This window comes from Cyclospora cayetanensis, unplaced genomic scaffold (assembly GCF_002999335.1).
Source record: "Cyclospora cayetanensis isolate NF1_C8 unplaced genomic scaffold, CcayRef3 CcayRef3_contig_13, whole genome shotgun sequence".
In the NCBI taxonomy this organism is placed as follows: domain Eukaryota; phylum Apicomplexa; class Conoidasida; order Eucoccidiorida; family Eimeriidae; genus Cyclospora; species Cyclospora cayetanensis.
In genome coordinates this window covers 1-224,371 of record NW_020312070.1, presented here as the reverse complement: position 1 = coordinate 224,371, position 224,371 = coordinate 1, and the positions used below count along the sequence as shown (strand labels likewise).

At 52.9% G+C, this 224,371-nt stretch overlaps 33 protein-coding genes, 3 non-coding genes and 1 pseudogene across 36 annotated transcripts; 18 read left to right on the top strand and 19 right to left on the bottom strand.

Annotated features, from left to right (window-relative positions):
- Nucleotides 1–1,659: 1,659 nt before the first annotated feature.
- On the bottom strand, nt 1,660–5,214 carry LOC34617936. The gene is made up of 3 exons (XM_026336488.1): nt 3,237–5,214; nt 3,170–3,189; nt 1,660–3,123 (listed from the first exon to the last, which is right to left on the bottom strand). The coding sequence occupies exons 1-3, from the start codon at nt 5,212–5,214 to the stop codon at nt 1,660–1,662; spliced, it is 3,462 nt and encodes a 1,153-aa protein (XP_026192273.1).
- An 8,766-nt stretch (nt 5,215–13,980) lies between these two features.
- On the top strand, nt 13,981–17,105 carry LOC34617935. Its single transcript, XM_026336487.1, has 5 exons — nt 13,981–14,073; nt 14,130–14,954; nt 15,240–15,566; nt 15,824–16,883; nt 16,987–17,105. Exons 1-5 carry the CDS (start codon nt 13,981–13,983, stop codon nt 17,103–17,105), a joined length of 2,424 nt encoding a protein of 807 aa, XP_026192272.1.
- Nucleotides 17,106–17,693: 588 nt separating this feature from the next.
- On the bottom strand, nt 17,694–20,802 carry LOC34617934. The gene is made up of 6 exons (XM_026336486.1): nt 20,673–20,802; nt 19,956–20,490; nt 19,525–19,772; nt 19,042–19,291; nt 18,173–18,453; nt 17,694–17,806 (listed from the first exon to the last, which is right to left on the bottom strand). The coding sequence occupies exons 1-6, from the start codon at nt 20,800–20,802 to the stop codon at nt 17,694–17,696; spliced, it is 1,557 nt and encodes a 518-aa protein (XP_026192271.1).
- A 4,317-nt stretch (nt 20,803–25,119) lies between these two features.
- Nucleotides 25,120–27,271, bottom strand: LOC34617933 (asparagine--tRNA ligase). Its single transcript, XM_026336485.1, has 3 exons — nt 26,875–27,271; nt 25,856–26,434; nt 25,120–25,676 (listed from the first exon to the last, which is right to left on the bottom strand). Exons 1-3 carry the CDS (start codon nt 27,269–27,271, stop codon nt 25,120–25,122), a joined length of 1,533 nt encoding a protein of 510 aa, XP_026192270.1.
- Nucleotides 27,272–27,770: 499 nt separating this feature from the next.
- LOC113147111 lies at nt 27,771–28,764 on the top strand. Its single transcript, XM_026336484.1, has 3 exons — nt 27,771–27,802; nt 28,250–28,348; nt 28,557–28,764. Exons 1-3 carry the CDS (start codon nt 27,771–27,773, stop codon nt 28,762–28,764), a joined length of 339 nt encoding a protein of 112 aa, XP_026192269.1.
- A 2,950-nt stretch (nt 28,765–31,714) lies between these two features.
- On the bottom strand, nt 31,715–34,600 carry LOC34617932. Its single transcript, XM_026336483.1, has 4 exons — nt 34,298–34,600; nt 33,603–34,243; nt 32,892–33,211; nt 31,715–31,875 (listed from the first exon to the last, which is right to left on the bottom strand). The coding sequence occupies exons 1-4, from the start codon at nt 34,598–34,600 to the stop codon at nt 31,715–31,717; spliced, it is 1,425 nt and encodes a 474-aa protein (XP_026192268.1).
- A 4,394-nt stretch (nt 34,601–38,994) lies between these two features.
- Nucleotides 38,995–44,524, bottom strand: LOC34617929 (annotated as a pseudogene).
- A 1,832-nt stretch (nt 44,525–46,356) lies between these two features.
- Nucleotides 46,357–50,990, top strand: LOC34624272 (the record flags this gene model as incomplete). Its single annotated transcript, XM_026336481.1, has 7 exons — nt 46,357–46,484; nt 46,671–46,766; nt 47,404–47,849; nt 47,993–48,295; nt 48,828–49,345; nt 49,944–50,053; nt 50,708–50,990. Coding segments are annotated over 7 exons (1,884 nt in total), but the record flags the coding sequence as incomplete, so codon positions are not given.
- Nucleotides 50,991–52,901: 1,911 nt separating this feature from the next.
- LOC34624274 (maf-like protein CHY_0340) lies at nt 52,902–54,506 on the top strand. The gene is made up of 4 exons (XM_026336480.1): nt 52,902–53,134; nt 53,378–53,546; nt 53,604–53,724; nt 54,373–54,506. Exons 1-4 carry the CDS (start codon nt 52,902–52,904, stop codon nt 54,504–54,506), a joined length of 657 nt encoding a protein of 218 aa, XP_026192265.1.
- A 1,752-nt stretch (nt 54,507–56,258) lies between these two features.
- Nucleotides 56,259–60,541, bottom strand: LOC34622716. The gene is made up of 4 exons (XM_026336479.1): nt 60,188–60,541; nt 59,237–59,393; nt 58,362–58,457; nt 56,259–56,320 (listed from the first exon to the last, which is right to left on the bottom strand). The coding sequence occupies exons 1-4, from the start codon at nt 60,539–60,541 to the stop codon at nt 56,259–56,261; spliced, it is 669 nt and encodes a 222-aa protein (XP_026192264.1).
- Nucleotides 60,542–63,205: 2,664 nt separating this feature from the next.
- LOC34622717 (soluble inorganic pyrophosphatase 6, chloroplastic) lies at nt 63,206–65,310 on the bottom strand. Its single transcript, XM_026336478.1, has 2 exons — nt 64,771–65,310; nt 63,206–63,562 (listed from the first exon to the last, which is right to left on the bottom strand). The coding sequence occupies exons 1-2, from the start codon at nt 65,308–65,310 to the stop codon at nt 63,206–63,208; spliced, it is 897 nt and encodes a 298-aa protein (XP_026192263.1).
- Nucleotides 65,311–66,776: 1,466 nt separating this feature from the next.
- On the top strand, nt 66,777–73,720 carry LOC34622718 (the record flags this gene model as incomplete). The annotated part of the gene is made up of 7 exons (XM_026336477.1): nt 66,777–67,833; nt 67,939–68,411; nt 68,599–69,145; nt 69,734–69,852; nt 69,931–70,182; nt 70,236–70,304; nt 73,697–73,720. Coding segments are annotated over 7 exons (2,541 nt in total), but the record flags the coding sequence as incomplete, so codon positions are not given.
- A 4,554-nt stretch (nt 73,721–78,274) lies between these two features.
- On the top strand, nt 78,275–86,484 carry LOC113147110 (AMP deaminase 2-like). The gene is made up of 13 exons (XM_026336476.1): nt 78,275–78,451; nt 79,287–79,371; nt 80,573–80,768; nt 81,800–82,044; nt 82,394–82,577; nt 82,808–82,940; nt 83,873–84,069; nt 84,481–84,659; nt 84,869–84,987; nt 85,156–85,217; nt 85,445–85,558; nt 85,878–86,009; nt 86,178–86,484. Exons 1-13 carry the CDS (start codon nt 78,275–78,277, stop codon nt 86,482–86,484), a joined length of 2,130 nt encoding a protein of 709 aa, XP_026192261.1.
- A 364-nt stretch (nt 86,485–86,848) lies between these two features.
- Nucleotides 86,849–89,657, bottom strand: LOC34619181 (39S ribosomal protein L24, mitochondrial). Its single transcript, XM_026336475.1, has 6 exons — nt 89,424–89,657; nt 88,849–88,944; nt 88,224–88,312; nt 87,832–87,878; nt 87,004–87,224; nt 86,849–86,911 (listed from the first exon to the last, which is right to left on the bottom strand). The coding sequence occupies exons 1-6, from the start codon at nt 89,655–89,657 to the stop codon at nt 86,849–86,851; spliced, it is 750 nt and encodes a 249-aa protein (XP_026192260.1).
- A 778-nt stretch (nt 89,658–90,435) lies between these two features.
- On the top strand, nt 90,436–93,183 carry LOC34619180 (inositol monophosphatase 2). Its single transcript, XM_026336474.1, has 10 exons — nt 90,436–90,661; nt 90,840–90,949; nt 91,069–91,114; nt 91,410–91,471; nt 91,680–91,808; nt 91,966–92,017; nt 92,232–92,321; nt 92,541–92,587; nt 92,841–93,023; nt 93,097–93,183. Exons 1-10 carry the CDS (start codon nt 90,436–90,438, stop codon nt 93,181–93,183), a joined length of 1,032 nt encoding a protein of 343 aa, XP_026192259.1.
- A 2,525-nt stretch (nt 93,184–95,708) lies between these two features.
- Nucleotides 95,709–97,307, top strand: LOC34619179 (titin). Its single transcript, XM_026336505.1, has one exon. The coding sequence runs from the start codon at nt 95,709–95,711 to the stop codon at nt 97,305–97,307; it is 1,599 nt and encodes a 532-aa protein (XP_026192290.1).
- Nucleotides 97,308–106,625: 9,318 nt separating this feature from the next.
- Nucleotides 106,626–109,216, top strand: LOC113147105 (cAMP-dependent protein kinase catalytic subunit alpha-like). The gene is made up of 7 exons (XM_026336456.1): nt 106,626–106,755; nt 107,079–107,239; nt 107,573–107,757; nt 108,129–108,274; nt 108,451–108,598; nt 108,787–108,955; nt 109,121–109,216. The coding sequence occupies exons 1-7, from the start codon at nt 106,626–106,628 to the stop codon at nt 109,214–109,216; spliced, it is 1,035 nt and encodes a 344-aa protein (XP_026192241.1).
- Nucleotides 109,217–118,329: 9,113 nt separating this feature from the next.
- On the bottom strand, nt 118,330–119,419 carry LOC113147109. The gene is made up of 2 exons (XM_026336473.1): nt 118,552–119,419; nt 118,330–118,424 (listed from the first exon to the last, which is right to left on the bottom strand). Exons 1-2 carry the CDS (start codon nt 119,417–119,419, stop codon nt 118,330–118,332), a joined length of 963 nt encoding a protein of 320 aa, XP_026192258.1.
- Nucleotides 119,420–122,126: 2,707 nt separating this feature from the next.
- On the bottom strand, nt 122,127–128,906 carry LOC34619174. The gene is made up of 10 exons (XM_026336472.1): nt 128,639–128,906; nt 128,068–128,266; nt 127,472–127,672; nt 126,756–127,192; nt 124,947–126,464; nt 124,265–124,835; nt 123,576–123,624; nt 123,351–123,512; nt 122,671–123,018; nt 122,127–122,321 (listed from the first exon to the last, which is right to left on the bottom strand). Exons 1-10 carry the CDS (start codon nt 128,904–128,906, stop codon nt 122,127–122,129), a joined length of 3,948 nt encoding a protein of 1,315 aa, XP_026192257.1.
- A 3,103-nt stretch (nt 128,907–132,009) lies between these two features.
- On the bottom strand, nt 132,010–132,081 carry Trnap-cgg. Its single transcript has one exon. It is a non-coding gene; the product is annotated as a tRNA-Pro (tRNA).
- Nucleotides 132,082–133,086: 1,005 nt separating this feature from the next.
- On the top strand, nt 133,087–137,517 carry LOC34619172. Its single transcript, XM_026336470.1, has 3 exons — nt 133,087–135,579; nt 136,097–137,101; nt 137,323–137,517. The coding sequence occupies exons 1-3, from the start codon at nt 133,087–133,089 to the stop codon at nt 137,515–137,517; spliced, it is 3,693 nt and encodes a 1,230-aa protein (XP_026192255.1).
- A 1,904-nt stretch (nt 137,518–139,421) lies between these two features.
- On the bottom strand, nt 139,422–155,412 carry LOC34619171 (multidrug resistance-associated protein 5; the record flags this gene model as incomplete). The annotated part of the gene is made up of 14 exons (XM_026336469.1): nt 139,422–140,066; nt 140,458–140,639; nt 140,861–141,335; nt 141,555–141,813; nt 142,585–142,592; nt 142,681–142,930; nt 143,093–143,317; nt 143,514–144,899; nt 145,039–145,385; nt 145,510–145,655; nt 146,355–146,460; nt 146,704–147,116; nt 147,438–147,786; nt 155,380–155,412. Coding segments are annotated over 14 exons (4,824 nt in total), but the record flags the coding sequence as incomplete, so codon positions are not given.
- A 20-nt stretch (nt 155,413–155,432) lies between these two features.
- LOC34619169 (aminopeptidase N) lies at nt 155,433–162,199 on the top strand. Its single transcript, XM_026336468.1, has 13 exons — nt 155,433–155,449; nt 155,500–155,671; nt 155,792–156,184; nt 156,632–156,823; nt 157,071–157,311; nt 157,580–157,658; nt 157,820–158,056; nt 158,499–158,655; nt 159,072–159,257; nt 159,803–160,132; nt 160,741–161,131; nt 161,363–161,583; nt 161,795–162,199. Exons 1-13 carry the CDS (start codon nt 155,433–155,435, stop codon nt 162,197–162,199), a joined length of 3,021 nt encoding a protein of 1,006 aa, XP_026192253.1.
- Nucleotides 162,200–163,740: 1,541 nt separating this feature from the next.
- Nucleotides 163,741–163,853, top strand: LOC113147115. The gene has a single exon (XR_003297370.1). It is a non-coding gene; the product is annotated as a U5 spliceosomal RNA (small nuclear RNA).
- A 567-nt stretch (nt 163,854–164,420) lies between these two features.
- Nucleotides 164,421–168,709, bottom strand: LOC34619168. Its single transcript, XM_026336467.1, has 7 exons — nt 168,407–168,709; nt 167,944–168,280; nt 167,500–167,762; nt 166,742–166,998; nt 166,322–166,441; nt 164,887–165,895; nt 164,421–164,729 (listed from the first exon to the last, which is right to left on the bottom strand). The coding sequence occupies exons 1-7, from the start codon at nt 168,707–168,709 to the stop codon at nt 164,421–164,423; spliced, it is 2,598 nt and encodes an 865-aa protein (XP_026192252.1).
- A 3,156-nt stretch (nt 168,710–171,865) lies between these two features.
- LOC34619167 lies at nt 171,866–179,673 on the top strand. The gene is made up of 9 exons (XM_026336466.1): nt 171,866–172,346; nt 172,836–172,921; nt 173,073–173,627; nt 174,013–174,099; nt 174,371–178,130; nt 178,843–178,911; nt 179,120–179,267; nt 179,440–179,494; nt 179,626–179,673. The coding sequence occupies exons 1-9, from the start codon at nt 171,866–171,868 to the stop codon at nt 179,671–179,673; spliced, it is 5,289 nt and encodes a 1,762-aa protein (XP_026192251.1).
- A 507-nt stretch (nt 179,674–180,180) lies between these two features.
- Nucleotides 180,181–181,642, bottom strand: LOC113147107. The gene is made up of 4 exons (XM_026336465.1): nt 181,425–181,642; nt 181,034–181,171; nt 180,655–180,800; nt 180,181–180,245 (listed from the first exon to the last, which is right to left on the bottom strand). Exons 1-4 carry the CDS (start codon nt 181,640–181,642, stop codon nt 180,181–180,183), a joined length of 567 nt encoding a protein of 188 aa, XP_026192250.1.
- Nucleotides 181,643–182,547: 905 nt separating this feature from the next.
- Nucleotides 182,548–185,678, bottom strand: LOC34619166 (folic acid synthesis protein fol1). Its single transcript, XM_026336464.1, has 7 exons — nt 184,407–185,678; nt 184,153–184,269; nt 183,936–184,018; nt 183,679–183,816; nt 183,361–183,535; nt 183,067–183,172; nt 182,548–182,735 (listed from the first exon to the last, which is right to left on the bottom strand). Exons 1-7 carry the CDS (start codon nt 185,676–185,678, stop codon nt 182,548–182,550), a joined length of 2,079 nt encoding a protein of 692 aa, XP_026192249.1.
- Nucleotides 182,621–182,781, top strand: LOC113147114. Its single transcript, XR_003297369.1, has one exon. It is a non-coding gene; the product is annotated as a U1 spliceosomal RNA (small nuclear RNA).
- A 1,110-nt stretch (nt 185,679–186,788) lies between the features above and the next one.
- Nucleotides 186,789–188,306, bottom strand: LOC34619165. The gene is made up of 4 exons (XM_022732473.2): nt 188,114–188,306; nt 187,647–187,756; nt 187,451–187,548; nt 186,789–187,314 (listed from the first exon to the last, which is right to left on the bottom strand). Exons 1-4 carry the CDS (start codon nt 188,304–188,306, stop codon nt 186,789–186,791), a joined length of 927 nt encoding a protein of 308 aa, XP_022591469.2.
- A 573-nt stretch (nt 188,307–188,879) lies between these two features.
- Nucleotides 188,880–191,279, bottom strand: LOC34619164. Its single transcript, XM_026336463.1, is given in 6 exon segments — nt 188,880–189,101; nt 189,204–189,276; nt 189,419–189,619; nt 189,713–189,810; nt 189,907–190,076; nt 190,937–191,279. Coding segments are annotated over 6 exon segments (1,107 nt in total).
- A 2,274-nt stretch (nt 191,280–193,553) lies between these two features.
- LOC34619163 (leucine--tRNA ligase, cytoplasmic) lies at nt 193,554–201,476 on the top strand. Its single transcript, XM_026336462.1, has 19 exons — nt 193,554–194,021; nt 194,186–194,260; nt 194,424–194,521; nt 194,688–194,805; nt 195,177–195,484; nt 195,675–195,900; nt 196,062–196,227; nt 196,536–196,692; nt 197,291–197,816; nt 197,926–198,063; nt 198,385–198,521; nt 198,829–198,962; nt 199,203–199,322; nt 199,582–199,779; nt 199,941–200,073; nt 200,227–200,385; nt 200,621–200,807; nt 200,985–201,096; nt 201,373–201,476. The coding sequence occupies exons 1-19, from the start codon at nt 193,554–193,556 to the stop codon at nt 201,474–201,476; spliced, it is 3,564 nt and encodes a 1,187-aa protein (XP_026192247.1).
- A 556-nt stretch (nt 201,477–202,032) lies between these two features.
- LOC34619162 lies at nt 202,033–206,259 on the bottom strand. Its single transcript, XM_026336460.1, has 6 exons — nt 206,247–206,259; nt 205,812–206,071; nt 204,592–205,334; nt 204,217–204,334; nt 203,236–203,473; nt 202,033–203,027 (listed from the first exon to the last, which is right to left on the bottom strand). The coding sequence occupies exons 1-6, from the start codon at nt 206,257–206,259 to the stop codon at nt 202,033–202,035; spliced, it is 2,367 nt and encodes a 788-aa protein (XP_026192245.1).
- A 690-nt stretch (nt 206,260–206,949) lies between these two features.
- Nucleotides 206,950–209,350, top strand: LOC113147106 (putative mediator of RNA polymerase II transcription subunit 26). The gene is made up of 8 exons (XM_026336459.1): nt 206,950–207,000; nt 207,208–207,595; nt 207,721–207,877; nt 208,078–208,180; nt 208,330–208,368; nt 208,537–208,875; nt 208,971–209,122; nt 209,257–209,350. The coding sequence occupies exons 1-8, from the start codon at nt 206,950–206,952 to the stop codon at nt 209,348–209,350; spliced, it is 1,323 nt and encodes a 440-aa protein (XP_026192244.1).
- Nucleotides 209,351–210,761: 1,411 nt separating this feature from the next.
- LOC34619160 (arginine--tRNA ligase) lies at nt 210,762–215,541 on the top strand. The gene is made up of 10 exons (XM_026336458.1): nt 210,762–210,784; nt 211,200–211,547; nt 211,678–211,765; nt 212,007–212,119; nt 212,314–212,806; nt 213,424–213,746; nt 213,921–214,279; nt 214,383–214,474; nt 214,632–214,920; nt 215,099–215,541. The coding sequence occupies exons 1-10, from the start codon at nt 210,762–210,764 to the stop codon at nt 215,539–215,541; spliced, it is 2,571 nt and encodes an 856-aa protein (XP_026192243.1).
- A 115-nt stretch (nt 215,542–215,656) lies between these two features.
- On the bottom strand, nt 215,657–220,852 carry LOC34619159 (mediator of RNA polymerase II transcription subunit 15). The gene is made up of 7 exons (XM_026336457.1): nt 220,697–220,852; nt 220,476–220,621; nt 218,589–219,492; nt 217,071–217,895; nt 216,427–216,763; nt 216,115–216,182; nt 215,657–215,800 (listed from the first exon to the last, which is right to left on the bottom strand). The coding sequence occupies exons 1-7, from the start codon at nt 220,850–220,852 to the stop codon at nt 215,657–215,659; spliced, it is 2,580 nt and encodes an 859-aa protein (XP_026192242.1).
- A 383-nt stretch (nt 220,853–221,235) lies between these two features.
- LOC113147104 (patatin-like phospholipase domain-containing protein CNBE2340) lies at nt 221,236–223,986 on the top strand (the record flags this gene model as incomplete). The annotated part of the gene is made up of 5 exons (XM_026336454.1): nt 221,236–221,983; nt 222,707–222,905; nt 223,257–223,429; nt 223,550–223,635; nt 223,847–223,986. Coding segments are annotated over exons 1-5 (1,346 nt in total), but the record flags the coding sequence as incomplete, so codon positions are not given.
- Between the last annotated feature and the right edge of the window lie 385 nt (nt 223,987–224,371).

The following is a 224,371-nucleotide window of genomic DNA, read 5'->3' as shown; positions in this document are numbered from 1 at the left end:
CTTCAGCAATCTTAGATAAGCCGTTAGACCGATCGAGTGCTGCTGAACTTTTCAGACTACTCAAATCATACAAAGGAAATGGTATGGTAATACTTCGTCTTTCAAGTGTCAATGCACGTTTGGTACTCATGAGTTCACTGATACCGCGCTGCCTGAAGCTTACCAACGAGGGCTGTCAAGTGACTAGCGTGCCTACAGCGATTAGGGAAAAGGCCCAGCGGCGGCTGGACTGGCAATAGATGTCTTCGCTGAGGTTCCAGCTAATCTAGTTGCAACTAAGGTAAATCGTAGGTGCCCCGGCGGATTGTAGGACATGTCTGGCAATACATCAACAAAAAGGGAAGTCCGATGGAAAAGCAGGAGCGAAATTGGTAAGAAATAGCACTTGGAATTCAGTTGCTGGCAAAAGGCGCAGCCTCTACCATCTTGGTTAATCGCTTCTCGATTTGTGGAAACATCCCCTATCGTGGGGTGAATACCTTCCTTTTATACTTGGATTTTAGCTTTTTCTGGTTGACTTTAAACTTGAGCGAAAGCCTTTATGCTTTTCTCTTTTCATTCGAACTCTAGCTGTAGCGTGTTGCCATCTGCTGGAAGCGTAAGGTCATTCAACTGTTATGCACTAGATCACAAAACCCACTAGTTATTCCCCCGAGAGGTGCCATTATGCTTCACTATCAGACTTAGATGCCTTAAAAGTACCGAAGCCTTGAAAGAGTGTACATCACGTAGATGGAATTGAAAAGTCCTGGAAAGAGTGCACACCCTACTTTGTTTCACTGTTTTCCCTGCAGGCCAAGGCACAGAATTCATTGCTATGTTTTCCTTAGTTTGCATCCGCAGATCCCCATGATTTCGGTTGCCCTGTTTATAGAGTGTATACTAAATTAGAACACCAGTGAATATCGGTGGGTCGCTTCTTCTCATACAAAGGAACATTTTGTGTGGTGGCCGGACAAAAATTGGTAGAGCGTATGTAGTCCGCATTTAAGTCGCGTCACTCTAGATTCAATCATCCCTTACTTTTTCGGCAAAGCCTAATGGAGCAAAGTCGAAGGGAAATGTCCGTGACATGCTGTTCTAAAACCTGCTTGCAGTTCACTGAAAAAGCGGGCAGTGGTGGTTCCAGAAATATGCCCGAAAGTACCATCGCGTTTTATCAATTAGTCTCGCAAGCATATATGGGGTAGTGTCTTCACTGTAACTAAGCTTCGGTATTACTACCTGATCGCCACCTGATCCTGCAACACAGCCCTTCTCAAGTAAGATGGTCAACTAGTAAAGTGTGCACAACACTCCTGTCACGTTCTCGAAACGTCTGGGAACAGAAAGGCAGTCAAAATGAGTCTGGCAACATGAAAAAAGCAGTACAGGATTGCCGGCAGAAAGCTGTGTTTGGCAATCACCTTCCTGTCAGTACTTTCCTCCTGAAAACTTGCAACTTTAAAGCATTGGTAGACAGTGGTCACCCGGAGATTTTTTAGCTACGTTGGATACAGTATGCCTTGCTTTTGCACGGCTAGTTCATTGGGCCGGCCTAGCTTGTTCATACACCTTAAAATCTGCTTCGTGAAAAAGTGTACTTGAAGATAAGAGAGGAGTGTCTATTCTCGGATTTCCAAGCCTTAATTAGCGCACGAAGCGAACTATCATGGGACCTTAGCAGCAGCAAGCTGAGTTTCGTAAGAAGTTCACTGCAGCCTGGACCAACAGGTCCATCTGGACGGTTCCTTCTTGCTGCTGCTGGTGCGGCTGTATGGGTGGCAGAAGCAGCACAAGGTGTTTCAAACGATTGGCTGTAGCTTCAGAGGAGCAGCAGCTGCTGCTTCCGGGGGATAGCGCAACGGCCTTCAGCTCTGTGAGAAGGCACCGCAGCACTGCGAGCATCCTCCGCTGCAGTAAAGCAAATGGAAGGCAGCTGGCGAGGCCTTCTGTCTCCAGCAGCAGTAAAGGCACCAGCACTGCCCCAACCGCATGCTGCTCGCATAGCCACAGGACTTGCCGAAGCCCCTCGCATACAGGCGCACTGAGACACTCCAGTTCAGCCCCTTTGCCGCGATTGTTGCTGCCACTGTGTGTGCCGAGCACTGTTGTGTTCGCATCGCCTGCAGCTGTATCCGCGTTACAAGGTTGAGAACCGTCGTGTCTCTGCCCCGGGAAGGCAACTGCCAAGTGAAAGCAAACCTGTGGACGGGAGCCCGCAGAGTGGCGCGAAACAAATACCTCTCCAGGCTTCAGCACGACCCGCTGGTTGTTGCTTAGGCTACTTGTGGCGGTGTCGGTGTTCTGGTGTCTCACTGAGTGTACAGCCACTTGCAACAATCGCCTCTGCTCCTCCAAGGAAGGCAGCAGCAGGTCAGGGGCCTCGTTCCCCGACCGAATGCATGCGCAGCTCTCTTGAAGATACACTCCAGTAGGCAGGACGGCGCCGGAAAGAGTGCTCTGTGAGCCGCTCTGCAAGGCAGCGAACAGATCGTCGCAGGGAACGTCGACCCCTCGTCCTTTCCCCTGCACCGGCTCGCTCCGGCCAAGGCATCCACATCCACCAAAAGAGAAAGGATTGGAGCTTCCCCGCATGCTGCGCACGTCTACATAACAGTAGGAAGAGGAACCCCCAGGCCAGTCCTCAGAGGGCCCCTCACAGCAGCCGCCACTTTCCCCTCGGCCTGTGAGAGAAAGCCATTCGCCTGCTGACAAAACACCCCTTCCCTCTTCCACCTGCAGATGCTCTGAACCACTAGCCGTAGGAGGGAAGAAGTCGGCAACGAGGCCTGTGCAGATGTGCAGCCACACGGCCCGTCTCTGCTGTGCCCCGAAGATGAGCCTCACCTGTGCGTGTTCCTTCACCGCACCAAACTGCTGGAGCTGCTGCTGCTTCTGTGCAAAGGCTGCATGCTGGTGCGACAAGCCTGGAGCAGACATGCCTTGAAGCAGACGGGGCATGTCGAAGGGAGGGCCTTGTCGCGCTGCTGCTTGCGTAGAACCCACTTGCCTTGGGTGGTGTCTTAGTTGCTGCTGCTGCCCTGCATTCTGAGTGAGTTCAGGAGTTCCCGCAAGCTCCCCTATCTGCTGCCGTTGTTGCTGCTGCTGCTGACTTGTTGGCTGGAGCTTGTTTGAGCCACTCTGCCCGGAGGGATGCGCCTTCCGATTCTGTAGGCCATGCTGCTGCTGCGGCTGCTGCTGCTGGTGCTCAAGGTGATCCTGACCGTTCTGCTCGGCTGAATTTGACACCCCACGGAGGGGGTCGACAAGTTCGACGGCTTGCGTTCTCGCGGCAGCCGCTGGTGGTCGTGGTGAGGCAGTTTCACCTTCGGCAGCAACTGCATCAGGAGCGTAAGCGGCGAAGACAGTCCCCTTTACCCGAGGGCTGTCTCTGCCGTCTCTGGGAAAATGCTGCGCAGGATCTCCCGTCGGCTCCGAGCTGCTAAGCACAGGCATCTTGTTGTCTTGCTCCTCCTCCCGTTCCTGCTGCTGCTGCGACCAGCTGAAAGCCCACTTATCAGTCTCACCAGCCGAAGGCAGTGGTGGCAACACCAGCTTCTGGCAAGCAGCCCCTGAAGCAGCCGCGTCAGCGCCATGCTGCAGTAAATACAGGTCTGTCGCCACATCCTTGAACATCCGCAACTGCTGCTGCACTAGCTGCTTCTGCTCGTGTTTCCAGTGCTTCTCCAGCAGATCGCATTCGCTCACATGCTGCAAAACGAGAGCTTCGAGATCCTTCTCGCACGCCTCAAGCGCAACAGTGGCAGCAGCAGTTGCTGTCGTTGCAGCAGTTGTCGCCGTGCCTCTTGAGAGCTCTGTTGCTTGAAAGGACATGCCACGGTCGAAGCTGCAGCTTACAGCGGCCGCTGCATGCAAAAGCTGTTCTTGCTTCTCCTTTAAGGCGCATGCCGACTCCATTTCAATGCCCTGCCGCTCTGCAAGCTGCTTCTGTGCCTCTTGCTGCTGCTGCAGGAGCTGTGCAAAAGAATCCCTGCACTCCTGCTGCAGCTGCCGCAGAAGGGCTGTGCTGCTGCTGCTGCTGGCTCCCAGAAACACCGTGCCTGCCCCGCTTGCTCCCGCATGGACGGGCTGAAACAAGGACTGCTGCCGCTGCCGCCTGCGCTGTAGCTCGTTTGTAGCCTTCTGCTGTGCGAGAGTGCAGCAGCAGCACCAGTAAGCGAGAGCTCTGAGAGCAGCTAAGCGGGGGCACACGCCTCGTGGCAGACACGCGGTAGCAGTAGCAGGTGCAGCAAGACTTGCTGAGCTTTCTGCCGGGTGTACATTGTGCTGCACAGCAGAGGGGGTCCTTGAGGCAGATGCCGCTGGTGACGCGCAGAGGCCTTCAGCTGCAGCTAAAGCCGCGGCTCGTGAGCCTGTGGTGCAGTCAAGCCCTAACGCAGCAGCAGCAGCAGCAGCGGTGGCTGGCAATGGGTCGGCAAGCCAGGAATGCCACGAAGCGACAGCCCATAGCAAGGGCAAGACAAAGCAAAGGCTACTGTTAGACGCATCTTCCGCCTGTCTCAACGCTGCAGCTATGTGTGCTGTGTCTGTGGCTGCGGTGCTTGCTGGGCATGTACTGGGATTGGGTATTGCACCGGAAGGAGAGACGATTGAAACATGGCCCTGCTGCTGCTGGTGCTTCTGCCAACTTGTATTGAGTGGCATGGCACTGCGAGACAGACGTTGCAGCACAAGAGGCAGTCGCCGGGGGCAGAAGAAAGCAGTTCTTTCCTCCTCCGCCAAGAGCAGCTGCCTCATTGATGCCCCGTCACTTACAAGCCCGTGCCGATAAGGCAGCCTCAGTGCATTGGAGCAACAGTCCAGTGCGGTGCCGCCTCGAATCCGGAGGAGGCAATAAGAAGCTCCTCCGATGTTTCTAAAAGCTTCTTCCTCATGGGCAATCTCCTGCTCTGAGAGTTCGTCTGGTGGCTTACTGAGATCCTTGCGCCGCTGGACTGCAGCTGCCGTCGCTTGTGATCGTATTCGAGGGGCTGCAGTCCACACTAGTAAAGTCTCGGGGGGAAGGCTAGAGACAGCAAGCTTCCATGTGTCAGACTTTGAAGCAGGTGTATCTGCAGAGTGAGACTGCACTACAGGAATAATGCCACTCGTCTCAATCCGCTTCTCCAGGTTCTGCTGGTGCCCCTGTTCCTGTCGCTGTTGATGTTTACACTGAGTTTCCTGCCCTCTTTCATTCTCTTGTGAGGGAGGATCCTCATGACGATGCTTCATTGATAGTGAAGCTTCCGTGGAGCAGAGTCATGTGTCTACCTTCTGGTTCCTTGCCGCCCTCTCTCTCCAAAGTTCTTATTCACCACTAGCGGTTGTTTATACTTTCAAAGAGTCGAATCACGTAGTTGTACAGTATTTAAGGAAAAAATACGCGCAAACCAATTCCCTCAGCGGTTGCTCCTACTGGTTGTTGGGTGTGGCTGGGGTGTCGGCTGCGGGTATGGCCCCCCCTGAAAGCATGCAGGGCCCGCAAATGCTCCTTTTCTGCATCCTGCGTGGAATACATTGAATTATCCAATCACTTGCTAAGATTCACACACCATTTACATGTGACTTTTATATGTGTGAGTAGCAGACCGGCTTCCCGAGCACTGTTACTTCTGGAAAGGAGTCTGTATGAGCGTGCACACACAAACTAAACTTTCACCTCTTGCTGTTTTCAAATAAGATCGGCATGCCGTGTCTGTTGCAGGGGACACACATCTGTAGTGATATATTGGGTAATTTGGATGGTCGAAGGCAAAAATATCCCAGCTGTCGTGATTTCGTTGAAGTTGAACATGACGCTCATGGGGGCGACATTTTGCTCAGAGCTGAATACAAGCCTTAGTATAGAGCTGCTGGATGCCATTCATAGCTATTCTTCCCACCTACTGGCATCTCTCGGGGCTCTCGCATCAGGGGAGGGCGGCAGCTAGGGTGGGCTGCACCCTGCAACTGCAGCGGGAAAATTACACTTCTATCTATGTTTTCGAGTACGCTAGTTATCTTTGGTTAAGAATTAATTAAGACTAAAGTTATTGGTTTGCCTGTTCGTGTATCTTATTTACTGCACAGTACTTCTACATTCATAGAATGTGGTGCAGCTTTGTGTGCAGGTGCTGTAGATGCTATGTGCAACTAGCTGGGAGTACTCGGAGTGCTTAAAGGGTGCAGCGAAGCGCACCCTAGCTGTTCTTCTCCTCTCATGTCGAACAACATGATGGGCCCAGGCAGCGTAAATGGAGAGTTCCTTTGGAGAACACTCAGTATGTTCTACTGAGCTGTTCTCAAAGCTACCGACAAGTGTCTCCTGAGTCAGACCTTAGATGAAGCGTTGCAGCCGGTAGCATTGCATAGCTCGATGCAGCTGTTATATGCTCGTCCACTGCCTTTAGCTGCAAGAGTATGCCAGGAATCCTTGAACAATTGTCTGATCTAAATAAAGTTATTTGGAAATTCAACAAACCGATATTCTTCGAATTGCAATCTGGGGAAAAGCGCTCCGAAGATGGAATGCCGTGGTGGCACACCGCGTGCTGGGGCGGCAGCGCTCGATGTGCAAGTGGACAAGAATGCAGTAGCCTCACAGCTAGTGTAAAGGCGTTCTTGTCAGCCCATAATGGTGTGCAGACCAAATATGTTTGGGGGTGTTAAGATGCGTAAGTATGGAGATTCCATGTGTGGGTTAAAGGTGTACCTCGCTTTGAAGCCTCCATATAACGATAAATGAGTGCCTACATCGAGGACGATGCGCTTTAGCTGTGACTGTATTCATGCAGAGGAAGTCATGTACCTGCATAGATTACTATACTTCAGATCTGACTGCAAGCCATGGCCCATCGGTGTTTGCCGGGCTCAGCTCAACAAGCTTTGAGATTACTAACAGAGCTTGAGAGAAGAACCTATATAGAGCTCGATGTATCGAAAAATATACTACTTTGCTCCGCGGAAAGCACAGCATAGACGAAGGAAAGCTTCATCAATGCTTTGTCCGGATCTACCCCAAGTGTCACGACAAGGGATCGCAAGGCGGGGTGCAACTCAGCGTCTAAACAACTGACTCGTGTGGCCTCCACATAGGAGCTACTAGATGTTTAAGGAGGGAGTGAGCTCAGCACCTGCGTCTTTGGTTGAAAGGGGAAATCCGGTCTGAGTATGGAATCAGTGGACTTTGGCTTTGACAACCGGCCCCAGTCCACATTCCAAGTTGAAACAGGAAAACCAGAGGTCGTAAGAACCCGCAGACAGCCCCCTAACAATGCATCCGCCTCTTTCGAGGAAAAGGAAGTCACATAATCCAGAATTGTAAGCACGTGCTAAGAGCCAAAGAATTGAACAATGTCACAGGACCCAGCGGAAGCAGGCTGCTTGGCGAGCAAACAAGGCGCAACAAAAAATGTCCTCCCACAGTATGCCGTGCAGTGAAAAGGGCGACAGTGGATAACGTCGTAGATGGGGAATTTTCCATGGGGCAGCCATGTGTTGAGAGTATTTCACCTTAATGGTCAAGAGTTGCTAGCGCTACATTACAGTAGATGTTTAGTGGACCTGTTATCGAAGAAGGCGGAGCAGAAGTTCAATCTGCTTCTTCATCACTAACGCAGTCCCTAGAGCTCAGGTTCTCAGGCGGCAGCATGCAGTGATTGGCAAGAATAAGTCATTAGAATGCCACTTCAAATCGGAATGGGTTTTGGTCAGCATGGTTCGTGACTGATCTGGTGGGCCCCTGCTCCTTTATGTGGCCCACCTTATGGAAAGCTTGCATCCGGTCACACATGTGCCTTGCAAGGGTTAGTGGTGTGCGACGTACACGGAAGAAACATTTATACTTCATTTATGCCGAACCAGGTAGAGTTAGTACCTCAACAAGGTCAGGGACAATTTTCATGCGGGCCACTCAGCATCGAAGTACGAGGAGACGGTTTTGAGCACGGATTTCATATTACTGGCTTTTGATGTGACCTTTTACTAGTAAGTCTGCTTTACCGTTTTGTGACATACACAAGCTACGGGCAAGTAGCAAGGGAGGAATTCGCAGATGTGCTAACTACTGACCAGCTGCCAGCAGGCTGGCCACTTGCTGATTCTCCAGGGCACCGTATTGAGCTAATGGCTGATTTGGCCACAAGCTAGGGCTTGCGGTATGAAAGCCCCCACAGCCTGAAGGGAAGCGTAAGTGGCAGATGAAAGATTTGTTGAGGAAGCCGAAGTGCAGAAAATGAAAAGCGCGTGTGGCTGCCACTGGGTGTTGATGCAGAAGGGAAACGTCTCCCGTGTGTGCTAGCTTTGAGCTCCTAAACAAAACTGCTGCGAATCAGAAGTTTAAGCTTCTTTATTATGGTATCGCCTTTGACAAACTTCACGGACTAGCAGATCGCTCGCCATTTGACTTCACAGAAGCCTTCCTGCAACCCCCACCCAATTTACCCTCAAGACAGAAAAAAATGGCATTCCACACTAGCACTGACGAACTCATGTACATCTGTATGCATTTCCACTTTGCAATGTCTCAGCTTTACTGGAAAGTCAAATAAATTGAGATGATAGGAGCCTGTCAAGGAGGGGTGGATAGTGGCCTACATGGATGACGACTTAGTTTTCAACCAAAAGCGTTCAAGAGCTTCCACAACACTAACGACGTTAGAGCTGGGACAATCAGTTGGATACAAATCCACGCAAGTGTTTGCTGTTGTGAGAACCGATGTGCCTGCGGAATTCCATGTTTGGCTGCAAGAACGGAGCCAACTTCCGCGAAAGCTGAAGCAATCAAAGCGTGGCCTCTACCTTCCTGCAGCCCTCGGGTGGCTGAGAAATTCGGTGCGTATGCATTTCAATACCGTGAACTAGTCTGGGTTTTCTGTTATATCTGCCTTTTTGACTGCGTTACTTAAGAAAACACATCGCACGTCCTGGAGAGAGGAGCCTGGTGCAGCAGCAAGGAGGCGTAGTGGCTACCCTACAACTCCTCCGGTACTTGCGTTGCCCGACAATGAGCGTCATTTCTTTCGCATAACAAGTCCTAGTGGTTAAGCGGTGAATGGTATTTTCGTTAAACTAAATACAGGTTTTCCAAAATACCAAATTATGCTTGGCACTCTTATTCATGAATCAAGACCGAGCAGCGGTACCAGCGATAAAAAGAGGATCTCAATGCGGTGTGGTGGAATATGAAAAAGTGCCCACACCAATTATCTGGGCGTCATTTTACTGTCCATACCGGCATAAACGCTTCATGTACCTTACAAAGATTCTTCAAGACTTTAATAACCATAGAGCTGTTCGTTGCCTACGGCGCCTCCTGCAGCACAAATATACAGTCAAGTATATAAAGAGTGTAACGTGGTCACCAGTTCACTCTCGTGGGTCCCCAACCGGTCACTCCTGTAAATGAATGATTCACTTTCTTTTTCGAAATTGCGTGAGTCTAATGATATTGAGACCATGTTTCGGATACCGTTGCCAAAGTCTAGAATCACCGGATTGCGACGTTGAGGATGGCCTGCTGATGTTCAAATCAAAGTGGAACTCCCGTCGCTTGTATACTCGAGTCTAATCCCTTGCTCAAAGCGCACAATCGTGTTCTTTCGAGTCATGATGGGCTCTACACTACACTAAAAGGCTTTCTATCCTTTTCTGGTGGTCTGGTAGGCTCCTCGCAGCAGATGTGTATGCACTGTCACGCCCAAACCTGCAGAAGCTGCAGCTGCGGAGGTATCCTAAAGCAAATCAGTTGCAGAGCCTACGGGCCTCCGGAAGGATTTGGACCGCTCTGACCATGGACTACATTGTTCTACTGACGGAGGTAAAGGGTTAGGAGAGCGTCCCTGTCGTTACCTAAAGTTCCTATATACCGAGTGCACCAGCGCTGTCACGACTCTGTAAGTCCTTCACCATTCGAAGCTCATTTTAAAACGCGTTACGAATTCAACAGAAGTGTCATTTTAGATGGGGATACGAAGTTCGTTAGTGTGTTCTTGCGTGTCCTAGGACGCGCCAGAACACTGACCATAAAATGACCACTGCGCACTACCCTCAGGCAGATGGGGAGAGAGAGGGTATCAACCGCATTTCTATGCAATGCTTGTGACTCTATCCTCACAATAAATCCAGCTGCTTAGCTTGAATTTCTTCTTGTGTTGAATGGCTGCATAATATACCAAGGCACTCGTCTTCTCGTTACTCTCCCCGGGTCCCTGGCTTCCATCGAGGATGCCCTCTCCGAGGCAGCTTGACTTGTAGTCTGGTGCCAGGAGCAACTTTTAGCGGTGGAGGAGGAGGAATCCAGAGAACCGCTGACTAGGGCACGTGAATGTATGCGCAAGTCTGAAGACAGCAAAGCGCGAAATAATGATACGCGGTGGTTGGCTGTGCTTCTGGACTGCGATTTGGTCCTCGTGGGATAGCAGGTGCTGAGGAGTGCACTGGGAAGCGGAAACCTTTTGCGGCCTCGTGGCTAGGACCATTTACTGTCTGCTCACGAATCAGTGTTCTTTCCAAGAGTGCCGCTTTTCCTCGAGCTGGAGGTGCCACAAATCTTGCAGTATTGTTTTTCAGAGGGAGTTTGGAATCTGGAGGCGGAAGATTCGCAAGGAGCCGTCAAAGTGCTGGATTCTAGGACTTCAGATCGCCCGAGGTTACACTATAAGGAAGTCCCTAAAAAATGTGTTGCAGACCGCCAATCTCATTGGTTGACGGAGGTGCAGTTAGGGACCTTATTCTCCTCGGGAAAACTTGCAGCTTTGTTTGGTTAACAATGCTGGTTACCATATTCGCATCCCTTGGCAACTGCCTGGCCCAGCGCATGCTCTGCCTGCAATAGCTACCTTCAAAAGAGGTACTACATAAAAGGTTGCTGCTTATTACTGCTAAGGCATTTCGTACCCTTAGATTTCTGCGCAGGCACTCTCACGTATGTATACCAAACATTCTTCCTTGTGCCTCTTTTGGACTAAGAATTCGAGAACGCCGCATTTACTGGCTGTGTCGGAATACGCATATCCACCTATGAGCCTACAAAGGCGTGCTGAGGGGTTAGATATTTTTGAGTCTCTTCCCAACATTTAATCTGTCATATCTTTCCCCTTGGGAGCGTCATATCTTTTAGCGCGTTGGCATCAAAGAGCCATCGACAGCCCGGCCCCTGTTCGCTTGGTTCCTCGTTCATTCCTTCCTAGGGTGTGTGTGTTTCCCTCTCCCTAGCCGCTTCACCTTAGCTTCTGTCGCTGCCCATCATGTGGCCACTTGACGTGCCCATGCTTGTAAGCTGAAATGCACCACTGATAAAGCAGCTGCTCGTCTATAGTGTGACTTGCGCGGAACAATTCCTTCTGACGGTGTAAAGACCTAAACATAGGCTCTTTTGCGTTTGCCCTGCCAATTCTCAAAAAATTGGGTGTCGAGCATATCTCTGCAGGAACCCACAGGTCAGGCACCAAGGCTTGAACTGTACTAATCCCTGCAGGCGGATGGCTTGTGCATAATTGCAGCCACCATTTGCTTGCTTCTTCTTCAATAGCCACGCAGCGAAAAACACTCTTTTCTCTTCACATTAGGGGGGATAAAGCAAGGAATATCTTCGACAGGCAAATAGAATCCTCGAATACTTGCCCCTTCTGATCAGCTTCGCAGCATTGACGCATCCATACACAATTTTATTGAATGAAAGATCCCACCAGTCGACCTCCATTAGACCAAATAGATTTATTAGCCTGCAGGCAACCTACGTAGCCCCTACAAGCATTGCGCCACCGTCGACTTCCATCGCCTGAGGGTCTTCTCCCTCAGACTGCTCCCAAGAAATTAAATAGTTGAATTAACAAAGGACTTGTTCGAAGCAAGGCAGCCGTTGTAGAAAAACTGAGGATCTCACTGCACTTACAACCAGTGAATAATCGAAAAGAGTTGCATAGAAACATATACCAACTGTGATGCGCAAGCTAAGCGATCCAGAGGTAGACACTGCCCTCTAGACTCAATGAAAAGCTATGCAGTGTTTTACTGAGACCTCCCCCCTTTCCAGCGCGCGCTCCTCAGAGTTCCGGACATAAGGGGACAGGGGCAGCTAGGGTGAGCGTAGCTTTACCCTTTGAACATTTTCAGCTAGGTGCATATGGCACCTAGCGCACACCTGCAGAACGTTGGGTCCTTTGTACTGAGCTAACGCTGCACCGCAATATATAATACGTACAGAAAGCCAACAAAGCTTTTCTTTACTCATTCGTAGTTACCTGTAACGTGTAGTAGAGTGTGCTCATGTGTTCCGTAGCCCGGAACGATTTATACATTGAGCCCTACAGTATGCCAAGAACGCTACCTGGTGTATACCTAAGGGGCATAGTTGGGGATTCTAGCCTAATAGGCTCCTTGCTTGATGTGTAACGCCAACAACACCACCTTTTGGTAGGTGTCCGAATAGGTTCTCACACTTCCGCCCTTTGTGTTCCTCGCCAATAGGCCCGCGTTTTCCTTCCACCATCAGTCATCCCCTTCACTCAGCACAGTCTAATGTTTACTACTTATGTGCCGCTTCAGTGGAGAAGCGTTATGGGGCTGAGGCGCCTCACAAGTTGAGGCTGTGAGGCATCAGTGCGCACAAACAGCAACTCGCAGCAGGCGCTACCTCCCAGGTGCTGCTGTGCTTTAACGCCAAGTCCCCCCCTACTTTTGGCTGTTATATTGACTTTAAGATCATATAAACAGGAAAGAAGCGGCAAGGGGAGGTCAGGCCTGCAGGAAACACTGTAGGCTCTGAGCGTCTGTCTACAAAAGTGGAAGCAAACGACCAGCGATGGATGATGTTGTAGGGCTCTTTCTATGAGCATAAAATACGCTAAACTTAAAGAAAAAGAGGTGCTAAAAGGAACATTGAGGGGAAGAAGAAGCACTTCTCGCCGCCCCTCCCCACGCAGTCTCCGGGAGTATGCATACCTCTGCGCACTGCGACCCAGTGCTGCGGCAGCCATTGAAAAGCTGCTTTCCTCTAGAGGGGTTAAAGGGCTGTAGCGGTCGCAAACTGTCTCTTTTTTCATTAAATAGGCATCGGGTTAGGGTTTATAATACAGGGTTTGGGATATTTAGAGCTACATGGGCGACGTTTCGAGCAAGAGAAACGCGGAAGTGAACGCCAGAGGAGAACGGCGGCCCCGCCGTCTCCTGTCTTCTGTCTGATTCGCTTCTCTTTGCTGAGGTTTATGTTTTGCGGTGTAGGGTGTTGGTCTCAGACCGACCTTGCTACTTTCTCCACGGAGAAGGTCTCCCTTCCTAAGCAGAAGCAGGGTGTAGGGTTCGGAGTTACGGGTTTAGGGCTAGCCCACCCTCCTAGGCTTCGCAGACGCTGCATTGCATCAAACTCTCCCCTTTCCCCTTAGCAACCTGTGGCTTTTAGAGCAGTGCTCTCTCTTTTTAATCTGTTCTGAGGCTCCAGGACACTCGAATTAGAGCCCGTTTCCCATCCCCACTCCTTCGTTGTATCGACAGGTATGCGGGGGCTGCGCAGTTCCCCCCCTCGATCCCAAATGCGCCTTTGCTTCATTCCTCTCACGTTCTCATCCTTCTCTATCGTATATTTGCTGTACTCCTTTTCGAATGTGCCTCACCTCACGTCGTAGCTTCGTGCAACTCTATGGTTACCCTGCCCTGCTAGAAGCCAGAGACGGATACGTGACGGTGCACCGCCAAGTGCTGCTCATGATGATGGTCTGTTCAAGATCGCTTGATGCTCCTGTGGCTTTCTGCGAGCTTACGTGCAGCAGCTTTCCGCAAGGCAGTGTTTCACCGACCCAGGAGCGTAGGAAAGCGTCAATATATCCGGTGCCCTTGTGGAGGATGCGTGCTTGCGTTCTTTCTGCAGTCTCTCTCCCCACATCTGCGCCTAACCACTGGCCTCATCTTCACCGCCTGGATCCACAGCGAACAATCCACGTGTTTTAATCTTTCGCGCTTTGGGGCCCGCACAATTTCTGTCCCGCGAGGGCTCCCCTGCTGCTACCTGCCGGCAATCAAGATATGAGTTACGGTGCAACAGCAGCATCAAATATGGTACGTTCGAGCAACCTTTTTACAAGCTTCAACGATCCAATCGCAGCGGCACTCACTAAAGTAAGATCACCTTGAATTTGCAAGGAGCTGTGCGTGCTGGCTTCTTTTCCCCGCAGGACGTACAGAAAGAGCAGCAGCTCTTGCTACTGGCAGAGGTAGCCTCTGCCCTGCCTGATGCTCGCCGTTATGCTCTGGTACAACAGCATCAGCAGCAGCAGCCGTCACAAGTGCAGCAACAGCAGCACCGGCAACCTTCGAACAAATTCGGCCTGCTGATTGAAGCGGTGCTTGCTGCTGCGCACTCCCCGCAAAGTAGCAGCAATACCCAGTTGCTGCTGCAGCTTATTGATCTGCTTTCAACTGCTGTTGCTTTGCAGCAGCAACAGCAGCAAGCTTCCGGCAAGGCCTTATCACCGGAAGACTTGGATCTTGTGTATTCTGCTGTCGAAGCCGTGGCAAAGCAACAGCTGCTGAAGCAGCAGGAGCACCAGCAGCAGCACATCCTGCAGCAGCAGATACAGCAGCTCCAGCAGCAGCAGCTGAAGGCCAGTACTAAGCTTACGGCGGCGCGCGAGACGTTTCAGCAAACGAGTCAGCAACAGCACCTGCTGCTGTCAAAGCCAAAGCCGCAGCAGAAGCTGCAGTCCGTAGAGTCTCACCCTTCTGGCAATGCGGGTGCAGCAGCCTTCTCGGCGGCGCTAGCAGCTGCAGGAAGCTCACAGCAGCAGCAGCAGTACAAGCACTTGCCCATTCGGAATTTCTTAGACGAGGTTTACAAGGGTCCTGCACTGCCAAAGCACTCGTCTACCGCCCTCGCATTCGGCAGCAGCAGCGAAAGCGACAGCGAGGAGAGGAGGCAAAAGAGAAGGAAGAAAGAGCGGAGGGTCAATGCACAGGCAACCGATGCGCTTTGGCACCCACATTTCCATCCTCACAATCAGGTCCGGTGCTTGTCGTTGTGCTACAGACGGTTTGAGATTGTTCTCTGCAGTTAAGGAGTTAAGTGATTAGGTGCTCCCGTGTATGTCCATGTATATATATATGTTTATATATGTCCATGTATATGTATATGTGCGTATGTATGTCCATGTATATATGTGTATGTATGTGTATGGCCATGTATATATGTGTTTGTATGTACGTCCGTGTATATATGTGTATGCATGTTCATCCATGTATATGTATATGTATGTCCATGTATATGTGTGTGTGGTTTATGCCAACAGGAGTTTCGCGTACGTTATCGGTACAAGGGTTCAATGCGCCTGAAGACGCTCTCATGCTCTTGCTTTGGGAGGGATGGGGCGAAGTTGCTGACGGGGGCTTTCGTTGCTCGTTGGGAAGCCACTGGACGTCGCGTGGCAGATCGGACGATGAGGAGCAGGCTGGCTTTGATGGACCTTCCTGAGGATACCGAGCAGCTTCCCTCGTATGGACGCAAACGGACAGATGGTCAGCAGAGGGAAGGGCTTGTTAGAATGTGTGGGGAGGGAGTGTGGAGGCTGGATGGAAGGGCAGACATGCATGCCTGCGCTTGTAGCTGGATAGAGAGAGTTGGATAATAACTTTGCGGTGCTTTTCTGTATTTGAGCGGATGGGACGCATGCTCGGCGAGGGGCAGAGCAATCAAGAATTGCGGCATTCTTTTCTTCGGGCAAAGCCCTTAGCTTGACCTCTATGTAGTGCGTGGATCTGTGTTTGTGTTTCAGCTAGCCGTCTTCAGCAGGCAGCTCATCGCGCGCAGCAGCAGCAGCAGCAGCTGTTGCTGCCTCGTCACCAGTTGTTGCAACAAACAGCAACGGGCGATCAGCTGAGGGCCGGAGCAGACGCAAGAGGGGGAACTTTGTCCCCTGGAGGGGCTTTGGAAAGCGGCAATGCGGAGGATGGCGTGTCGTACATGCAGGAGTGTGGGGGCTTCGCGCGCCTGAGAGCCTTGTTGAATATGAAAGAGACTTCTACCCGGGGAGGAAGTCTTGCCGAGTTGCGAAGCGCGTCTAGCTGTGGCACGGAGGATCTGTCGGGGCCTTCCCCCACGTGCACATTGACTTCTTCTTGCTCTTCTGTGAGTGCCAGAAGCCCAGCCAGTCCGGAGCAGTGCTCCCGTGAGGGCATCGAGGCGCTGTGGGGAGCAGGCAGCTTGGGAGGCGTTCACGGAGGATCTTCTCCTGGCGCGACACGGGAAGAAGGCACGCGAAAGCCGCCCGCCACTCTCAAGCAACCAAGGCCTTTAACGGCGCTGTCCAGAGAACTTTTAGGTTCCCCTTCTGCTGCTGGAAGCACCAAACAAGGCTCGCCAGCGGCAGCAGCAGCGAACGACTCGAAGGCGAGCAATGGAGGGCTTCTGGAGCTTAGCCTCAACGCGGAGATTCTTCAGTCTCTGCTAGGCATGGGAGGGTCACCTGGAGCTCCCCCGCGAGACAGCCATCCTGCAGGATCCGATGCGGCCGGTAAGGGGACTGCTAGGGCAGGCGCTCCGTGGGGGCTGTTGGCACCTGCTACCCCAGTGACACCCACCACCAGTACAGCAAGACTGGGAAGCCTTCAAGGAGGAGTTGAAGGAGACTTGTTGCAGCAAAAGCAAAAGAAGCTGCAGCACACTACCACGCTGCCTCTGGACCTGCTTCAGCAGCTTGGTCAAGGGCTTCCTTTGTTCGAGGAAGAGCAGCAGCAGGACCAGCCGAAAGCGAGCGCCCAGAAAAAACTGGTGACCGCTGCGCAAGTGGTCAAGCTGCAGCATGAATGTAGCACTGAGGAGCTGACCAAGCTGTTTGAGGAGGATCCCTGCAAGCAAGAAGCGGAAGCTTCTAGAAAGGTGGAGGGTTCCTCGTCTTTATTAGAGGAATCCGCGCATTGCGTTGACACAGAAGAGGGTACGTTTATTATGCCTTGCGCTTGGCTGCTCCTGCTCCTGTTGCAGCTGTTGTTGCTGGTATAAATGTTGGTTGTCAGAGTGGCGGCGTGGTGTGTTCTTAGGTACCGGGGCCGCTGCGGATTTACTGGGCGAGTTTCTTTTCAAGGCGTCCAGAGGCTCGGAGACAGGAGACCTCAATCGTGGAAATGCAGAGGAATTCTTGCGGTTTGGCCGCCTCTGACTGAACTCTGAGATTTGTACAGAGGGCCTCGAATCGGCATTCCGTTGGGGAGGCCCTCATCGAAGTAATTGAGCGGATTTGCTCCTTGGCAGGATCCCACCCGAGGTTCAAAAAAGGGCTCTTTTTGTCTTGGGTGCCATATGGAGTGTATCAAATGTCGCAGCCATCCCGTGCTGCACCTCGCGAACTGCGAGCCAATGCAGGATTTCAGTGGCCCGCGGGGTAATGCAACGGGAGGCGCCTGGCCAGGCGCAGCTAGCTACAATTAGCTGGAGCTGGGTATGACCATCAGCAGCTGGCTGCAACTAGTTAGGTCTGGCTACGTGTGACTATCGCTAGTTACAACGCATCATGTAGCCAAGTACTCACCTCTCTGAGCAGCTGGCTGGATAGGCTTTACAAGCGTCAAATCTCAGCCGAGCGGCCAGCTGCCCCCCGCCGGGAAAGGTCCCAAGCTAACCGTGAAATTTTGACTCGTTACGGGAGCTAGCTAGCTACGGGTGTCCGGTAAGGTGGGGGATAATGTTTGACGAAGAACGGGGGGCACCTCGCAGCTCAACGGAAACAGTAGGCTCGAGTTGCTCAGCCTCATGCTCCCGGCTGTTCGCTACAGCTAGCGAGGCCGCTAGGGAGACCGTGGCCTTGCCTTAGGGCGAGTGGCATCTGAGGTCCCTTGGGGTATGGATATGTTTTGGGGGGCTCTCTTTCGTATGGTGGGCTCTTTTAATGGCGAGATCCGTTGATTTTGTCGGATCTTTCTAAGGGGGCTGGGCCGTACAAGAGAAAGCCCTACCTCCCTGTTGGCCATTTATCGGTGCTGTGGGTCTCTCTGGCTACCCCGGCTGTGACGATTGCGAACTCACATATAGAAAGTTGAGTTGCTGTAGAAGTGAAAAGCGATTCTATCCGCGTGGAAACGGTTAGTAATACGGCACACTGAGAGATAGCGGCAGTTCGCTGCCTCCCCACCAGCTTCATTGCAGCAATGTAGGTTCAGAGTCATGCACCGAAACTGACTGTGTCTTTCTTGCAGATAGTTGCACTCGAGTAACCACTGGAGAGCTAGCTCGAGGGCTTCGCACATGAGCAGACGGAAACAGTAACTCCTACGAAGAGCCCTATAAGGAGGAGGCTGGCCAGTACGTACTTGAAGATGGTGGAGGCTTCCACTCTGCCTCCAGCCCCTGGTGATTGGCCACCATGCTCAGGAGTGGTAAGGCCGTCGATCTCCTGATTTTCCTCCTTACTGAGACGCAGAGCTTCCGCCTTCTGAGCCTCGGTAGCATTTGGTGGCAACACAACCAGCGGAGCGTCAACTATCGGAAGGCCTTCTTCGCCAGCCACTTGGCTCACGAGCTGCAAAGACAACCCGACGAAACACTGCCAGGTTCCTTCTTGTTCGTATTACCTACCTCGTGCTGTGGCACCCTGATGCAGCGCAGCCAAGCTGCCATAAACAGTACATTCAGGGTTCCCAACACAAGAATTACAAAGGCAGGGAAGAGAGGATCTGAAAGTCGCCACAAGAACGAGTGAGAGAAAACTCGATCTCTACTCTATTGTTCGAGACCCTCAAGCTTCATGTTGCACGCATTGGATCCCAGGTATCCGATGCTTGTAGCCTGCATGCGCTCGGTAGAGTGCTGATGATTGGAAGAACAGTAGGCGCATCCTAGGGCTGCTGCGCGCAGTGGAGTGCATAGCCACAAAAAGCGCTCACCGCAAAACCGTGCCACGAAGGAGTAGCCGAGAATTTGCCATTTCCGTCCTCGAAGAACTTGGCGTGATCCGAGAAGAACAGCGCCAAAGAGATCCCTGAAGCCCATCACACACGTAGGCGGGGCACCACCGACGACAAGCATTTAGACTCCTCCCCATCAGCAAGGGCTTTCAGCAAAGGATGTTGACTGGCGCCTATCCCTTCTAAAAGCCTCACTCTGTTTCGGCACCTGCCGATACAGCCCCTTCCTGGCCCAAACTCTGCCCGCCCCTCAGCTTGTCCCTTCCTCTCTGCGTCTGTGGCTCTAAGGTCGTGCCCCTCTGCGCCTTTGCCGAAAATGCTGGCTCACTCCTGAGATCGAGGTCCATGGGCTTGTGTTGGATTTGCTTCAAAACGTCGTCGAATTCAAATTTGCTGCCCGTTGGCGAAGAGAACCCCAGCAACAGAATTCTATGTGGCGGAGAAGCTACACATAAGCAGGAAGCGAAAGCATGAGGTACACTCAGCAGCCACAAAAGGATTCCCCACTGTAATGCCGGCTTAATATGAACGCATCATGTACATCATAGCGCCAATAGCGCCGATTACCCCCGGATTTCTCAGGGGTATTCCACCCGAAGCCGTCTTGCCTGTGGCCGGCTATAGCTCTCTCGCAGAAGTTCAGAGCCCTCAAAAAATGAGGCCTGCAAATTTCCTTACCAGGAGTGGGCTCTCTAAGAAGCCATTCCGTCTTGCAGGCACCCTCTGCCTGCACGCTGCAGGCCTCGGGTATGACGGTGAGCTGCACAAGACGTACGTCTGTCCCTAGAAACTGGTCGTCGATATCAATTGCAAGAAAGAGGGACTTTTCGCTCTTTATGAGAGGCTCAGTAGAAACAGCGCGGTGCATTACACCCGCACTCTCTGCAGCCGAAGCATCGAAGGCAGACGCGTCCAAAGAAAAGCCACTGCGAAACAAGCGTACGCGCAAAGAGAATCACAAGTAACACAGGGTCGCCGGGGGCCCGGCTGCTGCGGTGTTTTACACGTGGAGGATCTGTGTAACCTCGTAGTCTATCTCCCATAGCTTTTTGCTGGCCCGTGCTAGCGTTTCACAGACGGTTTCTACCGCCCCTCCCCTCATGTCTTACTGCTGGAAATCCACTGTAAAATGCTCCTTTCCCAAGACGAATGGGAAGCCTAGAGCCTTGAGCCTCTCGTTGAGGACCTCGCGGGCAAGGCTTCTATTGGGGCCCTTGGGCTCCTCGTGTTCTCTTATGACCGTCTTTGTTTCCTTGTCGCTAGCCTCTTCCTCAAGATCAGGCAACTCCTGCTTTCCAGAGGCGCCAGCAGTCACAGGAGGAAGCTCTGCGTTGCGATCCTTCTTCTGGAGGGCCTCAGTTGCTGAAGGGACAGCTGCAGCAGGGCGTGCGGCTTCTTCTTCAGCGGTTTGTTCATCAGATGCAGCTTCTTCTGCAGCGGTTTGTTCATCAGACGCAGCTTCTTTTGCAGCCGTCTGCTGCGCACGAAGGGATGGCCGTGGAGGCTTTTGCTTCCCGCTTTCCTTCAAATCCGTGTCTTCACCTTCTGATCGTCCTTCGGGTGCTTCATCCTCGCCCTCCCCCGCCGACTCTTTCGACGGTGTCTCCTCGGCGTCGTCTGCCTCTGAGCCTCCAGCTTCGCTCTCTTAAAATAAAGCAGGCAGTCACATCTCTCACAGGGAAGTAACGCGCTGAATGCCGTAGGAAGGGGCTTAGGCTGGCCACGGTCTGCCAAAGTGCGCCGAGCAACAGCGACCAGTGATGGACGTCAAACGTACAGCCTTCGTGGCTGGAGGCAAGGATAGCATCAAGAGACCAGTAGCTCACCTGTTGCACTATCAGCTCCCGCTTGGAACGCGTGAGGCTTTATAGGGACATCTTCAGTGTTCGTTCCTTCGTTCTGCTTGTCGGTGAAGACCACTGAATCCTCATCTGAGCCACCAAACAGGAACCCCATGTCGTCACCGCTAAGCACTCACCTCCACATTCCTTTTCTAAGGCACTTGATGGGGTGCTCACACTAACCGAGAGTCCGTTATCTGCCACCCTTCTGTCCCTGCTCGGCGGGCCCCTAGTGCAGCGGCAGAGTGTCCCCTTTGCGAAAGCAGTAATGAGAACAACAAGCCCTAGTGCGCACCAGTTGACTCAGAAGGCTTGACACGAATCCTTAAGGAAGAGGTGGACGAGGGCTGAAGAGAGAGAAAAAGGCAAATAAAGACACCAGCCAGCACCAGGCGAGGCCCTCTGAGAAGGGAGAGAGCTTGTATCACCATTTTTGCGCATCTAACGCATTGAAATTCCTTTTATCTGACAACATAAAAAAACAAATAAAGAGACAAACCAGCGATGAATCAAGCAACTCAAGGAGTATCAAACAGTCAACATCAACAAACTCTATGCCTCGTAGACAAACCATCGGCAGCGCCGGTCGCCCAAGCGTGCCACGCATAGCACCGGCCCTATTACCCCTTCAAACCGTATTCTCTTTGACTTATTCCGCACAGTTCTTCATTTGATTAGACGCGCCACCAATAATGCCATAGTACCGCGGTGTGGAAGGTTTGCCTACTTCACGCCAACTTCCGCTCTCTCCATCTGTTCAGTCCGTCTGCTCTATCGCACACTGAATGATCTGCCGTTTACCATATGTCCCCATTGAATCCTACCCAGAACTCAGGTAGCTTCATAGTGTCGGGGGGTGCAAACTTTAGCAGAAGCCTTTACATGCGTGATTTCAATAGAGCAAAGGCCATACTTACGGCCGTAGTCCGTTGACCCCCCCCCGAATCCCCCAATTGGCGAACCGTATTAGAGTAAAGGCCCATATTCTTCTTCGCCTTATAATGTGTCTGTAGGGGACAATCTGCGAGGAGAGTGGCTGGCATTTGTCATGACTGCTCGAGAAGCCCCGGTCCCCTATGGAGATGAAGTCCGTGTTTAGTACGCGTACAAGTAACATCCGCGCCCTTACTATTAGCGGGGAAAACCACGCCTAAAGCCTAGCACTACAGCCTTTATGCTCTATTTAGATGTACTTCATTACTGGATGCATGGCTTGGCTACTGTTTCACTGCACTTCCTCCGTACCAGTGTACTGCTACACAACAGCAATGTACGAAGCGTGCATGCATGCTAGATGAGTGTGTCCGACTTTACGTCAATGCATGGACTGCCCCAAAGTGTGGAGTTTTTTTTGGACGCCTTGTGTCACTTTCCCCCTTCGAGACCGGGAGTATATGGTTTATGGGCAAAGAGGGACGGCAGCTCCCATGATGGCGGATATTTAACTTTCCCTTTAGTGGTACCTGTCTCTTCAGCCACTTATTTTCTTGTATAGCTCAAGCTGGCCTCCCCTAAGGATACAACTAGAGCACGAGCCTTCAAAAGTTAAGCTAAAGACCGACAGTGGCTTCCAAAAAAGTGCCCCTTTCCCCTTGCTCTCGCGTAAGATTCTGGCCTGAGGCAGGAAGAAGAGCCGAAATACATACCCCTGCATTCTCGAAGAGGTCGAGAGAAAAAAAATAAGCAGTGGTACAGCAACAGGCTAAGCAATCTTGTGCTGATCTACAAATGTCTGCTCACGTGTTGCTGTGTCCGCTACATCCATGGCTTGCAGTAGTGGGAGCACCCTTTCCTAGGCCCTATGACCCAACCCGATTCAAATGAAATTACAGGCAAACACCCCATTTACAGTAGAAAATTTGCAAGCGCTAGCATGTGCATCCGAGACTCCTGATAATCTCTAAGTAGGATAGTGTGACTTTAAAAGCCACACCTAGTTTAAAATGGGCCATGCTTACATATACTAACCAGCAGACAGCAAGTTCGACATGAAAGAAGATTGCAAGTCCGGTGGGTAGCAGCGGTCAAGCGCATCAAGGAGCTCTCATCTCTCTCCTCATCTGTGTACTCCAGGACTCTGCCAAAAAAACTGCTATGAAGATGAAGGAGTAAGGGAATCGAAGGACCAAACTGGAGAACCTTCCTACATGGGGCTGCTTGATGGACACAGACAGTACTGTTTTCACTCGTCAGTGTCCAAGATTTTGTGGTAAGATGTCCCTTCAAGACATGTAGATCATACATCTGGAGAATTTAGTAACCTCGGGGCAACCAAGTTTACAGAGTATAAGGGCGTCTCTGACAGCTCCTTTAAAGATGTCCGCTCTCTGCATGGCAGGCTCCATAAAGCACGCGGGAGAGTGAAAACTCGAAGAGACTAGGAGCCCGACGCCACATGTAGGGGTAAGAGAGGCAAAAAGACCAAAGGAACTTCTAGTAGAAACTTTTGCAGGATCGCTGAAGAGGCCTCCCGAAGGGCTCGCAAGAGCCATGGTGGCTGACCGTAAAGTGCGGTTCTTTGCCTAAGAGCGCTTTTGGCAGGAGTGACCGCATCAGAAGCGCTCCCAAGGGGCACAGTACACCGAGGACTGCATTTGAAGATAAGGATTATCCACACAGTCGCCATCTCGAAAGAGCCAAAAGGTTCGTTTTTGTGGAGGAGTAGCCTTTTGGAAGATTTCTTTCTACTTGCATTAAAAAAGACGAGTTAGATAGTGGGAGAGTGGCATCCGCCTGAGCTACAGAAATGAAGTGTAGTAGAAGTAGCGTTCTCCCCCCAACTTCTCCTCTCTGCCCCCCAAAACCCCAAACCGAGCCTTAATCTTCTGTTCCTATGTGCCTCCCCTAAAGACCTTCCTCTCCCTATACTCGCTTCTAAGCGTGCACGCACATGTGCGCACTCTGCGTCATTTTGATACAGTACAGTGTATCAATGCGCGGGTTAAGCTGGTGTCGCGCAAATAGCTCACTTTCCTAGCCCTTGGGACTGTCTGCGTCCATCCTTTCAGACGACAGGGACATGAGAGGTGTGAGCCCCACAACAGGAGGACATTCGACCGAATACGGTTTCCAAGTAGTAACCCCTGGCATACGCCATAGGATTTAAGACTCCGTGCTTCAGCACACGTAGGGCCGATTTTGGGCACCACGTATGTATAAGTGCCACTGCATTCCTTGCAGAGGCCCCGACTGGATATTGGGGGTCGCTCGCTTAAAGAACACAGGGTGATTCTAATCGACCAGCAACGTGGGGCAACGGTCAATTGTGCTTTTCTCTGCTCTACCTACAAGCTGGCTGCGAGCAGTAATGGGTAAATTCTCTTGTACCTGCAAGCTGTGGAACGAGTACGAACGAAGTGGTTCAAAGAGGCTTGATGGTCGATGCAGAGTTATTACAATAACTTCTTCCCTGCTCGAATGGGGACTGACCCGCAGGCCTGGACAGTTACAGTGGGCTACAATATTACTTTCTTCGGCAAGGAGCCGTCTCCCTTCTCCATGCAAGCTGGTATATGAAGTCGAATCGGATACTAGAACAGAAGAAAGCCACTTTTATCCGTGCAGCTAGGGGTATTTCGTGTCTGGCCGTCGTCTCCGAGTACACTCGAGTCTCCGAAATTCCCTCCTCCTGAGGCGCCGGAGGGACCTGCACTACACCTTCCTATGAAATCCCAGCAATGAGGGTCCACTGTTTGTACACTAATAGTGGTGTGAGCATGGAGGTAGCGACCACAATTTTCCGCCGCGATGTCCCAAGCGAAGGGGCTGCTGCGAAAGCGGAGTTCGATACGTCGAGGGGTCCATGCAGCCCTCCAAACGGGGTGCAGGGGCAAGTGACAGCCGTTTGGCCGCTGCACTGCCATGTGCCCCTTTGATACAAATGAAAAAGGAGTCAAGCACCTAGGGGGGGGGGGCGGGGAGGGGCGGAAGTTGCTGGAGGAGCAGAGAAGACAGGCTATGAGTGAGGAACAATACGCAAGAAATTAGCGGGTGGTTGCGAAGATGGACTACCAATCCAATTGACAAACGGTGGCAAGAGGGCCCCCGTTCTGGAAGGCTGTTCGTCGACACAAGCTAGCACCGACAGCAGCAAAGATCCGAATACAGAGAGCAAAATATTGGAATATATCCCTTAAAAAGGAGGCAACTAGGGGGTATTTTTCTAGGCAAGCATCACTCATACCCCTTGGGTGCATGCATGAGGAACCCATGCACAATTACTCGCATGTACCTATATGTATCTACATCCTCACACATGCACTCGTGCATGTGTTAACACAAACTGACGCCCAAACACGGAAGCACGCACGCACGCAGAGTACGCCCCACGCATGCATACTGGTGTTCTCCATCAGCATGGCTACAAGGCTGTATATAAAAAGTCGTGACGAGTGTGCTATTTGCAGCATTGCTCTGCAGCAAAGTACGCCCCTTAAAATTCGGCGTGTCCAGGATATCTGGGGTAAGGAATCGTATCTCTGATGTTTTCGATGCCAGTGACGAGCATGATGAGCCTCTCGAATCCCAGGCCAAAGCCAGCGTGGGGGACGGTGCCGTATTCTCTGAGTTCTCGATACCACCAGTAGGGAGCAATATCCAACCCCTTTTCTTTGATCATGGCGTCTAGTTTCTCGAGGTTGTCTTCCCTCTGGCTGCCTCCAATAAGCTCTCCGATCTTGGGAACCAAAACGTCCATCGCGCGGACTGTCTTTCCGTCTTCGTTCAGTTTCATGTAAAAGGCTTTGATGTCCTTGGGGTAGTTGTAGACAATAACGGGTTTCTTCATTATTTGCTCGGTCAGATAGCGCTCGTGCTCGCTCGCCAAATCCATTCCCCACTCCACTTTCTCGTGGAAGTTGGCTTTGCTTGCCTCCTTCTGCAGCATCACGATGGCATCCGTGTAAGTCACCCTCTCGAAGGGGGCCGCAAGGATGTTCTCAAGCCGCGCCTTGAGACCCCCTTCTTGGTTCTTTTCGAACCAGTCGATATCTGCACCACGCAACACAAGGGAAACGTGCAGGCGCCGCATTTATTACGAAGCTGCTTCTCGCATGCTGCGTGAAGAGGATCCTCGTGCTGCGGGCAGAGGAGTCCTAGCCATGCACGCGGCAAGCAAGGCGCCAAAATGCAGACCCCAAAAGTCAAGCTGCATGAACAACCGGGCGCACCTGCACTGCAGTTGTCCAGACAGCTGCGGACGCAGAATTTTACGTAAGCTTCGGCAACGTTCATGTCGTCTTCCAAAGTAGCAAAGGCGATTTCAGGTTCAACCATCCAGAATTCGGCCAAATGCCTGCTCGTGTGGCTGTTTTCAGCTCTGAATGTTGGTCCAAAGGTGTACACGTCGGAGAGTGCGCAGCAATATGGCTCAACAGCCAGCTGTCCAGACACCGTAAGGTAAGCGTGGCGCGAGAAGAAGTCTTTCGCATAGTCCACGCCCCCCTCCTTCGTCAAGGGGACCCCCCGAGTCTTCTCCTCGGGCAGCAGAGTTGACACCGAAAACATCTCCCCTGCTCCTTCGCAGTCCGAGGCAGTAATAATCGGCGTATGCACGTGGAGGAAACCTCTCTCCTGGAAAAACCTGTGCGTTGCCATCGCCAGCTGAGAACGAACGCGAGTAACGGCACCCATCAGTTGAGAACGTGGCCGCAGATGTGCAATCTCCCGCAAATACTCTCGCGTATGCTCTTTCTTTGCGAGGGGGTATCTGGATGCGTCTGTCATCCCGAGGATTTCGATCTTATCACCTATGGAGCATCTCGGCAAAGACACCAGGAAGTCTGCGACTTTCAGAGTGAAGAGAGGCAGGGCGCATGCAGGCAGAGGAATTTACCCGTAACACCCGCTACATCCATTCAACTTGTGCGTAAGCGTCACATTGAGGTCTGGTAAGACACAGATGGGTTCGTTCTGAGGGCCTACTCCCTCGGCTACGTTGATGCAGCCTTAGTGCGCATTACTAGCTGCTATCCTTGTGTCCTTTCATGGAAAATGCGTCCGCTAAAGAGGTATATACCTCGCCTCGTACTGTCTCGGCAACTATGTAACAACGTGGCAATCTTCTCATGGGCCTAACCCTCTACGTTTGCACGCAGTAGCGTCCACCCTCTGCCTGAGCCTCTCTGCGTATCTTGCCATATGTTTGTGTGCATGTGTGTGCATGTGTGTGTGTGTGTCGTTGCAGTACCTCTTTCAGGGTTCTTTACTTGGAGTTCTAGCTTCTGTCCCTTGGCTGGAGATTCCACGACAAGCCCTGTGAATCTGAAAGAGCATCCAGTGCCGCTTTTCAAGAGCACTTCGAAGTTGGGCACTGTGCGTTCAGCGACGACTTGCAAGTTGACAGAGGTGCTGCCATCGGAGAGCACCACGAAGCAAAGGTCGCCCCCCCCCTGCTTTCTGACGCTGCGACTCCAGCCGCACACAGTGACTTGCTTTCCTATAAAGGAGTCCGACGCCGATGAAGTGAGCATCGCTGCTAGACGGATTCGGCTGCCCGCGCCTTTCAGCGCAATCGGCTGCACGTAAGACACTGCCGGAGATTCTGCCAGGGGAGGCAGCGAGCATCCGTTGGTTTGAGAGGCCATTTTCAACGACGAAAAGCAACGCTGACGAAAACTTTGCAAGGGACCTGGCAGGGACGTAGCGAGTTGCTGCTCGGAGATGAGCAGGTGAGGACTGTACAGCAGCGAAGGGTGGCTCAGAGACGACGGCAATATCGAGGCAATACAACGCGTGTAAAAAGACATTGGAGTGATTGTTTTTAAGTGTGTGTACGCCGCAAGCTCCTGTATGCTTGGGGGCCTGCAGGGCCAGTAGCAGAAGCTCCTCTCCCACCTCCCTCCCCCGCGCACGCTCACCCTCCCCACAGCCCTTAACGATGGTAGCTCTATGGGAGCAGCTGCAGTAAGGGATCTTGCTGCTCGTCACCGCACAGCAGCGAAAAAGGTGCTCTGGTTTCATCTCTTATTTTATTGGTTCCAGCCGGAAACAAGAGTGTCCTAAACCCCTGCGCACGAGAAGCCTCTCCTTGCGCTTGGACGGGAGGCAGAAGACGACTGGGATCTTCAGACTTTGCTTAGCGCGATGAGGTTCGGAACATACAGGGCGACTTATCGGTATGTCTCGCGTTCTTAGTTTTTAGGTGTCGGGTTGGCCGTTTGAAGGCCCCGCTAGCTTCAAGGCGCCTCTCGAAGGCAACCTACAAACCTGTCGAGATTGCCAGATCCAGAGGGCATGAGGCATTTGAGGGGAATTTTTTCGGCTTTTGGACTTTTTCCCTGCTTCTTATTCTCTGGTTCCCTCGTGTGTCTGAAGGGAGAGCCAGATATCTTGAGAGGGATGGGGAGAGGGGGGGCGGACCTGGCCGGAGGATTGGCTGATGCCTCGCTACTGGCAGAATGGAGTGTATGCGTCATTTTGCAAAAGTCTCGGTGCACACAGAACGCAACATGCACCTGCCCTGCGCCCATACATGCATGCATCTCGATACATTGTCATGCTTCAAGAACGAACTGCATGTCGCTCGACACGCCTGGCTTTTGTGTGTGCGCCTCTTGCCTCAGAGTTGCCACGCAGCACTTCGGTGCTACGGCTGCGTATCGCCGTCTATATCACACGCCTGTCCAGCTGGCTGCTGTGCTGCCATTCGCCCTTACTAAGACGTCCGTCGACGTACCGCTGCTGCCGCTAAACAGACTTGCTGCCCCATTCCCGCCGTTTGCACCTGCTGTCGCCTCAGAGCGCCTCGTTAGCCTAATGCTTCGCGTTTTTTGTCGCTTCGTTTCTTTCTACTCTTCTATTTATCGTGGGTAGGAGCCTAGCAGCAGTGTTCACCTGGGTGTCGGTTTGTTGTCTGTCTTGCGCCAACAGAAATCCTGTCACGATGCGGACGGAGGCGTCGGGGGCTGTAGGAACTTCTCTGGTGTCAAGCCTTTTCTCTACCTCCTTGAATAACTCGTCTGTAATTTCTCCAGCTGGGGATTTGTCCTCTCTTGGTAAGTCAGCACAAGCGGCCTGCAGCGAAGGTGTGACGTCTAGAGTAAGGGGAGCTCGCTTGAGTGCGTGCAGTTGCTTGTAGTATCCACATGTTAGCGTGGTACACTCGTGTTTGGTTTGGATTGTGCTGTCTTGAGCCGGTTCTTCGTGCGGATGCCATTTAAAGGGTGTGTACAGCGTAGCGCATTTATTACTGGATACAATTCACCCCGAGGGTGCATCGGCAGTCTTTAAAATTCTTCTTGATGAGACGGCAGTGCCTCCATTTGCAGTCTGTGTCGTGCTGTCCTCCTGGTGTATGCGCGATTTCATGTGTCCTCTGAGGTGCTTGTTCGAAAGGCGGGAATCGCGGCTCTTTCGTTGTCTATATCTCGGTGCAGCTATCTTATTGTGCACGGTATTTCGATTTCTCCAGCCCTTGTCTGTCTTGTGTCCTCTCTCTCTGTGCAGATAAGAGTGATATTGCCAGCTGGTTGCTCACCTGCATAGACGAATACAGATGCATGATGAAATTATTGCGTCAGTACGTTCTTATTCTTAATATCTTCTTCTGTGCATTCGTTTCTGTCTTTGCCGTGCCTGCCTGCTGGAGTTTCTGCTTCGCTTTCCTATTTAAACTTTCAGGTATATTTTCGTCTACGCGATTTGCCATCGGGGGGGTCGCTAAAACCTGGTAGTGCCCCCGTGTGTGCTCGTATTACTTGCAGCTGTGCGTGTGCGTGTGTATGTATTCTTTTTCTATTTGCTAAGCGAGGAACGGGCGCGCGTCTATGCATGTTTGATGCGATGAGCCTATCTATGTTTTCGCCTATATAAGAATATTCCCCATCGGTGTTTGTGCGGCTGTGGCTTGGGAGAATGTGATTATACGGGGTATTCTATTGTGCAATAAGAATATATATATTCACATTGAGACACACGGAGTCATGTTTCGGACGTAACTCGTGCTTCGTTGCTTTGCTTTGTACTGTTGTTTATGGTTGGCAGTTTCTGGTGCACAAGCGCCGTTGGCGCTTGCCGGAGACTTCTCATTCGAGATGATTCGTGAGCTGTTTTGCCACGCAACGTCCCAGGAGATTCCATGATCCATTATTTGTTTTAGATGTCTTTCATGCATTTCTTTGAGTTAACTGGTCTGCGTAAACGACTGTGCTGTTGCGGTGTCTGTGCAGTCGCACCAAATCAATTCCGCGATCATTACTTTGCATTCACCAGGACTCCATGAGTTGAGGTCTGTTTGGTGTTTGTTCTGTATTGAAGCGTTTTAGCTGTATGTGTCTATGCTTATTGGTATCCCATTTGCGCGCATCTTCATGAGCGTTGTTTTTACGTAATGGCATCTGAGAATGTGGAGGTACATGTATATCTTGTTCTAGTGATATATTTGCTAAATGGCGTATTATCCCTGGTGCTTTCTTAGCAGCAATGAACGGGTACTGCTTAATTTTTATTTATGTAGGCCGATTCATCTCTTTGCTGCCGTCAAATGATGCATACAATTTAGCGCATGTATTACTGGATATGCCCTATCGGGTATACTGACAGCTTTAATAATCTATCCCTGATGGGACGGCGGCACAACAAGGCTTTGCTTGTGTGCTATTTTTTGGCGTTCTAATGTGTGCTGTCGCATGGCACTTTTCGATCAAAGTACACGGCTGTATATAGTTGCTTCCTCCCAGGTTTCTTCTTTGTGTATGTGGGCATTTACTTACATACCTCGACATTTGAATAGCGTGTGTACTGCGTATATATATGCGCATACCCTTGCCCTTGGGGGGCGGGGACTACAGAGTGGATATGAATTAATGCACAATTTTTGAATCCACACAAAATTTTCGAAGTGTTGCTGTAGACCTGCTGATCTTTTGGCTGCCGTCAAATGATGCATACAATTTAGCGCATGTATTACTGGATATGCCCTATCGGGTATACTGACAGCTTTAATAATCTATCCCTGATGGAGCGACGGTGCAGCAAGCCTTTGTGTCTTCTGTGACAAACAGCGGTGGTTCCGGTGCATGCCAGTGTATTGGCTCTGGTCTATATCCAATATTCTCTCGGGTCGTGTAGTGGCGTATGGATGCAACTAGTGCATGCATTCTATGCGCAACGTGCGAAAGGACGATTAAACCGGTGCATGGTCAGGTGTACTTGAATTTTCGTGATAGCGTAGAGTCAAAAATCGTGTGCGCGGTTTGCTGGTGGGCTGCATTGTTGACTTTCTGCGATGCACATAACTTGGCACATGTATTGCTGGACAAACCCCTCACGGTATCCTGGCAGTTCAGGCAGCCCTTGTATTTCTGAGAGTGAACCGGGTGCTGCATTGTATGGACGTGTGTGTAAAATATGTAGCTCATCGATATGTGTTTCTGTAAGTGTGCGTTTGTGAGGATACGTGCTGTGCATGTAGTAGTAAATGCATGTACATACATGCTCACGCAGTTCGTATTTAAATGCATTCCCTCTTTTTTTCCTGCTCGTACTGCGTGCGGTTCTATTTGGGCTTCCGTTTCTCGCGTAGCCACTGCTCCTCAGCTTGAGGACAAGTAGTTTCATTCGATTTGCTCATCCGTCCGTCCACGCCTGGCTTAGACGGACTAGGAAGGATGGCACAGCTTTACAGCTCGCATGTCGTTGTTTCCGCGTTCCTGCGCATGGCTGTCTTTGGCCCCCTGCGCCCTGTCACTGTGTCTCCACGCCATATTTTGTGTGGAACCCATGCTCAAAACCACACTAGCTGCCTTCGTGTGTTTCCCGCAGATGGAGTATCAACGGCGCTTGACTTCGCCCCAGTTCTACATTCAGTAACATGCGGATTCGGCCTAGCATCATCCACTTTAGAGACAAGCTGGCTATCCACAATACCACAAACAATGCAGACGGTGGCTTAGGGACTTGCAAGTGCGGGCGGCTGATTTCAGCATCGGTCTGCACCCTAGACTAGAGTCTCCGACGGAGGGGAGCGGCTGGCATCAGGAGCATTTGGAGACCGCTATGTTGTCTCTTATCTTTCGACTTGTTTTTTGTCATTTATTTTCTGTTGAGGACTCGCAAGCAATAGAAAGGGTGTTTGCTGGAGCAAGGCCAACAGCCAGTGATACTACACTGTTTAGCGCCATTAGTATTAATACCAAACTAGTTTGTATGGCGGGAGCATACGTGCTACCGCGGACGCGCATAGCCCAGTCTAATTGTGAACGTATGCGGAAGTCCATTTAGAGCCGAGCGGAGGTGCATACATGTGACTTGAGAGTACTGCATCATTAAGGAGTATGCGCTTGTTCGTTGGCAGCTAAGAACGCCGATGGACGATACTTGCCCTTGCTGTTTGCTTGCTAGTGTTGAAGAGTTTCTCCAAAAAAACAATCAGTTTGCATGAAGAGCAATGGTTATTACTAATTTTGGGGACGATGAGCGAAGATGACGAGTAGGGTTGTCAGGCCAAGGTCCAGAGCCATAATAGCCAAGGTGTATTTCGAGTGCAGCCTTCGTTCTCGAGTTGCTGATTGTGTATACGTGCAAACAGTGTTTGTGCTTTACCCTTAAATGCGCCTATTGAGCCCATATTGCTCGTTTCTAGGATCCTAAAGTACTCTTGGCATGCCCCTCCGCGGACGCCATTCATTGCCGACACAGAAATGCACAAGCGAAAGGCACCAAGTTGCTCTTACAGGAGTCATGCGTATCTACAATGCCCCTGTAGAGGTGAACGCGTACGCGTACAAAACTTCCATCCAACATATAAGCGCTCATACGAATTATTTTCCTAGCAGTCGATGGTCCCTCCCCCGACCCTCACAGATGAGTAAAGCAGCACACTAGCATGCCCCGCCAGGGTGCAGGCTGCGCAAGCCGGCATTCGACATCTCAGTCAGAATCACCTCTAGAGACGCCTTTTACCCATTAAACGGACAGCACAGCCCGACTCGGTCCCTTTTAGGAGTTTTGGGCCACCCCAGGAAACATCTCCGTTACAATGCACTAGACGCAGGTGCATACTAGAAAGGACGTACAGATACAAAGGACCTAACCCAGTACAAAAAGATCTCCTTCAGCTGGAAAACGAAGGCGGTTTGCCAGGCAGCGCACTGCCGTTTACTCTGGCACGAAAAAGGAGGCCCACACATCACTGCGTACCCACAGTAAGCGCTGCCTCCGATGCACACTAACAACTTGGATGTACATGTACCTACACATAGATACGCCTAGCAGCCCCCCACCCCCATACCCCCAGCATCGTTCTTCTGAGCGCAATCCACTCGTGTTTATGCCTCTGCAAGGGCATGCATGCGCATCTAAATCCGTCTAAGCATACATAGTATGCGCCTGCTTGCAGGGCATTGTGAGGCAGAGCTTTTCGGAGGTAACTCGAATTTGACTCTCGACAGGGAGCAGACTTTGACTTTCCTGCGTACTGAGCGGGTGGGAGGGCGTCGCTCGAGGCTGCCGAAAGGCCCGTTGTAGTAGCTGGTGCCGAATAAGCAGCCCTTTGCGTTTTGACAACACAAGCAGGCAGCAGCCGGCTACATCAGGAGTCCTCCTAGGGGACTGCAAGTACTTTATGTGGCAGCAGTAAACCGGTTTGCCGTATTATGAAGTTTGAACTCTTATAACAGCCAGCGGCAGCACATCCCCTGCACTAACAGCAGCCTCTCCAGACACCCCAAGTCCGCGGCAACGTCGTGCCGTCGGCTCCAGGAAGCATCCGCTTCGCGAAACTTAAGTTGTAACACAGCAGAGGGAGCCTAAGAATCAGCTGCTGCCGCGCTCGCAGCAGCATCACCGCTACAGACAGAGACACTATCTTCTGCTGCAGCATGCGTGGGTGGGGGATCGCCTGCAGCATGCGGCTCCTCCCCATGCCGTTCTTGCTCGTGCTGCTGTAGCTGCCGTTGCTGCATTTCGAGCTCCTGCTGGTGCTGATTCTGGTGCTGAGCTAGAGCCACAAGGTGCAGCAGCTGCTGCACCCGCGCAAAGTCACACTGCGGATTCCAGTAGCATAAGGCTGACAGTTCCTGTGTCTCGACACTGGCGGCAAGCCGCTGCAGCAGCTGCCCTTCGACCCCTACTCCCAATGCCCAGTCAGCCAATCTGCAAATACACCCCAGACTTCGTGCCAGCTGGAAGGGAATGCTGTAGGGGTCTTTCACTCCGGCAGCAGCAGTATCCGCTTTCAGGGGTAAAATCCCTGCGTTTTGGAGCGCTTCCACAACCCGCTGCACGATGCACGAAGCAGCAGCAGTACATACACCCCGAACCGCAGCGGCGAATGCTGGGGAGTCTAGAACATCTCGTGCTTCCTGCAGCAGCTTCAGCACTCGATCGGCTGCCGCAGGGGGCAGAGCAGCAAAGGCTTCGCCGTCTAGAGAGCCATCCTCCGGCAGGAGCAATGCAGCGTATCCGAATTCATCCGCATCATCTACAGCTTCCCCTGCCGCTGCTGCTCTGGATGTCTCCGCTGCTGCAGACCCATCCTGCTGCTGCTGTTGCTGCGCTGCTTCGAAGGAAAGTCTGCAACAAATCCTCTGCATGACTTGCTGCAGCTGCTGCTGCAGCTGCACCGCCGTCAGTGGCTTTTGGGGAGGAAATTGAGTGATGAAGGAGCTGACCTCTGCGAGGGATGCAGCGGCGACTCGGCTAACAACGGCAGCAGATACAGCGCAACGCGTGGAGGAAAGGAATACGAAGTTTTGCTGGTGATGCTGCTGCTCGCGCTGCTCAAGCTCTTCCGGTTGCAGCACTTGCTGCTGCTCTTGCCCCTGATCTTTCTCCACCAGGTTTGCAGCTAGGAGGTTGACTTGCACGCGATGCAGCAGCAGCAGCAGCACCAGCAGCACAGCACAGCACACAGTGCGTCCAATCACGTGCGCAGCCATCTCCCTGAAACAGAGATCCTTCTGCTGCGGCGTCATTCTGCTGCACTGCTGGGGTTCCCTCAGAATCTTGGTAAAGGCATCAACTGCGAAGGCGTCTTCGAGCTGCTGCCTTTGCTGCAGCTGCTGCAGCTGCAGCAACAAGGAACGATCTGCCACTGCCTGATTTCGCACAAAATGGAATGCAGACATCCACTCGGCTTCCGTTACTTGCTGTTGTTGCTGCTGCAGCCGCTGCTGCAATTCCTGTAGCTCCTCCTTGCTCAGTCCCAGTTGTTGCAGCAGCAGTTCGCTTAGGTCCCCTCCGTCCGCCTCCAGCAAGGCTTTGAGGCGCTTGTGATGGCGGTAAATCTTGGCTGCAACAACGGCAGCGGCTGCTGCGACGCCTGCTGCCGCTGCCCCTGCGAGTACTCGATAAGGGTGGCGTTTGACATACCTCCAAGCTCGGTGCAACATTGCCAAGGCTGCTGCTGAAGAAACACCTTACCTTGAGAACAGAGACGCTGCAAAGGCTTCCTCCGCCGTGCGATATACCAGGAGGCGTGTAGTCATTCAGAGGGAGGAGCCACCACAAGAAGCTTTGTATCAGGCCCCGCAGCGCTTGCTCGTTTTGTTGTAGAATTGTTGAAGGCTTCGCTTCTGCCCCGCGTATGCGTGGTGGCTGCAACGGCGTGCTAATAATTGCGAAGCGTATCAAAAAATGGCGCGCGTAACGCTGCTTGAGCTGCGGCAGCTGCCGTTCGAGAGAAGGGGGGAGGAGAGGCAGGGGCTGATCGCAGGCTATGGAAGACAAGGCTGTTCACAGCAAGGGTGTGCTCCTCGGTGTAGAGAGCTGCTGCTGCGGCAGCAGTCGTCGTCGCAAAAGCTGGTGGACGCGTATACACGCGTCCACCGAGGGAAGCTGCACAGGCAGCTGTCACTGCTGCGAGTGCTTCATGTATGAAAAAAAGGAGGGCAGACAGTAGAGGCTAACAGACTCCTTCCAGTGCCGCCGCTGCCATCGCTGCTGTCGCTCTCGCGTGTGCAGTCGGTCTGGCGGTGATTTTGCGCCCCCCACGGGGAAATATGAGAATCGTGAAGCGCAAGTCGTAATTACGATTGCCTAAAACCACACTTTAGTGGGGTTTCAAAGGTACAACACGTGCATGCTTCCTACGGAAGCCGCCACAAGCCACGCTCGCACGGCGCCGTGTGTCTCTGGCAGCTAATGAAGGGTCTGTCTGTCGGGGGCGTCCTCCCCCCTTCTTTTTGCTGGGGGTGATATTCCTCCAAAAAGACTGAAGGAGCGTTGCCTAATGGAGAATGGGGGCTTGTAGACCCTCAAGAATACCTCTTCGGCACTGTTTCTTGCTACCCTGCTGCGGAAGTGGTACGGCTGCCCTCGGGGGGGGGGTTGTGCCTGCTGCCTAGCCAATCGCCTCTGCTTTTGCCGCCACTGCTCCAACTGCTGCTGCTCTACTTGGTGAGAATAACAAGCCTACTGTGGGATTCATGGCGCTATATGTGCCTGTGGGGGGTACAGACTCTGGGATTTCCAGCTTATGCCAGTCCTACATACACGCACCGCGAGACACAGTTAGGGCTCGTCGATGCGGCTGTTTTCCTAGGGATCCAAGCCTAGTCCTTCCCGCTTACGAAACTTAGGCTTAGAATAAAGATGAGGCACATTTGCTCGTCATGGGGGGACGCGACACGCCCGCATACGTTCCCGTCGTGGATGGAGAGGCCTGGGCAGTGGCTCATGCCTGCTCGTTTTTATGGATCCTCCGTATTGTGGAGTTGTGCGTGCGGGTGCGTGTGAGGCCGTCTTGAAGCCAGTTCTGCCGGCTGGTGAATAGCTGGACTGCTGCTGCTGCCGGAAGATCTCTGGCCACAACCAGGCGGTGCCGCTCGAATGGACCCCACGACTGTAGAAAGCCACACGCTACACTTGAGCAGCACCTTCGCCTATGCTGCTTATAGCTAGCTAAGAAGAGTACAGAATTGACTGCATGGCTTCCCTGCTAGTGCATCTTTTTGTTGCAAAGTTGTTTCGATTCAGTGCACCTCGCAAGACGCAACGATGTAAGGAAACGGGCGCGAGATGTATGGCTTCCTCGAACGTCTCTACAGGGGGACGCGTAAAAATCCCGCCTTCCCCTGCCCTTGCCCCTCGGAGTGCCTCAGCCAACAGTACTAGTATGCAACACACGAGGTAGACGAACGCGCAATGCGGTTACTAGAGCAAGTCCTTGCTAATTCTCAGTATATATGTAGCTCAAGTCTTGGAAAAAGCCCACTTGTATACTAGACCCCTACACTAGGTGCTGTGTGAAGCTAGCTATGAATGCCAGGAGTATCTCGAGGGTGCAACTGAACTAGGCGCACTCGTACTGTCTCACTCCTCTCATGCCGGGATTTGCAGGGGTGCTACCAAGGGAAGGCGGGAGTGGTGTTTCGAAGAGCACTCGAAAACTTTCCCATTAGGTTGTCATTCGATGCGGCGCGAAGTGTTTGTCGAAGGAGACCTTAGTTCGAGGATATTTACAGGGACCCTGAAAATGCATGCTCAATACGGAAATGCGCACTTTACGAGAGTGGAGGGGTACACAGAAGGCCTTTGCAGTGCATCAGGCCAAATATTGATTCTTCTTTTTCCTCTGTCGCACGCACGAAGGCAGAAGAAGAAGAAGAATCAATATTTGGCCTGATGCACGCGCACTACCGTGCAGCACCAAAGTTGCTGCAGTTTTGCATTTCGGGGGGCAACACAATTCTTAGTAGGGACGGCAGAGCAGTAGAGTTTGTCCTGCCAAGGCTCACATGGGCACGATGCACGCTCAGACACACATTGTTTTGGTGTGCACATGTTCATAAGGCACTTCTGGAAGGAGTCTAGGATGGCAGTGAGCTGGAAATTACCGTGGAAACTAACGGCTTTTCCCACCCCACCCCCGAACTTCACTTGGCCCCCCACTTATCCCCTCCACACGCCGAGGGCTACTTAATAGAGCTTGGATGTGAGTGCCATTGTGTACAAAGACACGCTTTCGCAGAAATCCTCACTGCTCTTAATCCTGCAGTCCATGCAAAAGCAGCGTTCGGACGGGCAGACGCACGAGCGTTAAGTGCGGAGACAATGCCATGCATCGCGTGGCTCAATACCCCATTATCCAAAGCGAGAACCACGCAGGCACACCCCAAAGCAGGAGCCGATTTTCCAACAGAGCTTTCTCACGCACTTGCTTTGCTGCTGCTGCTTTAGGCTGCTGCCCGCAGCTGTACGGACATTCAGCGAAGAGGGTCAGCTCGGGGCAGGTCGCAGCGTTCCCAGAGCATTCAGCGCAGTAACACACGATTGCGCAAGACGTATGCGCGCACCCATCAGAAGCTTGACACCCGTGTCAAGGCAGCACTCTTACTCCACACAGGAAGATGCCATAAATCCTTTAAACTCAGACGTCAAATGGACGACATCTGATTCTACCACAGGTCCAGTGGTAACAGACTGTATATTACGAATTTCTGCAGTTCTCCATGAGAAACTGCTTCGATCATCTTTGAGTGCTTAGGCATATGTACGCAGCACATGACTGAGATGGCGCGCCTCAAGGATGTCGAAATCAAGCCTAGCAAAACCTCGGATACAGGGGCCCACGACGAAACGTACAGCAGACGCACATCATGCGGCTTCCTGCCGCAGGCACATTCCTGCCAAGCTCTTCGCTTAAATCGCGTTTTGCTGCCTTTATTTTCCCCCTTCGTATGCCTCCGCCGCCCAATTCGGCTCATTTGTTCAGCCGATGACCTTCTGGATGCAGGAGGCCGGTAGGGCCAAGCTCAGTGCAAGTCGATCTCAGCTCCCCACCACCTTTGACGGCGTTTCTCCCACAGCTGATACGTGCTCTCCCCAGGAAAAGCTCCATTGTGTTGCCCTTTATAGCCTATGACGCTCTCCTTTCCTAGCGCGCCTCCACAAGTTTTGAGCCTTACTTTGCGGCCTCTCCGCCGTCGCTTGCCGGGTAAATTCTACATCTAGGGGAGGAAAAGGAGGCAGGTGCACAAGCACCAATACTTTGGGGGCGTTTCTATTCGTCTGCCTGTGCCTGTACTCCAGGATATGCAGGAGCGCTCCTTCGCTCTTAGGACGCTGCGTGAAGCTTCCAAGTCCACAGTGCCACGGGGGGTCTCCAAAAGCCTCAGAACCCCCTTTTTAGTGCGAAGTGGCAGCCCGTGTGCATGTCTCAGGAGAGCGGAAGGCTTCGTATCCCAGCCCTCTGGCTGCGGCTAGCCAGCTAGAGCTAGCCGTGCAGAGCGTTAGGTGCTTTTGGCTTAGCCTTACACACTGTAGGCGGAGACTGGTGTGCCAATTGTAACGGGACGCTGGTAGGGCGGCGAATAATCGCACCTCAGCTACGGGTAAGCGAGCTTGATTACAAGTATTCAAGCCATGATCAGACAATGCACGCACTGCGTGAGTTTCGAAGCTGAGCTGCAGCAGCCAGAGCACACCGAGTCCAAAGGCAGCTCTCGCTTTTTATTGCAGTCGAGGCAATAGAAGCGAGTGCTGCGCTAAGAAACCTGGGGGGTGTTGTGGATATTGCGCTGCCACCTCGTTGGGGGGCCCCGTACAGCTCGGGATGTCCCTCTGCTCCTCTGAACGGAAAAATCACTAAGGGCCCTAAGTAAGTACTAGAGTAACTTTGACTGCGGGTGTGTCGGTGTTGTGTCTTATGCGGCAGCACCTGCGACTGCCCTTGAGTTCGACGGAGGGCCAGTGGCAGCAACACTAGCAGGTGAGGCTGCTGGTAGTGCTCCTGCTGCCTGGGGTGTGGTTGCAGGCTCGGTGTGCAGAGAGCCTCGGCGGGAGTAGACTTGCCGTTTGCACATTCTGCGCCCACACGCACTTACAGCGGGAAACGCAGCACGTCGCGGCGCCAACAAAGGGGGCCCCCTCGGCCGGAGGGCGCTTCAGACGAGGCAAAAAGCGTAGCAAACACAGCAGCAGAAGGCCAGACAGCAGCAAGAGACCGAAGCGGCACATGCGGCAGCCGCATTTTCCAACGTACTCCAGAATCTTATTCATGTGCTGCTTTCCCTCAAATTCGACTGCCAGGTGGGAGGATATCGACATAAGAAACTCCGAGTCGGTCCGAGAGAAGAGGGGACGGCCTATAGGGTCTAAGACCTCCACCACGCCAATCACGTCACCCTGCAGCAAGGCGGCGGAGTTGAGAAAGCAAACGAATGGGATCAGAGACTTCAAGATTGGCACACACAGAGGGGGAGAGGGTGCCGCCGAGTTGCTATTCTGCACGAAGGAGCGTGCAGCAGCGCCTGCAAGGGGGCAGCCGTGCAGCTTGTTTTTTGATCTGGTGTTGTTGCCGCTGCTGGCAGTGCTGGCAAGCCCCCGTAGGACGGCAGCCGTGCAGCTTGTTTTTTTATCTGGTGTTGTTGCCGCTGCTGGCAGTGCTGGCAAGCGCCTGCAAGGGGGCCCCATGAAGGGGCGGCGAGGAGGCGAAGATCAGCATGCAGAGCAAGTTTTCCGACTAATAGAATGACAGCTTTATGGGCTTGAAGGCAGGCCTAGCACTGGCACACAACGGCATCGGTCGTAGCGAGTGCAGCAGCAGAGGCCACAAGGAGAGAGAGCGGAGAGGGAGGGGGCCCCACCTGAAAGCCGAAGACGGGGGCCCCCAGGATTTGCTTGGCTGCAAGACGGCGCGTCGAGGTGCTGCCTATAGACAGACTGCCTAGCCATGGACAAGTGTCGTGCTGGGGAGGTTCTTGAGGAGAACTTCCGTGGGGTAGCTGCACGGAGGCTTCTGGCAGCTCTGAGGTGAGGGCCGTTTGGTGCAGCCGCAGTTGCAGTTGCTGCCGAGAAGAAGAGGGGAGAGAGGCATCGCCTCGCGCCGCGAATTTCACTCCTGCCCTTGGCAGCTCCTGGTGCTGTGTCTGCAGCTGCAGAGGTCCCGATGCATCCGACTGCTGCAGGTGCTTCGCGAAAGCCTGCAGCTCTTCAGGCTGCACGCCGTGCTGCTGCCTCTGCTGCTGCCTCTGCTCCCTCTGCTGCTCGATCTGCTGCTGTTGTTGCTGCAGAGCCACTGCAATCGAGGGGGCCCCCATGTGGGGCCCCGTACTCGTCTTCACCTGCGGAGGCGGGGGCCTCCAGTTGACCAACTTGCCCGTCCTGTAAGCCTCTCCAGGAATTCCGGCATCCAGCTGCACCGCAAGCAAGCGAAAGAGCGGCGCCCACTGAGCGAACTGGCGCAAAAGAGGGCGAGAGAGGCGCCGAGGCGCTTGCCGAAACGCATGCAAAGGAAGGACGTGTCGGGAGGAGGCGTCAGCAAGGGCCCCCTCGGCTGCACCTCCCGTAAGCGAGCGGCGAGACGTGTGGACGCAGCAGCAAAAACGCTGCTGTCGAGCGGCACAAACGCCTCCTCGCAAGCAACTCGTTCGAGCTGGCAAGACCGCCTTACGGGAAGGGTGAGGGGCCTGCCATCGAGAACGGTGCGAAAACACTGATTCTCCAAGTCTACCCTGTAGAATACCACCTTAGCTGCCTGCATGTAATCCTGCAGCAAGTGCAAACACAATTATACAAATACACACACACACACGAGCAGCACGCAAGCGTGAAAACACATACACACATACACACACATATGAGCAGCACGCAAGCGTGAAAACACATACACACACACACATATGAGCAGCACGCAAGCGTGAAAACACATACACACACATATGAGCAGCACGCAAGCATGGAAACACATACACACACACACACACAGATTGCTCAGGCATTAAAACACACAACACACAGAAACTCGAAAACACACAGAAACATCCAAGCATACGCGACGATACACAGTGGCTCAGCGGCTACATGAAGTAGAGACAAGGCTGTGTGTCTGCATGCAAGAAAAAGCTGCATAAGCGGGAATTCGGCGAGCCGCCAGCTGACCCCTCAGGTGTGCAGCTGTCTAGCATGATAAGGAGAACAGGAAACACAACATCCGTCCAGATGCTATCTCGCAAGCGAGCTGGCTGGGTAGGGAGGGAGAATGGGCAGGGGGGCACCTCTAGTTCTTGCATGAGGTCGATAAAAATAAAGTTTTCCTCGTCCTTTTGCGTCTTGAGACGAGCTCCTTCCTTAGTATCCAAGAAGAGCAGGGGAATCATGCCTGCATCCCGCGCGAGGCCATAGGAGCAAAACGGCAGCGAAAGTTTAGCGGCAGCTTAGGAGAGGATCCGCAACAGGCTGTAAGGGAGGGAGGGAAGGAAGGGGGCTGCGGCAGTGCTGGGCGTAATTTTGCTGCAGCAAGCCGGCAGCGGCTAAAACGTGTGCATGAAGTATATGTGCATGCGCTGCAGCAGCAAGCGCAGAGGCCTGCGCTGTAGCGACAAGGGCAGGGGGAGCATCACCAAGAAGGCAGCCGAGGGAAATGCCAATGGCAGACCCTAAGTAGTAATACCGCCTCGAGATGGGTAGTTCTAACTGTTCCTTAGTAAGGCTGCAGACACGAGACACGCTGCAGGGCGTTCGTCTGGTGGATTGCATGCTATAAAAAGTTGCGGTAGAGCGATACCAGCAGAAGCAGGCATGCAGAGGCATCCAGCAGCATGAGCAGTTGGAGAGTCAGTGCTATGTGAGGCACTAGCCACCATGCCGGTTAATCGAGATGCAACGGCCCTAGAGTGGCACTGCTTCGCTCCTCTCTTTTCGCCGTTGTGGCATAAGCGTCCGTAAATCGTACAGCAGCAGCAGTAGCAGTAGCAGTAGCAGCAGCAGTAGCAGTAGCAGCAGCAGCGGAAAAAGCCGTCAAGACACGAGCAACTGCAGCCAGGTGTTGCGACTCCAGTATTACCCACTTAGGTCTGGGGATGCCCTTAAGTTTGGTCGTGAAGGCCTCAATCCACGAACCCATCCAAATCCCTAATAAGTCGCTGAGCCAGTTACCTAAGAGCAGCAGTAGCAGCAGCAATGCAGCAGTAGCAGCAGTAATGCAGCAGTAGCAGCAGTAATGCAGCAGTAGCAGCAGTAGTGCAGCAGTAGCAGCAGTAATGCAGCAGTAGCAGCAGCAATGCAGCAGTAGCAGCAGTAATGCAGCAGTAGCAGCAGCAATGCAGCAGTAATGCAGCAGTAGCAGCAGCGACCTTATTGCAGACTTGAGAAACACCAGAACGCCTAGCAATTTCGGAGGCGATACTTAAGGAGCCTCTCTGGCTTCAGCGCATGCCAGGCCTTACAGCGAAAGGGCACTCAGAGCATGGCATCTGGCAGTTGCAGCAATACTTGCCCGCCGCTGCAAGCTACAGCAGGTGTAATATGACGGCAGCATTCGCAGTAGGAACCACGGAAAATGCTTACCCAGAGCGGCAGCTGCCATGGTGGACAGTCCCAACGACACACACAGCGTTGTGTCGAACTGAATGTCGAACAAACAAGTAAGCAGCAGCAGCAGACACGGCGCTTTGCATGCGCAAGACGCGCAAGACACACGCATGGAAGGGGCCGGCAGTAAGCGGGAGGATTTTGGGAGGAGGTGTGGGGGGGGAAAGGTAAGGAGGGCTAAGGCAGCGAAGTCAGCGCCATCGGACAGCAGCAGTAGCAGCGGTTGCATCGGAAAGGAAAGGAGAAACATCGACGCATACAGCTCGGAGATACAGCAGCACAAGAGCAAGTTCACGAGACAGCTGCAACTAGCAGTGCCAACGAAAACACCAGCAGCACCAGCAGCAGCAGACCATGTCTCCCGCGATGATCATCACGAAGTTATCTACAAAGCCAAACCCAATGAAGGGAATACTTCCAGCCAAAATCAACAGCCATAGCTGATGTTGCGAAGGATGGGGGGGAGCCCCTGTGGGGGAGAGGGATCCTGAAATCGAGGAGCTTTCAGCGCTCTTGACGTCTCCTCCTCCCTCTCGATCTGTCCACAGCAGCTGCCCCGTTGCCAAGGCAGTCTCCAGCGTTTCAGCCTGCAGCAGCAGCAGTGACAGCCTAAGCGCAAGCCTTGCGGGGTGAGGCTAGAAAGCGTACACCCCACCCCAGCACCTGTTCGACTCACAAAGGGGAGGAGAGGGATGGCGCGCGCACGACCCCGACAAGCCATCCTTCCTGATGCCTTACTGCCTCAAAACTTATTTTCCCACGGGAAGAAGCGCTCCGCCGCGTGTCTTTTTTTCCGCGATCAAAGCAACAGCAGCAGCAGCAACAACAACAACAACAGCAACAACAACAACAACACCAGCCCACCTGAATGGCCGTCCAGCGTTCCTGTGCTGCAGCTGCGAGCTGCGCGCATGCTGCCGCTTCTGAGGCTTCGGCAAGCGCCGCTTCGGCAAGATCCATGTAGTCTATGGCCGCTGCTACTGCTGCCGCTGTCGCTGCGTTGCTGCCGCCCCTGTCTTTGTCGGGGAGTAGGAGCGCAGTCTCTCCTGTCGGATATGCTGCCGAGGGATCAAGTGTCGTAGCCACCCCCCCCCCCCCGCAGCAGCAGTCTCGCTGCACAGCCAAGAACCTGCTTCCGAAGGTCTCCTGAATACCCACTGCAGAGGCACTGGAGGAGGAAGAGCTGCTGCGATTGCAGCTGAGTCTGCTGCCTCGACCCTTGTTGTCGCAGCTGCTTTCGCTGCCTTCGCTGGAGCCTTGGCGGCAGTCACCTGGACTGCCGCAGCGGCAGTCTCGCACGTGGCAATACGCCGATCGCTGCTGAGATATTCGAGCTCTCCAGACGCGGCAATGCTCGGGGGCAAGGCAGCTGCCTCTGCTGCTGCGGGGAGTGCGGCAGTGTCTCCTGCGGGTGCAGCCGCTGCTGGCACGGGGTGTGCGCATTCTTCACTGACAGCGTTCCTCTGCTCGGAGCTTTCTTCGCCGACGCGGCTGGTCCTTGCAGCCCCATCTGAGCCGCCGCTCGCCTCCGTAATGCGCTCCCATTCACTTGCGTCTTCGTTCAAGCGGGGGATTGGTGGGCACATGCTGCAGCTGCGACTGCAGCTGCCTGGGAGGCTGCCCTTGCTGCCCCCTTCGCTTCTGCTCGCGCAGCTGCTGTAGCGGCAAGGCGCTTCTCCGAGCAGCAGGATGCTGCTGCTAGATCTGGCGATTCCAGTCCGATAAGAAGAAGCAGGCAGCACGAGCAGTCCGCTGCAGCTGCTGCAGAAGATCCTCCTGCCGCTACACCAAGGAGGCACCCGACACATGGCAGGCCCTAAGAAACGGCCTCTATGGGGAAGCCGCGCTTGTGAGGAATGGATGTCTAGAGCAGCCGTTCTGCTGATCGACGTCGCTGAGGCTGCCGTCGCGACGCTTGTCATCATCGTCCTTGCGAATTTCCATCTCTGGAGTGCCCACTTCATAGCCATGCTCGCGCGGCTGCTGCTGGCACCTCTGGCAAGCGTGTCTCTGACGCCATCCAGACAGCCAGCCATCCTTTGCTCCTGCACTGCTGTGACACCCCTTCTCGCGAACTCTTTGCCCCTGCCCTCCTATGGTATCTCCCGCTTGCTGCTGCTGCTGCTTCTTCTGCTGCCACCCTTGCTGCCGTTGGATTGCCGCGTAGGGGCCGTAGCTGCGCGCTGGAGGCGTTTGCAGAGGACTGCTGCAGAGGCAGCGGCTGGAGCTGCTCGTCAGCAACAGCAGATACACACACTGCAGCCGCAGAGGCATGCAGCGGCTCGCTGCTGCCTCGCAGGCGCAGCAGCTTCTGCCGATAAAGGCTCTGGATAGCATTCGTCACAGCGGCTGCTGCAGCTGCAGCAACCCCTGCTGCAGTACTTGCGGTGCAAGCTGCTCCGATGAACGAGCGAAACGGAAACAGCAGGAGCTCCCTGGCAGCGGGTTGCTGCCGCTGCTGCTACGTGCTGCTCCTATGGGCTGCTGCTGTGTGCTCCTGCTGCTATGGACTGCTGCTGCTATGGGCTGCTGCTCTTACCGCTTGTCTTCCTGCCGCGTTTGGTGGTGGCATTGCCTCTCATGCACACAGAGGCCAAAGTCGTAGCGGCAGTTAAACCCTCGCGACTTTGCCGGTCCTGCGGTGCGTTAGCGGAACTGTCTCTCTCTCTCTCTCTCTCTCTCTCTCTCTCTCTCTCTCTCTCTCTCTCTCTCTCTATACATATATATATATAGCCGCAGGCAGCAGACACACGAGCGCGTCGGCAAGGAGTTGCTGTTTGCTGCACCTGCTAAGAAGCGGAGCAGCGCAGGATCCGCTGCTGCTTTTGTTGTTGCTGCTACCTCCGTCCGCAGTGCTTCAGTGCCAGTTGGCTGATGCGCGCAGGCGGCATGCGCAAGGAGCCACCATCAGCGGCTTCGACTCACGCATGCGTGCCACACAAGACAAGAAAGAAAAGAATTTGTCTGCTTTCTCTTTCTGGCTGCAGCTGTTATTCCTGTTGTTACGGCTGCAACACAGCAGCGGATGCGGCCGTTGCTGTCTTCAGGAGTTAGCGGGCGAGCTAAGGGGGTGTTAAGGTAGGGGGAAGACGAGGCCAAAGAAGCTGCTATCGATGCGCAAAAAGACGCTTCGTTTGCACAGGGAGCTGCCATGTCAGTGGAGAGACAGCGGCTGCTGCTGCTGGGGAGACGGCAGCAGTGCGGCCGCCTCAGGCGTGCAGCATTCGTATCGGCTCATCGGCAAGACATTGAGCATTCGCATCCCTCCGCTCCATGGAAATTTCCGGATATGGAATGCATAATATAAATCAACGCGAGTGTCTTCGATAGCCAATATGTCTAAGATGAGTGCGTGTGCCCTTATCACTGCTCTATGCAGGCGTTCGTTCTCGGGTTGCTGCCGTTCCCTGCTGCTGCTGCTGCTGCTGCTGCTGCTGCTGGTGTATCGACTCTTGAGCCAGCAGCAGCAGCAGCAGCAGCAGCAGCAGCGGCAGCCGCAATGAGAACTCAGGGTTCGCCACAAGAAGCGTCTTTATATTTTCTCGCGCACAAGCCCTCTTTCCGCGCATTGTTCGTGCGTCTGCTGCTGTTGCTGTCACTGCAGTGCTGCAGGCAGCACCCTGCCGCAGCTGCAGCTCACCAGCAGCACGTGGCGTGGCTTTCGAAGCGGGATCAAATTACTAAAACTCCTAGACCCTCCAAATACCGTGGGATTCGTGTTTATTAGAGAAGTTCAGTGTCTGCAGAAGCAGCGGCGACTCCGGAAGCAGCGGCAATTCATAACAATTCGTCGTTCGAAACGGCGGCTGCAGCCTCGATTTGCGAGGCGTCCTGTTGGCGCTGCTGTGGATTAGCGTGTCTCTTAAGCCCAACTAAAGCATCCGTACAGCAATTGTCACAGAATCAACCCAACATCAGCAGTGTCAACAGATGCAGCGTGCTTTTTTCTCCATTCCACCACCATGAGGTCCTTCTTGAAGGCCTTCCGCCCCAGGTAGCTGTGCTGCTCCTGCTGTATGTCATCATTTTAGACTGCTGGTGTGATCAAAGCTGCTAGTTTTGGGAGTGCGGATGCTGTGCGTGCCAGCGCCCCCCGACTTCATGCCCCTTTCCGCCGCTGCTGCCGCTGCTGCTGCCGCTGCTGCTGATGCTGCTGCTGTACTTGTTGCGGCCTTTTGTGCAGAGCACGGGCTGCCAACGTCTCAGACTCCGCAGATGCGCAGGAACAGCTTCCAAAACAGCAGCAGCAACACCAGCAACTGCAAGGGCAGCACTGGCGGGAGGCGCGACAATCCTCTCAAAGAGATTTGGAAGACAACCTGAAGGAGCAACCGCAGCTGCTCCTGGCCTTGCGCATGGCTGCTACGGATGCAGCAGCCCTTGCGCCTTGCAGCGGCAACAACGGCGGCAGTGGCGTCGACGGTTGTTACAATCTCCGGTTCCCTACATCTAACGACAGCGGCAGCGCTGCTGGTGCCTTCGTGCTCTCCCCCGCAGCACCGACTGCTGTAGCTGCTCCTGAGTTACAGCAGGCCTATGCACAGGCGTACAGCGGTCCCTTTGCAAGAGGCCCCCTCCCCCCCTATTCGTATGGGGCAAAAAGCACTGTGACTCGCGAGCCACCCCCCTACGACGGATCCGTAGCCTTCGTCTCAGAGCACGGGGAGGAGTCGCAACCCCGCCCTCCTTTTTCTGCAGCAGAAGCCGCAGAAAAAACACCGCTAGCAGCCAAAGAGGCCTTAGCAGAAGACGCCTCGCGAGGCTGCTGGGATGTGCGCGGCTACTACGAAGCAGCACCGGAGGGCCTGTTATACAGCGCAACGCTCGCTGCGGTGTCTCTAGACGTCACCCACGTCCCCTGGAGCCCCTCCGAAAAAAGCCTTATTGCAGCCGTTAAGCTGCCTGAACTGGGTGAGAAGTCGCCTTTTTGAAATGCGGCCTTTTTTCTTTCTTTCTGCCATGACTGCCCTCCGGGGTAGCGGGCTTCTTCAGCGGAGATTGGTTGTTCAAGATGTGTTTCCGGTGTTCATTACATGATCGTGCTGCCGCCTCAGGCTCCCATGCATCGGACTACCCAGTGCCTCCGGCTCTGCTCTTGGAAGAAGCTCTCAAGCAACAGGAGGACCGCCAAGACGCGGCTGCTGCTGCTGCAAAGCTGCTCCAACAGCAGCCACAGCCCCTCCCCCGCGTAAAGTCTCTGGCTTACGCCACTGGCCTTCTCCCACAAGACAGCAGCAACAAGCCCGCAACGCCCTCCAAATCCATCGACCCCGCCTCCATCTTCAGTTTGCCCCTCGCTCACCGACGAGCGCTCCTCTTCAACATGCTCGCAAATTTCTGCATCGAGGCGAACGCAGGCAAGTCGACGTGCCCCCAACAGAAGCAGCGCAGGCTGCTCGCTATGTATATATGTAGGCTGCCGGGTAGACAGCGGCTCGTAGCAAGCGGCCTGGTCGACACTTAGCCATCCACCCCTAGAGAGCATGCACCCCGACAGCGCCTGCCGCCTCACACACACACACACACACACTACTACTACCCCAGCTGCTGCTGATGCCAGAAAAGCACATTTGCCTTGTATCCGGGGGTAGCCAGTTGCTTGTGGCATGGGCTATTCTGGTAGATCGCTAGACGCCTCCGCGCCGCTGCGCTTGGGTAGGCAACTGCGTGCGGGTGTGTGTGGGTGCTTGATTCGCTCCTTTCCCGAGTCGGCCATGCTCTTCTCTCTTTTCACAACAGCAGCCTCGACAGCGGAGCCGCCATTTACTCATTTGCATTCGGTTCGAATCGGGCCTAGGTGTATGCATCTCTGCACCATCTGTGTACACATGCTCGCACATGCGCACCACTCTACGCATCCCTCCCTCCTCTCTATGTGCGCCTTTGCAGGCCTGTCACTGCTGCAGCTGACATCCAACCGCGACTTGGTTTCTGTCTTCGTGCGGCTGTCGGACGATTTGCAGCATCTGCTGCTCGATATGAGAACTGGTCATGTACTCGAGTTCCCGCTGGTGCATGCAGAAGCTGTATACACGCTTCAGCGACGGCGGGTGCCCGTCATTCAGGCAACTGACTCTGGACAGCCTCAGAAGTTGCACTGCGTCCGCACGAAAAGCAGCGCTGAGGAGCAGCAGCAGAAGCAGCTGCCGCCACTGGATTTGAGTCGGCTGCACTCGAGCGGGGGGGACCGCTTGGTGCCGTGCAGTCTGCCCCCGCAGCAACAGAACACGCCACACGAGGAGGAGGAGAGGCGCCCGGCAGCAACAATCGCGGCAGAGGGAGGCTGCAGCGAAGAACGCAACTACATTGTTGTGCTGGAGTTTGGATGCAAGAAGCTGGCCTTTGCATTTGCAGACAGAATCAACGCTGAGACCTTTCAGCTTGCTGCAGGCCTTCTCGCAAGGAGGGTGAGAAAGAGAGAGAAAAAGACGTTTCTCCTTTCCCGCCTTCCCTCCCCCCTTAAAGTTTCCACATCACGAAGCGAGCGCGAAATAAAGAGGCAGCGACACAACAGCAGAGAGCTCGGCAAGCATCCACGCAGATTCGTAGCTGGGTAGTGCAGGGGAGCAGCCGCTGAACCAAAATTGAAAAGTGTGAGAAGCGGGGCTTCGGTTGTCAAAGACATGGGCAGACAGTGGACAAATTTTTATAAACAAAAACACTCATGCACATATTTATATACAAGGACTTGTACGAACATTCATACACAAACACTCACATATATGTGTATATACACACACACAACACATACACGCACACACATACATACATACACACGGAGGGCGGCCAGCCGCATTGCCGGGAGAAGCCGAGGAGGAGAAGCAGAGGAAGGGGTCCTAGAAGGATGCCTATGCCACATGTCTGGAGATAGTCAGTGGCTCAAGGAAGTTGAAGGGGAAGGAGGGAGGTGGCAGCGAAATGTGCTCTGCCTACACGCGTGGACTGCCATGTCAGGGCTGCATGTGGATGCATTTCTCAAAGTCTGCGTGTGCATGCATTTTTTAGGCCAAGGAGGTGCAGCAGCTTTCGAGCCGTTCTACATTAGCCTCGCTTGTCGACTCCATCCCCTTCACCCCACGCGCTGCCAAAGAGTTTCTGGAGCATCTAGCTGCCCCGCCTTCCCCTAGATTCCCCCCCCCCAGCAGCAGTAGCAGCGGGAGGGTGGGAACCTCTAGGCTGCCGCAGCAGCACCGGCAGCAAGCTTCTGCTCTCCGTGAATTCGTCCAGCAGAGTGCAGAAGCTTTTTCCTGCGGCTGCTGGGGCTTTCGTGAGTCCTCTTCAACTTCCAGAAACGCATGCGCGCCTGCCCGTGAGAGGTCTCCCGGCTTCTGGGTATTTGGGACGGGGGCCCCCCTGCCCCCTGCGGTGAGGGGGGGCGGACAGGGGCCCCTCTGACAGAGGGCGTAGTGTGGAGCCTCCCTCTCCGGCGCTCTCAAAAGTCGCAGCAGCTCTCTCACAGCCGCTCTGCCCTCAAAGCGTCCATCCCTGTCACCCCGCATGCTGCCACGGAGGAGACACACATAGGTGGCTTCTGACCAACGTGCTCCGCGGATGTGCTGTCCTCCCCCCTGCACAGGTCTAGAAGCAGGCGCTTTTTTAAGCGGAGGCAATGCCGTGCGGCTTTTCGCTGTATCGTGTATGTACGTGCTGCGCTGTATCAGGGAGACCCGCCTCAGCAGCTCCAGCAGTTACTACGGGCTCGAATTGTTTTACCGCCACCCCTTGTACGGGGAGACAGATCGCCACTTATTCGTGAGCACTGTTTGCAGCACTCTACTAAGAGGGGCTTCGCGCGCTACTGCTGCCAGTGCCTCACGGAGAGAGGGCAAGCTGCTTGCTGCCGTTTCCTGTGCCGACACACTAACCTCAAAGAGGAGGCACACACCCACGCCTCGGCGTGCTAGGCGAAATTTGACAAGGTCTGCTGTCGCTACGGCTGCTACGCGCGGCTATAGCGTCCACGCAGTGCCTTGCGAGAGTGCGCTGCCAGCACGCCTAACCCTTTTAAAACGCTTGTGCGGCTGTGCCATCGCTACCGGTCGTACAGCGTGAACATGAACACACCCCACACGAGCAGCAGAAGAATCTATTCGTCAAGAAAACACTCTTGGCCTTCGAGTTCTTCGCCAGTAGCGTCTGTCCACGCTTTTCTGAAGGCGCGAAAGAACGTGGGGCTTTCATCCTGCAATAGCAGAGGCAAATACCAAGTGATGCTGCGTTTTAGGATGCAGCCTCGCACTCCACGTTAGAGCAGCAGCCGCAAGTGCCGCTGTATCGATGGCAAGGCGCTTCGCTGCTTCTGGCTAGATGGCAACAGCAGCCCCTGCGGCATCAATCCCTGCCGCACACGCCTGCCTCCCTACCTGAATAGACAGGCCAAAGACGAAGTGCTGCGAGCAGCCTTCGGCAAAGACAGCAGACAAACAAAAACACAAAAGTGGCATACATATGAATATATAGAGCCAAGCGCCGAAAGTGCAGGTGCAAGGAGAAAAGCGCGTTTGTTTGGGGAGGCAGCCGCTCCTTCAAGGGTTGTGCTGCAGTAGTTGCATGTGCGGTGTAGATCTCATACCTCGGGGGTCTCTGAGACGCAGCAGCAGCTCCTGCGCATATATAATGAAATGCCTCTTGGCCCTTCAGCGTCCGCACATCATAAGCATTTGCAGAAGTACAAGTAGAGGCGTGGAGTTGAGTGCCTGTCGTTCGCACACCTAGCATGCATGCCTTTTCAGCGGAAGAGAGGGGCCCCAGCTGTAGCTGCAGAGCAGCCAGAAGGGGTTTCCCCGATCGACTGGCGAGTTACCTGTCTCCCAGGAGGAAGCTGACGCCGCTATCTCCTGTCTCGTCAGTGCTTCCCGTCAGCTGCATGCACACCCACTGGCAGCGAGGAGACTCTCTGGCAGTCGCTCGCGGAACGGCCCGAGCAGGCATCGCACATGAAGGAGACAAGGCGGCGTTCGCGTTTGCTGGCATATATGTATAGAAGTCTTCAGAAGGGAGGGGCCCCATGGTAGCAGCTGGAAGAGGCCAGCAGGCAGGAAAAGCGCAGCAACAACGGCAGCAGCAGCACACGCAGCTACTCCTTCTCCCGCTCTTGTTGTCGGGTGAATACCTACCCACGCCGCAATCCTGCCGTCATCTGAGAGAAGCACAAGGCTTCGGTCCGCAAAAGAGACTCGCAGGAGGCTGAGGGGCCTCCCCATGACCACCAGTTCGCACCGGCTTACAGGGGGGTTCAGCGCCTCAGTGCCCTCTGCTGCCGCTGCTGCTGGCAGTGTTACACCTGCGCTGGCTGCTGCAGCTGCTGCCACAGCGGCGGCTGCAGGGATACCATCTCCAGAGTCGCTTGGAACGAAAGGCGTCGACCGTTCTCTTTGCATCTCGGGAAGCCCATGCAACAACAAAGGAGCAGCAACGGCGGCAGAGGAGACAGGGGCAGGCGGGCAGCGCCTTCCTTAGAGAAAGAAGAATGCCACTCACGTTTCCTGGACGTACATTGAGGTTCCTTCTGGATGCGGCAGCTGCTGACAATCTGCCCGGGGTGTATGGAAGACCTCTTTCTCAGCACGACTTGCAACAAGGGTCGCAACCGCGAAAGTAGTGTAGAACGAAGGGCTGTTGATTAATTACATTTCGGAAATTCCGAAGGCGCCTATCCCAGATGATCTTGGGGCAGAACTGCAAGACGGTGGAAGGGGAGCGGGGTGGGGCCCCCTGGAGGGGGGGCCCCTCCTGTCTGAGGAAGCCTGTACTACGCAGCGTGGCTTCCCGAGGAGCTTCAGTGGGCAACCTTCTCAGAAGGCACTACGAAATCGTTTTAGAAATAAGGCGAGAAGCTTCAGAGGCCGTTGAGTGCGACGTTTTGGCGTTGCAGTGACTCAGACAGGGCATAGTGGTTCGTGAGCGGCCCCTGTTGCGTCTTCTGTTGCTCAGACTGCAGCTTCTTCAGGGAGAGGTTCGAATATGGCCAAAGAGGAGTCAAAGAGCCTCTTTGCGACCCTTCAGTACCTTGGACGGGGGCAGGGGGAGACGTCTGAGACAGCGAACCTTACCAGCAGCGGTGGCTGCAGCTGTTGTGGGCATCCAGTGGTGGTGATGGCAAGCCGTTCGCCTCAGAGATCGAGGCTTTTCAAGCAGCATCTGGGGGTTCCTGTTGAGCTCAGGCCTTCAACGTACGAGGAGGCAGCCGCTCAGCAGCGCCAGCAAGCATTTGGCGGCTCTCCTCAAGAGGCAGACGCCGTGCTGCTGCAGATGCTGCTGTCGCCGGAGGGCAGCAGCGGCAGCAGCGGCAGCCGCTCTCCTGCAGCGCCCAAGGAGAAGCAGCGGCTTTCGCGGCAAGGATGCAGCAAAGTAAAGGCATGGGCGCTTCGGAATGCTCATGGGAAAGCGGCGGATATTGCAGGAGGCCTCTGGGGTGAAGGCAGCAGCGGCAGCAGCAGTGCGAGCGACTGCCGCAAGAGCAGTGTAGTTGTGGCGGCGGATACTGTGGTGGATCTGGAGGGGTCGCTGCTAGAGCAGCCCCGCGATGCAGCAGAGGCCAGGGAAATGCTGCGCTTGCTGCAAGGCAACTGCCACTGGGTGCACACGGCTGTCTGTATATACACTCGGGCGGCTTACGAGCAGAATCAACAGAGGCGGGTCCAGCAAGAGCAGCCGCCGTGTCAGCAGACTCTGAGAAGAGGCGCTGCAGCGGCTTTTGTGCGCTCAACGCGGGTGGAATTCAAGCCCCTTAGCGACGAGGATATCGAGGCCTACGTCGCCTCTAAAGAACCTCTTGGAAAAGCCGGTTTGTAGAGCGTTACTCTTTAAAATCCGCTACTGCCGCCTTTCTCCTGGAGCGCTGCCGTGTGCCTGCTTGGTGTGTGCCGTACTGCTCGCTTCCCACGCGAGTGTGGCTCCCCCGCCAAAGAGATCTCCACGTGCTTCGAGGGTATCCAACGTGCTGGTCTTTGGCCATTGCTGTGCCTTTCTTTCTGCATAACTCTCTGCACTCGGAAATCACTCTGTGTGTTTTCGTTTCCCATGCCCTCCCGTAATTGGGGGCGTGGTCAAGCAATAGCGACATCTGGCAGACCTCTTCCACGTGCGCTGCTGCCGGTGCTGCCCCTGTTATCGCTTCTGCCTCCATCAGCTAGATCAAAAGGACGTGCAGGAAAAGCAGCATATCTGGGTTTGCATATCTTTGCAGGCATGTGCATATATATATATATACATGTGTATGGAGGGATGTGCGCATGTATGGATGTGTGTAGATTTATGTACATGCAGAGGTGTGTGTAAACGTCTGGATGTATATATATATATATATATATATATATATATATATATATATATACATGTATATATATATATATATACATATATATACATATATATACATGTATATATCTATCTCGGCGCACGCATGTATGTGCATGTGCATGCAATGCTGCAGGAGCATACGGCCTACAGGGCGTGGGTGGCTGTTTTGTTGCATCCGTAAATGGCTGCAGCCAAAACGTTGTAGGTCTTCCAGTATCTGATCTTGCTGCTGCTCTCACTGCTCTTCACTCTAGAGGCCTCCTTTGAGAGGAAGCATCCATCCTTGGCATCTTAAAAGGCACATCTCTTGAGGCCTATTGGGGAGGCAGAAACCCCAGGGGCCCCTTTGGCCCCTCGACAGACCCCATAGGGGGCCCCCATGGCGATACAGCCCAGGTACAGCTGCGAATCCAAGGTCGTTGCAGGAAAATCCGTACTTCGGACTCTGGGCAATCATAAAACAAAAATTCGCGAGCGTCTTTTAAAGGCCCTCGCTCCTCGGAAGTCACGTCTCGCGGGAAGCGGGGCAGTTAGCGTCCTCTCCCTCGTTGTTGCGCCCTCTGTGCATTCCAAGCTTTCACAGCTAGTTGCACATAGTACCTAGGGCACTTACAGATACAGACACAGACACACACAGACACGTACACATACACATATGCTCACACGCAGCATGGTGGTCGTCTTTTCGTCTTTTGCTGCCTGTAGTAATCAGCGAGTAAATATTACAGCTAAACCAAAGAGTCAATTCTTTACCAAGTCTTCTAAGGAGTGTCTGGTGAAGGAAAGCGTGTTAGCGTGTAGCTAGGCCCGCTACACGCCACGACACGGACAAACACAGACCCACACATGCATGCAGGCGTTTCATACGGAAACACGCACGCCCACACATTCATGCAAGCAGGAAACCAAACATACATATGCACGTACAGAGAGCCACATAGGGACACACACACACACATACCCACACAGAGTGTGAGAGAGAGATCCACAATGCGAGATACACACAGACAAAAGGGCCCCTAGGGTATTTGGGGAGAATGTGCCATCGTCACTTGCTTGTGCGCTTCTCCCTCCCATACCCTCAACCAAGCCCATCAGTGTGGGCAGCTTTAAGAGCCCTCCGGAGCAACGGCCTCTGCCGGGGAGCCGAATAAACCCTCAGGAGCAGTTTCAGCGTCGGTGCCGCGCTTTATGGAGGTGAAGGTTAGTGCAATTCTCTGTGGGGGGAAGTGCGATGGTATCATTTTAATACCGCCTCTCTATGGACTGAGAAGGCAAGGGCTAGGATCTGCTGCTTTACAGGGGGAACGGTGCTGCGTTGCTGCTGCTGAGTTGGCTGCCCCTACGGAAAAAGGGCAGAGAGAGACACTTACAGAGCTGTGGACAAACGGTCTCTGTTACGTCTGACGCATTCGGCGGCATAGAGGCCTCCAAATTGAAGCAGAATAGCGGTGTGTGCGCGCTGCCAGCAACAGTAAAGCAGAGGAGGAAGGATTCGCAGCGGCACAGCTGCAAATCGCAACAAGAGGTGTTTCTGCAAGAAACAATAACGCTCTTCGCTTATGCTGGGGGCTCCTTCCAGTCTATGAGAGAGCCTCTACTTGTTTGCCAGTCTGCACGCTGGATCCGAAGGATGCATACATCTCCAGCTTCTCATTGTGCTCGCTCTGGGCTTTAGCAGCTTCAGTGGCCGCTCAACATACAGCTGAAGAGGCTCGGAGAAGCGGCCACAACTCCACGCTTCGGATGCCCTGGCGCATGCAAGGACCGCTGCTGCCGCTGCACGTAGTGCATGCACTTCTTTGCTGTGAGTGCTGCTGCCGATAGGAATGGGAACGCATTTCTTCAGGGAGCCGCTGGGGTCTGCAGCATGTGATGCAGGTGTGGCACCCTACAGCTAGCTGTGGCTGCTGCTAGCTACAGAGAACGGGTGGAGATGGTTCTTCGAAGGATTCCATGGATCGCGCAGCTGTGCCGCCTCATGAGTGTTTTCTTGCAAACATCATCATCATCTACAGGCTATGTACTGGCGCGTGAGGGTGCGACACTGTTTTGACGAGGCTGGTTTGCAGTCTTTGCTCCTAGAAGAGCTCCAGAAAAGTCATATTCTGTTCGTGAGTGTGAAATCTTTGGTTGATGACCACTCGCCGCATATGAATATGCACATGTATAAGTACATACGTATATAGCTAAATATATATATATATATATATATATATATATAGATATCTGTGCTCAGCGAAGGATCTCGTATTTTCCGCAGGTAGCACAACCTTCCCCTTAGTTGGTTATCATCTCTTGAGGCTCCAACTTGTACAGCAGCACTCGTAATCTCCCTGTCTATCTCTCCGAGCCAGAGCTGACTAATTGTATGGAGCCAAGCGCAAATCTGATCTCATTCGCAGAGGGTAGCTGGGAAAGGGGGCCTGTCGTAAAGCAAATCTACAAAGTACCAGGACGAGAGGGGCCAAGGTCTAATGGTGAGCGTTCTCGTCTTCTTTTTTTGCACGCCGACGCCTCGGAGCATGTCTCTAGACGCATGCCATCACCACAGGCGCACGCCTAAGCCAAAATACACCTGAAGGACAAGGTCCCTTGGGTAGAGGCGCATGATTTCTGCCTCTTGGTGTACTGTAGAGACTCTGATGCGTCTCTAGCATTTGCTTGCAAGAGGTGCTACGAGCTATCAGCAGACACCACGCCTTATTGTCGTAGTGTCTAGTGGAGGAAGGGGATCAAAAGCCATCGATTGATCAAGCGGATCGAGGACAGCAGGGTTGCTGACTTTCATATGGTTCCGAGGTGCCCCGTTGAAGTGGTAGTGCCTCGTCTTTAGTCTCTTCAGATTCAGCAGTGCCCCTCCTCAAGACGCACCCTCATTATTTCCTTGATAGCTTCCGTTTTTGCGATCGGCCCTTCTTTTTCCTAGCACCCTACAGCCCGTATGCGCATGCGGGTCGTTCAACAAATGCATGCCCCCCAACCACCCCAGCTCTCGAAGCCCTTCTAAGTCCTTCGAACACTTCGTGGTTCTCTCAACCTGCCGAACTCTAGCTAACTCTCACCGCCTGTCACTTGCTTTCGTCATCTAATAACCCCCATCCTCTAGCGAACTCTCTTTCTAACGAACTCTCTCTAGCGAACTCTCTCTCTAGCGAACTCTCTCTCTAGCGAACTCTCTCTCTAGCGAACTCTCTCTCTAACGAACTCTCTCTCCAACGAACTCTCTCTAACGAACTACCTCTGTCGGATCACGCCTACACATGTTTTCCTTCCTCAATCCACCGGCTTCGCCCCCCGATATTCGCGGACACAGGCATGGTACAAAGGTGTTTGTACACCGGACAGGCGTGGAAGGGTGGGTCGCCTTCCGGAAACAGCCGCAGCAACATGGCCAGCGAGCTGGCCATGTTGCTGCTGTTACAGCAGCAGCAGTAGCTCCTGCTGCTGCACTTACACCACCCGAACTCCCTCTGAGGAAATTCGAAGTCGTACACTGTTGTCCTGCAGCGCGTATCTGCAGCACTTCCTTGTGCTGCTGCTGTTACGAGTAGTGCTGCTGGTCTTGCTGTTTGACAGCAGCGCCAGAGGTGGTAACAGCAGGTCTAAAGTGACTATATATACGTGTTCGGCATGCTTCTAACTCTAAAACAAAACTAATGAGGCTCTCTGGGCTTACGCTATCGGCTCTTGCTCTAAGGAATACTGGGAAGGAGGGGAGGGGGGAGAGGGAGGGTCAGGGGTGGGCAATGGGGAGTTTCGGGGAGGGAGGGTAGTAGGGGGGAGGGGACGTCGTATATGGGGTGGGTAGCACCACGGAGTGTCGGTGCTGCATGAGACAGGGTGTCTGTATGAACGCCAAAGTGCAGCTACGCTTGCTGCTGGATCGCTTCTGCGAGCTGCATCGGTTGCTGCAGCATTAGGAGGTGGGACTCTCTCAAACCACTCCCTTCTTCTTCTTGCTGCTGCTGCTGCTGCTGCTGCTGCTGCTGCTGCTGCTCCTCAAGGTGGTCCTGTTCCTGCTGCTGTTGGTCCTTGCTGCTGCCGCTGGCGCTGCTTCTCCTGGGCTTCTTTCTTGCCCGCATGTAGCACGCGTTGCACACAGGGATGCCCTCCAAGTACCTCCACTGCGGAGTCTGTCGAGCGCCACAGTTGCTGCAGCAGCTGGGGCCTCTTTTACCGTTGGATCGCTGAGAGGCACCTGAAGCTCCGTATTTCCTCTTAGGAGGGCTGCGCGGGGGGGGAGAACGCTGAGGAGTGAGCTGGGGAAGGGCCTCCTGGAGGCTTCCTCCATGTACACTCGAGCTCCCAGTGTCACTGCCTGCACCCCACGCTGCCGCTGCTGCTGACGAGACGCTGCCGCTTGCATGCGCGGCGGCAGCTGCGCCAGAAACGGGAGTCGACGCGTGCTGCAGCAAGTTTCTGCAGGAGGCTTGACTGCCTGACCCCGCGTCTTCCCAGCAGCAACAGCAGCGGCTACAGGGAGTGCTGCTCACTGTTTCCTGGAGCTGCTTGTGCAGCAGCAGCTGCTGCTGCTTTTGCTGCTGCTTTTGCTGCTGCTGCTGCTGCTGCTGCCGCTGCACTAGTTTCTGCAGCTGCTCGTGCAGTTGCTGCTGCAGCTGCTGCAACTGGCGGTGCTGAGCAGTCGCTGCACTGACCTCCCCGTCGGGTGAAGGCCAGTGTGCGTGTTGTGGCACCTGCTTCTGCTGACACCACGCTAAGATACAAGAGGTTGATGGACAAAAGCAGCGTGAGCTGCCGTTGTTTTCCGCGTCGTGTCTCGTGAGAGGCACTCCGCACTCTGCCCTGCACATCGGCCTTGCACTGCTCCAACTCAATATATCCTGCTTATCGTGCAATTGCTGCTGCTGCTCATCGTAGCAGGGAACCGGGAGAGAAAGCAGCGCAACTCGCTGCTGCTTCTCATCACAGTGCGAGGCTCCCTCCGCGTAAAATCGCGAGCACTCACTCTCCTCCTCCTCTTCGTGCTCCTTCGCCTTCTGCAGCTGCCGCCTCTCGGTGAGCAGCTGGTGGTGCCTTTGGTCCTGCTGTCGCTGCTCGTCTCCCAGCTGCTTCAGCATGTGACACATGCGCTGAAGCTCCTCTGCACCATTTAAAGTCTTTCTCTGCTCCTGACTTTGCCCCTGCTGCTGTCTGTGAGGCTGTTGCCAGTACCAGCGCTGCCGCGACTGCGGGAAGGACCTGCTGCTTAACCTTGTTGCTGCGGCAACATCAGCAGCCTGCTGCACACCTGAGAATGACATGGCTGCTGGTGCTGCTGCTCTTACGCGTTTTTCCGAATGGAGGGGGAGGCGCAGAGCCGCATCGGGGGTTTTTAAACTCGCGGATGCACAGTGCTGCTGCAGCAGCAGCAGCAACTCCTGCTGCTGCTGCTGCAGCTTCGACCCTTCCCGCTTTACCGTCGCTGCTTTGTTTTCCTGAGATCGCCTTTCTCGCTGCTGCAGCTTCGCTGCTGCAGCTGCGTTCTGCTTGCTTTTGGTTGTTGCTGCGGATACTGCCGCAGCTGCCACTTGTGTGCTAAGAATGCCGTCCTCCTCCTTGTGACTTATTCGTCCGTCGGAGGGCGATAACAACAAGAGGGGTTGCAGCAATTGCTGAGCCTGCTCATAGAACCTGGCAGCTTCCGCGCGTTGCTGCTGCAGCAGCTCCTGCTGCTGCTGCTGCGCTGAGGGCTGCTGATCGAAGGTTGTTTGCTTTGAAGGGGAATCCCCCGAACCGTCAAGGAGAGCTCCCAGGTAGGCGCCTTCACTGGGAAGCCTCCTTAGGGACGGCAGCTGTTGGAGAGACGTGTGCTGGGGTAGCATTAACCTGGTTGTTGTCGAGGGGAGAGCGAGGGGGGGGAGCGCCACTGCTCTTCCTGCTCCTGCTTTAGCTCCTGCTCCTCCCCCTCCTGCTCCTGCTTTAGCTCCTGCTCCTCCCCCTCCTGCTCCTGCCTTAGCTCCTGCTACTCCAGGAGGGCCGTTGCGAGGGGAAGGAGAACAGACGCTTCTATGGGGAGACTTAGTCTTGCGGGTGCTGCTGCCTCCGAGAGCTGATCCAGCCATTCTTTGCCCTGATAAACCTGCTGTTGCTGCTCCTCCCCCGGGAGCAGGGTTCAACTGCCTCTGCAGGAGATCGACGGCAGTGAGCAACCTCTGCTTGGTTAGCCTCGCTACAGCGTCGTGATTCGCTGTTGCGGCGGCAGCCATGGCTGCTGCTACACAAGCAAGAGAACTTAAGGAACCCTTGCCTCTACTACAGACCGGGGACGGTCCGCTTCTGCATCCAGCACGTTCTGCCATAGCTCGTGACGTGCCGCCCCGCCCGTTGCTGTCGCTGACGCTGCAGCGGCGATTGCTAGAACGGTAGTTCCCGTCGAAGAAGCCTGTAGGGTGAGCTGATGCGAAGCACAGGAGACGGGCAGCCTGCAAGTGAGCAATTCCCTCTCCGGAGTGAAGGGTGCGACTGTGTCTGCGGCTTCGGTCGGCGCTGTTGTTTTCAAGTGCTCGCCGCCCGGCTTACGGAGGCGGCAGGGAGATGTGAGGACGGGGAGGGCTGATTAGCACCGAAGGCTGCTGCATCTGATAATATTCACGGCTGGAAAGAGGCTGTCGCTCTACTAGATCCGTTACAGCCAAGAGACAGTTGTGCTGCTGCACGGGTAGCCGTGCGCCTAAGGCCGCACCCACAGGCGGTTGATGGTATCCAGTGACGGCGGCAGCACAACAGCAGCACCTGCAGTTCTGAATTGGCTATACACCAGAGACAAAAGCTTGAATTCGTTATGGATCGAATAAATCCCCCAGATTTAGCGGCCTTCCTGTGGAAAGACGGGGGGTGACGGGGAGGGTCGCCTGCGGGCTCAGTCGCGTGACGTTACCTTCACTTGCCACGGAGGCGGTCCTGTTGCCTCTCCGTCTCTGCTCTGTCTCTAAGGAGCCTTGTATCAGCACACATTCCATAAAACAAGAGTATTCCAGGACTGATGATTGCAGTAGACAGCACTGCGACTTCCGAACTCCCCCTCGGAGGCGGCACGGATGAGAGGAGGGGCCCTGCTGCTGGGATGCTTATCCGAGCAGGCTCGCAGCCTTCCCCAGGGGCACCCGAAGATGCACATTTCTCGCCCGCGACAGGCGTTATTGGCGCTTATTATGCACCTTAATTCCTTAATTAAGTAAAGCCTCGTAGTTTCTCAGAGAAGCAGTTCATCAAATGCAGCCACCCACTCGCGGGACGCCCGCGCCACAGGGTCACTCACGCATTACGAAGCCTTTGGGGAGGGCGAAAGGCTTCTCCCGAGTGTAAAACGTGTCTCCTGTGCATTGGTTAGGCGGAATTAGGCACTTTATAATTCAAAAGGTACAGGGGGCACTGAAGACGGCGGAGAGGGCCTGAGACGGACTACGGGAGACCCCGGAGGACGGCTGGGAACTGCCCTCCCACCGCAACACACCCCTTCCTACTCGCAGAGATGAGGACGGCACACTTCGAGATAGAAAGAAGCGGAGTGACAAAGACACGGAAGGGCTGCGCCATGGAGGCGACACAGAGAGACGGCAAGAATCTCTCCATCTGGGGGAGGGGACCCCCCAGGAGGCGGGCACGGAAGGGCGAGTATTTTTCTGGGAAACACCCAACAGCTTTCCATGAAGTCTTCCCTGCGTTTGAAGCTTAGTGTCTCCCCACAAAGACCTCAGATGAAGCGATACAGCCGCGATCACGGGAAACAGAGCAGGTCAGAAAGCGTGGTCGTCAAACCCACACTTCCAGCTTCAGTGTTGGCTTCCCTGCACCAACAGCCGCGACACCCAAGGTGTCGAGGTTCTGAGTTTGTATTGTGGGGCTTAAAACTCATAAGGGTGCTGCGGCTAAATGCGGGAGAGGCATGTAAAATATAGGGTGCAAGGCCGCCTGATGAATCAAGGCACGGCTATGAGCTAGTTGGTTAGGAAGGTAGTTGAGGCAAGTGAGTACCATAGGGTGCAAGGAGAGAGCAGAGGGAAGTACTCGGCACACGGTAGGAAAAAAACACGTCTAGCATGAAACCGGGAAAGGAAGAGTTGCAGTGTCGACAGAAGTAGGGCCATCAGTACACACACACACATACATACATACCTACATACACATACATATATATATACATGTATACATGCATACATACATAGAAACACAGGTATGGGGATTATTCACAGGAGTCGTATATATGTGCGCTGACTGCGTCTACGAGTGCAGATGCTGCTCGTGCGTGGCTCCTCTGCATGCATGCTTCGGCGAGTTTGCTGCGACTTGCGCGTTTTGGAGAAGAACGGGGAGTCGTAACGTCGTGTCGGGTGATGCTCCTTAAGAGGGGCTCTCTGCATGCATTGCTGACTGCGAACTGCAGGAACTGCCACTGAGAGGATGGGTGCTGTGGATCCGCCCAGGCTGTGCGCGCTTGCAGGTCGAAAAGCCGCGCGCGTAGCGAGTTGAGGTGCTTACAAGTATTTTCCCGCAAGCTTTGCACCGCAATTTGTCTGGCGCTGCACTGCAGAGCTGTTGCAAGCTGCGGTGGCTGTCCGCGTGCCTTGTTTGCTGCAGAGCAGCGTTAGATCTCCGTTTGCTGCGGGTCCATAAAACGTGTCTATGCTCTATTTGCTGGAGTGTACAGCCTGCTGTGCCTGCTCGGAGTGCGTGGAGGGCGCAGAGATGAGAGAAAAAGACGCGCACTTCCCCTCGAAGGGCCTTTCTCCCTTTCTTTCTCCCTCCCTCTTCCCACGAGTTGGCGGCTCCCAAGAGGGAGCGAGACGCGGGGTTGGGCTGAGAGGGAGATTAAGTTTTTGGCAGCGTCTTAAAAGTTTGTATCGAGTCTTAAGGGGAGTGCCTCTCTCTATGTGAGAGATTAGAGTAAGCGCGCTTGCAAACCGTGAGACGCTAGCTGCCTGTGTGGAAGCATGCGCGCATGAAAGCGCGTGCCGTTCGTCGCGCTAGGCCGCTTGCCCGGTGGGGGTGGTGTCGGGGGGAAGCCAAAGGTGTGAGGCGCGAGAAGGATTCTTGCGAAGCTCAACGTACCGTTCGTGTGCCTCTTGAATCATGCGCCAGGCAGCGGCAGCGTCCAGAGGGGCCCCCCCGTACCCGAAAGTGTTTTCTTTCGAGGGGCCCCCCGGAGCTCCACCCACCTTGTACCGTCTAAACCAGTCTTTGACGGTGTCTAAAAATCCCGGACGAAGAATTTGCAAGTCTGTGGGACTGTGAAGAGCCGAAAAGAAGGGCGAAGACGCTGACACAACCAAGATCTTGTAGTCGACCTCGCCAGAATCAATCAACGCGAGCGCACCGATTACCTGCGTGCAGGAAGGCGCGCGAGCAAATGCGAGGCAAGGCAAGGCATGCATACGCTAGCCGCTCATGCCCGACACAGGAGAGCAGCCTTGTGTGCTTCGCCGAAGCCTGCTATCAGCGCGGCGAGCTAGTTCGCCGCGCAGAGACACGGCAGCAGAGGGGAGGGGATAGACTGGCTTGTCCTCTCCCGTCTCCCCCCCCAAGTGTGTGCGGACGGCTGCTGCTCAGTGAGACACCAACAGAGACTAGGCACACACGAAGCCACCGTTCTAGCAGAGAGAGACACACAGACGCCACCTGAACTGATCCAATCCTCCCAAGCTAAAGCCTGCCACTCGCACGCCTCTATCCCCACTCCTTAGACCGTGGAAAAAGAATACTCCTAGCAGACGCCCCGCGAGGGGAGAGTGTGGCGGCAAGGCGACCCACGAAGAGGGGTTCTATTGTTGCCATTTTCGGTGTAATTGACGAAGCGTTTCGCTTCAACTAGCTTGCCTTAGCCTGAACAACTGCGCCTGGCGGGTGCCTCTGCTGAGACACCTCGAGCACATCCAAAGGATCGCCATCGCCACAGCATCCAAAGACTTCAGGGGGGCCCCTAACCTCCGGATCTTCCCACGTGCGAGGCAGTGAGCCGTATGTCCATCCCATAGGCCAGCGCAGCACGCGCAAAGAGCCTGCAGACAGACAGGGGGGAAGCCTCTGCAGAGTGAGAGAGAGAGAAATAGAAATAGAGAGAGAAATAGAGAAATAGAAATAGAAATAGAGAGAGAAATAGAGAGAGAGACAGAGAAATAGAGAGAGAGAGACAGAGAAGTAGAGAGAGAGACAGAGAAATAGAAATAGAAATAGAGAGTGAGAAATAGAAATAGAGAGAGAAACAGAGAAAGAGAAATAGAGAGAGAGACAGAGAAAGAGAAATAGAAATAGAGAGAGAGACAGAGAAATAGACAGAGAAAAATAGAAATAGAGACAGAGAAATAGAGAGAGAAATAGAGAGAGAAATAGAGAGAGAGAGACAGAGAGAGAGCCAGCGACGAGGTTTCGCTACAGTACGCCAGACTGGTGGTAATAGAGGCAGCAGAAAACGCGTAGAGAGAGTGAGAGGGAAATGGACAAATAAAGCGAGAGAAATAGATGTATATATGTATGTATACATATATATATGTATGCATAGCGAGAGAAGAAAAAGAGAGAAACAGCAAGCCACTAGAGATGTCGGCTGACCATCCTTATGTCGGTCTTGTCGGATGGGATTGAAGGCTTCTTGCAAACGAATCTCGTTCTTGAGAGCAGATCCGCAAGAAATTTCGGCAACGAACTGAACCAAAGGGAGGGAGGATGCTGCGAAGGCCGCATCTCTTCCCTTGGACGTTACAGCAGCAGCAGCAGCAGCAGCTGCCGCTGCAACGGCGGGAGAGGGTTGAAATGGAGAATTTTGGAATGTTGGATCTTTCTCAAGGAGTGGAAGGTCGTGCCAAGGGGAGCAAGGAGAGCCGCACAGTCTCTGGAAGAAGACTGCAAAGTCTTTGTTTCCAGGCGTTCCTTGCTGTACTGGCTTGCAGTCGCCTCCCGCGAAGGCTGCATCGTTTTCGGTCGAGGTTGTGAGTGTTGTTGTTGCTGCTGCTGTTGCTGCTCCAAGGATTCTGCTGTGCCTCAAACCTCGATTGCTGCCAGAGGCAGCCGCTAAGTGCAGCAGACTCTGAGGCCAAGGGGATGCCGCGAAGGCAGCCAAAGAGGAGACTCTCATTCGCCGTTGCAAGAGAAAGGCTCTGCTGAGGCGGAAGACGTTCCTGCTGCTCTTCTTGCAGCTGCTGCTGCTGCTCTTCTTGCAGCTGCTGCCGCTGCTCTTGCTGCACCAAGCACCGACGAGGACTGGCCAAGAATCAGCTGGCAGCGAAGGCGCAGTGCACGACGCAGGAGACACCTGCTGGAAAGTGCAGGCGCCGCTGCAGGAGGAAATATGGCACTGCCCTGTCAGCAGCAGCAGAAGGAGGAGCCGCAGATGCAAGGGGATGCTGCGGATCGGGGAGAGGGCTACAGACTGCATGGACGCCTTCAAGGGTCTCTTGCATGCACTTTGCTGCGAGCTGTTGCTGTTGCTGCTGCTACTGCTGCTGTCGCTGCAGCAGTAGCAGCGGCAACAGCAGACGCGACTTCGAGTGTCCGTACACCACGAGCAGCGACACAGCAGACCTGCCTAAGGGGCTCCTCAGTTGACCAAATCATGCTGGCGCGTTTACTCGGAAAATAATCACACTAGGAAATCCATAACAAAAGGGCAACATCGGAAAAGGGTCGAGCAGCGGCAGCAGCAGCAGCAGCAGCGGCGGCTGCAGCGAAGGGCACCCGGGCGGCTTCCTCACTGTGGGGTTGGTGTTGTTTTGGCGTCCTAAGGAAGTTGCTGCCTTCTTTAGCGGTTTCTTTTTCCTAGCTAACGAGATTTCAGATGCCGCTGTTCGCAGCAGCGGGAGTTGCTGCCAGCGCTGCCGCCGACATCAAGACACCGCAGCAAGACACGGCAGCGCTGCTGGACCGACACAGCAGCGGCAAATTTAGTCCAATTGTGTGCACGGAGCAGTGTTTTGCCTATTTAATGACTGCCTTTATTTGCCGCAGTGGCTAATTGTAGTGCTGCCTTTGTTGCATAGCTGCAGGACGGCGCGATGCTGTGCTGTACGGAGTGGCGTGCCTGCAGCAGCAGCAGCAACTGCAGCAGCAGCAGCCTTCGGGAGTGCGGCTGTTTGCTGCTGTTGCGGCTGTCTTCCGAGCATCACTGCCGAGTTACCCACCTGCGGAGGCTCCCTGATTCTCAGCACGCTCATGCCTCAGCAAACGCAGCAGGGTCAGTCACGGAGGCTGCAGCTGCAGCTGCAGCGGCAGGACGGAGGGAAAGGTCGACATACACCGCCTGAAATCGGATCCAACAAGAGGCAGCACGAAGACTGGCAGCAGCAGCAGCAGCGTTTGCTTTTAAAGCGACCTGCGCTGGCGTTCGGGAGCGCTAAAAAAGCATCTTCAGCGGCAGCAGCGATCCCGCCTTCCCTCTTTTATACCACAGTCAGCAATATCCGCTGCAGCAACAGAGGCACCTGCAACAGCGGCACCTGCAACAGCGGCAGGAGCCGTAGTCACTCCCCAGAGACAGAAAGCTCCGAAGCAGCTGGCTCTTGCACCACAGCAGCAACAGCAGCAGAGGGTGTTGGCAACAACAACAGTACCAACAATAACAACAACAGCAGCACACTTCTCCTCCGCGAATCAGCGTCTCCGCTGAGCCGCATACTTTGGTGGCAGCGCATGGAAGCGCTGCTGCACAAATCTCCACGGCTTCAGCCAAAGCAGAAGAATCAGAACCCCCCAAAGGCTTTCCCCTCCGTCTCCCTATTCGTTTTTGACAAGCAAGCGTCAGCAACGGCATGTGCAGCACTGCTGAGACGGCACTTGCTGCCTGCCGCAGTTGGCGTATGGGCTGAAGAAACGGCAGCAGGAGGGCAGCGCCGCTACTTCTGTGGATCGTTGAGGGCGTTGATCGCCGCGGGAGCTGCTGCAGCACGTCGAGCAGAGAGTGCAAGGCAGCAGCAATCACGCTTGCTCGCTGCTGCAAATGCCAAATTCGATGATGCATGCACCAGCACGTCCAGCGACACAAACTGCGCTACGCCATCGAGCAGCACAATGTGCAATTTGTACGAAGTCTTAGAAGCCGGGCAGCCAGTCTGGCTGTACTTCGACGTCGAATATCTCTTTTCTTTTAATCCGCAGCAGCGCAGTTCTGCAGCAATCGCAGAGACGTGGCGACAGCTGTTACTGCAACTCAGGGGGTTCCTCTGCAACGCTTGCGGCATGTGCTGCCGTCCTGACGAGTTCGTTTCGCTAGATGCAACAACTCATAAAAAATTCTCACGGCATCTCATTGTTAAAGCTCTAAGACCCCTCTGTGAAGGAGGACCTTCCACGCAGCCTTTTCCGTATCCAGAGTATGCAGAAAAACATCCCAGCATGTGGCTACTTCGAGACGATTGTGATATTACGTCTACTGGTGCTGATATTACGTCTACTGGTGCTGATATTACGTCTACTGGTGCTGATATTACGTCTACTGGCGCTGATATTACGTCTACTGGTGCTGATATCACGTCTACTGGTGCTGATACTACGTCTACTGGTGCTGATACTACGTCTACTGGTGCTGATACTACGTCGACTGAGGCGGCTGGGAATTTCGAAGCGGCGGAGGGGCCTCATTCTTGCGCAGGAAAGGGCTTCTGCAGCAAGGCATGTTTGCGGGTGAGCCGCACGGAAGAAGGGTCAGAGGCAACAGCAGCACAAGAGACAGGAACAGAAGCAGCAGGAGAATCTGCTCCAACACCTGCAGCCAGAGGCAGTGAGAAGGGGCAGTCTACGCTGATGGCAGACGCTCAGACGGCAGGGCGTTTTGCAGAATTCTTTGTTCTCCATCTGGCGAAACGCATACACCTTCTGCAGCTGCAGCAGCAACGACAGGAGGAGATCCAGACACAGGCAGTTGTGCAGTCTCATCCAACGAGCGGATTGCTGCCTAAGCCGCAAGGGTATGTGCGCGAGCAGCAGCAAGGAAGTTCAGCGAATGAGCAGCTAGCTGTCGCCGCGCAACTCGGAAGCCTGCAGGAGGAGGCAGAAGGAGGGCACAAAAGTTGCAGCTGTGCAACGGAGGCAGCCTCCGCGTCACTCTCCGAGTTGATGCTGCTTTTCCCTTTTGCCACTGAAGACGGCGGTAGACGCTGCCTCGTCGACTTGGCAGTATACACGCGCAACAGATGCTTCAGACTGTTAGGTGCCTCCAAGTTCAAGCAGAATACACCCCTCAGGGTAAGAGGTGGATTTTCTGCACCAGCCCTCCCTTTCCTCCTTTCTCCTTCTTGCACATGCATGCGTTGCGTGCTGTGCTCCTTCCGCGTCCAAGCCCCTTTGTGGCTTTCTTCTCCCTCCTTGGGAAGCAGCGAGCGTATTTCTCTTTGAGGATCTTGCAGTGCTTGTAGGGTGCTGGCGACTGCAGGTGAGCGAAGACTGCAGCTACCCGCTAGGCACTTCGCTAGAGCTGCAGATCCTAAGAAGCCTTGTCGGGCTGGTGCCTCCCGGCATCGACATTCCACTCTTTCACCATACCGCTATCGCTCCCCATCCGTCCGCCTCCGCGGCTATCAGCGGCAGCAGCAACACGCGAGAAAAACACTTGGGCAGTCCAGCAGCACTTGACAGTTCCGCCTCTCTAGTTGGCTGTCGCTTGCTGCCCGTAAGGCCCTTCCTCGCCACCCACACGCACGGGGGATTCTTCTCACCAAAAGTTTCCTCCGCACGCACCGAAGCAGCAGCGCCACGAGACATCCGAGATGCTCTTTTGCGTGAAGACGCCCATTCGCTCGGCCTCCCTTCGCATGTCACTGGACTTAGAGACGCTGCGGCTTTCGCCGTGGCGTTCTGGCAAAGAGTACGAGATGCAGCAGAGGCAGGAGCAGCAGCAGAGGCAGGAGCTACAAGCCAGCAGCAGAGGCAGCAACTGCAACAACAACTGCAGCAGCATCAACCGCAACAGCTGCTCAGAGACTGCAGCTGCATATTTTACCCAGCCTCAGAAACACTGGCCCTGACGCCTAGGGGGAACCGCTTCTGCATGCATATCAATCGGTGAGTCTTGCGTAATCTCCCATGATTGAGATATGTACGAATAAATATTGTGTATATTTATCTACATAAATTCATATATATAAATATATATATATGTATATATATATATATATATATATATAGAGAGAGAGAGAGAGAGAGAGAGAGAGAGAGAGAGCGCTGGCTGCCGATGGATGCTGTATGTCCTCCTGCCCGTTTTCTTATAGACACCTTCTCTTTGCCTCCCGTGCAGCCTTCTCATTCTTTCCAGCATACCCCTTTGCTTGCATTGTGCAACGGCGAGGGCAGTGGGAATTTTGCAGACTTGTTGGCGAATAGCCTCTGCCCTTTTTACTATCCAGTGTTGCAGAGTTTTTAGAAGCGAAATCTGCGATTTGTGGTCCTTCACATCCCGGGAGGCGACGCTGCGCCTCAAACTAAGCTCTCGCGACTTCCCATAGGTGTTACGAAGCTCGCTTATTCGTTTGCAACGCCGACTGTACGCGGCTTTGTATGTGGGATGCGCAGACAGCACAAATCCAACGGGGTGCGCCTCATTGTGGACGCCAGACGGGGGTGTTTCTGGCAAAAGTGTCACGATCCAGATTGCGGAGGCTTCCGATCCCCTCCCTTCCCTCTTCCGCCTGCCCTCTGCTGCTGGAGCACAGAAGCTATTGATGACACAGCAGCTGCGGCAGATGTGCTTGCAGCAGGTAGCCCTGAGGCTGGCGTTGGCGAAGACTACAGCGCAGCAGCAGCCGCTGCTGCTGCATGCGGCGTCGTGCTGTGCCCTATCGAAGAAGCCTCACCGGCGTCATGCGCAATAGAAACATTGGGGCTTTCCGCATTCATGGAAGACATGGAGGACGCCGCTGCCGCTGCCGATCTGGAAACTTTTGCAGCAGCAACAGCAGCAGCAGAAAGCGACAAAAGCACGGCTGCTCACAGGGAAAAATCCTTGAGAGCTGCAGACGCCGCTGGCACAAAGCCAAAACTGCGAACGCAGCAAAAGGCACTTGCCAGCAACAGGTACACAAGCAAGCCAACAGAAGATCCGTTGCTGCAGCCGCAGCAGCTGCAGCAGGCGGAGGCGGCAGTGTCTGCACCGCCTTTTGTAACTGTTTTTTCCGCTACAGGTGAAAACGCAGAAACTGAAATAGACGGTGCTGTCGGGGCAGCCACATGCCCGCTGCAGCAACACGATTCGCCACACAGCTATCAGCAGGAGCAGCTACTCCTGCACGATCTTGATGACTTGATCGCCACTTCTCATGAATAAAATCTTAATCTTTCACGATCTTGATGACTCAATTGCCACTTCTCATGAATAAAGGTACTCCTGCACGATCTTGATGACTTGATCGCCACTTCTCATGAAGAAAGCTTCCTTTCGATCTTCTTTCTGAAAGCTCTTGAATTACAAGTGACCTGTACATATATTCTTTCCCGCCTCGATGTGCGAGTGCCCGCTGCTGCCCTGGCGCGTGCCACCGCTCTACGCTTCCTCCACGTTCGCTTCTTTGCGTGAGAAAATCGCTGCTGCTCGCTCGCACGCTACCCGCGCCTTTCGCTGCAGCAGCCAAAAAGCCAGCAGCACCAGAAGCTGCAGTCAATACACTCAATCAGATTCTTTGGCCCTGCCGCCGCCGCCCTGCATGCATGCATGCATGCATGCCTACGCTCTAGAGCCCAAAAGCAACAAGTGTCACGCACGCCTGCGTAATCACAGATACACGAAGCTCATGCTGCTGCAGTAACACCGGTACTGGGGATGCCCTATATATCCCACTGTCTCACTGCTGCCTCGAGGACGTTAAGCAAGTGTGCATCGGCGAGAGCTTCCTTCCTTCGCAACACCTACACGCAGAGCAGCGAGCAGGCATCACAGGCTGCAACAAGGGCATTGTCGTGAAGCGCACATCACCGGAGGGCTGCCCGTGCATGCGCTGCTATAAATAGTAGTGCGGGGTGCATTCGTGCTAAAAGGTGTTGCTGCTGCTGCTACATCACCTGAGCCTTCGAGTCGTAGAAGAAGGGCAGCTCTCCGCCGGCGCTACACTCCGCAAGGATCTGCTGCAGCGCTGCAGATAACAGGTGCTCAGCAGCTGAAGCGGCGCGCATGCATGTGAGGTGCTCGCTGCTGGAAGCAGCCGCAGCAGGCGTTAAGACAGGCGCAGCAGCGCAACGAACAGCAAATGGAAGCACGCGTGACAGCGGGTAAAGGCAGCCCCCCTTACTGCGGCTGCATGCGAGCTGCGAGCGACTGTCTTGAAGAGAAAGCAGCATCAAGAAGAGCTGTGCAGGAGGGGAAAAAGACGCGGGGAGGCGACACGCACCGTGGGAATCGAGGCTCAAGGCTTCCTGTAGCGAGGAAAGCCGCATGCGCGAGAATCCTTCTGTGGCTCGGAGAATGAGCTGCCGTCGCAGCGCAGCAGCAAGAGGAGTCTGTACTGACTGCAGCACGAAGTCAGTGGCGAAGAGCAGCTGCAACAAATACCACAGCGGCAGCAACAGATGCACCCTTCCCTTCCTTCCCTGCCGAGGCGGCACCTCCGTGGACGGCAGGCTTTTCGAAAGCTGCTTTCGAAAAGCGGCCTTCTGACAGATGCAGAAAGCAGCATTATGGCATCGAGGGAAGGGGGAGGCAGGCTGCAAGGAAGCAAGGGGTGAAGGAACAAGGCAGTGTGCAAAGCAGCCAGCACCAAACCACGCGGCAGCGCCATCAGATAAGGGGTGAAGAACGCACAGAAGCCCGTCGAATGCCTTCCCACTGCTGCGCAAAGTCGCACATTTCTACGACCTGCAGCAACTGCTGCATTGGCGTCCACGCATGGCACTTCAGAAAGCGCAGAGAAGGCACCAGCTCTATCTGCAAACACACCCCAAAGATGTACGGGGATAGACAGAGAGAGAGAGAGAGAGACAGAGAGAGACAGAGACAGAGAGAGAGAGAGAGAGACAGAGAGAGATGGCCTTACTTTCACCATTTTATATAGAGAGATGGGTATAGATCTTCATATATATATATAGTCGCGGATTCGAAATGCGGCACCGAGAAAAAGTCTCAATTCAAGAAGCAGCAACGGTTGAGAGGCACGCGTCAAAACACACATCGCATAGATTGGTGGAAAGTGGTGCTGCTGTAGCTGCGAAAGCATTCCATGAGGCAGCACGCCATCTCAAGGCGCATATGAATTCAAAAAAGGCAGCGCTGAACTCCAAGGCGGCTGCTGCAGCGGCCGTCATACAGCTGCGCATGGCTAGCGCACCAAATTCTCATCAGTGAGTGTCAGAAGTAACAAACAGCAATGACTCCATCAAGAAGAACCGAGAGAAAAACGGAGATATATACAGGTAGACAGATAGATATGTATTCAGATACTGTGCTTACGCCTTCAGCACGCAACTTCTCCTCTGGAGCGGCCAGCAGTGCGAGGACGGTGTAAACAGTCAGATCTTCGCAAGAGAAGAGGCTACAGCCTCCAGTGTAGGTGTTCAGAATGCTGCTGCAACTGCTGCTTTGATTCGCGCTGTGTGTCTGAGAAGCCTCCGCGTGAGTGTCGTCGTGCTGCTGCATGTGGCGAGCTGCCGCCTGCAGTACTAAGAGAAGGCAGTAAGCAGCTTCCGCAAAGTTCTGCGCACGGAAGGCGAATACACTGCAGCGCATTGCATAAACACACACAAACACAAGCACAATTCAACACAATTCAACACACAATTAAACACAATTAAAAACACACACAATTAAACACATAATTAAGCACACACACAATTAAACACAAACACACAACACAATTAAACACACAACACAATTAAACACACAAACACACACACAATTAAACACACAAACACACACACAATTAAACACACAAACACACACACAATTAAACACAAGCACAATTAAACACCATTAAACACACAACACAATTAAACACAATTAAACACACAACACAATTAAAAACACACACAATTAAACACACACGAACACAATTAAAAACACAAGCACAATTAAATACACAAACACACACACAATTAGACACATACACACAATCAAACAGAGGCACATGATTTTAGCGAAAAGTGCACGCAACGGCGTCTCTCCCTCAGTCCCCGAGTTGCATGAAGAAGGCTTTTCCCCTCTTAAACTTTCCGAAAGTTCGAGCTCTATCCTCCTGTCAGCTGCACGGTTTGCTGCTGCCTCTTCTACCCAGGCGCCGCGTCTGTCGTGTATGCCCGTGCCCCTTTCGTTTTGCATGCAGCAGCTCTCTTTCGCCATCGTCTGAGCAGCTGCTCGACATCAGTCTTACCCTCTAAAAGCCATCATTTCATGGTCTTGAATGCGAAGTGCCTGCTCCGCCACTGCCTTCCGCTTTTCAGATGCAGCTCCCGTGCTGCACAGCGCGCGGAGAGCTTCCAGCAAGGGGGCTTCAGAAGAGGACATACACCCTGCATCCGAAGCTGCTGCTGCTGCTAATGTGGAAGGCAGCGAGGCTGCTGCTGCTGCTGCTGCCTCGCCCTCATCGTTAGCTGCAGTTTGCTGCTGCTCGCCGGCGAGCAGCAAAATGCAGAGGCACCAGAGCCGCAGGAGCTGCAGGAAAAGAAAATTCGTAGGAGCAGCAACTCGTTATCACCAACACCCTCATCAAGAGCAGCATCTCACTAATCCCAGGTTTACCCGTATCCTCCGCACTATCAGCTCAGGAGTGCTCCACGACGCATGCATCCAACACACCAGCCAGACAGCGCGGCAAGATAAACTCTCGCATTTCGTCCGTCCTGCTGTAAATGCGCTTTTTGACGGTAATCCTGCCCCTTGGCTGCCTCTTACCTCCGGTTGACTCCGATACGCATCCTGGTAGCATCGCATTGCCCGTAAGTGCAGCAGTGCTGCCTACACGCAACGCAGAGACGCCTTTTCAGAGCTTCACGACAAACGCTGAGCTGCTGCTAAGGATAGCGCCTATATCAGCAGACGTCTCTGCAGATAGGGGCAGCAATACACCCCAACAGCGCCCACTGATGAACAATCAACCAGGAAACACGTGACGACGGCTATCGCCATACACAAAGCACGACAGCGAACGCAGAGCTCGCACACCTGGTAGTCTCCCGCATCCACTGCGGCAGCTGCTGCCCGTGTTTGTACGTCTTCTGCCCTTTGAGCCGCAGGAAATGCAGACTCACGCTGCAGCAGCAAGCACACACACCGAGCGCTGCGTATCTCGACTACGTGACTGGAGCGATGGCTGCTGCGCACAGCGATCGAGAAGCGCAGGCGCAAAAAGGCTGCAGCTGAAAGGGGATACACTCCGAGGGGCTAGAGCGACAGCAGCAGCGGCCATACCGCCGCTTGTTGTTGCAGCAGCTTCTGCTGCAGCTGCTGGTGTCGCGTCTTGACAGCGAGAGCTCCCTGCGTGTGTGCAGCATTTCTGAGACGGGGAGCAGCTTCCAAGAGAAAGCCACTCTCGAAGCATCTGCCAGCCGGAGATACAGCGGCCAAAGCACTACCCGAGCCGCTGCTGCTGCTGCTCGATCCTTTGACGCGCTGGCGAGTTGTCGCCTTCGACGATGCCTCATTCGCAGCAGCAGCTTCGCCTGTCTTGGCCTCCTCGTCGTCTTCTGGGGAGACACCGATTTCCTGCTGCTTCTGCTTCTGGTGCTGCGGCAAAGTACTGCCTTGGCAATTCGCAGGGGGCGAACAGCTCCGCAGCAGCTGAAGGGCTTCTTCGTATGCAGCAGCGTTGTGACAGAGTGTACTTGCATCAGCGAGACGCTTGCACTGCATTGCAACCGCAGCCCTTCTTCGAGTAGCTACAGCAGCTGTCTTTTGAGCGCGAGCAACCAGCTACAGCCTTAGCCGGAGAGAGATGCAGAAGCTCGGGCATGAAGGCAAAGGAGAGAGAGGGGGAGGAAGCGCTTTCAAAGGGAATGGTGCAGTTTCGTGTCGTGTGTACTCACCACAGCCACGATGGTTTGTCTGAGATCTTCACTGTCTTCGCGCTGGTGCTGCCGTTCTTGCCGCAGAGCCGGCAGCATCAGCTGAAGCCGGCGTGTCTGAGTCGCTGCAGAGCATCCAGCGATGCGGGCATCCAGGAATTTCCCACATTCAGGTGCGTCTGCCCTCCAGCAGCACACGCCGCAAATGCATGCGTGTTTTGTGCTGCCCTGGCTCATGAAATCGTCTCCGCAGGCGTTGCTGCTGCTGCTGGCGTCTTTATCGCCGGTTTCGAGGAATTCGTCGGTGGGAGCCATCGTCAGGAGGAGCTGTCTAGACGCATGATTCTTTGCTGGAGAGCTACGGCAGCCGGCAGCCGGCAACACAACTAGAGGAAGCGGCTGGGCGCTCGGTGCGGCAATGTCTGTAGAGGCACCTTCCTTTGCAGCTCCTTTTGAATTTTGTCCAGAAAACTGCAGTAACCCCGCGGAAGACAGCGGAAAACGGCTGCAGCTGTATGGACGGTGCCGCCGTTCAGAATGCCAGTCGGCGGCCTCCCTGCTGCCGTTCTACGGAGATCCTGCTGCAGTCCACCGGAGTGGGCAAAACGTGTGCATCAGACAGTGAGTTACAGGAATTCTGGGGGGCTTAATCGCAAAGAAAGCGGCCAAGAGGAGCGGCTGCAGGGCAGCGACTTCGTGGAGAGGTGAGCTGCTCCAAGGAACTCTCTCTGGTGTATGGACACCCGCCAGCGGGCAGGCGGAGAGGGTCACGGACTTCGCGCGGTTGCATGAGCGGCTGCAGATGGTGCTCTCATGGCTGCTGCAGAAGTTTTTGTGCTCGTTTTCAGTGTTGTTGGCTTTTTGTAGTGAGAAAACCCTTATTGAGGAAGCTCTTCTCTGGCTTAGGCGTCGGCAAAAGCTGCGCGAGTCGGTCCAGGCGCGTAGGCTACTGCTGCTGCCACTGAGTCGCGCAGCTGTGTTAATTGCACAGTATCTCAGCGCGAACACATGGCCTAATAGGCACAAACGACTAATTAATCCATGAATTTCTGTATCATAGACTCATTTCTGGCTCGTCTTGGCCTTCAAGTGTTGCTCGCGTGTAGCAATCGGGGAGTTCCTCCAGTTCTGTATAGAGAGCCTTGCGGGTCGGCGGCTAGCGAGCGGCGTCACAAGCGGCTTCTGAGAAACCCTGCTGCGAGTTTCGCCTTTTGCGGGGAATACTCTCCAAGAGTAATTTCCCGGATTCTCGCTTTTGCTGCGTGCGTGCACGGGGCCTTCCGCCCCTCCGGAGGCAGTCAGTCCAGAGAGCTTCGGCTGTCAAGACAGCTCTGAGCCAATGCAGCCCGCCAAGCTGCAGCTTCGTCCGCCGCGGGAGCCTCAGCTGATCTTATGCGAGGCTTCGCGGAAGGAGGGAGGGTCGTGTCTGCCCGTAGCTGGCGGCTCGGGGATTCCACTGCCCCCCGAAGCAGTGCCTACCGTCTCTGGGGGAGCGTCAGACAGCGAAAACAGTACGCAGAGCCAGAGGGAAGGCCTCTTGGACTGCTTTTCCGAGCGCCAAGACGCTTCCTCCGCCTCCAAGCGGCGCAAAATCGAAAGCCTGTCGCCTATTCAACAAGGGGGTGGCACCTCCTCCCCAACGAACGGCGTTGAAGCCCCACAAGCCTCAAGCACTTCCGCAACATGCAACGATTCCTCATGCCCCTGTAACTGCCCTACGCATGCAGAGTCTTTTGACGCCTCGCAAAAGAAAATTCCCATCCAGGGGCCCCCAGGAAGCCCCTACGACAACCAGGGGCCTCACGTTGGCTCCCCCTTGCCCATGCGCATTATGCCTTCATCCTTCACACCCCCTGAAACTAGTGCGCATGCAGATTCTTCGGATCAGCTGCCTGAAGGGCACTCTCAAGACGAAGCTAGCTGGGACTCTATGTATAAACGGGTAGGTTGCTGCTGCTCTTATTACTACTGCTAGTGTTTGTGTTCTTTCTGTTACTGCTCCTATCACCACTATTCTTTCTGTTACTGCTCCTATCACCACTATTCTTTCTGTTACTGCTCCTATCACCACTGTTCTTACTGTTACTGCTCCTATCACCACTATTCTTACTGTTACTGCTCCTATCACTGCTGTTCTTGCTGCTATTGGTGGTGATTTCACTGCTACTGCTCCTATCACCACTATTCTTTCTGTTACTGCTCCTATCACTGCTGTTCTTACTGTTACTGCTCCTATCACCACTGTTCTTACTGTTACTGCTCCTATCACCACTGTTCTTGCTGCTATTGGCGGTGTTTTCACTGCTACTGCTGCTCTCACTGCTGTTCTTACTGTTACTGCTCCTATCACTGCTGTTACTGCTGCGATCACTGCTGTTGTTGCTGTTCTAATTACTTTTCCTTCTGCTATTGCTGCTGCTATTCTTGTGAGCATCCGTAAGAATTGGGTAGGTGGTACCTGGTAGGCAGGCGTGAAGCAGCGAATTGTTGTTGATGCTCTGGCCTTCTGTGCAAGCTGTTGCTTCCTCCTCCCAGCAGCTCCTGCGAACGGATAGCAACTGTGCCCTTGCCTTATAAGGTGTATCTCCGACAACAACGTACAGATGAGTGTTGTTGTAAGATTTCTCCGGGTGAAAGCGTTGCTGGGATGCGTCTATGTGCCGCCTCAGCTTCTCAGCCTCAATCACGAGAGAGCAAGGAGTGTGACGTACTTGGGTAGACTTCCTGCAGCCTTTGGTTCTGTCAATAGCCCCTTGGAATTCGATGGCGATGCGTTGTTCCCCTCTACCCCGCACCTCCCCAGCGCAGCAGCAGCACCTGCTGGCGCAGGGGGGGGGGGGCCCTCTGCGCATCTCAAAGGGGCCACCTACGTGCGGGTGCAGCCGAGCAAGGATCTCCCCGTCTCGAGCAGCTGTTGTGATGAGTCTTTCTACGCATGCAAGGCGCGTCGATGGCGAGCGCTGCTGTCGTTGTTGGGTTGCACAAAGAAAACACTAACAGGGAATGGGGGCCCCTCGAGAGATCGGAAACGCGCGCCTAGCGGGGCCCCTGTTTTGCATGCCCCTTTTTCTCCCCTTGCTGTCTCCTTCCTGCACTCGCATCACGCTGCTGGCGATGTTGGCTGCCCATGCATGCGTCCTTTGCAGACTTTAGCGCAGTGCTTGGACTTGCGAGACGTTTGGCAAGAACGCTTTGCACACCGTCCATCCCCCGCAGTCGTTCCAGAGGGCCCCTCCAGCCGCAGGGGCCCCACAGGGGGCCTCTATGGCGCTGAAGGCACTCCGGAGCCACTCTTTAGACCGGAGAAAGTGCCACTTCCCCCAGCATGCCGCACCCTCTTCTTCATGCAAAACGGAGTCTATCAGGCAAGTGTTGGGGAGCGCACTTGCCTAGTAGACTCCTTGCAGCGATGAGCACAGCAAGCAAAAAAGCACAAGCTGTGTCGCTCGTTTAGTGCGGAAACAGCAACACACGGGAGGGCAGAGATGGGGGAGAGCATGGCATGGCAGTGAAGGGATATGTGTCAGGGGATTGCTCTGCACACGCAAGTGCAGACAGATAAGAAAGCGGCTAGAGAGAAGGAGATAGACAGAGATAGACGGAGAGATGGAGAGAGAGACAGAGAGAGATAGACAGACAGAGAGAGAGATAGACAGACAGACAGAGAGAGAGAGAGATGGAGAGACAGATACAGACAGACAGATACAGGCAGACCGTGACAGACAGAGACAGACAGAGAGAGACAGACAGACAGCATCACATAAAAGCAACTTTGGCGCAACTGCGTTATAAGGAAGAAAGGGTGGGGGATGCACAAGGAATAGATGGTTTTGGCGCAAGTGCCCCTGTGTGATTTTTGCATGTATCCGTGTGTAGAAGATTTCTGCAGACGGACAGTAAACTGCGCAGCTGATGCAGCAGCGTGATGGGTAGAACAGGATCGGTCTGCCGAATGCATGCATCGTTCCTGCCCCTCTATATGTGTCATGCTGTTGGAGTTTTTGATGGCGATGCCTGTCCTGGTGTCTACGCTTGGCGTCTTTCTTTGTCACAAATGCCACTCTGCTGTGATGTTGGGGGTGTGTATTGCTGCAGTTGCACTGTGATGCCTCGCGAAACGCATCGCCTTCTGGGGCCTGCAAGCCACCCCTCCTCATTTCTCCTATTCCTTCGGTGCGGAAGTTTCTTTCGAGCCTAAAAGAAATCATGACTGCCGTGCAAAATCCAGGTAAAATGCAGAGTTTGCTTCTGTCTGGCTTCATGAAAGAGGCACAGCCAGCGGCAGTGCGTGTTGCTGCTTCTCTTTTTTTCGTGGAAAGAAGAGAGCTGTTTGTCTTTTTTTCGCGAGTTGGAAGGTTCCTTCGGAAGCCGTCTTCGCTGTCCTCTAGTGCAAGATCATCGTCGAAACATTCTTGCCAGCTCTCTCTTTCTACTGCTCACGAAGCAGCCGTGCAGAGTCTTTAGAATACGCACTCTCCCTCCTCTTCGTGCCCTCTCCACGGCTGCCTTTCCCACAGCAATCCATCCTTCTGCCTGTGTCACAGTTACGCCTCCACGTCCCCCCACTTACCCGCTCGTCTGCTTCTGTGATTTTTCTCGCCCATTGTACTGCTTCTCCTCTCACCTCTCTGTCTTTTTCGACTGTCTGTTGTTCTTCTTTTCTCCCTCCATCTACCGAGATTTCTGCACTCGCCTGAGAATCTACATGTATATACATACATATGTATAGAGAAAGATATATATATATATGTATGTATACATATAGATGATTATATATATGTATGTATATATGTATATATATACATATATATACATATATGTATGCACAAAAAGATGTAGGTACCCCCCCTACCCACCCCTCCTCTCGATACACCCACCTACCCTCATCTTCTCTTTCCCGTGTTTTCTGTACCATTTTAGTGCGTAAAACACCTTTTTTCGAGTATATGTACGTAAGTGTTTTGTAGGTGGCGGCACTTCCCTTAATTCAAGTTCCGTGTGTCGATATGTACACATGAATAGAAGTACTTGTATGTGTGTTAATGCATGTGCATATGTATGGGTGTGTATATATGTATATGTGCACATGTATGGGTGTATATATATATATATGTATATGTGCATATGAATGCATGTGTGTATGTATGTAGATGTGCATGTGTATTTATGTGTGTACGTATATGTATATGTGCATATGAAGGTATTTGTGTATCTACGTACATGTGCATGTGTATTTATGTGTGCATGTATATGTATATGTGCATGTGTACTTATGTGTGCGTGCATGTGTGTATGTATATGAATGTATGTGTGTATCTATGTACATATGCGCATGTGTATTCATGTGTGCGTATATATGTACATGTGCATATGTATTCATGTGTGCATGTGTCTCTATGTTTGTCTCCCTCTCTGCGCGCGTCTGTCAGCCTGCAAGTCTTTCTGCTACCGTCGATTGCGCTACTTAGAGGAAAAATTTACGCTGCACACGATGTTCAACAGCTCCGCAGAGCTGCAAGAAACGCGTGACAATCATCATCGAGACTTTTACAACGTTCGGAAGGTGGATACCCACGTGCATCATGCTGCCTGCATGAATCAGAAGCAACTCTTGAATTTTATTCGGTGCGCGTAGCTGTGTAGGACGGCACAACCTTGTAACTGCAAGGCAGGGAAGGACGGCTAGGTGCTCCTCCACAACAGTCTGCTTCATCGAAGTAGAGTCTCATGCGGGAGCCTTGCGCCTGTGGCAGTGTCTAAGGTTGCGATTGTAACTCTATATGCAACTCGAATTTTAATCGACCATATCCCATAGGCAAACGTGCACAGCGACTCGCCCAGGCCCCAAAAACACTGAAAAATATTCTCTTCCTGGTGTATGTGTCAAAGGTCTTCTTCCTTTTTCTTCTTTAGTGTATATATATATATGTATCTCAGTGTATTTCTGTCTCTTTCTCTTAGTGTATTTCTCTCTCAGTGTTTCTCTTTCACTTTCTCAGTGTATCTCTCTTCTTCTCTCTCAGTGCGCTTCTCTCTCTCAGTGTATCTCCCTCTCTGTATATATATATATACCTTAGTGTATTTCTCCATCTCACTCAATGTATCTCTTTCTTTCTCTCTCTCAGTGTATCTCTCTCTCTGTATACATATATATCTCAGTGTATCTCTCTCTCTGTATATATATATATATCAGTGTATCTCTCTCTCTCGCATTCAGTGTATCTCGCTCTCAGTGTGTCTCTCTCTTTCTGTCTCATTGTATTTCTCTCTCTCTCCGTTCTTTCTCTCCTTCTTTCTTTCTCTCTGCTCTCCCTCCTTCTCTCTCCCTGTCTCTCTGTCTCTCTCAGTGTATCTGTCTCTTTCTCTCTCAGTGTTTCTCTCTCTCCTTCTCTCTCTCCTTCTTTCTTTCTCTCTGCTCTCCCTCCTTCTCTCTCTCCTCCTGTCTTTCCCTCGGCTCTCTCTCCCTCCTTCTCTCTGTGCTCTCTCTCCCTCTCTCTGTCTGTCTTTCTTTTTCTATTTTTTTATTTTTTTGGCGAGAGGCACTGTGCAGTGGCAGGAAATGCGCCGAGCGCTGCAGGTGTTGCAAGAAACGCCTTGCGGTTGTGCGTGTGCCTCTCGAAATGTGTGTGTATGTTGTGACTTTGCCGTTTTTTTAGGAGGAAGTATGACGAGGAAGGCGATACAATTGTTCATGTGCTGCCTACCGGAGGCGCTGCTCAGACGTTGAAAGACGTCTTCAGTTCCATGGGACTGGACGCATATGCAGCTTCCGTTGATTGCCTGGGCGTGCATGCCTTAGGATCGTGCTTCCAGCGATTTGATCTTTTCAATCAAAAGTACAACCCTTTCGGGCAAAGGACGCTGCGTGACGTTTTCCTAAAGACAGACAACCATCTTAGAGGTACATACACCGCGAGGCACTCGCTTTCTGTGCCCTTCAGAAAGAGGTGTTTGGACGTACACAAGAGAACACCAGGACGCAGCTCTGCATCCTTTCCCCCTCTTCCCTCCCCCGCTTGGCTCGCTGGCTGTTGTCTAAACGCAGCGCTGCATGCACGTGTGTGTAAATGAAGTGTGCATGCGATTTCCTCTCCCGCGGTCGTCTTTTATCCGCATTTTTTTATACACTTGAGGCTCTCACCTTGAATCGCGAAGGGCCCCTCTGCTCTCACATCCATCCAGCACCCGCTTGCGCAAAACACGCGCTGTCGCTCTTTCTGCCCTTGCGGCTTCTTTTTCTTTTTCTCAAGGCCGCTTTCTAGCGGAGCTGACGCGAGAAGTTATCAAAGACTTGGAAGACAGGCGCTATCAGCACATGGAATGGCGCATCTCGATTTACGGCAGTCATACAGAAGAATGGTCTCGTCTAGCGGCATGGGTAGTTGACAACAAACTTACGTCTGTTCGCGTACGATGGCTTATTCAGGTTCCCAGGTAGAGCACAGCGGCTGTCTCTATGCGCACAGACACAGGCAAAGACTGCTTTAAAAGGAAGCAGTTTTCTGCCTTTCACTTTGCATCCTTGACTCTCTCCCCCCTCCCCCTCCGCCCCCCTCTCGAACTCGGTGGCTCTCTGCGCGGAAACGCGTGGCCGCGCGGACTCACCCGCTAGCCAGCTAGCCAGCTAGCCAGCCTTGTGCGCTCGCTTTCCTTGCACATCGCAGACTCTACTACGTGTATCGAACTCGTGGGGGCGTGCGGAGCTTCGGCCATCTGTTGGAAAACGTCTTTGGCCCCCTTTTCGAAGCTGCAAGCAATCCTGAGAAGCATCCCAAGATCTTCACTTTCCTGCAACAGGTAGCGCAGCAGTTTTGTGAGGGGGGACGGGGGGGAGGGGCCCTTGTCTGGCGTTGCTGTCACTAGTAGCTGCCTCATCAGCAGGCATGTGGCATCTTCACGACTTTACACTTTTATGGGCCTTGTGGTGTGGTGTCTCTTTGGCGTGTGTCATGTGCATGCCTTTTGGGCGGTCCGATGGCTTTATTTCCATCTCTGCGGCTCGTGAGACAGCTTCGCGCGCATTGCCTTCTCCCTGTGTGCAGAAGGGCCCCTTTGCTTGCCTGTTCGTGTGTCTGCGCCGCCCTTGGAGCTTGCATGCACGCCTTCTGTGATGGCTCAGCCCTTTAATTACGGCATGCCACACCGCATGGTGCACGCGGAAGGCGCTGTAGCGGCTTCACAGCCAACAGCGGATGCGGGGCCAAGGGAGTGGGGAAATGCTTTTTTCTTCTTGAGCGGAAAAGATGCGTTTTTACAACAAGTATAAAAACGTATTAAGATGTATATGGGTATTAAAATGTGTTTGCGCACATGTGCATAAAAATATGCATGTGTACCAAATTATGTGGAGGGGTGTATGGGTATGCAAATGTGTGGGGGTGTATGGGTATGCAAATGTGTGGGGGTGTATGGGTATGCAAATGTGTATCAAAATGCGTGCGTGTGTGTATTAAAATGTGTATGTGTACTAAAATGTGTATGTGCATGTGTATAAACATGTGTATGTGTATAAACATGTGTATGTGTATAAACATGTGCATGTGTATAAACATGTGTATGTGTATAAACATGTGTATGTGCATAAACATGTGTGTGTGTATTAAAATGTGTACGTGTATGTATAAAAAAATGTGTGTGTGCATATATGTGTATAGAAGTGTGCATGTATGTGTATAAAAATGCGTGTGTATATATATGGGTATAAAAATGTGGGGAACTGGTTGGTGCAGGTGGTTGGCTGGGATTCAGTGGATGATGAATCCCACGTTTCAAAGTATACTATGGAAGGAGGCGACCTGCCCCCTCCCGAGTTGTGGACCTCCTCAGACAATCCACCATACTCCTATTGGGGGTATTACATGTATGCGAATATTCGAGCGCTTAACCGTCTTCTGTACATTCAAGGCGTGAGGCCCCTGGCATTCAGGTTCGCAGACACAGGCGAAAGCAGACACTGCTTAAAAGGGGCACTGCAGCGAAGCGCACGAGGGGGCAGCAGCACGCACACACAGAAGGCGATCCCTTAGCTGCTTAGGAGGGGGGGGAAGGAAGGGAGGGAGACTGCTACGAGGCAGGCGGCTTTTCTCAGGGAGGGTGAAGACACACACATCTATACAGGAAGTGCTCCCTGAGATATCCGACGCGCTCAACACATGGCCACTGATCATAAACAGAGAGTCTTGAGGAGAGGGGGCGTTGCTGCCCTTGAATGAGACAGGATTCAGCGCACAGCGCATCGCCGCAGCTGCTGTGTGTGTGCTCTAGTTTGTTTCCACGTTGCATGCGCATGCTGCAGCGATTGCGACGTATCTCCCGCTTACTACTGATGCGCTTTCAGACCGCACTGCGGAGAGGCTGGCAGCGTGTCTCACCTGGCAACAATGTTTCTTTTGGCCAAGGGGATAAACCATGGGATTCTTCTTAAGAAAAGCCCCGTCCTGCAATACCTTTTTTATCTGCAGCAAATCGGAATTGCCATGTCGCCACTCTCTAACAATGCCTTGTTTCTCGAAGTTGGTGCGTTCCCGAGAGAAACGCTTTTCTCTTGACCTCCAGGGGCCTGGCCAGTCACAACCCCCGCACGATTCTGCATCCTTTGCCACGCTCGAGGAGTTTCCAGCTGCAGACTGTAGAGTTCAAGATTCGGAGCAGTTAGAAAAGCCGTTAGCTGCTGCCAAGGCCTCTGCGGCACTGCATCGGGTGGTGGTTGGGGGTGTTTGCTGCAGCAAAAAATCCGCTCAACCTCTTTTTCAAAATAGGGCTTAACGTCTCTCTCTCCACAGACGACCCCCTGATGTTTCACTTCACGGATGAGCCGCTCCTGGAAGAATATTCTCTTGCAGCGGTAAGGATGCTGCGGAGGCTGATCTTTGCTGCTTCTAGCCGGTGTGTGTGTGTGTGCTGGCTGTGAAAAGACCTGACCCTGAACAAACATGCCGCTGCACTCCGCGGCTGCAAGTCTGCTGCAACTGCGTTTAGTCATGACTGTGTTGCGGAGGGGTTTTTCGTGCAGCACCACTGGAAGCTTACACCCGTCGATTTGTGCGAGCTGGCGCGAAATTCTGTTTTACAGAGGTCCGCACACGCATATGTACACCTGAAAGCACTTGTCGCCACAATCTGTGCGCCTCTAGCGTCTGGTTTCGTCTCTCCTGCCTGCGCATTGCATCTTAAGCGAAAGGCTTTCCGGTTCTGCCAAAGAGATAGAGAGAGAAAAAAATAGGGTGTTGCCTCTCTCTCTCCATGCTGCTGTTGCTGATGCATGCTGCTGTTGCTGATGCATGCTGCTGTTGTCACTACAGCGGTTATGAAGACGAGTATAAGGCGCACTGGTTAGGGCCACAATTCCGTTTGCCAGGGAAAAGAGGCAACTGCATGCGCCAGTCCAACGTTAGTGACATCAGGTTGCAATATAGGTACAATGTCACATTACTGCTCCTACAGCTGCTCGCTGCTTACTGGTCCCGCGGGTGCAGAAACGCTGCCGCCATCGCTCCCTCCTTCCCCTTCGCCCCCACTGCTTTTGCTGCTTTCGCTACTCTACATGAGCCCTCTTGCATAGGGATGCTTCCTGTGGCTGCTTGCTGCAAAGGGCCAACAATTCAAGTTTCCAGCAACAGGCTGCTGGCACACTCCTGCAGTTGTCGCTGCTATGCCTGCCTCTACCCTCTGAGCTATCGCAGTCATACGCTTAAAAATGCTAGAAAATGCTGCTACTGCTGCTGCTGCATGCAGAGAGGACACTCTGCGGGATGAGCTATGCTACATGCATGACGTGCTGGCTCTGCGGCTCGCGTTCCCAGAGGGGGCGACCTTGGCGGAAGCTGCCGTCGCTGCTTCTTCCAGCAACGCCGTTTCAGCGAACCTGCAGCAACAGCTGCAGCGTGCCGCGAGCTTTGGCGCCCTCCCAGGCAGCAGCCGCAGAGCAGCCGCAGCGGGCAGCAATGCAGCACAAGAAGCAGCAGCAGCAAAAACTCGGTTGCTGCAGGTAGCGAGAGAAGTTGCTTCCACAGATGGACAGCGGGGGACCAGCAGAGCAGCCACTGGCGATGGCGACGGTACCACCACACAATTAAAAACACTTTTCCCAGGAGCACTTGTAAAATCCAGCCATGCGGGCTTTCAGAAACGGAGGGCTAGCGGGACGGGAAGACAGGATTGCCGCTATCCAGTCAATATACATGTCAACATACATGCGCCTGCTGCTGCTGCCGCCTCGCAGACACCCGCGGACTCTCAGAAGCTTACCGCAAGGGCTCTGCTGTCCTCATGGGGCACTACGGCGACAGCGATCGGCCCGCATCCTAAGTGCGTGGAAGCAGCAGCCACAACGCTTTCGTAACGGGCTGCTCCTGCTGCCGCCGCTGTAAGATGCTGAGGCGCTGAGTATTGAAAAGTGTCACCACTAGGCCCAGAGGCCTCTCCCCCGCGAGACCTCGCCTGCATTGTACTAGACGGCTGCGAAACAGAGGGCAGCGTTTTCGCTGCAGCTAGCAGCAGTCGCACCACATGGCGTTTTCAATGGAGCTACTGCCCTAGATGATGCGGCTTTGGCACGAAATTTTGACCAGCTACGCAGAATGCATACACCTAATAGCGCAGCATGGCTGCGGCATCTAGAGGCCCGACGCGCGCTCTATGGACCCTCAAACAACACGCATGCACTGCCGTCCCCATGGATGGTAGGGATGGGGTGCTGTCCAGTGTCAGCGGACATCGCGGTTGTACTTGCTCATCATGAACCGAATAGCGTCCATGGTCGCCACTTCCTGCGAAACAAAAACACGCACAACCCGATGATAGGAAAACCCCGGCTGGCTCGCTGCCCTCTGCTGCTGTCGCTCTATTGTATCCTCCTAACCTTAGCGTAGTCGTAAGTCCTTTCTAGGGCCTTTTCTTTGGGAGTATCTTTCGGCCCGGGCGCTGCGGTGTCCATGTCCCGTTGCTGCTGCCGCCCACGATACTGTTGCTGCTGCTGCTGTGCGGTGCGGAGGTATTCTACTGAACCCCTGCTGGTGTCTGCAGCAACCAGAGATGCATCAGGCCACGGGACGACAACGCCGCTGCGCCGAGAGACCCGCACTGCAAAAAATCACGAAGGCAAAAGAAGCAGGCGTACATGGCGGGTCATCCGGCGACAACACAGAAACAGACACATAGATGCATATACATACACATACATGCACCCGCATACATACATACACAGTCATACACACATACCTTGACAGACATACATAGAGACCGCAAAGCCAATTGCAAGAGGACACGCCAAGTCGTGTGCAGCCAAAGGGTGGGAAAGAAGCAGAAAGCCTGCGGGGATACGGGGGTGGTTGCAGGCAGAAGGTTGCGGCGAGAGGGAGCATGCACAAGAAATAAAGTGCAGGAGGTTCGATGGTGCAGAACAGAAATGGCGAACTAGGGCATAAAAAGAGCGGCAGGCACAGAGTCTGCAACGCGCCCAGGCAGGGGCGCACGATTCCCGACTACACTAAGAGGCAAGAAGCACTCATACTGGGAGAACAAGAGATTCGTAATGAGACAGTAAGTGAACCAGAGGACTCTAAAACACACTCAGGATGCCCCAGTCGATTCTCGTCACTAAAACGCTGTGGGCACTAGGCTATGCATGTCTGGATAAAAGTAGCTCATTGCGGCAGCGACAGCAGCCAAGGCCTTTGTCTCGCCTCACCCGGTAGTCCCTTATCATCTCTCCTCAAGGCGAGGCGAGTAGGTTTCCTGCAGGCGTACACACAGCACGCACTAAGAACACCTGTGCACGCACATCTGGAGGCGTCGATGCAGACTGTCGTAATATCAGCTATACAGCTCACGAAAGCCACGGACAACTTAAAAGACCCCCTTGAAACCCGTTTTGAAACGGAAGCCGGGGGAGGGGCCCTCTTTTGGAAACTGGCTTTTCCCAGGAACCTCTACTGAAATTCCCTATGTATTGATGCATGCATGCATCCATCCATCAATGCTATGGGTGCTGAGATTAGTGCGGACTAGTATTTGTCTAGTCAAATGTCTGGGCTGAAGGGACCGACGGCCCATTAAGGGAGCTCTAGGGCACGTCATTACTCGCTAATAGGATCGAGGATCATGGCGTTAGATACGTGAATTAGCCCAGCAATCTGAACCTCGCGGCCCTCAGTGTCCCGAATGATTCGCTGAACGAGCGGCAATGCACACAAAAAAAGGAGTGTTGCCTTTTCCTAGGATTTTGGTTCGGCACAACGGGTTCTTCAGGCCATGCGCTGTAACATATGCGTGTGACCTTGTGTGCTTGTGAATTTGTGTATGTGCGTCTGTGTGCTTGTGCTCTATGACTGTTGATTCATCACAGAAACCGCAGTTTTGATGAGAATCCGCATTACTTTTAGAAATCTGAATGAATACAGGGAAAGCAGGATCGGACACTGATGGGCCGAAATGCAAATATGTGTGGAAAGCTACATGTGCACATTTGCATAAAGGAGTCTGTATGCAGGGAGAACGGGTCCACAAGAAAACTCATATCTCGCTGCGGGCAGACGGCCATGTGTGCTTCATACGAAGAGACACTGGTTGAAGCGCAAAATAAGGATGCACAATGATGGGGGTATGGATGCAGATGCGTTTGGGAACCTAGAGGTGTCCCCTCGAGAAGATCTGAACAGACCCCATGAAAGCCTCTGTGCTTCTATGAGTGCAATTTGAAGCTCACCTCTTTGACGCCTTCTACAGCAATTGCATTCCTCATTTTATCAGTTTGAATGATTTTTCCCGTCCGGCCGCGCCACTTGCCGCTAATGACCATGACCTGTAACAGCTCCCCATCCACAAGCACCTTGCCACATGAAAATACGCATTTAATTAGGACACCAGATGACGTTTTTCTGTAGGGAAACGTCATCTGGTGTCCTAATTAAGCGGAATGACACAAATGCATTATGAAGAAAAGCATCGACGCGTCCGTCACGCATCGAGCTTTCGAACATTCAGGTTCAAACAGGGGGAGGCATCGGGGGCTCGGACAGCATACGACACTGCAGTTTCACGGCCACCAACCCATGCACAAGAAGGATATGCACACCGATGCACATAACGAAGGCGTGGAGGTATGAATGCACATACAACAGACAGATGGAAGTCTCCATTTTACTGCACGCTCGCAACAGCTGCACAATGTTAAAAGAGCGGCAAAAAGCCAGAAAAGGCAAAAATGACATCAATATCAAGAGCTTGCATCGTAACAATGACAGAAAGCGGTCGGCCGCAGCCAAGCACGTGCATGCGTACGTGGTCTCCTGGCTTCAACTTCCATTGGAGGATCCAATTTCGCGGGTGTACAAACTTCAGCCCTCGCCGCTGCTGCATCAAGCTGCCCATCTGAGGAGTATGGGCACCTGAAACTGCTGCCGTGGCCGTTATGGTCGCTCCTGCTGCTCGCGCTGCTCTGTGGAGCGAAGCATGAGACCAACTGAGGGCCCCCGCAGCACTTGCACCCGCCGGCCCTAGCCCCCAAATGCACATCATGAAATGCCTACTTCTCCGCAGCTTTCGCCTGGTAGAGATACTCCTGTGGCTTTTGTGGCTGATGCTCATGAAGGGCAGATCCCGGACAGGCTCCAAGGCTCCACTTCGCTGCCGCCCCTGGCCCCTAGCGCGCTAAAGCAACCTGATCGAGTGCCCTATAGCATGCTAAAATCAAGGCCGACAGCAGCAATCGAGGGGGTGTACGTACAACCAGTGAGGGGGCCAGGCGGGGAGGAGTTGCTCTCTCGGGGGCCTCACCAGGCTGCTATATGCTTTAAAGCAGAGGCCCTAAACTCCCCTCTATAGTTTTCCTGCTTCGTTGCAAAAAGGCTCCAAACGTGCTCGTTTGCCCCTACAGAGCACCGCAGCCGGATTTCGTGGGGGCCTCTAGGAGGCCCTCGAGGGAGACCCCGTGCCTGATGGGGCCCCCTCGGCTGAGTATGCTCCTAAGCCCTCCGCCTTCTCTCCCCAAAAGAACCCTCGTATCGAGTTTAAATAAGCTATTTTTCAAATTAAGAGGCCATAAATACGACGGGGCGGCCCTTTCAGCGGGGTGTCCTGCTAGTAGAGCAGCTTGTAGCCACATCTTCCCGACGGGTCTGGAAAGCTCCGTTTTTCACTGCTTCTTCAGTGCCTCTTGAACGTAGGGGCGCCCTCTAGAGACTTCAGTCTCACCAGTATCGCTAGCTGTGCAGCAACTCCGTTGCTTGCGTGCCCCCGCTGCTGCCTCAGGCGGTTCTAGTTGACACTGGTGCTGCTGTCCCCCTCAAAGAAGATGGCGGACGGCGAGGTAACTTTGCAGTTCGTGCGGAATCTCGCGGAGTCTGTGGGGCCGTTGATTCTCGAAGGCTTTGGCTGTGGCACCCGCTGCAAAACGGGGAGCGAAGCGAAGACGAAGGCCTCCGCAGCGGATCTTGTGACAGAATTTGACACGGGAGTTGAGGAACGGCTGAAAGCCATGATTCAAGAAGCGTTTCCGCATCATGCCTTTCTTTGTGAAGGCGAGCTTCTTTGTTTACGGGCGGACGGGGGCCTTGCCGGATCTTGCCTGTGTTGCTTTTTCCCTGTAATCGCCGCCTACTCCCTTTTGAAGGCGCGAAAAAGCTTCTTAAACACTCCGCCTCGCGCGGATGGTCCTGATGCATCGGCTGCCCCCACCGCGTGCTTCTTGATGTGCAGAATCTGCGACTGCCGACCAACGCCTCACGGATGCACCAACTTGGATTATTGATCCTGTGTGTATTGGTAGCGCTGCAGCTACTTCCGCCGAGTTTCTTTGTTGCTATCGTGTATCTATATATATCTATATATAGATATGTATACCTATCCCAGGCGGTGTCTCTGCTGGCCTGCTGCTGTGCGCTTCACCCGTTCCCCCCCTCCTCCCATGCCGTTTTCGCTTCTGCAGATTGACGGCACGACAAACTTCGTTCACGGCCTTCCCTTTACGTGTGGTAAGAAGCTGCAGACAGTTCGGATCTGCTTTACCGCTTGCATGCAGCTCCTCTGCTGTATGCGACACCCTAGGGCCCGCCGCTGCGGCAACTGTTGCATCAGGCGTGGCCAGTGCAATCGACAGCTGCTCCTTTAGGTTATGCCGTGATCCTGCGCGTCTCCTTCGGCAGTTCTGCTGTTTCTCTGCTTGATCTTTTTCTGCCTTTCCCTTTTCTGCTGACTTGGGGACCCTTCATGGCCTTTTTCAGAGGCGTGCCACCTACAGCTGCCGCTGCCGCAATGACTTTTGTGCAGTCTCGATCGCCTTTGCAAGAGACAAACGCGTCCTCATCGGGGTCGTCTTTTCGCCTGTGACGGTGCGTGCGCGGCAAGACACTAAAGCCTCTGTCTGTGTGCTACCTACCCTGCCTCTGCTTCTCTGACTTCTTGCTGAAGCCTCGTAAAGCCCTGGCCGGTGGCTTGCCTTCGAAAAGAGCATTCCAACGCATTCCCCAGGGCAGGCGAACGACCTCCCCTATACTACCAACCCGAACGTGCTGTATCATTCTATTTTTGTTTCTGCAGAAGGAGCTTTTCAGCGCGGAAAGAGGCCACGGTGCCACACTCAACGGGGCCCCTTTGAAGGCGTCCAGCTGCACCGAAGTCGGGAAGGCTCTGGCCTGCGTATCCTTTGGGGTGTCTACGCTTCGACAAGTATACCTCCCTAGCCTCCAACTTTCGCTGCCGTTGCGGCGCTGGCTGTCTCCACTGGCCACCCCTGCCGTAGAGGCTGCGTCTGGAGGCGGCGGCCTCCTTCACTTGCCGCCACTGGCTGCAAGTGTGCGCTGCGACATGCGCTTGCTGAGTTCAGCTTACAGAGACAACCGATGAAACGCGGCTCAGCTACCTTCGCACGTTTCAGGGTACGTGTTGCTGGCCACGCTGCTTCACCCTCCCTACCGCCTCTGGGCCTCTGCCTTGTGTGACAACGTCAGACACCCCCTTTTTTCCACCCCTCTTTTACCACCCCCTACTTCCTTACATTTGGCCTCTATTGTGTACGCTTGTCTCTCGGGAGCAGCTCCGCATTTCCGCTTTCCGAAAGCCGCTTCTTCCCCTGTCTTGCGAAATTTGCAGAGTCCGTGCTTAGCAACGTTAACTTTGTAACGACCCACTGCCGGGATATCCGACACTTCGGCAGCACAGCCCTAGAACTTTGCTACTTGGGTGTGTGTTCAACACCTAGCTTTCGCGTTTTGACGCCTCATTGTATTGGCCGCTGGATCGTGTATCTGCGTATTCGTAGCCCGCTGTCGTCACGCTAGTGCTCCTGGCAAGCCTTGCCTGCACCTCTGCCCTGTGTCAGCTGCTGCACACTTCACTGCCCTCATGCTGCTGCCCTCATGCTCTTGCGGGAAGTGCTCGCTTGCTGAGCTGCTGCTGCAGCTGCTGGGCGGCTTGACTGCGTTGCGACATTCGGGCCAAAGGAATGGGTAAGTTGCCTCTCGCAATCTTCCTTCACAGAGTTGTGAGACTTCCAGAGCCGCTCTGAAGCTCCCGCTGTGAGCGAAGGCTGAAGGAGTCGAAAGAAAGAATTCAACGCTTCGCCGTTTTAGGACTCTCGCACTCATTAGACAGAAAGGCACCCACTTCCCATCTTCAGGCTTTCTAGGCGCTCTGTGGCACTTTTCTGTAGTTGTGCACCTGTATAGCTAGTCGCGCGATTCGACTGTATTCGCCTCTCAGGACATGGCTGCTGGCAGTCTCATCCTTGAGGAGGCGGGGGCCGTTTGCAGTGACATGCGTGGCAACCAGCCGGTGAGCAGCTGCATGGGTGGCACCTGTTGCAGGAGCGTCGATTGTGGCTGCCATTGCTACAATATCGATGTTGCTGCATATGCTGCTGCTGTTGCTTCCATCGCTTCTCGAGTTGCCTTTTCTTCCCGAGCTCTTGCGCGTGAAGGTGCGAATGTGCAGCGTATGTCTGCGATGATTTGAGCAGCTGGACCTCTCAAAACACCAGGTGCTGGCTGCAGCAACTCCAGAGTTGCTGAAAGCTTTCGCGGCGAACCTGAAGTGCCCTTGCTGATGCTTTCTCTTCTTGCGTGCGCCTCTTTCGGATTTTCTCCATTCAAGGGAGCTGCTAGATCTGCGTTGGCCTCTGTGTCTTGACGATGTGTGCATCCTGCTGCGAACTCCTCGACAAAGGGCCTGATGCCTCTGCAGAGCATGAGAGCAGCCGCAGAACTTCGCGGTTGTCTCTCATGAGCGGCCATCAGAGCCCCTCAGCACCTCCTCCTGTGGTGGTGTGCCTCCTTTTCGCCGCTTTTATGCTGTACCTCCATTCCGTCGTGCAACTGCTCTTCAGATGTTTCGTATATGCAAGGGACTACTCCGTTGCCAAGGGTCCTTTCGGGATCCTCGGCTATAAGGGTTCCCCTTAAGACAGCCGGCAAAGCCTCGAGCGCCAAGCAAGAGTTTTTTCAGATGTTCTCTAGGGTCCACATGCAGTTTGGTGAGCAGCGACGTGCATACTCACAGCTGCTGCAGGGTCTCTTCTTAGAGTTTCCTGCCGCAACGGGAGGCCGCCTTCGGAAGAAAGCCCAGGGCATTTCTGTACTTGTAACTAGGCCAGCTACCTGTAGCCAGTAGTAGGACTGAGCTGTATAGACACACACCGTTAGCGCTGTGCTAACGTTTAACAGCATGTACAGTGCAGCTAGAATCGCGAGACACAAGGAATGAAAGGCCTCATCGTTCCCGAGGCCTTGCCGGCGCTGTTATCTTGCACGGAACTCGAGTGTTGCAGGCGAGTACTAACTGCATTTCGAACATAAAGAGGGTCTATTTGAATGCATCAAAGCCCCCTAATGCATATGTAGGGTCTCCTCAACCTTCACGCGATGAACGGCCCCAGTGGAGGCTGGGGCACGCGTAGTCAGAAAAAGTGTCTTTCAGTTCGGCATGCGCGCCTTCTTGTTGCTTTGCATAGAGTTACCCCTAACTGTCGTGCCTTCACAACCCGATCACGCCTCTTTCCTCTTTTACTTCTTTTCTCTCTCTTTCTCTGTGCCATCTATGTGCATTTTACCTTCATCCGTATATCCTCAGTTTTCCTATTTGCCTGGGGTACTAGGCCTGCCTCCGAACAGCTCCTCTTGGTTTGAAGCGCAGTATGCTCGTTACCCTCGTCCGACCACGCTCGTAATTCTCAATTGTCCGTTTTGTCTCTGCGCACGGCGAGGCATGACGAAGTGTGTGGCAGGGGTACGAGTTCCAAAGCTAATCGCAGTAGTATCTCTCGCCGCCGGAAAGCCTCTGAGGGGACGTGCGGCAATTGACGCAGCAAATCAATCGGAAACAAGACGACCATTTTCCTCTCTTTTACGGATCTCGTCGTGTGAAGCAGTTTGTAGTGAGATCGTTCGCCGGTTCCTAGATTCAGGTAACTAGCTATGTGCACGGAGGAGAGACAGTGAGTAAAACAATCCAGAAGCTACCCTTTGACATGAAGCATTTTCCTCACTTCCCAGGCACATTTCTGACGCTCCCCTCAGCCGCATTCACAAGTAACACCAGGGGCAGCGACCTTCGGCTGCTGCGGGTGCTTGCGGCTGGCTGTATTTGAGTCGGCGCAGGAATTTCGAGCGAAATCGCCGCTAAATTATTAAGTTGTTGAACCAAAATCATGTATTAGGACACAAATGAGTCAACAAAGAGAAAATGCTGGCTAAATTGTGTAAAAGGTGCAATTCTACACAGGTTTCCCTTCCCTTTCCCCCTGTTGGCTTTGCTGGCCAGCAGCTGTGCTGTGGCTCGATACTGCGCCAGGCAGCTGCAGCACAGGACTTCAGTTGATACATATGCGAAAGTTTCTTCTGTTCCTTTCCCTTTTGTCTATCTTTAGCAGCAAATACGTTCCAAAAGGCAGCGAAAGATCCTTCATAGACGGCCTCCCCCTTTCGGGACCAGTAAGTTTTCGGTCACAATCCTCCCGATGACGTGCACTCACCGAGCAAATGCTGCGTCATACCGCATCTCTGCTTCATCTCTCCCTGAGTTCCTCGGCTTTGTCTGTCTTGTTGGAATGAAGAGAGAAGAGTGATTTCTCTCCAATTCTCCAGAATAGACCCAGAGAACCGGGAACACGGCATGTGCTGCCGACTCACCACCGCCGACAGCCGGTGCCCTGTCCGTTTCCTCCTCTTTCTAGGTGTCATTCTTGCATAAATGCACTTTCTCGCACACTTATTGCGCTGTATAAGCTGTTATCACACGGCCTTTTGGCTTGTTAGCGCTGCATCGCATTGCGTGTCGCACGGCTCGCTGCCTGCGTCGCTCAGCCTTCGGGGCCGGTATGCAGTTCCTGTTGGTTGTTTCTTTCGTCCTGTCTTGTGTCCGCTCAAAGTCTCTATCTTAGCTTTCTGCACTCGGCTGTGCTCTGCATGATTCACTATTTGTTGTGGATGTGAGCTCCTGCACCTCTCTCGCTCTTTCGAACATGTGGACCTTGTGCATCCTGCAGTACATGCCCTAGTTCTTCACCCCGTTAGCTGCCCCTGTTACGGAGCATTGATTTGTTTGCGCCCGCCTGTGCTTTCCTTAGGAGCAAAAATGAGCGCACGGGAAGATGTGACTTCCCCTGAGGAGGGCGTGGACGTCCTCGTGCAGCCCTTGCCTCACCCCTCCCGCGCCGCTGATACAGTTTCGGCTGGCTTCATGTCTCTAGAGGCCCCTTACCCTTATCCCCCTGTGAGCACCACCGTGCCTCCTCCTCACGAGAGTCAAGGTCGTTCTGGGGACGCTGAAACAACGCACGCGACGGCAGAAGCAGCCACCGCAGGCGATGCGGCAGCGGCAGAGCAGCGGCACGGCATGCATGCAACCGCGCCTACCAACGAGCCCGTGAGCCGTCCTCCCCCCCAGGTGATGACAGCCCTGGGTCCTATGCCCCTCCCTCCAGAGATTCGCCGTCGCATCCCGGAGAAGTTTGTAGCCCGTCCAATCATTGAAGAGCGAGAAATCTACATTGCGAAGAAGGAGGTGCAGGAACGAACCATTGAGGTGCCCCATGTGCATTACGAGCACAAGTTCGCGGAAGTTGCTCGCAGCCTGAAGATCAAGCGCATAGTTCCCACGATAACGGAGGTGGTTAAGGAGGTGCCTCGGGAAGTGTACAAGCCCGTGATCGAGGAGAAGGTGATCGAGGTGCCTCAGGGAGTAAAATACGTGGAAGTGCCGGTAGAGGTTCCTTGTCTGTATCCTCCCAAAATTGTTCCCCGGCCAAAGGTCCAGGTGGTTGAGCGGGTTGTCGAGACCATCAAGCCGGTGGTTAAGGAAAAGGTTATCGAGGTACCGCAGACGGTTGTTAAACAAGTCCCCAAGATCAAGACTGTCGAAGTGCCATACTATGTGCCGCGCTACGTCGAGAAGGTTATCGAGGTTCCGTATCAGCCACCCGACGCCGCTTCTCTCCCTCCAATCCTTGCGGGAACACTGCCCTCTGGGATCGCAGCCAACATGCCCGTGCCCTTCCAGATGGGGCCTATGCCTCTCAGCAGCATGAACTCCCTCAATCTTCCCTACGAGGCAAAGATCGACGTGCACATCAGCCAGGGGGCCCCTGCAGGGGGGGCAGCCGGCGCACCGCCTCTGCAGCACCAGCGGTCTACGACGCTTGTTTCCGGAGATGGCAAACACGCCGCCATAGAGCTCGTCGAAGGCTTCAAGTGGGGCAAGCCACCAAACGCACCGCCTTTTGGACAGCCCTCGCCCTTCTGCGTGCCTCCCGCAGGTGCCGGGGGTCCTGGGGAGGGTGCAGCAGCACCGGATGGCGATCCGCGCATGAAGTACATGCCTCCTCTGATGGTGACGTGCCCTCCAGAGGTGGGCCAAGTCAACTTTGCCGGCTACGTTGCCGAGCCCGACATTCTCACGCGGCAAGGCGTGATGGCGTACTCCGGCTTCAGAGCGCATGGCAACTTCCAAATGCTCTTCCCGCCGCTCTCACCCCAGCCGAACGTCCCAATGGATCCCCCAGGGACGCCCGACGTGCGCACCATTGCAGAGACGCAGTGCTACATCAGGGGATCCCAGCATATCGAGGGGCTCCAGCAAAAAGCCGAAGAAATCGAAAAAGCCTACGAAGAACCCCAGGCGCCCTGGTGCGGCCCCCCCGCCCCTCTAGCGGCTGGAGTCGTCTACGAGCAGTAAATGAAACTTGGGCTGCCGACGCTCCTCCACAGGACCTCTACGGATAATTGCTTTGCACACTACGACGGCGCCTAAATATAGAGACAGCTATTCGAGGAGAGGGCGCGCGCCCGCTAGGGAGAGGGGGAAACGAAGGAGGGCAGCTTGGAGAAGCTATCCCCCGGCGGCATAGTACAGTGATAGAAGTACTATTAGATGTTCAACGTACCCAACGTAAACTGTGTGTACGTATATGTATATATATATACGCAGTCACTTCCGAGAGGCGGAGAGGAGTCGAGAGACGAGTTTTCTTCCTTAGCATGCGGGGTCGCTGCATCCGCTGCACTACTCTGTATGAGAGCAAGGCTTCTTTTGCTGCCTTTTTTCCGATCGGTGGCACAGACTCGTCTCTCTCTCTCTACGCTTTTGTTTAGCCCGGAGCCGCCTCCCCTCTTGCCCTTTCCACCCGTTCCTCCTCATCCTCTCACCAGTAGGCTGTGTCTGGTATAGACCAGGGACCGAGGGCGGGGCTTTATCAAGGAGTGAGGGAACAAGACAAGGAGGGAAGGGTAGGATCCTTTCTGTGGAGGCCTCAGTGGCATTTTGTGGGATGGCGGGGGACGGGAGGAAGCTCGCTCCTTCAGCCAGAAAAAGGAGAAAGAGGCGCGGGCCCTTTATAAGGGCCTCTTCCTCTCCAACACTGAGACAGGGGAAGGGGCGAGAAAGGATTCCTTAGGTTGAATGTCCACATTGCTTTCTTAGTGTGCCCCTCCGCCATTGGGACAGCCATGCAGATGGTTGGCTGCCGAGCATGCAGCTCCCATAAGGCATGAACGACACACGCACCCAGAATTGGGGATTCTTACAGTCAAACCGCTGCTGCATAGTAAACTTTGGACGCTTAATTTAAACTATTGTGCGCTCCCTTTGTTGCTCTTGTACGATTTTCTGTTTTTCGGCTCGCTACAGTGGGTGGATTCGTTTCTGCTGATTGGAAGGAAAAGAACTGGGGATTTGGGGTGTAGGAGAGGGAGGGGAACCATTTCATACCCTCTTTTGTGAACTGAGGCTGGTGAGGGTTCTATATTTATCCGGATTCTCCCGTAAAGAAGCATGCTGTCCGCTTTCCTCCTCGTCTACTTGAAGTTTTGATTGAGCATTACACTGACAGGGCGAGGTCCCCAAGGTCTAGTGACACTGGGATTGACTTCCCAAAAGTGATGCACGGGGACGCGCCGCTTGCGCTGTTGTTCTGTGGAGGATTAGGCGCAAGCAGGCAGACTATCTTTTATCAAAAAAGGCAATGGATGGAGTAAGGAGCTATCCTCGAGCGTAAATCTATTGAGTATATTGTCCCTCGACCGCGCAGAGACGCAAAAGTGGAAACGTGCAGGCATTGGAGTTGTGAGGGGAGATAGTTGGCAACTGCAAGGAGTGCAATCGTTGGCTCGGTCCTTGTTGCTCATTACTCGCAAGGTCTTCTTCCCTCTAGGAACGTTGTCTCTTGGTTAGGCGGTCTGCCTGCCATTTTTCTTTTCAACACATTGATATTCCCGCTCGCTCAGATGGTTGCTCTCCTCGATGCGGGGTGCACGTGTTGGGCGATCCCGCGTTTAGAACCTGAAAGCGACAGGGCTACGCTAGAACTGTTCCCAGTGAGTCTCCTTTCACGAATGTGGTCTACTCGGAAGCGGCAGGACAGCCCGTGGGATTCGAGGCGCCAAGAGTGCAGCCAGAAAATTTAGCAGACAGACAGAAACAGCAGCTACGAGACGCAAGCAGGGAGAGAGAGAGAAGCACGCTGCCCCTTGTTACACCATGATGAATAGGAATTCATGGAACCAGCACGCGGCGAGGTGTGCTCGTGGAAAAAGCTGCACCGCCTCCACATACCGGAGTTTCAGAAGTGTAAGTCTCCTGGTTGAGAATACAAAGGGGCACAACTAGCTGGCCAGGCAGGGCTTTTAGTGCTGTGCCAACAGTATACTGCAGCGTGTAGCTGCTCATTATGTCAACTGCAGAGGCGGGCAACAGAGTTGCCATGCAGAGTGCTGTTCTTCCTGTTGAATGAAGGATGGACATTAAAGGCAGAGAAACTGCATGTTGTTGAGGACACAAATTAAGCTCTCCACCAGAAACTCGAATCGCCTTTCAACTGGAGAGTTATACAGTTCGAGAAGGCGGAGGGCACTCGAGGCTCAGCCTATTTCGTGACACGGTGGCCAGACACCACGGGGACCGTGGTGCTTTCTTTTCGTCGTTGCAAAAACAGGAACAAGATAAGTAAATATTTGTTATCATGCATTTATCTGATGCGCAGTCCCAGTTCGATCAGCTAAAGCAAGTCCCACTTTCCCCCCCTACTGCAAAGGTGACCCCGAGGAAAACCTCTTTTCACCCCTTAGCACACCGCCCCTACACGCGTGGGATCAAGGCATCGTAGGCCTTTCCGCTGTAGCCCTAAGTGCCCGCCGCGTAGTTCCCAGGCGCAATGGGTTCGCTGCATTCGGTATTGCGTATCCAACACAAAGCGAAAAATTTGTCTAAAGAATCAGGAGGGAGGACAGAATAGGGCACAGCGCGAGAAACGCGAGTAAGGGGGAGCATCGGGGAATGTCTACCGGGCGGGACGCCACGAAAGGAATAAAAATGCATTAGAAGCAGAAGAGAGCACCCGACAAAATGAGAGGGCAAAGAACATTAACAAAGGCCACCCGCTGATTCTGATTTCAGTGCGGTTCCCTAATGGTGGCCTTCTCTCGCTGATTGCATTGCCTCTCCGTCATCTCCTGTATCTCCCTCTTGCTTTCCTGTCAGCTATCCCTTCTTCCCATTTACATCCATGGTGCACTAGTCAGCGATTTCTTTGGCTCTACTTACACTAAACACTCCTGCTTTGATAGTCCTGATCACGACAGCAACACCAGAGGTAGTGCTTAGGTGAGTGGCATTGCTATCCATACCCTTCCTGATATGCTTGTTCATGCTGCCGCTGTGCTGTTCCCTAGTCTGCATACACGCACAACCAGACAAGAGGCCCTGTAGATCAGGCATGCTTACCGCTGCAGCCCAGAAGCACCTCCCGCTCCTGCCTTTCGCAATCTCAGAAAGCTGTGGTCCTCTAAGAAGTGCGCTACTGCATTTCTTCTTGCATTGCTCTCTGAGATTTTTGCTTGTGGCGCCTGCGTCCCATGGCCGCTCTGTTCCCTGCCCGCTGCATTCACACTTTGCAGGCCCGTGCCCTGCAGTACATGGAAGACGCTGCTGCATATGCTGCCGGGGGAGAGGATAAAGAGCTTGCCGGGGGAGAGGATAAAGAGCTTGCCGGGGGAGAGGATAAAGAGGGCCTTAAAGCCCGCTTTATCCGGCTGCCTCAAAGCAGAAACCACAGCTCGCCGTTCCGTCTCTACAAACGTGACCAAGAAGAGGTCCACACTAATGCTAACGCGCAGGACACCCCACGATACTTCTCTGCTAATTCGTTATGTGTTTCCTTTCCATCCCTGTTGCTCTCGTCGATTCACTGCCTTCCCTTCCGCATCCTTGTCACATGCATCGCCCAGCGCGTTGTGCCCCTTTCCATTGGGCTGCTTGCTCCCTGATCCAGCAGCCTAAACTCGTAGGAGTTCTATTCGCTGCAGGCATGCACAACTTCGATCCCGGAAACGCTGAACTAGCTTGACCACTGGAAATTATGAATTGAATGCGGGTAAGTGAGAGGTGTGGACACTTGAGCTTCTACTGCGGCATAAATTAGACCAAAGAACGCCCATCCGTGTACACATGCAAAATATATAGACATCCGCATCGATGCATAGATCAATGCCTAGAATGTAGGATATTCCTGCGGTAAGCAGTACGCGCACAGCTAACTAAAATGTGAATGAACTCTCCTGCTCTGATAGCACGCTTCATTGGCATACACCCCAGAACGCCTCAGCACCACGAAACCGGGGATATGACCGCCCCGAGCAATCAGAAAATCTTTTCCACCTACCAACAAAAGGGCATACCGATGACGTGGCTACCAGCTATCGGATCCACCCGAACTTAAACAAGACTAGCAGAAAACAGCAACGCCTTCTTTCTTTGCGCTGGGGGGGTCAGTGTGTGCCTTCTTTCGTCGAACGCACCTTGAGGACTTTAGGGAGGTATTCACTGTCAGCTTGTCCGCATACGCTCTGTCGTTCCTCATTCCCCTTTTTGTTGCTCACGCACTAGCTGATGGATTGAAATGCATGTTTGTGTATGCAGATCTCCGTGGGGCGTCAAGGAGATGGCATAGTGTCTTCCCTTTACACCAGCACGCACAGCAGGGAGATGGAGCAGGCACGAAGAGGCCTTTTCTGCTTTGTTTTTGTGGGGGGAGGCTTTCCGCGCCTACTACGATTGGCTCTATGAACAATGTGCAATCACGTGCAGGAAACGAGACATCCCACTACACTGCGTTTCTGCCACCGTGTTCTGCACGAAATATGCCCTACCGCATCTCAAGAGGACAAAAGGGCAGATCGTCGTCATCGCGAAGGGAGGAGCGTATTCTACTCCTCTGCGGCACTTGCTGCACTTCGATATTTGCTGCCACAGGTACCGCAACTTCCTCGTCCTGGTGTTGCCGATGTTGGCAATGGTGCCTGTTCGTATTACCGTATTCCTCCTTGTATTCCTGCTTCTCCTGTTTTATCTGCACACATACAAATGCTGTGCTATGCTTCGTTTTTTTTTGATTCTCTGTGAAGGAAGTGCGTAGACCAAGCGGCCAAGATCATGTGCTGCCGTAACTCCATAAAAGAAGTGATCAGAGATCAAAAGATTGCACAAAATGAAGCATGCATCAACCTCCTCAAGCATACGTGCACAAGCGCCCTTTTGCTGGTATTTGCTGGTGCAGCTCCTATCGCTGGCGCTGCTGTATCAAATTAAAACTATTTCGCGTGGCATATTGCGTACCATTAACATATTCTGCAGCTGAGCAGCTGCCGAAGATCCTGAAGGCCGGTAACGTTGCCTTTCTACTTTTTGTTCCCTTCGGCTGCAATAACGAGCAATAACAAGAGCGACGAGTGGCGCTCCATGAGGGTGCTGTCAGGTAGCGGGGGGAAGAAGGCCAAAACGGAGACTCAGAAGAGTGTTTAGCAGGGATGAAGAGGTCGCAAGAAGCAATCCCATCAGAATGCCAGTTTAGCAGTGGGCAGATCACCTGAGGAAGGAACCAGGGGATGGCGTGACTGCAGGATGGCAGCTACGCATCGAAAAAGGAAAAAGCACATAGTATAGGCTTGAGTGTGCAGGGGTAAAACCTTGCCGTTCATAAACAATAGCTCTCTTCGGGTGCTAAGGATGCAGACGGCGAACGGATGTTGTGCCGTTTTAATTTTTGCACTCTGCGTCTTTAGGCTGCCTGGCATTCCTGATCCTTGGTTTACTCGTAACTTGCCGTTTTGCCACGCTGTAGAGGCGCACTTCGCGCCCTATGCGCAGTGCTTTCCTTTAGTTTTTCTTGCCTGCGTGTGCTGACGTACTGTGCAAGGGCTCTCTCAAGGCTCTTCCTGTGAGCTGCAATGCGGCTGTGCTAATCATATACCATCCACGAAGTAGACAAAAACGAGAATTTTCGCTACTTTTCATTGCCGCCGGCCATGTCCCTTCGGTCTCCGATGCGGCCTTCAATTCCCTGCTTGGTTGATTTTCTCACGGAGAGACCAGCGAAACTGTAGCACTTGGCACTTTGGCCTGATTTCCTTCACCTTCTTCGCGGCCGACGGGAAGCGAAGAAGGGCGGAAAGAAGGAATATTTGATACGAATCATGCCAGCTCCCCCATTTCATCAGAACCAGCCTCTTTAATTTCGGATCCTCAAAGTGGGGAACCGCAGTGACACTCTTGGAGGCTCTTTGGCCCATTTCACATAACCCTGTATATGATGCAGCTCTTTATAATGCTACGATTGCCTTTTTTGACTGCTCACTGCCTGTGCAGCTAAGAGGGGTAGCATGGTTAAGAAAATTCATCGGCACCTAGATCAGGGGAGGCCTTAGCCGTACGTGAATGCATTCATGCATCCCACCCTGTTCTTCGAGTATCTTTAATGAACAAAGAGCTTATGAACACTGCTACTGTACCCTGACCTCGATGCTGCAGGGTTGGTCATGATCCGTTTCCCCTAGCTGAGAACACCGGACAGGCTGTGAATATTCAAGGAAAATCCATCTTTTTCTTGTTTTTTGCCCTCTCCTTTACACCAAATCACACGCATTTGAGAGAGAGAATCCTTTTCCGTTTCCTTTCACGTGAAATAGGATAGACTCTCATGGACTATTATGTAACTAGAACCTCTTCCGCTGGCTGTCCCACCTGCCAGGAAGGCAAATCCTTAAGCAAAGGCAATGCTTTAGTTTCTCCAGACGAGCAGCTGAAGAAGCCATCTTGAAAAAGAGAGAGAGAAGACTCTGGCTACACCTTCGGAGTATGCTTAGGCTAAGGAGTGCTTTGAACGGAGACTCACTGAACAGAAGTCGCAGGGAACATGCTGTAACAAGAGTAACATAAAAGAGATAGACCAGCGACATGGATGCTCCCACACCCCGGAACACCCAAATGAGGTATTTGTGCAGGAGACATTAGTTTCCCGGAGCCTGATTTTCAAGCAAATACATTTCAAAGAGAATAGAAGGTGAAGAATAAGGCAGGCACAAAGCCTGCGTGGATCGGAACGACCAACGAAAAGAGGACAAGGAGCAGGATCAGAAATCAGAGGTCAATCCAATCCATCAATGGGATCAGGCTGTGGCAGACGACCTGCAGACGTGCAAAACACATTTTGTATGATCCCTCGTGATACTATATATGTACGGTGCTTCCGCTGATGCCTGAACACCTCGAAAGCGTCATGCCATGCTTGCACCTGACAGCCAGCACTGCTAGGAAGCACTGAGTGGCATTTTGAAAACTTGAATTTGCCTTTTGCTCTGTTCTCTCTTACTTGTTCCTTGCGAAGGATCGCATGCTGTCTGGTCAAGCTCAGAGCTTTGTACGACGTAGCTCAAATGCATTTCATCGGCGGTGTAATACTATTATACAAAACAAAATTCATGACACAACCCGATGGGCTCGTTTAAAGTTTGAAACATGTTCTGACAGGAATAACCAGGTGTCTGCACGTCAATTCCTTGAGTCTGTAGTGCTTTGAAGGAGTTCTCGAACAGTACTATGAATGAAGTCGACTCTTTGCTCCAACGTTTTAGAAGGCGCCGTGCATTTGCACACCCGAGCGGAACGTGCAACAAGCCTCTGTACTTGGCCATCTACAATTATGCACTCGCTTTGTGAGAGCACGGATCTATAAACAACAGGGCTTTCTTGTGCCTCCCATGAGAGCAGCAGCTCACACTTCTCTGCTCGTTGTACTTGATCCCTTATTTACTAGCGCCACATTGGCGACCTACCCTTCCTAGAGCGTAAATGCTTATCTCAGGAATTTCCCATGCGCTGAGAAGGCGGCCTCGAGGGACCACGGTGGCGCTTTGTGCCACCCCACATGAAGGGATATCAATGAAGATTTGACAGTCATGCTGTGTTCCTCGTGCTTCGTTGCACAAAGCGCACTCTGTGCATTTTATGGTGAGAAATATCGGAAACTGCTTTTGGCGGATCTGAAACACGTCTTATTCTGGCATTGTACGATAAGTAGGCCACCTGCAGTGCAGGTTCGCTAGCACCGTCTGTTATGCACGCCATTTTCTCCAAGATAGCGGTAAGCTGTGCGTTAACTCTTTCATTTTTTATATAGCTTTTCACCTTGTCGATATTCATGCATCTGTTTGCTCTCAATGGTGCAGGTGGGGAGGATGTATTCCCAGACTAGTCAGGGCTGACCATTGAAAGCCTAATTAGAGTGCTACTTAAACCACCTTGCGTCTATGCGTTGCACATGGGGAAAAGTATGGCCTCGCTTGCGCAAAATCCTTCGAAAAGGAGGGCAAAAGAAGGATAGTGCATTAGAGGCAGGCCTGAGGATGTGCGTTATTTGGTAGCTGCGGTAACGAGAAAGCACCTCCTACCAAACCATACCATTAGTGCCCATCGCGGGGTGCGCCTCTCTCTTCCTTTGGGAGGAGCGGTGATGCTAGAGTCTCAATGAGAGCTATATTTTCGGTGATCATTCTTCAAGGGAGGAGAAAGTGACCCCAAAAGGAATTGGACTGCTCTCGTGCTGCCGCTGGAGATGCCGTATATGGGCCAATAGCTCTGCAGCTGGTCAGCCAGTTGGTACGCCCTGCAAGATATTTCTTTATGTACCTAATCTGTCGCAGTTTGTTTGTTCTCTACTTATCTCTATGTCCCTCATACCATCTCCAATTTGCCGCGATAACAAGCTGCCCGACCCACGGGGCGTCTGTTTAGTGGGTAGTCAGCACTGCGCGTCGGAGTACTTCTCCTACTCTTTGTTCTTCGACACCTCATAGTTACGGGGATCACACGCCATGGGTGAGGCATTTAAGCGAGTTTACTGAATTTTGCTCGCGTTGGCTGGAAACCATGTGTGTAATTCGTAGCATTCTCAAGCTCTGCTGCATCAGAGCACGGCAGCAGATGGCCCAGCTTCCCAACGCCAGGCCTGTTTAGCTCTGTCTGCTCATAGAATTCTCACTTGGACTGAACACCTCATGAGCGAAGCAGGGCGTTGGCTACTGGCTGCAGTGGGGGCCCTGTTGCTGCAGGGGCAATGCTCACTCAGCGGCTGCCATGTGCAGTTAGCAGCCATTTGGGAGCAGACCTGTACGACCCATGGATGCACTTTCCAAAGCAGTGGCTCCATTTTCGTTGAGAGAAAGGCCTGTCTCTCCATACTTCGGTGCAGTTGCTTACCTTGGGACCGTGAAGACGGGTGGAGGCATGGGCGCTGGTGCTCTGTTGTGTTTCGCCTTTGGCCACCCACTGACCAACATTGCAGGAGTATATTTTGTATGAGCGATTTGCTTCCTGCTGCTCGAAAGCGGCATGTTTCGACCACCTGATGCAAGTTTTCATGCTGCGTCTGTGCCTGTTGCTTGTCTGCACACGCCGCTCTTTTGAGGCGGACTACAGAACGCTGTTTTCCTTCAGCCAGAACAGCTGCTTTCTGTACGTATGCATGTGTGTGTGCCTGTTTTTTTGCTTCAGGCGGTGGTGTTTACATGAAGCATAGAGTCGCATCGCTGCTATAGCCCTTAGTGGTGTACACTTTTCACCGGAGGCAATCGCCCTGTATTCCACGCTCCGCATGGAAAACAAGCAGATCTGAACAGACCCTTAGCTCTAGTTAAATTCAGTATCGTAGCTTTTTGCGTCGCGTCAATGGAACTCTTCCGGAAGCTTCTTCCTTCACAGAAGGACTCCTCGTCGACTAGCCCGCAGCTCCATGCCAGGATTCCCCAAGGAAAATGCACCGTAACAAACTTTGCATTCGCAAATACTCTTGGCACTGGTAGGCTCTGAATTGGTATATTATGCATTGAGGGCCAGCTGGGGTCTGTTTTTCAGCTTGTTTGCCATGGGTTACTAGTCGGTGTTTCGTGCTGTGGATATATTCTTAGTGCGCTCGAAGCAGTAGACACGTGGGCACGGCGGTTCACTACATGGGCGTTGAGGTGCCTGTGCTTACCTTGTGTTAATGGAATAATTGAATGGAGGCTTTTAAAGCCATGCGGCTCTGGCGTCTCTGGGAATGAGGAGCATCAGGTCATGCGAAACAGAGTAGCCCCCCGCTCACAGGTTACGTGAGTGGCTGTGTAACGACCGCTGCTGCAGGTTCCTTCGGCCGAGTTTTCTTGGCGCGGAGGAAAGACGACCCCTCAGCTCCTCCGGTCGCAATCAAGCGCCTTAAGAAGGCAGCAGTAATAAGGCAGAAGCAGGTCGATCATATCCTCTCGGAAAAGAAAATCCTGCAATTGATCAACCATCCTTTTACCGTAAGCCAAGCCAAGTGCAGCCCTCCTAGATGCACTTCAGGAAGGGTGCTTCTCGGCTGCCTTCAGAAGCCACCTGGACCTGGGCATGACTAAAAGTGAAATCCTCGATGGGGGCACGCACCAGATTGCCCTTTCGTTGTTATGCTGGTGGGCTATCGTGGGGTCGCCCGTATGAGAGTGGCGTGTGTAGCGGTGGTTTCCTATTGCTGTTAGTGGCTGTGGAGTCTTGAGAGTGGTCACCTCTGCACCTTTCGCCTCTTCCCTTGACGATACCATACATGATTTTCCCTCTTCGTCTCAATTCCATACTGCTATGTGCTCTTGGGGTTTCAGGTGAACATGCTAGGCACCTTTCGAGATGATCGTTATTTGTATATAGTGATGGAGTACGTGATTGGCGGCGAGTTTTTCACAGTTCTGAGGAAGAACCGGAAGTTCGAGAACGACGCTTCTCGATTCTATGCTGCTCAAGTCACGAGCATCTTTGAATATTTGCATGGCAGAAACATCATCTACCGGTACGGTTAGCATTTTCCGAGGAAATTCGCTTATCCGCTTCGCGGAACGTTGGCAGTTCCATAAAATTCGATACGCTCGAATTTGGAGAAATAGGTAGAAGAGAGAGTATGGAAAATAGATAGAAGAGAGGGTATGAGGGAGCAAGCATGCTGCAGCACTGGACAGAAGGGTGGGCAGATGTTTGCATATCCATCTACCTATGGCCATTTGTGTATGTAACGGCATGCTGATGTATACACACATGAACGTACATGTGTATAGGCATTACAAGCGCCTATACGCGTGTATCTATCTTTCTTGTGCATTTTAAATGTTCTACTGCCTATGCAGAACTTTAAGAGCGTGTTGCGTTGCTTTGTGTTGCCCCCAGTGACCTAAAGCCGGAAAACTTGCTGGTAGATTCAGAGGGATATCTGAAACTCACAGACTTCGGTTTTGCAAAAGTAATCGAAAACAGGACATACACGCTCTGCGGCACCCCCGAATACATCGCTCCTGAAGTGCTGCTGAACAAAGGTAGGCATTTTTGTATGAGGTCTTTTCCCGGTAAAAAGGAGTGCCAGAGATATAACAGCGGTTTAGATGTTCCGTGTTCTTTTCCATACATTAAACTGGCTGCTCTTGCCCTCCGTCTGCGTTGTCTACTATGTTTCTGCATGTGAATCTCAGTTTTGCGTGTATTTCTTGTTCAGGGCACGGGAAGCCGGTGGACTGGTGGACGATGGGGATCTTGATATACGAAATGATTGTCGGGTATCCGCCCTTTTTTGATGACGAGCCAATGGGGGTTTACCAGAAGATTCTTGGGGGCCGTATCGTCTTTCCGAAGTTTTTTGATAAGTGAGATCTCACGCAGTTTTCGCTGGTGCTGCCTACGGGGCCTTCAGCACTTTTTGGATGTACTTTGAGATTTGCAGCAGACGCGAAGACGTTGGCGGCGGAATAGTGCGAGAGAGGCGAGAAACAGGTTATGATGAAGTTACCATCAGTACACTTGCATTGTATGGTGCCGGTTCCTTTTTCCTCAGGAATGCAAAGGCGCTTGTTAAGCGCCTACTTACCCCCGATCTGGCCAAGCGTTACGGCAACCTGAGAAATGGTGTCGCGGATATCAAGGATCACAAATGGTTCACTGGCTTCGACTGGAATGCATTACTGAAGAAGCAGTTGCCTCCTCCCTACAAGCCCGCATTCAAGGTCAGCCTTGCTTTCCATTCTTGTGCCCCTCAGTGAATGCACCGTTTTGTCGGCTTTTCCTCTTTTTACTTTGTATTTGCAGTGTACGAGTTGGTGCGTCGTTCTATATTTCGTGTCCGTGTCTGGACCGCACTGACTGTAAATGTGTGAGGTTCTTTTTTTTAGGCGCCTGACGACACCTCGAATTTCGATAACTACCCAGAATCCACTGAGCAGCCACCTCCGATTACGGGCTCTTTGGATCCTTTTGTAGCATGGTGAACGTAAGAAATGCCTCCGGCTAGTTGCCAAAGCAAGCCGTGTACTACCGATCTGGAGGTAAATGGGGAATCAGTGCCTCGCTGCCTCAACTGACCCGTGATAGGGGAACCTGTGTGTGGCAGGCGATAATTAGGTAAGAGCGAATCGCCTGTTGGTGGGGCAAGGCTGCACATCAAGCTTTATTTGTTCCTTGTCACAATGCCGGCGGGAGCATCCCAATGCTTCCAGCAAACCGGAAGCTCTGGGAACGTCTGAAACCAAAGCAAGTGGTAAAAACACAGGGGCGTGTTTCGAATAATTTAATATGCTCAATATTTTTCAGAGCATTTTCTCACAAGGTGAACACAGTTCCTTCTTGTCCATGGGAAGTGGGGACGCTTAGCTCAGGCACATTTTTCAAGCAGACTCTTGCCACTGCTTCGTAGGTCGCATTAGCTCCTGCAGGGCTGATATGAAACATATTTGCCACTTGATTTAAGAAACACGCCATAGTGCACTTTTTTTCTTTCGAGGACGACAGGCTTCAGGTGTACATACATACGCTGGGGCAAGATGTCAGGCATTGATCATAGGCCAACATGGTCTGAAGCCTCCATTGTTTGCGTTCTAAAATACCTTTTCGCTAATTTCAGCACAGTAATACATGCCAGCTAGGTATTTCACACATTTTTATGAAGATGTTCGGACTACGGGGTCCGGAGGGTTCTCCTGCGAGGCTATCCGTTGTCTGCAAAAAGCTCGAAAATCACGAGAGCCATGACCCGTTTGCAACCGAGGTTTATGCGGGGCATTTGCTCTGCTTTGACTGTATGGCGGGCTTTCTCCTTCAGCAGCTCCCCCCCGTGACAAAATTAAGCTTTATTGAAGAAGTGGCTAGCACATTGCAGAAGCTCCCTCGGGACGCGATGCTGAGAATTAGTCGCTACCTTATGAGCAACACGACCTTTATTGATTCTGTTGTAAGTTCTTCTCATGTGAAAATGAATAATGGGCAGCGATTAAAGACATTGGCCAGCTGGAAGCCCTTGCGAAACACGATTGCATGGAAGCGTGCGCGTACAGTACAACTCCAAAAAGCGCCGTGGAGTAGGATGACCTTTACCCTGTGTTAGACAATTCCTCGCTCCACCTCTCGTTTCAGCCTTGTCATGGTCATAGACGAGGCTTCCTTGCTGTACACTACCCAGGATTCGCTCTGTGGCGAAACTTGTCTTGCAGGAAAGTTGCGGAAGTGTTTAGTAGCCACTGGAACCCACAAGCATCTGTTGCTCGTCATTCTGGAGAAGCTGTTGTCGCGCTCTTCCTTCGCGTCAATGAGTGTGCTTGCGGTACAGCAAACTCTACAGTTCTTTTCAGACGCGTAGAAGGTAGTGACTCAAATGTCAGGACCCTGGTTTTTGGGGCCATCTTACACTTGAGCTTTCTGCAACTTTGAAAAGCAATCCGCAGGAAGCTCATCTCATCCTCAACTGCTTTTGCTTAGTGTTGGAGACAACAAGCGATCCAGGGTCTTGTGCAGTTATTTCCGCATGTTTGCCAAATGTTGTGTCAGCCATACGACTGTTACCTCCGACACACCCCGTAATGTGTCACTGTCTGCAAACAATCGCTCTGTGCCTTCGCTCGCCTAGCATAATCCCATATCTTGAAAAGAACCAAAAAATGCAGCTTCAGCTGGGCCAAGCCTTTCAGGCGATATTAGCTTCAGATGAGACCACTTCAAATGTCCAAGACCACGCGATACATCTCGTGGAGAGATTGTTTACCTTGCTTCCAGAAAGCCAGAAGGTGGCTTTTCTTGACGAGCTTTGCATCATTGACTGGCTGTTGGAGTCTGTGAGAAATAGCAAACATGTGGCGCATGTCGCGATCCAATGCCTGACAGGGCACATCTTCAACTCCGCGTCTTTTCTGCAGCATCATTTCGAAACTGGTTCGACATGCTAGCGAATGCAGTCTAGCAGGTATAGCATCCTATGGTTTGCTTCACAGCACTGAGCACCATGCTCTCAATAATTACGAAGAAAAGACAAGAAAATCCGCTGCTTTTGAATGCGATTGTCTCCCTGTTGGAGGGGCGGCAGGCAAGTTGCAGCTTCTACTGTTTCGCGTAAGCAGCCAATAGATCAGCGGTTTCGCAGCAATGGGATACTGATCCCGGAAAGCTTAGAACCATTGTAAACGTCGCAACGACGTCAATTTGCTGCCAGAATCAGAGCATCCGAGGCAACACAAGTTCCCAGCCTTTGGGCTGGGAAGACCTTTCCGTAGTTCTTGAAGAATCGTCGAAATGCGGCGCTGTACAGCTTAACACAAATTTAGACAAGGACTGGGCCATTAGCAGCCTCGCTCTTTGTGTTCGTGTGTTTCAAGGTAAGCTCAGACGAGCATGATGCTTGAGCAGACACTTCGGCAAGGAGATAAGGACCTTGTCTTCACAGCGCTTGACGAGAGTGCTGCGAAAGGAGGTGCCTCTTTTAAGTATCCCCACGATACGTGGGTACAAATGTACGGCAGGATACAAACACAGATATGTCTAAAGAATCTCACGTGCGCCTTAGATTCTTTGACTTTCAGCAGCTGTTGCACGTCCCCAATCGCATGGAGGCTCGCTGGCCAGCGACCGCAACAGTTGAAGCTTTCTATCTGGTGGCGCAGATGCTGCGTTCTACGTTGCGAATCCACAGCTTCGCAGCACACGCGGAAGGGTGCCTTGACAGTGCTGATACGACCCAGAAATGCATCAGATTGACCATGAAAATGATCTCATCCTTCTTTGTTGACTGGCGGGTGCGTTGCTGAAAGACTATTAGCAAGCATTCCGAAGTTACATGACACTAAACACCGCAGCGCACGTGTCCAGCTGCCATTGATGATCAAATCACTTTTCTTAATCTTGTCTTCTCCTTGGTGCATGTGCCGTCCAAGCTTCATAATGACGAGGAAATCGCACAGACGGAATCCCTTCAATTTCTGACAGATACAAGTACGTAGTCGTTCGTAATGCTCGAAAGACATGCAAAAATGCGTTTTCAGTTCAAAATAAGAGCCTTGGGCAAGTGCTTTTTTCCTGCAGATGTTTAATTCTGGGCTTGATCTCGGGCTGTAGGTGCCTGCTAAGCCATTCACTGCGCCTTGCTGTGGAGGACGCAAAGGACCCACAATTCCCACCAAAACTTGCAGAAAAGGCTGGCTTTCCTATGTTTGCTATTCATGCGCTGCTGAGCGGAAAGTGCAGCAACGGGGCGAAGGGCGTGGGCTGCGATATTGAAGTGGGTCTTGGAGACGTTGAATTGATGCAGCGATTGTTCTTGCGTCAAGGCTCTCTCGAAAATCTTTCCGAGGTAGCTTTTGTGTTGGCATTGTGTTCTCAGTCGATCGCATAGAATAATGAGTGGGCTGGTAGCTTGTGACGTATAATGCCTCCATTGTTTCCATCTCGCTGTTGTTCTTGGCCAACTCGTAAGTGCAGTTGCACACTAACGCACTGGAAGGACCCCCCAACCATTGCCTACCTGGGCAACAGCACTTCCATTCAAAACTGTTCTCAAGAAATGAAAGCGTGCGCATTGATGAGCCTTTCGCATTTTGACGCTGTGCTAAGCTGCGAAAACAGGCCAGCAGCAACTGTTCAGAAAGTGCTTGATGAAATCTCTACATCCGCAACGGTGAGCGCGTCATTCACTGCGCAGAGAACCAACCCTTTCATGCCGTTTGTCCTTCATTAGGCTCTGCGTCATCCGCGGATAGTCATATGCCTAGCGGGCATCGTTTTCAGGGATGGAAGCTTGAGGAGGTTCAGAGACAGCATTTTGCAGCTCTTTTCAGACGTATCAAGTTCAATTGATTTCGCCGAGTGGTGCGCGTGGAGCTCCAGCATTTTTGCAGAAGACATCCGACAGGTTATCCAGAGGGTGATTCAGGCCATGCACTAGAAGCGTTATTGGGTCGTGCAGGCAGCGTACAACTTGTTTGCTTTGGCAGATACTTGGCCTTTGAGCGGCAGAGAGCTAGGCAGACTCGTACCGAGTCTCGGGCACATGGTTCATTACGACATGCTCATAGCAACGGAAAATGCCGATTGCATCCTTGTTCGAGGTGACCTTGGCAAAGTTCAGGTACGAAGGAGTTTTGTTGGCGTATAGTTGCCTGAAGTGTCCAGAGCAATAGGGGCGTAGTCACTTTTAAGCGAAGTGCTGCTGAGCGAAGCTAACTCGCCGGCTTGGCATCCCGAGTGTGCCAGCTGGATCGTTTCGAGGCTCCTGACAGCTCAGCCTTGCAACGCCTTCCTGTGCAGAGATGCCCTTCTACGCATCATCAGTCGGTGCCTTGAGGCAGAAGCAGACAGCAGAGATTCCGCGGGTCCAGATGCAGTCAATATCACTCTGGCAACGCAGGTAGTGGCGCTGCTAAAAAGCGAACTTGCACTGCTTTCCGCTGACTTCACACACACTCTCCTAGGCTGTTTCTCTCTACCTTATGGGGTCCGATCGCTTGGAGGCACCAAAGGCTATAAGAATATCAGTAAAGCTTCATCAGCTGGCAAGCGCCATCGCTGGAATCTTCAATGCCACCGTAAATGCGCTGCATTCCCTCGTTCGTATTTCCCCGACAAGCTAGCGGGCTTTTTGTACCAGGATGCCCAGTCTTTGAGAGCAAACTTCCTCTGTGTTGTTGTGCAGTTCTTGTTCGTTTGTATTGACAGCGACGAGCAGAGAGGTTTGGCGTTCTCTTGAAAAATCTCCGGTGACACTTGAAGCTATGGTATGTTTCCAGCTATACAGTCATTGAGAGGCTCGCCAAGCTTTCTCAAGATTATCACACACAGTATAAAAGCTTTGAAGGAAGGGCAAAGCTGTGCCGACGGCTGCGGCACTCTGAGTTTACTAGTTTCTGCTCTCTTACTCCTGCAGTCTACGGTACGCTGTAGCAGCAGACGTAAAAACGCTGGAGTATCTGGATTCTGTAACGCTTTCGAATAAATACAGAGAGAGGACATCCCGCAACAACTCCTCTCTTTTTTTCTTGGCTCATTTCAAAAAGAGCAGCTCCCTGTTTCAACTGGGCCCAACGTGGAATTCTACCTGTTCCTATTGGGGCACAGGGATGAAACAGTGCGATCTGCTGGAGCCCTAATGATTGCCGCAGTCTTTTCTTGTCAGGTAGTCATGCAAAGAGGGTCAGATTTTGACGGGGTTCGTACGCTGTGCCTTTGTAGTTGGTCTGTTCCTTTACGGACGAAGATCTGGCTCGGTTAACGATGGCATGCATCGGCTCAGCGTTGGAGGTACGGAAGGTTTCAGTTCAGCAGGCGCCCCTGGTGTCTGATATCCTTTTTCAGTGTCTTGACGATAATGCAGCAGACGCAGCCCTGCTGTGCCTTTGTGCAATATTCACATGTGGCATCGTTCCAGCGCTGTCGCGTAGCTGCCTTGTCTGTACCACGTTCTCCATCGTGCCCCTTTGCAACAAATTCATAAGACCCGCCGTCGGGGAGCACAATAGAGACGACAAGGAGGATTTGAGTAGGGGCTCCCGTGCCTTCTTTGCGCTCATAGTAAGCCTTTTCTGCTGCCGCTCATATGCCCCGTCCTTCAAAAAATCGCCTCTGCGCCTTTCCCCCCCTCCGCCCCCGTCCAGCTCGCCGAAGCCAACCCCATTTGGTTTAGCCGAGCAGCACTCTGCGAAGAAGCGGTACGCTGCCTCGAATCGAGCATACACATGCCAAGGCATCTATCCCGAGGTCCTCTTCTGTTCTAAACGCAACTGGGGCCAGGTGTTGAGGCGGTTGGCTGCAGTGACGAGAGGTCAGACCGCCTCCCCCGCATCGCAGCTAGCAGCTCGGCAGCTGCTCCTCAAGCTACAGGCTACCTGTATCGGGGAAGGCAGCCTACCGAAAGGGAGTGTGGAATCACTGTGCCAGGAAGGCAGCCCCCCCCATAACCCCGAAGAGCCGCGCCAGTCCGATTTCGCCCAAGCCCTCCAACCCTACTGCCCTACGCCAGCAGTGCATAGAAACGTGCTAAACGCCCTAGCAGGCATTCTGGAGAGGCTCCTTAGGAACCTCCTGGAAGCAGCAGAACGCAACTCTCCCACATGCCCTTGAATACCTGTGGCTGCACCAACCCCAGTATTGGCAACGTAGGAAGGGAAGCTTATTTCGAAGCTCCCGCATTCTGGAAACGTTCAGATGCAGTAAGGGGACCTCCAGCAACTCTGTAGAGAGCCGTCGACCCGCTACCAGAGCCGGCGACCAAGCCGCAAATATAAGGCACGGCATAGAGTTACGTATATACATACAGACATATATACATATATGTATATACAAACTGACACACAACTGAAAAAAAGTTCTCTCTCCCTGCGTTGCACCTCGCAAGGGCAGCGGCGCGTTTGCCCCTCTGCAACGAAACTGAAAAAGACGCGCTAGAGCCCGGAGGAAATGTAAAATATGGGGGCCCGCTGCGTTCAGGAAATTAAAATTCCTAGGATTGAAAAATCACGTACGAAGCCCCTCGGTCCGCTAAGAGAGGTTAGACAGAGGGGAGGCGGGCACCCGCAGCCTCAAAGACTGCCTGCCTCCGAAGTTTACGCCGGCGGCTCGCGCGCATTGTGACCAGTGACGAAGGGCTGCAGATGGGCAAGAGGGGCCGCTGCAGAGTATGCGGGATGCGTTGGATATCCTGCTCCGTCTGGATGCCATCTCGTCAAAAGCGCGGCGGCATGCTGGCCTTCACCGTTCCCCCACTCCCTAGGAGGAGGTGCCACCAACCCCCCTGCCGCCATGGTGTAAGGGGCGAAGGCTACGAAGCCGCCTCTGCCGTCGAGGCTCAAAAGCCTCGCATAGCCAGGCGGGTAGTAAGGATGTGGCAGTGCCCACTGACGTAGGACTGGCCCGGCCAGGAGTGCCTGTTGTTGCATTTCTGCGTCGTTCAGATCCACTTGCACTCTTTGAGGCGGCAAGGGTGCCTCAGCGCACACGAAGGGCCCTTGCGCTTCCGGCGCATAATACGCGCACTCGTGTTTCAGAGGCAGGTAGTGCAGCGTGAAGGGCTGATTCTGCAGACGCCTCTCTTGTTTCAAGTCATCAGCATACGTTGTGAACTGAATCCGCTCAGCTGTACTGACCGCCGGGTGGCGCTGCCAGTTGTCGGCGGGAGTCGGGCAAGCCGTCCCCCCGTCCAAGTAGAACGTTTCCGCGGAGAAATGGTCCTTTAAGCCTCTCTCCCTCGAAGCGGCAGCCTGACGGCCGTAAGCGCTCAGCGCAGCGGCGGTGTCAGTCGCCCGGAGCTGCACGATTTCACTGCAGGAAGGTGCCGAGGGTGCCCTTGCGGGCTCATCGGCAGACACGTACATCTGGCTAACTGCGCAGCGGGCTGCCCATGAACGCTTGGGGAGCGCCTCCTCCTGCGGCACGCCCCCCTCAGACAGGTAGCTAGCTGCAACGCTGTTAGCTCCCTGCGGCACGCCCCCCTCAGACAGGTAGCTAGCTGCGACGCCGTTAGCTCCCTGCGGCACGCCCCCCTCACACAGGTAGCTGGCTGCAACGCTGCTAGCTCCCTGCGGCACGCCCCCCTCACACAGGTAGCTGGCTGCGACGCTGCTAGCTCCCCGAGCAGCGCTCGCCTTAGGAAGCGGCGCAGGGCTCTTGGACAACAAATTCCACAGCCAATTGGACTGCCGCGGAGCAGCAGACGCCGCATTGTCGAAAGCCGCGCTAACAACGCCTCCTTCATCATGCTGCTGGGCGCCGCCCTCCCTACGGGAGCCGCTGCCTAGCGACTGAGAAGCCTCCGCATGCGCAACATTTCCATCGGATGGCGCCGTCCCGCTGCTCTCCTGATTGACGTTTGTTTGGGGAAGAGGGGTTTCTTGAGAGGGGCCGTCCGCGTGCGAAGCGCCTCCTGGCGACGGAACGCTGGCGAGCTTCTTCGCTTGGCGAATGCCAGCGTCTTCAACGAGCTGCGTAATGCCGTCGAGCAGCCGGTGATACAACTGGGGAGGACCTGCAAGCCACCCCCTTGACGACGCCTTTTCGGCGGCTGCTTCTTGGGCAACAGCCGAGGAAACACAAGAAACTCCGCCAGAGGGCGTTCCAGACTCCTCTCTAGAGCCTGATGCTGCTGCTGCTCCCGCACCGCCTCCTGCCGTCCGCGCCGCTGCCTGCTGAACGCCCTCGAGCTCCCGCGTCGCCGCATCTGCCGCCACATCCAGCACTGCCACAACACTCGCTGCAGGAGTGCCGTAAAAGATCAACTCTTCTTCCTCGCTCACGCGAGAGCCACCTGCAGCTGCTGGACTCGAGCTCTGCGATAGCACCCTGCTAATGCGGCTATCTGTCGTCGACGTTCGCTGCCTCTCGGAAATCGAAACTGCGCACAGCATGTTCTTCCGATTTTCCCGCTCCTCTCGGAGCGGACTGCTAGGAGAAGACAAGCCCGGTGTCGGGGCGGTTGGACTCTCCAAAAGGTCGCAAAAAATATGCGCAGATCGCGCAGAAGAGCACGCTGCATCTCCCTCGTGTTCGGGGAGTGCTAAAGGGGAAGTTTCTGCTGCCGCCGCCTCGGCTGCTGGTAACAGGCCTCCTCCTGCAGCAGCAGCAGCAGCTGCTGCTGCTGCTGCTGCAGCTGCTGCAGCTGTCTTGTCTGTTCTGCCCCGTAAGGAAAATCCTTCGCGGTGCTGTGGAATAGCCTCCCCATGGCTTGCCGCTGCGCTCCAGAGCTCCCCACTTCGGCCCTTGTCGAGAGCCTCTCCTTCCCTCGCGAGAGCGGTGGCTTCCTCTGTCTCTGAAGAACTTGCGTCCTCAACTTGTCGCGAGCACTCTTCGCCCTGCAATCCGCGTATCGGCTTCTTATTCCGCTTGCGCTGCAAGGCGGTGGCATGCTGAGAGCCTCCAGAATGCCTCCCCGCTTCTCTGAGCGCGTCATTGCTGTTGGTGCTGCTGTTGCTGTTGCTGCTGCTGCTAACGCTGCAGCTCCTGCCACTCCTGATGAGCGTACCACAGCTGCTGCTGCCGCTGCTCACGTCGCTCTTGCCGCCCTCTTTTTCCGGAGGGCTGCTGAACTCCTCCCCCCCTTCTGGCGACTGATGCTCACTGAGCATCCCGACACGCCTCAACAAGCCGAAAAGGCGGTCTGCCCCCCGTGAAAGCGTTGCCTTGCCGTCTCGATGCCTCGAGGATCTCCTTGATCTGGCCTCCTTCCGCTTCCTGAACCTCCTGGTGAACGGATGCACTTGTTTCAAGCCGCTCGGCGGTGACCCCCCTCCTTCGACTCGCACCAGCTCCTCCGCAAAAAGCGAGCTGTCTCGCGTGTGCTGCTGTTCTTTGAACGAGCGTCGCTGATGCTGCCCTGCAGTTGCTGCAGTTGCTGTAATCCCTGTAGTTGATGAAGCTTCCACAAGCGACTGCGTCTGCTGCTTCGCAGGAGGAGGAGCTCCTCCTGTCTCGGCTGTTGCGCCGCCGCTGTCTGGCAAAACAGCCGTCTGTCCCTGCAGTGCTGAGAGAAAGTAAGTAAAAAAAGACAGGGAAGCTTGGGGAGCTCCTGAGAGAGAAGTTCGTCGCTCCTGCTGTGTCACTCCCTCCTCACTCAACTGCGAAGACACCGAGGCTCGCATGCACGGCTGCTGCTCTGTGAGAGACTTCTGCCGCTCGCTGTCGAGAGCCTTTGCCTCCGCTTCAGCGCCCTGCCCCTCGCAAGCGCTTTGTGCCTTCTCCGCTGTGCGGGTAGTACCCAGGGAGGAGAAAGAGCTGCTGCTGCTGCTGCTGCTGCTGCTGCCAGAGTTTCCTGAAGAAAGAGGAACAGCTTGAGGAGTTTCTGGGAGGTGGTCACTCTGAGGCTGCTGCAGGAGCGCTCCATATCCTCCCGATCCAGACGCAGGGCCCTCTGGCTGTGGGGGCGACTCCTTGTGTTTCCACAGAGCCGTGGCAAAAGCGAAAAAACTCCCTCTGCTTCCCACCCCCGTTGCCGAAGCCGCCCCTTCCGCCAAGTGCCCACCCGCGTCTACTGCCGTCGAGGCGGCTGCTTCTGAAGAGGCTGCTGCCTCACCAAGAAACGGTCCCCACTCAGATTTGCTATTACGCGGCAAAGGCGCTTTCTCACTCGGAAGCAAAAGTGAAGGGTTGCGGCTCACCGTAGGAACGGAGCAGGCCCCCTTCTGTAGGGCATGCTCCGACTCTGCACCCGCATAGCATAAAAAACACATCATACTCACATACAGAGATATAGACACACATACAGAAATATGTACACACATACAAAAATACATACACGTCATGTCAACACATGGATATATATATATATATATATACAGAAATATACATCTACAGATATATACACACATACATAAATATATACACATACAGAAATATATACATATACACAAATATATACAGAAATATATATTTACAGAAATATACAAATGTTTAAATACGGATTATTACGCATGCGGAAATATATATTTACAGATATTTATACACATACAGAAATATATACACATACAGAAATATATATATATATACAGAAATATACATTTACAGATATAAACACATACAGATATATATACACATACAGAAATATGCAAATGTTTAAATGCAGATTATTACACATGCAGAAGTATATAAATGTTTATATACAGACTATTTCACATGCAGAAATATACAAATGTTTATATACAGATTATTACACATGCAGAAATGTACAAATGTTTGTTTACAGATTATTACACATGCAGAAATATACAAATGTTTATACACGGATTATTACACATGCAGAAAAATACAAATGTTTATATACAGACTATTTCACATGCAGAAAGATACAAATGTTTACATACAGATTATTACTCATGCAGAAATATACAAACGATTAAGTACAGATTATTATTCATGCAGAAATATACAAATGATTAAGTACAGATCATTACACATGCACAAACATACACGAAAACCCAAAGTATGGCCACAGACTCCTTGCGTGTGAATCCAATAGAGCGTTTCAGCAAATAGGAGTGCGAAAGGACACTTAAAGGATGCAAGGCTGATAGAGCTCGCTGAGATGAAGAAGAACGAGAAGAAGAGGGTTTCGAAAAGCATGAAGCAGGAAAGGAGCTACAAAAGAGGCAGCAGGTAACGTGTGCCCTCATGCGCGCCAGAGGAGTTGAAAGGAAACATCGAGGAACATACGGAGGGGCAGCGAAAGCGAAGCAGGCAGCCGGAGATACGCACTGGCGGGTACACGAAAGGGAGGGAGAGAAGGAGAGGGTTTTTGAAAAAAGTCGATTCGTGGAAAGGGGCTGGCGAGAGGAGTACATGGGCCTCTGTGTGTGAAAGCGCGATGCTTGCACCCTGTAGCAGTAGTAGCAGTAGTAGTAGTAGCAGTAGTAGTAGTAGTAGCAGTAGTAGTAGTAGTAGCAGTAGCAGTAGTAGTAGCAGCAGCAGCAGGCGCGCACCCTCGCCAGTTTCTACATGTCTCGTGCATTCGGCTAAGCCCCAGGCCGCGAGTCTGCGTGCCGGCATGCGTTTTTTTGAGAGTACTGACGCAGAGGCGCTCGCGGAGCTGTTTCTGCGGCTCCACGCGTTGAAATATCGCACAAAGGACGATAAAACCGAAGCTGGAGAGAAGCGCACGCATGCAGAGGAGCAGATACATCACGCTTATTAGCTGCGGATGCAAATCACCTCGTAGCAGCAACCTTTGCACTCCGCGAAAGCAACCTCGCTTCGACCCCTGTGCCTCTACGTTCGTGTGCATTCATGCCTGCATGCATGCAGGTGCGTCTGTGACTGTCTGTATTTCATAGACGCGTGAATGTCTTGAACAAGAGCAATCGCTGCAGCGGGATGCAGTGGAGTCGATGCCACGCAACGATGACGGCACACGATCAAGGGATCAGCGCCCTGCCTACTTACCCGATCGCTTGCCGTTAAACGCTTCCACCGCTTCCCTTATCTCGCGATAAGACTGCGGCCTTTTGGACGGAGAAAACCCTAAAGAGAGGCGGCAGCAAATTGCATGACGTCCAACGCGCTGCATGCAGGGGTTTCGAGGAAGCGATGCAGTGTACATACATGTGCACAAGCACGTAGCCCTACAGGTGTGCATAACTGCTGTACACATATGCATGCCCGCATAGATACAGATACATATATATATAAATCGGTGCTTACGCATGCAACGCAAATCAACGAAAAGCAGACGGAGCGCAAGCACGCATGCACGCCATAATACGGAGAAAGGGAGTGCCTGTGAACGCATGAAAGCCTGCTCGCTTTGCGGCAGCGAGGCGGAGAACAACTGAGGACAGCAACAAGAAGTGAAGAGGTTACGATGAAAATGCAATGCGATGGGGAGGGAGGGAGGAAAAAAGACAAACAGACAGACAAACAGACAGGCAGACAGACAAACAGACAGGCAGACAAACAAACAGACAGACGAAAACGACACTGAATAGAGTGCAGACACATATAGGCACGTGAAGAAGTGCGGGGACGCGTGTGATGATGGTAGCGACCACCATCATCATGAGGGAAGCTTTTCTCGAGAAAAGACGGGGAGAAGACCCCTTTCTCGCTCATAAGGGGATCGGGTTGTTCCTTGCTAAATGCCTACGCGTAAAGAAGCTATGTTTGAGCAGTTCTTCTGCCGTCCCTCTGGCATACACCACAGCAGATGCAAGTAGCCGCAGGCAGGATAAGGCCGCTTGTAATGCTTGTGAGGGAAAGCGCTTCGTGCCCCTCTCTAGCGTATCCGCTTTGTGCAATGGCTGTGCAGTTGCGCTTGCTTCCCCCCCTTTCATTACAGGAGCTTTTCTTCCAACGCACTTTTCTTTCGCTCCAACTGCCCTCTACGAAGGATCCCCCCTCCTCCTCTCTGCGCACTCACGAAGGCGCTGTCTCATGTAAACCCACCGTTCAGTCGCATTCTTGCGCAGGCATCTTTCTACAAAGTAACAGAATGATTTGTCGAGCCCTTCGCTCAGGTTGATCCGCGGAGCCGAACCAAATGCAATCATGTGCAGCAACTGCGGCAGCAGCAGGAGCGACAATTTCAGCACGAACAGAGAAGAAATCAACGCGGGAGGTGAGCTGCGTACACAGAGAACTGCTCTTTGAGCGAAGGAAAGGAAAGCACGGTAAAAAGAGAACAAGAGAGTGAGTAGGAGAGGGGAAGAAGCACTTGACAGAAGAAATGAGGGGACACCACACCAGAAGTGCCATGAGATGTGTCTATACACCACCACCATCGACACAAGAAAGCCCCTCTGATACAGTCATCCTCCGTTGAGATGGAGGGAAGGTTTATGCACATAGCTTCCTAGAGAGTTTTTTTCGAAATTTCGTAGATCAGCCAATACAAGGGGGTAACAACAACCAGAAAAAAAGGACAGCAACGATGCCTTCTCATCATACACCAAGGGCATGCAGCTGCAATCCCGCGGCTGCAGTCTCTGCTTACTTCGTCGAGTTTTGTTTTTTGGGGCCATGGAAGTCGCCCCATCGCCAATTCGTATGCTGTAATCCCTAACGACCAGATATCGGCAGAAGGGCCGTATGGAGGAGGTTCTTCCTCCTCTTCTGCGTGAGAGCCGTCTCCACAGGCTTCCTCATCCTCAACTTCTTCCGAAGAAGCCGCTTCTTCCTGCGTTGAAGACACCCCCCGCCGAATCTCCCCCGCTGCCACACCCTTCCCCCCCTTACGCCGCTTGGACAGCCCCTGCCTTCTGTCGTTCTGCAGTCTCCTGCAAAAAATTTCAGCGATCTCTGGCGCCATCCACTGCGGCGTTCCCGCGAATTCGGTATCTTTCTCTGCGCAAAAGATGACGCGAAAAAAGAAAACCAAACACACAAAACAAACACATACACGCATACATACAGGGAGGCGCAGCAAGGAACGTACTGTATATACCGCTTCCTTTCGCCATCTATTTTCTTTCTCTATCTACCTATTTCCTCTCCCTCTCTGTCTCTCTATCTATTTTCTCTCTCTTCCTCTCCAAGGGGACTTCTGTAAGATAACGGCCTCCTAGGAGAGAAGTGGCGGAAAAGGGAAGCGCAAAGGAAATACGCCCCCGTGTCACACACGGAGAGAGGCACCACCCCTTATTTCACCTAGCCAAAACAGCTTGCACACTGCACTCGAGAATGCACGACCCCCTCTAGCCGCAGGGGCTCACCAGACAGCGAACAAATTCCCAAGTCAATAAGCTTGGCTCGTCCCGACTCCGTGAGAAGGATGTTTGCAGCTTTAATATCACGATGCATGCAGATCGAGTCGGCAGCACTCGCCTGTGCAGAGATCTTGTTGCTGCCAGCCTTGTCTTCGCTGTCCTCCCCCGCCGCTTTGCTGTCATCTGCGCCTACCCGACCGGATTTAGGGGAGTGAAGGTAAGCAAGAGCCAACAAAACATCCCTGAATAGCAAACAGCACATACCACCAAATATCAGCAAGCAGCAAGCAGTAAATAGCAAACAGCAAGCAGCAAACAGCAAGCAGCAAACGGCAAGCAGAAGACCTCAAATTGCAGATAGCAAGCAGCAAATAGCACATAGTAAACAGCAAGCAGCAAGCAGCACATATTAGCAAACAACTAATAGCAAAGCGCAAGTAGAAGACCTCAAACAGCAAATAGCAAATAGCAAGCAGCAAACAAAAACTAGCAAACAACAAATAGCAAGCAGCAAACAACAAACAGCAAGCAGCAAACAACAAACAGCAAGCAGCAAACACAAAATAACAAGCAGCAAACAAAATAGCGGACAACACATAGCGAATAGCAAAGAGCAAGCAGCAAATATTAGCAGACAGCAAATACCAAAATTGGCAAGAAGCAAACGGCAGAGAGCACATGCCCACGGCTGCGCGATCATACTTGGCAGGAGCAGGCAAGCGCCCCCCCCCCTCTCCTGCGAAGAATGCACTGCTGAGGACGACAACGGCAGTAGCAGGAGGAAGCAAGCAGCCAAACAACACACCGCCTCTGCCAGAATTAAGCAATGCCACACTGGACAGAGGCGCAGTGCGTCTCGGGGAGCAGCTGATTCTTGCTCACTTGAGAACGGCAGCGATTATTGGCTCGGGGAGGGGCCCTGCTGTTTTATAGAGATCTCTGAGGGAACCTCCTGGGAGATACTCCGTCACAAAGACGACGTAGGAAGGTGGCCATTGAAAAGCCTCATAAAAGTGCAGCAGATGCTCATGCTGCAGCTCCCCGAGCACCTTTTCCTCGTTGATCACGCGCCTCAAATACAGACGTCGACTGGCACTGTCGCGACACTGCGTTCGCAGAGTGCCGTCGAGATCAATTACTTTCAAAGCCACAATATCTTCTTCAACCTCCACTTCCCCAGGCAAGTCGGAGGCAGCCGCCAACAATGCTGCTTCTGCTGCTTCTGTTGCTGCTTCTGTTGCTGCTTCTGCTGCGTCTGCTGCTGCTGTTGCTGCTTCTGCTGCTGCTTCCGTTGCTGCTTCTGTTGCTGCTTCTGTTGCTGCTGTTGCCAGTCGGGTGGGCAGCTCACCCCCCCCTCTGATTGTGAGGCGCTTCGCACGAAACACAGCCCCATGAGCACCGCGTCCGACAAGGCCTTCGATTTCGTAGAAACAACTCGCTGCTGCTGCTGCTGCTGCTTCTGACGCTGACGCTGACGCTGCTGTCAGTGACGCCGTTGCATCCGAAGGGTTTGTTTCCAAGGCGAAGAATACCTCCGACCCTAGAGAGCTCCCCTGTCTGGCACTCCACGCATTCAGTGCCCCCCCCTCCCCTTCTGCTGCTCCTCCTGCACCTTCCGAGCCGTCTTTCACGACGCCACCACCTGCCACTGCTTCCCCCGCATGCGCTGTTGCCGTGGAAGTTGCGCTCGCCGTTGCCTCCTGAGAAGTTGCAGACAAAGAGGTCGGCATGGTCCCCCCCACGACGCCACTGCCACTGGTCTGTATTTCGCGCGAAATAGACGAAGGTTTGCTCACAGAGGGAGGAGGAAGTCCATTTTCCCCCCCTTTTCTCTCGACTGAGAGCCCAGCAACTCCCGAAACGTCTGCAGCCCAGCCGTCCTCGTACGCAGCATCTTCTGTCCAGTACGCAGGAACGACGAGGGGCCCATAGCCATTATGCAGCTCGCATCCTGGAGGGAAGCGCTTCACGAGACGACTGATGCAGCTCTGTACACCCTGGACAAAACCCTCCATTCCAAGGGGCCCCCGTTTTTCACACGCGGGGGCCCCCCCGAAGGGGCCCCCGCCCTCTGCAACAGAGGCCTCAGCATACGCTGCGCCACTCCACGGAGCGTCTCCCCCCTCGGCAGCCGAAGCATTCGCAGACTGTCTGACGCGAGCAAACGCAGAAAAGGGGCGCCTCTGTTGGAGGATGAGCGTTGCCTCGGCTGAGGCAGCCGCAAAGCCCTCCGTCTCCGCGTCCAATGGATTTTCCTCGAAGTGCAGAGAGGGAGCCGAAGGACTAGCGCTCATCGCGAAAGACAAGGACGAAGAGAAGGGCCCCTCCCCCCACCTAGGAGAGAGGGGCCCCCTCCCCGCTGGCAGTACCCTCTCGCTGCGGGGGGAGAATCCTTGCCCAAAAGCGTCCGAAGGCGCAGCAGCATCCGAAACCCCCGTCGCAACGCGCGTGAGCGTGAGCTCAGCGCCAGCAGAAACTGCCCCCCGCAAATGCATAGCAACAGGGGCCCCCCCCTCTGCCTCCAGAGAAGCAGGCGCCTCACTCAGAATACGTCGCGAGAACCCCCGCGGCACGGAGGACGGAGGCAAACAGCAGCTGGTCTCCGTTACGACACCTCCGGAGAAGGAGGAGGCCTTCTCTCTGGCACCTCGCCGCAGCGGAAGAGGAGCCTTGGAGGGGGCACGGCTGAGCGGGGCATGTTGGTAGGGGGCCCCCCTCGAGGGGGCCTTTCCCCACACGCTTCTTCTTCGCCTTCCCCCTCCTGCCGCTGGCTCGGAGGCAGCTCGGGGGAGAAGGAGGGAATCTCGCTGGTGGGAACAAGCGGCTCGCGGAGCACTCAGAGAGGCCGCTGACTGCTCCAACGTCGCGGATGCGTCGAGCGATGCGTGGAGGTGCCCTAGGGTGAAGAAGGGGGAAGGGGGGGGCGTTGGGGAGGGCGCGAATTCCGCAGACGGCTGCCAAGAAGGTGCTGCGTGTTCGTGGCTGGGTGCACTGAGAGCCTCGAGGCTGCTTTCTTCGGCAGCCTCCTGTGGCGCTGTCGAGGCAGCCGTGCGGGAGCCACTGAGTTGCAGCAGGAGGGCCTCTTCAGGAGTCTGGTGAGGAGGGGTGGCGGAGTACGGACGGTCCACAGGAGAGCTCCTCGCGGAAGGCGGCGGGGGAGGAGGAGGCAGCAGCAGCAGCTTGGAGCGCTCAGTGAGTGGCGTGGAACGAGAGGCAAGCTGCGAAGAAGGCAGCCCGTGTGTAGACAGCAGTCGAGGCGTCCCTGTGTTGTTGGACCCTTCATGCCCTGCGGTATGTCTCTTGTGCGAGGCACTGGTGAGGTTCGGCTCTGTGGAGCTCAGCGAGCAGGAGGATCTCTTGGCCTCGAATTTACTTGCGTGGGCGGGGTAGGCAGGCACTGCCGGGTGTCGCACTGCCGTGTCTTCTGCCTGCAGACAGTATCCCTCGTTTGAAGGGTTCGCTGGGGGGAAGAGTGGGGGAATTCCGTGGTCTGAGGCGCAAGGAGTCGGAGATCCTTCGGATCTTGCGGTGCCCTCTGCTGGGGGGACGCTGCTGCTGCGAACGCCCTTCGAATGTCGGTTCGATGCAGCACGGGCGAGGGGCCCCCTAGGGCCCCTCGCAGCCTTCAAAGACCCCCAAGAGTAGAGTTCCATTGCCTTGCAGAAAAGCGGAGCGGTCTTGGAGGCTGAAGATGGGTGAAGGAGCGCAAGAGCTCCAGAGAATGGCTTGTGCCCTAGTGCGACCGGAGGCGGAGTTCTAAGGCGGCAGCATTCTGTGAAAGCGATGACGCGAGAGTAGGACCGTCGGGTTCTAAAGAACGGCTGATGTATGCATACACACGAAAAAGCCAAAATCAACTCTTTAAAGGGCAAACGGGGCACGCCGGAGGCTAGTGCTTGAGGACGAACTAAGTGAGCCGCTCTGCTGCCACAGATGGTCGCGGCTGCTCTGCCGCCCCTCTGTTTACATACAGCTCAGGACTACCGTATCAACGCAGAACATACGGAAATATAAGCCTTTTATCCCAGAGAAGGAAGCCAAATTGGTAAAAAGGAAGGCTTTTAGGGGCTAAGCTGGATGTATTCCCGCATGATACCTGCGGCAGCAGCAGCTGTTTCTGTCGCGACCTGCCCGGTACGAGGCCGTATGTACGACGCACGATGTGCGCTGCCACCGTTTTTTTGGCCTTTGTCTTCTTTAAGCACCCACTCCATCATTGATTTTAAGGGCCTTTGTTGCAGGGCCGCATGACTCATACCCGTGGATTCAACTTTTTCTCGGAGTTTTCTCCTACAGGGCAGTTGGGTCGTTCGAGGCGTGGAAACAGATTGGCGCGTCAAACGCCCGTAAAGCAGCCTGTTGCCTATTTTCCCTGTCAGGGGCATATGCCGCTAACATTGTGGCCGTTGCTTTTGCTCCGTGTGCTGCTCCTCTCGAACTGCTGCTCGTGCATTCGTCCTGCAATGCCGCGTCTTCCAGAGGTGCAGTCGTCCGCCTTTTGTTGCTACTGCTGCATGGTGTTGTCTTGTGGTTAATGACCCCGCAAGCGTTCTATCACGATTCCCTTGTATCTAGATCTGCGTGGCACTTTTAACTTTCCAAGGTCTTCGTTAGTTTGATACCTCTAAAAAGCTTTATTTCTGCTAACATGTCTGTAGCGCACAAGAGACCGCGCCGCGGTCTACTGCATGTGCACGTAGAAGATCTTTCCACTATTCCCTCCACCAGCTTCATTAAAGACATCGTCCCCACCTCTTCCGGCCTGGAGGGCTTTGTGTATGCTGTCGTGCTTTGTGCAACCTTCGCGCGTGGGATGTTTTGCGCACACCCAAGGGAGGTAACCCACCCATATTTCCGGACTTCTATATTCACTAGCTGCATCAACTTAAAATTCAGTTAATTTTAGCTCTGTATTTTTGCTGTTCAGTGAATCTATGTGTCGCGCAATACGCTTTGCTTGCTAGCTAGCTAGCTCCTCGTAGTGCACGAATAAACACACTCGTCGGTCCCTTAAGCCGCTCTCGACGAACACATGTGACCACACTGTTTCGGAAGGCTAAAAGCATGCAGCAACGCACACACTTCCTGTCCTAACATCTCTTCCCTCATGCTGGATCCCTGAGGGTTGATACAGGCAAGGGGGCGGGGAGGGAAGAGGAGGAAGAACGTTTGAATTTGACTACTTAGCAAAGCTTTAAGGAGAGGCCAACGGCCTCTTCTAGCACCGAATCCCACAAGATACGCTCCTCAAAATACGGCTCGCCGCATAAGCAACCTGGGTGGTACTTGGTAAAAGCTTGCTAGACGCTGGCCTGTCTCTCTCGTGAGAGCCTCTTGAATTCGGCAAATTGTGATTCCATTCGCCGAAAGATGGCTTCTGTAGGACGTTTTCTATTGCACACTCTTTAGCACGAGATTTCCACAGGTGCGCGCGCAGATGCAGCCCTGTGACGAAATGGCGGTGTCTGTGCCCGATGAGCACACTGTGCATTTGGCGCCCAACAGTCTCCACAGTGCATCCCATCATGTTCTTCGGAGCATGCAGACGAGTCTGCCAATAAAGGCCCCATGCAGGTGCACATCTTAGGGCCAGAGCTCCCAGTGCGTACAAGGTGCTTGTCAAGTGTTGGGGGGGGTGCGGGGGGGCATCTGGCGCAGAGGCGCGCACAGAGACCGCGGGCAAGAGAAGCGGAGGAGGAAAAGGAAGACAAAGCCGCAAGCGAACAAAAAGGAAGGAGTAGATGCGGCTCGCAGCAAGACAGGATCGTTTCGTGGCTGGTGCAGCACGAGGAGCGTCCTGGGGCGTCTGCTTCCCAGTGCATGTCGTCCCCTTACTGCTGCTGCCTCTTATAACTGCTGCCTCTTTACTTAGATTTCTTGCAAAGCAGCCCTGCGCAGAACGTGTAAAGGACGCGCACGGACTGCCCTGAGACAGTGCCCACTCCAGCGGCTGCTACGGCTGCTGCCGCCCCTGCTTTTGCTTACGCCACTCAAAAAGGCGCTCAGGAGACGAAGAAAAACAGCGATCATGAGACGGACGATAAGAGCCCGCAGGTGGGCGCAGCCACTGGAGGGTGGTACCTAAGGTATGCTACAGACAAGTGAAAGCCCCTTAAGCGCAGAATAGAGAAGGAGGGTCTTCTCTATCCTGCATTACCACCGCTTATTCCGACACGCAAAGTCGCCGTCAGGTATGTGCGCCTTGTATTTCGCGAGAGGCGCATCACGTGCTGATAGCCCTGATCGGCGTGCAGCGCCACACTAATGTGGCTTGCTCAACTCTTAGGAGATCGGGCCTCAGGACCCCCACCAAAATGTTTTTTGGCGATGATTGCATGTTTCCCCTGCCACTTTAAGGGTTCTTCTCCCTATCGCATGCAAGCCCCAACAGGAACGCCATGCCCCTTACTCAGGGGAGCTTCCCCTTAGGAGAGGCCCCTTCGGTTGAGGCAGCAATCGCCACAGGGGAAGCGGAGGCCCCCTGCCTGTCTTGGGAAGTCCTTTGGGCCACTTCAATTTGAATAACACGTGTAAGAACGGGGGGTGCAAAGTCAACTAGCTGCTGGCAAAGGGCATCCGCGTCGCATGAGACAGTCTCTGTCGAAACGTAGAAAAGGGCTTCTCGTATCAACGCCTCATGAGGCCCTTTGCAACGTGCCTCCGGCGCAGATTGCCCCTCCACTGATCCTGAAGAGGCAAAGCGATGCTTCAACTGCCGCTGTTGTTGCTGCTGCTGCTGCTCTTTGCAACGCCGCTGTTGCTGCTCAATCAGCTCCTGCACACGGGAGGCCTTCTTGCCAAGGGGCTGCGGCAAACTCGAGGCAACCACACAAGCAACACAAAAGTGCATATACGAATGCGCGCTTGAGACGGAGGTTTGAGAGAAGGGAGACAAAACGCACCTTGGACTGCTCTTCCTCCGCCAACCGCTTCCCTCCTTCTGCATCTGCAGCATCTGCAGCAACAGCGGTGGCAGATCCAGAGGCAAGAACAGCGCCTTCCGCAGCCTCATTGCTGCTGGAGGGGTTTGCGGGGAGCTCCTCAGCGGGTGCCTGCTGCTGCAGCTGCTCGAGGATGGCTTTCGACAAGGCCTCTGCGAGCGGCTGCAAGTCCGCCTCCTCAACTGCTGCTACCCCTCGGAGCAAACAAAGCCCCAAGCCTCTGGCGACTGCCTTGTCTTCTGCAGAAACATTCGAGCGCAGAACAAGATCAGTTAGACAGTCACGTGTCTGCGTGCAGGCGCGAACGGTGTCACCCCACCTTCGAGTCTCGAGGGTTCGATTGTATCTAGACGCACGCTCGACGGCCACCCCGGTAGGAGGACTGCACTGAATGCATTCGATGTTCAACTGTTCAGCGGTGTCATATGTACCGCCGCAGCAGCAAGAAGTGTTCGGCGAGGAACCCTTGTGTAAAGGATCCGCTGGCGGCTAGCTACGTGCGCCTGCTTCCTTCGATGGAATAAGAAAGAATGAGAGCGAAAGCAGGGCCAAAAAGCGGGAGGAAGGCCATGCGCACCTGATCTTTTCATCATTACTGACACGAAGCCCTCGGCGTCTCGTTGCAGAAGGCGCACCAGCAGGGGGCTCCCTCCCACGCCAGCGCTGCGAAAAGCAACTGAAAGCAAGGACTCGAGGAGTTGCCTGCCATCCTTGCTGCTTAGCAACAACTGCAGCACTCTCTCTCCATGTCTTTCAAGGAGCAGCCCGCACACGCGTTGAGACGCACTCAGGTTGTTGCTGCTGCTGCTGTTGCCAATGCTCTCCGTGCGCAAGGACATGGAACGCAGCGGACCCATGCAGTTCGCCACAGAGGCATCCTGCCGCTCCCCCTTGGGAGTGGCCATTGCCTTGTTGAGGACAAGAAGAACGGTCAGTTACACAAGGCCGAGGCTGCCAGAATGTAGATCGGCGAGTCGGAAGAGGACACCGTGGGCTAAAGGTTCTTCCAAGCCCCCCCTAAAACCGTGAAAATACTACAAAGAGTCAAAAATGAAGTATTAGGGGGATTTAATGAAAAAAAGATGGAGAGAGGCGGTCAATGGGCGAAGGATCGCGCAATCGGGTTACACGATGAAGGAAGGGCTGAGGTTTATGGTGGACATGTGTTTCGCGCTTCCCTATATGTAACATCAACTTTTTAAATTAAAATTCTTGCGTAAAAGAGACACAAAGGGAGCCAATTTTCACGAAGAGGCAGCTCTTCAGCCCCATGTTCGACGACCATGACAGTCACACCAGCGGCGCTGTCTGAGTTCCTTCCTCTCTTCATCCTTGTATTTGCCTACTTTGCCGGAATTTTACCACTCATTCCGTTGAAATCTGTTATCTGCTGATTTCTGCAAATCTTCGGCATCTCTCCAGCGTATTCTGAGGCTATCGGGGGCTACTTCCAATATTGCTCGCTGTCGTTCTACCCTTCTCCTAGCCTAAGAAAGCAGCTACCGGCGCGGCATGCAGAACGCCGCAGATGCCCCCAGAACCGCAGAAAGGACGCCGACTCTCCCAGTACCACAAGTGACTCGAGGGAGTAAAAACAGAAACTGTATCCGCTGCTTAAAAGAGCCCACTACACACTATGATCACGAGAGGCACGCCGGCGAGCGTTGGTCGCACCACCACACGACAGGGCTGTTCCGGGATTCGAACCCGGGACCTCTCGCACCCGAAGCGAGAATCATACCCCTAGACTAAACAGCCACGGGGGGCCGCTTACTTTTGGCAATTTACAGACAAAGCTACTGCCCTCACACACACAGACACTAAATTGTTTCCAGGTGAGACAAGGCAGAACTATGGCCTGCACTCTAATTCGCATGCCAAAAGGCTCTTCACCGTAGCAGGAGTCTATAGGATAAGGATTTGCCAGCGTAATACAACGTGCTTCTGGCATGCATTCAAAGGTCGTCACAACTAACGAGTACGTTCTGCTGCTGCGCATGAGGCTGCCTTCAGACATTGGAATCTTTCATTTGCTGCGGTTAAAATGCGTTAAGTGGTCACTTCTCCGCCTCCACACCAAGAGGAATGAAGATTATATAGAGCCCTTTGCACGACGGAGGATATAGTTCAGCCACAGCCGCCGTCAATAGAACGGGACTGGCGAGCCGCAACAGGGGAATTTGCTATTGGGGCTGTAGGCGGCGCCTTACAGCGAGATAAAAGTTGCATCAACTAATCTAAGGAAAGCGGACAAAGGGTTATTTTTAATCCTGCACACACACAAAGTCATCCCCGTTACCTAGACTTTCCCAGTGGCTTTCTGGCCGTAGTCGACTTGAAATTCTTGTGCGTTGCTCCCTCCTTCTTCGTTAAGTGAGAGAACAAACTGTTATTGAACGCATATACGCTTAAGTGCATTTTACTTCGCTTCCTCCCCTTCGTCCATGAGCAGACAATTGCCGTGTCTGCGCTCATCCTCAAAAGATGACCGAGTCGGGAGTATGCAATTCAGGATAGCCGGTTGAATACTGCATATTACTGCATTCTGAAGGCACAGGCGGGGAAAATCGAGAATATATGTAGAAATGGGAGTCTCTGTTCGTATTCTTCTTCCCTCATTCATGGTCCAGCCGTCTGTGCCCTTCGCGCGACTAAAGCCAGTGGGTTGATATGAGCCGCGGCCGCTATACCCAGCCCCGACCGCAGTAATTTTGTACGTGTTTTGATAATCTTGCTCCTAACCTCCAGAGGCAGCTACAAAATATGGCTTTTCCCCCCGCTTCAAGGGGGTCCCCCAGCCACCCCCCGTCAACAACAGCCTCTGCAGTCGCTGCTCGGCGTTCTGCAGATGGGAGGCCTGGCCGCCCCCTCAGTAGAGTTGAACAGATGCTGCATGCGTACTACGACCTGGAGGAAGCCGGCGATACAGACAAGGCTCCTGAACACCCACCAGCAGCCGTAGAGGCTGGAGGGCAGAAGCGGCCACTTGCCGCCGACCAGCAGCCGACGGCGAGTGCCACAGCTCCCGACTTGTGCGAGGCTTCTGCTGTTGGGGGTTCCTCGGTTGACACAGCGCCAGCGCCTGTATCGGCGGGAGCAACAACAGCGCGTCAGCCTCACGGGGCAAGAGGCGGCGTGGACGCGGCACGGCAATTGTTACAGGAGATGCCGCCGTTGTTGCATCCCTCGGCTTCCTCATCCCCCCGCCCAGCAGGCAGCAGAGCTCTTGGAGCCTCTACCTCTCCGAGAGTTCCCCCGTCTCTGGATCTGAACTCCCCTGCATTCGACATGCAAGCGTACTTTACGGCTGCCGTACGCAGTTGCAGCTTGCGGGAGCTCCTGCGGCTTACGAACGAGCTGGAGGCGGAGGTGAGGATTCTCGAGAGAGACATCCGCACGCTGGTGTACGAGAACTATGGCAAGTTTTTGAGCGCCACGGAAACTGTGCGTCGCGTCCGTCAGGCTATGGGAGACATTGAGCAGCAGTTGCAGCACCTCTCCCTCAGTGTCTCGGCGATTGAAAGCAGCAGCGGCCAGCTCATGAAGACGGTGCATGAGCGGGCAGCTGGAATCGAGGATCTGGTTGCCTTTCGGCAGCTCATCGAGCAGCTGCAGCTGCTGCTGACCCTCCCGGAGCTTCTGCGGCAGCACCTTGCAGCAGGAAGCCCCTTGACAGCGCTCCAGGTGTATGATCGCGCGAAGCTTTTCTTGGCAAAGCAGAACGTGACCTCGCCCCCTCTTCAGAGGCTGCTGCTTCTGAAGCGGGATGCAGAGGCGGCTGCTGCGTACTGCGTGCAGCTCCTCAAGCAGCAACTCGACAGGGGGGTAGGGGGGGAAGAAGAGGAGAAAGGACAAGAAGAGGTGGCTGCGTTGAGCAATAGGGCTGCCGCCTCCTCCGCTGCTGCTGCGAGCAAGGCGGCAGGCACAGAGGGCGTATTCACTTCTCTAGGTGGCAGCAGCAGCAGCAGCAGCAGCAGCAGCAGCACGGGGAGGCCAGCGGCGACTCCCTTGGGGAGTGAAGAGGCTTCCCGCATTGTCAGGTTGTTGCTGAGGAGTGGGGAGGATGCGCGCGAGCTGCTGAGAATCTACCAGAGGGGCAGGCGACACGCGTGTCTGAGGGTATTAGAGCGCTGTTGCGGGAGGGAGGCGGTGGAAGGAGGAGGCCCCTCCAACGCCGCCGTCGCGGAGGGAGTGGAGGGGGATCAACGAGAGGTCGGAGTTGCAGGAGATGCCAGTAGTGCACGCGAAGGCGGTGTGGCGAGGACGGAAATCGGCTTGGAAGGGGCATGCAGTCAGATCGCGTGCCGCTTTGTACCACAGGTGGCAGCGGCTCTGAAGGACATGTTGGTGCTTTTGCGTTTTATAGCCCTTCAGAAGAAGAAGAAGCGTTTCGAGGAGGCGGGAACGACGAAGCGTGTTGTCGAGGCAGCAGCAGCAGCAGGACGGGATAGAGAGCCTCAGGAAGCTGCTCTTGTGCGGCGTGTTCGCGAGGATGCGGCGGCAGCTGAAGAGGGGTGTGGAGCGATAGAGCCTGAGGGGGAGTGCCTCTTGCTATCCTTTCTGACGTCGCTAGTAGATGCTGCTTTCTCTCGACTGTCTGCCACGATCGCTTCCACCGTGCCTGCGGCAGCCTCGGTTCTGCAAGGCTGCAGAACTGTCACCTCCGCGCTAGAGAAATCCTGGGAAGAGGTGTTGTTGCCAGCCGCCACGCTGCAGCAGCAAGCTCTGCAAACGATGCGGCAAGCGCACCGCGCTGTGCTCCTCGAAGCCACGGCACTCACTTTCAAACGCGCATACGCGAAAGTCGTGCAGGAGCTGCACGACACGCTGGCGGCAGCCACGAGACTGCAACTGGAGCAGGAGCAAGAAGAAGAGGCGCAGGCAAAGCCCTTCTCCGTCTTGCACACTGCCAAACGAGCTGTGGCAGTGACGCAGCAGCACGCAGCAGCGCAGTGTGTCATCGTGGAGGGCTGCATGGCTCTCACAGACGCGCAACAGCTGCTCCAAGACGCCTTTCCATCTCCTACCCCTGCAGAACAAGAGTCCCTTCTTCACGCTCACATTACCCCTTGGGTAGCCGGTCTATTCGAACTCTTCCTCCTCTTCACTCTACAACTCACACGCAACGTTCCTGCTGCATTTGCGGGCTGTCCAATAGTCCTAGAAACAGCTCTTGCAGAGCTGCAGCAGCCAGATGCTCGAAGACACGCAAACGGCAGCGTCTCACACGCCAGGAGGACCTATCTCACACCCCAAGTACGTTGGCTGACTTCGCGCGCTGCTCGCCGAAATCTTTGTACCCCACTTCACCCCTCTCAGAGGGCTCCCTCTTCCCTCTCCCTTCCCCTCCCCCGCCCTTTCCCCCCCCTTCTACAATCACGCTCTCTAAAGCTATCCAATCCATCTTACGGAGTCGCGCGTGCGGTCTGCGGCACGCTCCAGCAAGGAGGGATGTGTATTCGGTTGGGCTTTTGTCGGTCCTTTTTCTTCTTGTTTTTATTTTCTTATTCTCGTTCTTGCTCTCCTTCTTCTCGTTCTTCTTATTCTCGTTCTTCTTATTCTCGTTCTTGCTCTCCTTCTCGTTCTTGCTCTCCTTCTCGTTCTGCTTATTCTCGTTCTTCTTCTCCTTATTCTCGTTATTCTCCTTCTCGCTCTTCTTCTTCTTCTCGTTCTTCTTCTGCATGCATGGAAGGAAAAGTAATCGTGCATGACTGCAAGCCTGCATGAAACCCCATGTGCTCATGTGTGGCTGCCTTTCCCTCTGTTTTTTTAGGTCGAAGCAGCACTTTGGGTATCGGTGGTTAACTGCCCCTGGCGTTCTCCGGAAGCACGCAAGGCGGAGCTTCCCGCATCCGAGCGTTCGCTTTGCCCCTCCTTCTTGTCTGCGCAGTTTGAATTTCTCAGCAGTGTCTTGGTGTGTCTCCGCATTGGCCGTCATCTGCAACAAGTCGGCCTTGCGAAACTTGAAGCCGTCGGGGTAGAGTTGCACCCCAGTCTGCTTCCGCCCCACTGGCTGAGCGGCAATAGCAACAACAACAATAACAACAGCAATAACTACAACAGCAACAACACCAACAACAACGACCATCGCAGGAGAACGGGCGCCGCGAGCGGCCAGCCCTCCGTTGCTGCACGTCTGCGTGCTGCAGTTCACAGCCTCGTGACGGCGTTTGTCTTCTACTGCGGACAGCGGGCAGCGGAAGACACAATTGCGGTGCTAGCGGAGCGGTACGTCTTGCGGCTGCAGCCAGGCAGGGGTTCGGTGCAAACTTGCGCCTCCCCAGATCGGACTGGGGGGGGGGCCTTCGCACCCCTCGTGCAGGCTCTCCGAGAGTGCGATGATGCATTTGCTGCCATTGCCGAAGACACTGCTCGGACGCCTCCCTTCGCTTCTGCCGGGAAGAACGCTGCTGTCGCTGCTACCCAGGGCTCCTCTTCTGTCACGGAAGCGATGCAGCAGCAGCTGCCTCCCCGCCGTCTAGCACGTTTCTTGAGCCGTCGGCGGACGGCTGTAGAACGGGAAATGGAGCGTCTCTTTGCCCGCAAACAGCGCGTCTACGGCTGTGTTACCTTTAACCGATGCAGGTCTGTGCTTAGTGTCTTCCGCATCGCCGCTCGAGCGGTCCTAGAATTCGTTCGGGGTTGCTCCCTCCCCCCTGCCGCCGTGCAGCAGCTGCAGGCCGACTGCGAGGAAGCTGCGGACGCCGTCCGGCAGCTGCTGCAGCCAGAAGATGCGTCTCTTGTAGATGGTGTTTTTGATGAAATTGCGGCTGTCGGGGCACGAAACCCCTGCTGCTGTCTCGCTGATGCGGATCTGCTGCTGCATGTCCCCCCGCACGCGTTGCAAGTGCAGCAGCACGCCGCCTCCGGCGGGGGCGCTGTAGAGGAGGAAGGGCCAATACAGACAGGCAGGGGGGAGGAGCCAGCGTTGCTGCACTGAGAAAGGGCGGTTCTTCTTCCTTTGTGCGGCGGAAAACGCTGCGCGCGTTTGCTCTGAAGGCCGGCCTGTCCAGGGAGGAGGGCATAGCAAAAGCTCGCCGCCTTTTTCCTCATGAGGAAGAGGGAGGCGCAGCTCGAAGGCAAAAACTTAGAGGTGTACATACAGTGGATAATACAGCCCACAGCGCTGAGCGTTTCTGGGGACACAACGCTGCGGCAGGCAACCAGCATCTGATGACTAGGGACACGTGGTAGAGAATTCCATGTAGCCTTTCTTGCTCAGATGGGCATATGCTACTGCCCCTTTCTTGTTTTGAGCGCTTCTTTTATATACTGTGAAAGCGAGAAAGCGAGGGAATGAGAAAGCAAGGCAAAATATATATGTGCACGGCCCTCTCCTCTAAAAAGAAAAGCGAAAAAGACCGGGAGCACGTGCATGCACTCCCCTAGTGGCGCCTTCCCCTGCTTGCCACGCCTTCGTTCGGCTGCTGAACTTGGACGAAAGTTGTCAACAAACAAGCGCAAAGCGAGCGGAAGGAAGCATACTCTAGACGGTGCGGAGAAAGTCCTTTGGGCTTTCCCTTCGCTCCACGCTCAAGCTTCGCCTTCCAGGTTCTCACTCATCTTCCTCTGTGCATCGTGCCTCGAGGGCATCCATCCCTCTGCCCCCCATACGAAACATGGCCCTTTTTCTCGCAACCGCTCGCACGTTCGGTTCTGAAAGATCTCCTCGCAATCGTGCTGCCGGCGGCTGTGTCGGCCTTTTGGCACATTGAGCCCCCGAAACGGTCTCTTCAGTTTGAAATGCGCCGGCCTCGGGGAGGCGGGAAAGCTGCAATTTTTCTGCTTATTCTCTTTTGTACCAGTAGACGCCGTAATTTGCAGAGCCTAGCACCTGCCAGTGAAAGTTGCTTCCTGTGAATACTTGCTGCGGCGTAGGAGCCGCCTAATTCAGCAAAGCCGCGAAGGCCGATACACACAAGCGGGTGGAGGTTCGGAGAGGCGGCAGCACGTGCTTGTTGCCGCCCTTCCGCCTAGACCACGCATCGTAAAGCTCCCCACAGGCAGGTGTAACAAGCGCTCCAGATAGGCGGCTCTATAAACACAGGCCTCACGATGCGATACAAGCGCCGCGAAAAGAATACACGGGCACGACAGTATCCCTTCCGGTGCTTACTCAGGCACTTTGTCATCAGTTTTCTTTGCACAAAACATTTTGAAGGCGGAGTTTATTTCCTGGTAGGCCCCATGCGAGGAGTACCTTTAGGATGCAAGCAAGGGGCATTCTGTTAGGCAACACCTTGGTTGGGGGGTGCTTGCTGTCAATACTGTGCAAAAACTTTCGGCACTTATTGGTTGGAAACGCGTGTAACTTGCCTACCGAATGGCAAGCACTCCAAGACGCCAGCTGTGCCGTGTGGCACGCACGCACGCCCTTCTTCAATATACCCCTACCCTCGGCGAGCTATATTGTGCAGTGTGCTTCCTGGTGGACTAGCCGGCTTCCTATAAGTCGCACTGTATTGAGCTGAGCGACGCTGTGCTTCGTTTCCTGCTGCTGGAAGCTCCTGTGGTGCACACGTGTACTGGTGTCAGTCTCCGCACATCGCAATTTCCTAGTGAGAGCAGCCAGAGGCCCTGCTCCCCTGTTTGCGACTGGGGGGCCTATTGGCAAACTGGCATCGCTTGAAGCGAAGAGCCAAGGGGGCGGCATGCCAGTAAACACCGACTGCAAGGCTGGAAAATCAGCCTTCAGCCATTGCCACAGATTCCCTTAGACCGTGCTCAAAAGCCGCTAGACTCGCGTCTTTGTGCTCATAGAAAATATGCTTCCGAAATTCGCAAGACCCACAGGCACTTCCTCCGTCTTGGGATATGTGCGAAAACAGAGACGACACGAGCACAGCACTGTCGCGTGGGTAGCCAGTCCCCAGCTCTCCCCACTGTTTAGCCGGATTCTATACAGCAGTGAATACCGACCGTGAGGCACCTCCCCCCTCCCCCAGCATGCCTCACGATGCAAAGCGGTAAAGCAAGCCAAGCCGTACAAAAGTCCTGTGCTTGCCATTCATGAAGACCGTTACCCATGCCGTCTGCCGGCACTCTGCGCCCGACTTTCTTTCTCTGTGTCTTTCGCTCTGCCTTCCAAGAGCACACATTTATTGCATGCTTTCCCCTTTTTTTCCAGCCTTATCCTTTGCCCATGCGGTCACATAGCTGCTAAACTTTTGCTCTGTGTCAATGTCCGAAGGCAGACACTCCCCCACTTTGCAGCCATCCGACATTACCCACACGCGGTCACAACCGCGCAGAGACGCCAGATGGTGCGCCACGACAACTACACAGCAATCCTTAAGATGCTCTGAGAGAATCTCTGCTGTTGGCCGCCCCCATCCACGCGTAGAACCCCCTTGGCCGTCCTTTTGCCCTTCTCGCCTCGTCGCCTCTCCACCAGCACCATGGCTGTTTTCGTCTTTCTCCTTGGAGTCACCTACAGGCCAGAGCTCTTCCGCCGGCGGCTCGTCAATCAGCACGACGCGGAGCTTGGGGCCCTCTAGGATCAGCCTGCCCAGTGCAAGGTACCGCAGTTGACGAGCTGAGAGAGCTTGGGGAGAACCCTCTTCTGCAGCAGCCAGCTGGCCCCCCTCACTGGCGAGCTGGCCACCATTCGACACCCTAGGGATGCTGCAGCCTCCCCCTTGCAAAACTGTGTCCAAACCAGCACCCCCAGGGAGAGCCTGGATAAGCGAGACGAGGCCTACTGCCCGAAGAGCCTCCCATATCGACGCATCTGAGTGCAAGCGCTGCGAAAACACACGCACCGTTCCAAAGAGGCTGAGACAGGACTGTGTGCAGATGTAGCGACAAAACAGGAATGCAGGCAACAGGAAAGCTCATAGCGACAGGCACACAACCCAAAGACCTAAAGGGGCCTGCTAAAGGCTCTGCGCTTCCCCATTGCCCCCTAACAACGGCTCTTCCTTAGTGTAGAATAATATTGTGTTGTACACATGCATTCCTAGGTATGTAAAATGGCTTCAATTCTCTGATGGATACTTGCACCTTCGTGTATCAAAATTCATGCATGGCCTTTGCAAGCATACAAATATATGTATTGTAAGCATTGACGCATGTATAAACATATAGAGATCTGTATAATCGCGAACACTCGTACAGCAGCGATGTCGAGCTAACCCGTGGATCTAAGACTTCGCGAACGGTCCATCCTGCAAAGACGATTGACTTTTGGGGCAGCGTGCCGAATACGCTTCTAATGACTTGCCGTGGGAGACAGTCCAACCGGATGCCGTCTAAAAATATAGCTCCCTTGTAACAGGGGATCAAACCACACAAAGCCTGTAGCAGCGTCGACTTCCCTGAGAAGGCAAGCCACAGCCAGACCCTTTACGAAATTTTTGCAGATAAAGTCCTCATAGAAAGTATTTCTGTATAGCTTTTTGGATTGCCCTTCTAGCAACATTTTGGCCCTTCTTCGAACGCCCTGCTGTGATGTTGGGGGGTTGGAGGGTGGAGGACCACTGACACTTTCTGAGTGCGCGACATGGGAGGTGTGTCTAGAGACGATGCGACTGCTTACCAGCACCAGTACGGCCAACAACCCCAATTCTTTCTCCTGCTTTGATTTGTGCGGAAAAGTTTCGAATGCTCGGCTTTAGGAAGTACGCATGACGGCCCTCGACCGAATGCTCTTGTTGAACGTCTGCACTGCTGGCTTCCAAATCAGGCACACTTACTCCCTCAGATCTCAGCTGTACCTCTGGCTTAGACTGAAGCAACGTTTGCTCTAAGATGTCGAGAGAGGATGGAAGAGAGAGAGGTATCGCGATGCTGGCAGCGGGCTGTGCATCAGACGTGCCTATGTCTTCACGGTTAAAGGTCCGGTACCTCACTTCTACATTCAATAACTGAAGACCTGAGTGCCTTCTCGGTAGCACTGCTGAGGGAAGACAAACCTCGCGGTTCCATCTTGCTGCTTCTAGGCCTCCTGCCATGGAATGCACAGTGCTGCCAATCCAATCCAATCGTTTAAGCTCAGTTTCCTTCATGTAGCTCTGTGAAGGGGAACACACAAATATCGAACGGCTATTCTTTGCCGCTGCCACAGTATGGCAATATATGGTGGTATACGAGATGCTACAAGATGTAGGTACCACATATGTTCCTTTCTCTTGTCTTTCGAAGAACAAAAGCAGAACTTCACAAAAAATGCAGCAGTGCATAATGGCCAAAGAAAATAATGTGCTCTTGAGTGCACGGCACCTTTGCCTCACCTGGATTCTTTCAACAGAGCACATATCCCTTTCCATGTTGGTTATATTAAATAGGAACCTGCGGAGGGCTCCTGCAAGTGAAAGCGAATATGAAACGGCTAACCCTATCAGCCCTAGGTTTGCTTGTTTAGCAGGTGCGTGTCCACTGGGGCCGGGTACAGCGCCGTTTGAGTAGCTAAGCAGGCGCGGTAAAGCGGAATTCAGGACAACCACAGGCAGCAGCAAAAGCTGGAGGCGAATGTTGGACCAGGAATTGACCCTGCGCACAATTCGCGCATGCACACGATATACGCGGTACAACTTTCAGCTGTTCTTATGTTCCAGTGCGGGTACAACTACATCTGTTTGGCATCGAGAGCCGTTGGAATCGACCCAAAACATTTTATGCGCTCGAGAAGGCAGAAGCAGCCTGTAGCGAGCGTCTCAACAAGGATAAAGGGGAGATGCCTGCCAGCAGTACCAGTTAGCATTGAACAGACATTAGTGGTATAAAGATCAGGCTTTAGGTCCCGAATTCAGCTCATATCAGTTGTACATCCGCTGCTCTTACCCCCACTGCGTTTGTTTTGTTCTCTGGCATAATTCGAGGTGATGCGTCATGTCCCTGATGAAGTACTTTTGCTTTCGAAGAGCGGAAATGACTTCGCGTCCGCTAAGAAGCTCGCTAAAACAGGAACATAGTGGCGAAAACGATACGAGGGAAGCCCTTTGCACTTCACGCGAAGAGCTTCTAAAATATCGGAAGACCAGCAGGTACACTCCAGCCAGAACAGCTGGCCAAACAAATACCGCCCATGGGCAAGCCAGGTTCAATACAATAGCCTGAAGAACACCAGCAAGAAGAAAAGACGCTTTGCAAGGTAATATTTGAAGATCAGAACGGATGAGCGAGCTCTCATGCTATTAATTGTTGGCGTCTGGTATATGTATATGGATGGCTTGGATAAACGTTGGACTTTCTCAAATAGAGGCACGGTTTAAAGCATCGGGAAAAGAAATTAAAGGGGGCCTTGCAAAAAGGACGGGGCACTGTAAGTTCTGTGATGTATATTTGCTTTATCTGGAGAAGATAAGCGGCGGTGTGTTCTGGCACGAATATCTACTCCGTGTACGGAAGAAAACCCACACAAAAAATACATGAGATGGCAGTCGTGAAAGTGTATCCAATGCGTCTAAAAATTCCGCAGTCGACCACTGCAATATCGGCAGAAAACCTGTTCAAGATCCGGCCGATGGGGTTGTGGTCATAAAACCACAGGGGCGCGTTGCACACTCCAGTCCATAATCTTTGATGCATGATGGTTGAGGCCTTCAAGGAGCCCGCGGCAGCAACAGCTTTATCGCTTAGCTCGAAAGCGATATTTACAGAAACAATGCTGCGGAATATCATAGTATCAGAAAAAAGGAGACGCTGGGTATATCGTTGCACCTGCACATATGCAAGGGGCTGCTCCAAAACTCGATAGAAATCAGAAAGAAACGTTATTTTCGTGCGACCTAGTGTATCTCGAGCTCGTTTGGGCTAATCACTCTCTTACCCTATAAACATCCACAGGAAGTATCCGTGGACAGAGCGCATGCTGCTGTCTTTTCCCACGATTCCGTCTAAGGGGATGGACGTGGTGTTTTCTTGGTGACTGGCTGGTGAATCCAAGGAGGCCCACTTTGCTAGCCACAGATCGCTAGCCATGTCAGAAAGGCAGCCGCATATGAGAACAACAAAAAATAAAAGTGCTAGGCACCTTCCCGTGTTTTTCAGGTACCTGTTTGGCGTCCACAAAGCATACAGCAAGTGATCGATTCTTGCAGTTCAGTGCTCACTACGTGAAGGCAAGTGTTTTCTGATTAGTGAATATATTCGAAGAGAAAGATACGCTTTTAGAGCCTACAGGAAACCGCAAAAAAGCTCCGTTTGCTTGCATAGCTCATACAGGAAAATACAGGAATCTAGAAACGAACCAGCAGTACGATGCGGCGTGCACTTGGCCGCTTGATAACTGTTCAGTAATGGCAAGCGAGCGGGGTGATCCATAAGCTTCTTGGTTCACTTTGACAGGGGAAACCTCATCCTGGTGGGTTTCGCGCGTACTTTCATCTTCTTTCCTGCTAAACTCATGCCCTGCCATTAGGTTCTCAATTGTTTCCATATGCGTCCTTGCGTCCTCTTTCATCGGCAATTCCTTTCCGCCTACCAGTTCCCTGAGTTCGTCGATTCCTCCTCTCCATGTGATCTCTCCTTGAATTAAGCGGCAGACTGAAAACTGCATGAGCCCATCAGTTCCCGCCTCCGAACCGATTTCTGTGTCTGGTTTTGCTGTATGATACTGCCTGTGCAACTCGTCGAAGCTGTGCTGGCCTGCATGCTGCCGCATGAGGCCCATGAGGGAGCTGTCGTTCAGACATACTAACACTGCACAGTCTGCCAAGAGCCCATGGGGACCAAAAAGATTATGAAAGACATGACCGGCTACAGACAAATCGAGGCTATTAAAGCACTCATCGAAGCAGGATAAGCAACCCAAGGAGGGGGTTTCTGGATATGGAGGGGAACTGCCAGCAACTCTCTTAAACTCTTCGTATCCCTCACTACCGTCGAGCTGCCTAGACACCTCCGACCAGAGGCATTCAGAGAGATCTTCTTGCTTGCTGTGAAGATGAGCTTTTGCTTCGCTCCCTAAAGCTGCAACCTTCATCTGATACAGCTTGCAGCTGTAAACGGCTCTTGCTATGTTCACACGGACCCTCTGCCCACCGCTAAGGTCCAACCCGCCTTCATCAATGACCCGGAGATCGCCATGACGCCATGATTCGAAATCCTTTGTCAGCTCGCATGCGTTTACTACGGCGTTGTACGTCTCAGAGTTGAAAGCCTCTCCAAAAACAATATTTTCTCTCACTGTACCACAGCAAAGCCACGCTTCTTGCGGAACATATCCAACAGGCGGTCGATCCAGTGTGCACTCATAAACGTCAAATTTGGTGCTGCCTGCATCCATTAGCTCTCTCTGCTTCTTGTCCAGAACAAAGCTGTCGCGCACGTAGCATGCGCCACCGCTCAGCCGCAGGCCTTCCCTGTGCAAGATGGCGCTAACTAGCGTCGTCTTTCCGCTCCCTGGAGGCCCTGTAACCAGGAGAACTTCACCACAATGGAGGTCCAGGGTGATCTTATCGAGCGAAAAAGTTGTATGCATGCTTTGCTCATCATGTTCGTAGCTGAGAAGGACCGGATAGAGGCCCTTCCGGGGTCTCTCCGGTGCAGCTGACACCCCAGGGGTGGAAAGGACAGGGAGCCAAGAAAACGAGGCATCCAAGAAGCGGACTTTAAGCGTCGGATCATGTATGGCTCTGCACAGCAAAGGCATGCACAATATGCATGATATTCAAGGAAATGAAGAGACGTACATCAATTCATGGGATCATCTTGAGTGAACTGCCCAACCTCTATAGCAAAAACGGCCGTACTAAAGCACTGGGTAGTCCCTACTGAAGCATTTTCTGCGCCATATCCATGAGCTCCTGGCTTGTGACCAATGATACTCCCGATTTTGGTTCCGTTTGGATGCTGTCTTCTGCCTTTTGAGCCGTCAGCAATGGCTCTTCCTCCAGTTTTTGCTGTTGTCTACTTTTTGTTTCAGCAGACTCAGCAGTTTTTTCTGGTGAACTTCGTGCTGCTAAGTATTCTGGGCGGAAGAGGTAGGAGCGTATTCTGTTTAGAGAGATCTGCCCTTCAATGAGAGACGATATGGTGTATGGTAGATCGGCAAGAGGGCCGATGCAGTTATCCATTGCATGAATCACAGGAACCACTAAAGCTGGACTTATAGTGAGTGCCTGTAACGTAACACCGCGGAAAGAAATAAAATCCAACAACAAACTTTAGATGCCGTGTTAGGTGAAGTACTCAGTTACTCGCGGTGCAGCTTGTACGGCACCTCAAAAGGTGCTGCTGACTTACTCCAGCTCGCCCTTGAATAAACGGAATGGCATATGCGGCGAAAGTTGCGACGGATGTTACAGGCCCTGTGACAATCAACAGAGCAGTCATCGGCGCCGCAAAAAAGGATGAGGAAGCTGATTGCTTCCTTAAAAACAAGCAAGAAGCTTCGAGACATTTGTCTGTCTCCATGCGAAATCCGGTTTCAGGTTAAGCAGCTTTTCAAGTGCCCAGCACTAGCAGCAACGGCCGTTCCTGCTGCTAAAGCCTCTACTTGTTTAGGAATTTCCTTGAGCGCCCCACCAGCAATGGAGGTCAGCCAGTAGCTGAATCCTGATAAGTACATGCGGATGGAACACCATCGCAGCTCCTCCACTCTTTGCTTGTTTACGATATCTTCCGCAATGTCTTCCCACCCAAGCAGCCTCAGAGACCGCATTTCAGTTAAACATTCATGGCAGCGTTGCAGACGAGTGTCGCGCTTCTTCTGAGAATACAGGACAGGTGTGGATTTCACATACAGCAGCGAACCAGACATGGTCAACATGGCCTGGGGGCGCGACTTTGCTGCTTGAGGTGGCTACGCAAATGAGTATGCATTTGCATGTGTACGGAGACGCAAATACTGACTAATACGTTCATAAATATCTGTATGTACACAGTTTTATATCGCTGCACAGATACAGATTCTTACACGCATTTGTCTGTGTGTGCTTCATGACAGCTATGTTTGATCTGCATCATTAAGAATTTGTCGAACTACTATGAAAGCGGGCCATAGGGTATTTAAGTCTTGCACACAAGTCAACTGATTAAGAAGTTTGAAACTAGGCCTTTGGGAGTATTCGTCTACAGTCAAGAAAGGCGCACTAGAAAATGGAGTTTGAGGCTGCTGCTGAACGCCTCGGAAGCGACGGCACAGAAGACAATTCCAAGTAGAGCTAAGATTGCAGGTATGCACGATGATCCAACCTGTGGTCCATACAACCGGACGCAGCAACGGCAAATACGGATGATCGACGGAAACACTTCTTTTCGAGGCTTGCGAGCAGGCGGCCCCCCTGGTTGTACTCAAGAAGCATTTTAAAAGCAGTCAGTAGTCGTCTGCTCCAATCCATTGCCCTTAGGTTTAGTTGCTTGCTCAAATTCATAGGCAAGAAACCGCTAGAACTTATTTTTAGCTCCCAAGACCTAAAATGTATCAAAATGCAGTACCTGGATGACAAGAATTGTTGCCGTTAACGCAATTCTCACTGGGAGTAGCGCAAAGTCCACAAATGTTACTACCATTTCTGCAATCGACGGAATGTCGACGAAAACGATACTAAAGATTGCACCTTTTCGGCTTGTGACTTCTCTGGGTCCTCCCGGTCCAGCTGCCTGCCTAGCTGTCTGGCTAGTCCCTATATCATCTCCTGAGCATTCAGGTGCTTTTCTTCTCGCCGCTAAGCTTTTGATGGTCACCGCAGCAAAGCCAAGAGCCTCGGCATTCAGAATCCGCTTATATAGCGAAGTAAGCAATGCCGCCTCGACTCTAATGGATATGCGACAAATGAAAAAGTCCAAGTGACTGTTCATGAAAACAAGCAGCAGCTGAACCGCAGCTAAAGCGCCAGCCGCGATGAGGCCTGCAAACAAAACAGGTGATACAGAAACAAGATGCAGCTTTGTGTATGTGTTAATCTTCTACTGGCTTTCAAAACCACCTTTTCGCAGATGAATGACAGCCAATCTGGACCCTTCAGGCCTGCTACAAGCGCGCCCATGAAACAGGACAGTGTCAGCAATCTCAAGGCAAATGGACCCTTTGGCGCAACTCTAATAAAGAATGTCGTCCTGTACATCGCCTTCTAAAGGTTGGTGGCCCCGCATTTAGGCCAAGAGGACCCCATGAAAATGCACCTGAAGGATATCTAAGGCAGGCATTCACGAGGAAACGCTAGCCTTACCCTGATGCCATGAATCTTGCCATTGTGCGCTATCGTTTCTGAGAAATTCCTTGAGAAGGAGCGTGTTGGCGAAATTAAGGACTTCTCTGACCGCTGTCCAAGCAAAAGCAATGCAGATTGGTGCCCAGAACACACTTAGGGTGGCCCTGAGGATCGATGGTCTTATCTTTGTGAGCTCTTCCTTTTGGATTGCCTTATCTAGTGCCTCCCTCTTAATTTCCCCTATATCTCCTGCCCACAGACGCGGCAATTCCTTAGGAGCCACTGAGCCGCCAATGCACCGCATGTGCACAGGGTTGACCCAGCAGAAAAACAACCTGTTCCACCACCCAGAGGCATCATAGGACGCCTCAAGAGAGGGCCCCTTTTCTGCCTTCGAAGGTTCATCCGGCCATATGGAGGCCCCCGAATCGGCGTCCCCTGGCGCCCCTACGGGGGAGCCTTTGCTCCGAGACGGATGCTCCATGGCGCTACTCCCCCTAAAGGGAAGGCTTTAATACCGAGGGACAGTCATATTATGAGACATGGGGAAACGCTTCAATGATTCAATACGAAAGGGCATTGACCACATGTCTGTACTGCCTGTCTCCGTCCGAGCTGCAATGCGTCATATCCCAGGGCGAAATACGGAACAGAAGAAACAAATTATTGATTTATTCTACAAGTGTCAAAGCTCAATGGAAAGGGGTTTTACCCTGAGGTTTGCAGTTAGCGCTTATACACACTGAAGGGCGAAGGCATACGCACCACTGGACAGTCGCGCGTACCGGCCACTGGAGTTTTGCATCGAAGCGTGCATATTATCACATTTTCCCAGCTTCACCCTGCACATCTAAATGCTTTTACATTGAATTTTAATATAAACAGATGGGATCAGATGTGCGTACGCCTTAACTCCCACGTACTTTAGGCTGTTACAATAATATCAACCCACACCGGGAATTACTTGTTATACAATTAGCCTGTGATCCGTACCTACACCATATTGCCTTTTAGAAGCTATTAACAATTTTTAATTATGTACTCTTGCTACTTATTGGCCTATGAGCCTCCTGGACGGATGAAATACGGCAAAGTTGACCCCCAACAGAGAAAAGATAGAACCCTGGAGGGTGTCCGCATGGAGGCCTACTCTCAAAAGCCATATGAAGCCTTTCAGATAGCTAATTTCTGGAATACAAGGGATGCCCTCCGGCCTCGTTCCCTAAGCCAAACGGACCCTAGGCACAGGAAGTTAGACAATGCCACGAAGCATGTAGCTCTTTCCATTTCCGCTTTCCTAGCATTTACCCACAGTTGCTTCGCCTTTCCAATGAGCTCCATAGAGCATGCAACTAAGCTTTCCGGCCTAAGAAATCACCCGATTCATGAAAAACAGCACTCGACTTTCCATCAAGCCTTAAACAAAGCTCCTTGCATCAAATGCGAACTGTCCGCCACCATGCAAGAGGATAACCGAATCTCAAGAGGAAAAAATTGATATTTTAGCTTGAGACCAAGAGCACGCCGTGTGACAGTGGCTATTAGCTAGGACCTGTCGCTTCCAAGAGCTGCCCGGCAGCAGCGGTAGGCACACTCTTATGACTCCGGACACTTGCGGCCAAATGCATCTTCTTATTTACTAGACGAGCACGGCGCACATGCTTTTCTAGCTTGGATTCTTCCCTCTCTGCTACATGTGAGACAGAAAACACCTACATCCATCAGCCAGAGCTTGACGAAATCACAATTAACATAGCCACTACAATACAAAGCGCTTCAATGTAGCTTAACCATCCAACGTCGAGCCACAAAAGCACCACGAATGCTAAATAATCTTGCGAACAGTTTGCACACAGACGCCAGAGGAAACACGGTGCCAACTTGAAGCTGAAAAAAGAATAAACATAAAAATTACAACTTAAGGCTTAAACGCCTATCGAAGCTCTAGTGCGCTGCAATGCTTGTTGCAAAATCATTGTAGAATAAGACCAAACATGGCCTTGGGGCCACAAAAGCTATTGCTATATGTTGTGCTCTTGAACTATTCAGTGTGTAACCCTCATGGTCAATCGTGTTTCCTCTTTCTCCACTTTACCAGGAAGGGACAAAAATGGTGTTAAGACTGCGTATGCCTGCCTAGTTGATCTGCCACCAAGTAAGGATCCCCCGGTGTGAAGCCAAGTTCTTTGATCCCCAACTTTTACCTTGAAGGCACAATAAGGCCTTCACAGAGCCGAATGGCGTTTTGGTGGGCTTTACTGGCTTGCAGCGCGCAGTGCCCACCAAATTACAGGAGCTTCGGATGGCCCTGCAGCGGGGAAGTTGTATGTCCTGCATCCTGAAGCCGGTGCCATTTTTATTCATCTCAAGCAAAGCCCCAACGAGTTGTAGAGGATAATTAGCGTATGAATAATGCAAGTGCTCCAGCTCCGTTGCATATAACGCAGGGCTCTCTCAATATCAGCAAATTTCACAGAAGAGCGCCCCTCACCCTTGCAGGCTACTTCTCAGCTGTACATGTCGTCCGGGGCACTGAGCTTCTGGAAACCGCTCTGTCTTTTGCCCTCCGCACTTTCATTGCACGCGTACGCCTCCCGAGTGTGAATTCCAGCCCGACTGCCCCCCTCTGAGGCCCTCTGGATAGCTGACTGAAATGGCCCAACAGCTTGTCCCAGTTAGCGGGGTCCCTTTGGTGAGTCCATGCGGCACTCGTACCGCAGTGTGAAAGAGCGGCTGACCCCAACGGCGTGCAGGGGTAGCCCTATCGCACCTTCATGCAAGCAGGTGCGGCACCATGGGGCGTTAAGATGGCTACTATGCGGATGCAAAATACCATAGGCTGAAACAGAAGCAGAGACAAAATGCTACCGAAGAGCGACAACGCCATATGTACAGAAATCGGTGGGTTGTTGTGTACAATAGATTCAAATCCTTAACTTGTGGCTAGAGTAGCGTTGCATATAGCCACAGCTATCTCCAGTCCCGCTAAATGGGGCTTAAGGTCTCCTCCCTAGCTCCTCCTCGCTCCCTCCCCCACGCTCAAGCCTAAACAGACAATCCGGATCTGTGCCTTAGGCAAAGGGCTTCACACTTCCCCCAAGAGGGACTGTACTTGATTAGGCTCCATTGTTCTGGCGTCATTAAGCTCCGTTATGATGGTGTTAGCTATACCTTAGTCTACAGCGTGGCTTTATCGACAATGCACTGTCGTGTTCCGAGGGCCAGCGTACACTTCAACACTTCATTGGACTATCTTCAGTGTATTGGCACGTAGTTACATGTTGGTTAACTATTTTGTCTGCATGTAGATGCTATTTACTGCACCGTTGGGCCACCTCCATAGCTTCGGAGTGAATGGCGCCTGCTTGCTCGTTTTGTTGCATGGAGCGTCAGAGTGCTAATACGTGTATCCAGGGCGAAGATTGCCAGGCATCCCCGCTGGTTGCCCTCCCCTCATCGTGAAGTCATGCGGGGTAGGGGTAAGAAGACAGGAAAGCCCTTTTGAAAAGTTATTTTATTTTAATCAACTACGTGGCGTTATACCTAAAGCTCTCCGTCCGGAGATTCTAGAAGGACCGATAATTCCTGCTTGGAACATTAGTGCTGCATCGACTCTGGCATCAAGCCTCTGCTGTATACGTGCATATCGAGAAACTGAGTGCTATACTGCGCCGAATGGTCTGGTAAGCCTGCGAGCTGCCCCTCGCCAGTGCTGTTCTGCAAATGCCTAGACCGCTGCAGCCTCAAGGCAGCATGGGTTAGTGTTCCCTGGGTAAAGAGATGATGACTCCTATAAGAGACAACAGACCATCAGTTTTCAGGCTGTTATTTGCCTCGCAGGCTTACCACACAGATCAGGAAACTTGGATTTAGAAAGCATACCCAGGCAGCCTACAAGCTGCAAGCTTCATTTCTTGGCATGAATCCGCGGCGTACTATTCTGCTCCACTTCGCTGCCTGTCCCACATACTTGGGGGTATTTTGTGCTGCGTACTGCTCACTTTAGGTGCTGTCGCAAGTGCCCCCATGGCCAGTCAGGTTCAACGGGACCGAAAGGGCAAGAACACCTTAAGCAATGCACTAGATGCACGCTTGCCGCTGATACAGCTACAGCGAACTTTTTGCAAGCAGCCTGCCTAGGGGACTGATTCTAATAACGAAAACTCCACACCTGTTCAGGTCACCTACTGCCCCCAAAAGCAGGAGAGAGATATGCGCGAAAAAGCGTAGAAGACGTGTCCATCTAAGATCCCGATCTATCATTCAAGTGCTCTTGTTCCATTTGTATCTTCATGTTAGTGGAAGGAATACAGAATCACCGAAGAAACAAAACGTAAAGAGATCGTCTGGGCCCTTGGGCCTCATCCTAGTTTCCGGATGTCCTCTCTCTGTCAGAACATCCCAAGGCGCTCCGTTCAAGGTCTATTTTCTTTTTACTTTTAATTTTATTATAGTTTAATTCCTGGATACTTTTACTCATCAGACTACTTTTGTACTGCCTGGTTTTACAATTGCCCCGCCGCGATGCTCTGCAGGGTTCCCGGTATCCCGGGGCCACGGCATTTTCGAAGGGTCATCAAGGCAAGTCGGGGCCTCTCTAGATCTCAGGCTGAGACGCGGTTTGTCTTATACGACGTGCCAAGCGGCTGCCAGCGGCTGGCAGCCGCTGGGCGCCCGCAGGCGCCCCTTAGGGGGCCCTCACCCGCCTACGAAGGCACCCCAAGGAGGCCTTTCCTCGCCCTAAAGAGGGCATATGAGGAACAAGGAGCTTCAAGTCTCAGCCGCGACGTGCTACGTACGGAAGGAAAAGGAACAGAAGCAATACAGCACAATGCCCAGAGGCTGCTCTTCGGTGCACCACCAGCCGCATCGAGCTCAGAGCCGGCTCTCCCTCCTTGCCTTCATTTTAAGGCCCGTTGGCAGCGTTATATTAGCACGGAGGCCTCTGAGCCCTTCAAGGAATCCGCTAGTGCGTCGCCTGCCCCAGAGAGCTCCCTACCGACGGCAGTGCCGTCAGGCAACGAGGCAGAGGGGACCCCAGGGGGCCCCTTCGTAAGGTGCGACTTGTCTCGAGTTCCAGGGACGGAAAACGCCAGGGACGGCTTGCTTGCGCTGGTTTTCACCTGCTGCAAGTGCAACACCCGATCAGCTAAGAAATTCTCAAAGGTGCGCCATCTGTGATTGCTTCTGTTGTTGCTGCTGTCGTAGTGTCGTTGCTCTTGTTGCTAAAGAAGACTCAGCGATATGGTAAAACTCATTGGAAGCAACGGCTGCTAGGGTGGCTCTGTGTTTTACCTGTAGGTTGCATATATGCAGGGAGTGGTAATCGTTCGATGTCCCGGCTGCAGAAACCGTATGTGGCTTCTTTCCCATCTGACGATCTGAAACGTCCTGCCCTTCTCTGCTTGCTAGGTGAAATACAGGGGGCTGTAGAGGAAACGGCTTCGCCCCGCGGTACTTTGTCAATGTGAGCGCTAGAGTTACACAGGGCTGTGATGTGCGATGTGGGCTTCAGTGCACTTGGTAGCTGATCGTTTGAAATGGTTCGGAGACGAAGAGAGCGATATAGAGACAATCTTGGCCGAGAAGGGGCAAACTGTAATTAGATCGCTCACAGGTAGGCGAATGGTGGCCCAAGAGTGCCCAAAAGGACTTTTACAGGTGTCGTAAGGAGGGGCTGTTCATGAAGACTTTAAGGCGTTTGCTTTTAGCTCTACAGTGTCCGGTGGCTGGCAATCACCCTTGATTGTTTTCTCTGCCCACTATGTTTGTCTGGCATTGCAGCGGCGCATCTACTAGATATTGAAGGCACGGATGCCTCGCCGCCGACATGACGGCAAATCATGAATCACAACCGTCCACTCCCACGCTGCTCGATGCGGGCTCAAGGAGGCGCAGCACGCTCTGTGAAGGACCTTGGACGTACAATTGCGTTGAGAATATCAATCCAAACGCGATGGGCAGCAGAACGCTTAAACGGTAGTTGGTATGGCAACTTTTGCAGGGCGGCATAACCCCAGCGGGCCTTACCCTCCAGAAGAGCTAATTGTAGTTTTTCAAGCAGTGCTTTACGTCCCATGGCAAACTGCAGCTAACCCATGTACTTTGTATTTGAAAACGTCGCCTAGACAGAAGGTCAATCCTATTCAACGAAACGATGAACTCCAGTTTTGTATCTCAGGGAGGGAGCCATGGATTAAAGCCATTTAGATACTGCTCCTTGACAGGATAAAGAAGGATCTGCAGCTCTGCATACGTGTCTCTGGAGTCTATTGTAGTGTAGAACCCAGTACTTGGAGTGCAAAAAAATAGACGTTTATGGTTCACAGCATAAGCTGCGGAGGCGACTCACCCATTTAAAGAAAAACGTTGCTGGAGCTACGCATTTATAAAACACCGTTTCACATAGAACAACTGGAGCTATTAGGGATACAGACAATGACAGGTGAGCCAGCTTCTATCTCCCCCTTGTGCAGTCTTGTTTGTGTGCAACTCTTCTTCATCGTCTACTGGAAGAAACTGCGAGGGCTCAGAGGCCCAGCGTGGATTATCTTCCCACCTGCCTTTCATACTGCTACTTTTTCGACTTCGAGCTTGCTAATCCTGTAGTATCGTTCATCTCTAGACGCAGTTACAAACGCGTGACGAATCGAGGGGCTGCACTCTATCTGCCCACTGAAAAGGGCTAGAGTAAACACGGGCACAGATCAGGACGGGGCACGGGAGTAGAAAAAAACTGCTATGCACATACAGAGTGATGCAGCTCGAATTAAAGGTGCTTCGCCAGTGTTTGTGCACTTCGCTCGAGCATCGAATGCAGCAAGTCCAGGTACCACTGTTTTCGTCTTCTTCCAATGCTCTTCCCTTATTTGTTAAATCTTGGCATATCTATCTGTGCGCACGTCCTATTCTACGCACAAAGCGCTCCGTCGATAGAGAACTTTATACTAGCGGGCTCTACCACACTTGTGGCCGTCTTTCCACTATTTTTTCCTATACACGTCCCAAGAGGCACAAAAATCGCCATTCGTTCTCAAAAGTCAGTAGAAAAGTGGTAATTTGTAGTTGTTTCATTTGTTGGTGGATACTCACCGGAGCAATCTCCCCCCTGAGGCGGGTGACTGGGTCGTGAGTGACCAGTGGTATTGCTCTCTCCCCCAAACTGGCATCCGGAGTTTTATTTTTTGCCGCCCGACACAGGAGAAAGAAATATCATAAGTATTCTTTATTAGATAATTTGTCGCCTTCTTTAGTCGCATTTCACCCCTCTGCGTCATTCTATTACTACTAATACTGAAAATGCGTGTTTCTGCTGTCGCGCGCCTCGCCACGATCACCGCCCCCTTCCTTTCCTATAAAATCTGCCAGACTGCGAACTCCTGTGAGTCATTTCCCTTGACGTCTAAAAAGCACCAACGTAATTTGAATACGATGGCTAAAGGGACGTAGGCCGAGGACACTGAGGATGCCGCTGCAACCTCGTGCTGTGAACGTCTTCGTTTTCTGGTACTTAGAAACCGCATGATTTTGCTTTTATCTGACAAGTTTGAGGTCATTTCCTTCTAAATTTAGCATGCAAAAGAGCGGTGCTCCTGCCCCCTATCCCTTCACCCCCCCATGATAGCCCCTGATTTTTGAAGTTGCCCACGAGTTATTTCATTTCAGTCTGTTCCGTCCTCTTCTTCATCTGTTGGCTTGTTGCAGTTCCTCTTTCCACAGAGAACAGTGCAGCGTCGGCTTCTACGGCTGACCTGTCGGTTTCTCCCTTGCTCATTTCTCTGCTAAACCCTGCCTTCCCTCGTTCATGGCGCCGAGGGGGAGTGGTGGCTGACGGGGCGTCTTCTGAGCTTTCGAAAGCTCCTCAGCCTTGGTACTCTCAGTTACCCCATTTTCAGGCAGCACTGGCTTCAGAATCGTCTACAGAGGGGGTAAGTCCCGGGGGAGATGGCCATTTGCCAACACTCGGTGAAGACGTTGACGACCTTGCGACAAGGAATCAGACACTCCGGGAGAATGCTTCCAATGAAGCCGTAGCAGCAGAAGATCAAATATCTCGAGAAGACGGCTCCTTGCCGGATAGCGCATCCGTGGCAGACGCCCCCAGTGAGGAAACAGAGCCAGGCACTCGCCCACTGCCTGAGACACCCGCAAGGGGCAGGCCAGGAGAAAAATTTAGGGATGAATACAAGCCCTCAGCCTTCCTCGTGGACAACATGGACCTACACTTCGTCTTGGACCCTTCTATCACCATTGTCAGACAGTAACTAATTACACACTTCCGAAGATTTGCCATTCTCAGTAGCTCGAGTAGGCTTCGAGCTGCAAGGTTGAGGCCACACTTCAGTTCCGTGGGGTTTGTGCCACGTGCTCAGGTGACCGGGACGATGCTTATGAGACGCGCTGAAAGAGTACCTTCTTCTGACTTGCTACTGGATGGAGAAAATTTGGAGCTTTTGTCTTTACGTGTCAATGGGGAGGAGATAGCGGAGGTGGACTCGCATGAGGGAGAAGAGGAGCAGGCAAACGCACGGCGCGGCTACCATCTCCTTAAAGACGGCAGTTTGGTCATCAGCAAATCGGTGCTCCCCGCAAAGGCTGGAGAGCGCTTCGAAGTTAAAACTCGAGTGTTGATACACCCCAATCTTAACTTAAAGCTGAGCGGCTTGTACGTTTCGGGAGACGCTCTTGTCACGCAGTGCGAGGCTGAGGGCTTCAGGAGAATCACCTTCTCCTTGGACAGACCCGATGTGCAGGCCAAGTATAAAGTGAGCCCTTATGTCCTTATTGCCGTGGTGTTATCCGATGCAGGGGATTGTGTGCCTGCCATCTGCCGTGTGTGATTTGTCTGCTTGGCACGGGTAAGAGCACATGATGCAGGAAGAGCGAATCCATCTTCGCATTCACGAGAGGCCTCCTTTTGCAAATATATATATACGTATGTGGAAGCAGTCGATATGCACTCGTAGCAACCCTCAGTGAATTTAGATGGCAGTGGCGCTTCCCATCATCTATGTACAGTTATATGAAAGTACGCCTAACTTGCTCAGGCAATGGGAGGGCAGCCGTGCATATTTCTTTTAAAGGATGCTGCCACCTCGATATATGAAATTTTAATGGGGCGACACTGCATGGGTAAATACGTGCTACTTCTTTTGCACTTCTGTACCCCGCCAAGAGGCTCTAGCGAATTTTTCATCTTCTTGTTGCTTCAGGTTCGCCTCGAGGCAGACCGAACGAAGTACCCAGTGCTGCTTAGCAACGGGAATAAGATTGATGAGGGATCGCTTTCTGGGGACTCTAATAGGCATTTTGTTCTGTTCGAGGACCCTCACCCCAAACCATCTTATCTCTTTGCTATCTTGGCGGGCCCATTCGCATCCGTTACCGACACCTTTACCACCAAGGTCAGATGTCTTCCCTCAGTTGCGTCATCTAGAAGCTAACAACTCTGTTCCCAAACGCAAAACCCCAGGAGCGATGTTTTGCGCCCCCCGCCACACTTTCGCCCTGTCTCTGCTCTAGCAGCTTGTAGCCTTCGTCAATTCCTTGACAGTTGCTTTAAACTATCCATTTTCGCTCGCTCTCCATCTTTTTCCTGCTTCGAACTCATACGCCATCCTTGTCTCCGCCAACGCGTGCTCATGCTTCCAGAGCGGGAACGAGGTGGCCCTTGCAGTGTATAGCGAGCCCGGTCAGCTGTCCAAGTTATCCTGGGCAATGGAAAGCGTGAAGCTGTCCATGAAGTGGGACGAAGAAACGTACGACAGGGAATACGATCTCGACGAGTTTAACGTCGCATGCGTCTCTGAATTCAATGCGGGTGCCATGGAAAACAAGGGGTTGAACATCTTCAACTGTTCAATGCTTCTTGCTGATATCAAGACAGCTACAGGTGACACATAGGCGGAGGTCGAGAAGTGCAAAAATGGGGAAGGCAGAGCCCTTGCAAAAACATTAGACCGATTTGCCTCGTTCTGTGCCACAGTTTGCTTAAATCATCCCTCCAAAGGCTTGTGCAGCAGGGTTTGGTCTGCTCCCAGTGCTAACGGCAGCACTGTTTTGCAGCCACAGTATTAATTTCTGTGATTTTTCATGCAGGAAGTGTCCCCTGGCTTTACCGTGTCTGCTTGTGCCTATGATTCTGATTGCGTCTCATTCAGACAGAGACTTTGAGCGGGTGTTGGCGGTGATTGGTCATGAGTACTTCCACAACTGGACTGGTGATCGCGTGACTGTTCGGTACTTCTCGAATTCCCTCTACATGTTTCTTTCCACCGTAACCCACGGACCCTCATTGAAGCCAGCGGTCTTTGCACTGTAGGGGCAGGCACACCTTTCTACTAGCGGCGGTTCGAGGAGTTTCTATCTGCTGCGTGCACTGTCGGTCGCTGATGCCCCAGCGACTGGTTTCAGTTGACGCTAAAAGAGGGGTTGACCGTGTTCCGGGAGCAATCCTTTATGGCGTCCATTATGTCTGCCGCCGTGCAAAGAATTCAATATGTCGAGAATCTAATATCCAAGCAGTTTGTCGAAGACGCCGGTCCCATGGCCCACCCCATCCAGCCAGAGAGTTACATGGCCGTAGACAACTTTTACACCTCCACTGTTTATGATAAGGGCGCGGAGGTTGTTCGCATGTAAGCCTCCCTGCTTCCCTCCATTTCTCGCTTTTACTGCCTCTGCATGTTCTTCACGCTTTTGATGATAATTCCTGTTTCTTCGCTCATGTCATGACACCTCTTCCTCCGCTTCGTCCTTTTGGATTTCCTAGGCACTGCATTCCTTTCAGTGTCATGAGCCACCGGATCGTCTCAAAAAAAAATTTTTGAGTCGCCATATATATGGCTTTAGCCCATTTGCATGGCTTTGAAGTAGGAACAGGCAGATACACCGAGAAAGCCCAAAAGGCTTCCGTTTTCAGCTTCATCCTCTGATGATGCTGCTGCGAAGCTGACAAAGTCGAGCCTTGGATTCAAAAACTCTGCTGTGTGCTGTTGATACCGTATACACCTGGTGCCTGTTCTCGCATCTCGCTCGTTGCTGATCCTTTCCTGCTCACTCAGCTTTCGCCCTTCGCAGGTATCAGACTCTATTGGGCCCCGCAGGCTTCAAGAAAGGAATGGACTTGTATTTTGAGCGGAACGACGGGCATGCAGCTACCTGTGAAGACTTTAGGGCAGCCATGGCCGACGCGAACGACGTGGACCTCTCGCAGTTCGAACTCTGGTATTCGCAAGTATGGAGCACAGGCAACCCTTGGGAGGCGGCGAGTAGAGACGCCTAGAACATAGGCAGCTTTAAGACGATATGTAGTATGCCTCTAAAAATTTTAACTTAACCTTACAAGACCATGACCTAAGCACTGAAAGTTCGATGATACGAAGGGTCGAAATTCTTTCTTTTGTCTCCAGGACATCATTTCTCCTTATGCTCATTTGCCTCCCGCCCTGTCAGATATTCAATGCATGCTGACAAACAAGTGCAGGGCCCGCTTCTTTTTTCCGGGATCCCTGAGGGGCCCTTGTGCCTTTGTTAATTTCTTGTCGTACATCAAGTCTCTTTTCTGTGCTTTACCACCATGTATCCTCCCTTATATTCGGCCATCTTCTGTGGTTTCTCGCTGGCCTTCCTCCACCATGTTCTTTTTCTTAGGCCGGGACTCCTCACTTAGAAGTGACACACGCCCGGTACAATGCAGAAGATCAGGTATTTGAGATCGGTTTCAGACAGCATACTCCGCCGACTCCCGGCCAAGAGACGAAAAGACCCCAAGTGATTCCCATCAAACTTGGACTTATAGGCAAAGAGAGCAAAAGGGATTTGTTACAGCCCACGATGGTAAGGAAGAGCTCGACACCTACAGAAAAGCTCTTAGCTACCCACTTAGCGGCTCATTAGCTGCACCATTGAATCAGTCAATGCATTCGTGTTCTCTTTTTAAGGGTACCTGCCGGTCAGGGAGGCTGGTAGCGGCTAAAGTGTCAGGGGGCAAGTAGTATGCATGACAGCTCGGAATACAGGCCGGCAACAGATCTAAGGACGCAATGCCCCTGTCCCTACTGCGGCCTCTAATCCTCATAGATAGTGTATTTAGGATACGCGAGGTCTTCACTGCGTTACACCCCTCCACATCTCTCGCATTCCACTTACGTCATAATGGTAATGGCAGTGGACAGTTTAGAGCTAAAAACGGCATATATAGATATGTCCACATGAACATTTTGTATTTTTCCGCTTGCTACCGAGCCTTCACACGAGAGGCCTCACGGAAAAGCGGCGAAAGGGAAAGAGCATATGATGAAGCACGCCTTTTCTTGGCTTGCGCAACCACCTCCCTCAGTATCTCCGTTCCCACTGTTTCCTCGCCTCTGCTGCCTGTTCAGGTGCTGGAATTGACAGAAAATGAGCAGAAATTCAGAATAGGCGGCATTAATGAGGACTGCCTCCCCTCCATTCTCCGGAACTTTTCAGCTCCTGTAAAACTCATTTACCCCCAACAGACTTTCGCGGAGAAGGCGTTTTTGCTGGCCTATGACACCGACCCAGTTACAAAGTGGATGGCAGCAAGAGCCCTGGCTACACCAATTATTCTCTCAAGGACAAGGCAAGCCCTAACAGATGAGGCTGCAGACAAGTTCGAGGAATTGCCTGAAGATTATATTAAAGCTCTTAGAATGATTCTTCAGGACCAGGCCACGGACCACGCTCTCAAGGTTGGGAAGCCACAAAAACTGGCATAATGGAGCAATGTGCCACAAATAATGCGATCTCCTCAGCTCACCGTTACACTGGGCCTCGTGCTTCCCGTATACATCAGTGCATTTAAATGCACACCATTGGTGCTTCATATGCTTTCTTTCCCCTCTACTCTTTGTTGGAATAAATCTGCCTGTACTGACGAGCAGTAATACTCTGACACCGTAGTATCGACGTTCTACACCTCTTGGCTTCATAACTAATTCAATGTTTTGCTAATTGATTTAATTGAAACGCTGAAAGCACGCATAGCTGTATGCAGGAGGGTGCCTTACAGCATTTTGACTTGAGCGTAACTCAAAGCGAGTGTCAATATACCGTGTTTGCCTTATATCCGGCTGTTTTCTTGTTACTGACTCGATACACGTGCGTGAAAAGTTCCTCTTTTGTCCAGTATCTTCCAGCAGCAATCTCGTTGCATGGTCCAGCCGTGCTTCTGCTGCTCAAGTAGACTTGGACAATTTGTGTTGCTATTTACTGGTGCTGAACCATGCTCCGTTCATGATTTTGGGCCTTCTTTGATTCCCTCCTGTTTTTCAAGTTTGCTATGCTGTATCGCTTTCAGGCGATGATGCTCCAGTTGCCAGATTGGAGCTCCTTGGCTGCTGAGTTGAAGCCATTAGACCCCGAGGCTTTGTACAGAGCACTTCGGTCTGTGCGCATGGATTTGTATAATGTCTTGCACGAGGACATGCTTGCATTGTACACTCAGCTGACCATTCCTGAAAACCAAGAAGACGGAGTTTCACCAAAAGAGTTCAGCAGAAGAAAACTAAGAAATTCTCTGCTTCTTCTACTCTCAGAGCCTAGGAACCAATTGGCATCAGAGAGGGCCTTCCAGCACTTCACGAGCGCTAGATGCATGAGCGACAAATACTCGGCACTACTTGCGCTTGCCAGTATGCCTACGGCGGAAAGGGAAACAGCCTTTTCCAGGTTCTTCGATGAGGCACACGGTAAGCTTGCATTCATAAGCCCACTTGTTCTTTGGCTAAGCGGGTAGGGTAGATTCCTAGATAGACAGTTTCTAGCAAGCAAAATACAATCGCCTTTTCCGGGCAATGCAGTGCGAACATTTGCTTGTCCGTGCTTGCCTAGTCTGGTCGCTATGAGTGTCAATGTTTGTCAGCCTGTGCCGTTCTACTGCGTTTACTCTTGATTTTCACCCCTTCGTTATGAACGCTCAGGTGACGCCCTCGTGTTGGACAAGTGGTTCAAAGCCCAAGCACTGTCCGACCTCCCTGATGAGGTTGAAAGGGTCTCAGCACTATTGCGACATCCCTCTTTTTCTTACACCAAACCAAACAGGTTTCGCTCGCTGGTGTTAACTTTCGCAAATTTTAACTACAGGCACTTCCATCGCCTCGACGGAAAGGGCTATGAGCTTCTGGCTGATGTAATACTTACGGTAGGATGAGCACACTGTGCATACACAGAATGCCAACAATTAACATTACCACCAAAGAAGTATTTGGTGTCCTTTTGTAGCACCTTGCAATAATTTTTAGAAAAATCCCCGCAAGGGAACCGAAAGCCGTTTACCTTAGCCCACAGCTCAGGCCTCCACAATGTCTAATGACTGCCATTTTTTGCCGCGTGCTGGTTTCTAACCCCTGTAGGTTGATAAATTCAATCCTCTTGCTGCTGCTCGCGGGGCCAAGTTGTTTTTGCAGTGGAGGAAGCTTGGCCCGGAACGGCAGGAGCTGGTGGCGAACCAGCTCAAGAGAATCCTCGGTGAACAAGGGCTCTCAGACAATGTTAGGGAAATCGTTGCCAAAGCCCTGGAACAACCACCAGCTACAAGCAGTGAAGGTACAAAGAATAATTATACTATTACAGACAACGAGGAGATATACGATGCCGAAGTAGATGATCAGATAACCAGGAGTGAGTCGGCAGAGGACTATGTTCCAGACGAGCCAGCTGTGTTTTCTTCTGAAGCTTTCGACTTTCTTGAGGAGTCCGAATTTCTGTATGATGGAAGTACAGGATATGCTGACCCATACAGTGTACCAGAAGAGTAGGAACCACCAGTACAGTCATAGCAGAATACCAAAGCAAAGGGCTGAGCGCAGTAGGGAACTTTTGGCGGAAGTCTCTCGAACAATGGCAGACGAAATGCCATATCGCAGTACCGATTTTCTTACTGAATTGGCTTTTATTGATACGTAGCGACTTTTTAAAACAATACCTATCCGGTTGAGAGCTCGTGGATGCGAGCAAGCTGTCCGTAAGAGAACGAGGAAATACGTGCCTATGTAGCCATAAGGAAGATTACAATAATCACAGCTTTGACGTCGTGGAAAGACTTCTTCGGCAGCGTCTCCCTTGGTAGTTAGCTATACAGAATCAGCACAAAATATTCATGCTGTGAAGGTGAAAGAACAGATAATTCGCTGGGCATCTAGCCACAGCGTCAAAGGGTGTCTCCTCACACATGCAATACCTTTTTTGGCGAGACTATTCATTCTTACGCCAGACGGTAGTATCTTTAATTTTCTCTTTCCACTGCTATAAACTAGGGCCTAAAATTAGGCCTTGCGTAGTGGATGACAAGTCGCCACTAACGCACAGATATGTGGTCTGATACGGAATATTGAGAAATCCCAGTGATCGAGCCACTCCCAGTCATCAGCATACAGCGCCAATGGTCAGCACGCGCGTTCCCCATAGAGGCGCTTGTAGCAAGGAGACAGTTTGTACACGGAAAATGGTGGGATTCAGCAGAGATTCAAATAACAACAAGAAGTCCACGAATAGACGTTGCTCCATAATCTTTTCACCGACGCCCGAAGTAGCAAAGATGAATGTGCTAAACACCGTTTCGGAAACGCCTTGAACTGTTTGTGCAATTGATTCACCCCCAGGTCTTGACAGCAGATAAGCGTAGAGTCGAGGAAATCATCTGTCGAGGATGCCTCTTTTTGTACGTTTCGTTTATGCTTGGTTAATGTGTGCCGCTCTGATGAAGAAATAAGCAAGGACCGAAGTCAGCACGCGCAGAAGACGAATGACTGTAGGATAGGCACGAGAGGCTGACATGGGAGGTTGGGGAAATCCGCTACAGATTAAAGCATGCTGTGATATTGTGGCTCAGTTGATTATTCAGAAGAGAATAGTACAGATGTTACGAATGAGAAAATAGCGCGCAGTGGGAGGTCCAACACAATTCTGCCATGCGCCGCAGACGGTGCCACGGTTCGCTTCTAAGAGTAGCACGTTTTATGCTCTAGACTGGTACGAACTAGGAGAAACATTAGTTAAATTGCTACATTCCATTAGGGGTTTAATCTCGGGAGATCGCATTTTTCTTCGTACATCCCGTTTACAGAGCGCTGGCGGTGGTAGCAATCATGCCGAATCTAAGCGCGAAAGAGCACAATTGCAATGCAATGTAAAACGAGCAATAATTTAGCCATTTAGTGTCTGTTACACAAATAGAACACAGCAAACTCTACAATATCTTAACAAAAAGTGCAGCTACTGGTAAAGGTCTCCTGTTATGTCTGCTTATTCGCCGTTGAGCTCCCCACAGGGTGGGCGCTGTGTGAAGAAGGTACTATCGTGATGCAGCGGCAGGCACAGCACGCACCAATCTTTCGCCTTTTACTAAAGATTGCCGTGTGCCTGCCGCATTACAATGCATCTTAGCCCAATTTTTGGGGCGCTTCGGCGCCAACAGTCCTTTTTTTTGTGTCTTTTGCTGCCTTTGCGTTCTTAGCCCTTTCAGCGCGGGGTACCTTTTGAGTTGTTAGTCCCTTGTCGGTGAGGTGAGGCGTATTCCGTCTTACTTTTCCTCACTACTTCAGGAGGCTGTTTCCGTGCCTGTCCCGTCGTGTGGTTGGCCTGTGCCTAACGTTGGGTTCGGCTGCTGCGGGCACTCCTATGGTTAGTAGCTTTCTATACATCTACGATTGCTTGCTTTGCACTGGAGAAGCTTCTAAAGATTAAAGGTAAAGGGTTCGCCCCTAAAGTATTACGCCTCCTTAGTTCAGGGGGTATGGCGAGGCCATATACGTGTGCCACGCACAACGGGTAAGATACAGGAGACGGGCAGCGATGAGAATAGCCATATTGCATGCCCGTATTCACCTGCCAGGATGTAGTGCGGGACTAATGGCGGCATTTACGAATTGGTCAGTAGCAATCGGGATCTGCCGCTAGGACAAACGTACACCCGAGGGGCAGAAGCCACCTTTCGGCAGAGACCGGCGAATCTCGCATAGTCTTGTCTCTCCACATAGATTAAGAAGGGAGGGAAGATGTAGTTTCCTTTATTGGGGGTGCAAATGCAATTATGTCCCGGGTGGACTTACTTGGTTTGTCTAGAACCTCTGGTGTGAAAACATTCGAAAAGCTAGTGGCTGAAGATGACTCTTCCCACGGTGCACGACTGCTACAGATGCACATTATCCACCATGGAAGCTTGATCTTGTCGTGGTACAACAAAAGAGTAATTAAGATGATAAAGAACAAGGCTACACCAGAGGTCGCGACTAAGACCACCCATTTTGGCATGTCTCCGACACATTTCTGTTCATTCTTTACCTGCACCTGAAAATTGTGCAACAGCAAAACGGGACACAACGAATGAATATGTTCAAACGGATACCTAAACAAGAAAGGTTTTTGAAAAACCGAAGCCAAAGTTACATTCGTTTCCAGTTCATCTGGCAAAATCCAGCAAACTTGTACTACCTTGGTTGCTTACCTTAACAAACGGGGTTACGGCTTTGAGGAGGACGGGGTCGTAGATTCCGCGACAGCGTCTTACGAGCCGGCTCGCCATTTCGCTAGCTGTCATGTCGAAGCCTAAAGTATCGCCATTCAGGTGCCCAAGACCCTGAATAACGATATGGATTAGGACAACGTTGGGTTTGAGGAGTTCTTCCGCGTTGCGGCGGAGTGCCGGGGGCAATCCCATGCCAAAAGCGTTCTTCCTGTACATTTGCCCGTCTGTCAACAGCCTGGCAACACCTCTCCACTGAATCCTCTCTGGATCTATAACCCTCTTCTGTACCCACTGCATAGGCTCCTGCGCCATCAGGCTTATAATTTTCTTTTTGCTGCCCTCTTCCTGCGCGTCTTCAACATATTTCTGATTGTCGCGTAGCAGCAACACTTGCACATCCGGGTCGAATTTGGCTTTTCCCTGTTGCGTGCCACCCGTTGAGTCATAAACATCTGTAAACCCGGAGTAAACAACCTCAACACGCCCAAGATTGCCCAAGGATGGATCCCACTGCATCTCGGCACAAAGGAGCTGCGTAGCGGTGTACGCTGTCAGAGCCAAGACGTCGCGCTGCAATGGGTCAGGCCATTCACTGGGGGGCTTTGAAGTCCAGGGGTCAACGAGTGAAACATCCACCAGGAGATTTCCAGGCCGCATCCTCTCTTTCAACTCTTCTAGAGTGTCAGTTTCCATGTCCATACCAAAGATGCCGTGGTCTACAAAGGTGCCAGTATGCGTAAGTTCCAAGTACCCCGTAACAGACACATTTGGCCTCATGGCCGAAGTAGCAGCCATTGGCACACCCTGCACAAACTGCAAAGTTGAAAACCTTTGTAAAGAACGATCCAGCTTTCCTTCGATGCTCGCAGCCACTTGGCGTTGCAGAGAATCAATCGCTGCTTTGTCCGGGCCATGGACCCCTCGAGCAAGACCCATTCCAGGGGCCTGAGATGAGTCAAACTTTAAGACCATAATGCCAGCATGGGGCCTGAAGAGACGCACAGAGATGTTAGGACAATAGAATAACGAATGGCCTTTCAAAGGCCCAAAAGAGTACAAAGTACTGAAAAACGATACTTTGAAGCCATTAAGAAGTTGCGAGCACATCCATGTTTCCGTTCTACCCAATGCTCAAAGAAATACTCAAGGTTTCAGCAGTGGAAACACATAACCCATAGGACCCACAAAACAGTACGGCTGCAGACAAACATATACTGCGCAGCCAAAGGGTGAACGCACTGCCGCAAAAACAAACAGTAGCAACGCTTCTATCTGGCAGCACAATTTGATTGAGATCAAAGGTGACGTATACGAACGCATAGAAAGCGACTGAGATCGCGTACACGACAGCCAGAGAGTTGGTATATAAAAGCAAGCTTCTGCTTCCAGAGAGATTTTGAAAATGGGGTTATACCTGATAGAGACGATCCGTTTCATTATACTGGCCATCATCATCAGCATCCAATACTGGACCTGGTTAAGCTGGTACTGCCACACGTATGTGTTGTAAAATCCACTCATAGTCATCGAGCCTTAACACAACAGCAAACAAAAAAATTCAAGCCCTACAACCCGAACCGCGAATGCCGTTATGCAACATGACCGAAATACGGCCCAAAAAAGTATACAGCAGAAGGTTGACAAACTGCTGTTCATCTAGCAGCCAGCCGAGTAGTACTAACAAAAGAACTGATCCTATTACGACATACTCATACGGAAGAATTTGCTACTCACCGTAAAGGACCACGACAGGCGACAGAAGCACCAGCACATCCAGTAAAACGGGAGACACGTGGGGGATTTAAGGGCTATAGGAAAATTTCCTCATTTAACTGTACCTTCAGATCGTTTGGATGATTTGCCTTCACTTTTCTTATCAGATTTGATGTAGAGCCGCCTGCTAAACGTGAAAGCCAAACCCTCAAAGGCGGTTCTCAAAAGCATAGGAAAGCCCGAGATGGAGACATCGGCAGGCAGCTTCGACGATTGAGTGTAGGATACCAAGTCCATGAAATGCTGGTTCTGTTTATACTTCTTCAAGACCGTTATCAGGTCTTGAAAACGGTGAATATCTCTACCTACAACGTCCAACTGCGACAAAAACACATGAAGGAGATGTGTAGAGCCCTCCACTTTTGTATCTTGAGGTACATCCATTGCTGTACGCACAGCCGCTCTAGCAAACGAGGAGACACTACATATGAACATGCACGTGTGAAGAAACGTTATAAGAATAAGTTTAACAATCTTTGCATCCGAATTCATATGCACACGCACCACAAGCATTCGCATATGCATAGACACAATAAAACCCTCCATGCTACGCAAATCTGCACACAGACAATACGTGAACTGACACAATTCGTCGGCGCTACTGCAATTAAATTGGTACATCCGCAAGGAGCTCATGGCCCACGTCATAATGAAAGTAGGAAACATCCCGAGCCAATAAACAACGGACACTCCGCTGGCGCAGGCACGCCCTGAAAGCTTGAAAATCCCATGCTCGGCATTCGCCACAAATCCATCTCAAGATATGTTCCGTTCCCGCACACTAATCCGCATTGTCAGCCAATACACTACCACACTCACTCCTCCCAAAAAGAAGGTCGGCGTGCCGCAAACGAGCTCGTCCGCAAACAAGCATTGGATCTGAGAGGCTGCGTGTCTCGGCACTTCAAAGTTCTCCGCCAAACCGCGAAGATACTTCAAGTACGCATCGCCGCCATTTCCATGTCGTGCGTACGTCGGCCACTCAGCCACCCACAGCACCATGAGCGCATACCAGACGTGCAACCCTGGATCATCTCTCAGCATGGAGCAAAGCTCCGTCCTGTACAGATCCGGCCTGGGGCCTGCATACACACACTCAAGGAAAACCGGGCCTGGGTAACAGGGCGCCACCGACATAACAAATACATAAATATATGTGCTTGATGAGAAAATGCCTTGAGCATATAGAACAGCCGGTTCGCCTCTGCGTTTCGCTTCTCTTACCTTCTACCTCGCGAATCTTCCTGTTCCGGCGTCGCTGGCTTTTGTGAGAGTTCGGCTTGCCCGCGTTGTCGATTTTTTCCACACCAGCGCCTGGAACCGGAGCGGCGGGAGTACCCGACAATGCTTGTTCCCCTTCAAAAGGCACTACGGCGTCTGTTGAGTTTGCTGAAGTTGACCCTACCAACGGATCAGCTCCCTGGTCTCTCTCCCGACCCGCGGATGCACCTTCGGAACTTTCTGATTTGTCTTTCCAATCAGTGCTGCCTCTTACTGCGTCGGAGTTCCCACCCTCTCCCGAATCACCATCGTTTCCAGACCCGTAATTGTTCGAATCAGAAAGGCGGCGGGCTTGCGGCCGACTGGAGAAGGAAGCGTCCTGCAACTACACGGCGCGCAAGCATGAGGCCAAATGACAGAGGATGTGCAGCACAATAACCGGCATCCATTTACATCCATGCACACAGAAGTAGCCGATATATGTACATACTCCTTAAGGTCCCACGTCCCCGGCCTTTTGGCTTACATTGTAATTTGCAGGTCCGTAAAGGGTGCCCAAGAAGAACCCCGCTAGTCCGCAACTCGCGAACAAAACAAACAACAGCATATATTTTGCCGCAAAAGAACCACAGTTGCCTGATATTCTGCGTGAAGCGCCATCATGTGGGGGGCCAACTTTGCAGCCAGAGCTCATCGTGCAAGTCAAAAAACTGCCACGGAAGACGGCTTCTCCGCCTTGCGCCGGAGCTGCTGTGTTACATGGGCGCAAAGCGACATAGGCCGGTCCCTCATGATTCGGAACCCCCATTTCTTAGTTTTCTTTGGCAGGAGCTCATGCTGCTCGCGTTTTCAAGTCGAAACCACCCTTCAATGAACGCGTCATAAATCCCCCAGTGGTCGAGTGCATGTGCCACTTGCTGGTCACGCACGGACTGGCCGTTCCACCGTTCCCGAAGCAGGCTACCGCAAATGAAGCCGAATTGGAGGCCCCTTTACCCAATGCTGCCTTCCTGAAGGGTCCCCTCACCCAATCTAGCAAAGATTGGAACTGGAGAGAAGCGGCGCAAACCGCAACCCCGGCGAGAGTTAGTCCGCTGCTTAGCTCTGTCGGAGAGGTTTCATTAGTATCAGGCATGAATTAACAAAAACGGATGATACAAGCAACAGACGCCAAAGGATCTTCTCCGTCTGCGCACCTCATCAGGACTAGAGAGGCACCGGCTGGCTCGTCTGTAGTACGCGCAATCACAGATCCGCAGGGCGAAAGGCGGCGAAAAGCAACATAAAACAACTGCATGAAACTTAGCCACTGATTGATATTCTCAAACCCAGCACTATAGGAGTTGAACAACACTGAAGTGGGGCTGGGGCCTACGAGGGGGAGCACGGCGGAGGAGCGAGCGATTACCTCGCAGTTTAGTATTCTATAGCGATGAAGGGAGAGAAATAATGCCTCGTTATTGTTGAATGAGTGTTTCTGGTGGCCTAATGCTTACTTGCGCTGCCTTTGGAGCAGGGAGATGGGATGCTTTCGCCAGTCGGATGCTGGAAGAGTGGATCCCCCGCGTCGATGTGCTTTCGGCTATATATCTGTCTCATTCGGGAATATCTCTTGCAGTTCCAGTTCAACCCTGTCACATTATGCCAAACGCCACGAAGAATCGTAGTTCACGGCCAGTCGCCACTGGCAACCAGGGGAACTGCGGACTGCGATCTTCTATTGAAGCACCGCCTGTGGAACGGGCTATGCAGCCCCTAGGCATTTCTTACTGCGTTAGTCATATCAAGTTAAGGACTATTAAAGAATTGACCATTTGTTTTAGGGTTGGCAGCTCCTTTCCACCACAGAGTAGTTGTAGCACGATCCGACGAGCCGCAAGGTTGTTTTGTGCTCCTGTGCTAGGTGCTATGTTCAATGAGCTACCAATGCTCAGAGCTCTTTACAGGCAGGAACATCGCTCACCCTAGAGATCCCTGTCCCCTCATGTGCTGAGCTCTCCGGGACGCACGCATGATGAAGGAGGGAAAAGCATCCAGTAGCGCTCAGGATGTCTTCAATGGGGTTCGGCGCAAGGTGCTTGCTGATAAAAATCATTGGTGGGAGTTGAAATGGTCGGGACTTCACAGCGTGATGCATCCTGTCTTCTGAGCATCCACTGGTAACGGATGGAATTTCATCTCCCTAAAGAGTTTTCTGATCTCGGCAATCGCGGAACATCGCTCACCTGACGGTCCCTCTCCCCCCACGCTCTAAGCCTGTTGCAGCTAGTGCAGTAAAAGTTGCCTACGTGTAGCTTAGCCCCGCTATACCTCCCTTCAGACCCCAAAAAAGGCATTCCAGCCTGTGACAGACTGCATACAAACGAAAATAAATACTATGAAAAATGAGCTTCCTTGTTCTTTTGCTGTCTACTACGGCTGCAAAGCAATACTGTTGTCGCAGAGTACCCAGATCCTTTCTTCACCATTTTTGACGAATCTGTTTACCCGATCTCTGGTGCAATAAGCTACCCTGTTCTCCCACATTGGCCCAACTAACGTAGGACATCGCCCTTCACAGCAACTCATTTGAGGCAGGATCTCCCTTTTCCCCATATTGGCTCACAGATGAACCAGGTGTCAGTTGCTTGGGTCGGAAGAACAAACCCAGGCCGCCGAAGTATACCACTAGAGCAACGGACGCAGCTGGCTAATTCTGTTGCAGCAGGGATCGTGTAAGTAGAAGTGCATTAAATATACAAAACCCTTCGGTAAGTGCTGCACCACCATACTATGGCCCGTGGAATTCTTCCTGTCTGTCGTTTTAAGAACACGGAGTTGCTCGACCACCTACTTTACAAGTCCCTTGCAGGAAAGTGAAAAAATCTGAGCTTTTCGATTGAGCGATGCAAATAGTATATTTTGTCGGCCTGCCTTCGGCCGTTCCCAGCAATATTTGTGCTTGCAATTGTCAACCGGGGAGACAGACCGGGCACTTGAATGCCATGATGCTTTTGAAGGCAAACGAAAAAATAAAGCTTCAGCTATTTCAAGCTAATGCGTATTCGCAAAAGCATGAAAGTGGAAGGCTGTAACTCCTGAGGCCTTTGATGGTAGCTTTTAGGGCAGTTGCAGTCCGTAGGCGTGGGTTCCCCTACATGGCACCTCATACTGTGGCAAACAAAATTATTTTGCCCCAAAAGGAGTATTTTTATTCGTTCACTTTGGTGCCTTCAAGCAACAAAACACCCGTTCTCCTTTTCCCACTCTGTCAACAGAGCGACAATTTGAACATCTCCAGACGCCTAACACTGCGTGTTTTCAGGTGCAACTACTGTTCCTTAGATATTGCGCTGCTGGCCTCCTAAGCTCCACTCTGGCCTTGCTTCACTACATTATCATCCTCTACTAGAGCCTGACTTTCCAAGACTAAAAAATATCTCAGCACAAGGGTTGCAGGCCTTGTGTCTCCGCACTGTAGTGCCCAATGCTAGGCAGTAGAATAAACTCTTCTGATATTTGTCTGGTTCCTTCCATAAAACACTGCAGTGAAATCGGATAATCTGGGGGCCGTTATGGTGCGTGTCCTGAGAGGGCCTTGGGCTCTACATGTACCAAACCGCCGATTCCCTGTTCCGATTGCGGGGAAGCTGCTACTGCCTCTGCTGTTATATCTGCAAACTAGGTACATCCAGAGAGCATTGGAAACAAGGAAGGCTCTATGGTGGGTAGGAGTCTTTTCGTGGGTTCGGGGCTGTCTCCGGCTGCAACGGCCTGACCAGGGGCTTGAACTCCTCACCTATGTACGCCATCTGCACATGCTATATTGTTCACTAGCGGCACCGAGCTGAAACAGAGTATTGTGTTTAATTTAGAGATAGCGCGAACATTAGTTTGCGCCTTTGGCGCTACGGCTGCAATTCGATGACGCGTTCTTTTCCCTCCATGCCGCTGGTCCAAGGCCTGACCACGGAACACCAGCGCCATGGAGACTCCAAAAGAGCAAGAGGCACAAAGTGTGCAAAATGTCCCCGATGTGGAAAAGAAGGGCAGCAGAGGCATGATGAGTTGGTTGCGACAGAGCAGTATCCGCAGATTCCGCTCTACAGACACTAGCAGAACTCCTCGGGACCACAAGGCAGACGATACTGTAGATGCAGGCGAAACGGAGGATGGGGTGAAGCCCGCCCCTATCAGAGACACCACCAACGTCACTTCTCTAGCGGCAATGTTCATGTCCGTCCAGGAACCCGTAAAGCGGGAATTAGCAACTAAGGACAGAACCAGCTACCAACATCCCGGTGCGGTACTCCGCACCCGAACCGCTCAGGAGCTGAGTTTTCCCATATCAGGTGCTGAGTCTCCCACGGAACCCAGAAGAATAAGCAGCAACAGAAGCGTGTCTAGCGACCCCGGAGAGCAGAGCGACTCCAATGGCCTTCCGGACGAATCATTGCGAATACACAGTACGCTCACCTCTGAGGGTTGTTGGAACGCTGCTTTTTAATAAAAAATGTGGTGTTGAAAGCTTTGAGGTGTTTTTAAGGCCCTAGGTAGTAGTGAGATTTGCCTAATGAACCAGCAGGCGAGAGTTGGCGCGATCCTTGTGAAACTTTGGTACCTTAAGCTGCAAAGGCGAGGGTGGGCCACCAGTGTTGTGTGAGGAAGTGCCAAAGATTAGCTGGTGTCCATGGCTTCCATGCTCGTCTGAAATGTATAAGTGCTTGATTTGTGAGCTATTGGGAAGAGACAGTTCTTACGATGGAATCGCTGTCACTCTGCTAGTGTAAAGGACGTTTCCCCCTTCTGCTTCGAAATTGCTTGCGTGCGCCATAAGGCTACAAGTCTTCCGAAACAAAGTCTCTGCTAAAGGAGGAGAAAGAGCATGGAAGCAATAAGAAGAGGGCGCACAGCTCTTCGAGGTTCGCGCGCTTTGGGCGATTGCTGAGTCGAAGCTTCAGCAGAAGCCACAGCCGAAGTCGGAGCCGTAAAGATACAGCCCAGAACTCAGAGATCGGCGAAGAAGCCTACTTGGAAGACAGTAGGTATCGACACGAGCCGAGAATACAGCATTTACTCCTGGCGGTCGTTCAGCTCTGTGGCGAGGCAGACTGATCTGTTCACTTCGCTCTCAGATCGAATTCAGTATAGTGTGCCCCTTTTCCTTCTTTTGAATCCCTTGACATCCAAAGCGGTTTGCGGATTTCATGCTTGAGTCTATGTTTTCATCAGCTATGGCGGCATCTGTCGCCTCGAGTTCGTCAGTCGCACCAGGTACTCCCTCTGCGCGTTTGGTACGTCCACCTCCTCCCGACTTTTCTGCTGAACTTTGGCTCTCAAATTTCGAGGCCGGGCACGGTTCGTGCTCTAGTCTCATGGGGGGCTGCAGCGCCGCAACAGCGAAAGCTGCTGGTTGTTTGAGTGAATTAGAGACTGAGATAAGGCGGCTGTTGGAGAGTAACGAGGTGACGGCTGAACAGCAACCGCATATAGAGGACGGACAGGAAAAGCGATTTGCCATAGACGCAGTGGCTGGAGGCGCTGGGAATGTGGGACAGAAGCACTTTCTTGCACAAACTAGGAGGGATATGGACAAAGCGGACGAATCCACAGTTAGGCAGATGAAGCTGCAGGGGGAACAACTTATCCTTGTAGAACTCTTGCAAACAATCACCCTTGTCAAGAGACTTCTCGAGGGCATCAAATATAAAACAAAATTGGACAGCGCCATCCAACACGATCTTAGGGTGAGCTGGGTGCTAAACTTGGAGCGTCGAGGACTGCCACACCCGGCAGTCAATAGGCGCGACATGAGCCATGTGCGCTGACTGCTGTCCCGTGCCCTATCGCTCATTCTCCATTGTACACTACTCCTTTTGGGTAATGCTGAAGCACTGCTGACTGTTAAGTTATGTGTCAACAGCAAGATCAGGGCAGTGCAGCTATCTTGTCGAGTTAGCCACTGTGATACTTTTTCTTGGACTGGGGGCTGAACGTCTGGCTCTCAGTGCTTGCAAGACGTGTAAAGGGTGTGTTCAGATTTTCCGACTAGCTGGTGGATTATGCTGGCTGCTTTGGTTGCCTGCAAACAGGAAGTTCACCTCCGTCCGCTTTCTTGATGCATACGTTTAGGGAGAGGAAGAACAGCTGAAAGTGTGGCAAAGGCAATATGGCGCACTCCAGGAGAACAAAGGCTTGCTTGAAAACCTCTACAAACGCGTGAGACTCCCACGTCTGGTTGAACACTCACTTATCCCTGACTGGCTTTCCCGGCTGCTACGAATCGAGTAATCCCTTACCACACGTGCAATATCGCCTTCCCCTAGACCCTAGTGACAGTGTGCAGGAGCCCGACTCCTGGGAAAATCTTGTGTGGAACTACGTACTTGCAATCCTTGTATGGAAATACCAGCGATTCGTGTGCCTGCTGCCGGTAAGAGTTGAAGTGTGCAGTTGCCTTGCTTTAAGTGCTTACCTGTGGTGGGTTTAGGTCTGCACCTCACGCAACGGAGTGCTGCGCACTTACCACGATGAGTGCATTCGCTTGAACCAGAGCGTACAGCTTTTGACTGACAGGATAGCCAACACGATCTCCGAGACGTTTGCAGAGTTCGAAGAGCCTCCGGCACTAGATACGTTGTATGGGCGGCCGGCTATTTGTGAGTCAAAGAAAAGTGTGGAGCACGGTTTTCAACTGCGCTCTAATTGCAACAGCCACTGGCGACCAAGCCAACGGCTTGGGCTGGGACATCTCCCTCCATTTATCTCCCGCCTCAGGCTTTATGCGTTCAACTCTCCCGCCTTTACGCAGCCACTGGACGAGGAAAAAGAGCATCGAAATAGGTGCACCGACAGCAAAACGTTGCAACAATGTTCTGTTGTTGGGGCGTGCGGGACGGCGAACAGGTTGCATACACTCTTTCCCCCCCTAAGCCTAGAGCAGGCCCTCCCTCGGCATTTCTGTGTCAAAAGCGTGCCACCTGGCCTAGCGCTAATGTCATCAGAGGCAGAAATCGAGCGATACGAAGCACTTTTGTGGGCAGGAGGGGGAGAGAAGAACAGCGCGCCCCCGGAGGGTGGCTGGGGCAGCTTTAGGGTTTTTGAGCAGTGGCTGGTGGACTCAATGAAGTGGCAATGGAGAGATGCATTGATGTATTCCAAGCTGCACGAGCGCCACCAGTCCATACGGCAAATGATTGCAGCAAAAAAGGTAGATATCGATGCAGCAGTGCGCCTCCGGCTCACGCAGCTCTGGTGGGGACGCCTGGTGGAGATGCAGGGCTTCCACAGTGTCCAGGCTGAGCAGAGCTTTCGACGGGATCTCAGGGAGACTTTTTTCCGGGTAGAGGAAGGGAACAATACGGCAGCTATAGGGCAGGGAGAAGGCGAGTGTGGGGCTGGAGAGGGGAACTTACCCTGTAGGTTACTCACAACAGGAACGGAGACTGAACATGCACTGATGTGGGCAGAGGATATGCGAGCCTCACTTCTGCGCATCATGGTCAACCCCGCGTATGTGACTTTTGTGGAGGCGTACAAGGTATTTCGTTTGGAGCCCTCCACTACTGCTGCTCACTTGAAGCTTCTCAATGGGCAAATCGAAAGAGCGAATGCCCTTTTAAGGCGATATGCAGACACTGCTCAGGATGCCGAGGGATATCAAGTGCTTGAGAAGGAATGCAGTCAGCTCGAGGTGGCTTTGGCACTTTTGCAAGAAGAGGCCAGGTCTTTGGAAGGCAAGATTTCGTTTAGGCAGGCGCAACTTGGCTCAAAGAGGCATGACCTAACACAGGCCATCGAAAAACTGGGGACCGCCTTTGATGTTGACAACAAGAAGCTGGCGTCAATCGAGGCTCAGTGGGACTCAGCTGTAAAGACAGAGGAACTAATCCAAGATATCCTCCCATCAGCAGAGAAGATTTGCAGCTCAAAGGAGCGTCTCGGAGAGGAGAGAATGAGTCTCGAAGCGGAGAGGGCTCAGCTGCAGGCCGAATGGCAACGTCTTAAAGAGGCGCAACGGGAGTTTGAAGAGGCCAAAAACCTGAGCAAGATCGCCAGCACTCTCAAGCAAGGTGGCAAACCTAAGACAGATTTAGTTTCTCCCAGTGCCTCTTTGGAAGCTGGGGCAACAGAAGGAGCTCCTCAGCCTTCATCTGCGGAAACCCTGAACCCACACGCTGATAGGCTTCTGTCTGATACCCCTAGCAAGTCGTTTGTAGGGCGTATCTTTGGTACATCGTCGCGACCCTCGAGCCCAAGAGAGTCCAAAGCTACTCGCACAGTGACAGTGTCTGATGTGGAGAGAGCTGACCAGCGGGAACCAGGACAGAGGCTGTCAGGCGCCAGCTTCCCGGACTTCACTGGCAGCAAAGAACAGCGATTGCCTCTGAGGCACAGTCAACCAGCGCCTTTACAGCAGCCCTCAGGGGAGGGCCCTAGGAGTCCCTCCTCAGAGCAAGAGGAAGCAGAAACGGCAAGGAACGAAGTGCCGACCCTTATGTACACAGTATCTCCCGTGTTCGTAAAAACGCCCAAACATGAACAAGGACAGACATCCTCGCCTCGAGCTGTCGCTGCCAGGGCTGTCTCAGCCCCAAAACAGAAGCAACATGAGCACCAGTTGGAGGAAGCAGCAGATGTGACTGCTAAACTCGCGGGGGCCGGGGAGAGTGAACAACAAAAGAAGAGAAAGCCAAAGGATACAGTGGCGCCAGTGGTAAGGAAAGGGCGAAGAAAGAAGAAGAGCGTGTACAGCAAGCTCCGGAGTGCGCTTTCCCTATCTCAGCTGTCACACAGGAGTGAGAAGAGAAACGAGGCCATGGACACAATAACATCCGCAGCAGAAAAACCAGAGAGCTCTGAACGTCCACAAACTTCACAACCAGCAGTTGCATCAAAGGATGCCGTATCTTCCTTTGCTCAGGAGGGGAATAAGCAGATTTGGGCGGATGGACGGAGCCAGAGTTCTGTGTTAGCGTCGATTCCTAACATATTTGACAGCATAGATGAGGAAGGTGCGGGGAATCCTGCCTTTCCCAGCTCGACTGTTTCAGTCACCTCTGTCGTTCCTTACAGATCAGATGGCAGCCACATTTCACCCCGTGAGGATCTTAGGTCTCGTGTTACGGCGAACGTTAATCCCGCGCAGTCCAGCAGATCTATTACATACATGATGCAAGACCAATCAACATCGCGGCAATCTCTGGTTGAATCAGAAGACAGCCTTCCGCCTTCCTTAAAAGACGAAGATCATAGGACTGGCGAGCACAGCAGGCTGCTGCGTTCGGATTCCAGCAGCGCGAAAGCATTGAGTTCACACAAACAGAGCAACGATTATCTCCCGCACTTCGGCAGCAGGGAGCTGAATGTCGTCGATCCAGCAGATACCGCCGCCAGAGAAATCGCATCAAGCAAGAATTTAGGCCACCCCTCACAGCATGAAGACACGCGGTCTCATGAAATAGGTGCACCAGAGGCAAAAGTAGCTCCTCTTATACCTTTTCCGTCCATGTCAGCCGGCTCTCCCGCCGAATTTCCATGGGAGAGTAAAGATATAGGAGAAGAGGTTTTCGACGAACCTCCAACAAAGACATCAGCTCCCCATGCATCAGATATACAGGCTCCATGTGATTCCAAACGGCGTCGTAGTGACATATCCGGCCTAGCCCCCGCGCAGAACACTTCATGGATGCGTGGAACACGGTCCAGCAGAGCTCTGGCTTTTGACCGCAGCACTGCGGGATACACGACCAGTTTGCCCTCCCGATATGTAGATGAAGACGACAGAATTGAGCTGTTTCTTTCGAACGGCCAGGCCGATCTAACTACAGCAGTAATGAGTAGCTGTATTTTCTCCTTGCTGGATGCGGAAGAACGACAGCATTGCGTACATTTGATGACCAACAGCTTTGTACAGATACCAAAAGGATGCAGGTTGATTCAGAGAGGCGATAAAATTGATACGCTGTATTTTTTAGTGTCAGGGTCCCTGGGAATGACCGAACCCAACGGTAATACCACCGATACGGTAACTGCAACTGCTCTTATATCGTCCGGGAGCAATGCCAGGAGAAGGTCTAGCTACGATGTTGAAGTGCCATTAGAAAGGTTTCCAATTGAGCTCGGACCTGGAGCGTTTGTGACACCAAGGGCATTTGTCCGTGAAGAACAGACAAACCATTCTCTCGTGGCATTAAGGCCATGTACCCTCCAGAAGCTCAGTTACCATTCGTTCCAACAAGTGATCAGTGGTAAGCAAAATTCAGGGAGAAAAGAGATGATGAAATGAACAGGAGGCAGTGAAGGATGGAAGCTAACGGGCGGCACCATGTCACCACGGGCCGAGTAAAAAGCTGCTAGTGGCGAGATGAAAGCACCATTCGGGCGTGTGCGAGTGCAGCCTTTTTCTTCGCCTGTGCTTAGTTTGCGTTCCATACAGTCTCTACAAGCTTAGGAAAAACGAATCCTAACTTTTTATGCTGTACTAATTGCCAACGCAGCCTGCATTTTCCGGCAAGCGCCACAAGTGATGAATTTTCTAGGGTTTTGTCCAATCCTTGAATCTCTGACTCGGTAAGAAAAAAATGACAAAAGGTTATTCTATACCCAACTTTGCCGGCTTTAGCTGGATGGGAAGAGTTGCCTGGTTCTCTATCGTTACCTAAATGTGCTCATTCGGTCTTCCTTTCCACGCAGGAGGGAGAGAGTACAGATAGCAGCTCTCATGAAATGGAGGATTTTTCTCCCAGAAGAACTTATATGCCATCAGGGGGAAATCTGCAACGCCCTCCTGCTCGTTGTTCATGGTGAGTGTTCTTTTAAAGAATTCAGTATGCTGAGCTAAATGAGTTGAGCACGTGCCGTACGTTGCACTTTAAGGCACCTGCAGGGGATATGAGTGTTACATGCGGCGGCGGCACTTAATTTAACTTGACGACATATGTTAAACTAGTTGTGTGGCAGGTTTTGCAAGAGCTTTGCGGTTTGTTGATCGCCGAGGAAACCCCGATGTTGTTGATGAGTTTGGGCCAGGTGTGCGAAATTGCAAATAAGTGAATGAACCTTTGTAGACGCGTGGAGTGTAGCTAGCAGCAACACTTGTAGAAACAAACGCATGTAATTTTGTAAAGTGTTTTTGAAGGGAAGGCCTCTGAGACGGTGTATTTAGACAGCTACAAAATGAGGTGAAAACCGAATCCCGCTGGAGGTCCCATTCCCTTTTTTCTTTCCGTTTGCTTAGGGGACAACATCAATGCGTTGGCGTTGCTACACGACGCGCCGTCCGATGTAACTATTGCGGCCGCAGCGCCAGACGGATGTGTTATAGCCATTTTAGAAAGGCGGGAACTGCAGGAATGCCTCGGGGACGCCGAAACAATCCTCAACAGGTCAGCTGTACGGCTGAGGACCCATTTAGAGAGAGGCATCCCTAATCATGTGTATTCAGAATAGGCATAAATCTGCTGTGTAGTGCAGCAACGTCAAGAATTGGGCCAAGACGCCGTGGGAGCTCAGGTGAACAGATGAACCAATGGTTTTGTGCGAGTCACTGCACTGCAGGCGCTTTGGGAACACTGAGGAGGGTCAGAGAGGCAAAAGCATGGGGCTTAGCCAGGTAATCTCGTCAGCCCCGCTGAGTAATAAATCTAAACTTTACTAAGATAAACGCTATCGAAGAGTGACCGCTAATGAGGTGGGCAACTAGCGAATGCAGCGCAGATGTCCATCTGCCACTGCCTTTTTCAGCTGAAGAAGCAGTTGTCGAACTTATGGAGCAGACGAGGGTCAAACTAGCAAATGAAGACAGGCCTTACGTTGGGCGGTTTTCCTTTGGCGTCGCGTGATTCTGATTACTGCTTCTGCAGCAATGAGTCGCATATTTAATGAATGTGGGCCCTATGGTTTGCCTTAGTGCTTAATCCCTAAGAATTCATCTGTGGGGCATCGTCAATCAGTCCTTTTTTAGGAGTCATGCATGAGTCTGCTAATCGATAAGATTTTGTCTCACGAGGAAATCAGCGGTTGAATCGACTGTCGCGAAATAGAACGAATCGACGATAACATAGAATGCCTCCTATGCGTTTACGTCGTTTCGGTTTTCGTGCAAGCGTAGGAGGTTTGACACTTCGATGTGTTGCTGTTCTTTTCCAAAGAAACAACTGACCACTTATCACGGGTTACATAGTGAGAAAAGCCCCCAGCCAGATTTGAGGAGGCCTTCGCTCTAACATTAGTCCGTCAACTGCAGTAGCCTTTCAAGCTATGATCCATTCACCTTTTCATATATCAAACTGTCTGCCATCAGGCATCCTCAGTGAATATTTTTTCCGGAAGTATCGACACCGTTAGTCCTTCGTCTTGCAGTGCTGACCGCCACAACACAAAAGCAGTCGCGAACAAGCATACAACGAGCTGCAAACAGCTAGCTATTCATAGCTCCTGTCCGTACCCTACCCATACACATATTAAAACTGCAAAAATCCAAATGAAAGGAAGCAACAATGTCGCGAACAGTAGCCACGCATGTAGGTGTTGCGTTTTATTTTAGCCAACCATCAATGAGCTCACTCAGCAAGGCACGATTTACACTGTTTGTCCACGAAGACATCTAGCAATACATAAGTTATGAAGTAAAAAACTAATGGCTGACTAGTAACTTGTTTAGGGGCCGATTGCATGGGGGAGGGACCACATGCTTTTCTGAATTAAACCTAAAGGGGAACATGGCGGACATGGCATGCATGCTAAGCGTACTTAACGTAAGATGAAACTAACCCGTTGCTACTTCGCTTGCTTTCTCCTTCCAGGTCAGTATGATCGTCGCCTGCCTATTGGTATGAGCATGAAGCGCTATATCGTAAGCTCTTGCGCGGCTGATGTGCGGTAAGACCTTTGTGATGGCGGTCTCCACACATTCAAAACTGCGCAGAAGGAATTCGCAGAGCCATTTCAATCATTTACACGTTCACCCACTAAATGACGCCATATACTGTTAAGACCACATTTTCTATGTACCCTGGGAACTTTCAAAGACAACTAACAAACTGAAACTGTAGCGACAAGCATTTCCACAAACCATCTACCCGCTTGTTTCAAATACGTAAACTTTGCGCAATGCGAATACCACTAATAACAAAATAAATACAAAGCTCACGTGTGGATGTCATCATTGTGAAGTACAACGCGCCACTCTTTCAATCGCTTGAGCCTTTTCTCTGCGCCCTCTGTGTCCTTCAACGATTCTTCTTGAATGACTCCAGATTGGTCCGACGTTTGAACAAGAGCCTGCTCCCTGAACAATCTCATAGCAGTCGGCTTTTGATTTTCGCACTTGAAGCACAAGAACAGCAATAAACCAGCTGGAAGCCACATTCGAGGCAAATTATGCACCGTGTACTTTACACAACCGTCGGAACATGGCTGTGGCTGTTGGTGTAGCTCCTAAAAAGCTCCGCTGCCTAGCCACTATGAACTAGTAAACCAGCAAGTACACAGAATAAGTGCAAAGGTCACAGGGCAGCCATTAGCACTTGCAGAAAACTGACTTTTGCTTGAGCTGTCTAGTCGAAAGTGGAATCCGAGATACAGCCCGGCCTGTCGCGAATACGGGAGTGAGCCCTCTGGCACCTCCTCCAGAAATAACACCGCAAGGTCCCGTAAATTTCCTTAGGAGACCGATGTTTTGCGTCGGAAAAGGAGTCGCAGTCAGTATACCCGTCGTTAACGAGGTCCTCTTCCACCCACGACGAGACATGCACAGCATGTCTCGCTCACGCAGTGATGCATACGTCCTGAAATCAGCAGTAGAGTGTCCTACTACATTTGAAGAGGCTCCACGAGGAGCAGCACCACCAACTGTCAAGAACGCGGTTAACTGCTTTGGTCTTCCACGGCAACGGCCGAATGTGAAACAAGGATTACAGGATGCGCAGACGGGAGCGGAACTGTGGTTCCGCAAGAAATGAGGACCGTGTATCAAAGCCTGGAGGTTCCAATGCGGATGTAGAAGGTGTGACGGTCCCTTTGTGCTAATTGAAGACAACGCAGAGGAATTGACAGCATCAGAGGACAGTCCAGATCCCCGGCACTGGAAAGCAGCGAAAGGCAGCGCCAAGAAAATGTAAATCCACAGAATCTTCATATGAGGGAACAAGATGGAGGCAATGCATCGCACATATCCAGCCTCACACATAATCACTGTTTCAAGTATCTGCTAGACGTTGGGCTGTTGTTTGTCTTGCAATGCAGCACCTTCCACCTCTTCCCTCCATTATATAGCATGAAACTTCAACCCGAAATCAATCGTTTCTGATGTTTCCTCCGTTTAGGGGGAGACGAGCCATCAGGCAGAAAATTGGGAAGGGTACAAGTGCAGGACTCGTCCCCCCGCTTGCTACCGACTTTGCTACGGTCAACCGTCTTCCAACCGGCAGTGAATATGTTAAAAATTAAAAAGGAATAAATTGGTAGAAAAGTGAAGCATATCGAAAAAGGTTTGATCGTCTGTGGGGCAGCATAAGGAGCGGGGAACGAATGGCATGCACGGTGAAACGGAAATCTCATGAAACTGTGCACGATCCCCCCCGTTCGTTTATAACAAATAGGAAATTGATTTTATCGACTCGAACGCCTTCAATTGTACAAATTCATGGTTTTTTCTTGTTCAAGTTAAAGGTATGACTGCATACCTATCCGCGGTTCGCGCTCCGATGGGGTGGAGGGTAACACAGAGAGGCTAATTAAACTTACCTGGCAGGCGCTCGGGGTGGCTCGTCCATCACCCTGTCGTAGTCCGGAGCAGAGCACTGCACTCAGCTGTCTGTAATGGGCTATGGGCCTCCATACGGGGGTGCCAACTGCAGAATTTCTGATAGCGGCATGTTGCGTTCGCGCTCATGCCAGCGATGATTCTATCCCTCGGGATTTTTAATGCTCCTTTGGGGTACGGCATTTATGGAGATCAAAGTTGGATAGCTTGGCTTTAGTTTTATGAAAAGGGTTCATCAGTGTTAGACCGAAGGTCGCCAATGGTGCCGCTGTTGCGGAACAGCCACCCGTTTCGTAGAGGGTGGTACTCTTTGCATCATAGGGAAAGCCGCTGCCGTTAGATCATATCTTGCATCGGCCCCACTATGCAGAAGTTTTACGTGCACTAGTCTTGAGAGGTGTTTGGGTTTGAATTCTTACTTTCAGGGCATGGGCACCCGGGGAACAGAGCGCAGAAGTCCACTGCGGGGTCTGAAGCGTGCTGAGCAACTAACATTTCCATAACGGAGCAAACAAGAGCTGTTTTCTGCAGAGGTGAAGTCGCAGGCAATGCACACTCGCAGACTGTTGGAGGCACTGATACTATATCACCTGCCCTCTTATACATCCACTTATACGAAAATTGTATGCTCAGATAGTGATTGCAATGTCAGTAAAATACTGCACGATCCACTGCGATATATAAGCGTAGGTGTGCCTAATGACTGTCCTTACTTTGACGTCATGGACTCTCAGTATGTCGACACAGTTGCACATTGCCGACCAGCAGGCTACTGCGAGCCCAGCGATATCACGGTCTCCCATTTGTTTATCTCTATCTGAATTACGTGCCTCTCCGAGCTTGACAGTCGTTGGGCAGTGAAAGTTTTTGATTGCTGCGCCAATGAACCTGGCCAGCCACCACAAAAGCAAGCAGGCAAACAAACCTAGCTGGGCCAGTGCATCGTACTTAACTGTGTTTTTGTTGTCGGCCGGGGGAGGAGAGAGGCATGCATGCATCCCATGTTCATCGTAAGTTAGACGTTTTGTTACCTCTTCCGTGAATGCCCAATGAGTATAGGTATGCCATTTGGTATTTTGGCTTGGAGCTCTCTGAGGCTCCTTAAAATCTCGAAAGAGTGTTCCGGAGTTTTTGCAAAACCCAATCCCGCATCAAGAATTAGCCGCCACCTGAAGCAAGCGTGAAATAGAACATAGATCTCAACATATTGCCCACTTTCTCACCATATTATATATAACACAATGGTGGATTAGTAGCTAGGCTTAGTAGAGAGTCTTATGTGTTCTACCTGGGGAGACCCATTTGCATAACCAGTATGGCCTTCTCCGTAAGAAATCTTGCAACCTCATCTACTGTGTTTTCGTAGTTTGCCTACAAACCCAAACAATGCTCGCACTATAGAATTCATCCTCTCACACAATATGCACTATCGGCATGCCATACGTAGCGCGACACTCACTTGATGTACCCAGAGCCTGCTACGGTGAACACCAAGAACCACTCACCAAGCTGTCCATGGATTTAGGTGTTCCTCGCGAATGCATAATGACAAAAGGAAGCCCTCTGGATGCCACAAAGCTGAGGAGATTTGGGTCAGACACACCTCCACTGACGTCGTTGACCTGAGGTATGCACAGGACCAAACCAGTCCCACCAGTAAAAGAGGCGCCTTTTTCATTATTCGCATATGTACAAACCAGTTGCGACCTGTTCAGAATGCTGTGTCTCTGGAATGCAATCGATTCACAAGCTATCTTACCATGTCGGCGCCAAAGGCTGCCGCAGCATGTGCAACTGGTTTCCGCCTCGTGTCAACGGATATGACCGCACCAGCACCAACATGTTTTCGAATAGCCTCAATGACTGGCAGCACCCTCTCGGTTTCCTTCTCCACAGGAATCTCCTCTTGAACATTGGGGTTTGTTGCTTCTCCGCCAACATCAATTATATGTGCCCCATCAGCCACCAGATTTCGTGCATGTCCTAGTGCAGCCTCCACATTCCCATAGTACTTTCCACCGTCACTAAAAGATTCGGGAGTAATGTTGAGCACTCCCATTAGCCTGGGGGTTTGCGGTTCATTTTCCAGAAGCCGCTTCAGGTGGCAAAGGGACTCCACAAATTCTGGCTCCGCCTGCTCTTGTTTGCCTGCACTGTTGAATCGATACCTTTGCATGACCTCTCCAATCCATCGCAATGTGTCTGTAATGGCTGCTTTTGAGCCCTTCACAGTCCACAGTTCTTTGTCGTTAGGCGCAAAGCATCTACGCGGGACAGCTAGGTTGCCATCCAGAGTGTACGGTGCAGCACTCCCGTTTATATTGTCATTTCCACAAGAAGAGTGGTTAGCTAAAGACTGCTGCAAAGCTTCTTCTCTGCGCTTAAGATTCCGCAGTACTAACTCTTTGACTGTTTGTCCCTCAGTCGGGTGCATCAGGTCAGGATCGATGTCGCATAGCGGAAACAGAACGAAGTTTCGCTGAGCGAGACGTGGATGAGGAAGTGTCAGCTGTTCCGCATTTACGAGAATGCTTTCTGCATTTTCATTTTTAAAAAGCAAGAGATCAAGATCTAACGTTCTGTGCAGCCGTTCATCGGTGCTCGACCGATCTCTTCCATGCCGGGCTTCAATGTCAAGAAGAATGTCCAGGATTCGATGAGGATCTGCGATGTCTGTCTTCACGCGGATTACTGCGTTCAGATGGAGAGGAATACTCAAGTTGTGCTCTTCTTTGCTTCGCGGGTCAATATCGTAGCCTGGTAAGGACTCGTACAGGCAAGAACAGGCATCGAGTGGGCCCACTTCTTCCCGAACAGTTGTAAGAGCACTTTCTATGGTGCGGAGACGCTTAGATCCACCAAAGTTACTGCCCAAAGAAATATATGCAACGCGCCGTAGAGGTCGCGACGAGGCCCATGGCCACGCTGCCTGTCGGTGTACTGAACGACGAGCAGCCGACTGGAACCAACAGAGATGCAGATTTTTCAAAAAGCTGTGCAGAGGAAAAGAATTCTTGATACAACTAGACATCTTCCTGAGGTACTTGAAATAAAGCCTCACAGCCTCCTGAGGCCGACCAAAGTACCAATGTGCATTGCGCCAAACGATAAACACATCCTACCCAATATTGAAGCAGGACCAATTTGCCTTTGCTAAAAGACTTTCTCCCAGACAACAACTTTACTCAATGGAATAAGTTCTTCAGTATGTCAGGGGTCAGCTCGTCGTGCCCTTTTGCATGCATTGTGGCTTGCCAGCCGGGTGTATCTGTGCTAGTGCATATCGACCCCCCAAATAATGCTTCTCACGCACGCCAACACCACTACAGATCAATTTTGCCAAATTTTACATACATTCAGTACGATTTCGCCAGTTCTTCATGAGGCCTTCGTGCGCTGCAATCACTCGACAGTGTGAACAAGTAGAATGTGCTGCACCTTTTAGAATACCCTATACAGCTACAAAGCAAACTGGCAAACTTTGTACACTTGAACCCCATGACTAACTCTATCTAGCTACCTTAATGCCATTTGTGCATCCGGCCCACGCCGGTGCAGCTGGCGCCGAAGTCAGATCTACGTCGAGTCATCCTGGGGACTGCATATAGGGCCTGCTCCACTATTCACAAGGTCGTTTTATTGGGTCTCCCTATTCAGATATGCTTGCATGTGTTGCTTACCTTAGTGTAGTAGGGCGCTAATAGGTGGTTTTCAATACGGTGCCACAGTCCTCATAAATTGCCGGTAAAGTGCAGATCGGCCTGTTTGCCCGAAAATTGAGCAGACAAAGCTCACCAAAAATTTGCAGACACCCCAGCAGCATCTTATGAGACTCGGCAGCGCCTTATATTTCATCCTTACCCTCTTCCAATCGCAGGTCTACTTAGCGTGAATTGCGAAATAGGATATGCTAAAAAGAATAATATGGTTCGGAAACAAAAAGTAGACGAGTACTCTCTGATATAAGCCTAGTCCGATATAGCATCGTATATGAATACCAAAAACTGGTCTTGTAGCAGGCCTGTGGCAGGGTTCAAAATGGCATTTGATTCCCCCAACACAGCAACTGTATAAAATCGAGATGCTGGGACATTATATCACACGCGTCGTCGCATCCGTGCACTGAACTGTCCGGAGAAGGCTATGCCAAGAATAGCCGAAACGGCCTTTGCAAAGCTTTTCCTACTCCGGGAGCATGCCAAGGACTCAAAAGTAAGTGAACAGAACGGCGAAGGATGCCAGGGCAGTGGCAATGGACGGGCTGATCGCCGAGTTCGCGACCGCTTTTGGCTGACGGGCTAAGAGCGCTTGATAGCGGGCAGAATTGAGAAACACGATCAACAGCAAAGCAACGGAAAGACACTTTTTGTAATATCGGAGGGGAATATCGATGATTGAAGAGGTAGGAGATCACCTGCTTAACTTGCTGCTTTTGTGCCGAAGCTTTTCGATCAAGAAGAAAGCCCCACCTGAAAGGTTCCTTCGACTTTAGATTTGTCTTAAATGCATAATAGAGAACATTGCGCCCAGCGTCGCAGTTGTTGGTCACGGCACATGACACCTGATTGTCTTGAGTTGATATCATATATGGTACATTGCTCGCAGAAACATTGTCAAAAGGGCTCTTCGTAATATCGTATAAGGTTTTTTTCGGGTCCAAATTTTTCCTGTAAAGCCGACCGGGCAACCGAGCACAAACGCATTTACAGGGCAAAAGTTGTCTTGCTGTGATAGGAATATAAATAGCAGTATGTCCATTTGCGCTGCGAATCGCAGTCCCTGGGCCTGGCGGGCATGGTTTACGACTTGAGATACTTCAATCCGGAAGAATAGGATTCTTCAAATAGCGCTTGGCAATCAAAGACCGTAGAAAAGAGGACGGGTATAACAATACCATAATTCTACAGAGGAGCATAGCGCATGTTACAAAAGGGGCAATTTTACTAGTATCCTCTGCAGAGTCCAGTTCATCCTGTACGGCTGTCTCCGCGGGGCGCACCTTCTGTGTGTTTGCTTTTGCTCCAGTCTCACATTTCCTTCGGTTAGTTCCAGCAAGGCTAATTACGTTGCTTACAGTGCTGCTTTCACTCTTTTCGTCCTTTGTAGGGCCTTTCAAGGCATCTGCCGAAAGATCCTTGGTCCGAAGTTCGTTCAGAGCGGCCAAGCACGGTGAAGAAGCCATACAAAAGCTATTCTGCGATCACCGGGAAATAATGTCTCAGACATAAGCAGCGTACTTTGTGTCACGAAGCCGCATTCATAGAGAAACACGCATTCACTTGGCTTCACTCATACTACGCCAAACAAGGCATTAGCTGACACACCTGCAGCGAATGTGTTGCATAGAATTCAAGGTATTGCGATACACCAGAGTAAGGAGCTTTGATTTTGTATGAAGAAATTATGAAACAACACAGCAATATGGGATATGGAGAAAACGCAATCCTGAGGGGGCCCTCGATTTACCGTCGGTTGCTGCTTCGGCTCCAATGGCAGCAATAAGCTTAGACTTCATCAATGCTTCGGTCCCCGGAAGCTCGTCGGCACCTTTAGTTTGCCCCATATGAGAGGCAGAACTATTTGAAAGTGCCTCTGCAAGCCCTCCATTGCCGTACATGGCAATGAGGCCAGCACCGAAGACAAGCGGTAGCTGCAGCATTGCGGCGAAAAAATATCTGAAACGCGATATACCATAGCCGAGCACAGTCGCAAAAACAATGGCGCTGAAGGATCGAGATGCATGAGGTTTATTCAGATAATTTCTGTGAGCTATTCCAATTTGAAGTGCCACAGGGTAGCGCCTTGTTCCGGCATCGGCACGCACCACCTAGAATTCCACCCCACCCATAACGACAAAAGTTGTAGCTAGCTGCCTGTTGGTGTCCAAATCTTGTGGCTCCTATTTGTATTCTCCTGTTCGCTGATGAAATATGTGTTTCCGCCGCCTGTCGTCCTGCCTCGTGGCAGCTGTAGTGCTCTATCAGTTGGCAGCACCTAGATCTGGCAAATGCTGGGCATTCGCACAAAGTGAGCACGCAGTGTTGCCATAACTGATCACTCGCACCGTGTTATATATCGCTGTTTGTGACCTTTAGTAGCTAACTGGCGCCGGCTCTTACCTAAAATCTTGTGGCAGCGCTGGCTCCACACCTGTCGATGCTGTTTTGGCCTTCAGTCAGGAACTCTCCTTCCTGTCAGTCTGCACCCCTTATGGAACGAGTATAGAAAAACCCTAGAAGTCTTGTATAGCTGGATATTGTCCCTCAATATCCGTGAATAGTGCGCGTTGTGGACAAACAATAAATCTGCCAGCTGGGATTCTACCTGCCATTAGTACACCCAAGATAAAAAGACTACAAGGGAGGGTATATGAATTATTCGAGTCGCTATTGGACTCAATACCCAAAACAAAGGGATAATACAAGGCGCTGGGTCGAAGCCTTTCGGGTAGGTGCTATAGTCCGCTGGTCTCCGTTGCGAGACTGCATTTTACATTAAGCAGCGTGGATGCATATTACTTTCAATTAAACATAGTCAGTAAGAAAAAGAGAAGCACAGCAGTGATGCCAGGGGCCACTGCAGACGCCGAGCCAGCTTGGCGCTGCAAAAGAGCGTTGTAGAGTTCACTCCTGAGCAGCCATACAAAACAGAAACAAACTCTTTCTCGTGTTTTCCTCGATTCAAAAGTCCTTAAGAGGCTGTTTCTCTGCTAGACACCTGGGATGGGCGACCGCCAATTGTAGAAGCTAGGACTCTTTGCCCAAAGCTTACAAGAAAGGCTGAGCCCCGTCCTGAATCTCCGCCTCAAACGCGCACTACAGAACGTTATGCGCTTCTGAACAGTCTGTAGACCAGACACAGCTTACTTTCGCGTTACCGTTCCACATCACGAATGCGACATTGCTGGCATTCACATTGTCAAATGGAGCCGTCCAAACGGTAAAATTGCCATTTTCTGCATCGAAGTTGCTTCTGTGCAGTCACAACGAAACAATTAGCTTGAAAATGCATCGATACCAGCAAGCAGGAATACGTGAAAGTACAGGGGCAAGGATGAGGACTTACGACTGGAGATGCTGAGGCCCCGTTGTGTAGGAAGCCTAAAGCATGGCTGGACAGTTGCAAGTTGTTTTTGAGTCGAAGGAGATGCTAAGACCACGGTGCTGCGGACACATCAAAACGGCTGTTGCATTTGCTTTGACGCGATTTGAGGGTGCTATTTTACGATTCTTTTACCCGTATTTCTCCCATCTGCTTACGTCATTCGACGCCACCGCTTCTGCCCCCTTTTCACACTTGTCTTTCTCCCCTGCAAGTGCTATTGCAGTACTTTTAGCCTCTTCTGCTTGGGTATCACTCTCAAGCGTAGCCAACGGGGTTGTTGGCGTAAGGTTCGTGGTCCGAAGGCTGTTGATAGCAGCCGAACACGCTGAAGATAAAGACGCAGCAAAAAAAAATTTCCTTGGCAAATTACACCCCACGCAGTAGGGGCATATTCGAGGCTCTGGCGGGCACGCCGCACTACAAGGCAGGTGAGCCGTTAGCGGCACGGAAAAGTAGACGATCGCTAAATAAGCCCAGGAGGTGAATCAGGAGTGTTGCCACTATGTGAAAACAAAAGGCAGCAGAAACAAATCAGTTAAATAAGCTAAAGCAAATGGAGTAGGAGGTCGTGTATGAGGGTATATTTTCGCACTATTCCTGAAACACAGCTAATGGCTGCTATAAGATAGAGAGTTCACCTGTGGTTGCATCTTCCGTCGCAGGCGCGGTAAGAACATCGGAAAAGCTTGCAGATCCAGTGGTGATACTGTGCTGTTGCTGATGGGTTCTGACATTGCGGAGTGGATTTGTTCTAGACAAGCCGGTGGAGCTCGTGCAAGCGATGAGGCCAGCACAGCAAGCGAGAAGGCAGATTTGAGATATTTACAGACAAAACTGCTGCATGATGGCAGGATTGGAAGAAAAGCCACACTTAATGCAATACCAGCACAAGCGGGAGAATATTGGAAGTGAGGAAGCAAGGCACCAGGTAGCTGTGGTAATGGTAAAGCGTGAGCCACTACTCCAGTGAGGGGGAGGCGTTTACCTGGACTCGTAGATCATGGCGAACTCAAGCACAAAAAGTCACACGGCGGGCGTTCGGCAAGAAGCACCTCTATAACAAAAGTAACGCATTGTAATTTGAGCCCCTCGTGTCAGATCTCCTGCATTTGCTCGGTAATTTTGTTGTTTTAATTGCAAGTTACCTGCTACTATTCCCTGTGCTCCATACTGCCCCCTACATGCTGGGAAGAAAAAACTCTTCGTCGATTCCGCAGGCGTGTGCAGGAAAAGTAGGTATCTCGAAGCTTGGATAATGTGTCACTATTTTTCTTCTCGGATCTTGCAAGGGAGAGTGTTCTGGGTGAGCGGTGGGACACTGCAGCTCCGATTCGTCATCACCCTGAACAGATGGTATATACCATGCCGCAGTATACAGAATCACGCCTGCTAACGCAAAACTGGCTAGATGAGTGACGAAGTGACAAGCGGATGAAGCAATCCTCCACTCATATGTAGACACATACCAGAAGACATTTAAATCTTGAACACGACCTCGGTCTCTGGATGAGTATCCTGGTGCTGGCATACCCAATTACCTTTCCTCCCTCTGCTGCTCCACAAAGGTTCTACTTGTATGTTGAAGCCTGAAATTTGCGGTGTGGGATACAGTACGAGTTCGTGTGTATAGATACATTGCTTCCAACAATGTTTCAGAGTCTAGATGCTTGGAGCTGCGTTAAAAAAGACTTTACAGGCACCCATTTGTGAAGCAGCAGGGTACCTTAGTGGGTGTAAGAGCCACTAGAACTCTACGTTTTACGCTTTACAGGGGCGCATGCTAACATTGATCCAAGTTTATGGGAGGACAAACGATTTCTTCATTGTCGTTTGGATGGTCTTGAAGCCTCTACTTCCGACTGTTGAAATACCCGAGGTTTCCCTCTTTCCTGCTGATGTGCTCATGACCCTTAGAGGAAGGCATTGGGTAAAGCCAACAGCAAACTTCTTTCCCTTGATCGATTCACTCCTATTCGGCAGCTCCCCCAGCCCTCACTGATGCTGTGCCTGTGAATGTTTGTATACTCGCGCGAAATGCGGTGTGAGCTTATTAGCTGTGACTAAAAAAATTATGAAACATATCCCCGTAGACTTTACAGGAATGAAGTCTTGACCTGCAGATATGTGTGTTATCTCAGCCTAGTACCCAATAGGACATCCCCCGTTGCTTGACAAGAAATAAAAGGGAAGAGTGGAAGCAAGCAATCTAGTGAAAGATGTGAACCGTTGAAGTGCTGTACGACCGTCATACTAAACAGATTTCGCACAATGGTCAACAAGACTTTTCAAGGACATCCCAAAATAAGCATTTCATAGTCCCAGGATTGATGACCTCTATCATACTATTTTACTGCGAGGAGCATTTAGGTGAACAATTTGCATACTGAATAATCTCTTGTGAAAGATGAAGAATTTTAGTGCAGTAGTAATACGCACACAGAACAAAAGCATTCTGCTATTTTCTGGATCCAAAATAACGCATGGGATATGCAAGATTTCCAAATGTGTGCAAATATGCTTCACGCACATGGCGGTGCTTCGGGAATCAGAGAATGCCGGCAAGCAACGAAATTTCCATATACTGCATAAAGAAACGCGTCAGGAGGGTATTTTCAAAAAGAATAACAAAGAAGAGCAGCTCACAGCAGCGGCGTTGTGTAGAAAGTGATTCGTTCTGCACATACTTATTTTGCTACTGCTGCGCCTATTAATGGCAAGGGGTAGCTGCACTCCACTCCGAAGTTGGAGGATTCCCTGAAGGAGAGAAACGGGAATCTATATTAGATGCGCTTAGAGGGAAAAGTGCCTTGCACCTCACTCGCGTAGTACAGTGAATTTTGGTTAATGTTCTAATGGGCAAGTGCTGTCTCGCAGCCCCGTATTTCCCTATGGAAGCTCTAGGGCTACGTTTCAATCCGTAATTCTGTAACCGCCCATTTAGCTCCGATCCTCAAAGCGATTTGTCACACGGCACCCAGGTATTGGGTTTGCAGAAAAGCCAATAATGTATACGGCTCACAGCATTGCGTAATTCAACCAAATTTCTCGGACACCAGCTCTTCTTAACTAGTGAGAAATCCCCTATTTCACATTATGTGCTTCCTTAGATAATATAAGCCCTCAATATCATGAGATATGCTGTTCCCCTAAGCTGTTCAGCCTATTGCTGAATCACTTAAAGCTTACGCACGCTCCTCGGGAATTTAGAAGAGACACGATTCTCGCCAGCAGAAAATGGCGGTAAAATTGGGACAGCTCATTGCAACAAACAGTTCTTGCCTTTTTATCGTCCATTCATGGCTCGTGTATTTCGGTTTTTTTTAAAAAATGAAGTCCTCACGTTGCGAAACGCTGGGTCCATTCTGCCGATTGGCTGAGTGCCGATCAAGAACCAGGCGCTTCCATCGGTTTATATTCGATTGAACCAGATAAATGTCCATATGTTGATTTGCGAGAACATATTAGAGCTGAAAGATAGGTCAAAAAGAGTACTTTGCAGGACCCCACATGCTCGGAGCCTCATTCACTTCATCTCTGCATGCATCTTCCCTTGGTCTTTGTGAGAAAGCCAGATTTGTTTTGCTCGTAAGTAACTTCTGATGAATAAATGAGCTTGGCGTTAAAATTTTAAAAGGTTCGCACCTCACAGAGCAGCAGCTGCTGGCTGTGGCTCCCTCCCTCTGGAGTAAGTTCTGCCTCTCTGTTCGTGTCTGTATCGAGCCTCCTTCCGCGTCCCGCATGCCTGCTTGCCTTCGTCTTCCTTTCCTTGTGAATATCCGTTGCCTTTCGCTTTGTGTCGACAATGCCTCATACTGGTACCTCCGAAGCGAAATCGGGGGCCCCCCCGTCGGGGGCCCTCCCCGCGAGTGGGGGTTCCTTTGTGCGGCGTGACAAGCTAATGCGGATAGAGGAGGATGTTCAGCGGCTGTGGGACAAAACGCGCCCGTACGAGGTTGACGTGTGCTCACTGAGGCGTCCTCGCTTTGTGGATTCTGAGCCTTGCAATGGCTCCTCCGTGAAGAACAAGTTCTTTTGCTCGTTTCCTTACCCGTATATGAATGGCCTGCTGCATCTCGGGCATGGTTTTACCCTCTGCAAGGCGGAGTTTCTGGCTCGATACTACCGCCTGAGAGGAAAGAACGTTCTGTGGCCTTTCGCGCTCCACTGCACGGGGATGCCCATCTTGGCATGCGCCGACCGGCTGAAGAGGGAAATTGAAGCAAAGAAGAAGGAGCATGAGCTGCAGGAAGACAAAAAGGAAGACCAGCAGGTTCGGTAGCTCCACGTTTGCAAGGCTTACTTCTTTGCAGGACTCGCTAGTGCAGTTATTGGCGCTGACTTGCACGCCACGAGAGCCAACTTTAGCAGCAGGTAAAGCTATTTGCTACACACGCCACACGCTTTCGGGTGTATGGAGCTATGCGTACTGCCTAGGAGGAAGGTGGATCGTCTGATCCCACGAAGTTCAGCAGTGCCAAGTCCAAATTGGTGGCCAAAACGGGGGGTTTGGTGAGGCCTTCGACAAGCCTCTACACCTCGAAGATTAACCACTCTCTTCGTCGTACAGAAGTTCTAGAGCGTCCTGTTCTTATGCAGCATCAGCGAGCAAAATGTTTTTCTGGCTTGGGATTTATAGATTTTCCTTGTGAGGTGTGCATTTCCTTGCCCGCAGAAGAGCCAGTGGGAGATTATGGCTGCCTTGGGGGTTCCTCAGGATGAAATTGCACGCTTCGCAGATGCCAATTACTGGCTCGACTATTTTCCCCCAAGGTAACTGCTGAGTGTAGAATTCAAAGACTAGCGCGTGTGGCTCAGCGCCGACGAGTGTTGATTGTTGCCAACCTAGGAGTAGGTCATGAGGTGCGTTCACCATAGTATCTGTAGGGGCCCATGTATGTATGGACTATGGGGTTTATTTAAGAGATGTCTTGCGCAGGTGCAAGAAAAACTTGATACGCCTGGGTGTCGCAGTAGATTGGCGTCGTTCCTTCATCACGACAGACAGAAATCCTTTCTACTCGGCCTTTGTTCGCTGGCAGTTCATGAAACTCATGGTCAGTCGCGCATCCACGCCAGACTCTTCACGAAGGACGAGGATCCATTCTCTGACGCTAACATTCTGTTGATCCACTCCCTGTTCAGCCCTTTTCCCAGAGTGTATAGCGCCGCATGTCGCTGGCGTTTTCGGGGGCTTTCGTGAAGAGAGTGCTTCCCTCTGCGTGCCCCCTCGCCTCCCCGCCATTATGTACCTCTCTTCGTTTGTTTTTGTTCTTCCATCTTACAGCTGATCATGTTTCTGAGAATCTGTCTCTGCCCTCTTCTGCCTTCTCCGTGTGGCTGGCTACGTCTTACCCTGTATGTCACAATGTTCATCTTTTTTCCCTGCCCTTGTGGCATTTCCTTCTCAACTTTTAAAATTCTACAGGCGGCGGGGAAAATTTCATTCGGAACCAGGCCAACAGTGATTAGCCGTCGCGAGCTACAGGCCTGTGCAGACCACGATAGGCTCAGTGGAGAGGGCATCGGTCCTCAGGAGTATACGTTGATAAAGATGCGCATTAAGACTGAGCAAATGGATGCTTCACATGCCCCCCATGCTGAGTTCAAAGCGGCCTGGGAGAAGCACAGTAGCACCAATGAGGGGCAGAGCAGGCAAATCTTCCTTGTGGCAGCGACGTTGAGGCCCGAAACCATGTATGGACAGACGAACTGCTATGTTCTTCCCGAAGGAGAGTAAGTTGTGCTGTTGCTGGTACTGCAGAGCGTGCTCCTGTGCTTGCTTGGAAATGCTGTGGCTGCTGTTGCCGCTGGCCGCGCAGCCTGCGCGTGCAATGTGCGCCATCAGTGCCCCTCCTCTCACCCCCAAGCCGTCAAAATCAACATTTTCCCTAGCGGACGTCTCGGGGTTTGCTTGTATGGGCAGGTATGGCGTATACTTGGCGTTTGAAAAGTCTAGAGTGTCTGCCACGGCGGAGCAGCAGCAGGAGCAGCGACAGCAGCCAACGCTACAGGAGAAGCTCGCAGCAGCAGCGGCGGCCTCAAAGGCTGCGGATACTCTCGAGCACATAATGACGCGCGAGGAGGCCCTTGCGGCTTGCAATGTGGCTTTCATCTGCTCCCACAGATCCGCACTCAACATGGCATACCAGGTCCTACAGCGTAGATCTTCTCGAGAACTACCTTTCAAGCTTCCCTGATGCGATTCCCCCCCCTTCCCCTCAGTCATATCACTGTTCGGCGTGCCCTTAAGGCGCACAGAGGCTTGTAGCTTCAGCCCTACGTTTTGCGGAACGAAATTATGTGTGTTTAGGGTTTGATGCCACTGGAGGCTTCCGGCGGAGCAGATGAGCTGCCAACACCACACTGCCTACACCGGGTGTCTGGACAGGCTCTGTTGGGCCTGCCTCTTGCTGCCCCTCTGGCTTCTTACGACACGGTCTTCGCGTTGCCTATGCAAACCATTTCTCTTGAAAAAGGTCGGACAGCCCTCCACAGCAAGTAGCTCAGGGAGCGAACACGGCAGTGGCATTTCTTTCGTCTGCTTGGCTCTTGTACTACACGGGAGTGTATCTACATACCCGAACATTAGTACACATGTATACATGCACACAGAACGAGGGAGGGAGGCAGTGATTGTAGAGCTTTAGAGGCCCCTCTAATTGTCTTGTGTGATGGCGGACTACTAGTCAAGCGCCTCTCCTGCCCTTGGGTGTCCATGATGTCTGCCTTCATCTGCGGCTTGGGGCCTGAAAGTTTCACTGTGTGTATGTTGCTAATTTGTCAGGTACCGGCGTCGTCACGAGCGTGCCTACGGATTCTCCGGATGATTTCACGACTCTGGAGTACATCCGAAGCAAGATCGAATACTTCAACAAGTTGTATGGGATCAAGGAGGAATGGGTGCTGCCTTTCCAGCCTGTTGAGATCATTGAGGTGCCTGGGTAAGTTGAGAACATTTCTGCTTCCTGGCAGAGAGGGGCAACCAAACGCAGGAAGGGGTGTCACAGTGTAGGGGGAGAACACGGGGGAACCAGAGAGCCCAGTGGGGGGCCTAGGAGGGAGCTAAAGCGTTAGTGGCTAGCCAGAGAACGACGTCAATGGACGCCGCAACATTATTTGGAGGTATTACTCTCTAGCTGGGGTTTGGGATTTAGGGGACCAGGTGTTGCGGAGTTCGCAGCAACCGCTATTCTAAAACGCGGCGAAGCTTGCCACAGCCCCTTTCTGCTTAGTGTATTTGGCTCTCTGTGCATCTTTCGGAGGCTTTATTCGTCCGTCCTTCTGCAGTAAAGCCTGATCTTCTGTGATCCTGTGTCTGGAAGCGTGCTTTCTGTGGTTTGCATGCCTCTTTGCCATCCCGCTGAGGGTCTGGGGGGGGTTGGGGGGTGCCGCTTGCATCGACATGCCTTCTTATTTTATCCGTTCTTGGTGTGCGTGCCGCTGGTGGAAGCCTTCATCTGCACTATGTGCTTCCTCTGGTTTTTTTTTGTGGAGAAGGTGGCGTGTTGTGCGTGTTCGTTTGGGGGGATGATGCTGCAGACTTGGTCGGCAGGCGGCGCCTACGCTGTGCGCGCAACTCGGGGTGTCTGGGCCTAAGGACACGCAGCGACTGCAGCAGGCTAAGGAGGAGGCTTACCGCAGGGGGTTCTATGAGGGTGTGATGACGGTTGGGCCTTTCGCTGGCCGAAAGGTGCAGGAGGCTAAGGCCTTGGTGCGGGAGCAGCTGCTCCAAGAGGGGTCTGCGTGCGTGTATTATGAGCCAGAGAAAAAGGTCGTGGCTAGGAGCGGCGACGAGTGCGTCGTAGGGCTCCTACCGCAGTGGTTCATAAGTTACGGGGAGGCAGAATGGAGACAACAGGTGGAAGACTACATCTCTGGGGAGGACTTCAGCGCGTTTAGCCCCCAGGCGCAACATCAATTCGCGTTTGTCCTTTCGTGGCTCAAAGAATGGGCCTGCAGCAGGAGCTATGGACTTGGCACGTTTCTTCCATGGACCGTCAACACGGATAACCCTGTCCTTATCGAAAGTCTCAGCGACTCTACCATTTATATGGCGTACTACACGGTTGCGTACCTTATCCAGGTACCAGCCTGAAATCCTTAGCCCCCACCATCTATGACGCCCTCTATTAGCTGGTGTAAACTGACTGAATCGGTGCATTGTCTATCCTTAGGGCGGAGACATGTACGGGCAAAGCGTTGGGCCTCTAGGCCTGAAACCAGAAGACCTTACAGAAGCCTTCTTCGACTACATTTTCCTCCTCAGCGACACGCCTCCAGAAGGCTCGGCTGTCTCGGTCGATAACCTCAACGTCCGCGGCAGGATGTCTGGCTGTTGCTGTGGTCACGGAAGTGCTATTTTTGTTGTCTAGGGTGCTGCTTAGGGTTGCATGGCGAGCTGTAGAGGTGCTCTGTAGCGCTGCCCGTCGTTTGTTGTGCACATCTGTTGCGCGCTTGCTGCTCTTCTTTCTCTTCGATCCGTGCAAATGCAAGCTTCTCTTGAAAGGAGTCATGCACATTCAAGCGTCGGGTACTTTCTAGGGGCTCGCTCCTTTGCTTATCGGGGACACCGTCTGGCCGCTTCTTGTCCGTGTTACTGTGAATTTCGCGGCTTTGCATTTTGGCCTGTGCAGCTACTGCGCTCGGAGTTCGCGTACTGGTATCCCTTGGACTTGCGTGTTAGCGGCAAGGATCTAATTTTCAACCATCTTACTTTTTGTCTGTACTGCCATACAGCCGTGTGGCCCAAACAGCAAGAGCTCTGGCCGAGGTCAGTCCTGCGCGCGCCGACGGGCGATTTGCACCTTTGGTGCTGTGTGCTGCGGGTGCCGGCGGCAGTGGTCGTACTTCTTGTCTCCACATATGCGTTTCTTCCGGCCTCCTACCTTCATATGTGTGTGTGTCTCGCTTGCTGCCTTTTCCATGGCTATTGGGTGGGGTTTTCGGGCCCTTTGGCCTTTCGGTTCGGCTCTACACGCACGACTCAGGTGACACACACACGCACATGTGCATTTGAGCATACCATCGCTGCTCCCCAGCAGCTTCAAACCTGCTTCCCGGAACTGCTGTTTGCTCAGGGCGTTTGCCTGCAACGGCATGGTGCTGGTAGACTCGGAAAAGATGAGCAAAAGTACCGGAAACTTCTTAACAATTGAGGAATCTATTGAGAAATTTTCTGCAGACGCGACTAGAATCGCTTTTGCTGATGCAGGTAGAGTTCGACCCGTGGCGAAGTCTTCCTCAGCCCCTTTGTGTGATTGCGATTCCTCGTGCTTGCCGCCGTTTTTCTTGCCGCGTTCCTGCGGAGTTCTGCCGAGTCTTGCACTCTCTCTCTCGGGGGTGTCCTCCGGGTGTTTTGGGCTTCTTCTCTCCTTTTGTTTCAATGTATCCGCATGCATGCATGCATGGCCGCAGCAGCCTTTCGAGTTGTGGGGTTGTGGGATGCCCTTAGGAGACTCCTTGGATGACGCCAATTTCCAGCGGGAGACAGCCAATGCGGCCATCACCCGGCTTTATCTCCTCGAGGGCCTCGTTGCAGACTTTGTTGCCGGAAAGATAGAGCTGCGGGACGGTAAAGCGGCCTATACCCACGATGAGGATTCACAAGCCCATTTTTATCGCTTTTTGACGAAATAACAACTACTTCCTAATCATCCTCTTGTTATCCCTCTTGACCCCTCGTTATTCCTTGACTTCGCGTCTATTCGTTGCATCCCCCCTCAGAGAGTATGGGAGTGGAGGCGCCCTTTGAAGTGTTGTGTGTGGAGTCTGTGGCTCGGGAATCTTAGCTTGTGGGCCTAACATGTGTTCCGTGTGTGCTGCCGTTGTAGGCCCCCTGTCTGCCGCGGATGAGCTGTTTCAAAATGAAATCGGCCTGTGTGTGCAATCGGCAGCCGCGGCCTATGAAGCAATGCAGAATCGCGAGGCCCTCAAGGCTGCGTTCTACGAGCTGACAATTAAGCGCGACCAGTACAAGCAGCTTGTTGGCGATGAAAAAATGCATCGCGATATGCTCAGGATGTGGATCGGTAAGGGGCTGGGGTTGAAAGGCGTCTAATGGCACGAATGGTGCAGAGAGCGTTTCCAGAGTCTGTGCGTCTGAGGCTGCCACCGAGTCCACCGCGTATCTGTCACGCCTGTTAGACACAGCTGTTTTTGCTGTGGCTTTGGGGACGCACGTGTTTTGCAGAGGCGCAAGCCATAACGCTCTGCCCGATCGCTCCCCACATTTGCGAGTATTTGTGGAGTTGCCTCCTGAAGAAGGAGAACCTCGTCGTCGACGCCGCGTGGCCTCAACTCACCTACGACTCCGCCCTCCACAGGTACGCCATACAGCTCAGCGTATGCGCATGGCGGACGCCGTGAGCCACGCGGCATAGGGGGCCCTTGACTTGATGAGGAGCGTGGAAGACTCGCAGGCTGGCTGAGTGCCTCGTCAGACTTCGGGATGCTAGACTTTCGGCTTTGTGATTTAGGAAGTTTACTCTGCTGCTATCGTGCGTCGAGGAATTCCGGCGGGCCAAGGAGAAGGCGCTACAAGCAGCAGCGGGCGGGAAGAAGAAGGGCAAGCAACAGCAGCAACAGCAACAGCAACCGCAGCAACAACTGACTCACGGCGTAGCATATATTGCACAGTAAGAGGGCGCACTCAAAGCCTCTGGCCTATCGCAGTCGTTTGCGTAGACTGGCCGGCGCATGCGCTTTTTCGGGGGAATGGTGGTAGGCCTGCTGCCGTCTGCTTGATGAGCATGGTGGATCAACTGGCGCGCTGATTTGGGGACTGTGTTCACATCGCCTGTGGCTGCACTGCAGTCCCCTTGCCGTTTCCCACTCTCTCGTTTGCCGCATCTGCTGTGCCTGTTTCGATAGGGAGTACGGCCCCCTGCAGCAGCGCGTGCTGTCCGTGTTGCAGCGAGTGCCTTTAGTCCAAGGGCTTCAAGGGCAGGTGGAGGCTCCCAGCGACTTCATGCAGATTGTGAAGGACGCACCAGAGCTGGAGGACTTGGACAAGAACCAGAAGAAAGAGGCCCTCGCGTTTGCCTCCTATCAAATGCGGGTTTGTGAACATATTACATCCCTGAATCCAAGGATCCCCCGAAGGCAACTGCCGCGGCACCATGCCAACGACTTTGCAGCAACTCCGAGCAGGGCACGCACGGGGTGCTTCACGCCTAGGGAGCTGGCACCAGGCTTCCATTTTGCGGCTTGTTTTGGGGATGTATGCTTTTTTCAGGATGAGCTCAAGGCCTGCGGGCGATCAGCTCTAGAGTTACGTTTACCGTTCAGCGAGAAAGCGCTTTTAGAAGCGCATCGCCGCTTCCTTGAGGTTTCTCTAGAGCTCACTTGTCAGTTGCCACAGTCCTTCCTCGTATACAGTCAGAACGTGGGCTTAAAGCAGGCTTGAAGTAAAGCGGAGAGCTCAGTGTAACTCCTACGATCTTAGATGTGCAGAGGGCAGCGTGTGGGCTGTGTTCCGCTGTAGCCTTGTGCTTTTGCCCGTTATGCGCCGAGCTCACTTTATGGTGTACCTGTCATGCTTTGTGCCTGTATTTCTTGTTATTGCGTTCCGACATCTGAGCGGTCCTTTCGGATACTGCCATGTCCCTGTGTTTTGTGTCCAGCACTAGAATTCCGGAGCAGCGACGACCCAAGCCCCTTGGATTCTACTAACTGCCGTACCCTTGCTAAGCCGGGCAAACCGTCAATCTTCTTCACATCTGTATAAAGGCGTGCTCCCCCTCCGTAGAGCTCTCCAGGAGTAGGAGAGGCACCAGGGAGGGAGGCTTTTTACATTTTCGGGTGGGCCTGTAGGTAGAGGGAAGCCTGAGACTGCGGGGTCGACACAGCCGTTTGGAGCTTAGGCCTCGTGAATCGCATCACGCGTGCAAGCTACTTGCCTCTATGCATCTAGGGTTTAGACCGCAGTTGCTTGAACCGCAGAATTTCACAGTTCAAGCTTAAGCGCGTTCTAGGGGGGCCTGCCAGTTCCCACGCCAGCCTTCCTGGCGTCTCCTGCCTGTGGCTATGGGCTTCGGACAAGGACTAACACTATACTACTTAGGCCGAAGGCAGAAAGAAACCAAAAGACTTGTTTCTAAGGGCTCTTGAGGCCTATTTTTGCAGACGTCTACAGAGTACGCATTTGCAAAAGCAGTTGCACCAGTAGCATTTTTAGCAACACAGCATACTGTGGAAGTGGCTACACGTGCATTATTGGAGCCAAGATGTTGTTGCTACAGCAGCAGCAGTTGGGAAAGGCTGGCGCGTTGCGCGGTAGTGCTCTACCATGCGTCGGGTGCCTCCCCAGCCTCTACATGTACCCCAGTTGCTGCCCCATCTGTGTGCATCCTACGGATTTGCTGGTGTCGCTGCGGTCCACCATCACCCGTAGAATGAGACGCAGCGGCACCAGTTGAAGCAGCAGCAGCATCAGCAGCAGTTGAACGACGCGGGCCGGCGCTGCGGCGTGGAGCTGTAGGTACACCGAGGGCAGTTGCCCGGTGGACCTGTAGTGCAGCAGCTGTTGCCGCTGCAATTGCACCTTCGTTTTTTTGAAATGCATCGGCAAGGGACTTGCGTGCGGCTGCGACTGCAGTCGCAGCTGCAGCCGCCACTGCAGCCTCTGGATCTTGCTCGGTGATGGCAAGCGACATCCTGGCAAGGGAAACAGCGGCAGCAGCTGCTACCGCTGCTTCCTCGTGCTGCTGCAAAGTTGCTCTAGACCCTCTTGGTGCACCTGCTGTTGAGGTGGACCGCACTCTGGGGATGCGCTGTAGCATAAGTTCCTCCTGCCGTAGCAGCAGAAGCTGTTGCTGCTCTAGTTGCTCCTGCTGCAGCAAATTGAGCTGGTGCTGCAACAGCTGGTGCTGCACAGAGATCCTTTGGGTCGGCCGGCGGCCTTCTCGCACTGCTGCAGCATCCTCTGCATCGGCAGCAGCGAGCGCATCGGCAGCAACGTCAGCAAAGCTCTTGGCAGCGGCAGCATGGCTTCCCGGCCCAAGAACCAATGCTTGGTAGCGGAGGCCGTAAGCCGCAGCAGCAGAAGTGCAGTAAGAAGCAAGAGAAAAAATGGATAAACCGAGTTGCGCAGCAGCAACCGTAAGCTCCTCCTGCAGTAGCAGGTACTCCTCTTCTGTTGCTGCTGAGGAGAGACGGTCTACTGCAGTAAGCTGTGCCTTGGTGGCTTTCACATGATACACCGCAAACACGACCCACAACAGCTGCTCTGCAGCCATCAGCAACGCGAATGCCACATACACTCCAGCCGAACGCCAGTCTGCAGCAAGAACACGAACACCAGCAAAAAGAGCAACAGGAAACGAATCAAAAAGAAAGGCGGCAACTTTCATGTGCAGCGCACCAACAGAATGCCAAACGTGTGCAACAGAGGGGCGACCGCTGTGAAGGTGTGTAAACGCGCAATAGCCAGCAGCAACAACCAGTACGTCTACGGTATAGCAGCAGCAGCAGCTGCAGCATAAGACCTCTCTTGAAAGCTGCAGAAGCTCCAAAGTAGGCAATGACTGCGGCACAGACGACCTCAAGGAAGGCGGCAACGTAGTCGACGAGGCTTTCAGCGGCAACAATGGCCAGCACAAACAGGATGAAGGAGACACCAAAGCTCCAGATGGACAGCCCTAAGGATACGCGACCAGCTGCACGCAAGCGGGACGGCTCACGTACCCAGGCCTTTGGGAGAGGCAGCGACAGAAACGCTGCCGCTGCTGCAGTTCGCGCAGCAGAGGAGTCTCTGGGTACCATCAACCCGGTGGAATTTGCTGTGGCTTGTGGCGGTGCCTCCTGCGCAGGAGATAACGCCTCAGACGTTGCCGGGGGAGTGCATGACGAATGCAGAGAATCCTGATGGGACGCTCCCCTGAGGCTCTCAAGACGGTGCGGCAGCGCCATTGACAAGGAGCAAGCCCGCACATGCACGGCTACACCGCCCGCCTAATTCATTGCCCTCACCCAATAACCGGTGACCAGGAGAGGCGGAGCGAAGGAATAATGAGCAGAGTTACGGAGGAGTTCTAGCTTAGGGCCAACTCGGCTATGCTAAAGGCGCCTGGGAGCAGTCGCTTGCACTTAAATCCCATAATGGCAGCCTCCATTCCAAGTAGATACCCACTTAAACCCTTGGACATAGCTCCTAAATTCCAAAAAGTAGACCAACAACCGTGCATTACACATGTGCAAGCCCGCACGAAGTTCTCCCAGGCTGACCCCGGCTGCAGGCTTCCACGTCAAAACCCCAAACATTCGAGACAAACCCTGTAAGAATGCAGGATTCGCTTTCCTTATGTTAAAGTGAACTGGAAACTGCTCAGCTTTGCCCTTCATCCTCCGTGCTGAGCGCCTTATCGAAGCCCCTGCACCCGACGACAGCGGAGGTGACCTTCGACAACCAATTCCCGAGCCTTGGACTCTAGCGCCTAACTCTACGCTTTCTTATTGAAATATGCTACGTTATCTCTGAACACACTTGTTGCAATGTGTTTTCCACTATCTAAACCCCTGGACCCCAACCCTTCGATCTCAATCGGCCGCCACACCTCTAGCCCTAAAGCCTTGGCAAAACTTTGGCTTCCAATTCATACGCGCGTTCTCCCTCCATTTGAGGTTCTCTGCGGCGTGTCACCTGAAAGTGTGCCTCACCATTACACCCCCTAACCCCCACTCCCTACCCCGCAAGTTCCACAAAGCAATTTCTGCCGGGACCAAACCTCAAGGGGCGCTCTGAGCCGCCACAGAGCTCTGGCGCGTCATTCAGGTGAAGACAGGAGGCACTCAGAGGGCCTCCCGTAGGCCTTCCTCTTTGAATGTGAGGTCTAGGACCCTACTGTTTGATCCGCGTGCAAGTGCACTCGAAGACGAGATCCGCATTGGGTGGGATGGAGGGAGGTGCCCCCCGTTTGCCATAGGCAAGGGTACTCGGTATAGTGATCTTTCGTGTTTCCCCCTCTCTGCACCCCATAAGGCCCAACTCGAGGCCCTTAATGACTTCACCGGTTCCCGCGCAAAAGGTGAGCTTGCCCTTGTCAAAGCCCCTCTTTGTCTTGAGCAAATAGCCCCTATACTGAATTGTAATGTTACAGCCCTTAGAGCACCGAAGTCCCTTTGTACTCCCACTTGCGCGCACTACCGTATACTCCACCCCGCTGGGCAGCCGGTAAATGTCACCAGCGCGCACGACCTCACTCTCTTCCTGCTGCCGCTGCTGGGAAAGAGGGGGGGGCTTCTGCTGTGGCCCTGAGGCTTTGTAGCCTAGCAGTTGGTCTGCAAGGGAAGGCGTCTTTGCGGTCTCTGGGGAAAGCTGCAACAAGGGAGCCTCCTGCTGCTGCTGTTGCTTTTGTTGCTTGTGTTTTCTGTACGCCTCTTGGTCGACAAGGGCGGGGGCTTCGTCTGGATCTGTTTCTATCCTTCTCTTTTTCGCGTGCAAATGCTCCTCCCTGCTGGTGCAGTTGGCTGTCTCATCGTGGCAGCAACTGCAGCCGCCCCTCCTGTGAGGCACAAGCGTTCCGGCAAGTTGAAGACTCCAGCCCCCCGGACTGCCTGGCGTCTCCACCCAGAATTCCACGTCTTCCTGAAAGGGCAGCGCATTCGAGGACGGAGGGACTGTTGATGTCGAGGGGTTAGGCTACCTCAACGTGTTTAATGAGGGCATGTGGCACACACATAGCCACACAGAGACACCTGTACAGAGCTTCACAGAATACGGGGGAAGTGCCCAACTCAACCGCAGGAGAGCAAGCAGAAGCATCCACATCAAGCTCTCTGACACCCGGACGGAACGAGCGAAAGCGAGCACTGAATGGCAAAAAATACCATGCATTCAGAGCTGCGTGAAACACTAGGACCATACCACACTGGCGATGAGGCAAACGGGCACACGTACAGGCTTGCAAGCTCGCCCCCCCTGCTCCTCGGCATGAGCAGCAGTGCACCCCTGGAAGCAAGGGGTGACCAGAAGCAGCGACAGCGGCAGAAATCACCAAGACCAAACAAAAAATAGCGTATTTGGCGGAAAAACACATTCGGGCAGCAACTCGCGCAAGCCTACCGTGACGAGAATCTTCAGCTGCTGCCTGAATTCTCCAATCTTGGCGATGGGAGCCCTCGCCCCTTTGCGCGTTTGCATCATCAGCACCCATGAGGGCCCCTTTTGAGAATGCTGCTGCTTAGGCTGTTGCTTCTTACTCTGCAGCGCTTGCTTGTTGTGCTGCTGGTAGAGAGGACTCAGCGGCACTGCTAAAGCAAGGTGAAGCTCCCCGTCCTCTGATTTGTAGCGAAGGCGGGGGCCACCTGGAATAAGCACTCCACCTGCAGCAACGTGGGGAGCACAAAAAGCGCAGCAGGGAGACTCCTAACGCCAGTGGCAGCAGCTGCTACGGGCATATATATGTATATACACAGGTATCACTTCCTGCGCAACTACACAGAGCCTCTGCAGGGAGAAAAGACCAGTGGCTCCTGCCGCAAAAACGGAGTGTCTTACCCCAGAATGCCATTGCTGCGCAGAGTGCCAAGGAAAAAAGAGGCTTTGCGCTCTTAAATTGGGGACTCTGTGGAGAGGATCTGCGCGCGAGGCGGAGCTGCCCCTTCCAAGGCGGCCAGAGGCGCGTTTTTGCATTAAAAAATCGGTGCTTCCAGACGCAGATCTTCAATTAAAGAACTAAGGCGCCGGTTTAAAGCTAGGAATCCCGGTTTAAGGCTTTGGAGGCGACCGTCATGCGCCACCATCTGCGCGAAGGAGGGCCTCTTGTTGTAGGCAATCGGCGCGCATGCGGCTGCGGCTGCCCTTGGGCATCGCGTGCGCCTTCCTGCCCCTGGCTTCTTAGCCGCAACTTTTTGACATGCTCCGAAAAAGCTTTCCAGTCCTCTCGTATTCACGCTTCGGAATGCTCGTACCGCTAACGCTGCTGCAGCACTTCACCACTCGCAGGGGGTCTCACACTGCCCGTCGACAGAAGAGGGGGGTGGGCGCCTTCTGGCGGCGTTGGCTGCCTCCTCAGCCGCAGAACGGAGAGCAGTCCAGCAACACTCGTAGCTTTCGCATGCACTAAACGCTGTAAATACAGCCGCTTCCCCCTCCGCCACCTGCTGCCGCTTCGAAGCTCCCACTTGCTGTGCCGCCTCTGCGCCACTGTTCCTCAGTACACAGAGGCTGCTGCCGATTTTCCCACAAGACGCAGCCGCCAATGCGCTCTGCAGCCACAGCAGCGGGCTGTGTAGCTGCTGCTTCTGCTGCTTCTGCTGGTCCCGGCTGCGGCAGCGCTGCTGCTGCTGCTGCTGCTGCTGCTGCTGCTCGGCTGCCTGGGGCAGTGCGCAGCGCGCTGGATACACAGACGCATCGGGGATCAACAGCAGCAGCGGCAGCACTCTTCTTGCGCAGCAGGCACAGTGGCTGCCTCGGAAATGCAGGCCGTGGACTGCACTTTCTTCAGTTTGGTATGCAGGCACAAGTTGCCTCTCGCAGTGGCAACAGATTTGCTCTCTGCCCTCTGACTACTGCAGCAGCGCAGGCTGAGCAACAGCAGCAGCTAGCGACTGCAGGACCTGCACTCAGCAGCGAAGCTGAAGACGATTTAACCCAACCCGCGAATTCCAGGCTCCAGAAATCGCAGCAACAACAACAGCCGCAGGAGCAAGAGCAACAACAACAGCGGCAGGAGCAAGAGCAACAACAACAGCGGCAGGAGCAAGAACAGCAGCAAGACTATATTGGTGACGCTGAGGACGAGGTATTGACTCCAGAGCAGCGCGAAGAAAAGGAACGCCTCATTCATATTCTCGCAAAGAAGCTCGCTGGGCCCCTTGCTGATGAACATGGCAACGTTCCCACTGGTATGATCTTTAGGCACTAAGCGTCATAGTCGTATCTCTAGTTGCAACCAGTCCTTACAGCCACGTATGCAGAGAGGGAAGTGTGCAATGAGACTGCACAAATCGGCAATTTTTGTGACTTACAGGCTCTGCACGGCCCATTGCCATCGAAGTGGATGGGCCCTCGCACTTTTATAGCAGCAGCTGTAAATACACTGCCTACACGAAATTGAAACACCGCCTACTCACGCGGATGGGATATAAAGTTCTCCATGTGCCTTACTTTGAATGGAGGAAACTCAGGTAAACCCTGTGCATGACACATGAACGCCTCTTTTTTTGGCAGTTTTGTTCCCCTCACAAATTCGCTGGGCGGTGCCTTTCGCGATGCTCTTGTTTGTTTTGCTCGAAACGCAAGTCTCCTATTCCCTAGAGGCTGCCCCTCATGCGTCCTTCTATTCATGATGCACAGTTGAGAGCTTGTTTGCTCGGGGTGGCTGCAGAGGGCAAAGGGAAAGGGAGGAGTATATGCGGAAGAAACTGATGGAGGAGCCATCCGAATGGCTTGACCCCGAAGACGAGGCCTTTTACAACCAAAGGATGGGGGTGAGCGCTCCTCTAGCTTGAGACTTGGGGTATAGGGTTTGCAACACACGCAATGCGGCAAGCCGAGGCTATAGCGTTGAACTTTCTGGTGGCTAGAACTACGCTTCAAGAGGCAGGATTCCTATCTTCGTGCTTGCGCTGTTGCACAGCTGCTGAAACAGCAGTATCAACAGGAGCTGCACAGGCATGCTTCCAAAAAGGCCTTCAAGCAGCAAACCCCCCAAGAACCTCCCGAGCAACATCAACCAACGCTTGATGAACATTCTGAACAACGAGGCCAGCATGAGCAGCAGCCACAGTCGCAGCAACAACAACCGCAACAGTGGCAGCAGCAGCCACAGCAACAGTGGCAGCAGCAGCCACAGCAACAACAGCCACAACAGTGGCAACAGCAGCTACAACCGCAACAGTGGCAGCAGCAGCCGCAGCCACAGCGACAGTGGCAGCAGCAGCAGCAGCCACAGCAACAGTGGCAGCAGCAACAATGGCAACAGCGACAACAGCCACAGCAACAGTGGCAACAGCAACAACAGCCACAGTGGCAACAGCAACAACAGCCACAGCAACAGTGGCAGCAGCAACAGCAGCCACAGCAACAGTGGCAACAGCAACAACAGCCACAGCAACAGTGGCAACAGCAACTGCAGCCACAGCAACAGTGGCAACAGCAACAACAGCCACAGCAACAGTGGCAACAGCAACAGCAGCCACAGCAACAGTGGCAACAGCAACAGCAGCCACAGTGGCAACAGCAACAGCAGTCTCTGTGGCGTCAGCAAAGTGGAGCAAGGCTCCCCCAACGACCTTCCCAGCAGCAGCCACTGCAGGAGCAGTCGCAGCTGAGTGTAGAGACTGCACAGCAGAAGAAGATTTTAGCTGCAGAACCGCAGGAGCAGCACCGTGCGACGAGCGAGGCGGTTTTGGAGGGGCCTCCAGCTCGAAGTTCGTAATTCTCCCACGTAAAACTCAGAGGGACGGCTTTGAAACTCTGGTCTCTCGCTGCTGATTGGCAGCGAGAATCACCCCGTCTGGTATATGTATATACACATGCGTATATTTATGTATGTATGCAACAGACGGAGCAGCCATGCGTGTGTGGCCGCTGCTGGAGCAGAAGGGGCAGGGCGAGCCGTTGCGGGGTGTATGGCCGGTTGTGTTGGCACATTATAATTAACTGTCAAGGCTTTGCCTTGCGTAAATCGGGGATGAAAAGAGGCGAAAAGGGCCTTTTCATTAGGGGCGCCCTCCAAACTTGGCTTGACGAAACGCCTCGTGCCTTGTACGACTCAGTCGCAGCGAAGTAGTTTGAGGACTGAAGGCAGCGGGAAGTCTGCGTATCTGCTGCCTTTGGAGCATCTTTAGAGTAATTTAGGATTTCGCCGTAGGTTCGAAGGGGGGAGATGAAGTGAGAGTTCGGCGGTTCCTACCCTGAGCACCGTGTGCTCGAAGACTCCGCGCGCGAAGGCGGGGGCCTGCTTAGCGCCTAAAGTAAGGTTTGGAATGCCTATAGATTGGGAATCGCCGCAAAAGGGCATTAAGTCGCACCTGAGAGTGTGCCTTCAAATAACAACTCAGCGGGGAGGCCTGTCGAGGGGGACGGCAGCAACGATTCGCGCAGGCATCGAAGGTGTTACACAGACACTGGCGGCACAGCAGGGCCGCTGCTCTGCCCGTAGGATGGAGGAGGCGTTAGGACGCTCGTTGATCGTCCTCCTCTTCGTGCTACTGTGCATTGTCTTGACGTTTTTACGTCATTTAGAAAGTAGAGAACGTACTTTGCGCCGTGGCAATCCGCAGCTTAGAGGACAACAACCCCCCGAGAGAACGACGCCACCCGAGGCTAACCCGCCGTCACGGGGGGACTGAGGGAGAAGGGGGGCCTCCCCCCCGAAGCTAGGGGCGGAGCGAAGGCAACTAGCGAACTCTCCTCGCCGCTCCTGAGTGGCTTTTTGCTGCAATAAGGACTGCCGCGATCACTCAATTACCCAAAGTCAGGCCCGAAGCATGAGCGAGCATGCACAGGCACGGCGGCGTTGGCGAGAGAAGGAGTCCAAGGGCCTTGGCTGCCTCGCCGCAGACGGAGATACGATTCGCCCTTTCCAGATTTCGCAGCACATACGCAGACAGCTGCTGTTCTTAGGGCCCCCCAGAGACGTGGAGTGGGCTCCAGCATGCCTCCTTTCGTGAGCTCTTCGACCCAACGAGCAGCAACAGAAGGCAGCAGACACAGTCTGTCGAGCGTGATCTTCAGGATTTTAAGGACCCTCCAGTCGCACTGTCTTTCGTGGTCTGTGGAAACACACTGGCTGCTGCTGCTGCTGCTGAGCCGGCCGCAGCAGATGTCGCAGCGTCCCTCACGCAGGCAGCAGCCGCATCCGCAGCCTCGCCGCCTCGTGCTGCTCCTCCTCGCTAATCTAACTGCAGCAGCAGCAGCTGCGGCAGAAAGAGCAGCAACGAGAGCAGCAACAACAGCAACAACAGCAGCAAAAACGACGGCACCAACAGCCTTCCTTAGGCTCCCACTACCCTCCTTAGGGGGCCTTCTGTTCTGTAAACCGTCTTCGTTTCCCCCCCCACAGGGATGCCTCTGCGTGTTGAGCGCAGGTTATAGAGCTGCTGCTGAGACAGCGCAGCGGCAAGCAGCACAGCAAGCCTTGAACGTTTTTTGTGGTGGCCTCGCTGCGGCGAGTTTGTACACCGCTGCACCGCGAAGAGGGCCCCTTAGCGCTCGTCGCAGCGTTGCTCAACTCAATAGCCGCCATGCGCTTTCTTCCGACAGCTGCAGCGGCACCAGAAGCTGCAGCAGCGTGCCTGTACATACACTGCAGGACGTCTGCGCCTTGCTAGAACGAATCCTGAGGAAACACGCGGCGCGGGCCGGAGGAGCCACTCTTCCCCAATCGTTTAAGGTCGCAAAACACCACAATCTTCCAAGTATTGGCAAGAGCAGCAACACATATAGTGTGCTGCTTGAGGAGTAGAGACTGCGGATGCTAGCTTGCACCGCTTGACACGCCAGGGGCCAGTACTCTTGCTTTTGCGCGCTGCAGCTGCAAGTGACCCCTGCAAGCTCCGCTGCCGATGGATTTGAGCTGCAAGCGAACTTGGCCTCTCTGTTGTCTTGCCTGCACTATCCGCAGCAGCAGCAGCAAAGACAGGCACCAGGAACGCAGGCAGAAACTGCCAAGGCGCTACAATCCCCTGCAGTTTCGGGGGATTCAACGGCAGCGGCGACCACACCGATCGCAGCAGCCCAAAGAGAACATTTTTCTTTCTTGTCGAAGGGCACTGAATTCGCCGCTTCCTTGTGGAGAAACAGCGCAGCCTTGCGATCTCTTTGCTACGCTGCAGAATACACGGGGAGGGGGTGCGCCACATGCTGTGCCTGTTGCCTTTGCAGTTTGTCTCTGTGCAGCAGCAGGCTGTACTCTGGGGCCGTCCGAGGTGTGTTGGCTACGAGCCAATGCTGCTCTCTGGTGTCTGAGCTACTGCTGCAGATTCATCAGCTTCAGACTGAGGGACAGCTTGCTGCTGCACCTGCTGCAACGGCTAGTTGCCGACCCGAAGAGACTCGCTGTTCAACCAGTACGTTCGTGTACGCCTAGTGCAGACTCCAAGGAGAAGTGGTGTTTCCGATTCCGCAGCTGTCTACTGCTTGTGTGTGTTTTTTTTGGTGCCGCCCGGACCTCAGCCTGCACCATGCGGGGAACATGCTGTTGCTCCTTCAACGGTGGCTCTCCGGAAATTTTGTTGCGGCTGCTGCTCTTGCGAAAGGTTGCTTCTTCTACCCCTCTTGACCCGTGTGATAGTGCTGCTGCTGCTGCAGGCTGTACGAGCGAACGGCATCCGCTTGCACTTGGACTATTTCTCTCCTAATATAGGGAAGGATCTTCACGTGGGACACCTCAGATCGGCAGTCGTTGGCGACTGTCTTGCGAGGTGCAAACTCTCTCTAAAACAAACTCTCGCTAAAATCGTGGACTGAAAATGCCGAATACGAGGCCCTGCAGGGCACTCAAGGCTCGCCAGCTCTTAGGCGTTGAGCGCTGATGGCCTCTTGAGTGGCTGCTCTTCTGCTCTGCTGCATATACCGCCTCTCTTTTCATCTGGTATGCTGCTTTGTCGGTGGCCAGGTTGCTGGAATTCCTCGGAGTGGATGTGCACCGCAGCTGCCACTTTGGAGACTGCGGTACGCCGGTCGCTGTTTGTCTGGCCGGCCTTCGGGTGTACAGACAGCTGCAGCAGGACAGCAGGGGCAGCCCAGTGAAACGCCACACAGCTTCAGCCGCGCTGCTGCTTCGCAGAGCAGCGGAAGCCGTTGTCGCTGCAACTCCTCCCGAGTGGAGGCCTGCATTTACGAAGGCCTACGCAGCGGCAAGCACAAAAACTGATGCACCAGATGCAGCGGATGCAACGGCTGCGGAAGGGCTGGCTGTAAGCGACGCATCCATGGAGGCTTTCGTCTCGCATATGGCCGCTCTGGATGCAGCACTCAGGAAGCAGCAGTCGCGAGACAGCGCTGCAAATTCCACCGTTGCAGCAACAACAAGGAACACTCTTGACTGGCAGCATCTTGCACAGGAAACACATCCAGAGTCCGCTGTTGACCTCACGGCAACCTACTCGGTAACACCCCCTTTCGCAGACGCACAAACACAGACACACGCAGACACACCGACACACACACACACACACAGACACACATACACATACGCATATACCTACACACATCGTATTCTAGCAGCAGCTCCAGCAACAACAGCAGCGACTACAGTTGTAGTCGATTAGTGTGTTTGAGACTTGTGCATCTGCGCAGCTTTGCATGCATCTCCACACCCATCTGCCCGCCTTCGCTGCCGCTGCATTTTCAGCATTGGCGGCTCTTGTCGGTGGAGAACGCCAAGCGGTAGCGGATGCAAAAGGCATATCCCAGATTTCTATTTGTGTGCGTTTCTGCAGTGCAGCCCTGTGCTCTTGCGTGTACTGTGTGCCTGCTTGCTGGCACGTCCAGATGGGCTTTATGAGTTTATCTCTGCTGTCTTCTTCACTGCGGTCATTTCCTCTTTCCTTCTGGAGTCGCTTCTCCTGCCGTCTTGTTGCTTTTCGCTACCTCTCTTGGAATGCGTCCATCTGCATTGCTTCCGGTGCCTACGATGGCCTTGAATCTTTTCCCCGGGTGTCTCTGCCCGTCCGCCCTTCGCTGAGGGCAGCTGCTCTGCGTTCTGCTGTCGGTATGGCTGCAGCGGTTTGCACGACAGCTGAGCCTCCTAAAGCTTTCTCCCCAAGCCGCAGAGGGGGAGCTCCTGCAGATGCCTCGTATGAAGAAGCTGATGGAGGCGCTCGCCACGCAGGGTTTACTGCTTACAAACGGCAGCGACGATGGCAGCAGCAGCAGCTCTACGAGTCCACTGAACGCTGGCCTTCCCCAGGCACACCCAGAGACGCGTTCCTCATGCCTACTACCGCACGAAAAGCGGCAGCAGCAGCAGCCCGAGGCTGTGGCTCTCCGGAGGCAAGGGGGCTCTTACACCTACATTGCAACCGATCTCGCTGCCCTGCAGAATAGGTACTTGCCGCAAAAGCCTCGAAAGGCTTTTGCCTCTCCTTCTTCGGCGTGTCTCCAAGCTATGCCGTCAAACCCAGACAGTCGGTGATAGGCCTTGGCGGGCTTTCCTGTGAAATTGTCTATGTTGATGACGCCGATTAATAAAGAATCTACGGCTTTGAGCTTGTTTTTCAGGGTGGAGGCAGGGGCGGGATGGGTGTTGCATGTGACGGATCGCCGCCAGCAGGACCATTTCCGGCGCTTATTTCTCTTAGGCAACAAAATCCTCCAGCACAAAATTCTCGTTACGGCACACCAGCACAATCATCCGCTTGTTCTGCCTACTCAACAGACTCGGCTGCCGCTGCACTGGGGGCAGCAGCAAGTGGTGGCTCAGCCGTCGGTGCCACAGGCGACCCCCCAACAGCGAGACCAGGTGTATGTACAGCACCTGGGACTTGGGCTGGTGACTGACATCCATGGCAGCAAACTTTCTTCCAGAGAGGCAGCGAGTGGCCTCTCTAAGCTTCTAGAAGACGCCTTGCAAACCGCAGGTGTGGATAAAAGTCATGAGCGAGCGTTCAATGCGTGCAGCTTTGGGGAGGGTAACGGTAGATACGTCCAAATTGCGCTGAATGGGTCTGACACTTTGTGCAGAAGGCGAATTGCGACGAAGATACCCAGACACACTCCCACACGAAGAACTCAAGAAGCGAGCCGAACTTTTGAGTAGGCTGCGGCTGCAATTAGCTTACTATGGTTGCTGCTGCTGCTTCTTGCGGCTGCAGTGAGCGCTGCTCGCGGTGTAGCTGCTTGTGCTGCGGCAACTGCTGTCCTTGACAGCGCTCCTCATGCTGCTCTTGTAAACCTTCCTTACAGGTTTCATGCAACACCTTGCTGCGACAGCTTTCGATAGCAGCACCAAAGAAAGCTGCGAGTTTCCGACCGCTTGTGGGTGCTGCAGCTGCAGCAAATCTGCGTTTGTGGATTCTCGGTTTTTCTGTGTCTGCTGACTTTCGCGTCTCTGAAAACGGGGGGCCCCTCCAAGCACGGGGGTTCCTTCCACTGCTGTACAGTTTTGCAAGGGCGTCGCGTATAAATGACAAAACAAGTGCGCCATTGCCTGCCACGCGCCGCCACATTAGCATAGATCTGCCCGTATTTCCTCAATATAGGCCTCTGCCTTCCGATCACAGTGGGAGTTTTTCCTCTATTTGGAATGCCTTGTTGCTCTGTTGCTCCCAGAATCTTTATCTCGGCTTCCTGCGTATGCCGTCGATTTGTCCCCCTGCTTTGTGCATCTCGGAGCCCCTGCGACTCCAGCTAGTGATGGTGTTTGCACACATATCTTGCGGTGTGTCATTTGTTTGAAGGGGCCCTCTCTCCTGGATTTATCTCGCTACCATGCCCCTCAGGAGAGCCTCAGCTGACTGAGCTCGAGCGACGGCTGGCAGCGAAGGTCGCTAGTTTTGGTCTGTACCTATATCGCAGCGCGGCAGCTCTGGACCCCTCTATCCTTGTCTCATTCTTGCTGGACTTGGCCCGCAATTTCAATCAATTCTACGAGACAGAGCATGTCATTAGCCGAAACAGCAGCAGCAGCAGCAGAACAGGTGGTGATGCACGCTGCTCGCCATGTGACCAACAACAGCCAGACGACACCACGGAAAGGGACTATGCTCTGGCAAATCCACTAGGGGATTGTTGCGAGAAGGTTTCTGTACACCCAGTGCGTCTGCTACTTTGCCGTGCTGTGCAGCAAGCCCTCTCGAAGGGTCTGGAGCTCTTGGGGGTTGAATCTCCTGCGGAGCTGTAGACTGCATCAGGCCCTAAGGGCATTTGCGAGGGAGCGGCAGATAGCAGGATGACTAGATGAAGAGTTCAGAGGCAGGGATGCATGAAAATGCAGAAAATGCGCCATACGTAAAACGTTAGGGGCACGCAGGATGCACGGGATCAGCAGCAGACGCCTTTGCGTGTGTGCACAAGCAAGACATTTGAGAAGATACGGATAGAGCGCGGAGACCGCAGGCGGCGTAAACTACTGGTCTTGCATCTTTTTCTCTCATCTGCATCTAAGTAAACGTATCTGTTCTCAGCCAGAAATGGAGACCCCATCTCCTCTAAAGCCCCCCGTACAGCGTGTAGTGCTGAGTCTGCATGCAGCAGCACTGTTGGCACTCCAAAGCGTTCGTTCCTGGTTCCTCCACTTTCAAAACAAATAGCCAGGGCTTACGCGTGCTTTTGCATGTCGCAAGCCACTAGCTGTCTATTTGGCTAGTCCAAAATGCAGTGACCTGGGGCGTCGCGCGAAACCGCTGTTGACTCCCCTTTCAGCGGGATTGTTTTTATTGTATTAAACCCCAGAGGCGAATTGCACCTGATGGACCTTCCCAAAGTCTTCTGTCCATTTAGCCGTTGTGTTTTCGTCCGTCGAACCAACGTCCTCGTCGGTCCCTGACACAAATCAAACCGCAAAAGCACCCACAAAAAGAGCGAGGTATTAGTCCCCTGCAGGATCCTCTGACACAAAGAGCCGCCAGTGCAGAGAACCCCAACTCCTTGACGCTCCTGCACGGTTGCTTACAGTCGCTTTGAAGCTCCTCTTCTGCAGACTGCTGTCTGAGGGAGAGCCGCTGCCGCTGCAGCGCTTTGAGACGGTTCGCTGCCTTGAGAATTGCCAAGGCACTCAAGCCTTTACGATGAGGCTGCATGCGCCTGGCCTCCCCGGGGGGCCCCACGGACTCCTCACTGGAGGCTCCTGCCACGGCTTCCCGTGCGGAACGTCTGCGGTGAGGCACATAGGGAATGTAACTGCACGACGGACTAAAACCCTCTTCCAAGGCGTCTTGGTGCATCGGTTGCGGGGGGAGTCGAGGCTGCCAGTCTGCTGCGGCACCTTCGGGAGTCCGTTGTGGGGGGTAAGTGGCATCTTGCGTAGGAGCGCTGACAGAGTCTGTGTCTCTGTCGTTGTCAGAAGCAGTGGTGGCCACAGTAGAGGCAGCAGTAAGGGCTACAGCATCCGCAAGTGTCCTCCTCTTGGGAACCTTCAATGCAGAGGCATCTGGTCTCTGCAGTAGCAGCGAACTCCGCAGCCTCTCAGCCACGCGCTGCAGCAGCTGCTCCCTCCGAACCCTGCAGCAGCAAAAAAGGGTGCAGGAGAGAAGCCAGACTCTTTAGCGTGGCACCCAAAGCATGCTGCCGAAACCGACGGGGGCCTTTTTTTACTTACTCCTGTAGCTCGACCTGCATGTGCTTCAATATGGGTTTAAGCGGACTTTGCTGCTGCTCGTGCTGTATCTGTATCTGCTTCGGTTGCTGTTTGTGCCTAAGCGGGTGAAGCTGCTGCTGCTGCGGCTGCTGTTTTTGTGGATGCTGTAAGAGCTGGGGTTCCTGCTGCCGCTGCTGCTGCTGCTGCTGCTGCTGTTGCTGCTGCGGCTGCTGTTGCTGCTGTTGCTGTTGCTGTTGCTGTTGCTGCTGCTGCTGTTGCTGCTGTTGCTGTTGCTGTTGTTGTTGTTGCTGCTGTTGCTGCTGCTGCCGTTTGGTTTTGCGCCGCCAGCATTCGTTTCTGACGATGCTTTCGACATACGAGAAGTCTGGCACCTCAGGTCTGTTGCTTCTTTGCATCACTACGCGGTCTGGCCGCCTCCTTAGAAAAGTGCTGGAGCCTTTCTTGTTGGAGGTTTGGTGAAAAGCTCTTTCGGTGCCCTGTTCTGCAGGGGAAATTCGTCCTTTTCCCTCTTCATCGAGACTGCAGAAGTCTTGAGAGTCATGGCCGCCTTCAGCCGAGGTCATGCTGCTGCTGCAGGAAATGCTGCAAGGGGGGGGGGGGCTGTTGCTGCGAGCAGTAGCGGGGACTGAGGGCGATATCCAAGGGGCCTCCCTCAGGATGCCTTGCTGTTGCAGCCGTTTCGCGAGGGTCGGCACTATTTGTTCGTCTTGCGGAGGCAACGGAAGCGTGCTGCTGCTGCTGTTGCTGCTGTTGCTGTTGCCTGTGCTGCACCAGTAGGGCGGCTCATATTCGGAAATCCGGGAAGAGTGATTCGCAAGGGGGGGAGGGGGGAGGCCCTCCGAGGGGTCTTTGCCTCCAAGGGCCCCCTGGCTGGCGAGCAAAGGGTGACATCTGGAGGGCGAGGAGGAAGGCCCCACCCCAATGCTTGCTGCTGCTTGCTGCATCACGGAAACAGAGGGGAGGGTGGAGGAGGCGTGAGAGAGGCATCTGCCAGAGTGGGGAGAGCCCTCAGAGGCGGTACATGCACAGCAGTTAGTCTCTTCGAGGAAATGAGGACAAGCTTCCGCGCTGTAGCTCCGTACGGGGTAGTAAGGCGCAGGCAAAGCCTCCACAGACAAAGAAGAGGCCCTCTGCTTCGTGTCGTTGCTGCTGCACCGAAAATCAGCAGCAGCTGCACCTACTGCTGCACCTACTGCTGCTGTGGACGCTTCCGGAGTCGCTTCTTCACGAAAACCAGCGCTGCTTTCCCGCCGCTGAGGCCTTGCAAGCTGCGTCATGCAGCCTAAATGCTGTTGCTTATGCTGCAAACGCTCACTACCTGGGGGGCCCCCCCCTCGCGCGGTGGGTTTCTCCTCTGAGTAGGGGGGCCCCCCCCCATGGCACCCCAGAGGGGCCCCCCTCAGGAGGCCTTCTGGGGCGTTCGCGGGAGATGTGCGTGGCCGCGGGGGGGGAAGGACTTGCTGCGGCTGTATCAGTTCCGGCTGCTTAGGAAGAGAAGCTAGCCATACCGTGTGCTGCTGCTGGGGGGCCCCCCCGTCAGGGGCCCCAGCCACTGGTGCTCCCCCAAGCTGCTGCGGGTGTTGGTGGATTGGCTGTTGCTGTTGTTGCTGCTGTCGCTGCTGCAGGTGTTGCTGTTGATGCTGCTGCAGGTGTTGCTGTTGATGTTGCTGCTGTTGCTGCTGCAGGTGTTGATGCTGTTGCTGCTGCTCTTGCTGCTGCTCTTGCTGCTGCTCTTGCTGCTGTTGCTGCTGGGGTGGCTCAAGAGAGCCTTGCAGAGCTTCTTTCGCTGACTGCTGGTGCAAAGCGGGCCTTACGTGCCGATGGGTGCCTAGAGACTGCGGGGGGCTGCGGTGAGTTTTGTCGGGGGATATTAGGCTTGCGCATGGCTCAAATACCCCCTTGGGAAGGGTGTCTTGTTGAGCTGAGGCACGTTGTTGCGTCCCCCCGATGGAAGCCGCCTGTGGAGGGGGGGCCCTTGAGGGGCTTCCCTGAGGCGTCTGCCTCGCGGATGAAGCTGCCTCGTTGGAGAAGATGGCCCCCTCCTTCTGGCCTCCCTCTGAATGCGCCTCTTGAGGTTTGGAAGAGTCTCCACAGCGGCAGTCTCTTTGAGATCCTATGCCATGTGGGAGCGCATGCATATCCGGTGCAAAAAAGAAAGGCAGAACTGTGGATTTCAGCGCTGCCGCAGTAGACGGCGGCAGCAGCTGCAGGACGTGGCTCAGGGGCAGCCGCAGCAGCTCCTCCTCACTTGCAATGCGACTTGTCGAGCAGTCAACAGGATCAGAAGAGCGCGAGAAGGGACCGTTCTTGCATTCCTTGGGGACCTTGTTCTCAGCAAAACCGACTCCTCCGGAAAGTGGAGAGAAGTAATGCTCCTTAGAATCCTCCTGCGGCCGCTGGGGGCCCCCCCCCCGGCCCTCGAATTGGTTGCTGGGGGCCTCTTTTTGGCCACCTCGTTGAGCCTCGAATTCTCCAGGAGCTGCGAGGCTATACGCACTCAGGCGGAAGGGCGGCAGCAAGGGCTGTCGCAGGTGCCTCGCAGGAGGAGCACAGAGCGCTTGCCCACAGTCAGAGATCTCATCGGCGGAGAGGCCTGATGGTGAGAAGAAGAGCTCTCTCTTGCTGCTCTCTGCCTCCGTCCGGTAGGGGGCCCCTCTGGGGGCCCCTCTGGGGGCTCCCTGGGGGCCCCCTCGGGAACTCTCAGCGCAAGTCTCAACCATCCGGCGAGGCGCCTGTTCCCATTCTTGCCGCATGCAGACGCAGAATCCCCCTTACTGCGCTCTCTAGAGCAGAGCACTGCGACGGGGGAGGATTTACACCGCAAGAGATCGCGAACCCCCCCGTTGGGGTGGCTTCCCACGAAGTGACCCTGGAGGAAGCGGGGGGACGCACTCGGGGAGGGAGGCGGGGCGAAGGCAAGCTGCGCGCAAGCGGCAAAGGCCAAGCCGTTTCGTTCCGAGGATTCGATGGAGAAAGGGGCAAGACACTGGAGAATTGGCACCACGGAGGCTGTCAAGTGGCTGCCAGGAGGCGTCCGAGAGCGGCGAGCCGAGCCTGTGGCGAGCGATGCACTCTATCGACCTTCGCTCTACTGACTTTTGTGCTTGCACTTTTGGAATAGCCGTCCAGCGGTAGCTATGGCTCGCAGATGGCTGTACAGCCCAATCGCGCCGCAGCCGACGCGGACGCCCGGTACCCCTGGTCCTTTGAAGTTGCCTATTTCATCCGCCCAGCTCTCCTGCTCTTGTTTCTCTCCCAATCTCTTTGTAAAAAAGTAAGCATGGAAAAGGATTTCAAATACGCGTCAGCCCCAAGCGTCCTTGCAGCTCTTCCAGCCTAGGCCCCTGCAGGCACGGCCCCTGCTGGTGTGGATGCAGTAATAACCGGCTGCGAGATGGGAAGCAAGAAAGGGCAGCCTGTGTGTAGATGCTAGTCCGAATGGGAGGTTCAATTGATTCAAAAGGCGCGAGTCATGCGAGTTATAGATCCCCTAGAAGCAAAAGCTGGCACGGAAGCACCACTGCCAAGAACCGCTGCACTGGGCCGTTGTTGGTGCCGTTGCAGCAGCAGCTGCTGCAACGGCTGCTGTCGTTGCAATTCTTGCCCACAGCGCATTCCTTTTCCTTCCACACTCTTTCGAGCGTTTCTCTGACTGTTGAGACCCCTAAAAGCGGATCTTTCGGAGAGAAACACCGAAGACCCCTAGGGGGCCCTCCCATCCGACACCTTAGGATTGCACATCATCACACCGGGCTGCTATGCCTCTCCTCAGCCTCCCCTGCTGTTTTCCGCTGCTTAAGAACCGTCGTGACACAGATTGTGGAAGGCTCTTCAACAGCGCAAAGACTTGCCCGTGCCTGCGGGCAGGGTCAAATAGCAGCTTCGGAAGAAGCATTGCGGCAAAAGCGGGAAAGCCAGCCGAAATCGAGACAGCGGCTCCGAATTTCCCTCAAGTTGTGCGCGCTCCAGAGCTTCCACCGGCTCATAGGAGCTCATAGGAGGCCCCTCAGCACTACCCAGGTAGGTAGTTGAGCCTCTTCCTTGACCCCAATCGTCCACTCACCCCGCAACACCTCTTTTTGCGTGCTTCTTGCTTCTGCGCAACGCACAGCGGGGAACTTCCAAGGAGGTACACACCTCTTCTAGGAGGGTCGAAGGAAGCGAAAGCGGCTGCTACAGAAGTCAACAGCGGCAGCGGCTCCTGCGGCATCGCGATCCGAAGCCAAGACTCCGGAGGATTCCTCGCGAAGTTGATTGCAGGAACGTTCAACAAGCCCAATGGACGCCCCCCCACCGCTGGCTGCGCAGGCTGCCAGTGGAGGTGTCTGTGATCTTGCTTTGACATTTTCGAGGCAATCCGACAAGCGAAGGCCACATGAGGGGAGCGTCGTAGGGGGGCAGGCTTTGACGTTTTCGCACGGCTCATCGTCTCCTCGCCAGCTCCAAAAGCGGCAAGACTTGCCACGTCACAAGTCTTTTTCTTGCCCAGGTGAAGTCTCTGCCGATTTTTCGCCGCAAAAGCCTCTTGCCGCCAGGCCCTTATGCTCGTGGGAGGCAGGCAGCCTCTCGTCCCCCCTTCCCCCCTCGGATGAAGTCTCCTCAACTCCTGCTGCTAAAAGGCAACACGCCTCCAGGCAGTCAGTAGCGGACTCTATGTCGTGCCCAAGCAGCCTCCTTCATACCGCTCCTCCTTCTCCTCCTCCTGCTGACAGGCAGGCTTTAGGGAGTCTCACTGCCCGCGATCGCAGACTGCTCGCCACAGGAGGGGCCTCTGCAGACACTGTGACGGCTCAGGGAGTCGCAGACGCTGCAGCCGCAGCCTCTGCGTTGGCGAGTGCTGCGAATGTCAGCGCAACGGGAGTCGATCTCTTCGCCGTTGCCTTCAAAGTGCAGCACGACAGCCGTCTGTCTGCTCGACAGAGGCAAGTGGCGTCGCAGAGGGCAGTTGCTGCCGCTTTAGAGCAACAGCAACAGCGGTTTCGGGGTCGTAGTCGAAAGGGCAGGCTGCTGTGGGCTGCAGGGAGACTCTTTCGGGGAGACAGTCACTTCTTATTCGGATTTCCCATCTTCTGCTTCCTTGCCCTCTGCCTCTGTGTGGAAGTCTCCCTCTACGCTGTCGTCATACTCCTCGCGCTCATCCTCGATGCTGCCTTCTTCCGCCTGCACTCCGCTACCTCACAGTTTCGGCAGCAGCAGCAGGAGCAGCAACAGGTGCAGCAACAGCAGGTGCAGCAGCAACAGCAGGTGCAGCAGCAGCAGATGCAGCTGAAGGACTGCCAGCAGGAAGAAGGTTTCCAGAGCATGCGCGCCAGCAGCAGCCACACCGTCAGCCCTTCCGCGCAGCAGCTCAGCGATCCAACTTCGCCTTCCACCTCCTGTGCGTCATCCTCAGCAGTGACACCCTCCTTCGCCCGCCAAGACGCTGCCCCTCCCCCCCCCCGTTCGTCCGCTGAGACTTCTGAAGCGCACTCCTCAGTGCACTGCCACGAGCTGCCTCTGGCGGCAGAAAGTCTCACAGCCTGCTTCGAGGTCGCAAAGCCTCTTCTGACAGGCGAACGTTCTCCAGAGCAACAAGCCACTTCTTTCTGCGTCGAGAAGCACGGCTTTCGATGCCTGCGCCGCCTTTGGAGAGCCATCTCCTGGCCATGCCACGTCATGGGTGCCTTGCGGAATTCAGTCCCCTCCCTGTGGGGACTGCACCGTCAGCTTGACTCGAGCAGAACGTATGCTGCCTTCGCAGCTGCTGCGGAGCAGCTAGACGCAGCGACGGGCAGGAAGGCGTGGAAGCGGAGGGCAGAGAGCCGTCTGTACGATGCCGCTGCCGTCAGACAAAGTCTGACTGCCCTTAAGGCGGCGAGGTTGTCGGGAAATCCTCAGCGACTCGCGGGGGAGATTGGCAAGGCTCTTCAGGGGCATGCGCAGGCTGCTCTCAAAGAGGGACTGTATAGGTATGTCGTCTTCTTGGGGGGAGTGTTGCGGTCTTCTTTCGTCTCTCCTTTCCCAGAATCTCGCTTGCTGTTTTGCCTTCCTTAGGCTGCGTAAGAGCTGCGAGAAGAGTAGGTGCTCGGGAACTCTCCTCGCCCTCTTTGCGTGCTGCAAAAACTGCTGTCGTCTCCAGCTTTTCTGGACCCTCTTTGAGTCTCTCTTCTGTCTACCTCCTGGGGGCGGGAGGAAAGAGAAGGCTCAACAGGGGGGTAGAGGGAAGGGAAAGGAAAGAGGAGGGCGAAGGGGGCCCTTTGCGACGTGTACCATCACCGTTGATTTCCTGTCCTACCACGGTGTTGCGCTTTCCTCTCAAGTCGCACGTATCTAGGAACGAAGGATTTACTCGAAGAACTCCTCTCAGAGCTTCGTCTGGCCCTTGAGGACCTCACGCTGCACATGCAGCAGCAACCGAAGCTGCGCCCGCTGCTGCAGCATGCGATTGTGAGTATTCGGAGGCAGTGGAAGCAGACGGCCTTAGTTCTAAGTGGTGAGTGTGCGCAGATCCTTCCTCGCAAATCTGCGCCTCTGCCCGCTGCGCAGGCCCCTGTTGCTCCTGCTGCTGCTGCTGCAAAATTCCTGCAGTCTTTTTTTCCTGAGACTCTTGCAGGGGGTGCCATGTTAGGGCTTCATCATTTTGGCCTCATCGAGGCGCTTCTCTTCAATAACGAGACGCAAGAAAATCTGCTTCCTAAGGTCTGCTGCTGGTTCTGGTGCTCGAATACTGCTTCGACTCCGCTGGTGCTGCTCTTGCTGCATGTGGTTTCTTGTGTCGGGGTGGGGCCTTTGAGAGGACTGCATCGTAGAAAGGCTTCACGCGGTGTCGTTGCGACGCACAAGCTTCTTTGCAATCCAGACAGAGCATCAACTCTGCGTGGGCTTTGCCGCTGCTGCCGGCAATGTGCAGGTGATTGCCGGCTGCAGCGCGGGTGCAGCTGTTGCTGCATGGCTCTGTACACGGACAGACGATGAACTGCGAAAGGAGCTTCAAGAAGATTACATTCACCAGACGTTCAGGGGCCTCTCCCCCAACAGCTGGATTGAGCGGTTCCTCAATATTTTTAAGCGGGGGTGAGCATGGCAGTTGGCTGCTGCCCCCCTTCCCCCGTCAGCTCCTCACTCCCCAAGCAATGGTGGTGTCTGTTGTTGCCTCCTTTTCTCGCTGAGCTCCCCTCGAGCATGTCTGTCTGTCTGTCTGTCTGTCTGTCTGTCTGTCTGTCTGTCTGTCTGTCTGTCTGTCTGTCTGTCTGTCTGTCTGTCTGTCTGTCTGTTTGTCTGTCTGTCTGTCTGTCTGTCTACTTATCTGTCTGTCTGTCTGTCTGTCCGTCTCTCTTTCTCTGTCTCTTTCTCTCTGTCTGTCTGTTTCTCTTTGTTTTGGTATGTATCTCTTCGTTTCTTGTTCTCTGTTTTCTTTCCGGGTTGTGTGTTTGTT

Coding starts and splice junctions, on each gene's coding strand:
- LOC34617936 (XM_026336488.1), bottom strand. CDS start 5,214: ATGAAGCATCGTCATGAGGATCCTCCCTCACAAGAGAATGAAAGAGGG. Junction 3,190..3,236: donor CGAACTTGTCGACCCCCTCC/GTGGGGTGTCAA, acceptor GATCACCTTGAG/CACCAGCAGCAGCAGCCGCA. Junction 3,124..3,169: donor CACCAGCAGCAGCAGCCGCA/GCAGCAGCATGG, acceptor CCCTCCGGGCAG/AGTGGCTCAAACAAGCTCCA.
- LOC34617935 (XM_026336487.1), top strand. CDS start 13,981: ATGAGTTACGGTGCAACAGCAGCATCAAATATGGTACGTTCGAGCAAC. Junction 14,074..14,129: donor TCGCAGCGGCACTCACTAAA/GTAAGATCACCT, acceptor TTTTCCCCGCAG/GACGTACAGAAAGAGCAGCA. Junction 15,567..15,823: donor CTTGTAGCTGGATAGAGAGA/GTTGGATAATAA, acceptor ACGGGCGATCAG/CTGAGGGCCGGAGCAGACGC.
- LOC34617934 (XM_026336486.1), bottom strand. CDS start 20,802: ATGGGGTTCCTGTTTGGTGGCTCAGATGAGGATTCAGTGGTCTTCACC. Junction 20,491..20,672: donor GGGAGCTGATAGTGCAACAG/GTGAGCTACTGG, acceptor CTTTATTTTAAG/AGAGCGAAGCTGGAGGCTCA. Junction 17,807..18,172: donor CTCATGTGCGAAGCCCTCGA/GCTAGCTCTCCA, acceptor CATACGAAAGAG/AGCCCCCCAAAACATATCCA.
- LOC34617933 (XM_026336485.1), bottom strand. CDS start 27,271: ATGGCCTCTCAAACCAACGGATGCTCGCTGCCTCCCCTGGCAGAATCT. Junction 26,435..26,874: donor AGTAAAGAACCCTGAAAGAG/GTACTGCAACGA, acceptor GATGCTCCATAG/GTGATAAGATCGAAATCCTC. Junction 25,677..25,855: donor TCTGGACAACTGCAGTGCAG/GTGCGCCCGGTT, acceptor TGCGTGGTGCAG/ATATCGACTGGTTCGAAAAG.
- LOC113147111 (XM_026336484.1), top strand. CDS start 27,771: ATGAGGTTCGGAACATACAGGGCGACTTATCG. Junction 27,803..28,249: donor ACATACAGGGCGACTTATCG/GTATGTCTCGCG, acceptor CTCTTGCCTCAG/AGTTGCCACGCAGCACTTCG. Junction 28,349..28,556: donor CCATTCGCCCTTACTAAGAC/GTCCGTCGACGT, acceptor TTGCGCCAACAG/AAATCCTGTCACGATGCGGA.
- LOC34617932 (XM_026336483.1), bottom strand. CDS start 34,600: ATGACGCCGCAGCAGAAGGATCTCTGTTTCAGGGAGATGGCTGCGCAC. Junction 33,212..33,602: donor CAGCACCAGAATCAGCACCA/GCAGGAGCTCGA, acceptor CTCCTGATGTAG/CCGGCTGCTGCCTGCTTGTG. Junction 31,876..32,891: donor GGGGTGGGGGGCTGCTAGGC/GTATCTATGTGT, acceptor GTTCACAATTAG/ACTGGGCTATGCGCGTCCGC.
- LOC34624274 (XM_026336480.1), top strand. CDS start 52,902: ATGGCCAAAGAGGAGTCAAAGAGCCTCTTTGCGACCCTTCAGTACCTT. Junction 53,135..53,377: donor GAGGAGGCAGCCGCTCAGCA/GCGCCAGCAAGC, acceptor CGGCAGCAGCAG/TGCGAGCGACTGCCGCAAGA. Junction 53,547..53,603: donor CTGTCTGTATATACACTCGG/GCGGCTTACGAG, acceptor CCGCCGTGTCAG/CAGACTCTGAGAAGAGGCGC.
- LOC34622716 (XM_026336479.1), bottom strand. CDS start 60,541: ATGGCAGAACGTGCTGGATGCAGAAGCGGACCGTCCCCGGTCTGTAGT. Junction 59,394..60,187: donor TAGCAGGAGCTAAGGCAGGA/GCAGGAGGGGGA, acceptor ACAGCCTCACAG/ACAGCAGCAGGGGCAAAGTC. Junction 58,458..59,236: donor AGAGGCGGCAGCTGCAGAAG/GCGAAGGAGCAC, acceptor CCCTCCTAAGAG/GAAATACGGAGCTTCAGGTG.
- LOC34622717 (XM_026336478.1), bottom strand. CDS start 65,310: ATGAGAGTCTCCTCTTTGGCTGCCTTCGCGGCATCCCCTTGGCCTCAG. Junction 63,563..64,770: donor ATGGTCAGCCGACATCTCTA/GTGGCTTGCTGT, acceptor TCCTGCACGCAG/GTAATCGGTGCGCTCGCGTT.
- LOC113147110 (XM_026336476.1), top strand. CDS start 78,275: ATGCGTCCTTTGCAGACTTTAGCGCAGTGCTTGGACTTGCGAGACGTT. Junction 84,660..84,868: donor TGCCTTGTTTCTCGAAGTTG/GTGCGTTCCCGA, acceptor TGTTTGCTGCAG/CAAAAAATCCGCTCAACCTC. Junction 86,010..86,177: donor AACGCCGTTTCAGCGAACCT/GCAGCAACAGCT, acceptor GGGGACCAGCAG/AGCAGCCACTGGCGATGGCG.
- LOC34619181 (XM_026336475.1), bottom strand. CDS start 89,657: ATGTGCATTTGGGGGCTAGGGCCGGCGGGTGCAAGTGCTGCGGGGGCC. Junction 88,313..88,848: donor CTGTAGAAGGCGTCAAAGAG/GTGAGCTTCAAA, acceptor CCGCTCGTTCAG/CGAATCATTCGGGACACTGA. Junction 87,879..88,223: donor ATCCTCGATCCTATTAGCGA/GTAATGACGTGC, acceptor GTACGCCTGCAG/GAAACCTACTCGCCTCGCCT.
- LOC34619180 (XM_026336474.1), top strand. CDS start 90,436: ATGGCGGACGGCGAGGTAACTTTGCAGTTCGTGCGGAATCTCGCGGAG. Junction 91,115..91,409: donor CGGCCTTCCCTTTACGTGTG/GTAAGAAGCTGC, acceptor ACTTTTGTGCAG/TCTCGATCGCCTTTGCAAGA. Junction 92,588..92,840: donor CATTCGGGCCAAAGGAATGG/GTAAGTTGCCTC, acceptor TTCGCCTCTCAG/GACATGGCTGCTGGCAGTCT.
- LOC34619179 (XM_026336505.1), top strand. CDS start 95,709: ATGAGCGCACGGGAAGATGTGACTTCCCCTGAGGAGGGCGTGGACGTC.
- LOC113147105 (XM_026336456.1), top strand. CDS start 106,626: ATGGAACTCTTCCGGAAGCTTCTTCCTTCACAGAAGGACTCCTCGTCG. Junction 107,758..108,128: donor GGCAGAAACATCATCTACCG/GTACGGTTAGCA, acceptor TGTTGCCCCCAG/TGACCTAAAGCCGGAAAACT. Junction 108,956..109,120: donor CCTACAAGCCCGCATTCAAG/GTCAGCCTTGCT, acceptor TCTTTTTTTTAG/GCGCCTGACGACACCTCGAA.
- LOC113147109 (XM_026336473.1), bottom strand. CDS start 119,419: ATGTGTTTTTTATGCTATGCGGGTGCAGAGTCGGAGCATGCCCTACAG. Junction 118,425..118,551: donor TGCAGGGCAGCATCAGCGAC/GCTCGTTCAAAG, acceptor CAGGAGGTTCAG/GAAGCGGAAGGAGGCCAGAT.
- LOC34619174 (XM_026336472.1), bottom strand. CDS start 128,906: ATGGGATGCACTGTGGAGACTGTTGGGCGCCAAATGCACAGTGTGCTC. Junction 128,267..128,638: donor GGTTGCTTATGCGGCGAGCC/GTATTTTGAGGA, acceptor CTGAATTTTAAG/TTGATGCAGCTAGTGAATAT. Junction 123,513..123,575: donor ACTCCCCTAAATCCGGTCGG/GTAGGCGCAGAT, acceptor GGCAGCAACAAG/ATCTCTGCACAGGCGAGTGC.
- LOC34619172 (XM_026336470.1), top strand. CDS start 133,087: ATGGCTTTTCCCCCCGCTTCAAGGGGGTCCCCCAGCCACCCCCCGTCA. Junction 135,580..136,096: donor GGACCTATCTCACACCCCAA/GTACGTTGGCTG, acceptor CTGTTTTTTTAG/GTCGAAGCAGCACTTTGGGT. Junction 137,102..137,322: donor ATGAAATTGCGGCTGTCGGG/GCACGAAACCCC, acceptor TTTGCTCTGAAG/GCCGGCCTGTCCAGGGAGGA.
- LOC34619169 (XM_026336468.1), top strand. Junction 158,057..158,498: donor GGCGCGGAGGTTGTTCGCAT/GTAAGCCTCCCT, acceptor CGCCCTTCGCAG/GTATCAGACTCTATTGGGCC. Junction 160,133..160,740: donor CCACGGACCACGCTCTCAAG/GTTGGGAAGCCA, acceptor TATCGCTTTCAG/GCGATGATGCTCCAGTTGCC.
- LOC34619168 (XM_026336467.1), bottom strand. CDS start 168,709: ATGGGGGTTCCGAATCATGAGGGACCGGCCTATGTCGCTTTGCGCCCA. Junction 168,281..168,406: donor TAAGCCAAAAGGCCGGGGAC/GTGGGACCTTAA, acceptor GTGTAGTTGCAG/GACGCTTCCTTCTCCAGTCG. Junction 167,763..167,943: donor CAAGCCGAACTCTCACAAAA/GCCAGCGACGCC, acceptor GTGTGTATGCAG/GCCCCAGGCCGGATCTGTAC.
- LOC34619167 (XM_026336466.1), top strand. CDS start 171,866: ATGGAGACTCCAAAAGAGCAAGAGGCACAAAGTGTGCAAAATGTCCCC. Junction 172,347..172,835: donor CGAATCATTGCGAATACACA/GTACGCTCACCT, acceptor GCTGAGTCGAAG/CTTCAGCAGAAGCCACAGCC. Junction 179,268..179,439: donor GCCGAAACAATCCTCAACAG/GTCAGCTGTACG, acceptor ACTGCACTGCAG/GCGCTTTGGGAACACTGAGG.
- LOC113147107 (XM_026336465.1), bottom strand. CDS start 181,642: ATGCTGTGCATGTCTCGTCGTGGGTGGAAGAGGACCTCGTTAACGACG. Junction 181,172..181,424: donor ACTAGACAGCTCAAGCAAAA/GTCAGTTTTCTG, acceptor GAGATTGTTCAG/GGAGCAGGCTCTTGTTCAAA. Junction 180,801..181,033: donor CACAATGATGACATCCACAC/GTGAGCTTTGTA, acceptor CCTTCTGCGCAG/TTTTGAATGTGTGGAGACCG.
- LOC34619166 (XM_026336464.1), bottom strand. CDS start 185,678: ATGTCTAGTTGTATCAAGAATTCTTTTCCTCTGCACAGCTTTTTGAAA. Junction 183,817..183,935: donor ATGCAAATGGGTCTCCCCAG/GTAGAACACATA, acceptor CGCTTGCTTCAG/GTGGCGGCTAATTCTTGATG. Junction 182,736..183,066: donor CGGGTGCCCATGCCCTGAAA/GTAAGAATTCAA, acceptor GAAATTCTGCAG/TTGGCACCCCCGTATGGAGG.
- LOC34619165 (XM_022732473.2), bottom strand. CDS start 188,306: ATGCTGCAGCTACCGCTTGTCTTCGGTGCTGGCCTCATTGCCATGTAC. Junction 187,549..187,646: donor CAAAAGCAAACACACAGAAG/GTGCGCCCCGCG, acceptor GCTCCTCTGTAG/AATTATGGTATTGTTATACC. Junction 187,315..187,450: donor GGATTGAAGTATCTCAAGTC/GTAAACCATGCC, acceptor TCGGCTTTACAG/GAAAAATTTGGACCCGAAAA.
- LOC34619163 (XM_026336462.1), top strand. CDS start 193,554: ATGCCTCATACTGGTACCTCCGAAGCGAAATCGGGGGCCCCCCCGTCG. Junction 194,522..194,687: donor CTCGACTATTTTCCCCCAAG/GTAACTGCTGAG, acceptor TGTCTTGCGCAG/GTGCAAGAAAAACTTGATAC. Junction 198,064..198,384: donor TCTCGGTCGATAACCTCAAC/GTCCGCGGCAGG, acceptor TGGCCTGTGCAG/CTACTGCGCTCGGAGTTCGC.
- LOC34619162 (XM_026336460.1), bottom strand. Junction 205,335..205,811: donor AGCTGAAGATTCTCGTCACG/GTAGGCTTGCGC, acceptor CTGCCCTTTCAG/GAAGACGTGGAATTCTGGGT. Junction 204,335..204,591: donor ACTTGCACGCGGATCAAACA/GTAGGGTCCTAG, acceptor ATGAATTGGAAG/CCAAAGTTTTGCCAAGGCTT.
- LOC113147106 (XM_026336459.1), top strand. CDS start 206,950: ATGCGCTCTGCAGCCACAGCAGCGGGCTGTGTAGCTGCTGCTTCTGCT. Junction 207,596..207,720: donor ACATGGCAACGTTCCCACTG/GTATGATCTTTA, acceptor TGTGACTTACAG/GCTCTGCACGGCCCATTGCC. Junction 208,181..208,329: donor TTTACAACCAAAGGATGGGG/GTGAGCGCTCCT, acceptor GCTGTTGCACAG/CTGCTGAAACAGCAGTATCA.
- LOC34619160 (XM_026336458.1), top strand. CDS start 210,762: ATGCCTCTGCGTGTTGAGCGCAG. Junction 210,785..211,199: donor CCTCTGCGTGTTGAGCGCAG/GTTATAGAGCTG, acceptor TTGACACGCCAG/GGGCCAGTACTCTTGCTTTT. Junction 212,120..212,313: donor GTTGGCGACTGTCTTGCGAG/GTGCAAACTCTC, acceptor GTCGGTGGCCAG/GTTGCTGGAATTCCTCGGAG.
- LOC34619159 (XM_026336457.1), bottom strand. CDS start 220,852: ATGCTTCTTCCGAAGCTGCTATTTGACCCTGCCCGCAGGCACGGGCAA. Junction 219,493..220,475: donor TGCAGCGGTTCTTGGCAGTG/GTGCTTCCGTGC, acceptor TCCTCCTGCGAG/GCACCTGCGACAGCCCTTGC. Junction 217,896..218,588: donor ACCTGCAGCAGCATCAACAG/CAACACCTGCAG, acceptor TCCGTGATGCAG/CAAGCAGCAGCAAGCATTGG.